This window comes from Grampus griseus, assembly GCF_964374135.1.
Source record: "Grampus griseus genome assembly, chromosome: 5".
In the NCBI taxonomy this organism is placed as follows: domain Eukaryota; kingdom Metazoa; phylum Chordata; class Mammalia; order Artiodactyla; family Delphinidae; genus Grampus; species Grampus griseus.
In genome coordinates, this window is record NC_138998.1 from 35,157,071 (window position 1) to 35,442,437 (window position 285,367).

A 285,367-nucleotide genomic window follows, 5' to 3' on the forward strand; every position below is an offset into this window, starting at 1 on the left:
TTTTACTAATTGGACCTAATAAGGAGAACAGGTCAAGTAATTCAAATGCCGTATTAAAACACATATGTGTCAGAGGGTAGGCAGTAAGTCCTTGATGATCAAGCGGTCTGCAACATCAGTGAAATTTTTAGGGGTCCAGTGGTCTGGAACATGAAGGGCCATACACTCTGAAGTAAAGCCTGAGAGCCTGACAATGGTACACCAAGTAACTGTGCAATTGGAGCTGCCCGTCATGAGCTTAGTGTTAACAGAAACTCCCAGAAGAAGGTTGAGAGTCAAAGAAGCAAACTATTGCATGAAAGAAATGGTAGATTTAGGGAGACTCAAGTACTCCAGAAGATGCAAAAAAAATATGACTTGTTGGCCTAGACCTCCATATCGCCTGCCTCTGCTGCATTGATGCAACTCTCTCAGTCCACACCTATTCCAACTGAGGGAGAAAGAAGGACCTTGAACTCAAGTCAAAGACAGTTTTGTAGTATGCTATATTGGGTCCTATAGAAATGGATCACTGCCACATTATGCCACAAAGAGACTCCTAATAACCAGGTAGATAGAATGACTTATTTTCTAGGTGTCAGCCAGCTTCTCTCCTTGCTCAGTTCACTGCTTGCACAATGGGCTAATGAACAAAGTGGCCATGGTGGCATGTTCAGGTCCTGTACACGAATCCAAAAGCAGGGGCTCCAGGGGAAGTAGGGGTGAGAAGCGGCTGCAACTCTGGGCAGAGGAGGCAGGAACCCGAAGGCGAGCAGGGGTCGGGTGAGCACCACGGCGGGGGTCACCAATGAGGCGGTGAAGTGCGAGACCCATGTTCTGCAGCAGCAGGCCGGTGACGCGGAGGAAAGGGCTGAGTGCCTCCCACGGAAGTGGAGGGAGAAAGGCGGCCTGGGAACAGGCTGAGGCGGCCTCCTTGAACTGTAGGATCCAGCTGGTTGAAGAGGAGCTGGACCGCGCTCAACAGCGCCTGGCCACTGCCCTGCAAAAGCTGGAGGAAGCCGAGAAAGCTGCTGATGACAGCGAGAGAGCCATGAAGGTCGCTGAAAACCGAGCCTTGAAAGAGGAAGAAAAAATGGAGCTCCAGGAAATCCAACTCGAAGAAGCTAAGCACATTGCAGAAGAGGCAGGTAGGAAGTACGAAGAGGTGGCTCTTAGGCTGGTGATTATTGAGGGAGACTTGGAAGGCACAGAGGAGCGAGCTGAGCTGGCAGAGTACTGTTGCCCAGAGACGGATGAGCAGATCAGATTGGTGGACCAGAAGCTGAAGTGTCTGAGTGCTGCTGAAAAAAAGGACTCTCAAAAAGAAGACAAATGTGAGGAAGAGATAGATTCTTACTGATAAACTCAAGGAGGCAGAGACCCGTGCTGAGTTTGCTGAGAGATCGCAGCCAAGCTGGAAAAGACAGTTGAAGATTTGGAAGATAAACTGAAATGCACCAAAGAGGAGCACCTCTGTACACAAAGGATGCTGCACCAGACTCTGCTTGACCTGGATGAGATGTAGAGCGCCCTAGTCCCACCCTGCGCTGCCCCTCCCTCTGACCCCGACTCCACTGAGGCCAGGCTGCCCGAAGCTGACCTTGAAACTGATGGCTGATCTCTAACTGGAAGGCTGCTTTCTCCTTTCATCACGTCTCCCACCCCCTCCCCTGTGTCCTTTTCACCAAACTGTCTCTGAATCTGAATCTCTCCAGAGATTCCAGTTGGACTAGAGGCTGAGCACTTTTGGGAACAACCGTTTAAGGGAATGTGAGCAAAGTGTCTTTAAAAGCATGCTGTGATGTACATATTTTATAATTACCTTTTTTGTTGTTGATGTATCAGCCATTTGTAAAACATTCCAGATAATTCCATAGTTCTGAAGCAGCAGTCTAATCCCTGTCTCACTTTTGGAAGGTAACTTTTCAGCTTAACGCATATTGCCCTCTCCGCAGAGGAGGGGAAAAGGTATGGGTCTGACTTCCTGAGAACCAAACAGCCCAGAGAAAGGCTCCATTTTGGGAAACCTCATTGCTCTGTAAAAAGTACCCACCAAACGAGAGAGGTGATTCCAGGAGGAGTCAGCAAAAAAAAAAGTACTGTTCAGGTTTTCAGCTGAAAATGGTATCTTTGGGCAACTTTTTTTTTTTTCATCAGAACTGACCAAAGGAAAAGAAACCATTTTGAAATATGCTAGAGGATTCTGTCTTCTCAACAACCACCCCCACCCGCCACCCCCAGGAGAAACTATTTTACCAAAACTTAACCTGCTGGGGTTTTATCAGAGCCTGACCAACTTGAGGAAAGGGAAACACCCAACTCCAGCCCCCTCTAACCATCCTGTACCACCTAAGGGGTGGGGGTGGGGGGGAATACTGAGAAGTACCGGTGAACTTCACAGTCGAGGCACACAGACTCATGAGAAAAGGGAGACCTAATCACAGAACTTTCAAATGCTGCCCTCTCCTCCTCCACATGCTACCACCACAACACTAAAGACCTACATACTTCAATTCCTGGTACATCACATCCACCTTTCAACCAAAAATTACAAGGCATACTAAAAGGCAAAAAATACTGTTTGAAGAGGAATGACAATCATCAGAACCAGAGTCAGATATGGTAGGAATGTTGGAATTATCACAACAGTAATTTGAAAAAAACTGTGATTAATATGCTAAGGGCCTTGATGATAAATGTAGACAACATGCAAAAACAGGACATGTAAGAACACGAAGTAGAGAGATGGAAATTCTAAGAAAGTATCAGAAAGAAATACTAGAGATCAATAAAGACATTTGATGGGCTCATTAGGAGAATAGATACAGCAGAGGAAATAATCTCTGAACTTGATGACAATGGGAACTTCCAAAACTGGAAAGCAAAGAGAACGACGAATTACAAAAAATAGTACAGAATATCCAAAAAATGTAGAACAATTATAAAAGGTATAACATACACATAATGGAAATAGAAGGAAAAGAGAGAAAGGAACAGAAGAACTATGTGTAACAACAATGACTGAGAATTTCCCCAGATTAAATGTCAGACACCAAACCACAGATCCAGGAAGCTCAGAGAACACCAAGCAGGATAAATGCCAGCAAAACCACTACAGATTGGTATTGAAACTTCAGAAAATCAAAGCTAAAGGAAAAATCTTGCAAGAAGCTGGAAGGAAAAAACCCTTATCTATAGAGCAACAAAGATAAGAGTCACAACCAACTTGTCCCCAGAAATCACAGAAGCAAAAAGAGAATGGAATGAAATATTTAAAGTGTTCAGAAAAACAAACAAACAAACAAACAACAACCAAACCCTATTATCCTAGCACTCTGTACCCTTTGAAATATACTTCAGAAGTGAAGGAGAAATAAAAACACTCTCAGACAAACAAAAATTGAGGGACTTTCTTGCCAGTAGACCTATGTTGCAAGAAATGTTAAATTCTTCAGAGAGAAGGGAAATGATATAGGTTAAACTCATATCTACATAAAGAATATCAGAGAATGAATAAGTGAAGACCAACTAAAAACTGATTTTTCATAATTCTTCTAACAGCTAGCAATTTATTCAAAATAATTACAATAACGTTTTTGATTATGTATACTTATGTGTGTACATATAAAATGTACATATATATGTGTATATATGTATATGTGCTTATATATGCATATATACAAATGAAATGAATGACAGCAATGAAACAAGGGAAGGGAGGAATTAGGATTATTTTGCTATTATAATGTATTCACACTACCTGTGGAGTGGTACACAGGCATACCTTGTTTTATTGTGCTTTGCTTTATTGTACTTTTTACAAATTGAAGGTTTGTGGCAACGCTGAGTGAAGCAAGTCTACTGGCATCATTCTTCCAAGAGCATTTGCTTACCTCATGTCTCTATGTCACATTTTGGTAATTCTTGTAATATTTCAAATTTTTTCATTATTATATTTGTTATGAAGATCTGTGATCTTTAATATTACTACTGTAATTGTTTTGGGGTACCATGAACTGCAACCATATAAGACAGCAAATTTAATAAATGTGTGTGTTCTGACTGCCCCACCTACCAGCCATTCCCTGTTTCTCTCCCTCTCTCCTCAGGCCTCCTTATTCCCTGAGACACAACAATATTGAAATTAGGGCAATTAATAACCCTACAATGGCCTCTAGGTGTTCAAGTGGAAAAAAGAGTTGCACATCTCTCACTTTAATTAAAAGCTTACTGAGGAAGGCATGTCAACAGCTGGGATAGGCTGAAAGCTAGGCTTCTTGTGCCAAAGAGCCAAACTGTGCCAAACAGCCAAACTGAACAGCCAAAGGAAAAGTTCTTGAAGGAAACTAAAAATGCTACTCCAGCAAGCACATGAATGATCAGAAAGCAAAACAGCCTCATTGCTGATATGGAGCAAGTTTTATTAGCCTCCAGAGAAGATCAAAATCAGCCATAACATTCCCTTAAACCAAAGTCTAATTCAGAGCAAGGCGCTAATTCTCTTCAATTCTCTGATGTCTGAGAAAGGTGAGGAAGCTGTGGAAGAAAAATTTGAAGCCAGCAGAGGTTGGCTCATGGGATTTAAAGAAAAATGCTTTCTCCATAACACAGAAGTACAAGATGAAGAAGCAGGTACTGAGGTAGAAGCTCCAGCAAGTTATTCAGAAGATCTAGCTAAGATAATTAGTGAAGGTGGCTACACTAAATAACAGGTTTTCGATGTAGATGAAACAGCGTTATATTGGAAGAAAATGCCATCTATTACTTTCATAGCTAGAGAGAAGTCAATGCCTGTCTCCAAAACTTCAAAGGACAGGCTGAGTCTTGTTAAAAGCTAATGCAGCTGGTGACTTTAAGTTGAAGCTACTGCTCATTCACCATTCTGAAAATCCTAGCGCCCTTAAGAATTATGCTAAATCTATTCTGCCTGTGCTCTATAAATGGAACAACAAAGCCTGGATGACAGCACATCTGTTTCCAACATGATTTACTGAATATTTTAAGCCCACTGTTGAGACCTACTCCTCAGAAAAAAGATTCTTTTTGAAACATTATGGCTCACTGACAATGCACCTGGTCACCCAAGAGTTCTGATGGAGATGTACAATGAGATTAATGTTGTTTTCATGCCTACTGACACAACATCCATTCTGCAGCTCATGGGTCAAAGAGTAATTTTGACTTTCCAGTCTTATTCGTTAAGAAATACATTTCATAAAGCCATAGCTGCCATAGAAAGCAATTCTTCTGTTGGACCTGGGCAAAGTAAATTGAAAACCTTCTGGAAAGGATTCACCATTCTAGATGCCATTAAGAACATTTGTGATTCATGGGAAGAGGTCAAAATATAAACACTAACAGGAGTTTAGAAGAAGTCGATTCCAACCATCATAGATGATTTTGAGGAAGTGATTCAGTAGAAGAAGTGATTCAGTAGAGGAAGTGGTAGAGATAGCAGGAGAACCAGAAGTAGAGCCTGAAGGTGTGAGTGAATTGCTGAAATCTCATGATAAACTCTAATGAATGAGTTGCTTCTTATGGATGATAAAGAAAGTGGTTTCCTGAGATGGAAACTGCTCCTGGTGAAGATGCTGTGAAGACTGTTGAATTGACAACAAAGGATTTAGAATATTACATAAACTTAGTAGATAAAGCAGTGGCAGGGTTTGAGAGGACTGACTCCAATCTTGAAAGCAGTTCTACTGTGGGTAAAATGCTATCAAACATCATTGTACACTACAGAGAACTCATTCATGAAAGGAAGAGTTAATCAATGTGGTGAACTTCACTGTTGTCTGATTTTAAGAAACTGCCACAGCTACCTCAACTTTCAGCAAACACCACCCTGATCAGTCAACAGCCATCAACACTGAGGCAAGATCTTCCGCCAGCAAAAACATTACAACTTGGTGAAGGCTCAGGTGATGGTTACCATTTTTTAGCAAGAAAGTTTTTTTTTTTCTTTAAAGCTGTGGTTTTCTTTTTTTTTTTTTTAAGATGTTGGGGGTAGGAGTTTATTAATTAATTTATTTATTTTTGCTGTGTTGGGTCTTCGTTTCTGTGTGAGGGCTTTCTCTAGTTGTGGCAAGTGGGGGCCACTGTTCATCGCAGTGCGCGGGCCTCTCACTATCGCGGCCTCTCTTATTGCGGAGCACAGGCTGCAGACGTGCAGGCTCAGTAGTTGTGGCTCACAGGCCTAGTTGCTCCGCGGCATGTGGTATCCTCCCAGCCCAGAGCTCGAACCCGTGTCCCCTGCGTTAGCAGACAGATTCTCAACCACTGCGCCACCAGGGAAGCCCAAAAGTATTTTTTTATTAAGGTATGTACATTTTTTCAGAGATAATGCTATTGCACACTTAATAGACTACACTATAGTGTAAACATAAACTTATATGCACTGGGAAATGAAAAAATTCATGTGACTCACTTTATTGTGATATTCACTTTATTGTGGAGGTCTGGAACTGAACCCTCAAAATCTCCAGGGTATGTCTGTGGGCTTGGATTAGGTGTAAAGGTATATTGCAAACTCTAGGGCACACTAAAAATGGAATCATAAAATTATCAATTAAAACCACAAAAGGCAAAAGAAGTGTGAAAGACAAAAATAGGAACAAAGAACAAGGGCAACAAACAGAAAATAGTAACAAATATGGTAGATATTAATCCAACCATATCAATAATCATTTTAAATATCAATGATCTAAATAAACCTATCAAAAGACAGATTGTCAGAGTGGATCAAAAACCAAGGCCCAATTATATGTTGTCTATAAGAAACCCACTTTAAATATAAAAACACATAGAAATCAAAAGTAAAGAGAGAAAGATATACCATGCTAACACTAATCAAAAAGAGTGAGAATAGTTACATTAATTTCAGACAGCAGACTCAGAGCAAGGAAAGTTATAGGAATAAAGATGCACATTAACATAATGATAAAGGGGTGAATCCTTAATGTGCATGTATCTAACAACAGAGTATCAAAATATATAAGGCAAAAAACTAAAATAGATGGAATACACTAATAGAGTTGGACAGTTTAATACTTCTCTGTCAGTAATGGACAGATCCAGCAGGCAGAAATTCAGTAAAGGCAGAGTTGAACTCAATAACATCATGAGTCAACTGGACATAATAGACATTTATTGATTACTTCATCCAGTAGCAGATGACACATCCTGCTCGAGCTCACATGTAACATTCAAGATAGACCACTTTCTGGGCCACAGAACATACCTTAATAAATTTAAAGAATATATATCATACAATGCCTGCTTTCAAACCACAATGTAATTAAACTAGAAATCAATAATAGAAAGCCAACTGGAAGATCCCCAAATACTTGGAGATTAAACACCACACTTCTAAATAACCTAAGAATCAAAGAAGAAATCTATATTCATTAAAGAAATTGAATTAATAACCTTCCAAAACAGAAAGCACCAGGCCCAGATTGGGTTCCTAGTGAATTCTACCAAACATTTAAAGAAGAAATTATACCAATTCTCTACAGTCTCTTCCAGAAGATAGAAACAGGGGGAATACTTCCTAACTTGTTCTATGAGACCAGTATTACCCTAATACCAGAACCAGACAAAGACATTATTTAAAAACTACAGCCTAATATCTCTCATGAACATTGACATAAAAATCCTCAACAAAATATTAGCAAATAAAGTCCAACAATGTGTAAGAAGAATTATACACTATGACCAAGTGGGCTTTATCCCAGGTATGCAAGGTTGTTTCAACATTCAAAAATCAACTAATGTAACCCATCACATCAACAGGCTAAAGAAGAAAAATCACATGGTCATATTAATAGGTGCAAAAGAAGCATTTGACAAAAGCCGGCATGCATTTATGATAAAAACTCTCAGCAAACCAGGAATACAAGGGAACATCTTCAACTTGATAATGAACATCTACAAAACACCAACAGCTAACATCACACTTAATGGTGAGAAATTCGAAGCTTTCCTGCTAATATCAGGAATAAGGCAAGAATGTCCACTTTTATCTCTGTTTTTAAATATTGTACTGGGAGTCCTGGCTAATACAACATGACAAGAAAAGGAAACAATAAAAGGAATAAAAGGTATTCAGATTGAAAAAGAAATAAAATTGTCTTTGTTCACAGATGACATAATTCTTTATGTAGAAAATCTAGAAGAATTGACAAAAAATTTTTAAAAACCTCCTGGAACTAATACAGACTATAGCAAGGTTGTAGGATACAAGGTTAATATGCAGAAATCAATTGCTTTCCTTATACCAGGAATGAACACGTGGAATTTGAAATTAAAAACACACTACCTTATACATTAGCACCCCCCCAAAATGAAATACTTAGGTATAAGCCTAACGAAATGTGTACAAGATCTCTACGAAGCAAACCTCAAAACTCCAATAAAATATCAATATATCTAAGGAGAATAAAATAAATGGAGAGATTGCATGTTCATGGATAGAAAGACTCCATATTGTCAAGATGTCAGTTCTTCCCAACTTGATCTATGGATTCAGCACAATTCCAATCAAAGTCCCAACATTTTGTGGACATCAACAGACTAATTCTAAAGTTTATATGAAGATTAAAAGACCCAGAACAACCAATTCAATATTGAAGGAGAAGAACAGTACTAGCGAGGACGTGGAACAATAGGAACTCTCATTCATTGCTGGTGGGAAGGCGTAATGGTACAGCTACTTTGGAAGACAGTTTGGCAGCTTCTTATGAAACTAAACACACTCTTACCATATGATCCAGTAATCATGCTCCTTGGTACTTAATTAAATGAGTTGAAAACTTATATCTATGCAAAAACCTACACATTGATATTTATTGCACCTTTATTCATAATTGCCAAAATTTAGAAGCAACCAAGATGTCCTTCAGTAGGTAAATGGATAAACTGTAGTACATTCAGACAATGGAATACTATTCACACTAAAAAGAAATGAGCTATCACACATGAAAAGACCTGGAGGACATTTAAATGAGTATTTCTAAGTGAAAGAAGCTAATATGAAAAGGCTGTATGGATCCAAGTATATGACATTATGAAAAAGGAAAAACTATGGAGACAGTAAAAAGATCAATGGTCTCCAGGGTTTGGGGTGGAGGGTGGAGAGATGAACAGGTAGAACATAAAGGATTTTTAGGGCAGTGAAACTATTCTGTATGATATCACAATGGTGGATATATATCATTATACATTCATCAAAACCCACAGAATGTGCAATACACCAAGACTGAACCCTAATGTTAACAATGGACTTTGGGTGATAACAATGTGTCATTGTAGCTTCATCAACTGTAGTAAATACAGCCACTGTAGCGGATGATGTCAATAGTGGAGGAAGTTGTGGATGGGGCCATATGGGCGGGAACAGAGGGCACAGTGGAAATCTCTGTCCTTCCTGCTCAGTTCTGCTATGAACCTAAAACTGCTCTAAAAAATAAAGTTTATTAACTTTCAAAAACTGGGTTATTCATGGACGTCATAGGCATGGCAACATAACTTTCTAATTCTTTTTCCTTATATTTTCAACTACCACACGTAATATTGTTTCTAAATGTTTGGACATTTGGAACAAAACCAATACATTATGTCTCAGCATCTCTACCAGCTGGTGGCTCCCTAAAGACGAGTCCCTATTCTCATAATCCCAGCAGCCAGCTGAGTCTCTAGCCCAGAAAGGATGCTAACCAAATATGCACTAAAGCCTTCAGGAAAGGCAATGGTGTATAGAGGAAAGAGAACCAAAGTAGGAGTTGGATTAACCTTTCCTGGTGATTTCCTAGGCCCCATGACCTTGGGCAAATCACACGTTCACTGAGATCAATTTTCGGAAGCTATGAAATGATAATAACCTCATCTCTTCACAAAATTGTTGTAAGGACCAAGCGAGATGCACCACATATAAAACTATTTTTAAATTGCAGGATCCTTTACAAAAATCAGCTACTCTTACTCATGGGGAATGAAATAGATACTAAATTAAAAAGGAGAGAAAAAGATGGGCTGGATGGAAAAAGGGAAATGAAAAAATTAAAGGGAAACAAAGATAAATTGAGTCATCACCACACTTGAAACAAGATTCTGTGCTTCTTCCTCCTTCCCTGCACACAACAAGCTGTGACAGCAGACACAGGTTTTCTCTCACATTTTCCCTAAGTTCTCATTCATCAATGTATCAAACATTTACTGAATACAAATAAGTACCAGGCCTTGAGCTAGGAAAGGGCACAAGGCCTAATCAGTGCCCTCAGAGAGGTCTACGTCTAGTGGGGGAGGCATACAAGTGAACAGACTGATACAATCGAGTGCAGTCAAAGGCTCCTAAATGGAGCTGAGGGATTCTTGATGGGTTGGGTACAACCAGGGAAGAGGAGATGAGAATCAGAGAAGGCTCTCTAGAGGAAAGGACCCTCCAGGATACATCTTGGAAAAGGTAGTGGGTAAAGGAGGAAAGGGCAGTCTAAGGCAGAGGAGACCAGGCTATAGAAACAAAGGTACCGAATAGCAGACCTTATATGCAAAGGCTATGGAACCTTATTCCATAAGAGATGGGGATCCACTAAAGGGTTTTAAGTGGGAAAGATGGCTTGATCAGATTTATGTTAAGAAGCTTTACAAGAGGGAGGGGATATGGGGATATATATATATATATATATATATATATATATATATATATATATATATATATATATATATAGCTGAGTCACTAAAAAAAGAAAAAAAAAAAGAAGCTTTACTCTGTCCTCTGTGGATACTGCCACTGCTGCAGGCAACTCTCCCAGGCACCTGTCGCTGTCCAGGCTTGGAATATTCCATTCAGCCTCTAAGAAAGGAGTCAAATGAGAGAACTATGAAACCTCACAGGGCTTGCTCTAGTCAGACTTGGCAGAGAATGGGGGCTCCCTGGACTTTCTAGCTCTCAAAAGAAAAAAATTAGAAAGCCTGTTAATATCTTGCTTGAGATCTCACTGGCTGTGTGATTTCCTTGTGACTGAGTGAGTCCCTGATCCATCTTCCAAACAAATGAAACCCTGGTCAGGAGTCTAACCTGAGCACTGAAAGCTTGCAGTAAAATTTAAGCTTTATTGCTTCCTCTTCCTTATTAGGCAACCCCCAAATAGTAATCATGAAGTCACTTTCCCTCCTCTTCCTAAGTCTATCAGTAGAAGAATACTTCATGTACGGGCGACAGACACACAGGGTACCTGGGGGATTGGTCTCATAACCCATCACTTGGCACCAACCATTTATGTTACTACTAAATCACCTTGAGATAGGGTTGACATCCATATGTAAACTCCTGGATTTTTTTAAGAATACAGATTTCTGGGACTTCCCTGGTGGCGCAGTGGTTAAGACTCCACGCTCCCAATGCAGGGGGCCTGGGTTTGATCCCTGGTCAGGGAACTAGATCCCACACGCATGCCACAACTAAGAGTTCACATGCCACAACTGGAGCCCGCATGTTGCAACTAAGGAGCCCATGTGCTGCAACTAAGGAGTGGGTGAGCTGCAACTAAGGAGCCCGTGAGCTGCAACTAAGGAGCCTCTGAGCTGCAACTAAGACCTGGCGCAACCAAATAAATAAATAATCAGAATGCCTCTATATCCATTAAAAAAAAGAATACATATTCCATCAAATTATAAAAGGCAGATAAATTCTATACCTTTTTGCAAATGAATTTCAACAACTTTATACCATGTTAATCTCTTTAAGACAAAGATACTTTAAAAACAAACCAAGGTCTAAGGATGGAACTTTGTGGGTTCAGAACCCCCAAGATGATGAAATATCTCAGGTTCACTAAGGGATGGAAAATGGGTCCCTCTCCTTTCATTATTACACCCCTACCCCAACCAGCGTCCCAGTGCTTGTCCAAAGAGAGGAAGACCCTCAGCACTGGGGAGAAGTTCAGGGTTGGGAACTGAGAGAAAGGGGAGTCTAACTGCTTTCCTCCCCACTCTCCCCACACACAACAAAGATTCAGGTGGCCTAATTTGCCAAATACAGCCTTTTGCCTGCATTACCTGCATATCCTCCACCGCCCCCCCCCCTGCCCATGCCCGTCACACGCAGGATTTGGGAAGGATTTTTAAACTAGCAACATCATCACCAAATGCAAATAAACTCATTACATTGAATTTCTTCTCAAGTCGCCTTACAAATATGGTCTTTAAAGCACAGTGAGAACACTCAAAGACATGAAACGCTGCTTAAAACTGTCCCTGTAGAAGTGATCTCTTCTGCTGCAAAGAGATGAAAAGGCAAATATTTCTGAGTGGTTTGGGTTCCCTACTCAACAGTCATCACATGAGCTTCAATTGCAAAAAAAAAAAAAAAAAATTCACGAAGTGTTTAAAAATCTCCTTTAATTATATTTTCATGAACTCCAAGAACATCATCATTGCAATTAATGTTACAAAAAAGCAAAGAGGGACATCTGAACATGCAATAAAAAATGGATTCACAGTGAAAATAATGTATGTTGGTACTAAAATATAGTTACTTGGCTCCCTGAAGGGAAAAGCTTTCTTCTAAATATCTATTCACTTGGGTTTTATCATGAGAAAATATTTTTTTTCTGGAAAGCTTTGGGAAGTTTTCAACTTGTGCTACTGTTATTGTTAGCATCTGCTGGAAGTCCCTCATTCTGAAAGCCATTATTTGCAGTCTATAATTTAATCAGAAAATTCAAAAGTACAACAAATAGCTTGGCAACTGTGTTGTTACATACAAAGCCATTAGCAAAAATATGTAACAAAATTTATGTGAAACAAACAATTTTGTCCTTATATACAGAAGTTTGCTTTATTCCTCATACCCTCACAGCCTACTCAAAAATGAGAGGGTGTGGCAAAAAAAAAAAAAAAAAAAAGAGAGGGTGTGGAAGGAGCCGGTACCAATCTCCTTTGAACTCTCCTTCTGGGTAGGGTAGAGAAATCTTAAAAGGTAAGTTAACTATTTTAATCTTCTTTTAAATGAGTTACAAAAATGCATCTGGGCTTCTTAATAAAGAACAAAAACTAGGAAAAATGATAGTGGCTTTAAAATAAAGAATTCCTCCCTTTGTCCTTTGTAAAATCTCTTAACAGACAGTAAAAATGACTACATTTGTGACTGTGATCTGAGGACAAAGAGTAAAGAGCATCTTGGTGAAACATATGGACGGTAGAAACCAAGCTGCTGAGAAGCTTCACATCTAGGGCATGCACATACATTATACCAATAGAGTTTATACCTCAGGGGAGGAAGATCAGAAAGGTACATGGGAAATGTCACCCGAAGCTATATACAAACGCATGAACAAGAAGAACACATGGAGTCAAAGGGAGACGGTAATACAAGTTTAAAAATACATTTTAAAATCATCTCAAATCCAAGGACCGTATTTACTGAAAACTCGGACATTCTACAGAATATCTTGTAAACAGTGAAAATGCAGCTTATTTAAAATGTAAAAAAAAAAAAAATGCAGCTTTATGTAATTCACAGTCTCAAAAGAAAATAAATTTCTGGTTTATCATCACTGCTCGGCTCGGTCTGCAAAACGGAATGATGTGAACAAAACTGGTCGGCATGCCCGGAGCGCAGGGCTGCGCACGCGCCCTCGGGGATGCCGCGGCCCTCCACGCCGCAGGCGCCCTTGGCGCTCCGCAAGTAGCCCGCTATGTACGAGCCGGTGGAGTGCCGGTTCCCCACGGGCGCCGGCGCGCAGGGTTTGCTTCGAAGAACCACTCCTCCCACAGGGCTGGGGTTCACACTTTTCTGCTTGTTGGCTTCCTGCTTTTCCTTGGCGCGACTGGCAATGTTGCGCACTCTGCTCTGACTTCTGGATGACAACTTTCTGACCAGTGCCCTGGGGAACTGATTGACATCTTGCTTGGAATACAGCACTTGGCAGCCGTCTTCCTGGTCAAAGGACACAAGCTTCCGCAGCTGTTCGGTCAGGGCATCTATAGGCTCTAACGACTTTGTTTTCACAGTTACGCTCTTCTTGTCTCTGATGCCCGTTGTAACAAAGCTCTTACTAATACACTGGTACTTGCTTTCAAAATTACAGGCGATGTCCTCTGATGTTAAGTCTCCCAGACTTTTGGATTTGCAAGGACTGGGCAGCTTCAGAGCAGGCAGAGGAGGGTGTGTGGACCGCTCGGGGGCAGGGTCATGCATGTCTTGAATGCTAGACAGGGGCCCAGGGGTCTGGTTCGTTTTTGCATCTGAATTTGAGAAATGGTTATGCATAAAACCAGCACCCTGATAGGCTAGACGAGAAATATTTTGATTTTTGACATCTTGAATACTACTGTTGAATATTTCAGAGACAGAAGAGTGGAGAGTCTCTTTACAGTAGCCATTTCTCAAGCCTCTTTGAAAATGTTCCACCACATCCTGACTGTATTTCAGTTTTAAAGGAGAAGCGAGGTGACTTGTGCCCTCTCTCCTATATCCATAGGTTGTTAAAGGCAGACTTTGTGAGTCTCCATCCATTTCCACGAGACTGCTCTCCCCAGAATTTAAACAGAGAGTGGGATCCACCATTACATCTTTCAGTGTCAAGTCAGTGGAAGTGGCAGGGCTGTGGTTCTTCAGTATTTCCCAGTCTTTTTTGTGGGTGGGACTTTTTAGTAACCAGCAGTGAGGATTATTAGAGGACAGAGGCAGATTGTTTTCCATGACCCCTGTCTTGGTCTTCCCAGAAAGGTCATCATCTGCTTTAGTTTTAGAGACAGGAGTGCAGATAGATTCACAAACAGCTGCATGTGTTGAGCATTCAGAGTTCTCGTGCCCCAAGAATGCAGTCTGCTCAGGAGATGAGCACAGGAAGGATGACTTGGGTTTTCCACTGGAAAAGCCATGCTTGAAGGGCATTTTTAGGTCCATGGTAGGCAAGGGAGGATGGCCTGCTATCACACTGGGGCTCTGAAGATGAGACAAAACTGTGGGGTTAACCTGGTCGCTGGTCTCATCAAAATGGCCAATCAGTGCTGAGATGGAACTGCCAGGCTCATTCTCATTTGTCAAAGTGACATTATCAATAAGATGGGAAATTTCACTCTCCTGGAGAATTGCAGTGGAATGTAAGTCAGGTATGTCAGAACAAAGCGTAGAGACGTCTGACAAAGAAAAGGATGTTGCAGCTCTGCCCTTATCCCAATTACCTTCCAGCTTCTTAATCTCCAGATTGCTTTGAGAAAGGATGCTTCCTGACAATGTGTTTTTTCCTACCACGAAGCCCCCAGCATTCCCATTTTCCTTGGTTTTCACACCACATAGATCTTGTGTTAGGCTAACTGCAGGGTCACGAGCCAAATGCTGCCTTGGGGAGAGGGATTTGTTGGTACACTGGTGTTCCTGGCGATCACTTAACACATTTGATTTGGTTCTCCCACCCTTTGGACCTGGTAGCAACTGTTCTGTGATTGACAAGTTGGCGGTAGAAACAGCAGAGTCCCCGTGGCTGATATCTTTGTGGAGGAGAGCACTGGAGGAAGCGGATAACTTTTTGTTGAAATTTGGAAAACGTTGGTCTTTTATACTTGCCTTCCCATCTCTTCTGTCATCCGTATCTTCTGCTGAATGAAACAAACAATATTTTAAGTGACAGGTATCACTTTATGTAGGACCTGCAAACACTCATGTTTGTCTTCAGACAGACAAATGGAAAATGTAAATCTGTTACATCGTGACAATATAATTATGGATTGCATAGATTTGCAACAAAGTGTCTGTGTGATGGATAAATGGTAAAATTTCACTGAAACTTCCCTTTGAATAGCTATTACATCAGCTAAGGATGTAATATTCATTGTAAAAAAAAATGTCAATGAGTTACCATACTTTTACAGTGAAGATTACCTTAAGTTGTTTCCTATTCAGATTTGTACTACACAGAAGCATGGCAATAGAAACAGAACAAGACAGCTCTGTTAAACAAAGTATTGTGGTACCTGTAAGCAAGATACTGTAAGCTTTCAAAGTTATACATGTGTTAGAAAAAAAAAAAAACCCACACAAATCATTTTGAAAAACATTTTGTCAAAATACTGATTTTAACCAATTAATTTCTAAAACAAATTGGAGGGTGCAATAGATGCATTAAAAGATCAGTATCTGTTGACTTTAAAATGTAAAAATAAAGACTTGGTCACCAATTTTATACCATTGCTAATATCTAAGTTTCCATTGATCCTATTTTTTGGTTTTAATACATAAATTTCATATTGCATTCTCCCCTAAAAGAGGCAGAAAGATATCAGGCACAGTAAGGAAAACTATAAAAATACACAATTCAAAGTAATTTGGGGTACCCCATCCTGTTTAGAATAGTGCTAAGACAATATTGATATTAGGTGTTCAAGTATTCTTAATCACATTATTTTAACGGATTTTATGCTTTCAGTTATGAGAATCAAGAAAATATGTTTAACTTTTTATTAAATATTTTCCTAACTAAAAAAAATCATAAAAATTTGATAAACCCAAAAATTATAAGGAAAAATATAAAGATTATATGATGTTACCACTCAGATAGCCACTGTAAGCTTTTGTAGAGGGATAGAATTATGTATACAATTTTTTATTCTGAATTTTTTCCACTTAATTTTTCTTCTACATGATAACTTGAATCATTGCATGGTTATGTACTGCTCCATATTTATAAGTTTTATACTTAAGTATTATTAAATATATTATGCTATATATATATGAATAACTTATATAAATTTCCTGTTTTTTAAAGGGAGGAAAGAAACATAACTGCTGCTTTCTAACTCACCTTAATGGTAGTAACATCTGAATTGTGGCATTACAGGATTAATTATTACTAATTTCTTTTGCTTTATTTTCCCCCCAAAATGGAGTTATTTATATTTACATGTAGTTTACTTTCCCCCAAAATGGAGTTTTGAAATAGATTTTAAAGCATATATTTCATCTCTTCTCTGATACTGCTCTTAGCAAAATTTCAAACTTGTTAACTGCCTTTTTCTCCTTCAAATAAACCATTCAAAAATTGGTTTGTCTCCCTACAATATCTTACAATAAAAATCAAAACAAGCAAAGTGGTGTTTGTGAGAAAATAGATCATTGAAATTAGATTGCATGATGAAAGACTTTTGCTAAAAGAAACAGGTATCACATTCTCCTGTCTGAAGTGATTTCGATTTAATTAAAACATTTGTTGCAGAGACCTCACATGGACACAGTTTGGGTGCTTAAATTATCTAAAATAGGGTGGGGGAAGAGTCACAGACACAAGGCAAGAGCTCTTTGGTACACTGTAAACAGATATCACTCTTTATCACGTTCTTGATATGAATGAAGCATTATGCTCAAATTAGGGGAAAAGGTGGGTAATGCCTGCTTCCTATGCCTGAGGAATCTATGAATGGACAGGAGCTGCAGACATGCTGCTTCCTTCCCTGCCAACATCCAGGGGTCAGGGAAACGAGGCCACAGGAAAACAGCTAATAAGCTACCTCTTGTGGAAGCAAAGATTTCTCAAGTGAAGAAGGTGGATTACTTTTAACATCTGGCTTTTCCTCTTTCTCCATAAACATTTCCAATTGTAGAAAACATGTTATATGGTGGGAAAGAAATATAACTAAATTCAACCTCGGAAAAGTCCATTTAATTCTATTCCTCCTCAGAAAACCAGTAAATATTGTGCCCACTTAGAAAACCATGATCTCTGCTAATATTTTGCAGGTTTCATCTCCCTCTGTTGTGCCTCATAGACCCGTAGGCTCCATTCCATCACATCTGATCCCTCACTGTCAATTTCAGATGTCAATGTTATTTTGAGGCTTTAGGTGACTAGGAGATAGCTCTTTTACCACCCACTCTCCAAAGTTTAAAATATGGTCTAAAAGGTAACACTGTAATGTACTGTAATGATTTATTTTTCAGTATATTTTACTTTGACTACAAAATGTCAGTCACGTAATAATGGTAATTAGGGACCAAAATGGGCCTTAAAGGGGTGTATTCTTAGAGAAACTTAAAGCATCTTACCCAGAGAGTTTTCTTTTCCTTCTGTGTCTTTTGCAGTTTCGGATATAGGCAGCGACAGAGCCCCCAGAAGACTTCTGTCAACAGGCATAGAGACGGGGCGTGCTTGCAAACTCCGTGCGGTCCTTCTCAGGACCCCATCTTGTCCTCTTGCAGCCTCAGACACAGAATCCTTTACCTCTACCATTTCTTGGAAGCCCATTTTGCTCTTTTTTCTGCCTTTGGCTGGAGCACTGGCTGTGCGTCGCAGAATCCTATCTCCAATCGATCGCTTCCGAACATAATGGGAACTGTTTTCTGAAGAGCTGTGCCTGGGATTCTTATTGAACAGCCCCTTCAGACCTTGGAGCTGTCTGTTCTGAAGACACAAAAGGACCAAGCACAAGTTAAGCAAATACCACTGTGTCAACTGCTTGCCTTTTAAATGACAGCTCCATGAAAAATGGATACAAAACGAAATCTCACAGCCACTGAAGAATATTCAAACCAAGAAAACAGCAGCTCACAGCATGTTTGCACAACGTCATGCACTTTTTATCAACCCGACTTCGGGAGGAAGGCAGCCTCCCATTTTCACAACCAAGCTTTCCCACAAGTTTTCTGCCCGAAGATGACAAGGTGGTAGGAAGAGTTTCCACAGTGAAAAGACTGTAATGAACTTGAGCCACCTTAAAGCAACGGATGCATGTTTTAAAGTGGTAAGCAGGAAGATGGAGCGATGTGAGCGAGCATGCCGCCGTGACCACTGAAAGAGAAACGCGCCAGCAAGAACCAAGCACCATGCTGAGAAACTACCTTTGTAGCTCCTAGAAAGTGCAATATAGTGTAACTGGGGTTGAGTATTAAAGGGCTCCACTGCAAGGGGAAAAAAGCACAACAAAACACATTTTGGGCTCATTCAAGAAGGCTGCACAAGGAAAAACAGAAGGAGATAGAACACATATGCTCTATAAACCCTTTCTCCCACTTTGGATTTTTAGTCACAAGTTCATTCATCACTCAGTTCGCCACCATCATGTTGCGGTTTACGCATATCAACACAAACACCCCTTGAAAGTAATTAATGACTTACACATGGACATTTATTTAAGGAAAGAGAACACAAGTCCTACAGAACACCTTCTTGGCTCAAGTTTTTAACAAACTGATTTTTATTATTTCCCTCAAGCATGTTAAGTGCTAGAGATGCTGCTTTGTTCACCTGGGATTCCTAGAAATTCAAGAATCATTTTTCGATCATTTACATTTGTGTATGTTTAGGCCAGAGGAGAGAGCCCAACAAGCACAAATAGAAACCCAGGACTAAACACAGAAAGTCGTAAAACTTTATCACTCTTAGAAATTAGGATCCTTAGCACCTCACCCCTCCCAACTGATGGATGTGAGAATAAACACATACCTCCTATTTCAGGCCAAACTGGTCCACTACCTGCCAGTTGGATTATAGTCTCTAATAATATTAATATTCGCCAACATTTTTGAGCATTTACTATGTGCCAGGCAGCTTTTTAAAAATAAAGTATTTGTTTATGAAGTAGGTACTATTTTTACCCCACATGTACAAATAAGGAAACGGAAGCACAGAGAATGTATATACCTCTGGAGGAGGAGCTCCAGGCAATGCAGACCTTCTGATAAAGAGCACTGGACATTCCCGGGCCCTGGTCAATGCTACAGTCCCTCCAAATCACATCTAGTCCTGAAAACTGATTCCAGTGGCCAAGTCCCCAATTACTTGGCATTACCAGAGGACAGCCTACTGATTTGTAAATCTCAAGTGAGCTCTGCAATGAAGAAATTGGCATCAGCAAAGAGCTAGAATACACTTTTATGGTCTCTTCCTTTTAAGTCCTGTGGGTGGCTTTTAATTCATTCATGATTTTCAGGTTTCCAGTTGAATACAATGGCACTGAATGAATGCATCCTGCCTAGAACTGGCTGGGATCATAGCCCAGTTAGTACAGGTAATTCAAACATCTGAGACTACATTTCCCACTGCAGTCAGCTGGGTCTTTTTAAGGATTATAATAAAATTCAAATATGTAAGTCTATCTTTCCTGTTTTAGTCAAACAAATGATTGCCCTAGAGAGTAATAGTTTTCTCAATTCTTTTAAGCCCAGAGAGGGCCCCTAGGTGGAGGGAAGGAGTACACACCCCTAAAAAGAGGAAGGAGCGCACACGGATGGAGACCTGTGGGCAGGAGAGCACACTGAGCACAGTGTGGGCTGGGCTTCGCTAGAGTTTTCTGTTGAAAAAACAGCTTGTCAAGATACATGTTCCCTTTTATGAAATGAATTAGAAAACTTTATTAAGGACCATATTACTGTTGCATGTGGCTTTAAGCCCTGTGATCTTTCTTACCTTTCCATAGATTTCATTGATTGTTATGTGGACAAAAATGGATGCTTCTGTCAGTCCTTCCAAATAGACATGCCGGTAGCCTGATAAAAGTAGACAAAGTAGTGTCCTTTTAGTTGAACTTGCGTTTGGCTTTCCCACGGGTGCAACAGAATTAAATACCTGACTTTACTATAGTTCTTTATGTTAACACTCACATTATCATATAACACATATTTTATATATCATATATGCCATGTATCATGTATGTCACATATCATATATTAAATCTTCCAAAGAAAAGGAATGGTCAGTCTAGAGAGAAAAGGCCAGCCAGACTTACCAGGCACTAAGCTGCTAAAGGTGACAGTTCTTTGCCCAACAAAATCTCGTCCAATCGGATCGTGATCCCACACAAGGAACCGAACCAAAGCTATTTCTGGCATGTGTACTGTAAATGTGAGGGTTTCTTCCCACACAGGGTTAAATCCTCAGAGAAACAGGAAAAGACAAATTAGAAAAGCAAAGGGGTTGGCTAAAAATGATTTAGCAGCAACATCTGCAAAGCAGACAGTGAAAATTGCTTGCCATGGTTATTAAACTCGTGAAGACAACTGAGCCACCCCGGGATGCCTTAGTGAAATAAAGCCTTGGAATTTATCCCATTGCTAGAAAATAATTGGTAAGAAATTGCCTGTAAATTATTACATCAATTCTAATAATCTTTGATGCCACATTGCATTCTAGAGAAAGCTCTTTTAGACAATATCTAGAATGTTTCAATAAGCTCAAAAAGTATCTACAGTAGCGATCTAAGAATAATGTTTTAGCAAAAGCAATAAAGAATGACTCCTCTCCTCCACCCCCATCCCACCCCAGTAGAATGATGCTTCTCACCCAGCAAAGATTCTGCTGCTGTAAGCATCACCAGCAAGCATTTTGTAAGGTTTCAATGCTATGGTACATATACCATCCTATTTAATTCTTATGGTAATCCTCTAAGGGTGGCAGGGCAGAGGTTTTTTTCTAATTAAGAAAAAATATATATTACTGACTTTCAAAAATATATAACACTTAAAAATTACACAAGTAACCCATGCTCACTTTTCAACATAGGAAATATAATGCTCATTTTATAGTTGAGAAAACTGATGTTCAGAGAAAATAACATGCCTAACATCATGCAACTAGTGACAGAGCCAAAGGAGACAAGGCACTGCTGATTTCCAGTGGCTTCTCATGAAGCAAGACCTTAATACATGAAAGATGACATATTTTCATAGCTACTGAAAATAAATAGAAAGGCATATAATTCAACTCAAATTCTAAAAGGCAAAACCACGTTTATTTCTTGGTAAAATTCTCTCAGATAAAATAATTAAACTGATAAAAATTCAAGCACTCTGTAAGTTTGTTTTTCTTTTCTAAAAATGAAAATTCATGTTATTAAATGTATGCATTCAGAAGGCATCAGCCACTTAACCCTAATGCCTTAGCTAATGAAATAATTATGGACTGAAAATCATTGAGATGTCCCTCCTGAACAAGAGAAGGGATACTTTTTGTTGACTTAGTGATGACATCTCAATTATTTCTGAGACCAAAAATAATATATTGAGCATTGGTAGGAAAATGCAGTATGGGAAGTTTGCTTATTTTAAGCATGTTATTTCCTAAATAACAGGTTTGTGCTACTCTTGAACCCTCAAATTCCTTTCCTTAAACTCCTCTTAAGGTCTCTCTAGGAACCTCTAACTTCCCAAGCATTTTGAGGATTGGGGTTTAGATTTTTTACAGTATTAAGGACTAGAGATTGAGAAAAACAGGCATGCAATAATGTTTGTCATATGTATGAATAAATACAACCTTAGAAGATTACTAAGAAAAAGACATGAGGCTTGAGTAAAGAAAGTTTTCTTTACATGATGGCCAAAACAGAAGAAGAACGCTGCCCACGCACCACAAGTACATATTCAAGAAGTAAACTTGCCAGAGCACGCTGCACTTGCCTTTACAGTTGTACATGCTCCAGAAAAAAATGAGAAATCATTGGGACGTGGGCTTCACAAATGAGAACTTTGAAGCAACTCATGTCATGAAAACAATATAAAAATATAACGAGTCATTTTCCTACATGAAGTTTTAACCCAGATCTTTAAAATATCATTCATTTCACTAGAAAAAAACATTTGCTTCAAAAGCAGAAGTCTTGAGAGCCTAGATTACAACATCCATCAAAATATACCATGCATCAATACCATATTTACTTAGTTTTATGTGTTGAAAAATCTTAACAAAACTCAGATGGCAGTTACAGATTTTAGAAATTTGTTTCTCTTCCATGTAGACAAATTCTCTTTTTCAGTGCAAACTCTATTTCTAGAGCATCCTTATTAAAAGTGAACAGAGATTATTATAATCTTACCATTGTCATCTACCACACGAGTCTGATCTTTACAACAATCTACTGGCAATCCGATAATTTCAACTTCTACAAAAGGATCAATGATCTATATAGATAAAGAAAGTATTACTACAACTGATACATTTCTACACATGTTAATTTAAGAATATTGGCCAAAATATCACATATCAACAGCAACCCATTTATTTAGGTGCTTACTAAGAAAGAGAAATTGAACCAGATTCAACAGAGTCAACAATGAAGCAGGAATAAAAAAAAGATTACATTGTTATTTGCCAATATCTACTAATGCTACAAAAACTTAACCCAATGAACCTTCAACTCCAGTTGAAGGTATATACCCAACAGAAATGAGAGTGTCTATCTATGCAGAAATGCTCAGAGCAGGTGAATTCATAATAGTCACACATTGGAAGCAACCTCAATGTCCATTATGAGTAAGATGGATAAACTGCAGAATATTCATCTAATGAATACTACACAGCAATGAAAAAATAACAAAGTTGTGCTACACAGCCATAATGTGGAACAAGCCAGACACGAAAGAGTGTATACCGTCAGAGTCCATTTACATAAAGTTTGAGCACAGACTAAATTAATCTGTTTTGACAGGGACTGGTATTTGATGGGGGGAGGGGAGGGCTGGGAGTAGATATTGACTGGGAGGGTGGACGGAAGCCTTCTGGGGTTTCTGGATATGTTCTACCTTGATCTGCTTACACAATAATTAATCAAATTATCCACATTTGATTGGTGCACTTTAAGGTAGTTAAATCAATTGTGTACTATGATGTAAATTTAGAAGTATTTAAAAATAAAAAGATGAAAAGGTAATCAAAAGAAAAAGATGAGTGTTTAGTTCCCCTCTTCCTCACCTTTACCTCCCCCATATTCCCTGCCCTCTGGGAGAGGGATCCCCCTTTGTTTGTCATCTGTAAGCTCTCCTTTGTAGTGCCAGTACTGGATAAGTAGCAAAGAAGGAATAAAATCCTAAGGAACCCAGAAAGGAGAGAATTATGAAGTTTGGGAAAACATATTTTTAGGAGCTTGGAGACTAAGGAGAATACAGTTTTGGAGGGAGATTCATGGAATATGAGCTAGAGGTATGATAGAAAAACATTTTGAGACAGTTAGGTGGATAGACACGCTTTTTGTTCACTAAATAAATCACAGCTAAAGTTTACTAGTTTTCCATTAATTCTTTGATGCTAAAAGTTTTTCCTTAGAATAGAACACTGTGGTAAAACTGTACCATTGGGAGTCCTGGATTTGGGGACAGCTAATAAATATGACTAAGGAAAATAAAATTCCTTAATTTTAAGGAATTTAAGAGGATTAATTTAAGTCTAAATTAAGGAATTTAAGAAGCCACAGGCTTGAAGAACAACTTCTTGCTTCGACACTTGGTTCCTGTGCTGGACTTTGGCAAGTCGTGTAACTGTCTGTGCTTCAGTTTCCTCATCTGTAAACCTAAGATAACAGTGTACACTTCATCATGCTGTAATCCACGTGACATGCTGGGAGAATGGAACTTGATAGTGGTAGCAAGATTAGGGACAGATTTGGGAGGTAGAATGTCCAAGAGATGCTAACTGAGTAGATGTGGAGAGCAAAGAAAAGGTGAAAATTAAAGATGACAATCAATTTTCTGATTAGGAGCAAGAAAAATTATTATTTCATTCTCAGAGATATGAACAATGTGAGAGATCACAGGTTGAGAATTCAGGGGGACTAGAGGGGGGAGAAACTATATTTTCATTAGCCTCTGACTAAAGCACAAATAGTAGAGTATTAGTACTGTAATTTTGTGCCTGGCAGAAATCACAGATGCTTTCAAGTCACATTATAGTTGCTGCAGAAATCTCCGTGTATCACCCATACTTATCACAACTTCAAAATTCTAATAGTTATTCAACCCCCCTCTAGAACCTGCTATTTATTGCATACATATTTGTATGTCACAGTTTGTTTTTAATATGCTGATAAGTGAATTTCAATATAATCTGTCCTGTGTACCTTTATCTATTTTATTTTATGCAAACACATTATTCTGAGAAGGGGTCCAAAGGCCTCATCAGATGCCAATGGGTTCTATGGCTCAAAAAAGAGTTAAAATCTCCTGACAGAGAACCTCCTAAACCACAATAAGGAGGTTGGATTTTATTTTAATTATAAAAGAAGATAATCCTCATACATTTAAATGATTACTCTAACCCCAAAGACTATGTATTACAAAGATAAAGAAATACCGATGCAGTGAAAAACACCTGGAAGAAACCTCCTTATCCAAGTAACATTATCAATCCTGGGATAAACTGACATAATATGGCCCCGGATATGATACACTGAGAAGGATACACATTGCCCATGTAGTATTCCTGCCAAATATGTTTAGTCTGATTCTAATCATGAACAAACAATCAGGTAATCCCAACCGAAGGACAGTCTGGACACAGCTGGCTTGGGCATTTTTAAAAATATCAATATAATGAAAACAAAAGCTGGAGAACTGTTTTATATTTTAAAAGACCAAAGAGAAATGACAACTATAAGCTATGTGTGACTCTTAATTGGATTCTGAATCTAAAAAGAAAAAAAGAAGATGTAAGAACAATTTGGGGACAATGGGGGAAAATTGAATATAGATTTTATATTAGGTAACATTCTTGTACCAACAAACTATTGGGTATAAGATAGGCTCAAGGATGTATTGTACAACGTGGGAAATACAGCCAATATTTTGTAATAACTGTAAATGGAAAGTAACCTGTAAAAATTGTATAAAATTTTTTTAAATAAAATTTTAAAAAATGAATAAAGTTCTGATGGTCTAAAAAAATAAAATAAAATAGAAAAAAATATACTATTGTACCGATATTAAATGTCATGGGTGTAACGACTGTATTGTGGCTATACAGGAGGGGTCATGATGTTAACTTACTCTCAAATGACTCTCCAAAGAAAAGAAAATGCATATATATACACACATATATATAATTAAATTTTGTTATATTTGCTTTATTTCTCCCTTTCATGTGGATAAGTATATATGTATGTGTATATGTATATTTATGCACACATTTACACATGAAAGGAAGATAAAGCAAAAGTAACAAAATTTAATGAGTTAATTGGTGAATCTAGGTGCTGGAGATCCTGTGTTCATTTTATTCTTATTGCAACTTTCCTGAGGTTTGAAATATTTCAAAATAAAAAGTTTGGGGGAAAATATAGGAAGTGAGTCTTCCTTTTTGCAGACAATAAAGAAAAATGGAAAGAAGAGGAAGTAAGGATAAACTTTCTGATACTACCAAAATAACTATTCTTGCTGCTGAGAGAACAGAACTGGAAGCAGGGAGGCCAGTGAGCTGGGAGGCTACTGCAGCAGAACTGCCAAGAGACGATGGTGGCTTGGATTAGGCTGAAGGCAATGCAGATGAAAGACATGGTCCCATCTGAAGCTCCTACTTTCTGAGAAGGAGGACATGGCGCCATCTACTGGAGAAAGTGATGAGAATAAATGTTTGAGGAGAGACGAGGTTGAAAATAGCCACTGTGGAGAATAGGATAGAGGACTGATCAGGTGGAGTTGGGATGGCAGTGCAGCACTACGTGTGGGTCAGTGGAGATTTGAGACAGAGTTGATGGTGGGACCACTGCAGAGCTGCATGGTTTCACCATCGACATTCAAGATCCAGAAAGGATAGTTTAACAGGTGGGAGTGGCAAAGAGCCTGAAGTGATGGACCACTCCTGAGAGGAGGGACATGAACAGAGGAGGGGCTGACAGGTAGGGAGAAAATGGAGGCCAAGGAGGCCAAGAGCAGGTGGAATGGGAATAACGGAATGAAAGCTCTGGAAAGAGCGGAGGCTGTGGTCACAGAGGGAGACATTTTAAAATCACGCAACAGAAATGCATCAAGGCAAGAGCCAGTCTGTGGCCAGGGAGCAGGTGGCTGATGTGCAGCAGAGATGAGGGTCACAGTGGATGAGAAAGGCGGATGGAAGGTTAAGATGCTCTCCTAGGCAATGTGTCTATTAATAACAAAACTGCTCCTTGCATCTCAGTTTAGCATTGCCCGTGTCAGTCTTGAATCATGAATTGAACTGTATTGCACTCCTGCCTCCAAAATAGATGATGCACTGCACTCCAGAAAGAATTGCGTGTGCTTTGCCAATAAGTCAGTTAATATCTATGAGCTGAGGTCAGTGCTCATTTACACACACACACACACACACACACACACACATACACACACACACAGCCCTTAAGACATTTCAGATGAAATGTAAACACAATAAAATAAATCACATAATTAACCACTTGGTCGTATACAGCTTACCTCGCCTCGGTCTCCAAACATGGAATCTGGAGGTTTGGGGAGTTGTTGTCCACTAATTACTTTCAGGATGAACTGCTTCTTAGGGTTGGCAGGAAGTGGATCACCAGAGAAAGGGTTGAAAGTACCTAAGCCAGGTAAAGCTGAGGTTAAAAATCTAGGTTTGGTAGCATGGAAACCTAGATACCCACATACCCCCACATACCTTAAGCTTGTAGAACAAAGAAACAATAAATGCTGGATTACTATAGTGTTTCTTAAAGCAAAGAAATTATCACCTAACTATCAGCGTGGCTTTTGCCTGAAGGCAATGCCAGCTGGCATTTCCATAGCTGTGTTTTTTTGTTAGAATCTATGCTCCCAAAGGCCAGAAGAATGGACCAATTTAAAACAAGCGTCTGCGATGCAATTATCAACCAAGGCAGGGGGTAAGAGGAACATTTTATTTGAATGTCCATAGTATAGAGAAGGGGAGCAGCTGTCAGATTCACATAATTTTCTATCCTAAACTATTGCAGGTATAGAGTGAATATAATAAACAGAAAGAAGACCTGAAATTAAGTAAACAGCATAGCAAGAAAACACGCAAAGCACAAAATTCTGAAGACACATCTGTCAACAGTTTTGTACCTGAACTGTTAAAAATCCAACTTGGAAAATTTAAAAAGAATTTTGATGAGCAGAACCAAAAGGAAGTGTTTTTGATATAACATTGCATTACCTTTTGTTGTTGTTGTTGTTAGCACTGTTTTGTAATTGGAATAAACTGACTAAAAGGGCTTGATAAAATTGTTTCAGGTGTTATTACAATTTTGCCAGCAGGTCTCAGACTCATACTCCCTTAGAGAGTTTCTGAAAGCATTCAGTTTACAAATAATGCCTAGTGAATATAACGCTGGACCACCGGATTTCAGGTGACAATCCATGCTATTATCCATGTCCCTGTTTAAGTGCATAACATCACAAGGAACATTGTAAACATCATGCTACCCAAATATTAAACAGTTGTGACAAGAGTTCTTTATTTACATTTCAATACCGAATTTACCTCTTTTTTAAAAATCATGTTGCAAAACAGAGGCATCACACTTTCCACAGAGCTCCTTCAATAGAGGCTATGACTATGAAATTAACACACACCTTTGCACATCTGCTGGGGTTTGAGGACATAGCCGCAATTGCCATTTGTCTTGAATTTGGCTCGATTTAACTGCATCATTCGCCCTTCAGACTGGTAGTTCAATGCCACTGTGCAAGTTCAAAGTTTAAGAGAATTAGGCAAGACAGCAGCATAGAGTCAAGACACACGGAGAACCGCTCCTCCCCGAGGCATACACACCTAGCTGGCAACCTGCGTTCCAGTAGGGCAGAGGGTTGAAATTACTGGAATCGATGCGGTAGGCAGAGGGATAAATCCTCGTGAGCTGCTTCTGATTATAAGTCATGAACTGCTCAGATTTCTGCTGAACCACCTGATGTGCTCTTGTTTCACTGAAAGATAACACATTTCCTGTCGTTCCTACAAGTTTTTAACAAAGAAAACAGAAATGTGAGAACTGCTGCAAAGAAAACACCACTCATAAAAGATCTTATAATGCTGTCCGTTTACACCCATAATAAAAGGCAGAGCAAAAGAGTGAATTCAACCAGAGCAGGCACAGCTCCTAAGTAAGAAAGGTCTAATAAAGTTCCCTCTCGGGACTCTTTTGCCATTTCAGATCAGAGCTGTGCATCTTGCTCAGATAACTGCCTGTTTCTGGATCCCATATTCTCCCAAGAATTCAATCATCTCACTACTTCATGTCTATCTGACTAGTATGAAGAGGACAGAGAGGAAAATTATTTTCTAGGTGCATGATTCAAGCAGAATAGCTTTGCCAGAGATCAAGACACCTATGGATAAATAAAACTATCTTTGTAACTCATTCCTGATAAAAGGGAGACATTCGTTGAAGGCATTCATCTAAAAAGCATACATATGAAACACATTAAGTGACAGCTTTCAGAGTCGAAGAAAATAAAGGGAAAAGACCAATTCCAAAGCAGGAAAATTGGGTTTTAAAGTCACTTTGAATAGAATTATGAAACCAGTCAAAACCTATTTGGGAGAAAGGAATCATAATGGAAAAAGAATTCAAAAGAACATCATAAAGAAATAAAAGTTTCAGAAACAAGAACAGCCATCCCCCTAGCCAGATTTATAAATAATGGAAAAGTAAAGGGAGGTAAAAAACAGGAAGCCTATCATCAGAAAGGGTTAATCCAGGACCGACGAAGCTACAAGTTAGGGGGTCATGATGGAGTAAACCTCCAATTATTTAATATCTTACCCTTTTCTCCCAGTACTACCTTTTGTACCACATCTAAAATGCTCCCACTACTCCCACTCCTTCACCAAACATCCATACCCCACCCCCCAAATGACCACCCCATGTCATCTGGTACCTGTTGGAATAGACCAGCCTAGATAAAGATCCAAACGTGCCCAGAGTCTCATTCTCGTTCCAAGGTGTGCTCTGAACCCAGACTGAGGGACATGGCCCATGAAACAAAGGAGGTGAATTATAATCTTACTGAGCCTGAATGGTATCCAGACTCTGCACGTTTATTCATGCACACAGTCTCCCAGGGCCCTTGCTGTCCTTAGGGTTGTACAGCCTTAGTTATTAAACACTGGCCAAATGACTAGCAACTACACTCTACAACATGGAACAGTCATAAACACAAGTGGAAGGCAAAGAAATTAGAGAATTACAGTGCTTAATCTGATGATTTCCCTCAAATAGACTCTTTCCTTATCACATATATCAATATCTTACTGACATAACTTAGCATAGTTTACATATCTCAAGCATACTAAAAATGACCATATTTGTAGATTTTGATGAGGAATACTTTGAACAGGGTAAGAGAAAATATAGTCTTTTTGACAAACCACATTCAGGTAGAGTAGCACTAAAATTAGTACCACTATTTTCTCTGTCTCTCTACATAAATTATGCACACCACATTATCAATAAGATGACCTTGCTAATTAGGTACATGTCAATTAGTATATTAATAGAGTTGAGCTGCTTTGCATTAGGATGAGCCATGCATTCATTATCTATTGCTTATTTTGTGGCTAACACATACACACACAAAAGACAAAAACAGATAAAGTTCAAGAACTAAACAGTCCTCAATATTATTTTCCATTAAGCTAATAGGATGATGATTATCTAAGGCATGTAGTAGAAATATTTCTATGAACCAAATATACCTTTAACTCCATTAAAATACTTCCTGAGTTTATTTTCTAGCTGTGGGCAGATATTATAAGAATGTGATGTTTAGGTACCACCTCACACTGGTCAGACAGTCATCTCAAAAAGTCTACAAATAATAAATGCTGGAGAGGGTATGGAGAAAAGGAAACCCTCCTACAAGGTTGGTGGGAATGTAAATTGGTGCAGCCACTATGGAGAACAGTATGGAGGTTCCTTAAAAAACTAAAAATAGAGCTACTATATGATCCTGCAATCCCACTCCTGGGCACATATCCAGAAAAGATGAAAGCTCTAATTCGAAAAGATACACACCCCCCAACGTTCACTGCAGCACTATTTACAATAGCCAAAACATGGAAGCAACCTAAATGCCCATTAGAGGGATGGATAAAGAAGATGTGATACATATATACAATGGAATATTACTCAACCATAAAAAAGAATGAAATAATGCCATTTGCAGCAACATGGATGGACCTGGAGATTATCATACTAGCTAAGTCAGACAGAGAAAGACAAATATCATATGCTATCACTTACATATGGGATCTAAAATATGACACAAATGAACTTATTTACAAAACAGAAATAGACTCACAGACATAGAAAACAAGCCTATGGTTACAAAAGAGGAAAGGGGAGGGATAAATTAGGAGTTTGGGATTAATATATACACACTACTATATATAAAATAAAGAACAAGGTCCTACTGTGTAGCACAGGGAACTAAATTCAATACCTTGTAATAACTTATAATGGAAAAGAATCTGGAAAAAAAAAAGAATGTGATGTTCACTTGCTGAGAATCCTATAGGGTCTCATGTTCTCACGTGTGAAATTAATTTTTTTTAATAACTGTCACCATCTAAAGAAAGAATCAACACCAAAGGGAAGAAAATCTGCAGATAGAAAAAGATACACTTGTGGAATGGGGGGGGGAATAAAGATCTGAGGAAAGAATCCTGGAGGTTGTAAGGACATAAGACTCAGCACAGGCAGTCAACAAAAACAAAGATTGAGAGGGGGAAGATGGCGGAAGAGTAAGACGCGGAGATCACCCTCCTCCCCACAGATACATCAGAAATACATCTACACGTGGAACAACTACTACAGAACACCTACTGAACTCTGGCAGAAAACCTCAGACCTCCCAAAAGGCAAGAAACTCCCCACGTACCTGGGTAGGGCAAAAGAAAAAAAGAATAAAGAGACAAAAGGATAGGGACGGGACCTGCACCAGTGGGAGGGAGCTGTGAAGGAGGAAAGGTTTTCACACAGCAGAAGCCCCTTCGCGGGCGGAGACTGTGGGTGGCAGAGGGGGGAAGCTTCACAGCCACGGAGGAGAGCACAGCAACAGGGGTGCGGAGGGCAAAGCGGTAAGATTCCCGCACAGAGGATCAGAGCCGACCAGCACTCACCAGCCCGAGAGGCTTGTCTGCTCACCCGCCAGAGCAGGCAGGGCTGGGAGCTGAGGCTCGGGCTTCGGGCTGTCGGAGCGCGCAGGGAGAGGACTGGGGTTGGTGGCGTGAACACAGCCTGAAGGGGTTAGGGCACCACGGCTAGCCGGGAATGAGTCCGGGAAAAAGTCTGGAGCTGCCGAAGAGGCAACAGACTTTTTCTTCCCTCTTTGTTATCTGGTGCGCGAGGAGAGGGGTTTAAGAGCGCTGCTTAAAGGAGCTCCAGAGATGGGCGCGAGCCGTGGCTAAAAGCGCGGACCCCAGAGACAGGCAGGAGACGCTAAGGCTGCTGCTACCGCCACCAAGAAGCCTGTGCGCGAGCACAGGTCACTCTCCACACCTCCCTTCCGGGGAGCCTGTGCAGCCCGCCACTGCCAGGGTCCCAGGATCCGGGAACAACTTCCCCTGGAGAACGCACGCACGGCGCGCCTCAGGCTGGTGCAACATCACACTGGCCTCTGCCGCTGCAAGCCCGCCCCGCACTCCGTGCCCCTCCCGCCCGCCCGGCCTGAGTGAGCCGGAGCCTCCGAATCAGCGGCTCCTTTAACCCTGTCCTGTCTGAACGAAGAAGAGACGCCTTCCGGGGACCCACACGCAGAGGCGGGGCCAAATCCAAAACTGAAACCCGGGAGCTGTGCGAACAAAGAAGAGAAAGGGAAATCTCTCCCAGCAGCCTCAGGAGCAGCGGATTAAATCTTCACAATCAACTTGATGTACCCTGCATCTGTGGAATACCTGAATAGACAACGAATCATCCCAAATTGAGGAGGTGGACTTTGAGAGCAAGATTGATTATTTTTTTCCCCTTTTCCTCTTTTTGTGAGTGTGTATGTGTATGCTTCTGTGTGAGATTTTGTCTGTATAGCTTTGCTTTCATCATTTGTCCTAGGGATGCATCCGTCCGTTTTTTTGTTTTAATACTTAAACAAATTGTTTTTCCTAAATTATTTTTTATTTTAATAACTTTATTTTATTTTACCTTACTTTATTTTATTTTCTTTTATCCTCTTTCTTTCTTTCTACTTTTTCTCACTTTTATTCTGAGCTGTGTGGATGAAAGTCTCTGGGTGCTGCTGCCAGGAGTCAATGCTGTGCCTCTGACATGGGAGAGCCAACTTCAGGACACTGGTCAACAAGAGACCTCCCAGCTCCACGTAATATCAAACAGTGAAAATCTCCCAGAGATCTCAATCTCAACACCAACACCCAGCTGCACTCAACGACCAGCAAGCTACAGTGCTAGACACCCTATGCCAAACAACTAGCAAGACAGGAATACAACCCCAGCCATTAGCAGAGAGGCTGCCTAAAATCATAATGAGTCCACAGATACCCCAAAACACACCACCAGACATGGACCTGCCCACCAGAAACACAAGATCCAGCCTCATCCACCAGAACACAGGCACTAGTCCCCTCCCCCAGGAAGCCTACACAACCCACTGAACCAACTTTAGCCACAGGGGACAGACACCAAAAATAACGGAAACTATAAACCTGCAGCCTGCAAAAAGGAGACCCCAAACACAGTAAGATAAGCAAAATGAGAAGACAGAAAAACACACAGCAGATGAAGGAGCAAGATAAAAACCCACCAGACCTAACAAATGAAGAGGAAATAGGCAGTCTACCTGAAAAAGAATTCAGAATAATGATAGTAAAGATGATCCAAAATCTTGGAAATAGAATAGAGAAAATGCAAAAAACATTTAAAAAGGACCTAGAAGAACTAAAGATGAAACAAGCAACAATGAACAACACAATAAATGAAATTAAAAATACTCTAGATGGGATCAATAGCAGAAAAACTGATGTAGAAGAACGGATAAGTGACCTGGAAGATAAAATAGTGGAAATAACTACTGCAGAGCAGAATAAAGAAAAAAGAATGAAAAGAACTGAAGACAGTCTCAGACACCTCTGGGACTACATTAATCGCATCAACATACGAATTATAGGGGTTCCAGAAGAAGAAGAGAAAAAGAAAGGGACTGAGAAAATATTTCAAGAGATTATAGTTGAAAACTTCCCTAATATGGGAAAGGAAAAAGTTAATCAAGTCCAGGAAGCACAGAGAATCCCATACAGGATAAATCCAAGGAGAAACACTCCAAAACATATTAATCAAACTGTCAAAAATTAAATACAAAGAAAGCATATTAAAAGCAGCAAGGGAAAAACAACAAATAACACACAAGGGAATCCCCATGAGGTTAACAGCTGATTTTTCAGCAAAAACTCTGCAAGCCAGAAGGGACTGGCAGGACATATTTAAAGTGATGAAGGAGAAAAACGTACAACCAAGACTACTCTACCCAGCAAGGATCTCATTCAGATTTGATGGAGAAATTAAAACCTTTAAAGACAAGCAAAAGCTGAGAGAGTTCAGCACCACCAAACCAGCTTTACAACAAATGCTAAAGGATATTCTCTAGGCAAGAAACACAAGAGAAGGAAAAGACCTACAATAACAAACGAAAAACAATTAAGAAAATGGGAATAGGAACATACATATCAATAATTACCTTAAATGTAAATGGATTAAATGCTCCCACCAAAAGACACAGACTGGCTGAATGGATACAAAAACAAGACCCATTTATATGCTGTCTACAAGAGACTCACTTCAGACCTAGAGACACATACAAACTGAAAGTGAGGGGATGGAAAAAGATATTCCATGCAAATGGAAACCAAAAGAAAGCTGGAGTAGCAATTCTCATATCAGACAAAGTAGACTTTAAAATGACTATTAGAAGAGACAAATAAGGACACTACATAATGATCAAGGGATCGATCCAAGAAGAAGATATAACAATTGTAAATATTTATGCACCCAACATAGGACACCTCAATACATAAGGCAAATGCTAACAGCCATAAAAGGAGAAATCGACAGTAACGCATTCATAGTAGGGGACTTTAACACCCCACTTTCACCAATGCACAGCTCATCCAAAATGAAAATAAATAAGGAAACAAAAGCTTTAAATGATACATTAAACAAGATGGACTTAATTGATATTTATAGGACATTCCCTCCAAAAACAACAGAATACACATTTTTCTCAAGTGCTCATGGAACATTCTCCAGGATAGATCATATCTTGGGTCACAAATCAAGCCTTGGTAAATTTAAGAGAATTGAAATTGTATCAAGTATCTTTTTCTTTTCCGAGCACAACGCTATGAGACTACATATCAATTACAGGAAAAGATCTGTAAAAAATACAAACACATGGAGTCTAAAAAATACATGACTTAATAACAAAGTGATCACTGAAGAAATCAAAGAGGAAACCAAAAAATACCTAGAAACAAATGACAATGTAGACACAACGACCCAAAACCTATGGGATGCAGCAAAAGCAGTTCTAAGAGGGAAGTTTATAGCAATACAATCCTACCTTAAGAAACAGGAAACATCTCGAATAAACAACCTAAACTTGCACCTAAAGCAATTAGAGAAAGAAGAACAAAAATAACCCAAAGTTAGCAGAAGGAAAGACATCATAAAGATCAGATCAGAAATAAATGAAAAAGAAATGAAGGAAATTATAACAAAGATAAATAAAACTAAAAGGTGGTTCTTTAAGAAGATAAACAAAATAGATACACTGTTAGGCAGACTCATCAAGAAAAAAAGGGAGAAGACTCAAATCAATAGAATTAGAAATGAAAAAGTCACATATTAATCAAACTGTCAACATACACTGCAGAAATACAAAAGATCATGAGAGATTACTACAAGCAACTCTATGCCAATAAAATGGACAACCTGGAAGAAATGGACAAACTCTTAGGAATGCACAACTTGCCAAGACTGAATCAGGAAGAAATAGAAAATATAAACAGACCAATCACAAGCACTGAAATTGAGACTGTGATTAAAAATCTTCCAACAAACAAAAGCCCAGGACCAGATGGCTTCACAGGCGAATTCTATCAAACATTTAGAGAAGAGCTAACACCTATCCTTCTCAAACTCTTCTAATATATAGCAGAGGGAGGAACACTCCCAAACTCATTCTACGAGGCCACCATCACCCTGATACCAAAACCAGACAAGGATGTCACAAAGAAAGAAAACTACAGGCCAATATCACTGATGAACAGAGAGGCAAAAATCCTCAACAAATACTAGCAAACAGAAGCCAACAGCACATTAAAAGGATCATACACCATCATCAAGTGGGGTTTATTCCAGGAATGCAAGGATTCTTCAATATACGCAAATCAATCAATGTGATAAACCATATTAACAAATTGAAGGAGAAAAACCATATGATCGTCTCAATAGATGCAGAGAAAGCTTTCGACAAAATTCAACACCCATTTACGATAAAAACCCTCCAGAAAGTAAACATAGAGGGAACTTTCCTCAACATAATAAAGGCCATATATGACAAACCCACAGCCAACATCATCCTCAATGGTGAAAAACTGAAAGTATTTCCACTACGATCAGGAGCAAGACAAGATGGCCCACTCTTACCACTCTTATTCAACATAGTTTTGGAGTTTTAGCCACAGCAGTCAGAGAAGAAAAGGAAATAAAAGGAATCCAAATCAGAAAAGAAGAAGTAAAGTTGTCACTGTTTGCAGATGACATGATACTATACATAGAGAATCCTAAAGATGCTACCAGAAAACTACTAGAGCTAGTCAATGAATTTGGTAAAGTAGCAGGATACAAAATTAATGCACAGAAATCTCTGGCATTCCTATACACTAATGATGAAAAATCTCAAAGTGAAATTAAGAAAACACTCCCATTTACCATTGCAACAAAAAGAATAAAATATCTAGGAATAAACCTACCTAAGGAGACAAAAGACCTGTATGCAGAAAATTATAAGACACTGATGAAAGAAATTAAAGATGATACAAACAGATGGAGAGATATACCATGTTCTTGGATTGGAAGAATCAATATTGTGAAAATGACTCTACTACCCAAAGCAATCTACAGATTCAATGCAATCCCTATCAAACTACCACTGGCATTTTTCACAGAACTAGAACAAAAAATTTCACAATTTGTATGGAAACACAAAAGACCCCGAATAGCCAAAGCAATCTTGAGAACGAAAAACGGAGCTGGAGGAATCAGGCTCCCTGACTTCAGACTATACTACAAAGCTACAGTAATCAAGACAGTATGGTACTGGCACAAAAACAGAAAGATAGATCAATGGAACAGGATAGAAAGTCCAGAGATAAACCCACACACATATGACCACCTTATCTTTGGTAAAGGAGGCAGGAATGTACAGTGGATAAAGGACAGCCTCTTCAATAAGTGGTGCTGGGAAAACTGGACAGGTATATGTAAAAGTATGAGATTTGATCACTCCCTAACACCATACACAAAAATAGGCTAAAAATGGATTCAAGACCTAAATGTAAGGCCAGAAACCATCAAACTCTTAGAGGAAAACACAGGCAGAACACTCTATGACATAAATCACAGCAAGATCCTTTTTGACCCAACTCCTAGAGAAATGGAAATAAAAACAAAAATATACAAATGGGACCTAATGAAACTTCAAAGCTTTTGCACAGCAAAGGAAACCATAAACAAGACCAAAAGACAACCCTCAGAATGGGAGAAAATATTTGCAAATGAAGCAACTGACAAAGGATCAATCTCCAAAATTTACAAGCAGCTCATGCAGCTCAATACCAAAAAAACAAACAACCCAATCCAAAAATGGGCAGAAGACCTAAATAGACATTTCTCCAAAGAAGATATACAGACTGCCAACAAACACATGAAAGAATGCTCAACATCATTAATCATTAGAGAAATGCAAATCAAAACTACAGTGAGATATCATCTCACACCGGTCAGAATGGCCATCATCAAAAAATCTAGACACAATAAATGCTGGAGAGAGTGTGTAGAAAAGGGAACACTCTTGCACTGCTGGTTGGAATGTGAATTGGTACAGCCACTATGGAGAACAGTATGGAGCTTCCTTAAAAAACTACAAATAGGGCTTCCCTGGTGGCACAGTGGTTGAGAGTCCACCTGCCGATGCAGGGGACACGGGTTCATGCCCCGGTCCGGGAAGATCCCACATGCTGTGGAGCGGCTAGGCCCGTGAGCCATGGCTGCTGGGCCTGTGCGTCTGGAGCCTGTGCTCTGCAACAGGAGAGGCCACAACAGTGAGAGGCCCGTGTACCGCAAAGAAAAAAAACAAAACAAAAAAACTACAAATAGAACTACCATATGACCCAGCAATCCCACTACTGGGCATATACCCTGAGAAAACCAAAATTCAAAAAGAGTCATGTACCAAAATGTTCATTGCAGCTCTATTTACAATAGCCCGGTGATGGAAACAACCTAAGTGCCCATCATCGGATGAATGGATAAAGAAGATGTGGCACATATATACAATGGAATATTACTCAGCCATAAAAAGAAACGAAATTGAGCTATTTGTAGTGAGGTGGATGAGCCTAGAGTCTGTCATACAGAGTGAAGTAAGTCAGAAAGAGAAAGACAAATACTGTATGCTAACACATATATATGGAATTTAAGAAAAACAAAATGTCATGAAGAACCTAGGGGTAAGACAGGAATAAAGACACAGACCTACTAGAGAATGGACTTGAGGATATGGGGAGGGGGAAGGGTGAGCTGTGACAAAGTGAGAGAGTGCCATGGACATATGTAAAATAGATAGCTAGGGGGAAGCAACCGCATAGCACAGGGAGATCAGCTCGGTGCTTTGTGACCACCTAGAGGGCTGGGATAGGGAGGGTGGGAGGGAGAGAGACACAAGAGGGAAGAGATATGGGATCATATGTATAACTGATTCACTTTGTTATAAAGCAGAAACTAACACACCATTGTAAAGCAATTATACTCCAATAAAGATTAAAAAAAAAAAAGCAAAAAAAACCAGACTCAACACAATGTTGTTTTCCCTTCACTGAGACATGAGAAAATGGGAGATTCTGACGTACATTTCTCTTCCACTAAAATTACAATTAGATTGAAAACCCATATGACCGCAGTTTATTTTCATAAGCACCCATTAACTGAACAAAATACAAGTGAGAAAGGAAGAGGATAAAGAGAAAGAGCAGCTAGCAGGAAACTCAGGGTAAGAACAGTTGTAACTAGAATTTCTCAACTCCACATATGGCAACTGATGGGTAAGAAACTGTGAAAGAGTCAATGCTTCTGAAATTTCTGCTCTTGTTGTTAAAATTGCAATCTGTGGATTAAATTATTTTCATCAAGGTCAAAATTTTCAATGAGAAAATACAGGGCGTTTCAAGATGTTATATTTGTCAATTAATTTCCTCTTTCTTCTAGTCATTCACACTTGGAACAGCCATCTGTGATCTGGCCATCAAACTAAGTCAAGTCTCCATAGTTTGAAGACTGGGAAGACCTTGCTCTGATACATTTGTGTTTTTAATAATAATAAAGTCTTCCTCTGACCTCTAGCCAATTAGGCAAAGTAATCAAAAGAGCCCTCCCTGTGAGCTAAGCATTGTACCAGCCATCAGTTTCCTGACACTCAAGCTGGATTCTCCACAGTTCCAGAAATGTGTGCTGATGATCCGATTAACAAAAGTTTAATTAACAATTGACAAAGAAAGGTCAGGAGTGTGTATCCAGAAGAAAAAACCCTCAGGCCTTACCATCATCCACAATGTCCTGGGCTGCCACGGAGTTTGTGTACACAACCAAATCAGAGAGCTCTCGACAGAGCTTCATGGTTTTCCTTCGGCGGCCCAACCTGTAAAATACACACCAGGACTCATGACATTTTAGAGCTGGAAGAGGTTTGGGCTTCTGGTTACTCCACCTTCCCTACCTGCTCCTGATGGAGCCAGGATTAGAAACCAAGTGTGATTTTTAGTTCAGCATTCTCTCCACCACAACACCATACTCTTGTGGCTTTTTTCACCGCTCAGCCAGACTTTATTCACAGTCTCTTCTCCTGAATTTGTGAGTTCTATTGTGAAGGGCTTGATTCCCACCATTACCCAACTGTGGAGTAAACCAGAATTTAGCAGGGAATCACTCTGCTTTGTCAGAAGGAGAACCTGGACTAAAAAGCAGTAGGGATACTGTACTGTCAGTCACAAGAATCCTATACCTAAAGATAAATACACCAAACTTTCCATAGTCATTATCTTCTAGAGGTATAAGTACAGTGATTTTTGATTTCTTCTTTATGCTTTTTCTATATTCTTCAACTTCTTAAGACAAATATCCATTACTTACTCTCTCTGTACATCTATATCTTCTGTATCCCATAAACCACTCCTAGGATCTGCTGTACAACTTTACAAATTCTGCCACTTACTCTTTGCCACAGTAAAATTCTCCATAGATTATCACATTCTCCTCACAGACACACTTTTCTCCTCTAGGAAAACATATAATCATTAAAAACTTCAATCCCCACCAAAGGAGATACACAAATGGCCAATAAGAACATGAAAAGAAGCTCAACATTAGTCATTTAGGAAATGCAAACCAAACTACAGTGAGATACCACTGCATATCTACTAGGTTGGCTATAACCAAAAAGAAAGGCAATAATGAGTGTTGGCAAGGATAAGGAGAAACTGGAATGCTCATATATTGCTGGGGAATTTTCAATGGTACAACTGCTTTGCCAACATAGTTTGGCAGTTCCTCAAAAAATTAAACAGTTACCATGTGACTCAGGAATTCCACTTTTAAGTATATACCCAAGAGAAATAAAAACCTATGTCCACATAAAAACTTAGAAATGAATGTTCATAGCAGTATTATTCATAATAGCCAGAAAGTGAAAACAACCTAAATATCCTATAGCTAATTAATAGATAAATGAAATGCAATATATTCATACAATGGAATATTATTCAACAATAAAAAGGAATGAAGTACTGATACATTCTACAACATGGATGAATCTTGGAAATATTATACTAAGTGAAAGGAGCCAGACAAAAAAGGCCAAATATTGTAGGATTCCATTTATATGTAATGTCCAGAAAAGGCAAATCTATAGAGACAAAAAGTTGGTACCAGAGACCGGGGGAGAGAGAGATGGAAAGTCGCTGCTAATGGTAGAGTTTCTTTTTGGTGTGATGAAAATGTTCTGGACTTAGATAGTGATGATATAGATTTATTCACTCAGTGAATATTTATTGAGCACCTATTGGAGATAAAATAGTGAACAAATCAGACAAAAATTCTTACTGTAATGATACTTATATACATTCAACAAAAGAATTAAGGCCAAAATGTGTCAACAACTCATTTTGCCAAGAAAGAAGACAGGCACATAGACAGGTATAAAAACCAATGGGGGCTTCCCTGGTGGCGCAGTGGTTGAGAGTCCGCCTGCCGATGCAGGGGACACGGGTTCGTGCCCCGGTCTGGGAAGATCCCATATGCCGCGGAGCGGCTGCGCCCGTGAGCCATGGCCACTGAGCCTGCGCATCCGGAGCCTGTGCTCCGCAACGGGAGAGGCCACAACAGTGAGAGGCCCGCATACCGCAAAAACAAACAAACAAACAAACAAAAAAACAATGGGAAGAAGAATCCATGTTCCTCCTCCACCACGTAATTAGGAAATTCTCTAGCCATCGGTAAAAATCTGGTTTTGTGAAAGCAAATGATTATAAATCAATGTGAGAGAGGTAATGCCTAGAAATGACAAGTAAAACTCCCAGGACACTCCATAACACAGACGACTTCTGTATAAAGTTAGCCCTTTTAATCCTTATCTTAAAATTGAATTAGTTTACTGAAGTCCCGAAAGGACACCGTCATCAATGCTTGAGCCTCGATAGCTATTATGGGCAAATCTCTAATTGACTCAAGAGCAGCATGCAACATGATTTCACGTGACAGCTTCCCTGGCTATATGATTCAGAGCCAAGCCTTTCTCAAACTTATATTTGAGAAAATTCACAGCAGAGGTCTCCTGGAAGGTAATTCTATTTCTCTTATATCCTTTACTGTAACTACATATTGAATTTTCTGTACTCTAAGGGTAGGAACCATACACATCTCCTTTGCCCTCACTAATTAGTTACTATTTTATATATGGACATTCTGTTGGAGTGAAGCTCAAATATAAAATTTAAGTGAACACTAAATGTGATTTATTCCTATAGGACCTCTGTGCCTCCAATTTCGTTTAGTTTCAGTCTTATGATAAAGTCACAGAGGGGTGTGTGTGTACATGTGCACGTGTTTGTATATTTATCTGTCTATGAAGGATATAATTTACTTTCCTTTGCGAGACTTACTGTATACATAATTTGCCAGAAAATCCTGTATCAAATCATGTGTCACAATTTGGGTTCTACAGTTTTGGCCATTTTACTCATTCCAAATTCTACTGGCAATAATAAAGACAACAGCAGCTAATATTTTTGAGCACTTAGTTAATTGGAGTAGGGCTCATCAAGCCAAATAGTTTAATTCCTTTAATCCTTACAATGACCCTAAGAAATAGATACAAATGAGGAGCCTAACTTGCCCCCATCTTAAAGTTGGAGGAACAAGAGTTTGAAGTCTGGCTGATTTCAGATCCCTGACTCTTCACATGTTCTCATCATCTATCTTCTCCTTCAGTCTCCTGTGAGAGCCCCTCTGTACTAGTTCATGTGGTCCCTCTCTCTTCTCTGAAGATATCTTTTACCTGACAACTGCTACAGCCAGCATTTATTAAGAGCTCACTGTGTGCCAGGCAGCACAAGTGCCCTACATGTATTATAATCTCACATCCTGTTGATCTTCACATGTCCCACTGCAGAGCTCTCTACCTTGCAATCTGATTTCCTAGACATGTACAACTAAAACAGCCAAGCTGATGTGGATGGAGGGGCCCCAGGAGCCTGAGCAGGAAACATGGAGAGCTTTCTTACCTGTACAGCTGGCCGGTCTCCTTGCCAGGGTTCTGCTGTGCGTCCTCCTCTTCATCAGCACTACAAGATTTGGACCGTGATTTTGTGGTTTTCTGCCGGAAAAATCAGAGTTCACTTAACACAAACTCAGCACATCAGGTACATCTACAACATACAGAGGAATGAGCTTTAAAATAGACACACACACACACACACACACAAGGACAATTACTTGGAAAAAAACAACTGACCAAATATTGCAGCTTGCCTCACCATCAATAATAAGCATGTCTGTGGCCAAAATTATCTTAAAATATCAAGGCAAAACGGAGGGTTTCATGCTCTAACATTGACTTCTAAGCCACATAAAATGTAGGTCTTAGACTATTAGTCATGCATTGAAGGTCTCTGTGAGGGGTAGGGTTAAAGTTGTAATATCTATTTAAACGATTATAAGGGATAAAGGGTCCTTTTATATAGGAAGCTCACTATTCCCTTTGACTTACTTATAAAAGGCAGATTTGATAAAAAAGACAAGTAGTAATTTTTAAATGAATAACTACCACTCCTGCTTTTGTTCAGTATGCATTCAAAAACCCATCTAAATCAAACTGTTCATTTGAGACTTTGACCCATCTTAATTTCTAGAGCAGAATGAAAATTGTTACCTACAGGAGTCAGGCTGAAAGACTGTAGGACTAACCTGGTGTCTTTGGACAGATTAGCTGTTAGACATAAAACCTCTTAGGAATGATACACTTTCAGCCCCACCACATTGGAGATAACCCCAATATTTGGCAACACACACGTCAACGATACAAATGATGGGGAGGGGCCCTAGTAACTGCAGAAAAACTTGCCACCAAAATTACAGCTTCTACAAACAAAGGTAAGACCTTTAGACAGAGTACCCTGGACATTTTGGGAACATGGCTTAGAAAAGGAAAGGGACTCCATCCCCACATTACCATGGGACCAAATCAACTTCTAGATTTTCTCATTCTCAACAAATAAAAAAATTCAAACTACCCTGTTGGCATAAACACATTCAACTCTACTGCACTGACGGCAAGGCGCCAATTTAGTCTAGAACATTTTTACATCTTATTTATGCCTTGAGAACTTCAGTGCACATGGTGTGGACCCAGGCATCTGATGATCTCATGTTCCAGATTGGCCTCTCACCAAGCTGATAAATTGGCTAATCTCTCAAGCTTTCTATTGTGCTTTTTTAAAGGGTAGGACAAAAACATCTGTCCTAAAGGATTATTATTTTTGTGATGATTAAATGAGATGACATGGAAAGTCATTCTGTAAACCACATAATATTAACTTTCAATTTAAAATACTATTAATACTTATTTAAATAACCTGTAAATAGTCTTGTAAACATTCACTCTTATGACTTGAGACATAATAAATTCTAATGCTATACTAGCAAAGGTACTCCCTAAAAGCTTTACTTTGGAAAATAATTTTAATTTAAATGAGTGGTTGTAATCAAGAAAAGAAATATTCTCCAATTCTGCATATAGTTAGTAATTTGAGGTGTTACAATAATAAATCTGTCTTTCCCAGGTTCATTTTAAAATATAAAATGCAGAAAATAGAAATAAGTAATGAATCGCCAATGATAGATATTTGGAGAAATGATGATATATTTTCTTTACATACAGTTTTGATACATCTTATCATAGTTAACATATGACATAATCAGTTTTTCATCTTATTTTTTTATTTAATGTTTTGCATGTTGAGCTCGTCAGAGTGATCATCTTTCTTTCTTTTTTTTTTTTTTTTTTGCGGTACGCGGGCCTCTCACTGTTGTGGCCTCTCCCGCTGTGGAGCACAGGCTCCGGACGCACAGGCTCAGCGGCCATGGCTCACAGGCCCAGCCGCTCCGCGGCATGTGGGATCTTCCCGGACCGGGGCACGAACCCGCGTCCCCTGCATTGGCAGGCGGACTCTCAACCACTGTGCCACCAGGGAAGCCCAGAGTGATCATCTTTTAATGGCTGCATAATTGTCCATTGTGTGAATGAATCATGATTTACTCAAGCAGTCTTTATGGGAGAACATTTTGGTTGTTTTCAGTTTATTATGACTATTTTGTCCAACCTTTCAATAAATTATCCTATTGATGGGGCAGGAAATTCCAGATACAACATTCATTAAAGTACAAGAAATGGCCTTGGAGAAACCTCATGCATAAAGTTCATCACCCAATAATTGACTTGTTTAACATGTTTTACCTTTTTATTGAAGGTAAAGCATACACTTAGAAAAGCACAGGAATCGTAAGTGCACAGCATGATGGCTTTCCACAAAGTGAAACCACCCAAGTGAGGAAATGGAATATTATCTGCCCCAAAGCCTTCAGGTTCTCCCGTTCGGTCATCACCTTCTCCCCAAAGGTAACTACTATCTTGACTTTTATCCCATAGATTTTTTTTTGCCTGTTTTTGAGCTTCATATAAATGGACTCAAACTGTATGTACTCTCTTGGGTCTGGCTTCTTTTGCTCAATGTCATGTTTACAAAGATCACACTATTGCATGTAGTTATAATTTTGTCATTCTCATTGCTGATAAATATTCCCTTATGTGAATACGTCACAGTTTTTATCCTTTCTAATGCTGATGGACGTTTGAACTGTCTCCTGTTTGTAGTATTGCAACTAATGCCCCTGTAAATATCGTTGTTTGTCTCGTGACACACACCTAACAATGGAACTGATAAGACATGGTTCATAGAGTGGCTTTAGTTGGTACTGTGAAACAGTGTGTGGAAGTAGCTGCACAAAGGCAGGTTCCCATTAGCAGTTGATGAGAGCTCAAGTTGCCCAGCATCCTCACTAACACATGCTGTTGTCAATCTCTTTATGTTTGCTGTTGTGGTGGGTGTACACGGAATCTCATCATCATTTTAGTTTGCATTTCCCAGAGGACTGATAAGGGGGAGAACCTTTTCCATATTAGCCACTTGGATATCTTCTGTTGTGAAGTTCATTTAAGGCTTTTGCTTGTTTTTTAAAAATTAGTGTGCCTTCTTTATTGATTTATAGGAATTCTTTATATATTCAGGAAAGAAATCCTTTGTGGACTTGTACAGAATATTGAAAATATTCTTTCCCAGTATGTTATTTGCTCTTTGATACTTCTGATGAATAGGAGTTCTTAAATTATAAAATAGTTTAATTATCAACTTTTTCCTTTTCTGGGGTCCTCATTGAGAAATCTGCAGTTATTCCAAGGTCATGATGATAGTCTCCTGTCACCCTCTAGACGCTTTAAATTACCTGAATTATGCACACTTATCTTCCTTAATTCGTACCTTATGTTTTCCGAAGTTGGTCATGAGGGATCGTCCATGTGTTTTCTTTCCACTTTCCTTCACATCTGGATGCTGAGTAAATAAAGCATAATATGACTACTTTTCTTCTTTGCTTTTGTTTTCTCCTTAGTTCTGGTGGAAGGGCATGGAGTCCCTCTCTCCTTCCATCTCTTGGTGGGCAGCCGGAAGGTCCTGCTCATTTCCTCCTGCTCTACCCTCCACTTCCCTGAAGGTGGCTGTGTCTGCCTTGAGAGAGGGGGGGGATGCTGCAGAGAGAGACCTGGGCACCATCAGGAGATGGCAGCTGCCAACAGCTCCCCAAAGCTGGGGTCAAGGACCTCTCAGTAATGCCCAGGTGTGCAGGCCTCTCTACTGCCTGTTCACAAGGCTCTCTAGAGCACAGGATGTATTCCTATCAATGCCCTGAGGGGGAATAAATCATCTTCAGTTAAAAGTAGATTTAATTTTGAAAAATGGCCACAAGTCATTAACAGCCAATTCAGTTGACTAAAAAAAACTAATCAGACTGATCACTTAATTACTATTTAGAATTTGGAAACATTAAAAACAAATAAAATCCAAGTATATCTATGAGGCAATAAGATTGTTTTTCTTTAAGTAAACTGCAGCAGAGCTTATCTGTTCATTAAAATCATTCCCTCTGTGGTAAGCACAGGAAAGATGTATTGTAGATTCTGAATTCCTCCTCATGTGAATTAATTTTCCAGGCTAGAGATCTCTTTACTCTAGGGGACAGGAAAAAAAAACAAAAAGACCACTCTGCTAAAAGGGTTTAGACTCTTTTTCCAATTGTCATCCCTAAAAATATGTATTAGGTGATTCACTGCTAACTACATGATGTAAGAGGAGACCAAGAGGCCCCGCCCTCCCGGGACTTTCAGCTGAACAGAGATTATCTCATAAATGGAATAAATGTAGGTGAGCAAAACCACCCGAAATCAAAAGGTCAGGAAGAGCATCTACATATATCCATAGAAACTAATCAAAGATACAATGCAGGATGGGGAGGGGGAACTGTGAGAACTCGGTTGGGGAAAAGGCAGTTCAGAAAATAGTGGAGGAGGGTGGGTGGCAGGTTTACAGGGTAATTTTAGTTGCCTGGTTTATATACATTGACTGCCTTTGAAGATCAATTAAAGCTGATCATTAACTATTCAAAAACCCTAGAATTAAGAAAGTAGTAAGATATGGTAATAGAAGTAACACTGCTCTTCAAGTTAGGAGACCCAGTTCTGCCACCATGTAGCCTCAGGTCCCCCATCTCTTTTTTTTTTTTTTTAAGGTGATTTAAAAGATCATTTTTAACCTATTAGAAAAGTTTTACAGAACTAGGCTTATTCAGTCTGAAGAACAGAGAATTGAAACGGTGTTTTAAGGTGAATGAGAGTCTCTCTGATGGATTTAAGTCTAAGCAGGAAATTATATACATCAATACATTGATGGGAAACAGAAGCTGAACACATAAGAAATACCCTGGGACTCAGAATCAGATGGAAAGAGAGGGATTAATAGGTGAAGCAAAACATAGGAGATTCCAGCACACACTCTGTGCTAAAGACTTGCTCCTCTGGGGTAAACACCCACCTCTTGACCTAAGTCCTCTTATCTGTGACATGGGGGAGGAATGGACCAATTAACCTCTGAGTTCCTCTCCAGTTCTAGTAGCTCATCTATTAGTAGGGAGACCATGTCATCTATTGTCCAAAACAGGACTCTTAAGAGTGAAATGGGGACTTCCCTGGTGGCTCAGTGGTTAAGAATCCGCCTGCCAATGCAGGGGACACGTGTTCGAGCCCTGGTCCGGGAAGATCCCACATGCCATGGAGCAACTAAGCCCATGCACCACAACTACTGAGCCTGTACTCTAGAGCCCGTGAGCCACAACTACTGAGCCCGTGTGCCACAACTACTGAAGCCCGAGCGCCTAGAGCCCACGCTCCACAACAAGAGAAGTCACCGCAATGAGAAGCCTGCACACTGCAATGAAGAGTAGCCCCCGCTCACCACAACTAGAGAAAGCCCGCTAGCAGCAACGAAGACCCAACACAGCCAAAAATAAATAGATAAATAAATTTATTTTTTTTTAAAAAAGAGTGAAATCGGGCACCTTTAATAATTACGCTGGGACAATAGGTATAAAGCGAGGTTGCCCCAAGCAAGTTGAGGTATAAGGTCATCCATTTTAATAGGCACCTGCTATGCCCCAAGGATTATGCTAAGTGTATTACATATATTCTCACTTAATATATACAACCATCCCTGGAGATAAGTATAATTAAAATCCTAGTTTTGCAGATAAGAAAAACAGAAGTATAGTGAAGTTAGATAATATGCCCAAAGTTACGAAGCTAGTTGGTGATAAAACAGGGATTCTGTGTAGTTCTGTCTCCTCTCTGGCTTTCTCTCCCTCCCCCACTCTACACTCCTTCTTTATGTACCAGAGGAATACACACAGATATCTCTCCCCAACTTGACCTCTCCTTGAGCATCAGCACTGCATCTTTCATTGAATCCATGGATCAAACACTGTGCTAGGAACTCAACATGAATACAAGGGAGACAGCAAGCAAGAGAGGTGTAGACTTTGTCCTCCCTGGGCTTGCACTCTTATGATGGAGACAAATGATCATAACACACTATAATAAGACTATGATGGGGAAAGTTCAGGGTACTGCCTGAGGGCACGGGAAGGCCATCTACCTAGACTTGAGGATCGAGGAGGACTTCTAAGGGGACATGTTACAAAAGCTGAAGCCAGAAGACAGGTAGACATTATCTACGTGAAGTGAGGAAGAGGAAGTGTGCAAGGAAAAAGCAAACACAAAGGCCAAATGCCAGGAACATGGCACTTTCCAGGAAACAAAGAAAGGCAGGGGTTGGGTTGTGTATTTGTACTGTACACACGCACATTAATGAACAAATCAGAGCTGGGGTCAGATGATGGAGAAAGGATCTTTTGGGCTATAGCTTTCAATTTGAGCTTTATCCTCCAAACTATGAAGAGCATTTGAATGGTTTAAAATAGGAGAATGATGTGATCAGATGCATGTTTCTGAAATATCGCTATGGTAGTGGTATAAATGAGAGACTGGAGGGAGCAGGACAGCAGGGAGAGGTGCAAAAGTTCATGTAAGGAATAATTAAGGCTACCCAGATGGCTGTAGCTGGGATGTAAACAAAGAAGTGAATTCAGAACTCTAAAGAAGGCAGGCATCCTTCTACTAAGTGCTTCCAGCGTGAAGGATGAGAATTTCATTTTTGTTTTACTTCGGAGATCTCCAGGAAAAAGCTGGCACCAGTAGCACACAGTACTGCACTTCTGAGTGACGATCCAGGAGGGAAGGGAGCTGAAGTGATGAGCTGTCCTGAACCCCACAGCACATTCTCAGCCTTGGCTCTACATGTGTATATGTAGCTGACACAGATGGACTTGTCTCTACAGTAACTTGTCTTTGCTTGCCACTGAACCAAAACCATACTTTAAAAACTAACACAACAGCAGGGTTAAAAACCTTAACACTTCATAGTCCAGTTTATTAAAGTTGCAGCCTCCATTTACTTTCTGCAAGTCTGATACATTCTTGCAGTCACCCAGGTTTAAGGGAGAGTAAAAAATAAAAAAGAGGAGGAGTTTTGTCCTACTACTTCTCTGAAATTTGAAGTCCCTTACCATCTTACCTGATGGGGAAATTACCATTAGGATCTCTTCCATAAAAAGAAAGATGGGCTTGATTTGTTTCTTCAAAAATCTCCAAGACCTGCTGTTGTCTTTCCAGTTGGAATGATCTACGATGGAACAAGAAAAGACTTCTCCAAAAGCATAAGGGGAAGGGACTGGCCCAGATTAGCCAAAGAGAGTTCACCAGGGACAAGAAGCAGAAATCAAGCCGGGTTAACCGAATGTGATTTTACAGACGTTTGTGTAGTTTAAACTAAGAGGCTGGAGGGTCAGGGAGGAAAGGGAGAGGCTAACTGGTATTTATAGAAATGTTCAAGAAAATTCAAAATTGTATGATAAACTGTAAGGGCAGTAATGCTGTAAATGACATTTTGGTTGTCTCCCAACATTCCATTCTGCCCCTCCAGCATGCAGGGGCAGAATGCATTTTCAGAGGGGCAGACCTTGGTGCCAGTTCCAGGGGTAAGTTCTCAGTGGCATCAGCAAGCCAATGGTATCCTACGTCCTTGCCAAACTACTGTTCCAAGAAGGACACATATGCAAGGCCACCATGGGGATCAACTCAGGAGTGGGCACATGAGCTAAGATGCTCAACCAGAGCTCAGCACAAACTCTGGTTTGTTGGATGAGGCACATACACTGTCTCACTCTCTCTGTACTTGGACCAAGAAACACATAGCTCAGGGGCCTGTTGGCAGTCACCCTGCAACCACCAGGAGAGGGGGAACCAACATGGGATGATGCTAATCACGGGGTAGGTAGAACAGAAAGACAGGTCTTTGATGACCCTGCTGAGCCTCTGAATTAAGCCCACCTTGAAGGCCACTCTGCAAATGAACTTGCCACTTACCTAACCCAACGCCTTTCTTCATTATTTAAGCCATTTTGAATTAGGTTTTCTATGTTTGGAAACTAAACAGACCTGAGAAACAGCCAGGCGTTTGAATGGCTGGACTTCTGTAGAGTCTAGAAAGTAACCACCAAAGCTGAGTGGTTGCTCACATCCAAAAGTGATGATCTTCCCTCTGCCTAGGGAGCTCTGAGCTCTGGAGGGTAGGCAGCAGTAGCAGGGGAAGCTGCTATCAGCTAAGCCAGGGACCACATGGATCTCCTCTGGTCCAGAATAAATGCCCTCAATGTCCTGCCGTGATAACATCAGCAAACCCACTATCCCTCTTCTTTGCCCATTTATGATATTTTTATTAGAAAGCAGAATAAAAGCCTCAGTCAGAGCCCAAACCATTCATTCACTCAGCAACTATATATGAAGGTCATACTAAGGTCCAGGCACTATACAAGTCAGGAAAACAATGGTTATCAAGACTGACATGGTTCCTGCCTTCACAGAATCTACAGTCTAGTTGAGAAGACAGATATTGAACAAATAAATGCAAATGTGTAGGAAAAAAAAGAACTTCTTGAAAAAAGAAGATATAACAGGCTACCATCAACAATATAAAAGGGATAGCTAACCTAACCTAGGGGTCAAGGCAGGACTCATTTAGAATACCACATGGTTGCTGGAATTTAAAAGCCTAAGTAGGAGTTAGCTAGCGTAGATGTGGAAATGGAGTGTTCCAGGCAGAGGAAATGGAATATGAGGAAGACCATGGCATTTAGATGGTTGTGGCTGGTGTGACGTCGTGGGTGGTGGTGTGACAGGGAAAATGGGGAGATCTGAGACAGGAGAGGTAGGCAAAGATGGAATTATGCAGTTCCTTGAAAGCCCAGTTAGTTTGTAATTTATCCCAAGCATAATAGGAAGCCACTGAAAAATTTTGAACAGCGGAGTGACACGATCAGATTTGCATTTTTAAAACATCATGCTGATTTCAGAGTGAAGGTTAGATTTAAAGAGGGCAAGAGAAGTCTAAGTGAGAGTTAACATTGGCCTGAATTAGGACACAGCCGTGGAGAAGAAGTGGACAGACATACACATTCAGAAGGTGTGATCAACAGGGCATGGAGGCCACCTGAATGAGTCCCCACCCTCACCTGAACACAAGTGGGGAAGATGAATGCAGGGGCACTGGGCTTTGTCCTGAGGGTGCCAGTGAAGGAGCATATGAATCATTTCTACACCCACCCATGCACTTTAATCTATTATTCACTATTTCTCTCCATTTTTCAGGAGGAGATTCTCATTTTTCCAGCAATATAAGGATAGAAATGGAAGAAACTGGAGAAGCCTTCCACAAATGACAAATGATAAGAAACAAAGCATGAGGTGCTTTCTTTTTCCTGTTGAAGGACAAGTACAAGAGGGAAATGTATACCTGCTTCAGGTGTGCATTTAAGCCTTCATGCGTGGCCTTCAGTAGTGCCCTCACTGTGAAACTATCAGGATCTTCCTTGTCTCGAATTTGAGATTCTTTTAACAGCGACTCCAGTTTTTTCCTTATGAAAGATTCCACCTGATGCTCAGTGGTCCCGTTATTCTGCGAAGAATTAAACAGTGGAAATAATTTCCCTTAAGGAACACAGAATCACTTAGAACACAGCCTTCACTCAAGCCAATATTGTTGCTATAATTTCTCTCTCAATTACCTGTAAAAAGTTAAGCTTATTGTACAATTTTTTGTCCTTCTCCCACCAGCCCTCCACCAATCCCATAAAATAATGATGACTGTGACTGCATTCAACCTTTAACAACCCTATAGTCTTATTATCATTCCCATTTCAGAGACACAGAATCTGATGTTTAGAGAAATAAGTTGATCAAGGTTGCAAAGCTAGCAAAGAACTGAGGCAGGATTCCAACTCAGGGCTCCTAAGTTCTTCTCCCCACACTACTTTATACTTTCACTAGAGGGAAGGCCAAGGAAAGTTTTGGGAGAATAAGTTTTCTGTACCTACATAGGGAAATTTGAACAAGACTATACTATTTAAAACAAATCACTTCCTTCACTGAAGGGAAAAAAGTGCTATGGAAATCTTTGTAAAGGAGGATTATTCTGAGATAAAATGTCTTTCCTATCTCTGCCCCACTATGTAATTGGAGGGAATTCACTACTGACTTGTGCCATGACTCAGCACTGTAATTACCTTAAGATCACAACTAATTTCAAGTGTTTTGGATAACAAAGCTCTGCCTGTGTCCAGGAGATAATTTACACAATGTTTAAGTGATCAAGGGACCCAGATTTCCTAGAAGTCTGCTTAGTGCAGGTTTTTGACTCCCTTGTTCTACCTGAAACTAACGGCCCAGGCTCTGTTCACTGCTTCTCCCCTTCTCAACTCCCTCCCCCTCCCGCTATGTCCAACACCCTTCCATAAACTCTTCAGCCACTTGCCAAAGGCCAACCCACCCAAAGGCAAGGAAGGGGCGCTCCTCCACCAGAACAATGCCCCTAGTCCTCACCAAAAGTTTAAGATCCATTTTTCCACTTGCAAATTTGTTACTAAGAGGTCATTATATTTAAACAAGAGAATGGGCAGTTTTTCAGTAATGCATTCATTTTCACAAAATCTTATAAGAGCAAAGCAATATAAATACAAAGGGAAACTGGAAAAAAAAAAGGCTACATCAGAACAGGTTACTGAATTTCCCTGTATTAATATCACATGCACGAATATCTTTAATATACCCAGTGAATGAGGCACTCCACTTCACTGGAGGCCCTCAGGCCCTGCAGGAGATGCAAAGGTGGAAAAGAGCTGGCCTTTGACATCAGGAGCAAAGATCCCATCAGGCTAACAAAGGCATGTCCCCAAATATCCTACCCAGGTCCACACAGCTGCCTGCAAAAGCACAAATGACCAGCACAACAGTGGTTCTGAGAAGGAACACGGCATTCCTGCCTGAGTGACCAGGAAGACCTCAAAGAACAGGGGGGACTCTGTATGGTAACTAAAACTTCAACAGTGATGAAGAGATGTCATCCATCACTCTAGCAAAGATTTTTACATTAGCAAAGCGTGTTTTATAAACATATGAACAGATTCGTTTTCCTGGAGCAGAAGTTCATGAAGGGGGGTAGTGGCAGATAAAGTTGGAAAAGTACTTTGGGAATGGGTTGTGGAGGTTCCTGAAAGCAAGAAGTCAAGAGGTGTGGAGTTGCTGAGAGTCTCTGGGTAGACAAGTGCCTGAGTTGCATTTTAGAAATAACAGTAACCAGGCAGCATATACAGAAAGAGAAAAGATACCTTACAAATGAAAAGCCAGATGCGAGGATTGGTTCAAGATGGCGGAGTAGAAGGACGTGCTCTCACTCCCTCTTGTGAGAGCAGAGAGCACCGGAAGCACAACTAACTGCTGAAAAATCAACGACAGGAAGACACTGGAACTCACCAAGAAAGATATCCCACATCCAAAGACAAAGGAGAAGGCACAATGAGATGGTAGGAGGGGCTCAATCACAATAAAATCAACTCCTATAACTGCTGGGTGGGTGACTCACAAACTGGAGAACACTTATACCGCAGAAGTCCAACCACTGGAGTGAAGGTTCTGAGCCCCACGTAAGGCTTCATAACCTGGTGGTCCGGCAACAGGAGGAGGAATTCTTAGAGAATCAGACTTTGAAAGCTAGCAGGATTTGATTGCAGGACTTCGAAAGGACTGGGGGAAACAGAGACTCCACTCTTGGAGGGCACACACAAAGTAGTGTGCGTATCAGGACCCAGAGGAAGGAGCAGTGACCCCATAGGAGACTGAACCAGACCAACCTGCTAGTGTTGGAGGGTCTCCTGCAGAGTCAGCGGGTGGCTGTGTCTCACTGTGGGGACAAGGACACTGGCAGCAGAAGTTCTGGGAAATACTCCTTGGTGTGAGCCCTCCCAGAGTCCACCATTAGCCCCACCAAAGAGCCCACGTAGGCTCCAGTGTTGGGTGGACTCAGGCCAAACAACCAACAGGGAGGGAACCCAGCCCCATGCCTCAGCAGACAAGTGGATTAAAGTTTTACTGAGCTCTGCCCCCCAGAGCAACAGTCAGCTCTACCCACCACCAGTCCCTCACATCAGGAAAATTTCACAGGCCTCTTAGACAGTCTCATCCACCAGAGGGCAGACAGCAGAAGCAAGAAGAACTATAACCCTGCAGCCTGTGGAACAAAAACCACATTCACAGAAAGACAGACAAGATGAAAAGACAGAGTGCTATGTACCAGATGAAGGAACAAGACAAAACCCCAGAAAAAGAACTAAATGAAGTGGAGATAGGCAAACTTCTAGAAAAAGAATTCAGAATAATGACAGTGAAGATAATCCAGGACCTTGGAAAAAGAATGGAGGAAAAGATCGAGAAGATGAAAGAAATGTTTAACAAAGACCTAGAAGAATTAAAGAAAAAACAAACAGAGATGAACAATATAATAATGGAAATGAAAAATACACTAGAAGGAACCAATAGCAGAATAACTGAGGCAGAAGACCGGATAAGTGACCTGGAAGACAGAATGATGGAATACACTGCTGTGGAGAAGAATAAAGAAAAAAGAATGAAAAGAAATGAAGACAGCCTAAGAGACCTCTGGGACAACATTAAACGCAACAACATTCGCATTATAGGGGTCCCAGGAGGAGAAGAAAGAGAGAAAGGACCTGAGAAAATATGTGAAAAGATTATAGTTGAAAACTTCCCAACATGGGAAAGGAAATAGACACCCAAGTCCAGGAAGTCCAGAGAGACCCATACAGGATAAACCCAAGGAGAAACATGCCGAGACACACAGTAATCAAACTGGCAAAACTTAAAGACAAAGAAAAATTGTTGAAAGCAACAAGGGAAAAACAATTAATAACATACAAGGGAACTCCCATAAGGTTGACAGCTGTTTTCTGAGCAGAAAGTCTACAAGCCAGAAGGGAGTGGCATGACATATTTAAAGTGATGAAAGGGAAGAACCTACCACCAGGATTTCTCTAGCTGGCAAGTATGTCATTCAGATTCGACAGAGAAATTAAAAGCTTTACAGACAAGCAAAAGCTAAGAGAATTCAGCACCACCAAACCAGCTCTACAACAAATGCTAAAAGAACTTCTCCAAGTGGGAAACACAAGAGAAGAAAAGGATCTTCAAAAACAAACCCAAAACAATTAAGAAAATGGTAACAGGAATATACATATCAATAATTACCTTAAACATGAATGGACTAAATACTCCAACCAAAAGACACAGGCTTGCTGAATGGATACAAAAACAAGACCCATATATATGCTGTCTAGAAGAGACCCACTTCAGACCTAGGGACACATACAGACTGAAAGCGATGGGATGAAAAAAGGTATTCCATGCAAATGGAAATCAAAAGAAAGCTGGAGTAGCAATACTCATATCAGATAAAATAGACTTTAAAATAAAGACTATTACAAGAGACAAGGAAGGACACTACATAATGATCAAGGGATCAATCCAAGAAGAAGATATAACAATTATAAATATATATGCACCCAACATAGGAGCACCTCAATACATAAGGCAACTACTAACAGCTATAAGAGAGGAAATTGACAGTAACACAATAAGAGTGAGGGAATTTAACACTTCACTTACACCAATGGACAGATCATCCAAACAGAAAATTAATAAGGAAACACAAGCTTTAAATGACACAATAGACCAGATAGATTTAATTGATATTTCTAAGACATTCCATCCAAAAACAGCAGATTACACTTTCTTCTCAAGTGTGCACAGAACACTCTCCAGGATAGATCCCATCTTGGGTCACAAATCAAGCCTCAGTAAATTTAAGAAAACTGAAATCTTATCAAGCAACTTTTATGACCACAACACTATGAGACTAGATATGAATTACAGGGAAAAAACGTAAAAAACACTAACACATGGAGGCTAAACAATACGTTACTAAATAACCAAGAGATCACTGAAGAAATCAAAGAGGAAATAAAAAAATACCTAGAGATAAACGACAATGAAAACACGATGATCCAAAACCTATGGGGTGCAGCAAACCCAGTTCTAAGAGGGAAGTTTATAGCAATACAAGTCTACCTAAAGAAACAAGAAAAACCTCAAATAAACAATCTAACCTTACACCTAAAGGAATTAGAGAAAGAAGAACAAACAAAACCCCAAGTTAGCCGAAGGGAAAAAAATCATAAAGATCAGAGCAGAAATAAATGAAATAGAAACAAAGAAAACAATAGCAAAGATCAATAAAACTAAAAGCTGGTTCTTTGAGAAGATAAACAAAATTGATAAACCATTAGCTAGACTCATTAAAAAAAGAGGGAGTGGACTCAAATCAATAAAATTAGAAATGAAAAAGGAGAAGTTACAACAGACACAGCAGAAATGCAAACTATCCTAGGAGACTACTACAAGCACCTCTATGGGAAAAAAATGGACAACCCCGAAGAAATGGACAAATTTTTGGAAAGGTATAACCGTCCAAGGCTGAACCAGGAAGAAACAGAAAATATAAACACACCAATCACAAGTAATGAAATTGAAACTGTGATTAAAAATCTTCCAACAAACAAAAGCCCAGGAACAGATGGCTTCACAGGTGAATTCTATCAAACATTTAGAGAAGAGCTAACATCCATCCTTCTCAAACTCTTCCAAAAAACTGAAGAGGAAGGAACACTCCCAAACTCATTCTAGGAGGCCACCATCACCCTGATACCAAAACCAGACAAAGATACTACAAAAAAAGAAAATTACAGACCAATATCACTGATGAATATGGATGCAAAAATCCTCAACAAAATACTAGCAAACAGAACCCAACAACATATTAAAAGGATCATACACCATGATCAAGTGGGATTTTTCCCAGGGATGCAAGGATTCTTCAATATAAGCAAATCAAAGTGACACACCATATTAACAAATTGAAGAATAAAAACCATATGATCACCTCAATAGATGCAGAAAAAGCTTTTGACAAAATTCAACACCCATTTATGATAAAAACTCTCCAGAAAGTGGGCACAGAGCAAACTTACCTGAACACAGTAAAGGCCATATATGACAAATCCACAGCAAACATCATTCTTAACAGTGAAAAACTGAAAGCATTTCCTCTAAGATCACGAAGAAGACAAGGATACCCACTCTCACCACTATTATTGAACATAGTTTTGGAAGTACTAGCCATGGCAATCAGAGAAGAAAAAGAAATAAAAGGAATACAAATTGGAAAAGAAGCAGTAAAAGTGTCAGTTTTTGCAGATGCCATGATACTATATATAGAGAATCCTAAAGATTCCACCAGAAAACTACTAGAGCTAATCAATGAATTTGGTAAAGTAGCAGGATAAAAAATTAATGCACAGAAATCTCTTGCATTCCTATACACTAATGATGAAAAATCTGAAAGAAAAGTTATGGAAACACTCCCATTTACCATTGCAACAAAAAGAATAAAATACCTAGGAATAAACCTACCTGGGGAGACAAAAGACCTGTATGCAGAAAACTATAAGACACTGATGAAAGAAATTAAAGATGATACAAACAGATGGAGAGATATACCACGTTCTTGGATTGGAAGAATCAGTATTGTGAAAATGACTCTACTACCCAAAGCAATCTACAGGTTCAGTGCAATCCCTATCAAATTACCAATGGCATTTTTTACAGAACTAGAACAAAAAATCTTAAAATTTGTATGGAGACACAAAAGACCCCGAATAGCCAAAGCAGTCTTAAGGGAATAAAAACGTAGCTGGAGGAATCAGACTCCCTGACTTCAGACTCTACTACAAAGCTACAGTAATCAAGACAGTATGGTACTGGCACAAAAACAGAAATATAGATCAATGGAACAGGATAGAAAGCCCAGAGATAAACCCACACACCTATGGTCAACTAATCTATGACAAAGGAGGCAAAGATATTTAAGAGACTGTCTTTTCTCCACTGTATAAGTGGTGCTGGGAAAACTTGACAGATCCATGTAAAAGAATGAAATTAGAACACTCCCTAACACCATACACAAAAATAAACTCAAAATGGATTAGAGGCCTAAATGTAAGACCAGACACTATAAAACTCTTAAAGGAAGACATAGGAAGACTACTCTTTGACATAAATCACAGCAAGATCTTTTTTGATCCACTTCCTAGAGTAATGGAAATAAAAACAAAAATAAACAAATGGGACCTAATGAAACTTCAAAGCTTTTGCAAAGCAAAGGAAACTACAAGCAAGATGAAAGGACAATCCTCAGAATGGGAGAAAATATTTGCAAACAAATCAACAAAGGATTAATCTCCAAAATATATAAACACTTCAAGCAGCTCAATAATAAAAAAACAAACAACCCAATCCAAAAATGGGCAGAAGACCTAAATAGACATTTCTCCAAAGAAGACATACAGATGGCCAAGAGGCACATGAAAAGCTGCTCAACATCACTAATTATTAGAGAAATGCAAATCAAAACTACAATGAGGTATCACCTCACACCAATTAGAATGGGCATCATCAGAAAATCTACAAACAACAAATTCTGGAGAGACTGTGGAGAAAAGGGAACACTCTTGCATTGTTGGTGAGAATGTAAATTGATACAGCCACTATGGAGAACACTATGGAGGTTCCTTAAAAAACTAAAAATAGAATTACCATGTGACCCAGCAATCCCACTACTGGGCATACACCCAGAGAAAACCATAATTCAGAACGACACATGCACCCCGATGTTCACTGCAGCACTATTTACAATAGCCAGGTCATGGAAGCAACCTAAATGCCTATTGACAGACGACTGGATAAAGAAGATGTGGTACATATATACAATGGAATATTACTCAGCCATAAAAAGGAACGAAATTGGGTCATTTGTAGAGCCGTCGATGGATCTAGAGACTGTCATACAGAGTGAAGTAAGTCAGAAAGAGAAAAACAAATATTGTGTATTAACGCATATATGTGGAACCTAGAAAAATGGTACAGATGAACCAGTTTACAGGGCAGAAACTGAGACACTGATATAGAGAACAAACGTAAGGACACCAAGGGGGGAAAGCGGCTGGGGTGTGTGTGTGTGATGAATTGGGAGATTGGGATTGACATATATACACTAATATGTATAAAATGGAAAACTAATGAGAACTTGCTATATAAAAAAATAAATGAAATAAAATTCAAAAATTCGAAGAAAAAAAAAAGAAAAGCCAGACGCATTGGTTTCCACTACGAGCACTAAGACCAAAGTGCTGGTGGGGGAGTTAATACAGGTGAGAGAGAGTTTGAGAGCATTCTGCATAAAACAAATATATATTGAGCTGTTATATGCAAGGTGAAAACATTGTTAAGGTACAACCCCACTGTCATAGAACTCTCAGTGTCACAGAGGAGGCAGACACATCAGTGCATAATTACACAACAGGTGCATGTAGGGTGACAGATGGGCACACAGAGGAGGGGCACCTCGCCCAGCCTTGGGAATGCAGGAGACTTCCAGGATCAGAGGACGCTTGAGCCGAGCCTTAAAAGAGGCGTGTATTAGGTTCCTGTGGCTGCTACAATAAGTTACCACAAACCTGGTAGCTTAAAATGAAGAGCTATTTATTTTTTCACAGTTCTAGAGGCCAGAAGTATAAAGTCAAGCTGTTGTCAGTGCTACATTCAGCCTCCCCAAGGCTCTCAGGGAAAAACCTTTCCTTGCTTCTTCCAGTTTATGGTGGCACCAAGCACTCCTTGGCTTGTGGCAACATAACTCTTGTCTCTGCCTGTCCTTGCATGGCCTTCTCCCATTGTCCCCACTCCTAACATTAATAAAGGATGAGTTGCTCCCACAAAATAAGAGCACTTGTCATTGGATTTTTAAGGCTCACCCGGTTAATCCAGAATGATCTCATCTCAAGATTCTTAACCTAATTACATCTACAAAGAGTCTTTTTCCAAATAAGGTCAAACTCATAGGTACCAGATGGTAGGCCTTGGACATATCTTTCGCCGGCCACAAATCAACCTTCTACAATGGGCTGTATGAATAAGAGCTGATAATCTGGCAAAGAGTGGGGTAAAGGCATTCCAACATGAGCAACACTTAGCAAAGCACTATCTATGAGAACGAGTAACCTATATGAACATGGAGAAAAGAGCACCGGGAAACACAGAAAAAGCAACTAAGACTTTATATGCTGTGCTAAGGCTTACAAAGCACTGTCATGTAACAACACTTTGAACCACCCAAGACCCTTTAAGGCAGTAGGAATAGCCAAATTATGATGCTTCTCTTTTTAAAAAAAAAAAAAACTTTTTATTTATTAATAAACTATAGAGAAAATTGAAAAAATAAAATAAAATAAAACGGATAACCAACAAGGACCTACTGTATAGCACAGGGAGCTCTGCTCCATGTTATGTAACAACTTAAATGGGAAAAGAATTTGAAAAAGAATAGCTACATGTATATGTATAACTGAATCACTTTACTGTATGCTTGAAACTAATACAACATTGTTAATCATCTATACTCCAATATAAAATAAAAAGTTAAAAAGACTAGCCAAATTTTACTCATAATGATGCAGAGGCAGAAAGATTCAACACCTTGTCCAGACACACATGCCTATGAAGTGGATGAGGTGGGACCTAAGACTTCCAATTCAAAATTCTGTGTCTACTTCACCATACAGTGCTGCAGTCATCCCTTTTCTACTGTTACAGAAAAAGATAAATTCCTAAGTCAAATTAATCATATTTTAAATAATCTTTATTCCTACAGGACATCTGGGAAATAAAGCATCACAATCCCTCTGTAGAAAAATATACAATAGTAGGTTTCACTTAAGGTCAGAAGTGAATCCAAGAGGGACTTCCCTGGCGGTCCAGTGGGTAAGACTCCACGCTTCCAATGCTGGGGGCGAGGGTTTGATCCCTGGTCGGGGAACTAAGATCCCACGTGCCATGCAGCCAAAAGTAAATAAATAAATAAAATTCTTTAAAAAAGAAGTGAATCCGAGAAAGGAAGTCCAGGTCTCAAACTCCCAACACGTTTCAAGTGACCCAGAGCCTGGCAGGGAGCACGTGTGTTGAAAGATCCAAAAGAGAAAGTGTGTAAGAGCACCTAGCATGCCTGGTGTCGCACAAATGCCCCAAATAAGTAAGCATCAGTTTCCTTGCCTGGCTCAGGGCCACATGAGGAGTCAGAGACAGTGAGGAAATGAACCGTGGCAGTTATGCCCAAACACTTTCAGCGTCAGCAAAACAAGGCTAAAGATACAAAGCCGGACCCACTGGTGCTGGTGAAATAATGAATGCTTAACACAAAGGCTATAATTATTCACCTTACATCCTCTCAACGCTGGGAGTTGCTGAAGGAATGATATTTCTGCCTGTTGATCTTTTTCTTCCTTGTGATTTACAGCACAAGAATAAATAAATGTATGGCTGAGGTTTCATTAATATATTATCGTTTGGCCCTGGAACCCAATAGCACTACTGAAAAAAAGCTGCGACACACTTAACCTGGCAAGAGTCAGCCACCGTGCAGCTGCAGCAGGGACCACAGTTGAAAGCCATAAGCATCTTGCTCTTTTGTTCCCTGAGCGGTGGGAGAGGGAGGATATTGCAGCTGGAGTTGGGGGGAGGGGACAGCAGCCCTTCAATATGGTCTGGAGTAGTTTCCACCTGAGCCGCAATCAGGCTTCCTAATTCCCATTTCTGAGACGCAAATATGATCTAGGAATATCAACCACAAATAAATAAGTCAAACACAAAACACATTCTTGTTTTGTCTCCAGCGTGAAATGAAAAGATCACTGGAAACAGAGAGGGCTGACCACTTCCAGGCTGGGAAGCAGCAGGAAAGGGGAGGGAGTGGGCTGGAGGGGCTGCCCCTTAATGAGGGACTCTCTCTACCACCATGCAGAGTGGTGCTCTACCTGGGCTGCACACTGGAATCACCAGGGGCATGTGGCAAAATTCCAGGCCCCATCCCAGACCAATTACATGGGATCTCTGGGTGAGGACCAGGGCATTGGGATTTTTGAAAGCTCCCCTGTCATTCCAACGTGCAGCCACAGTTGGGGCCTTTGCTTTAAAAACGAAAAACAAAACACTGGAATATCTCACTGTCCCAAAATGTCTTTTTTCCCCCTCTGGGTTAGAGTTGCAGACAGGAAGGATAATATATTAGCTGCCCTTTGTGAGTGCCTTAGAGCTCTCCAAGCTGGCCACCTGAGTGTCTTGGGCTGAAGAGCAGCTGCTTCTCAGCCATCCGAGGCTGTGCATTTACTCCTGTCCTCTCCTGTCTCCTGCCTGCTCCTTTAGCTCCCTTAAAACACCTTCTTCTGCTCAAGGACCAGCTCAGGACTTACATTAGCGATAATCATGCTGCAGCTGCTATTCTTCTTATAGATCGTATCTAACATTTACTGAGTACAAATTATGTGCCAGGCATTGTTCTGAGTTCTTTACAGAGTATGAACTTAACTTAACCCTTATGATAATCATTTTCCTTTGTTTTCTTCAGTTAAATAATGATTTCATTCCTTTACTACATAATAAGTCAAATTTATACAACTATGGCAGAGGATGAGAATGGCTTATATTTCCAACCAGGAGAAGTCACTATTCCTTTTTGTAAAACTGAAGTATAGTTGATTTAAAATATTATATTAGTTTCAGAATGGGAGAAAATATTTGCAGACGATGCAACTGACAAGAGATTAATCTCCAAAATATACAAACAGCTCATGCAGCTCAGTATCAAAAAAAACAAACACCTCAATCAAAATAGGGACAGAGGGCTTCCCTGGTGGCGCAGTGGTTGAGAGTCCGCCTGCCAGTGCAGGGGACATGGGTTCGTGCCCCGGTCTGGAAAGATCCCACACGCCGCAGAGCGGCTGGGCCCGTGAGCCATGGCCGCTGAGCCTGCGTGTCCGGAGCCTGTGCTCCGCAACGGGAGAGGCCCGCGTACCGCAAAAAAAAAAAAAAAAAAAAAAAAAAAAGGGACAGAACCACTGTGGAAAATGGTATGGAGGTTCCTCTGAAAACTAAAAATACAATTACCACGTGACCCAGCAATCCCACTCCAGACAAAACTATAATTCAAAAAGATACATGGACCCTTATGTTCATAGCAGCACTATTCACAATAGCCAAGACATGGAAACAACCTAAATGTCCATCGACAGATGAATGGATAAAGAAGATGTGGTACATATATACAGTGAAATACTACTCAGGCATAAAAAAGAATGAAATAATGCCGTTTGCAGCAGCATGGATGCAACTAGAGATTATCATACTAAGTGAAGAAAGTCAGAAAGAGAAAGACAAATACCGTATGATATCACTCATAAAATATGACACATATGAAACTATCTATGAAACAGAAACAGAATCAGGAACACAGAGAACAGACTGGTGGTTGCCAAGGGGGAGGGGGGTGGGAGACGGTTGGACTGGGAGTTTGGGATTAGTAGATGCAAACTGGAATATACAGAATAAACAAAAATGTTTTACTGTATAGCACAGGGAACTATATTCAATATCCTCTGATAAACCATAATGGAAAATATGAAAAAAAGTGTATATATATATATATATATGTATAACTGAGTCACTTTGCTGTACAGCAGTAATTAACACAATACTGTAATTCAACTATAAATCAATAAAAAATATATTTTAAAAAAATGGGCAGAAGATCTAAATAGACATTTCTCCAAAGAAGACATACAGATGGCCAAAAAGCACATTAAAAGATGTTCAACATCACTAATTATTAGAGAAATGCAAATCAAAACTACAATGAGGTATCACCTCACACCGGTCAGAATGGCCATCATCAAAAAATCTACAGACAATAAATGCTGGAGAGGGTGTGGAGAAAAGGAAACCCTCCTACACTGTTGCTGAAAATGTAAATTGGTACAATCATTATGGAGAGCAGTATGGAGGTTCCTTAAAAAACTAAAAATAGAGCTACCATATGATTCAGTTATACGTATACATATATCTATTCTTTTTCAGATTCTTTTCCCTTATAGGTTATTACAGAGTATTGAGTAGAATTCTCTATGCTATACAGTAGGTCCTTGTAGATTATCTATTTTATATATAGTAGTGCATATGTGTTAATCTCAACCTCCTAATTTATCCCTCTCCCCTACCTTTGCCCTTTTGTAACCATAAGTTTATTTCCTATGTCTGTGAGTCTGTTTCCGTTTTGTCAATAAGTTCATTTGTGTCATTTTTTTAGACTCCACACATAAGTGATGTAAGATATTTGTCTTTCTCTGACTTTACTTAGTATGATAATCTCTAGGTCCACCCATGTTGCTGCAAATGGCATTATTTTGTTCTTTTTTAAGGCTGAGTAATATTTTATTATATATACACCACATCTTCTTTATCCATTCCTCTGTTGATGGACATTTAGGTTGCTTCCATGTCTTGGCTATTGTAAATAGTGCTGCTATGAACATTGAGGTGCATGTATCTTTTCAAATTATAGTTTTCTCTGGATATATGTCCAGGAGTGGGATTGCTGGCTCATATGGTAGCTCTATTTTTAGTTTTTTTAAGGAAACTCCATACTATTTTATCCAGAGATAAACCTATGCACCTATGGTCACCTAATCTATGACAAAGGAGGCAGAATATACAATGGAGGAAAAACAGTCTCTTCAATAAGTGGTACTGGGAAAACTGGACAGCTACATGTAAAAGAATGAAATTAGAACACTCTCTAACACCATACACAAAAATAAACTCAAAATGGATTAAAGATCTAAACATAAGCCTGGGATACTATAAAACTCTTAGAGGAAAACATAGGCAGAACACTCTCTGACATAAATTGCCTTAAGATATTTTTTGATCCACCTCCTAGGGTAATGACAATAAAAGCAAAAATAAACAAATGGGACCTAATTAAACTTAAAAGCTTTTGCACAGCAAAGGAAACCATAAACAAAATGAAAAAACGCACAGAATGGGCGAAAATATTTGCAAATGAATCAACCAACAAGGGATTAATCTCCAAAATATACGAGGAGCTTATGCAGCTCAATATCAGAAAAACAACCCAATCAAAAATTGGGCAGAAGATCTAAACAGAAGATTGGGCAGAAGATCTAAATGTCTTACTGTATAGCACAGGGAACTATATTCAATATCCTCTGATAAACCGTAATGGAAAATATGAAAAAGAGTGTGTGTATATATATATATATATATATATATATATATATATATATATATATATATCCTGTTCTCCTATCCTGTTCCACTGATCTATATTTCTGTTTCTGTTCCAATATCATATTGTTTTGATTACTGTAGCTTTGTAGTATAGTCTGAAGTCAGGGAGCCTGATTTCTCCAGCTCCGTTTTTCTTTCTCAAAATTGCTTTGGCTATTCAGGGTCTTTTGCATTTCCATACAAGTTGTAAAAATTTTTGTTCTAATTCTGTGAAATGAATCACTTTGCAGTTCACCTGAAACTAACACAACATTGTGAATCAACTGTACTCCAAGATAAAATAAAAATTAAAAATAAATTGCTTATTCTTATAATATAGAGCCTATTAATTTAGTTGCTGTCAGTAAGAATCAGAATTTAGAACCCTTATTCTTTCTGTCTCAAGATTTTTTCATGTAGTAATAGCTTTTTTAAAGAGTAGAGATCCCCAGGAAGATAAGGAGATAAAATGGATGACTTCAAGATTCTCAAGATATTATGGCCAGTCACACAATGTATTTGTGCAAGGTCATGAGAGTCCCCTAGGTTTGTAGACCTGCTCCTTCTCCAGGTCAGAGGTCAATGTCAGCCAGGAGAGGACACTCCTACAACAGTTCAGAGCCAACTGGGACAACCCCTTCCCAGGAGTGTGAACGCAACTTATGAAGGTGGTAGGCAGGTCAGAGAGCCAGAAAAAGATTTTGACGTATTATTTTGATGTCCATTTAGAAGATGAAGATAAAGAAACAGGTCTAGAGTGGCAGAGCCAGGCTTTGACCTAGGCTCCAAAGCCTGTGTGTTTGATGACTGCTACCCAGTATGTCATCTGACCTACTCTGGGTATTCCAGGCTACCCTCAGCTCTCTTTCCTCTGAATTCACATTTTCTTAAGTCAATTCCACATGACATAACAATTTGTCAAGTTTGTTATTATTTGTTGCCAGTGTGATAAGTGTGTCTCTCCAGCTATATGAACTCCCCAAAAGACATAAATCTGAGAGGTCATATAAAATATCATGCTTGAGAGCAAGGATGGCCCATATAATTTTCCTCCTCTAAATTAATCACTAGATTAATTACTTTATCTAGCACAACCCCATTTTCCTAATCTGTAAAACATCAGAAATGATAGTTTCAACTCCATCCCCATGGCTATAGGAATAAAATGAAATTCTATAAGTATAAAGTCCTTAGCATAGTGCTGGTGCTAGTAAGGGTTCAACAAGTGTTTCATATTTAAAAGCTGATTTTAGCTCAGGTATAAAAAAATAATAGTACAATGTCAGAAAAAATAGCAAAAGGTAATGTTTCTTCAGAGCTGTTAAGTATACACTTTTTTTTTTTTTTTTTTTTTTTTGCGGTACGCAGGCCTCTCACTGTTGTGGCTTCTCCCGTTGTGGAGCACAGGTTCCAGACGCGCAGGCCCAGCGGCCATGGCTCACAGGCCCAGCCACTCTGTCGCATGTGGGATCTTCCTGGACCAGGGCACAAACCCGTGTCCCCTGCATTGGCAGGCAGACTCTCAACCACTGCGCCACCAGGGAAGCCCAAGCATACACTTTTAAATGTTATTAGAGCAACCATTCTTCATATACATTAAAACAAAAAAAATACTGTCCAAAATGAATGTAAGTCTGGGTTTGTGCATCTGTACATACATGTGGGTTTATATATGACAATGTACATTCATGCTTTAAAGTCCCCCACTGCTGCAATGACAGAAGAACTAACAAAGAGAAAAATCATAATCTTGGTCGAAATAAAATAAACAAGATCACTGCAGATCATAAATGTAGTTGAGCTCCATATTCACAGAGGGCAAAGGTGGCCAAGAATTTATATCTTTTAGTACAATAGAAACTAAAAGTGTTCCACATGCTGTGGGAGATTAGAGCTGGTCTCTCAACATGAAACCAAGGTGGTGAAGAAAGCTGGAATGGGATCCTTGCTTATAATAGGAAACATTAAAAAAAAAAAAAAACTATTGTGGGGAAGATTCAAAATTTAATATCAAAAGAGGTAAGAATGAATAAGAAGACAAACAAAGTGCTGGTTTGCTTGGTGACTGAATGGGTAATATCTTCAACATCTCTAGTGGCAGAGAACTCTCAATCAATGTAAGGTCTGGTTAGGAACCTGGGGCACAGGTGGGCTGTGTGTATATGTGTGGGTGCCATGGGGGTGGGGGTGCTTAGTGTTCAAGTAGAAGCAATCCCAAAACCACTAGATAAGAAGGTTAAATATAGAAAGAAGGAGAATGGAAGGGGAAAAAACATTCCACTCAAAACTGAATATTCAACCCAAAATTCTAAAACCCATGTGGAAAAACTAATGCTAAGATGGAGTGCTAAAAACATCAACACATGGAAAGGAAACTCACTCTTTCACTTTGAAATAAGTATGTTTAGATGCTCAAAGATATAAAGAAATAGCTCCATAAAAAGAACAAGAAACTAAGAAGCCAAACAGTAAAATAAGAACAGGTGTCTACGAAAAAAAAAACAATAAAAATTTTGTAAATCAAGTATATAGTCATTGAAATTAAAAGAATAGCTGGGATAAACTCTAGACTAGATGTAGTCAAAGAGATAATTAATGAATTGGAAAATAATACTGTAAACATATAGTACCCAGAATCAGCAGAGACATAAAAAAAACATTAGGGCTTCCCTGGTGGTGCAGTGGTTGAGAGTCTGCCTGCCGATACAGGGGACATGGGTTCTTGCCCCGGTCCGGGAAGATCCCACATGCCGCGGAGCGGCTGGGCCTGTGAGCCATGGCCGCTAAGCCTGTGCGTCCGGAGCCTGTGCTCCGCAACGGGAGAGGCCACGTCAGTGAGAGGTCTGCATACCGAAAAAAAAGAAAACATTAAAGAATTAAGAGATATAGAAAATAAAGTAAGATTCTAACCTAAATCTAATAGTACTTCCAGAAAAAGAAGACTGATGAAATGGCATAAAAACATATTTAAAGAACAAAACTGTTGAGAATTTTCTAGAATGAAAGAAAACATGAGTTCTCCAGTAGGAAGTGAATATGGAGTGCTAAGAAAAATAAACCTACTTCTAGTCATTTAATAGTGAAGTCACAGAACAGCTAGAATAGAAAGGAAAGACATATTACCAACAAGAAATAGTTGTAGAAAACAAACTTATGGTTACCAAGGGGGAAAGAGGGAGGGATAAATTGGGAGACTGGGATTGATATAGACACACTACTATATACAAAACAGATAACTAGTAAGAACCTACTGTATAGCACAGGGAACTCTACTCAATACTCTGTGATGACCTATATGGGAAAAGAATCTAAAAAAGAGTGGATATATGTGTATGTATAGCTGATTCACCTTGCTATACAGCACAAACTGATACAACACTGTAAATTAACTACACTCCAATAAAAATTAATTTAAAAAAACAACAGGGATAGTTGAGTTCTCGGCAATAATTCTCAGAAGATAATAACTTTGAAATATAAGGGAAATATGTACATACACATATCAATAATACATACAGTACATTAGACCTTAAATGTTCATTACCTTAACTCTCTGGCAGGGCAGGGAGGAAGAAATTGTATCATATACTAGAAAACAACTGGAATCTTCAGCTCACCTTCCACTCCTCACCCCTTGTCACCAGGATGAAACAGCATGCCCGGCACGTGGGTGTTTACCGAGGAACAGGACCTCACAACATCATGAGGTAACTCATCCTTTCCGTGAGTGCTGACAAGTCTTAAACCAACAAGATTCATAATCGTCCTTAAAATGGCTCAAATCATAAAATGAATAACTTAGGAAAGAAGGTTAATCTAAGGTAATAGGGAGGGAGGAAACTATTAAAGTATTTAGTATGAGACATGCAAAGTGAATAATGGTTTTAGGGTACTAACATAACACAAAAAGTGGTTACATGTTACTCTACTAGGGCTTGTTTAAACTTGTTGGAAGGCTTGGTGTTCACGGGATGAGCTTCATATAGGAGACAGACAGCTTGATATTTGTGCCTAAGAAGCTGGCTGAACCCAGATTCAGAGAGTGCAAGGAACAAGATACTGAATAGCTCAGCAGAAGAGGAAAAAATCAGTGAGGTTGAACCAGTGGGGTGGAAAGTCTGTAAGGCACACTGACATTAGAGGACCCCATAAAAATGAATAATGGTGAGCTGGCCCCACTGAATCAAATTTGTTAGATTACTGTGCTGTGGTTGAAAGGAAGCTGTCCCCGGAGTCTTTGAGTTGTGTGATTCTTGGGTCATTGAACACACCGGCTTTACCTATGGCTTATTACAGTATGAGCCAGATTTTCTCTATGGCTGAAGCCTCAGATTAATGAGGTAGAAGCTTAAAGGATTCAATCAATTCAAAAGAAAGCATTTCTTAAAAGAGCAAAAGCTTTCGGTGTGGTTTGAATCCCTCAGCTTGATGGTAGACTAGGAGGAGTAAGAAGGCCAGCGTGAGGGTCCTGCCTCCCTCTCTGTTCTAACGTAAAGAACAGAGTAAAGAACAGGGTAAAGCTGGGAGAGCCACAGATCCTGCTTCTGACCTCTGCATCTGCTGTTCCCTCTGCCTGGAACAACCTCCCACCCCACTCCAGATATGAGCATGGCTAACCTCGCCTCTTTCCGGTCTTTGCTCAGGTGTTACCTTCTCTGTGAGACCTTTCCTGACCATCCCATCTAAAACGTCAACAGACTCTTTACACACACACTTTCTACACTTCTTCCCTCCCTTTTTCCCTTTAGCGCTTATCACTGCCTAGTACACTACACGTTACTTATTGTCTATCCTTCCTTCTCCCACCAATGCAGAGACTCCACGAAGGCAAAGATTTTTGTCTGTTTTGTTTACTGATATATGCCCCAACATCTACAGCATGTTGGTGCATCTCCAACAGGAGTTCCTCCATAAAAATCTTTTGAATGTGCCAATGAATCTTGCATAAGCCCCATGACAGCTAGCATTCCAGTGTTCGCGAATGCTAAGCTGAAAATCTTTATTTATTGCAATAATTATTGCAATATCTATAACTTATAAATCTAACCACATTCTGTTAACTTAAAACTGAGGTTAAGAACTTCCTCTAAGGTAATTATTGGTTTCATACAAACTATGCACAGTACATCCGCCTTTGCAGAAATATGATCAGACACTCGATTTAGATCAGACAATTTACGTTCAACACTCAGATAAGGCATCTGAGCCCTCTGCTGACAACAGAACTAGAAATTGACTGATTACGGGATAACACTTTGGCTTTCTAAATACAGCACTGCCTTTTCTCAGAAGAGCTCAAAAATAGACAAAAAGATTTGAAAAAGATGAGTAAAAACCTTATATATTTCCACTAGAATGTTGATTTCTTTATATATTTTCTCTCCTAAAGTCTAACAAAGAGACACCTGTAAAATGTTACAGGTAAGGTGCTCTCCACTTTCACTTAGGCCCAAATCAAAGAATCCAAATGAAAGATGACGGCTATCTTTATGGAATCACATTGTAAACTCTCAACCTATATGGGTTCCTAGACATCAACCAAGAGACTTTGAAGACTGAGAGGAACCCAGTTGGATATTTTCACAGGTGAATTTATTGGTTTGTTTCCATAAAACTATACCTAATTCTCTTTTATAATTGTAGATATTTAACTTAGAAAGTTAGGAGGCTCACTGATATCAGAAGAAATTTTATATTACTGGGTGGATTTAGAAACTAGAATAACTTGGGTTTTACTCAGAGCAACAAATGACTATTGTGATAGTATCAATAGCTAAATTTCCACCACTCATTTTCACTAAAAACTACATTCGCTAAACACATAACTTAGTCAAGACTCTCTGCTCCTTGCTTCTAAATGATAGACTACTCTGAGGCTGGCAACCAAGAGTTTTGGGAAACAAGAGGCAAAGATATTGAAATTCAGAGACAAAAATCTGGCTTATAAAATAAAGCTTAAAGAACGAAATTACCTATAATAGCAAGTAATTAATTATAAAAATAGCAATTAGCTGGAAGAGCAAAAAAGAAACAAAAATATTAACTATATTTTCACTTATGTAAATCTCTTGAGATTAATTTTCTGTAACCATAGCCCTATTAGTGGTATTTAATTGAGCTAATAAAAACTATTAAAAGGCAATGGATTAATACAGATGGTAATTTTTCCTTTTCACTTCAAGGCTGAGTCTTCTCCACTTCATCCCTTCTAAAATGCATCAAAGCCAAGAAAGAACTATCTACTGAGACTTCAGCTGTCATTAAGCCCTTGCCCTCTTTGAAAATAATACCAGCTCTCTTTAATACCTATAGGAAGCCATCACAGTTACTATTATTTCAAAGAGAGTAGACTTTTTTTAATGATGTAGTAATTGAATTCAGGGCAATAATGTAAATTAGCAGATTTTATACAATATTTCTCTTTTTTTAGAGGGTAGAATAATTGTCCAGACATCTAGAGGAATACTACTTTTCTGTAGAAATGAAATTGTAAACCTTATAACAAGTTAACATGAGCAGGTGCTACTCTCAGATTGTCATATGTTCCTGGAAATCATGTGAGTTATAGAAGGTGGGGGAAGTCAAGAAGTCCTAGTCCCCCATAGTGATGGGGGGTGGGGGAGGTCTTTAAGCCTTACATTTCTCCCAGGTTTGCATTTCCATTGGATTACCAGGCTAAATGGTGCTTTTCTACAAAGGCAACTCCTTGATCTAGGACAGAGGTCTGAAGCACCATGCAGGTGGCAAACTATTCTATGCCATTTTATCTGAAATGTGGCAAATGTAAGATTTAGCCAAGAGATCCATGTCTGGAAGAGCTTGGAAATCTTCTGGTCCAAGGTACATTCTCTTACGGAGGGGATGAGCATTCTAGAGAAGCATACACACTTGCAGCTGGGTTCTGTGAGCCAGCCTTGACAGGCAGCATGGTGGGGCTTAAAGCCCATTTATGTCAGCAGACAGCAACATTTCCAACTGCAATTTGAGTTTTGACCAAGCTGTAATAGGAGGGAATTTGTCCCTGGAGAGAGGGTCAGATGGGTTAATCACTAACATTCCTTCCAACTCTAGGACACAAGAATCCTTGACTCACTCACTCAATAAACATTTGGGAGTCTTTGTGCCAGCACACAAAGTAATTTTCAATAAATATCCTTTTTACACTACAGCCACCATATCTGTGAAGATTCCAACACAGCAGCAATTTTTACTGTAGCACACAGAGGGTAAAAATTATGGCCAAGCCTGTAACTTACATAATGGAGCTTGAACTTGCACTCATCTTCAATTTCATCTGCGCTGTCTTCATCAGAAACTTCCCCTTCCTCTGCATCATCTCCAAGGTGATAAGGTAACTTCTTGCCCTGAAATGAAACAAAACACTCAATTTAAAGATGAAAATTCAGCAAGATAGGGGTATGGGAATTAAGAGGTACAAACTACTATGTATAAAGTAAGCTACAAGGATATATTGTACAGCACAGGGAAATACAGCAATTATTTTATAATAACTTTAAATTGAGTCTAATCTATAAAAATATTGAATCACTGTTATACACCTGAAACTAATATTAGTCAACTATACTTCAGTTAAAAAATAAAATAGGAAATGAAAAATGAAAATTCACAATAGCCAAAAGGTGGAAATAACCCAGTGTCTACCAACAGGTGAATGGATAAACAAAATGTGGTATATGCATACACTAAAATGTTATTCAGCTTTTAAAAGTAAGGAAATTCTGACTCATGTTACAACATGGATGAACCTTGAGGACATTAGGCTAAAGGAAATAAGCCCGTCACAAACGACGACTGTTGTATGATTCCACTTATATAAGGTACTCAGAGTAGCCAAATTCATAGAGATAGAAAGTAAAACAGTGGTATCCAGGGGCTGGAGGAAGCGGGTGGTGGGGAAGATGGGAGCTGTTTAATGAGTATGGAGTTTTGGTTTTGCAGGAAAATGAGTTCTGTACGTGGCAATGCGAATGTACTTGACACAGCTGAACTGTACACTTAAAAATGGTTAAGATGGTAGGTAAGTTTTATGTATGTTGTATTTTACCACCATTAAAAATAATTTTTAAAAAATGAAAATAGACTGTCATACTGAGTGAAGTAAGTCAGACAGAGAAAGAGAAATACTGTATGATATCAATGTGGAATCTAAAAAGAAATGATACAAATGAACTTATATAAAACAGAAACATCTCATAGACTTAGAGAACAAACTTATGGTTATGGGGATCGGGGAGCAGGGGAAGAGATAGTTAGGGAGTGTGGGATTGACGTGTACACACTAATACATTTAAAATGGATAAGCAACAAGGACCTACTGTATAGCACAGGGACACAGGGAACTCTGCTCATATTATGTAACAACCTAAATGGGAAAAGAATTTGAAAAAGAATAGATACATGTATATGTATAAATGATTCACTCTGCTGTACACCTGAAACTATCACAACATTGTTAATCAACTATTCTCCAGTATAAAGTAAAAAGGTTTTTTTAAAATAAAAGAAAAATGAAAATAAAATTTGTTATCTCCTTGCCAATCATTACTTCAGACTGACTTGAAGGCAGATCGCTTGAATTAGGGGCAAAGCAAAGGGAGAAGAGACTTTCACGAAAAGGCAGTTTTATGACTTCCAATTAAATACAATTAATTAGGGATACTATATTTACAAGTAAAAATCAGACCAGGCTTCTGTTCGAGAATATATGACTCGTCATAAACAGGCATCACCCCATCCCATGTCCTTAGAGCAGCTTGTTCTCCTGAGCAGGTTAAAATCGCCCTCCTCTCCTGCTGGTTGTGTCCTCTGCACTGACCAGACCTGCTTTTATGGACAATGCAATGACACTCCTGCCCAGCCAGAACATGCCCCTCGCAACCACTCACCAACACACTTTAGGAATCAGGGGCTTTTGGACAACAAGGGGGAATTCTTATAACAAAATGGTAGAAAACCCAAGTTATACAATTATATGCACATTATGATCTCAATGATATATAAAAATTCAGGGAAAAAAATCTGGCAAGAAATATGGTCAATTATTAGGAGTACGAATGTCTGGGTAACAGCATTATGGGTGATAGTTATTTTCTCCTTTTCTACATTTCCCAATTCATATTCAGAAAAAGTAAAACTAAATAAAAAGCAGAAGGAGGAGGCATGGCCCAGGAGCCTGATAAGGGCTTCCAGGACGGCTAATCATCTGTACCAGTAAAAGCATCTTACTTGTAAGCAGAAAGGAATATTAATAGGAAATTGACTCACTTCCAGAATCTTGGGGAGCAGAGAGGGCAGAACCAGACTCTGTGGCTAAGGGACCAAGGTCACTGTGGTAGACAGCCTCTAAAATACCCACAACGGTTCCTACCTCTTGGTATTCATGTACTTCTATAATCCCTTCCCGTTGAGTGTGGGCTGGACCTAGTGACCCCACTGAATGAATGGAATACAGCAAAAGCATGAAGATGGGGGAAATTCTTTAAACGTGGAAGGTTGTTCATGTGCTTGGCAGCCAAATATAATGATAAATTTCTAAACATCATCCCAGACTACTACCCAGGCTGATCTTCTCTAAACTAGAGCTCCAGTGACTTCTGTTACATATTCCTGCTCTTCACACCATGACTGGCCCACCTTCAGCACTCTGGATCTTCCCCTCATCCACTTCTCCTCCCTCCACAGGGCCACCAGCACAGTCAGATTTTCAGAGAACTCTCCCTCCCAGTTTCCTGTATCTTCCCTGATACCCAAAGCTCTTGACCTAAAGGGCTTGGCAAAGAGATAAATTTAAAGCTGGTTAAATCATTTATGTAATGAAAACAAAATCTATATTAAGAATCCAAACTCTTAGAATTTGAATACTTAAATATTTTTTTCAACTTACAAAAGGATGGTTATAGGTTTAAAAAGGTGGTATTTAATTTGCCTTCATATCCCTATGTAATATACTTCTTATTTGTATGTGCTATCTGCAAAGTGAAAACTACATTCTTTTCCACAGGAATATATATAGCTATAGATATATAAATATGGCACTAAGCTTCAAATCCCCTTTACTTAAGTGTGGCAGTAGGTGGGGAAGCAAGGAGAGAAAGTTGCCATCTAGAGTATTCACAAGGCGCCCTCATTTTCAGTCCTTTCAAAATCCCATTAAAAGATATCAGGCGGCTTCCCTGGTGGCGCAGTGGTTGAGAGTCTGCCTGCTGATGCAGGGGACATGGGTTCGTGCCCCGGTCCGGGAAGATCCCACATGCCGCGGGGCGGCTAGGCCTGTGAGCCATGGCCGCTGAGCCTGCGCGTCCAGAGCCTGTGCTCCGCAACGGGAGAGGCCACAACAGTGAGCGGCCTGTGTACCGAAAAAAAAAAAAAAAAAAAGATATCAAGGCCATATCTTCTGCCAGCTTTTTCCACATTCATGGTCTTTGAAAGATACCTTATACAGGCAGATAGGAAGAAAAGCAACACCACAGAACATTGTTTCTTAACGTCTCTTATGAAGAGTGTTACACCTGAGGAAAATTATAGAATAAACTTAGGTAGAATTTTATGAACTTAACAGTGGCCCAGTGTAAACAAAGAATGACCTAGGAGTCCCCTTCTGATCTACATACTATTTCATGTGGGAGTCACACTCAAGAATTAGATTAATTTCTCCATGGTACTGAAAATATTTCTAGAGACTGGAACCATAGCCATCTCTTAGCTTTTAGCTGCCTGGCCCCAGGACCGCGGTAACTGCTCTATGACACATCTGTAAAAGTAAAATGCTTGGACCAGATAAGTTTTCTTTCAGTAATGAGCCTATGGAAAATTACTAAGTTCGTTATTATTTTTGTTCAAAAGCAAATTTTTGTTTAATTTTTAGGAGATACGTACACACACAGTTGGCCCTCCGTACCCAAGGGTTGGTTGAATCCGCAGATGTGAGGAGCCAACTGTACTAGGCCATTTCATACGAGGGGCTTGAGCACTGTGGATTTGGAACCAATCCTGTGGGTAATGAGGGACTAGTGTATATATCTGTGTGTGTGTGTGTGTGTGTGTGTGTGTACACACAAGGTTGGAAAGTTTGTGTGTTACAGTTATAATAATAAACAACTTACCCACCTCCAAAGTGGTAAGTAGCCATTCAAATGCTGCCTTTTGGATCACAGATTGCTCTGATGCTAAAGGAACTTAGGAAAATCAGTTCCCTTTTTGTTGTTTCAAATGGGAGTGTGTTGGTCTAGAGATCTAAGAAATCTCCTTAAAGTTTGGAACAGGTTACTACCAGCAAATGGACTGCAGCTGCTTTGAAACACCCACAGCCCACATTGCTGCCACTCCTTCCAACGAGTGCCTCAGGTCTTCTGGCTTCAATTCATCCTGGTGCCCATTAGCCCTAGGACATTCTATGCCCAATGATCCAAAGCCCAGTTATGCACAAGGGATTCAATGAGTTCATATCAAATATTCCTTAAGTTCCACTGTCCAAATGAGAAGTATTTCAATCAGATGGACTCATTCTGCATTTAACCTTCTGACGCTTGGCTAAAGACCATTTGGGAACATGGAAATATTTACAAGGCTATAAAGCTGACACTGAGCTTTCTAACCTAGCAATCAGTTTTCACCACAAGAGACTGCGTTAGCAAGACTTCAGGAAAATTGACCTTAACGTTATTTCTCACATTATATAATTGGAGCTTTTATTCAAAATGCTTTCACACGTACAAATGCCCAATGACACCCCTTTGATGGATTCAGCCTATAACTCTCATTTAACTGATAGAAAAACAGGTTTTGACCCATTCTAAAGATGAATACTTTACATCTTCCCCATGTGCTGTCCTCTCTTAAAGCCCCAGTTAAAGTCTTGCTATGAAATTACACTATCTGACTTTCCTGCGCCTCCTCTGTGATATTTGGTTTTTGTACACACCCTTTTTAAGTAAAATATAACCCCATTTGATCATTAATACTCTGCTGCTTTTCCTTAGGTATTTAGTCTCAAAACAATACAACTATCCAAGATGCTTTTAGTCCAAATACACAAAATTAACTGGAATTAAATAAAATCACATCAGCAATCTGAGAACACAAGGAGCTGTCTTTCTGGCTATTCCTTGCATTAATAATATTCATTTCAGGTAGTAAGTTTTCTCCCTCAGAAGATCTGTTTATGAAATGCCACTCTATTCACCTACTGCTCCTCTGCCTACACACGAATCCTCTGGGGCACAGTGTCTGAACGTGTGCTCCACTTTGAAGTGAGCTCTTCTCACTTACATAACCAAGGCTGACCAACCATGAAGACTTTTTTTGACAGACAGTTATTGGAGCTTGAAATGGCAGAGAAGAATCTGAAAGAAATGCTTTTGGATACGGACACATGTAATCCAGGCCTCCCATACACAGACCCCTCTCCAGCGTCAACTACTACAGACTAAAATATTCAGTATTTGATTTACAGTACTGAGGTTCTCACTTCATAAAAACAAATCCCAGAATACATGACCAGTCAGTAAAAAGCTTTTTCTGAAGGTATGACTATAAGTAAGTTGGAACAAGGTGCATGCACAAGTCTAGACAGCCCTTCATATATTGACTATTATTCTCTTGATAAACCAGTTTTCAGTCCTTAAGGGAGGGAGGGCTTAGCAGGTCATTAGTGCCTTTTATTGCATTCCTGAGGTAATTACCTTCACTAGGATTTTGCCTTTCAAACTTTGAGGGCTTGGAAGCTGCTTGGTCTCTCCTGTGTCTACAGATGACAGGTCGAGTTTGTCTCGGAATATTCCTTTCAGGTACTGAGCAATTTTCCTTTGCTGCTGGACACTGCAGTGATTCTCAATAGACAGTATGACCGGGAACCTGAGAGAACAGCAGTACATTGTAAAGGTGTCGAGTACAGCAACTCACAGGGACTTTTGAAAATTATTCTGTATTCATTATGTTCTTACAAGCCTAGTGACAGTATTTGTGAGCGAGGTGATAATTAAAATGCTTCTAAAATGAAAAAGATGAGAGATGCATTAAAAAAAAAAAACTCCTCTGGCCAAATATATTTTACCAGGCATAAGGGGTGAACAAAATACCAATCCATATGAGATGACTTAGTCTAATATTTTGTAGCTCTCTCTCTCCCGCACACACACAGTACATATATTTTGTCTCTTTTACAAGAAAAAATAAAAGAAAATTTTGAGAGATAAGAAACCTAAAGAAAGAAAACTCATAAGGTAATTTTGTCTTGTTTATTCAAAAGTCTAGAAACATCTAGGAGACCACTATCATTAAATGAAGATATTTACTCTAAAAATATATATTCAACACACAGCTTGAAAATTACTATTGAGGATAAAATAACACAATGGAATTTTGTGTTTTATAGTGTCCTATGTCAGGCATTTCAAAATCATTTGTATAGAATTACATACTAGTCTTTACTTTCAGAAAGGAAAAAACAAAGTCAAGCATTCACTCTCCTCCAGCACTCAGGGATCTGTGCAGAGAATGTGAGACCCCAATGGAGCAATTAGTACAGACAGCCTTAGGAACCAGCAAAGATTCCATTACCTTACTCCTCTTTTGACTTTGTTTTTTCCTCAGAAAAACAAATTAAGGCTTATTTTCATTTTTTTTCTAGTTTCCATCACATATCTTCTGAAGTACTAGGCAATATATTTTTTTCTGGAATAGACAAACCAATATTTAACTTGCATAATATGTCTATATGGAGAAAAAAATTTATTTATGCGCTTGTATGAGAAGCACAAACTCCACAATACAGGCTGTGACCTCCTGAAATTACATTCTATCCTCATTAGTAAACCTAATGCCAGAGGTAACACGAGAGATGAACCTTTGTGACTGAGGTTGGTTTGGTTACCGGACTATAATCTGTTTGCTCCTGGGTCCTCACATGGGTTTTACCCCAGAGTGTTAGAAAGAGAAAAACAGCAGACTAGCAACCCTGAGTTGTCTGCGCAGTCACATCAGGGAGTTCTAGCAATGGATTTTTAAATTATCAATCTGTTTATAAAAAGGCTATCAGTGTCTAATGATGCTTGGTGTATTAAGCAGTGCTTCTCAACAGGGGCTGGGGTGACTGTGTGGCACTCCTTCCAAAGGGACATTTGTCAATGTCTGAAGACATTTTTGGTGGTCACAATGTTGGGGATGGGGGCTGCTACTGGTGTTTAGTGAGTAGAAGTCACAAATTTGCTCACCATCCTGCAATGCACAAGACAGTTCCCCATAACAAAGAATTATCTGATCCAAAATGTCAATAGTGCCAAGGTTGAGAAACCCTGGTGTAAATATGCAACTAAGGACTTCCCTGGTGGTCCAGTGGTTAAGACGCTGCCCTTCCACTCAGGGGTCGTGGGTTCGATCCCTGGTCAGGGAAGTTCCACGTGTGGTGTGTTGAAGCCAAAAAATAACCACACGTGAAACAAAACAAAACATTTTCAGTTTGGGACTTCCCTGGCAGTCCAGTGGTTAAGACTCTGCGTGTCCACTGTAGGGGGTTGCGAGTTCAATCCCTGGTTGGGGAACTAAGATACCACATGCTGGGCGGCACGGCCAGAAAAAAAAAAAAAAAAAGATGCAACTAGATCTTAAAGCTGCACTTTTAAAATGTGCTAAACAAGCTTATTAATTGTTTTAATTTGAAGTGCTTTTCTCCTAAGGATCCCCAGACTTTAAGTAAGCATAGTCAAGTCACCAGAGGGTCCTCCGAAGTACATAGACAGCAGGTCTTCTCAATGCCCTACTTCACATGTTGGAAAATAACGGCAAATCACTTCATCAACTTGGCTAAGATTAGTAGCAATCAGGGTAAAAAGACCCATCAGAATTTAGTACTCGGATTCTTCCATGTGCAAGTCACCACAAACCAAACCTGCTATGCAGCAAGTGTCTCTTAACAGAACAGCATTTTAACTTCATATTTAATTAATGAGAAGACGAAATGTTAGAAATTTTAAAGGCTACTAATGTCTATAAAATGAATTTTATGCAATTGTAATTTTAATTTGCCTTTTTTAATGCAAAAATCATTTCTTGAATGTCTGGTATATTGCAGGCACTGGCTAGGCAATAAAGAATGAATAAGGGGGAGTTCTCTAGTGGCCTCATGGTTAGGATCCTGAGCTTTCACTGCTGGGGCCCGGGTTCAGTGCCTGGCTGGGGAACTGAGATCCTGTAAGACGCACATAGCAGCCAAAAAAAAAAAAAAGCGGTGGGGGGGTGGGAATAAAGTTTTATTTTTAATTTCTCTTAAAAATGAATGAATAAGACATAGCCACATATTTTCAAGGAGCTCATGGTCCTAACTACTTAAAAGGAGGCAAGTCACCAACAATTGCAAGAAGGTGCTGTATGATATGATAGAAATATGTTGAGTGCTAAGGACAGCGAAAAGAAGCATTTAAATCAGTTGTAGTATTGGTAAGTTTGCCAGAGGGACAATGCCTAAGCAGTCTTCTAGGATGAGCAAGAATTGGGCAGGTGGAATAATGGAGATGAGTGTTTCAGACAGAGAGAACGGCACAAGCGAGGGTAGGGTCTGTGAAAGCACTGAGATCCCCAGGGACTCCGGAAGACAGTCAGTGATGGCAGAAGCCCAAGTCTCTGTGGAGCAACAGTGGAAGATGACACTGGAAGAGCAGGAAGAGGCCAGGCCTTGAAGGGCACGGAATGCATGACCATGAACAACAGGGAGTCTTTGAAGGACTTTAAGAATTACAACATCAGGGCTTCCCTGGTGGCGCAGTGGTTGAGAGTCTGCCTGCCGATGCAGGGGGACACGGGTTCGTGCCCCGGTCCGGGAAGATCCCACATGCCGTGGGGTGGCTAGGCCCGTGAGCCATGGCCGCTGAGCCTGCACGTCTGGAGCCTGTGTCCCGCAACGGGAGAGGCCACAACAGTGAGAGGCCCGTGTACCGCAAAAAAAAAAAAAAAGAAAAAAAGAAAAAAAAAAGAATTACAACATCAGCTTATATTTTCAGAAAGAAACATACTGCACCAGCGTGGAGGATAAACCAAAGAGAAATGAAAATGAAGAGAAGGCAGTGGAGTCAAAAGATACTTTAGCAACTAGAATTGAAAAGATTGGCTGAATCGAGAGTGGACTCCCAGTTTCTAGGTAAAGCCATTGGTAAACAGTGCTACCCTCCTAACTAGAAGGAAATGGAGTAAGAGGAAGCTTGGCAGAATGAAATGCTGAGTTCAGTTTGGGGTGGAGGCCCCGTGCTGGTAGGAGTCTTATCCTCGCTCAGTGTTGAGGCTCCCCAAACCTATTATAGTATGCCTGGCTTAGAGTGGGCAACTTTAAATATCTAAGTAAATGTCTGAATAAATAATGAAATTTGTTAATTTTCAGGTACCTATGGGATACTCAGATGAATTTGTAGTAAGAATTTTTCAATATATCTCTGAAACTTAGGGAAAACATTCTGGATATATAATGGGCAAATAACCAAAAAGTAGACCAAGGACAACAACTTAGGAAATAGTGACTATTAAAGGAGTGAGGAAATGGACTAGAAGACCGTAGGCTAAAGAAAGAGGTCGAGAAGCAATGGCAGCAATAGAGGAGAGAATGCTATGATAGAGGCCCCCCAAAAGCAAGTATTAAGGAGAAAATTTTCACCATTATCAAATGCCAAGGAGAGGTCAAGTAACATAAGGACCCCAGGCACTTCAGTATACATAGGACATCCAGCAAGTCTGGAAACCAAGATATTATTATTTTATTGTATTGCAATATAATCCCAATAAGCTATTTATTATGTATAGTAACCTGTGTTTCTAAACTTCATAGACACTCTGTACACCCTGGCTTTAGAAATTTTGAGGTCACTCTTTATAAGAACGTGCTTCGAGGAGGCAACATCTTGAGAGAGAATGGGGTAAGGAATAAAGAGAGCACAAGAAAGTATGTACATGCGGCCCTTGTTTGTTCAGTGTTTTGTTGGGAAGGAAGGAGAGAACCAGGGCAGGAGAAAGCAAGATGTAGACTCCAGGGAAGTGTGTGGCTTGGTGGCCGTGTTACGTCAGGCAGTGCTGCATGTGCCAGCTGAGCCTGGCTCCCAGCTGCTGCTCTGCTTACTCGTTCTTCACAAAGGCATGCTTGTTGATGGTCTCCACAACATCTCTGAAGAGGATCTTTGAAGTGAGCGTGTAACCGTGGTGTACGACCGGCTCTCCGTCGGGGCCATCCCAACAGTCAACTGCCAAAAACAGAATGTCACATCAACAACTCAAAGTTTCTGGTGTGTCCTGATAGTTCTGGAAATAGCAGACAAGTATTAAGTTTATTGTTTGAGCTTATACATATTATGATCATGACAAAGATGTCAGACCGAAATGAGTGTTCTGGCATATTTATCAGAATAAGGAATTAGAGATTATAAATGATTTACTGCAAGTAAATCTGCTTATAGTTAACAAAGAAGTCATATACACAAGCAGCTTAGCCTTTACCAAGAACTCTCATTAGAAACTGCTCTAAATCCAACCGAGTATGCCTGAGCATAGTGGTATTTCTTAACAGGTTGTTTCTCTATTTTACTTCTTCTTATGCAGTTTACTATAGTCTTTTAATGTTTCAACGACCCTCTCAAATCAGTAACAGGGTTTTTCATCATTGTCCTCCTAAACTCATTACGTTTCCATTAGGTTTATTTCCATTTGATTAATTCGACAGTAGTTCTAAAATAGCATTGACTTTTTAACTTCGAATCTTCAGGCCCTGCTAAGATTTATGTGCATATGGGCAAATGATTTAATAATTTAAAGTATTGCTTCCCCATGCATAAAAGGAACACTAAGAACAGGACTTGAATCATAAGTTTGAGTGATTTATAAGTACATGAGAAGTTGATTATAAACCTGCATGGCACACAGTAATCATTATTGTTATTAATACTATTGATACTGTTATGTGTATGGACAACCTCACTGACCCCCAGCTGGAGAAAGACAACAGCTTCCTCACCATCCTCCCCAACTTAGAGTTTGCCTTCCCTTGTTTTACACTTTGCCACCAGACTAATTTCTCAAAACACTGCTTTCTCCATGTCACTACTTTGCTCAAAAGCCTACTCAGTGCATAACATAGCATCCGACACACAGTATGCACTCAGTAGGTCTATGTTAAATTTATTAATAAACAACTTATAGCAGCTCCTGCCTGCTTAACCCCAGGGTCCCTATCTCTGGCACTAGAGACTGGCTAGCCATTCAACTAAGCCTGTTATCTCTCTCGTCCTAGCTCACAGCTAGACTACAGTTCCCAGCCTTCCCTTTCAGTAGGACATGGCCATTGAAATGTGGGCAGAAATGATGTGCACCACTTCCAGGTCTGCATTATGAAACCCTGCCTTCACAGTTATCCATGCCCTCTCTTCTGCTGTGAGTTTGGAAGTCATGTGCTGAAGATGGCACAGACACAGAAGGAAAGAGCCTGTACCCCTAAATCACTGCTTGAAAGAGTCACCCATTAAGAACAGCTATTTCGGACTTCACATAAGAAATAAACTTCAGTTGTTTTAGGGCACAGAGATTTAGGCTTAACTGTTAAAGAAACTAGTTAACTAATATCTTAGCTCCTGTTTGACAAGTCAAACTTATTTTCTCCTACTTCCAAACTCACAGACTTATTCTTCCAGTTAGGCAAGCTTCCTCACATACGATCCTACTTCCATGCCTTTGCTTCTTTCATTTAAGGTCAACTGAAGTGCCCTCTTTCACTTTGCTTATCTCAATCTCAACCAAGGGTCAAATCCTTGATTAAGGATTTAGATCCTAAACGAGGATCCCCCATAGAATTTTGCCAGCTCTCATGACATTGCCCTTCCTTATGACAGGGGGTCACAAATTCAAATACCAACAAGAACCTAGCAGGTCACATAAATAAATGTAGCAGCCCAACAGGGAATGTGTGTCTAAATGAGGTAACTATTTCTCACTGTCAGTCAATCATTCTTAAGTAGGAATAAGGACCCAGTTACCAGATCTGAGAAAAGTCAAAGGTCTCTTTCCTCTCTCTTTCTGTCTCTCTCTAGATAGATGAGAGTTGGGGGGGGGGTGTTCTGTTCCCTAACTAATACAGTTACATACATCAATTAAATACTGCCTATTAAAATATCCTTGGGGCGGGAATGGAAAAAGGAAAAGGAGAAAGTACTTTCAAGGTTAAAACCATAGGAATACTGGAAACAAATTTTAAGAACAAATATTTTGGGATGCTATCATACAGTGTTATACTGTTCCTTTGGGCCTGTAAATGAGGTCAAACATATAAAGGCATCTTCTCAGGAGAGAGGCTCCATCCCTCTTTTGACATGTGCTTGACATTCTTTAATTTGCCTTTGGATATAAGCGTGAAAAGAATAAACAGATGTTTCAAAAGTATGTAACTTAAACAATATACCCCAATTTATACCCCATTTTGGAAGAAAAAGGGCTTAGGAGGGTTTCTCATAAATGAGCTCATATATTTTCAAAAAGAATGCAAAGCAGACGAGGCAATGCCACAGCTGACTTGATGATCATGTACACATAAAAATATCTCTTCATAAGAAACTACTTTGGTAATGAAAGAAGGAGCCCTTTTGCTAACATTTATAACACAGGCAGAATATGCATAGTTGAGGATGGTTCTCCTAACGTTCACTTTTTAGGCCTATTTTATCACTTGTCTGTTAAATGAGGATAGCAACATCCCCAAATGGTGCTGCCATCTGAGCGTGTGGCATCCACAGTCAAGTTCAAATGGCCATGAAGAGCTCCTGTAAGAGCTAGTGCTATGATGAGAATGTTGGCAAAGTAGAAATCCTCTAACCAATTTCCTAGCCACAAAATAGCCAGGCCCATTTTTTCAATCAGACCACATGTTAGAAGCCCCCAAAAGCACCCTGACAAACAGCTGGTCAGATGTGAAGGCCAGCTGAGAGACTAACATGACAGCTTTTCATAGTGGAACTCAAAATGTTTCACCCTGATAGTGCTCCCAGAGATAACAGGAAAAGTTGTGAACCGATTACAACAGCAGTGCAACGTCAGTTCCATAATGAAAGTGAAAATCCCCTGGACAGAACATCCATATTTATAAAGCAACTAGGGCTGATAATCAAGGGAAAGGAAAGGCCGTGTAAAAAATGTCATCAATCTGATTTGCTGGCAAACCCACTTCACCAACAAAAGACTTACTCGTTTTCCCCAAGACACCATATATATCCTGACCGAGGACATTGTTGCAGCTGAACTAATGGAGATGGAAAACACAGTATTATCAAAATAGAAGCTTGAAAGTGGAGAGATTCTTCAGGTCACAATACCATGAAAGAACTGTCCAGAATCATTACTCTCCATCTCTAAGAACTATACTTGGCAAAAGCTGCTTCAGAAAATTACCTGTGGGACCTGAAATTTTTAATCCATGACCTGCTACATTCTATAAATCAGGTTCTTTAACTCCTAGCTGCAGCTGTTTAAGAATAAAAACAACTTCATCCAGAAGCAAGGTAGATAAAGCACCACTGGGTGTGTATAGATTGGTGCCTCCAGGTCCAAGCTTGAAGTGTAAACTAAGATCTTCAAATTACAGGGCTGGCAGAAATTGTCAGGAGAGCACGAAAAATCACGTTATCAAGTTCTAAAGTCTTCAGGAACATCTAGATATTTAGATGCCAAGCCTAATCACAAGTCAAGCAAATGCCTCCTGTTAAAGCCAACCTCCTCTCTGTGCTGCACACTGTTCTTCCTAGTCTTCCTTATGTGACCAGATGGCCCTTATTTGATCCCTCGCTTGGGTTGGTCATGTCATTCAATGCGTGTTCTTCCAAAAACCCCAAAGGCTTCCTGGAGAAGCAAAGTGAGGGAGTCAGACAACTTGCGTTCAAATACCAGCTTCCAAGCTTCCTAGCTATGGGACCTTGAGCCACCAACCCTACCCCAAATTGGGGTGCCTTCTTAAGGAGATTATTCCATCTTCCTTAGTGTTGTAAGAATTAAAGAAGGATGCATGGAAAGCACTTAACCAGAACCTAGCCCACAAAAGGGGACGAAATCATGGTGGTTTCCCTGTTCCTTCCCAGTATATTCAAAGCCAAGGTGACAACCATAGTTTCAGACAGGAAATAGAGCAAGTACAAAGCTGACCAAGTCTCCTAGATAAACACAGTATAATGCTTCTTCTCAACAAAACCTTCCAGAAATAGCAGCTTGACTTTCACTGTCCAGTCATAGATTTTTCCAATAGTGAAAACTTCAAGCCAAACAACAGAGGAGAAGTTTGCTGATGCAGGCTTGGCGAGGGAGATATTTGAGAGATTGCACGTCCTTTGAAATTATATACAAGCTGTGCATCTTCTCAGTTTGTGTGAATGTCTGGAGCAAGCAACACCTTTTACACAAGGAGGGCAAAGATCAATAGCTTCTATTACTTTGGTGACTGGCAAAGAGGAAGAAAGAAGGTACAAGGGAAGGCCCATGTTCAATGTCATCTGCTGCACACAATTTCTAAAAGCTAATTTTAAAATTAAAAGATCCCTGAAAAAGCTAAAACTAAAAATTATTTGTGTCTTACTATAAATTATCTTAATCAGATAACTTTCCTTCTTAATAGCCCAAGGAATGCCAGAGAATTAGAAGATCTGATTGAGTAAGAAGTTGATCATTAGAACATGGTTAAGCTTGGGTAAGACACTGATTTTGGACAGAGAAATCCAAAAAGAAATGATTGGGCACCTGAAAGACCTGAAAAGCAAAGGAAACAGTACAGGGCACAGAAGTAACAAAATTGCAAAACTGCCTGGAGTTGACTTTCACTTCATGGAGTCACCAGAAGTCATTTTCCTTATTTGGCCTCCAAGAAAATGTCACCATTTAAAATGATAGGCAACCATCACTCTCTGAAGCCAATAAGGGTGTGGGCCCTGGCATCTCTATGCATGACAGACTTGTAAAACTGCTTGAGTGCTGAGTGAACAAATGGTTGAATAATGGCTGAGAACAGAATGTCACCTCAAGACCTTCTGTTGCTCGAAAGGTTTTCCTTTATGCTAATATTTTATAAGCATCTTCATTATCCAGTTGCTTAAGCTACTCAATTATCAGTCACTACTGTCAGTAGGTGTTCTCTGCATCTACTGCAAAAATGCCATGTCTTAAATCATACACTTCCAGAGCGCTAAATTGGTAGTGGTCCTAATGGTTCTGTATGCAGATAGTTTTTAATACCTGTCCATTTTCAAAATATGTCAATTTGCCTTTATAACATTACTACTACTATTACTGTAACATTACATCTGCTACTTTTGCAGCAGAAAATTCTTCAAGCCAGAAACTCTCTGACAAAGAAGCGTTCCTCTACTCACCAGTATTATCTCACTGCCCTACTGCTTTATTCATCTCCTTACACTATTCCACCACCCCAAGAACAACTTGCTACCTACTGCTGACTCCCATATGCTCCCACCAAAAAGCAATTCCCCTTTGCTCCATGGAATCTCCATTCCAGTGTAAACAAACCCCCTTTCATCATCAGACTCTCTAACAAACCCCCTTTCGTCATTAGACTCTCTAGAATTCTTCCTCAACCTCCTTATCTTGGTTAACAACCAGTTTACCTGGGAGGATACTACTTCCTTTCTCCACAGATGCTTTTTTTGTATAAATCACAAAATGAGGATGCTACTTTTAAACAACTGTTGTTCTACATTCATTTAAAAAATCCCCCCACTTTTAAACCTCACTTTATCCATCTCTGCCTTCCAGGAATCTTCCAAGTGCCTTTTCCGTAGCATTCTTCTTCTACTTAAGTATGTGGTTTACAGTTTTTAATATCCAATTTTTGATCTTTTAATTTTTTAGCTTTGAATCGCCCTGTCAGCATCCTTTGACTTAAAAGTCCATGTGGGCAATCTACCCAATCACTTAACCTTGACCTCAGTGCCAACAGCTCCTTGCTTCACTCTAATCATGCTCACCCACCACACGCCCTGCATATAGTCATTACCTCAACTATATCCAAAATCCCACCTTGTGATAATAATTCTCTGTTCTTGTTTACGGTATGCGTGATGCCGACATTCTCAGTATTTCTGTTTCTTTGAGTCTTCTAGTCTCTTAACCTCATTTTGTGGCCCCTTCATTTCCTTTCCTAGTTCATGGACCCACTGTCACTTACTTAAAAGAGCTCTCACCAACATCTTGAAGATATTTTATACGACCTGGAAATCCAGAGGCTTGGATCAATTCTAGAATCTGTCTTCACTGCTCTTATACCTAGTCTGTTGGGAATGGGGTGGGGAGCAGTCTGAGCATGCAGACTTTGTATAACAAAAAGACTGTTCTGTTAAAGACTGTTTTTGAAATTAGCTAGGCCTTCCCCAGTTTATCTTGTCAACTCCTTACTCATTATTTGCTGATCTTTTTAAGCCTCCCATCCCCCAGCCAACCTCCACCCACTCTACACTTAGTGGATGGTGTTCTCTCCTACTATCCTGAGAAAAGAGAGGGTAACAGGCATGAACCATTTCAAAATTTCTTGTCCCCTACCCCATCTAAAAGCAAAATGAACGAATCCTCATTTCCCCCTCTTCCAAGTCTCAAAACCTCCCCAACACTGTATCAAATCTTCCCCTAATGCAGAAAAATGCCAAGTGACTAACTCACAGCAGATTATCTACCTGACCTTCCCACTGAAAGGCCACCAAAACTATATAGCAAAAGACACTAATAACCTCCCAGCTGTCAAATGCAACCGGACTGGACACTTAGTCTTTATTTTACTTTTCTATCGCATGGGACATTTTTGACCATTTCATCCCTTAGGTCCAAGTGACTGCTTTGCGTTAGTTGTCTTCGTCAGTTCCCCTTGTTCTTTCTGCTTCGAAAGGTTGGAATGCATAAGTCCTCAGGCCTTGTTCTCTTTGCCACTCCTCTAAGTGATCTTGTCCACTGTGATGTACATTTACACACGAAGGTCTCTGTAAGTGATCTTGTACGCTAACACACAGAAAACTCGGAATTGTGGAATCTTTATCTTTTCTGGATCCTTCTGTTGAGTTCACATATTGTTATTTAATTGACTAATAAAAATGTCCATGTATATATTACAAAGTCACTATAAACTCAACCGATGGAAAGCTGAACTCATTAATGCTCAGTCCCCACAGTAGATGATGGCTCCATCATTCATTCCAGCTCTCCCCTTCAAGTCTTACATCCTTTGCTTTGCTCACCAGGTCCTGTAAGTTTACTTCTTTAATATCTGTATAAGCATCTCTCTCACCTAGTCTAAGTTTTTATGATCCTTCCTTTCAATCATTTCAATAGCCTTCCCACCATTCTCCTTGCTCTAGTTTCACCTCCCTTCCCCCACCACAAACATACATCTTAAAGAAAAATTATCTTCCTACACTGCTGCCCAAGCAATCTTTCTAAACTGCAAGTCTGACCGTATCACCCTAGGTATTAAAACAATCCACCGGACCCTCGTTACCAAAAGCTAAAACTGAAATTCCTTATCACAGCACTCAGAACCCTTTATCGCTGACCCAAGTCTACCTTCCAGGCTGATTTCTCATCATATTTTACGTCACCCCTCACTTTCTGTATCACCTCTCAACCACGTTTGATTCAACTGGTGGAATTCTCACACCATACTATGATTTTTACCGTCCACCCCTTCTAATGACTGTGAGCGCCTGAAAGATAGAAGCCACATCTTACATCTGTGTCCTAACCCCCAGGAACCTCCTAGAAATTTAATAAGTGTTGGATGATTGATAGACCATGAAGTACCTTAAAAATAAATATTTATCCTGAACCATCTTTACCATTGTTTAATCAAAAAAAAAAATCTTTCTAGGAAAAACTTTCACATTCATCACAATTTTTCAGCACCTGAAGGTGTGCCTCCCAAATGCTAGTACACATCTCTCTCCCTGTTTGAAGTGTCAGGAGGAACCGGAGAGGATTATGAGTTAAGAATAACTTTACAGTGAGTGGGAAAATAGTTCTGATTAGCATGAGTGCATTTTTTTAGGTCTCCATTATTTACACTAGACGTGCCTGACTAAAGCACGTGTGCACCCACACACACTCGCGCTCAAAGCACGCACCTTCCACGCAGCGACAGCCCTCCTGCAGCACCCGTGCATACATGTCCACTTTGGACTGAGACAGGAGCTGGTCCCCGGTCAGGTATGTATTGTGGGAGGAAGCGATGTAGTAGTGGCACAGGGGCTGGTCCATGTCCTGGTACACTTCATGGTGCAGTGGGTTAAATATGTCACAAGCAGGACTACGCATGAAGTTCGTGAAGCCTTTGGAAATGAGAGAGAGTGAAGTACTATAGCTTTGAAGCATATATACTTAACCAACTCTAACAAGGACAAAAGAGATCAAAGTTTGTTCATACTGATTACCTCATTTACCTTCAGGACAGCCTTTGCAGGGAATACCGGGGCAATGAGAGATGTGCTTCAGATCAAATAGACAGTGTCAAAAACTGAAATATGACTTTGGGGAGTAGCAGTTTAAATATAACCCACAGAAAAACAGACTTTTTAAGAGTTTTGATTGAGGGAGGGAGGGGGCTTATTGCAAAGCTCTTCAGTAACTGCTGAACTCAAGCTATGATTATTCAGTGTGACCTAATGGGTAGCTCATGCAGTGTTCAAACCATATTTATCCTAAGTGATATACTGATCAACAGCAACCTGATAGGTTATTAAGTTGATTTGAAAAATAGTATTGTCAGTGCCATAGCTGAGGTAACAGGTCAGAAGTTAGGCATAGCTTAAAATCAGGGTATGATTATTTGACTATGAAACTGGTTTGGCAAGATGCTACTAATGGCTAGCACATTTGAGAAATGTGAAAAAATATTTCAAGATTATGTAGAAAACCCTATCAGTTTTTCAAAAACATAGTGCCTGGGTAGGAAAGGCATTCATTAACATATTAACAGATATGTGAATGTCCTACAAGTACCTACATGGAATGATTATTAGGGTAAATTATTTCAAGTCTTCAAGAATCCTGTGGTAAAACTACTGGTAAATATCCTCTGGAACTCTGGAGAATTTCTTCATGCTCATCTTTATGGCCATAACTTAGAAATCAGGTTTAACTCCATCTTTTAAGGCCCCACCAAAGAAAAGATTCATTTATTGGTAAAGAAAGGTCCAAATTAGTTTATCTTCTTTGGTTGTTTTTAAAATAGCTTTTAATTATATAAATATTAAATAATTTCTCTTCATTTTAATTAGCCTCTATCCCTGGAAGTAAACATAAAATGTCATACCCCCTTGTCCACACTAAGCCTGTTTGGGAGAATAGGAGGCCAACAATCAAAATTGGTAAGATAAGCCATGGTATCATATGCTCTTGCAGGAAGTGGGATGCCCCAGTAGTTTTTTAATTAAGATTATCTATTCTGCCTGGCACATGTTCTCTTTTGGAGAGCAGCCTACAAATTTCTTTCCCTACATATTTTAAATACATATGACTTATAGATACATGTAGCTATATTCATGTCATATCATTTATACGTAATATCCTAGGAGCTAGATTCTAAATATATATTCAGAATCTAATATATATAACTGTGGGCAAGTTACTTATTTCTTTTTTTTAAAAATTTATTCATTCATTCATTTATTTTTGGCTGCATTGGGTCCTCATTGCTGCGTGCGGGCCCTCTCTAGTTGCAGAGAGCGGGGGCCACTCCTCATTGTGGTGCGCGGGCAGCCTCTCCCATTGTGAAGCACGGGCTCCAGGCTCACGGGCCCCAGCAGTTGTGGCACACAGGCTCAGTAGCCGTGGTGCAAGGGCCTAGCCACTCCAGTGTATGTGGGATCCCCCAGACCAGGGCTCCAACCCATGACCCCTGCATTGGCAGGCGGACTCTCAAGCACTGCACCAGGAGGGAAGTCCCAAATTACTTAATTTCTTTAAGCCTCACTTTCTTCAGTTATAAAATGAGATAGTCATGTTAACAAAATTTGTGGTCCCTACAACCTCTCTACCACTACCAACTAGGGAAAACAAATTAGTTGCCAACATTTAAAAAAAGAAAACAAAAAAACATGTTTACTTATTTTAGGGCCAAATTTCCCATCATGAGATTATCGGGTTAAAACTATTTCTAAAAATTAACCATTTGAGAAAAGTCAAAATATTTCTTGGCATCTATCATACATAGTGGCATCAAGTTGACTTGCTTGAGTGGAAAATGCTACTGTCCTTGCAAAAGTAAAAGAAACAGCAAAAAAAAAAAAAAAAAAAAAAAAGAAACAGCAAAATCATGGCATCTGTTTTGTAGGAAAATATGTGTGTCGTGGGTTTTATTTGAATCATCTGTAATTCCAAGATTATCTCCCTATTTCTTTTCCTAAAAATTTTGCTAGAATGTAACTTAGCAAACTAAACTGAGAAATGAGAAATTAAGGATATTGGTTATTTTACCTTCTATGCCAAGGACATTTTTTGCCTTATTTTCTTCAGAAACTTCAAATTTTCTTATGACGTCAATACAATAGTCTGTTGTCACATTCGTCATCTAAACAAAACAGAACAATAGTACAGTACCTGCAATTTCATGAGATATGTTCCTCTATGCTAAAAGGGCATACTGATTTTTTTAAGCATTCGTGATATAGTGCAAAATGGTTAAATGAGCCATATTTGAGGTTACTAGTGTCATAACTACTTAACCTTTGGAAAATGATCAAGATCTCAGTATTCCTTGTATCTTTCAGATTTAATCAGTGAAAACAGTCCTTCAACTACTAGACAAATATTTTCTATGAAGCAACAAGATTAATAAAACCAAGTCAATAATCACTGCAAATGCATTGCCAAGCATCCACTCACTGTAAGCTAGTAGTTATCTGCAAAAGTAATGCTTTCTACACAGACACTGAGGTTTGCTAATCATAAATTGTATGCGAAAAGAAAATGACTCTCTACCAAAGAAGCGTATGCTAGGTAAACCACCTGTGTGTTTATAGCTACAGATCCTTCAACCGATTCATGAGAGCAGTCGGCCACGGTGACTCAAGAACGCAAAGGTTAGCAAAAGAAAATAAAAAGGTAGGTGAGAATTCTGGAGTGAGAATTCTTGTATTCAAATCAGCTGGCTCATACTATTAACAGTGTGGTCTTAAATAAGTCACTCACCTTCTCTGTGGCTACCTTATAATGTAGTTGTGGGGATTAAATGGATTAATATTTGTAAGAAAAATGTATGGTACCAAAAAAGCAGTATATGCTAACATTACTGAGTTAGTCTCAAGTTTGCTGCATGTACATTTCATGCTTAGTATCACTGGGAAAAGCAAACTCTTTGAGAATAATTTCTTTAATACTAATAAAGGATGCAATATTTTTATCAAAAATCCATTCAGCCCCAAAATCTCACAATGATATTTAAATATGCTAATAAGCACCAGAGAGCAGACAGCAGAAGCAAGAAGAACTAAAATCTTGCAGCCTGTGGAACGAAAACCACATTCACAGAAAGACAGACAAAATGAAAAGGCAGAGGACTATGTACCAGATGAAGGAACAAGATAAAACCCCAGAAAAACAACTAAATAAAATGGAGAAAGGTAACCTTCCAGAAAAAGAGTTCAGAATAATGATAGTGAAGATGATCCAGGATACTGGAAAAAGAATGGAGGCAAAGATCGAAAAGATGCAAGACATGTTTAACAAAGACCTAGAAGAATTAAAGAACACCTAAAAGAAGTAAAGAACAAACAGAGATGAACAATACAATAAATGAAATGAAAAATAGAAGGTATTTCTACTTTTTTTTTTTTATTCTAGAAGGAATCAATAGCAGAATAACTGAGGCAGAAAACGGATAAGTGACCTGGAAGACAGAATGGAAGAATTCACTGCCACGGAAAACAATACAGAAAAATGAATGAAAGGAAATGAAGACAGCCTAAGAGACCTCTGGGACAACATTAAATGCACCAACATTCACATTATAGGGGTCTCAGAAGGAGAAGAGAGAGAGAAAGAACATAGAGAAAATAATTGAAGAGATTATAGTCGAAAACTTCCCTAACATGGGAAAGGAAATAGCCACCCAAGTCCAGGAAGCACAGAGAGTCCCAGGCAGGATAAACCCAAGGAGAAACACACTGAGACACATAGTAATCAAACTGACAAAAATTAAAGACAAAGAAAAATTATTAAAAGCAACAAGGGAAAAACAACAAATACCATAAAAGGGAACTCCCGTAAGGTTAAGAGCTGATTTCTCAGCAGAAACTACAAGCCAGAAGGGAGTGGCACAATATATTTAAGTGATGAAAAGGAAGAAACTACAACCAACATTACTCTACCCGGCAAGGATCTCATTCAGATTCGATGGAGAAATAAAAAGTTTTACAGACAAGCAAAAGCTAAGAGAATTCACCACCACCAAACCAGCTCTACAACAAATGCTAAAGGAACTTCTCTAAGTGGGAAACACAAGAGAAGAAAAGAACCTACAAAAAGAAACCCAAAACAATTAAGAAAATGGTAATAGGAACATACATATCAATAATTACCTGAAATGTGAATGGATTAAATGCTCCAACCAAAAGACACAGGCTCGCTGAATGGATACAAAAGCAAGACCCATATATATGCTGTCTACAAGAGACCCACTTCAGACCTAGGGACACACACAGACTGAAAGTGAGGGGATGGAAAAAGATATTCCATGCAAATGGAAATCAAAAGGAAGCTGGAGTAGCAATACTCATAACAGATAAAATAGACTTGAAAATAAAAAATGCTGCAAGAGACAGGAAGGACACTACATAATGATCAAGGGATCAGTCCAAGAAGAAGATATAACAATTATAAATATATATGCACCCAACATAGGAGCACCTCAATACATAATGCAAATGCTAACAGCTATAAAAGAGGAAATCGAAAGTAACAGAATAATAGTGGGGGACTTTAACACCTCACCTACACCAATGGACAGATCATCCAGACAGAAAATTAATAAGGAAACACAAGCTTTAAATGACACAAGAGACCAGATAGATTTAATTGATATTTATAGCACATTCCATCTGAAAACAGCAGATTACACTTTCTTCTCAAGTGCACATGGAACATTCTTCAGGATATATCACATCTTGGGTGATAAATCAAGCCTCAGTAAATTTAAGAAAACTGAAATCACACCAAGCGTCCTTTTTGATGACAACACTATGAGATTAGAAATCAATTACAAGGAAAAAAAAATAAAAAGGAAAAAACACAAACACATGGAGGATAAACAATACATTACTAAATAACCAAGAGATCACTGAAGAAATCAGAGGAAATCAAAAAATACCCAGAGACAAATTACAATGAGAACATGACAATCTAAAACCTATGGGATGCAGAAAAAGCAGTGCTAAGAGGGAAGTTTATAGCAATACATTCCTACCTCAAGAAACAAGAAAAATCTCAAATAAACAATCTAAACTTACACCTAAAGAAACCAGAGAAAGAACAAACAAAACCGAAAGTTAATAGAAGAAATCATAAAGATCATAGCAGAAATAAATGAAATAGAAAAAAGAAAAACATTGCAAAGATCAATAAAACTAAAAGCTGGTTCTTTCAGAAGATAAACAAAATTGATAAATCTTTAGCCAGACTCATCAAAAAAATGAGGGAGAAGACTCAAATCAATAAAATTAGAAATGAAAAGGAGAAGTTACAGTGGACACCAGAGAAACACAAAGCATCATAAGAGACTACTACAAGCAGCTCTATGCCAATAAAATGGACAACCTGGAAGAAATGCACAAATTCTTAGAAAGGTATATAACCTTCCAAGACTGAACCAGGAGGAAATAGAAAATATGAACAATCCAATCACAAGTAATGAAATTGGAACTGTGATTAAAAATCTTCCAACAAGTCTTCCCTGTTGGCGCAGTGGTTGAGAGTCGCCTACTGATGCCGGGGCCACAGGTTTGTGCTCCGGACTGGGAAGATCCCACATGCTGCGGAGTGGCTGGGCCCGTGAGGCATGGCCGCTGAGCCAGCGTATCCGGAGCCTGTGCTCCACAATGGGAGAGGCCACAACACTGGGAGGCCCACATACCGCAAAAAAAAAAAAAAAAAAAAAATCTTCCAACAAACAAAAGCCCAGGACCAGATGGCTTCACAGGGGAATTCTATCAAACATTTAGAGAAGAGCTAACACCCATCCTTCTCAAACTCTTCCAAAAAATTGCAGAGGAAGGAACACTCCCAAACTCATTCTATGAGGCCACCATCACCAAAACCAGACAAAGATACCAAAACCAGACGAAGATACCACAAATAAAGAAAATTATAAACCAATATCATGATGAATAGATGCAAAAATCTTCAACAAAATACTAGCAAACAGAACCCAACAACATGTTAAAAGGATCATATACCATGATCAAGTGGGATTTATCCCAGCAATGCAAGGATTCTTCAGTATATGCAAATCAACCAATGTGATACACTATATTAATAAGTTGAAGAATAAAAACCATATGATCATCTCAATAGACACAGGAAAATCTTCTGACAATATTCAACACCGATTTCTGATAAAAACTCTCCAGAAAGTGGGCAGAGAGGGAACCTACCTCAACATAATAAGGCCATATACAACAAACCCACAGCAAACACCATTCTCAATGGTGAAAACATGAAAGCATCTCCTCTAAGGTCAGGAGCAAGACAAGGATGTCCACTCTTACCACTTTTATTCAACATAGTTTTGGAAGTCCTAGCCACAGCAGTCAGAGAAGAAAAAGAAATAAAAGGAACACAAATTGGAAAAGAAGAAGTAAAATTGTCACTGTTTGGAGATGACATGATACTATACATAGAAAATCCTGAAGATGCCAGCAGAAAACTACTAGAGCTAATCAATGAATTTGGTAAGCTGCAGGATACAAAATCAATGCACAGAAATCTCTTGCATTCCTATACACTAACAACGAAAGATCAGAAAGAGAAATTAAGGAAACAATTCCATTCACCACTGCAACAAAAAGAATAAAATACCTAGGAATAAACCTACCTAAGGAGGTAAAAGACCTGTATGCAGAAAACTATAAGACACTGATGAAAGAAATTAAAGATGACACAAACAGATGGAGAGATATACCACGTTCTTGGATTGGAAGAATCAATATTGTGAAAATGACTATACTACCCAAAGCAATCTACAGATTCAATGCAATCCCTATCAAATTACCAATGGCATTTTTTACAGAACTAGAACAAAAAATCTTAAAAATTTGTATGGAGATACAAAGGACCCCAAATAGCCAAAGCAATCTTGTGGGAAAAAAACGGAGCTGGAGGAATGAGACTCCCTGACTTCAGACTACACTACAAAGCTACAGTAATCAAGACAATATGGTACTGGCACAAAAACAGAAATATAGATCAGTGGAACAGGATAGAAAGCCCAGAGATAAACCCACACACATATGGACAACTAATCTATGACAAAGGAGGCAAGGATATACAATGGAGAAAAGACAGTCTCTTCAATAATGGTGCTGGGAAAACTGGACAGCTACATGTACAAGTATGAAATTACAACACACCCTAACACCATACACAAGAATAAACTCAAAATGGATTAAAGACCTAAATGTAAGACCGGACACTATAAAACTTTTACAGTAAAACATAGGAAGAACACTCTTTGACATAAATCACAACAACATTTTTTTGACCCACCTCTTAGAGAAATGGAAATAAAAACAAAAATAAACAAATGGGACTGAATGAAACTTAAAAGCTTTTGCACAGCAAAGGAAACTATAAACAAGATGAAAAGACAACCCTCAGAATGGGAGAAAACATTTGCAAACTAATCAATGGACAAAGGATTAATCTCCAAAATATATAAACAGCTCATGCAGCTCAATATTAAAAAAACAAACAATCCAATCCAAAGATGGGCAGAAGACCTAAATAGACATTTCTCCAAAGACATATAGATGGCCAAGAGGCACATGAAAAGCTGCTCAACATCACTAATTATTAGAGAAATGCAAATCAAAACTACAATGAGGTATCACCTCACACCAGTCAGAATGGGCATCATCGGGCTTCCCTGGTGGCGCAGTGGTTAAGAATCCGCCTGCCAATGCAGAGGACATGGGTTTGATCCCCGGTCCGGGAAGACCCCACATGCCGTGGAGTAACTAAGCCCGTGCACCACAACTACTGAGCCTGTGCTCTAGAGCCAGCAAGCCACAACTCCTGAAGCCCACGAGCCACAACTACTGAAGCCCACGCACCTAGAACCCGTGCTGTGCAACAAGAGAAGCCACTGCAACGAGAAGCCCGCGCATCGCAACGAAGAGTAGCCCCTGCTCCCTGCAACTAGAGAAAGCCCGCATGCAGCAACGAAGACCCAACGCAGCCAAAAATAATAAATAAATAAAAGTTAAATAAATTAATTTTAAAAAATAGAATTGGCATCATCAGAAAATCTACAAACAACAAGTGTGGAGTGGGTGTGGAGAAAAGGGAACCCTCTTGCACTGTTGGTGGAAATGTAAATTGATACAGACACTGTAGAGAACAGTATGGAGGTTCCTTAAAAAACTAAAAATAGAACTACCATATGACCCAGCAATCCCACTACTGGGCATATACCCTGAGAAAACCATAATTCAAAAAGAGTCATGTACCACAATGTTCATTGCAGCACTATTTACAATAGCCAGGTCATGGAAGCAACTTAAATGCCCATCGACAGATGGATGGATAAAGAAGATGTGGTACGTATGTACGATGGAATGTTACTCAGCCATAAAAAGGAATGAAACTGGGTCATTTGTCGAGATGTGGATGGACCTAGAGACTGTCATACAGAGTGAAGTAAGTCAGAAAGACAAAAACAAATATCGTATATTAATGCATATATGTGGAACCTAGAAAAATTGTACAGATGAAAAGGCAGAAATAGAGACACAGATGTAGAAAAAACATATGGACACCAAAGGGGGAAAGTGGGGGTGGGGGTGGGGTGGTGGGATGAATTGGGAGATTGGGATTGACATGTACACACTGATGTGTATAAAATAGACAGTAAGAACCTGCTGTATTAAAAAAAATTTTAATAAAATAAAAAAAGATCAATCAATAAAATATACTAATGAATAATGATAGAGGAAGCTAACTTGCGAGCCAGTATTTTATATTTCAATGATATTCTCAAAAATTCTATTATCTCTTAGGTTCAATACCTATGCTTTAGTGAAATCTAACTCAAACTGTCTATTTAATAGCATTTAACTTATTGCAGGGGGAAAAAAAGCTCTGTTATGCAACCATTTTTTGCATGTTTGAAAGAGCACAGAATGCTTTTTTTCCCCTAAAACTAGCTGCATAATGGCTAACACATTCTTTGAGTAAATTTTATAACCTTTACTCCATGCAGAGGCCTACATTACCAGACACCACCCGAAAATACCATAAATAAATGAAACCATGCTGCCTGCGAGGAACTCAACTGACCAAGTCTGGCTTTAAGCAGCTCATTAATTTGTCTGCTATAAGCTAGAGAGGCTTATCACGTGCAGTCTAAAAGATAAATAATTTCTCACAAAATAGAACCAAATTGATAAAAATTGTATGTGCCATTGGAAGACTGAATTCACATTGCAATTATTTGGTTTACGAGGCCATTTGTCCAGAGATGTTGGGGACTTGCACTAGACTCAGGTAGTCTACCAGGAGACAATGAGATCTAAAAAAATTCAAGCAAACAAACAAAAAAAACCCCAGCATCCTGGGATGGAGCTAATTGCTGATGAGAACATGTTACTAGCTCAAAATACAAAGCAGGATGTGTTAACAAAAATCATCATATTTGAAAAGTATTCATTAAATTGATGAAAATATCAGTAGGCATTCTAGGAAGCCCAAAATTTCCTGGGCACCATGTAAGAATTAATGGGAGCTAATCCAAAATTCAAGTATTAAGGATTAACTCAGTGAAATACATTAAAACCTCATAACAATGAGAATTGAAATGTAAGTCAATCTGCTCTCATCCTTCCTCCATCCCTGCTTTCATTTAATTAACTTCCCAATAGCAAAATCTTGCATTTTACACAATTGACTTTTTCAGACCTCACTTTGAAAGTTACATTGGGATTTTACTGTATGAATGAAGGTTTAACATAGTTTAGTTTAGCTCTTTATTGTTCTTTTTCCCCTTGCTTTGCTTTCTATTTGACATGGCTGATAAGATGAAATAGAAACATTTTCTCCCTGTTTCCCATGGAGTTTACTTGAAAGTCTTGTTTGCTATCAATATCTGAGCCACTCACTGTCTCTTAACACTAGTGATTGTTTTTTCTATACAGAGTAATTTGTGCTAAAAGAAGAACTTGAGGAAAACTTGATTACGTTTATATAATGTAGTCAATGTTATGCAGTTTATAAAAAGTTTTTACATCCATAATCTTAAACAGTTCTTGTAAACTTAGTATCTTTATCCCCATCCTGTAGGTAGGAAAACTGACACTGAGAATGGTTATCACAACCAAAGTCATAAAATCATTAAAAGGCAGCACCAAAGTTCAAATTTCAACCTTCTCAATTCAACTCCAAAGCTTTTTCTTTTACCTTGTATCTACTGTCTGGGTGTTTTCTTTATTTCTGCTAAGAAATTGAAATACTTACTTTTAAAAGTGATTATTTTTTTCAGTATAGTTGAAACTCCTGGATCTTAACTTTTGAAATTTTTGCAACTTTCAAATCAGTTATCATAATTTGACCTCTTTGATGATTCCAGATTGGAATGACTCCCAAAACACACGAAACACAAAATCATAATATAATTTGCAAAGAATTTTAAGGTTCCTAAACTCTTTTCCATTTATTTTTACTGAAGTAACATATCCATAATTAAGTCAGTCAAAACAGAGACGCTTATGACTAAAAGCAGAATTCCCCCTTTATACGCAGAGCCACTGTCCAGAGGTAATAATGCCAACATCTCTAGATATTTCTTGTGGAATGAGTCTTTATACTCCTAATTATTATGTTAATGATGTTATTTTATATTTCATATACTTTAAATATTATCTCTTAACTTTTTATTGTTTTTAAATAAAGACAACTCTTCTGGGCCAGCAAAACTAACTTTCGCCCTCCATCAATCCTCCCAATACAGTTATATCTTAACTTTTATTAAACTACAATTCAGTGTGTAAATTGTCCTGAATATGCAAATGTTAACATTAGGTCTATTGTATAATCTGATTGTGTTTCTATTCTTATAGAATTTTCTTCTGATTTAACTGCTGGAATTCCCATCCATTCATTTAATTTGTAATGTCCCTATCCAAATTCTTCCCAATGACTCTAATGGTCTCTTGGTATAATTTTCCACATCAAAGGCAAGAGGGCATCCATGAATTCCATTTTTTCCACTATAAAAGTCCTCCTTTTTCCAGGCTGGTTAAGTTCTAAAATTTCACTCCGTTTTTTGTCCCAATTTCATTCTGTCACTCTTATCAAAGAGCACTTGAGAGGTAAATTATTTATTTCTTGCACATATTTTTGTGTGTGTTTTTTATTCTGTGCCCACATTTGGTTGACAAATTGACCAGGTAGAAAGTTCTAGGTCGGAAATCATTGCTTCATGATTTTTGGCTTCCAGAGTTGCTGTTGAGAAGTCTGATGCCATTCTGATTCCAATCCTTTTTACAGGACCTGTCTTTGTTCATTAATTTGATAAGGCTTTTTTTCCCCCTTTCTGCAAGTCTTTAGGGTTTCATTTTATCCTTGGCATTGCAAAATTTCACTTTGATTTGTCTCTGCGTGGATCTTTTCTACATTCACTGTGTTTGGCACTCAGTGGACCCTACCAATTTAGACATTCCTCCCTTTGGGCTCTAATCATTTTTTGTATTACTTATTTGATAATATCCTCCCTTCTATTTTTTCTTATCTTTTTCTGTAACTCCTGTTATTCAGATAGCGGAACTTCAGGATCGATCTACTAATGTCCTTATATTTTTTCCATTTCTTTCCTGTTTGTTCTCCTTTGGGGACAATTTTCTCAACTTTATCTTCTAAGCCAACTAATGAATTTAGTTCTCTGCTCTCTTCTTCCTCTGAATCTTCTTTTCTCATAGCATCTTTCTCTTGTTCATGGCTGAAGTTTTTTTAATCGCTCTGCTGTATTAATGTCAGTTTTTAAAGTTTCCTTCTCCCTGCATTGCCTCTATTTCCTCCAAGTTTCTTGATTCTATTTGTTTGCCTTTGTCTCTTTTTTATAGCAAAGAATTTCCTCAAACGTGGTAAGCTTTGGTTATTCAAAACCCATTTTTTAAACTGACTATTTAAAAACCTATTTCAAACTAAGGCAAGAAAAAATTGGCTGGAAGCTCTGTATTCATGAGCAGAGCTTACTGACTAGTGGGCTTCACTGTAGAATTCTCTGGCTGGACTCAGGAAATTTCTGATGTAAATATCTTTAGGGGTTTTTTTTCCTTGGGTTGGTGTGTTAGTTTCCTAGGACTGCTATAATAAAGTACCACAAACTCAGGGCTGAAAACAACAGAAACTTATTCTCTCTCAGTCCTGGAGGACAGAAGTCCAAAATCAAGCTGTTAAAAGGGATGATTCCCTCTGGAGACTTGGACGGAGGATCTATTCCATACCCCTCCCCTTGCTTCTGATGGCTGCTGGCAAATCTTGGCATTCCTTGGCTTGGAGCTTCATAACTGCAATCTCTGCTTCCATCTTCACACAGCCACCTTCCCTCTGTGTGTCTATGTCCTCTTTTCTGTTGCTTATAAGAACACTCATCATTGGATTTAGGGTCCACACAAAATGTAGGATAATTTCATCTTAACATCCTTAAGTACATCTACAAAGACCCTACTTCCAAATAAGGTCACATTTACGGATACTGGGAGTTAGGACTTGGACATATCTTTTCAGGCTACTATTCAACCCACTATAGTCTGTAATATGCCTCCAAGGAAAATTTTCCAATGTCCTACTTGTAAGGGATAAACCTGGGATCTGAACCTTGGAAGAGGGTTATGGCTCTCACACTTCAATGCATAAATGTTCATTTAATCTTTGTATTCATATCTATTTTTGTGAAACAAACCTCCCAAAACTTAGAAACTTAAAACCACCAGCACTTATCAATACTTGTTCACAATTGTGTAGGATGGTAAGTGGGACTGAGTCCAGCCACATGGTTATTGTGTTTTCACCTAGGGGTTACTCATGTGACTGCAGGCATCTAGTCAGGTGACTACAGTCAGATGGTCCAAAATGGCCTCACCAACATGACTGTGGCTCGTGCTGGCTGTTGGCTGGGCCCCTTCACATCATCTCTCCTCCTCAGAGAAACTACCTGGCTTCCTCACATGACAGTCTAACAGCCCCAACAGGGCAAGAGTGGAACTGCCAAGGCTCCCTGAAGCCTACGTTCCTTGTACATCTAGTGTGCTACAATCCATTAGTCAAACCAGGTCACAAAGCCAGCCCAGATTCAAGGGGCAGAAAAACAGACTCCACTTCTTGATGGGAGGAGAGGCAATGTCACGCTGCAAAGCCACACACATACAGGGATGTGGGAGCTACTGTAGCCATCTTTATAAACCATCTGCCACGCTCCCCATGTTCCAGTGCCCACGCTCAGGTGTGCCTGGTATGCCTCAGTCCAGATTCTTCTGGTCCATCCTCCTCCAGCTCTTATTTTCAGTTTTATGCCAGGGTGGAGAAGGGACAGCTGTCCTGCTGCAAGAGGTAGGGGAGAGAATCTGGAGCCCTAACTACATCTGGATCAGACTTCCAACCAGTGCTTGTGTTTTCAACCCCTGCTCTTCTGTTTTCAGAGTATCATGTAAATTTCATTTTTGATCTTCCTTGGGTTCTTCTGGGCAAATGAACATGCTTTGTGGTTTCCTTCTCCGTGGGCTTGAGTTTCAGTGCTCTGGGGTCTCCTTTGGATCAGACAAGTTTTAAGATTTTGTTGTTTCTGTTTCCTCTCCCATTCTCTTTGTCCTTGTGGTTTTACAGGGGGGGAGAGGTCTTTTTACTGTATTTTTGGGTAATTTCAGCAGGGAGTAGAGAAACATCTCTAAATGAATGGTCATTCAGTTTCCAGCTGAATAAGACAACCATGAGAGCTATTTATCTCCCCAAAATGGCTACTCTCACTCATCCAAAAATTAATCCACAAATTTCAAAGCATTTAAATACATGACTATTTCACAGAAAAATGTCATTTGGGAACTATATTCAAGGGAGAAAAAATATTACATGACATAATTACTCTGAACAGTCTCTCACTGCTTTAACTGTGAATAATTAAGAAAAATGAAACAAAGTCAGGAAAGCTTCTTAAAGAACTGCTTTTATGACGAGGAGAATGATTTAAAAAAAAAAAAAGAAGATAAAGGTACACTAGCACCAGAAAGGGGTAGTTATAGCAAAGAAGAATTTATAATTATTTCTCACAAGAGAGGTAAGATTAGAATGACCACGACTCTCACCAAACCAGTCTGGATTCAGTAAAGGACAGTGAAGGGAGAGGGAACAAATGACACCTATAATTGGATCAGAAGAATCAAGGGAATATTTCAGCAGAAAGAATAAAAAAGCAAAATGAGCAACTGTTAGAACCACCACAAAGGGATAATGTATAGGTCTATGTCATAAAGTTCAGCAAGAAGAGGGCGCGCTAGCATGGGATCAGAAAAGTTCTGAAAACTCCCCTGGAATTAACCATCCACATGCATATTTCAGAGAAAAACACTACATAAATAGAAATCTGCTTTTGACTTATCTATGGAAGTAGCTTTTGCTCTTGGCTAACAGCTAGAAGGGTTTGAAAACTATAAGGACTCTTCAATATTCCTGCCTTCTCTTCCTCACTCTTCAATCCATGAGAAACAAAAAGATAAAGAGAAGGTAGAGGCTTGCTAAGAAAGGTTGTCAAGGAGAGTGGGGGGAACGAAATCAATTTCTCACTCCTGAACCAAAACTCTGAAAAGAATTGAACTCAAAACACATTCAGCGCCAGTGCCAAAAAATGGATAGGAACTCTGGAAGAGATGAAGGTTGCTTTTTGGCAAACAGGGGAAAAAAATGAAACAAAGAGCCTCAACCAACCCACGTACTCTGGAATCACAGACTAGTGGACATCTGTGATCTTGATCTGTGGATGCAAGGAAGCAATGGAAGAGAAACCTCAGCCAACTGGCTTCTTCCTTAACTGGCACTTCTTCACAGATATAAAAGACAGTAAGAATTTACCTTAGCACATCATATTTTAAGGATGAAAGTCCTAATCAAACAGCAGTTGGACCTGTCAAAGGCATAAATTCATTGTGCAAAGAGCTTCAGTGGAATAAAAATCTGACTCACGGGCCAATATTTGAACTCCCATAATCCCGGACAGCATATGTGGCCGGCAGTGATATTTCATTTCACAACTCAGTAAATCTGTAAAATCGGAATACTCTGGTGTCTACACCAATCTTACACCATCAGAAACGAATGAATTACTGCCATATGGATCATCAAATTGCCTCAGGTTCGTTCCACTGTGAAAATCCCATTTTGAAACTCAAAACCCCACAAAACTCTTGACTAATGACTCTCCTGCTGCACTTTTAGATCATGTCCAATTTCTCTCTGTTTTAAAGAATGCTGAAATGCACAACTTTATAACTTTTTTTTCTATACACAATTATTTCCTTAGGATGAACTACTAGATGTAAAATGGATTGGTAAAAATTTTATATATTATATACAATTTAATGATAAAACTGCCCATAGAAAGATTGTACCATTCCACAGCTTCACCAGAAATATAAGAAATGGACACCATGTTTGGTAGTATATTTTTTTAACCTTTACTAATTTGATGGGTGATATATGGTCTCTTAACATTGTAAATCAACTATACTCCAATTAAAAAAAAATTTAAAAATGGAAATAATACAGAAGCATATTAAAATAAAAAGTAAAATTCAAAAAGTCTTGGTTTTATTTCACATTTTTAAATTACTAGTGAAGGATGAACATTTTTAATAGATCATTGACATTGTGCAAATTTTTTTATATGTTTCAAATGTTTTGCACATTTTTCTATTGGGTAGTCATCTTTTCCCTCAATTGTCTGTGGAAGTACTTTCCATATTAAGGAAATTCACTATTTCTCTCTTTTGTATATTATAAATATTTTCCAAGTTTGCACTTGACATTCATTTTATGATGTTTGATATATTGGACCACATATAAAGTTTCAGGACATTAATATTTTCCTCTTGATATATGATAATTTAAAAAAATTTCTTTCATGTTATACCCATATGTAGCTTCAAGCTAGTTTAGAAAATTAAACTGGAAACGCGTAATCATTTGCCAGGAGCAGATGTCACAGAACACTGGCTTCTGTTTCCCCCAACTAAAATTTACTGGTTGAATGTCAATATAACAATAGGAGGGAAGAAACATATGCCCCTTAGCAAGTGACATCCACTATTGCTATTCAAATGGATTGGGTAAATTCCACTAGCACAAATGAATTTGAAGTCGCTTTCTTTGAACATTTTAATTTCTCACACTGCTGTGCTTCTGAATATCTCTGTCAAAGGGCTTTCACATTCATCATCCCAATCAATTTTCAATCTGACATTGTGAGATAAGAAAGGTAGGTATCAGCTCCCCTTTGTACAGATCAGGAAACCAAGGCTCAGAAACAGTACTGATTGGCCTGCCCAAGATTCTCCAACTGATAAAGCTTGCAGGATATGAAATGCAGATTTTCTGTACTCCTGGTCTAAGGTTCTTTCCACTATACTGTGAAGAGTTCTTCTGATGACAATGCAGGAGTAGTTATAATTGCAGGAAACAGGGAATAATGATTTAGAAAGGGCATGGTCTCTGGGGAAAATAATTCTTCTATTACCCCATTCCCATTTTCTGCCTGCCTTAACAGCTAACTTTGTTAATGGAGAATCTCTGCCTTTGCCAAATTATCAAACTAAAATAACTGATTTTGATAAAACATTTTGCTAACACTATCTGGCTTAATCCTTAAAGCAACAACAAAATGTATAAAATCTGGATCTGTAATTCCTAAAATGTATGTGATTGTGGTAATGGGATAAAGTAAAATATTACCAGGTCTAGTGTCTTTTTTCTGACACCACCAACACTGACTCTCCGACACTAGCTGGGTATCCAGCAATGCAATTCAGTCATGACGCTTACCATCTGGAGTCAGCATTAGACCCTGCAGGGCTCAGTCCCACAGGCTAACCCTGCTTCAGATGTCGCAGATGAGGTCTCAGGCTACCCCCACTTCTGCCTGGCCTACTACAAATTTGGGAGTTCTGGACATTACTTAAAACAGTAAAAATAGATTTTAATAAGTAACTGTTGCAAAACGGAAAAAGAGAGCTCAGTATAGAACTGGCTTATTTGCGAATACAAGTGGGGATTTATAGCCCAGGAGCAAGATAGGGGTCAGTGGAGGCATAAGAGGGGATTCTGGCTAATCCGACCTAACAGGATTCTTCCTGAAATGCAGGCCAGGCTGATCAAATATCACCCAGGGAATAGTGATAGGCGAGGAATTTTATCAGATATTGAGGACGATTAGATATCGAGGATGGAGACTGGTTAAACTGACAGGATTCTTGCTACAGCTGGACTCTTAAGGACAAGGCCAAAGGATGGACCCTTCGAAAAACTGGCTCAAAAGAGCCTGCTTAGAGTTTGTTTCATTAAGGAGAAAGTCTTTGTCAATTCCCACAACTCAGTTTCCAAGATTCGCCAGAATGACTCACAGAATTCAGAAAAGTGCTTTACTTACTATTACTGGTTAATTATAAAGTATACAGCACAGCCAAAATGGAAGAGATGCACAGGGCAAGGTATGAAGGAAGATATTTACCAATGAATTACTATACTGCTAGTTAAGAATTATGTCATAGTTAATAAATGTCTAGCTATGTTATTACTATAAAGAAAACATTACCATGGTATCTGAAAGGAAACACATGAGTTAATTGCCACTACTCTGTGGAAAAATATGCATATTTAAGGTTAAAGATTGTATAAGTGTTCAGTTTGTCACTCCCTCTTTAAAGATGCTGGAAACACATTTTAAATAACTCATAGATAAGATTTTTGTGGAATTGTGATATTTACCCCTCTATTCTAAATTTAAAGAATATCTACACCCAACCTCAAGAAAAACTCATGTATCTTTCACAAGTATTCTTAAGTAAACATTCAGTTTAACAGTCTAATGATACCTTTTGCTCCACCTTCAAAAACTGAGCCAGTTCTTCCACAGTTAGGTGATCTTTCTTGTCACTGTAGCTCAAAAGCAACAAATAAAGGTCCCGTCTCAATGACATCATTTTGTAAAAAACACAGAACTCTTCAAATGTCAAAGTTCCCTGATTCTCATCTGTATCAGCTTCCTGAAAGAGGCATAGAAAATAACAAGGCAGTGTGAGAGTTTGAAATAGGAAATTCAGTAGCCGGAAATAATATTTACTATAAAAAAGGCTAATACACATTTCACAAATGGTAAATGAGTTCTTTTCAAGCACACATGGATCAATTTAAAAACTGACTATATATTAGGCCACAAAAAAGTTTCAAATTATAAAGAATCAACCTTATAAAAACTAATTTCTCTGATCACAGTAAATTTATAAAGCAACAAACAAAGCTTAAAAAAAACTGTGTCTGGAAAAAACACATTTCTAAATAGGAAATGAAACGTACAGAAGTAAACGCATGTACCACGTGTTACAACTTGTGTGATGTAGTAGTTAGAAGGAAACTTGAAGTTTTCAATGTATAAGCAATGTAGATTAAAATCAGAGAAGCTAATAATTCAACTCCAAAAGCTAGAAAAAAGTTAAGCTAAAGAAAATAGAAGGAAATAAATTATAAGCAAAAGCAGAAAGCAATGAAATAGAAAACAAGCAGATATAACATCAAACGTTAGCAATTAAACCCAAAGCTGGTCTTTTGACAAAACTAATAAAAGAAATTTTGGACAAGACTAATCAAGAACAAAAGAGAGAAAATACATTTAATACATGATGAAAATTCTAGTCTCTCATCAGCTTCTGACCTGCGATTCAATCAAATATAATTTTTACCTATAATAGAATCTCTCTTAATTCTGCATAGGTAGCTTATTGCTCTTACAGCCATCAGCATCATTGGTACCTTTTCCTCCATAAAAGCCTGAAAAATCCATCTGGACTGATCACTAGTTGAAATTATTTGCTCCTAGTAATTATTGAGCAAGGATCTTTCGCCACGTACCTGCTTTCGGATTGGCTGAATTTGTCATAAAACCATAAAACTGTTGGGGATATATAATGAAAAACCAATCCATTTACATGATCTCCTTTATTTTTAGTGAACACAGCTGTAGCTGAGCAAAAACTGACAGGGACTGAATGGCATTTTGAAATTCATAGATGTTGTGACATATAGTCAGCTGGTATGTGGTTTTAAGTACAGTTTTGAAAGTCAAAGTGTGTATAAAAATATACTTTTTTAAACTTTGCTAACTTTGGGTCAATTCTGAGCAACCACTTAGACCAATATTTAAATCATACACTGTTTCTCTGTGATGCTGTTGCTTTCTGTCATTTTAAAGGCAGAGACAGATTGGTCTAGAGAATACCAACATTTTTGGTGTTTGAGGCTCTTGGTTGTAGAGTCTTTGCATCCAAAGAAAGTAGGTCTAATGTTCATATTTCTGCCATAAGTTTGTTTCAAAATATCTAGACCTGGATAGAGAGATGATACATTTTTCAAGACTTCCTTGGAAATGCCTAAACCATTAAGAACAGTAAACTCTAAGGTTTAAGCAATAGCATCAAAGACTTCAAAAGAAGCTATCCATACCTTAAAAGACTATTTTTAAAAGAAACCAGCTGAATCTTGTACTGCAACAAAAAGGCAAAGAAAATTCCAGGAAGGCTTTAATGTCTTTACCAGCAACTCAGAAAAAAAAGTTCCTTAAAATAATACTAAGATCTTTGTTTCCATCACTCCACCCTGAGCACTCACAGAACTCTGCTACATGCAAGACCTATGATAGAAATATTCTACATACAATAGAAGTCCAGCTGCTTCTCTAGTCACTGCCGGCTTGAGAAGTCTTTCAGTCTTTAAATCCAAGGTCATAAAAAGAGACCTTACTGTTTTCTTAAAACTTCTCTAAAGCATTAACTTTGAACTTACGAGACTTTTGACATAAATATTTCCCGGTTTACCCTCTAAAATACTCAGTGTATTAGAGATAAAATGTGTCTGAAGGAGGAAAAAATACAGAAGTAAAAATAGTTTAATATCTTATGTTACTTCTCTATCTTATTTCCAAAAAGTACCCCCCAAATCATTATTTTTGTAGGTATAGATTTTGCCCTCCTATTTAAGTGTGGCCTCTCTGATTTAATCAGAGCTATCTCTCCAGTACTATGAATATCTCCTATGGAAAGGAATGCATGGGGAGGTGGGACTCGAAATAGAACAAAAGTAAGATGTCACAGGGAGTGCCAAGAACATGGCAAACCTTTCCATATAACTTAAAAACAATTCACTCTGTGACAACTCATTTCCCCTCCAAAGTCCCTCATTCCATCTCTGGTTCCTTTTATAGACTATCTCATTCCTTCCTCTTCTTTCCATTCTCTTCAGTGCAATGGGACCCAGTTCCCCCAGTGCAAACCATCTCCAGCTTCCAAGGACAAGACCACAGGACCTGTGACCGTAAGAGGTCACAGATCGAAGCCATCCTCCATCTTCCATTCATTGTTGCAACTCACCCCTCATGCTGTTTCTGCCCTTACCATCTCTGATAACACGAGGTTAGAAAACAAAGGAAGCACAAAACATTAAACATCATAAAATATAACGCTTATACTTAATTTTACATATTAAAAATATCACCTACCTAGTCACTTAGAAAATCACTGCAAAACATGGATTATACATATGACTTATCTCCAAATAAGAGCATTTCCTGAATTAGTAGTCTACTAATTACTAATAATCTAACATGTCTTTGCACCAACTTTAACTTAACAGAACTCACTTTTGCACCTTAGGTGGAAGACTGAGTACAATCCCAGCTGGGGGCCACAGAATAAGTTTGGGCCCATGGATTTTCCTCCAGAACTTACCAACAGGGAAAGAGCATCTCATCTAACACCAACAAGCAGCTGGAGTGAACTTCTGGAGGGCTCCCTAAATGGTAGAAGTGATACAGCGCTTCTAAGCCTTAAGGATTCTAAATCTTAAACTCCTCTGTAACAAAATAGAGGGCTCTTGAGGATTTCCACGCGTGCTATTTTGTCGTGTTACTCAGTCTTTATTCTGATCCTCACAACAGACCATGAGGTTGGTAGATGAGATCTTATCATCCTCTCCAAGTGACTTGATCCCATTTGCTCCATTATTTAAGTACCAGGTTAAATGCTTAGAATTACTCTCTGAAAATGGCAACAACAACAACAAAGCACTTTAGGAAGTGAAACTGTGGATGCATGTTAAGTTTAGGAAGTTTTCCTTGATGAAATAAAATGCCTCTGTCTTCAAAGAAAAACAAAACAATACAGAGTAGTAATATTAGCTTCCAACAAGGCAAAATAGCCTTTTGAAATACCTCAGTATATCGATAACCTCCAACGTGTATTTTACATAAGGCCAATCCAATTGTGAAAATATACCTGAAACATTTGTCTGACTTTTCTTCGGGGCAGATTGACATTTAGTTTGTGCATCAATTGGTGTATCTCTTCAATGTTCAATAAGCCATCACCATTCTTATCAGCTTCCTCAAAGGTCTGCTTCACCCACTTGCAGAAAGGTCAAGAAAAACACTTGCATTTTCATCAAAATAAAAACTGCTTTCACAGAATACTCACAAGGACATTTATCATTCACACCAAACTTGAGAAGAAATTCTTTTGAGGAGGACCTGCAATCCACAGGCTCTTAGTGAGCTACTAACAGTGACAACAAAAGGAACTGGGGGAAGGAGAGCACATATAGGTGATTCCCTTCACTGGGAAATGAGAGTCAAACCATATTACTCTGGGAGCTTCTTTAAGATTTTATCCAAACTGTTAAAGCATCTCTATGATGTGATGAGACCCCATGTATACCAAATTTAGGCCTTATCTTCTCCATCTATGACCTTTCATCCAGCATTTTTTTTTTTTACCTTCACAATATCCCTACACAACATGATCTTTTCAATTCCCTTTTCTCAGTCCCCCTCTTACAGTTAGAAGCTTAGACCATCTCATTCAATCTCCTCATTGTTCAGATGAGGATATAAAACTAGAAGAGAGGGAGATATTTGGTAAGAATTAGTAAGAGAACCAGGTCTCAACCCCAGGTCTCCTTCAACTTGGTCTAGCACTGTTTTCTCCTGCACAGAAGGCCTGTCTCTACACTGCTCCTTTTCCTATGACTACCTTTGACAATTCTTACCTAATATCCTCAACTTCTAAATCAAGGCCATTAATAGGAACTGCAAGCCTGATATGATAGAGGTTGTTTCAAAGCTCAGGTATGATACTAGGTGCCTGAGGATATGAGTTTAGATACAAAGGATTTACATCATGTGAACTGAGATTTTAAAAGGCCCCGCCTCTCACTGCCGTGGCCTCTCCCGTTGCGGAGCACAGGCTCCGGACGCGCAGGCTCAGCGGCCATGGCTCACGGGCCCAGCTGCTCCGCGGCATGTGGGATCTTCCCGGACTGGGGCACGAACCCGTGTGCCCTGCATCGGCAGGCGGACTCTCAACCACTGCGCCACCAGGGAAGCCCGCAGAGGGCTTTTTTAAAATGTATGATTCACAGTTGTTAGGGGGTAGATAACAGAAGGTAGGAATGGTATGTACATTTAGAAAACCAAATTGAGCTTCAAAATTCAAAGGGTAATGAAGAGGAAAATAATGAAGATGATGGGAGAAAAACAGAATCAAAGTAAGGGAAAGACTTAGGTTTAAATCTAAGAAATGGGAGAGTGGGAGTAGGTCAAAGGAAGGTGTCAAAGAATAACGTTTGCTTATCAAACAGGTGACATCAAACTGAAAATTTTTCATTTAAGACGAAATATTAACTAACCTCCCAGTAGTAACTCAGAACACTTATACTTCTTAGGTGATTCAAACTACGATTATAGGAGATTATACCTTAGAAAGTAAAAACTGGAAAATTAGTCTTATTTCTCCTAAAGTTAAATAGAAGTGATTTTTCAATCGTAAATATCTGTTTCACATTTTGTTCCCTTTATAACATTTGAATATAACCAGCCCAGTTCTTTCAAATTCAATTGTTCCTCATAGAGTTCAGGAAGGACCTCATTATATATGATACCTGGGAATTAAAGGGTGACCCAGGACCAGGGGAAAAATAACTGAAGAATCAAAGGAGTGAAATATTTGGGCCAATTACTAGTAAGTACCTGAATCTCATTTTTTTCTGTTTTCTGGGAATACAGCACCCATTGCATGAGCTCTATTTCTTTTGACTGTGAACACTGCTCTGTGCCCCACAAAATATTTGGCCAGAGTTCAAAGAAATGAAAAAATGAGTCCAAGGATGGCAGCATTTTCATCCTTTTATTTTATACTTCTTTATCAAAGCATCTCAAAGACTTCTCCAGAGAAGAAGCAGATACAAGCAGACACTAAGCAGGAATATTCTGCAGAAACAAACCCTTTTGGGTGAGCCTGTGTCTGCAAGGCCTTCAGTGTCAACACACAAGCTGGCCTTGACAATTGGTTTAGGGGATCTGGGATTGGTAAGACAGAAACAGAGGCTGACTCAGACCAAGAAATATACACTACTTCTGATTCCATGCTGACCTGGCCCTGTGACAGTGGGTCACTTACATTACCTCTTGGGGCTTCCATTTCTTCCTGTATAATGTCAGTGAGCACAACTAGATGACCCTGAAGCCCCTTCCAACTGTAAGATTCTATGAAAGGAAATACCATTCTCTCTCAGTAACAGTACACATGGTATAAGATATAATTGCAGGTAAAAGTATTCTGATACCTCAAAGTTGTTGTTCATAATTGAGACATGAGTGCCCAAGAAAACCCTGAATTAATGATTCATAGCCAACACATGATAAATTTAAGAAAAGAAATAGTATTTCTGCAAAGAAAAACTAGGAGAGTAAAAACTGAATGAAAAGTTACGGCCTAGTATTGTCTAATCAAAAAACTTTAGAAGAGGGCTTCCCTGGTGGCGCAGTGGTTGAGAGTCTGCCTGCCGATGCAGGGGACGCAGGTTCGTGCCCCGGTCCGGGAAGATCCCACATGCCGTGGAGCAGCTGGGCCCGTGAGCCATGGCCGCTGAGCCTGCGCGTCCGGAGCCTGTGCTCCGCAATGGGAGAGGCCACAGCAGTGAGAGGCCCGTGTACCGCAAAAAAAAAAAAAAAAAAAAAACCAAAACACTTTAGGAGAATGTAAAGCATTGAACGGTATTATTTAGTGCAGGGGTGGGCAAATTTTTTCTGAAGAGGGCCTGATAATAAATATTTTAGGTTTTGCAGGCCATTTGGTCTCAATTGCAACTACTCTACTATGCCATTGTTACACAGAAACTACCATAGACAATACATAAATTAATTGGCTAAAATTTCATGTCACAAAACTTTATACTTCTTTCGATTTTTTCAACCATTGAAAACCCATTGTTAGCTTAGGAGCCCATATAAAAATGTGGTGGGTCAGATTTACCTATAGGCTGCAGTTTTCAGGACCCCTGATTTATAGGGAAGGTGTAAGGCTTCAGTTTACAACACCCATAAAGTCTTCTACAGGTAATAATTTCCCAAGTGGCATTAAGAGGTAAGGTGGGGACACCAAGGAGGAGAATGATCTGATGGAGGAATATGCCAGCATCATCATCTTTGCATGCTGGGACCATCGAGTTTTCAGACATCAATCTATCTGAACAGGAAAAGCAAAAGATTTGCCAATCCTTATCTCTCTTTAGCAATAACAACAGCAGCTACTGTTTATAAAATGCTTAATATGAGCTGGACAGTGTTCAAAGTACTTTGTGTATAATCAACTCATTTGATGGTCACACAATGACATAGGGCAGACCCCATCATTATCGTCATCACCATGTTACAGATAAAGACTCTGAAGTAAAAGAGTTTAAGTCAGTCCCCCAAAGTTACACAGTACACGGCAGAGCTGGGGCTGGACCCAGACAGGGCAGCACTGTCTTGCTCCTTAACCACAATACTGTATTGCTTCTGATAGACCCGAGTACTTCATCTACCTCCATTCAACATAGCCACACTGCAGAAATAACTTGAATTTCACTTTACACTGGATGGATTTTTTTCACACAACTATTTAAGATTCATTATTCTCATTATTCATTCACAGTTGAAATTTTCAGGCCTAATTGAAATGTAATGATAATGAACATATCAGCTCTGTTCTCCTCAATTAATGTTATTAAATTTACATCCAATCAAGGATGTCATTTTGATATTAAGACATTATCTAAACCCCCATCCAATTCTGACAAATCTGTATGAGAATGGTTCTCTGACTCAATGTAACATTCCCTATTTTTGACATCAGCTTCCTCTTCATTATTCATTAATTTCCTATTTCCTTTTCTTTCCTCACTGACATAAACATCAACTCTTCAATATTTCTTGTAAAATTGTTCCCCTGTGTGGTTCTGGGGTACACTCGGTTTCCAGATAGCATATTTTCAGAATATGAAATTCCTCAACTGTCAATCTGATTAATTCAAATATGAAAACTTTCTACTGCCAGTAAACATGGACAAACAAATCATGTTTAAAAAACTATTCACCTAAGCTGGTAAAAATTCAAACTACAGTATTGTAACTTTAGGACATTAAATGTAATCCCCAAAGTAACCACAAAGAAAACAGCTATAGAATTTATATAAATGGGATTTAACTATTTTAATACAAAAAAAAGAAGACATAATGCAAGAAATAAGAGACCAAGAAAGCTATAAGGCATAAAGAAAACAAATAGCACAATAACGGATATTAATCCTTAACAATAATTATTTTAATGTAAATGAATTAAACTCCCCAATCAAAAGACAGATTGACAGAATAGATAAAAACTCATGACCCTACTATATGCTGTCTACAAGAGACTCACTCGAGATCCAAAAACACAAACAGGTTGAAAATGAAAGGATGGAAAAAGATATTCGATGCAAATCATAACAAAAAGAGAGCTGGGGTGGCTATATTAACATCAAACAATAGACTTTAAATCAAAAAAGGCTGTAAGAGACAAAGAAGGATATTATGTATTAATAGAAGTCTCAGTACAGCAGGAAGATATAACAGTTATAGACATTTATGCATCTAATGACAGATCATCAAAATATATAAGGCAAAAATAGTGAAAATTGAAGAGAGAAATAATTCTACAATAATACTTGGAGACTTCAGTACCTCACTAACAAAAGTGGATAGAACAACTAGACAGAACTAAGGAAATAAAGAATTTAAACAACACAATAAACCAACTAGATCTAACAGACATATACAGACACTCTACCCAAAAATAACAGCATATACAGTCTTCTCAAGTGCACATGGGACATTTTCAGAATAGACCACATTTGAGGGCAGCAATTAAGTCTCAATAGATTTAAAAAGATAGATAGCAGAAAGAAGGAAATAAGAAAGATGAGAACAGATATGAAGTAGAAAAACAACTGAGAAAAATCAATGAAACCAAAAGTAGTTTTATCAAAAAGATCAGTAAAATTGACAAAACTTTTGTTAGATGGACGAAGAGAAAAAAAGACTCAAAGTACTAAAATCAGAAGTGAAAGTGGGGACATTACTACTGATTCTACAGAAACATAAAGGACTATAAGATACTACTATAAAAAATTATACACCAAAAAATTGAATAACCTAGATGAAATGGACAAATTCCTAGAAATATAAAACGTACCAAGACTATATCACAAATAGAAAATATGAATAGATCTATAACTAATAAGAAGATTGAATCAGTAATCAAAAATCTCTCAACAAAGAAAATCCCTGGACTTGATGGTTTCACTGGTGAATTCTATCAAATATTTAAAGAACAAATACCAAAATCCTCAAATTTTTCCAAAAACAATTAAAGTGGAGGGAACACTTCCTAACTCATTCTATGAGGTCACCAAAGGCAGACAAAGACACTACAAGATAACTACAGACCATTATCTCTTATTTACACTGATGCAAAAATCCTCAACAGGGGCTTCCCTGGTGGTGCAGCGGTTGAGAATCTGCCTACTAATGCAGGGGACATGGGTTCGAGCCCTGGTCTGGGAGGATCCCACATGCCGTGGAGCAACTAGGCCCGTGAGCCACAAGCACTGAGGCTGCGCGTCTGGAGCCTGTGCTCCGCAACAAGAGAGGCCGTGATAGTGAGAGGCCCGTGCACCGTGATGAAGAGTGGCCCCCGCTTGCCACAGCTAGAGGAAGACCTCACAAAGAAACGAAGACCCAACACAGCAAAAATAAATAAAAATTAATTAATATATATTTAGCCTGAAATTTAAAAAAAAAAAGAAAAATCCTCAACAACATATAGTTGATCCTTGAACACCAGGGGTTTGAATTGTGTGGGTCCACTTATATGGGAAATTTTTTTCATTAAATAAGTACTACAGTACTACACAATCTGCAGCTGGTTGAATCCACAGATGCAGAACCTCAGATACAGAGGGCCAACTATAAAGTTATACTCAGATTTTCAACTGCTCAGGAGGTCTGCACCCCAACTCCTGCATTATTCAAGGGTCAGCTGTACTAGCAATACAATTCAGCAGCATATTAAAAGGATTATACACCATGACCAAGTGAGATTTAGTCCTGGAATACAAGGATGGTTCAACATATAAGAATTGATCAAAGTAATATGCTGCATCAACATAATGAAGAGAAAAACCACAATCATCTCAATTGATACAGAAAAAGCATCTGACAAAATTCAACACCCTTTCACGATAAAAACACTCAACAAAATAGAAATAGAAGAAAACTACCTCAATATAATAAAAGCAATATATGGAAAAACCACAGCAAATATTATATTCAATAGTTAGAGACTGAAAGCTTTTCCTCTAAGATCAGGAACAAGACAAGGATGCCTGCCTTCACCACTTCTTCTCAGCATAGTACTAGAAGTTCTAGCCAGAGCAACTAGGCAAGAAAAAGAAATAAAAGGCATCCAAATCTGAAAGGAAGAAGTATAATTATCTGTTTGCAGATGATATGATCTTACACATAGAAAACCTTAAAGACTTGCAGAAGAGTAGAGCAATACCACACTTCTCACTAATTTCTTTTACTTTGAAAAAGTTATTTTTCATAAAAATACATTAACATGTAATAGTTTATTATAATTTTTAGTGAGATATTTTTGAAATTCTCACATTTAATGTCTTATATGACAAATATCAATAGATTGAACCCACATAAAAACTCTTTGGGGTCTTCAGTTTTTAAAAATGCAAAAAGCGTCCTGAGATCAAAGTCCAATTATGTCAATTTCTCTTGTCAGAGGTTGGTTTAGGAATGGGCCTGTAATAGCATTTCTGGCCACTGATGAGAGGTAGTCTTTTGTGGAGCTCCTGGGAAGTTTTTCTTTGCTCTTAAAAAAAAATGGGGGGACCTTTATGAGAAGAAACTTTGTTCCCTCTGGGCAGGACTTCTCTGTGTTTAGAGCTGCTGCACTTCTCTTTGACCAAAGGGTAGCCAGCTAAAGGACCAAGCCAACATGCTGAGAATGGCAGAGCCTAGGTCTCTAATGACATTACCTAGGTCTCTAATGAGCCACTGAATTAACTAACCCTGAAACCGCTCTATCTCAGATCTCTTGTTCATGAGAAAATGAATATTCTTTATTGTTTGAGGCACTGTTAGTATGGTTCTGTGGCTTGCACCAGAAAGCATTCTCAATGATTCAGTATTTGTTTTTTATCAAATGTAAAGGAGTTAGGAACCAAACTAGCAGGAAAAAGCACAGAAAGTTAATTCCTATGTTTATGTTTTGTTCATTTATGAATCCCAGTTGCATTTATCTGCATGCTGTGAATACTGATGAAAACATCATGGCTCATCAGCTTAGACCTTTACACTGTCAACATCCTTTCAGGGGCTGAATATTTCCAGTCTGCTCCAACAATGTCCTTGGTGAGGGATTATAGCTAAAGCAGCACAAATTTACCACCACTCTGGGAAAAACTTAGGGTGCACATTCCAATGACACCCAAGGAAGGAACTGGTACTATTTCCTACGTGGAGAGGGGGAACATGTATTCTTAAGACCATTCAAAATGTGAGGAAGGGAACCAAAGCGGTCAACGAATCTAACACTCTCACTTTACAGATAAGGAAACTGAGCTCAGAAAGGCCATACATGTCACAGATTGTGAAAGTAAGTCCAGTCCCCTCAGAAGAAGTCTGCACCTCAGTTCACGCAAGCTTAAGTTTCTACGTGTTCTATGCATTCATTTACTTGGGGTGGGAGTGAGGAGGGGACAGAAAGATACTAAGAGTAAAGAAAAAAACAGCAATGGGGGGCTTCCCTGGTGGCACAGTGGTTAAGAATACGCCTGCCAATGCAGGGGACACGGGTTTGAGCCCTGGTCCAGGGAGATCCCACATGCCGCGGAGCAAATGAGCCCGTGCATCACAACTACTGAGCCTGTGCTCTAGAGCCTGTGAGCCACAGCTACTGAAGCCCACACACCTAGAGTCCGTGCTCTGCAACAAGAGAAGCCACCGCAATGAGAAGCCCACACACCACGACGAAGAGTAGGCCCCACTCGCTGCAACTAGAGAAAGCCCACACGCAGCAACAAAGACACAACACAACCAAAAATAAATAAATAAAAATTAAATTAAATTTAAAAAACAGCAAGGAAAGTGGATTTAAGCCTCAAAATTATGGGGAAAAAATATAGTCTAATACACACACACACACACACACACACACACACACACACACACACTCACACACAGTTTAGAATTAAAGTTCTAGGGAGGATATTGGTCGTGGGTCCTCTGCCTTTTGGCAAGGGAATCTTCATCACTGATGCCGGCCATCAGGTACTTGAGGCCTGTGATCCAGGTGCGGGCCTCCTCAGGGTTGGAGGTGATGAGGTCCAGGGACTCCATGTGGTTGCCATGGTAGATGGTGAAGCAGCAGCTGGGATCAAAGTTCCCCTCAGCCTGTCTGTGGAATATTTCAGACTGCCGACCCTCGGTGACTTTGTAAATGGAGTCAATAAGTACTGTGAGGAAAGAGATACACAGTTATGTGGCAGGTGAAGATATGTAGGGAAAGCAAAATCATCTTAAAATTTAAAAATAAGATTCATTGTCTGTGACTTGTGATATTAAGCCCGAATGTGAAATACAAGCTCTGTCATTTCCTGCTAGTAACCTTCTCCATGTACCACTTTACTCTCCTGGACAGCCAGACAACACCCTCCTGGGTGTTGCGTCAGGGTATTGAAATTTATGATAGGAAGACAGATATGCCCAGCAGGACAAGAAGGTTGGTAGAAAAGGGGGCTACGAATATGTCAAATGTATAGTTTATACGTTTATGCCAGGAAAACATACAAAGACCTAGAGCCAACTTCGACGTTTTACAATATGCATAAAACAGCCATTAAAAATTGAAGGGAAAAAAAAATTTGGTGGTAACCAAATAGCATAGCTAAATGTGATTGGGATTTATAGAGAGAAAGCTATGAGGGTAAAGGCAGAGCGGGGCTTAGAGAGGCGGAGGGGAAAACACAGTGGCAGCCCAGGGAAAGAGACATAAAGATACAGAAACATGAGGCCCGCTCCACAGATGTTAAAACAGGCCATTTACACTGGACTGAAAAGCTCAAGAGGGAGAGTAATGGGAGATAAAGCTGGAAAGAGATAAATCGAGCTGGAGGCTAGATTATGAGGAGCTGAAGTAACAGACCAGAGATTAGTATTATTTAGGTAGTGGAGCAATGCTGCCAGTGTGTGTCACAGAAGCACTTGCAGAGGGGATTACTTTAGACTAAGACAGTATTTTTTGTTTTTTTGCTTGCTTGTTTGGGGGCATGAATCAGAAGGGTTGCAATCTTACTGATTGCCCATATACACCGTCCACGCCTCTGCTCTGCCTTAATGGCACGTTCCCAATTTGTCTTTCTAACTCGTTCTCCACATGACTCACAGGGAAATGAGCCTATGCCCAGCCCCCGGGGAAGTTCTAGTGGGTCCAAGCCAGTGGGGTGGCCCCACTTCTATGTCCTATGATTGCTTTAGGTTTGGGAACATAACCCAGTTCTAACCAAGGAGACATGGGCACCCTGCTTTGAGAGAAGGGTGTGGAAAGGGGTTCTTCGCTCTTGAAAAGGAAGCACTGAAGAGAAGGTCCCTTTCTGCATCTTCACCATCCTATCAGTTGTGAAGCCAGGTTGCTGCTGCCTCGATTACAATGTCAACACGCAAGGGACAGAGCCAAGGGCACTCAGGGAAAACAGAACTAGAGACTCAATGTCCCATGCCTGAGGCCGGCCAATCTGAGTTTCTTGTTATGTGAGAGAATACATTTGTGTATCACGAAAGCCTAATTAGTCGAGGTTGTCTATGAGCTAAAGAGGAAAGCATCTTATCTGATAGGGGCAGAAGAAACTAGCAAAATGGAGCTTGGTTAGGAGACTTTGCAATAGGCCACCGGAAAGGTGAAGAGACCCTAGACGAAGGAGACCCCTGTGAAAACAGGAGGGAGGGAGCAGATGAGAGAGACACTACAGGGGACTCAGCAAGGACTGGGTGCTGAGTGTAGAAGGTGTGGGAGAGAGGCTTTACAGAGGAGACAGATCAACGCTATTTTACTTGATATCACTGAAACAATTTTGTTAATTCATTCATCAGTTAACTGTGCTCAGAATATGTCAAAACACTTTAAATCCTACTGGATTTATGATGTCCTTTACTTTTCATAGGAAAATAAAAGACGTCAAGTTATAAAACCTCATATCCCAACTACAAAAATATGTCTCCAACACAGGGGAAATATTACCGTTTACAGCACTCGTGGATAAGAAAACTTTTTATGGATTTAAATTCCTCCAAAGAATTAACAAAAGTAAAAATGGTCATCACTTATTCTGTCCCTTCACATTCTCTAACAACTGACCCTAAAACTTGCAGAAATATGAAAAGTCTACAGATCTGAAGCTTCAGAGCCCACCCAATAGAAGCCATGTGTTACTCTGTCAAGCCGAACAGAGAATTCAAAAGTTAGTCTTACTTTTTGCCTTCTCGCTCTTCCTAGAGGGTCTCCATCGGAGGCGGGTCCTGTGCTCATCCAGGTAAAAGAGCCGGACGAGCCCTTTGGTCCCACGCTTCAGTTTGATCATCTGTGTCCCGGACTGCATGACACTCATGCATCTTTCAACTGCAAACAAGATTAGAGTACATTCAGCTCTCACACAATGCAGGTGAGTCCTGGTGTTCAGAAACCTTACTGTCAAATAAAACTTCTGATCACACCCTAAAGGCTCAAGACCCAGAAGACAAATTCAGAAGAGGTAATCTGAAGAGACAGGTGTTAAAGCATTGATTCGTCAGGCTTAAACCAGTAAAAAGCCTTACTGATAGAAAGAAAATGCTACTTCTAGATAAACAATGCATTACTGTTGAACAAAGCGTCTTTTGCTCTAGCTGGCAACATGCCTTTTGGTATAAGATCGATGATAATTTGGTGCTTGAATTTATGTTCATAAAGCAAGTTCTCAGGCTTCATGTTAAAACTTGTGAATTTTTTTATAGCCAGCAGTAAAAACATCTTATGATAATGCTTCAAAATGCAATTAGCAAAAACACGACTGGCAAAATGTTTTAACAATTGTTGAAGTTGTATATGGGTTCACATTATAATTTTGGGTATGCTTGAAAACAGCTAAATAAATGTTTTAAAATGTGATGAGGGGCTTCCCTGGTGACGCAGTGGTTGAGAGTCCGCCGGCCAATGCAGGGGACACAGATTTGTGGCCCGGTCCGGGAAGATCCCACATGCCGCGGAGCGGCTGGGCCCGTGAGCCATGGCCACTGAGCCTGCGCGTCCGGAGCCTGTGCTCCGCAACGGGAGAGGCCACAACAGTGAGAGGCCTGCGTACCGCAAAAAAAAAAAAAAAAAAAAAAAAAAAAGTGATGAGGAAAAAAATCAAGTTTTCACAATTAAACATAAAATATTTGTTAATGAATTTAGCTGCTAGGATTTTCTAAGTAGAGAAATAACTTGGTGATTGAACTCAGATAAAATCCAAATCACTTATTATCCAAGTTAATGCTATCATTTAAATTCTCCTCTTTGAGATGAACCTTGATGGAAGTGAGCATCTGTATCTGTTGGTGTTGTCTGTTTCCCTTTCTTTGTTAATTGCACCCACTTTTCCTTTGGAAATACTTCTTTCCCATTCCATGTGCCTTTGGTGGCCCGTCAATCACCCCAAGCAAGAAATGGCCACCTGAGTTAAGCTGAGAGCAAATCTGACTCCCTTTCAAGGAACATGCACCCTGAGTAAAGCACTGAATGAAAACAGAACTGAGTCATTTCAAAGTACAAGATTTAAGAGACACTCCTGGTTGGCCATCCCAAGATGTTACAGTTGTCACAGTTACTCTTCCTGAAGCTGGCAAATGATTCCATTTTCCCCTTGGTTCTCCAAGTTATACAATACTCTTCCAAACGCCCTTTTCTCATTGCATCAGCCAGAAACAGCTTCTGTTTCACCGACTAATATACATAGGACAGATGCAACCATTAAAGCACTAGGAACAACTGGCTCTGAGTACCTACCTGATCAAGCAGCCTACCATTAGATAAAAGAAACGCAGTAAGTCAACTCCAACAATGTTAGCCTTCGGCTTCTTTGGCTAATTTGTTTTTACTAGGAAAAAACCTGATCCCAAAGCTTAACATTGTATGCACAGAGTACTCAAGGTAACTTCAACATAACCAACTTCCACTATTTCCTCCATGCAGAGTCTTTCCTTCTCCCAAAGAAATCAAGGAAGAACTGCACAAAATCAAGCATGGTTTTGGGATTTGATTCTGCAAGATAGGTGAAGTGTAGGTTGCTCTTACCCATTTCATATGACATACCAAATATACAAGTAATAAAATACTGCTTAAGAAAAAAAACACGCAAACTTAAAATGTTTACTTTGAAGACCAGAACAAAATCTGAGATTTGGTTTCGTGCACATTAGTAAATTTACCTACCACTGAGCACCATTCATTTAGGTAATGAGAGCCACAGATTTGAATTCTTGACAGTCACCCTGACCATCTCACACCAGTAATTAGAGGGAGAACAGAAGACAGCCAGTGTATCAAGATTAAATCATCAAGTCTAACCACGCAAGTCAAAACTCCCAGAAAATTCTATTAGAACTTCTTTGGCCACTGACCTTAGGTCACATCAGTAAGCAGATATTCACAGTCACCCCCTGCACCATGCACAGGGCTATATAATGAGGTGAAGCAGAGAACAAGGAGACTTTGACTTAAAGAGGTTAACTTTCAAGAGCATGAAACCTTTAAAAAGACAACTTATAAATGGTAGTTTAGAGCTATGATTCAGAACAGTGTTTGGATCTAGACAGCCTGGGATAGAACTCCATATCTGCCACTTATTAGCTGTAGGAGGTTAGGCACATTATTTAATCCCTCTGTGCCTCTATGTCTTTGTGTATAAAATGGCAATAATGTTACCCCTTGAAATGTTGTTGAAGACTGAATGAGTTAATTCATGTAAAGTACTGAAAATGGTTCCTGGAACAATATAAACACTATAAATGGTAGCTATTATTACAGTTTTATTACCGATATTTTAAAAAATAAATGCCAAGGCAAAAATACATGAGAGTCCATAGTAAAAAGAGAATACAGTGTGCTGGGATGGGGTTGAGTGTAGTAATATAACAGTGTCAATGGAGGCTTGGGGACAGGAAAGAGCAGGGGTATGATCAGAGGATAGGAAAAGATGGTCCTCTGTCTACAGTGCCCTAAAAGGGGATTAACAGGATATTTGATTCTTTGGGTCAGATAAGACTAGGTGTCGGGGGTTAGGAATGCTGGCCTAAGATTGAAATCCAACAGCAATAAGAGAGAGACTCACTCGATATTTCTGAGCAAAGGAGTAGTGGGATAAAAAAACATAATTCAGGAAGATGTCTGTTTGGGAAGAAAGAATAAAATGAACTGTTTATACCAGAACAGAAAATTGAATTAACTGTACCATCAGAGATCTAAAGCAAAGACTACAGACCTATGGAAAGGACCCTCTATATATCTGGCATGGTGCCCTCTACTTTATTCACACTGCCCCTTCCTTCCCTTTACTTTTCACAGTCCCATTTCTTTTCCCTGAAATGGAACTGCTATGGCTACAATATTCTCAGCATTTTAACAGGAAAAGCACAGCGATATAAAAGTTTAATCACTTACTTGAGCTAATAAATACCGCCTATCACTTAGCATCGTCCAAAGAAACCCAAACATTTTAGAAAGTGGAATCCAACCCCTTAGAGAGGGAGTGTGTTTGAATAATATATTAAATATTCGCTAGCTTCACATTTATCCCACCAACTCATCCATGGGCTAAAACTCCAGCATTATCCGTTGCCATGAACAAGTACATATGGTCAAAATATACTTGGCAGAGCTAGGGTATGAATCAATGTCCTGCTTAAAGTGTTTATGTAGTCGCTTTATGCTTTCTCCATGATGTTCCCTATCACACAAAAAAAGCCACATAGTCAGTCACCTTGAAAAAAATCAAGTCTAGTGAAGTCTTGAAAGTCATCTAAACCCATTTCTCCCTTCCTCAAACGAGACAGTCCATTGGAGCTGTACAGCTAACCAGAGAAGGAGAACGCTCCTTCTTTCTAACTCATTCCCACTGGGTAATAATCATCCATGTTAGAGACAAAATATTCTTCCAGTGTCAGCTAAACTACTTAAGGGTCAGCATAATCTCTTCATGTTCTACCTTCAGTTGAGATAGGTAACAGTACCCACTATAAAAGTCATTCACCAGCCAAGCCAGATCAGTAGATTCCGTAAAATAGGGTGAGAAACAAGGAGACAAAGGCAAAATTCCAGGGGCAGGAAAACAAAGGAAGAGTGCCAGAGGCTTAGGATGATGTAACCTCATCACACACATTTCCACTGCTGCAAGGTATCTGGGGAAAGTCTGCAAATGCAGGTTACAGATTCAGGCAGCTACAAACTATGTCTCTGATATCACATTCTCCCTGTGGTAGCCTTAATATTTTTAGAAAAGAAGTTTATTTGGATACAATGCAGCAATGTTCAAGAATATTAAGGGAGAAACGCCCATGAGCCCATTACATAACACACATACTGTTTTTGTCTATTGTGCTCCAGGCTTCAATATGAATACATAACTGACATATTTGTTGCAATCATGATATTTCAGCCATTTGGCACCCTGCTTTTTTTTCATTTGTATTGTAAACAGCTTTCCATGTTTTTACAGACTCTTAATAATTATTATTTTAATCGCTGCATAACAGAATAGTATAAATATTTAAAGAGCAGAGCAGATGAGTAGAGGACTACATTTCTAACTTTACTACATAATTAGAGTTTTAAAACTCTCAGTCTCATCTGTAAAATAAAAGGCATAACAAAGTGGTCTATAAGGTCCTTTAGAATTCATCTCTTTAAAGGGATTAAATCAATCATTTCTGCCACAGTTAGTTTAAAATAAGTAAATTTCCTTAGGGTTTATCATTTCACTAATTCCCTCAAGCAGAAAATGCTGTTAAAAAATACATTTCCTATTTGAAGCATTGTAGTAGAAAGTATCATTTGGGGGGAGAGATGCCTAACATTGCCACTAAGTCTATATGGCATCCAAGTGGGTTCAAGTCTTTAAGCCAAGGTCGAATCAGAGAAAATCACATTCTGTTAGGAATGCCATACATGCCACCTGATGACAGCTTTGAGATATAACTTACATACATTAAAATTCAAATGTTTTAAATGTACAGTTCCATGGCTTCGGCAATTTAGAGTTGTGTGATGATCTAATTTTATTTTACTTTTTTTTTTTTTAACTTTTTTGGGGTGCGTTGGGCCTTTGTTGCTGCACGTGGGCTTTCTCTGGTTGTGGTGCGCAGGCTTCTCATTGTGGTAGCTTCTATTGTTGCTGAGCATGGGCTCTAGGCGTGCAGGCTTCAGTAGTTGCAACACATGGGCTTAGTAGCACGTGGTGCCCTAGAACACATGGGCTTCAGTAGTTGCGGCATGTGTGCTCAGTAGTTGTGCCTCGTGGCTTTAGAGCACAGGCTCAGTAGTCGTGACGCACGGGCTTAGTTGCTCCACAGCATGTGGGATCTTCCTGGACCAGGGATCGAACTCATGTCCCCTGAATTGGCAAGCAGATTCTTAACCACTGTGCCACCAGGGAAGTCCCTGATGATCTAATTTTAGAAAATTTCCATCACCCCAAGAAGAAACCTCATGCCCATTTGCAGTCACTTCCCATTTTCACTCACAGTCCTAGACAACCACCAACCTACTTTCTGTCTCTACAGATGGGTCTTTTGCAGATATTTCATATAAATGAAAATCATACAATATGCAGCCTTTTATGTCTGGCTTCTTTCACTCAGCATAATGTTTCTGAAGTTCCTATGATGACTGTGTTCATTTGTTTTGTCTTCTCTTTCGCCTTCTTCCCTGACATCACACGAAACTCTTCCACTGTCACTTAGGGTAAAAATGATGCAGAATGGGAGACTGGCTGAATAAAATAATATAAACATAACACAAGGCAGTACTATGCAACTATAAAAAATAATAAGATCTCTATGAACTGATACAGGGTTTCCAGGAGATAATAGTAAGTGAAAAAGGCAAAGCGTTAAGTAAGCATATATACATTTATAGTATGCTACTTCTTGTGTAATAAAAAAGGATGGGAATTTTTTAATATACAAATATTGTTTATCATTACAAAAAGAAATATAAGAAGGATAGCCCAGAAAACAGTGAAGCTGGTTACCTATAAGGGTGGGAGAGAATTGAGTGAAGAGGGTAAGGAAGGGACTGATACCGCTCGTAGGATCCTACATGTTCAAAGTTAAAATTGAATCAGTGAGAATGAGAGGAGTGGAAACAAACACAAAAAGTAAACAAATTCATACACACATAGACACGAGTATTCGTGTATGTATTTGTATGCTTGTGTGTACATATACACAAGCATACAGATCTTCTATTTCCTAGATCTGTTCTCTAAAAGGCCAAGAAGCAAAATCCCCTCCAATAGTAATGAGCACACCTGGTGCCCTGCTCATTCTCTGCTCTAAAGGTCACCTCGAGACAGTTTCTCACATACAGCCTCATCCATGCCTGTGCTGAGACCATACAAAAATATCACTTGCACTCTCTTGTAAACACATCTATTCTGGGACACTGACCAACAAAAACTGTGCAGAGCGGGCAAAAAAAAAAAAAGTCCAGATCCTCTGCAAGAGAATCTTTTCAGCCAAAAGGTACATGAAAAATGTGAATTGATTTCTTGCCAGCTTCCACAGATCAGAGTAAATCTGTGTGGCTGAAAGGGATTAGTTTCTGAAAACAATTTCATTTCTATGTGGAAACGGTACCAAACAATGCAGGTAATGTTTCTGTCAAAGGAAGGAAAGGGAGATTTCCTAAAATCATCAGAGCAGAAGTAAAGGGTATACTTAAGTCTCAGCATAGACCAAAAACATATTTTGGGACCTGGTACATACTGAATCCTGAGACACCTTGTTGATGGGCTGGATGACAGAGTCAGTCCAGATTTAGGGACAGAAGGAGGGCTAGCAAAAAGAGCTCTGGTTTGGGTTCCGTCACTAGCTGTGTGGACTTCAGAAGGTCACTGAGTATTGCTGATTATCCTACTTCCCTCAACCTAAAAATACATTTTTCTCTAAGTTCTGTGATCTGGCTGATCTGGCTTTCACAAATATTATTTTACCTTTCGATAAGCTGAAAGCCTAGTTCAATCCAAATGCCTATTAGAATAACTTTAAAGGAAAAAAAAAAGCTGATTAACATCTGGATCTCTTACTACAGATATGAATTTTCAAAATGATCTTTATATAAAATATAACTGCTCTCACAGGGAATGGCTTCCACTTGAAATGCTCTTTCATGCCAGTAATAAGGCCTTAAAGGCAAATAATATCAGCTTATAAGTGTGCTTACAAACAGCCGTGGAGACTCCACTCTTATTAAGTCATGATTCTTCCCAGTGAAGAGCAAACAATGTGAAGTTCATTGATTTTTTTTCCATTGCCTAAATCACTCTTGAGTAGAAGATAAGATTATTTGAAAGGCTTTTAGAAATTAATTGATTAGCAGTAACATTCTAGAACTTGTTTGCAAACTCTATATACACATAATCACTATGTTTGCAAAGTTGATAAATACATATGGGAGGATTTAGGTCAAAGAAAGGGTGAAATGAATTAATCAGTAATTTTTTAAATGTTAGAACCTGTTTTCTATTTTATTACAGCCTTTAACATGATACTTTCTTTTTTAACAAGACCTGTCTAGGCTGCTAACTGGCTCATCATTGATAAGTCTTTCCAACAGCTTTGCCTCCAATTTTCTCATCTATAAAAACAAGGAATCTGTTTGCTGGTTCCTTAGACCCTTTCTAGCAAATACTAAAAATCTATAATATACCAGGTCTAGCTTTTGTAAACTTTATCACAGTGATACTACAACTTCATGGGAATGACAGCTCTAGTAAGTAGTATGTAAAAATAACAATAAAATAGGGGTGGGATGCAAGAATAAATAGGGACAATAAGGAATGGGGGTGGGGAACGTGGCATGGATCAGGTGAACTCCAGAGAAGACAGAGTTTGAGCCTGACCCCTGATGAAAATAATAAGAGCACTTGGTGCATTTTTTACATTGTTCTTGTTCTAGGTCTGTGCACATTTTTTCTTCCCACTTAGAGTATGCAAACAGTAGCTGTGATTACTTTAAATGAATGACAAATACTCTGTTTACCACAGTAAAAATTAGACCTTGACATTTCTTTTTAGTAACTAGAAAGCCAGTTTCATTTATTGCTTACTCCTCAACTTAGTTGTTTCCTTGGTGACACTGGACAAGGGGACTTAGTGAGGCTTAACCTTCCCTAAAACCAGTAAAATATTTTCCCTTAGTTCTACAAAAACTGCCATGTCAAAGCACAAAAGCATCTCTACTGGGCATATTAAAAAAATAAAAAGTTTACTATACCATGTATTAATTTCAAAATGCTAGCTTGTTGTTTGACTGATGGTTAGGTCAAAATGGAAGGGTACACAGCTGTTAGGAGACGGAAGTCAAGTGTGATCCTTGGACAAATCCAACTTCTCTTAAGGCAGCAACTGGTCCCCGAGCTTGGCTTTCTTTGAGATAACAGACTCGCAGCCCATGTCTCCAGAAATCCTTGTTGCTTAAGAATCTGTATTTTAAAAGCTCTTGCAGGTAATTCTGAGGCCCATTTAAGTTTGGAAAACAGTTCCAGGCACCATTACTGCTCACCATACCTGTTGAGCATGTGGTTATTGGGAGCCAATCAGCTTCCCAGGTACAGCACTTAATTCAGAGTCACTTAAATGAAAGAAGCAAAGGCTTACTAGCTCGGTTGTATATTAGGATGTTAGCACAAAGTCTCATCCCCTACTGAAAAAATATGAAATATCCCAGTTAAAGCAAGTGTTAAAAGATATGAAAATTCTGATTTTCAAATAATCGTTATTGATTATGTCTCTATAACTTCTTGTCCCCTTGGGAGCTGCTCAGCACCTCACAATTTCAGATCTACTCTAACTTGTAATTAGCTGCTAAGTAGGGCAGAGGTGCTTTCTTAGTTCGGAGCCTTATGACCAGTCCGCATTTTATCTGATCTCACCTACACCCCAACCAGAGACACTTCTTTAAAAAGCAAGATACCTCGACAGGAAACTTACACAGTTGGCTACACACACTAACACAGAATAAGTGTCTGTTGAGGTTGTTAGTGTCTCATTTATTTCTTTTCTTTCTTTTTGTTTTTTTTTTGCGGTACGCGCGGGCCTCTCACTGTTGTGGCCTCTCCCTTAGCGGAGTACAGGCTCCGGGCGCGCAGGCTCAGCAGCCATGGCTCACGGGCCTAGCCGCTCTGCGGCATGTGGGATCTTCCCGGACCGGGGCACGAACCTGTGTCCCCTGCATCGGCAGGCGGACTCTCAACTACTGCGCCACCAGGGAAGCCCTCATTTATTTCTTAAAGTCACTGTACACACTTTCCACTTACCTCCTGTTTTATTTTAATTGCATTTTAAAAGAATGTCTATTTTGTACTCTAACAAATTCATAAACCCCCAGCAGTTCCCAGTTCTTACACTTAAGCCTCTATATCCCTCAGCAACCACTGGTTTGCGGAGTCGATCCTTTTTTGCCAAAAACAGCTACAAGAACAACAAAGTCAAGAAAGTTTAACTGATTTCATGCAAACTGTCCTAATTTTGTCCACAGAAGTCCTACTTCTGTGTGCCTGTAAGGCTTTCTGTCTGTGAGTCAAAGAACAGAGAATGGAGAAAGAGATCGCATTTTCTCTAGAAAACAAAGAGCTTCCCTACCCCCAAGTCTTTTTGCTTTCAGGCCAATGGTCTCCCAAGGGCTGAAGGAGTCAGAGACCACCTGCTGAGCTGAAGCAGGCCTGGCACCTTCCAGCCACAGCCAGTTGGAAACCAAGTTGTACGGCATTTAAAGCAGGGACCTTATTTCTGTGGCAGGTGGTTTTGTGCGGGGCGGGGGTCGGGGGGGGGGGAGAAAAAAAATCCATGATAAAAAAAAAAAAGATCTCCCTGTGGTAAGGAAAATGCTTCAGCATATCCCCTCAGGTTTATTTTTCAAAAATCATTTGCCCCTCACCCCAACCCTGGTCCTAATATCAAAAGCTTTTCCTTTTTTGTTTTTTTAATACTACGTAAACATCACTAAGTAACTGAGCATTCACCATAGCTTATTTGTGGCATTTTGATTAGAGTTGTTATCCCAAATCACTGACTACAGATCTTAAAATCATTTTTTTAAGTAGAAAAATCTAAAAATGGGAGAAAGATGAAAAAACCCGAAAACTTCTTTTAAGCAAAATTTGCATGTATAATCAGAGCAGATGTGCTATAAAGTTTTCTAAATAGTCAGTCCCCCCCCCCCCACCAAAAAGGCCAGCATTAAAACCGAAACTAACTGGTTACAAGACTCCTTGAGTCTCTCTGCATTCAGAAATAATTACACACACTAACACATGCATGTGCATGTGAACACAAACATTCTCACACTTCTTCAGCAGTATAAGGATGTCCACCAAGCAAGAACAAACAGGGCTGAGAAGTGTCCATGATCACCCTATGACTGGTGGGGTAAATCTTGGGAAGCATACAGGAATTGACAAGGGACAGAAAAAATGTCAGAGAGGGTCGGGAGAATGTCAGGGATGGATCAAGAAAGAATAGGAAATATTAAACACAATGGTGGCAGGGACAAGAAGAAGCAACTGGAAGCAAAACTTTCAATGGTGAAGAAGAGAGTCAGTGAGAAAGAACCAAAAGATAAGAAAGAGCTGTGGCCCAGGAAAAAAGTAGGAGGTAGGCAGAAAGTTGATGAACACCTGACAGCTGTCTTAATGTCAGAAACATAGGACACTGGCAGAGTCATATATGACATCAGTAGTCAATGGAATGCAGGACCTATTTCAGCCACTATCGTCTACACAATTTTAAGCACGTAAGCAACGCCATATGACTCAGTCTGTCCTCATAGAAGCTTTTCCAGAGTAAGGATTCTACACTTTCTATAACATAGGCAAAGGATAGAAGTCCTAATGGAAAAGGATGACAAACTTAACTACATGTAAAAATATCTATATAAACCATAAACATAATTCAAAATTAGCAAAAGATTAGGAGAAAACATTTGCAAAGAGACATAACAGAAAAAAGGATTAATATCCATGATCTAAAGGGTTCCTGCAAGTCAACAGGCAAAAGGATAAGAAGAGACAATTCACAGAAGAAATGACCAATAAATAGAAGAAAATGCTTAACCTTACTCATGGTTAAAAGCTTAAAGTAAAAAGTGAAATGATATTTCACTTGATAAGCACAAATTTTAATGTGAAGAAAGCTATTGTGGATGAAGTTGCAGGGCTAATAATAAGATTATAAATTAGGTAACATTATTTGAATCAATTTAGCAATATTTACCTATCTTTAAAATAAACATGCATTTTGACCTTGCAATCATAGTACCAGGGCTTTATCCTGAACAAATACTGGCATAATAAAGCAAGAAATAGAGGTAATATGGCTGATCACTACCACCTTGTTCGTAATTGTCTAAAAACAAACTAGAAACCACCTAAGTGTCGATGAGGCCTGATTAAATTATGAGTTAATCATAAAATATTATGATGTCATTTAAAATAATACAATAGGTCTAAATTTGACAAAAGAGAAAGCTGTCCAAGATACAGTATTAAGTGAATAAAAAGTTACAAAGCAATATTTAGACAACTGCATGACAATTCTACTTGAGTTTTGTAACATACATAAATATATGTTATATAGTCTTGGAAAATTTCTGGAATTTGTGGAAAAGGAATGGTACTTAAAGAGGAAGAGAAAAGTGTACTTCAATTCCTACCTTAAAGCCTTCTGTACTGCTACAGGATTTTCTTGTCTTTGTTGTAAGCCAGTACTGCTTTGAAAAAAAATTTTTTTAACGTATGGGAAGTGTTATATTTACTTTAAAATTGCATGTAGTTTGCAAGAGCAAGCAAAATAAAATATTGCCACTCCTTTGCAATTCTGCCAACTGCAAACATGATGAAGCAAAAAAAAAAAAAAAAAAACTCCAAAGACCTGCATTCAAATCCTGGGTTCATTTCTCAGTCACATTGTCACCTGGCCTACCTAGCTGACTCTGAGCCAGTCACCTCACATGTTAAACACAATAATCATGGTAAAGATTCAATGAGATGAAGTATAATAAGTGTCATGCTCAATTCTCAGCACACATTGCACCTTCAACAAACACTAGTTTCTCTCCTTCCTAAATGATATCAAAGCTCAGAGAAACTAGCAGCTCAGGGTATTGTCAGCAGACTCTGAATCACTGAAAACTCTATGGCAGGACAATACAACTGCTTCCAAATACTGAAGGAACATTTGGTTTCTATACCACCCTATGCAATGTGGCCTAATCCTGGGGTATTGATTCCAGTCCACACACAGATGACTCCAAGTGTAGATCTCCAGCACCATTCTCCACCTTCAGTTGCAGGCATCTACGTACAACTGCCGGATGACAGTGCTGGGATATCTAAGAATCTTAAACATCATATCAATCCTAAACCTGCTCCTGCCCCAGCCTCTCCATCTCAGTAAGTGGCTTCACTAACCCCTAAATTGTTTAAGCCCAAAACCAAGAAGTCATCATTGTTTCCTTTCTCCATCCTTCACAAAGTCTTGACTCTTCATCGAAAGCACAACCCAAATTCACCATTTCTCTCTGTCAGTATGGCAACCTGGTGATTCAAACCCCACCATCATCTCTCTCCTAGATGTCTAAGCATTCCAACTGACCTCTCTGCTAAAAGTTCTCCATGTCATGACTTCTCTGCCAAAAGTTCTCCAGAGTTCTCTCCTCATAAAAGTTCTCCATGTCATAGCTATTGTGGTATTCTTTTTCTTGTTTTTTTTTCTGTAGGTCCTTGTTGTTTATCCATTTTATATACAGTAGTGTGTATCTGCTAATCACAAACTCCTAATTTATCCCTCCCCTAACCCCTTTTCCCTTTGGTAACCATAAGTTTGTTTTCTATGTCTGTGAGTGTGTTTCTGTTTTTTATATAAGTTCATTTGTATATGTTTTTTTCTTTTCAGCTGCATTGGGTCTTTGTTGCTGCGTGAGGGCTTTCTCTAGTTGTGGCGAGCGGGGGCTACTCTTTGTTGAGGTGTGCGGGCTTCTCACTGCAGGGGCTTCTCTTGTTGCAGAGCATGGGCTCTAGGCACGCGGGCTTCAGTAGTTGTGGCACGCCAGCTCAGTAGTTGTGGCTCGCGGGCTCTAGAGCACAGGCTCAGTAGCTGTGGCGCACGGGCTTAGTTGCTCCATGGCATGTGGGATCTTCCTGGACCAGGGATTGAACCCGTGTCCCCTGCACTGTCAGGCGGATTCTTAACCACTGCACTACCAGGGAAATCCCTGTATCATATTTTAGATTCCACAAATAAGTGATATCATATGGTATTTGTCTTTGTCTGACTTTCTTCACTTAGTATGATAATCTCTAGGTCCATCCACGTTGCTGCAAGTGGCATTATTTCATTCTTTTTATGGCTGAGTAGTATTCCATTGTATATATGTACCACACCTTCTTTATCCATTCCTCTGTCGATACACATTTAGGTTGCTTCCATGTCTTGGCTATTGTGAATAGTGCTGCTGTGAACATTGAGGTGCATGTATCTTTTCAAATTAGAGTTTTCTCCAGATATAGGCCCAGGGGAGGGACTGCAGGATCATATATCTCTATTTTTAGCTTTTTAAGGAACCTCCATACCGTTCTCCATAGTGTCTGCACCAATTTACATTCCCACCAACAGTGTAGGAGGGTTCCCTTTTCTCCACTCTCTCTCCAGCATTTATTATTTGTAGACTTTTTAATGATGGCCATTCTGACCAATGTGAGGTGATACCTCGTAGTTTTGATTTGCATTTCTCTATTTAGGTCTTCTGCCCGTTTTGTGATTGGGTTGGGTTATTTTGTTGTTGTTGTTGTTATTAATGTGATATTTTTTAAAGGTCAAGTAGACTTTTCGGAAAACTCCAACAGCTCATTTGGTATCTACCATCTAGATTTGCTTTTTTCTGACTCCTGCACTTTAGTGAATCACACAAAAGTAAGGTTCCAACATTACATCTGTATACTGTACATGACAAGAAAAGGAAAAAAGACTAGAAGACTTTATACCAAAATGCCAACTGCAGTCATTTCTGGATTACAGGGTTATGGATGATTTATCATTTTCTTCATTTTCTTCTGTGTTTTCCACTGTTTACAGTTAACAAGCAATATTTTAAAAATAACTTTTTTGTTTAAATATCTAATATGCTATTTGCCCATATAGAATAAGAACTGAAAAAGATTTGAAAATTAAAAGACAAATACTAAAATGCCTTAATATGATGGAGAAAGTTTTTAGAACTTAAAATATTCTTTTTCAGTTACCACAAAAACTACTTCTAATCTTTAATTTTGAAGAGAAAAATATCTGCCTTATTCCTAAAAGTCATTTCTCTTAACCCTAAAATTTGATCCAAATTTATTATTAAAAATTTTACTGATCCATATTTAAGTCACATTTGCCTGACTTAGAGCCATAGCAAAGCATAAGACAGAAAACAATTCTGGTAATTTTGGTAAATTCAGAAAAGCATAGTAGTAGATCCAACAAACAAATCACAAGCCTTAAAAATGGGATGAGGCTTCCCTGGTGGCGCAGTGGTTGAGAGTCCGCCTGGCGATGCAGGGGACACGGGTTGGTGCCCCGGTCCGGGAAGATCCCACATGCCGCAGAGCGGCTGGGCCCGTGAGCCATGGCCGCTGAGCCTGCGTGTCCGGAGCCTGTGCTCCGCAACGGGAGAGGCCACAACAGTGAGAGGCCCAAGTACCGAAAAAAAAAAAAAAAATTGGATGGTGTACTTGCACATAAGTGATTGTATAAGCCTCAGTATAATGCTAGGATCATTGCCAAATTCAAGCTATGCTATGTTTAAACATAATGCATGTACCAGGAGCAATAGGACTTCAGTCCAAAAAAAACCAGTGAGGCAGCAGCATAAGTCAACACCCAGGAGATGCACAAGCCTTCCCAGGATGTCTGCTCACCCTGCCCTGGGTCACAACATTCATAGGGGATTCAACAAGCTATAGACCCTCATCCCATTAGGCTGCTTCCCTAAAGATCTATTCACAGGACAATTACGTCCCAGTCTGCATGCTCTTTTAAATTTTTGCAACTGACTCAGCACTGCAATTGCTAATAAGTGCTGTAATCAGAAATTCTTTTCCTCTAGCAGAACAAGAGCAATTCAAACATCGGAGTTTATCCTCACAATCCAGATCTGAAAGCGAAAAAAGCACCAACTAGGCCTACATCTTCTTTAAATCTCAGAAAACATTTGCAGCACTGTGAAAGCAGTGTGATTCTAATGATAGAAAACACTTTTGATGAATAATGCAAAAGCATCTGTCAGTGTTTAGGAAACAATCACCACTACTGGCCATTTGAACAAGTCCATTCTAGGTGAACGAATAACGGGAAGGACTCTTCTTTGTTTTTAAGTATTCAATTCAGGAACACAAAAATAATCAACAAGGTTCATTTAACTGGAATCATATTTCCAACCAATGTACCCTTCCTTCTGTTCTTGAAATGTGGGGATCCAAGGTTTAAGCCATTCAAGCCAGCTTGACTCATCTAAAGCAGCTTTCAGTAGTTTCACAGTGACCATCAGCTCTGTCAGAGGGTGGATGTGGCTTCAGAGGGTCATACCAGCAAATGATAATTACTGTGTTAAAAGAGCTATTCTCAGTGGCATAAGTGTCCCAGCTACCAAAAAGCTACAAGTGGAAACCCTACAAAACCAGCTGATTTGTTGTTATAAAGTATCCTATTCCAATGCATTGCAAGCACTCACTACTCCCTGTATCTCTATCAAAACCAAAAAGTCAGATCTCCTTTAAATCAATTACCATGCTCTAGTCCAGAATTTGGAATTATTCAGGACAACTGAATCAAGTATCTATTACCTTCCAGAGCCATCATCATATCCATGAACAAACCAGCTATAAAGCAGTGTATCATTAGAGACAAAATATTTCCCAGTCCAAGCTGCAGGTTTTTTTTGTTGTTGTTGTTGGGGGTAGGAGTTTATTAATTAAGTTATTTATTTTTGGTTGTGTTGGGTCTTCGTTTCTGTGCGAGGGCTTTCTCTAGTTGTGGCAAGCGGGGGCCACTCTTCATCGTGGTGCGCGGGCCTCTCACTATCGCCACCTCTCTCGCTGTGGAGCACAGTCTCCAGATGTGCAGGCTCAGCAGTTGTGGCTCACGGGCATAGTTGCTCTGCAGCATGTGGGATCTTCCTAGACCAGGGCTTGAACCCGTGTCCCCTGCATTAGCAGGCAGATTCTCAACCACTGCGCCTCAAGGGAAGCCCCAAGCTGCAGTTTTTATAACACAATTTTCTGCCTTCCTCATCTGTATTCTGAGATGACTGGGCCTAAGTCAATTTAACTGTCTCTATATAGCCATGCCCATGTAAGCACTTTAAAGTGCTTGATCACAGAAGATTGTTAAGGGCTCTGCTTAAAGGAAGATCTTACAAAAGGGGGAAAAAAAATTCCCTGGTGCAGTTAATTTAAAATGAGAAAGACAGGGAAGGAGAAAGGGAGAAAGAGAGAGAGAGGAAGCAAGGAGGGAAAGGAAGAATTTCTTAAAGTTTCATCTGATTTATGGGAATCTTACTAGTAAACGAAAGAGGACAGCCTGCACATGACCTGTAATAGTAATATTATGAATGCTCATGGCATTCACATTAGGGAAGTAACCCCCATTTGAGTTTGTGATCTTAATAAAAAACTTGTTTCTAACTTGCCAGATTCCTAGGCTGACCTCCTTGCCCTATCCCTCTTAGACGAGACATCAAAATTCTTTCCTGGAAAGAAACATTGCCTGCTAACATTGCCAATGATGACAACAAGCTACCATAAAATATTTTTTATGACTCTGTTTCCCCTCCCTTAAGTGTGAAGAACTCCTAAGTACAATATCTCCCTTTTTACGATGGTCAGTTTTACTGACAGGGCCAGAGGAGAGAAAGGGCAGAAGATGTGGTAGAACGTGAAGAACGCCACTCTTGAGAGTTGAGAGGGGTCTGTAGCTCCCCTGGTGGAGTTATCAAGAGTTTCCTACTGTCAAGATGCCCACCTTCTCAAATGTGTCATAGTCCAAAAATGTAAATGTCCTAAGAGGCTACATATTTTAAATGTTATAATCTTCCTGTTTTACTTATAATGTCTGCCTCTCCCACTAGAAATAAGTTCCATGAGGTTAAGAATTTTTATCTGGAAATGCAAATCAAAACTACAATGAGGTATCACTTCACACTGGTCAGAATGGCCATCATCAAAAAATCTACAAACAATAAATGCTGGAGAGGGAGTGGAGAAAAGGGAATCCTGTTACACTGTTGGTAGGGATGTAAATTGATACAGCCACTATGGAGAACAGTATAGAGGTTCCTTTAAAAGCTAAAACTGGGCATATACTGCCACTCCTGGGCATATACTCGGAGAAAGCCATAATTCAAAACCATACATGCACTCCGATGTTTACTGCAGCACTATTTACAATAGCCAGGACACAGAAGCAACCTAAATGTCCATCAGGAGAGGAATGGATAAAGAAGATGTGGTACATATATGCAATGGAATATTACTCAGCCATAAAAAGGAATGAAATTGTGCCATTTGCAGAGATGTGGACAGACCTAGAGACTGCCATACAGAGTGAAGTCAGAAAGAGAAAAACAAACATCATATAATATCACTTATATGTGGAATCTAGAAAAATGATACAGATGAATTTATATGCAAAGCAGAAATACAGACACAGATGTAGAGAACAAACATATGGATACCAAGGGGGGAAGGGGCGTGTGGGATGAATTGGGACATTGGGATTGACATATGTACACTACTATGTATAAAACAGATAACTAATGAGAACCTACTGTAGACCACAGGGAACTCTACTCAGTGCTCTGTGGTGACCTAAATGGGAAGGAATTCCAAAAAGGAGGGGATATATGTATACATATAGCTGATTCACTTTGCTGTATAGCAGAAACTAACACAACACTGTAAAGCAACTATACTCCAATAAAAATTTTAAAAAAGAAACATGAAAAGTCAAAAAAAAAGAATTTTTATCTGTTTTATTAGTGCTTTATCCCCCACCCCATACCTGTCAGTAAACACTCTGTAACTAATTAATGAGTAAATCAAAGGATAAATTATAGCAAAGTCTCCATGCTGATGCATTCCTGACTCAACCATTTTTTAACTTAAGGTAAACATACATTTAGGGGGTTATGGGCTGAAATCCGTGACTTCTCCGAATTCCTGTGAGTTGTCTAACCGTATCAGTAATTAAGCCTTAAGCAGACCTATAACACTCTGCTGCTTATCACCCTGGGATGGCAAGAAAAGTTTCATTTCAATATAAAATTAACTGTTAAACTAATCTCACAAATCCTTCTGAAATGATCAAATGAATTTCTTGGAATCAAAACAGCTCAGAGGAAACAGGACATTCATGACCAGAAGAGGGATGCAAGGAGGCTGGCCATCTCCCCTCCATCGAAAAAACACGCACTGTGTTGTGCTAGGATGGTGCAACTGTGCTGTAAGCAGAGGAAAAGCAGTGCTCATTTGCACCACCTACTGATGACTGGCGAATAGGAATAAGCACTGTCCAGGGTAACAATGAAAAAGATAGCTTTTCTCCCAAACCACGAGGCCCTTTCTGTTTTCCCATAAGGCTCGCAGTGGTGAGAGGGGCTGAAATGTTGGGGCAGCTGGTCACCAGGACCAACAGTGGGCAGTGGGGTGTTACTGAGCACTGGCAGGGAAATGAGGACTAAATGAAGGCTAAAAGGATCCACCCTATGTGGTCCAGAGCTAGGCTCATTGTCTAGGATGCAGAGCTGAGGTGTGGCTCTGGGCTACAGAAAGAAGGCTCAAGAAAATGACTTCCAGTAGCCTTCAGAACTGCTGCTTAATTAAGGGCCCAGGAGGTATGAGAAAGTAGACCCAGCTCCTCTAGCAAAAACTGACCCAAACTTCATGCCAGAGAAAGAAAGATCACAGAAAGAGAGGGAGGGGGGGGACTTCCCTAGTGGTCCAGTGGGTAAGACTCTGAGCTCCCAATGCAGGGGGCCCAGGTTTAATCCCTGGTTGGGGAACGAGATCCAGTGTGCATGCCACAACTAAGAGTCTGCATGCCACAGCTAAGAAGTCTACATGTCGCAACTAAGAAAAGATCCCGTGTGCCACAACTAAGACCCAGCACAGCCTAAATAAATAAATATTTTTAAAAATTAAAATTTTTTAAAAAAGAGAGGGAGGGGTAGGAGCAGGGAGAGGTGCTCAAGGACCAACTATGTCGGTAACATTGAATCTCTCTAAATGACAGAGTGGAGCACTGGATATCCGGGTGAGTCTTAAACTATTCTGTGTACTTGTCCATGCAGCTGAAATATTCCACGTGGAGAGAGTGTAGTTCAATGGTAAAGAGCACGGACTGTGGAATGTGTGGGCCTTGGGCAAATTACCTAACTTGCCTGGAATCACTTTGTTCATTGTAATAGCGCATGATAATGGTATCTGTTCTGCGGATTTGTTGTGAGGATTAAATGAATAAGTGCCTAGAATAATACCTGCCACATAATGTCAGACTCTTACATGCCATTTATTTCATAATTTTAAAAATTAAAATCTCCCAGCTCTATTGCCACTCCTCAAACACTCCAACTCCCAAAATGCCTGGTAATGGTGCTTTTTACACCACAAGGTGTTTCTCAAGCTGTGCAGCTTCTATCTTCCTCCATCTGAGCATTTCAGTAAACTTTAAAGGATAAGAGCAGAGTGCCCGGTGCGGGGAGAGAATGTGCAACCCTTCAGTCAGAGCTTCCAGCAGTTATTGATAATCCAAATCCTATAGCCTGTTCTGAGAGTACCATGTACACTGTGCACTTTCCTTCACACTCTGAACAAAAGATGAAGACTTGATTTTAACCTATCCCACTCCAAAGATTAGAAATGCCCTGTATCTGAAAACAAAAACATCAGCTGTGATGCATCTTGTTTTTATGACATATGCTAGTGCTGAAACGTATGGCTTGCAGAGCAAATCCTACAGAGATCTATTTAGCTGTTGGAGGCTTTTTGCTTGCAACTCTAGGAGCTTCCACGTGATGAAAAAACAGGCCGAGGGGTAGAGCACTACTTGGAAAACTGATTTTTAAACATCAATCAATTTTTGCTTTTCCTTAAAAGTTAACTCATTATTAAAATATACTCATTGAAGTTGGGATTCTCCTTGTGAAAATCTTACTATTTTTTTTTTGCAGGGATGGGAATTTCTCATAGTGTTGTTTTAAAAATGTCAGCTAACGTTGCATTTAGTACATAATTTCAAAAATAAAATGATCAAAAAAATTTATAGAAAAGAAATATATATGCATTCAACTACTCCTAAATTACTCTGTGTAGATGCTTTGGGCTGCAAGCAAGAGAAAGACCAACTATTACAAATTGCTTAAATAATAAAGAGGATTTTTTAATTCCACATAGTAAGTTTGAAAGGTAATAACATGGTTAGTTCATTTAGCAGTTCAGTAATTCATTATAAAATCCAAGTTTCTTCCTAAACTGATCGGTTACACCAAATGTATAATAGCATCTCCAGGCATCATGTCTTCCTATCATAACACTATGTCATTTTTAATAGGAAAGAAAACTTTCTCCAAAGTGCCCTGATTTTCTTCACATCTAATTGGCTGGAATTGTGTCATGTGTCCCTGCCTACAACCAATTATTCACAGGAAACTGGAATAACCAATCTGATCAACATTCACCCAGACTGGGCAGATGCTCAGATTTCCCTTGAATAGGACTGATTAACCTGATTGAGGTTCTGTCAGAAAAAAGGAAGCTGTTTTAGGCAACAATATTAATATAACAAATTTAAGTCAAGATACAATTCTCAGAAATTTCTTAAAAAGGAACATATAGGCATGATGTAACTTTTTCAACTTCAGCTATATAATTACATTCAATGTCTCAAAACTAACCCCAGGACCCATGTTGGATGTGATGGGTCCAAAAACTGAAAGAATATAGTACTTTTATAACACTGAACAGATTAATTTTATATGTTAAATCTAATAAAAATTTGGAGCTTGTCTTTTTTATGTCTTGGTTTTTATTTCTGGTAATTTATTTTTATAGTATTCCACAAAATTATCAGTCCATGATGGCCTAAAAACTGAAAAAAAAAAAAAAACCAAAATAGAAGCCTCAAAGATAGCCTCATCCACCAGAGGGCAGACAGCAGAAGTAAGAAGAACTACAATCCTGCAGCCTGTGGAACAAAAACCATATGCACAGAAAGACAGACAAGATGAAAAGGCAGAGGGCTATGTACCAGAGGAAGGAACAAGATAAAACCACAGAAAAACAATTAAATGAAGTGGAGAAAGGCAACCTTCCAGAAAAAGACTTCAGAATAATGATAGTGAAGATGATCCAGGACATCAGAAAAAGAATGGAGGCAAAGATCGAAAAGATGCAAGAAATGTTTAACAAAGACCTAGAAGAATTAAAGAAACAGAGATGAACAACACAATAACTGAAATGAAAACTACAATAGAAGGAATCAATAGCAGAATAACTGAGGCAGAAGAATGGATAAGTGACTTGGAAGACAGAACTGTGGAATTCACTGTTGCAGAGCAGAATAAAGAAAAAAGAATGAAAAGCAATAAAGACAGCCTAAGAGACCTCTGGGACAACATTAAATGCAACAACATTCACATTATAGGGTTCCCAGAAGGAGGAGAGAGAGAGAAAGGACCAGAGAAAATATATGAAGAGATTATAGTTGAAAACTTCCCTAACATGGGAAAGGAAATAGCCACCAAAGTCCAGGAAGCACAGAGAGTCCCATACAGGATAAATCCAAAGAGAAACATGCCAAGACGCATAGTAATCAAACTGGCAAAAATTAAAGAAAAATTATTGAAAGCAGCAAGGAAAAAATGACAAAAAACATACAAGGCAACTCCCATAACGTTAACAGCTGATTTCTCAGCAGAAACTCTACAAGCCAGAAGGGAGTGGCATGACATATTTAAGGTGATGAAAGGGAAGAAACTACAACCAAGATTACTCTCCCCGGCAAGGATCTCATTCAGATTCAATGGAGAAATCAAAAGCTTTACAGAAAAGCAAAGCTAAGGGAATTCAGCACCACCAAACCAGCTCTACAACAAATGCTAAAGGAAATTCTCTAAGTGGGAAACACAAGAGAAGAAAAGGACCTACAAAAACAAACCCAAAACAATTAAGAAAATGGTCATAGGAACATACATATCGATAATTACCTTAAACGTGAGTGGATTAAATGCTCCAACCAAAAGACACAGGCTTGCTGAATGGATACAAAAGCAAGACCCATCTATATGCTGTCTACAAGAGACCCACTTCACACCTAGCGACACATACAGACTGAAAGTGAGGGTAGGAAAAAGATATGCCATGCAAATGGAAATCAAAAGAAAGCTGGAGTAGCTATACTCATATGAGATAAAATAGAATTTAAAATAAAGAATGTTACAAGAGACAAGGAAGGACACTACATAATGATCAAAGGATCAATTCAAGAAGAAGATATAACAATTATAAATATATATGTACCCAACATAGGAGCACCTCTATACATAGGGCAACTGCTAACAGTTATAAAAGAGGAAATCGACAGGAACACAATAATAGTGGGGGACTTTAACACCTCACTTACACCAATGGACAGAGCAACCAAACAGAAAATTAAAGAAACACAGGGCTTCCCTGGTGGCGCAGTGGTTGAGAGTCCGCCTGCCAATGCAGGGGACACGGGTTCGTGCCCCGGTCCAGGAAGATCCCACATGCCACAGAGCGGCTGGGCCCATGAGCCATGGCCACTGAGCCTGCGCTTCTGGAGCCTGTGCTCTGCAAAGGGAGAGGCCACAACAGTGAGAGGCCTCTGTATCACAAAAATAAATAAATAAAGAAAGAAACACAAGCTTTAAATGACACAATATACCAGATAGATTTAATTGATATTTATAGGACATTCCATCCAAAACCAGCAGATTACACTTTCTTCTCAAGTGCACATGGAACATTCTCCAGGAGAGATCACATCTTGGGTCACAAATCAAGCCTCAGTAAATTTAAGAAAATTGAAATCATATCAAGCATCTTTTCTGACCACAATGCTATGAGATTAAAAATGAATAACAGGAAAAAAAAACGTAAAAAACAGAAACACATGGAGGCTAAACACTACGTTACTAAATAACCAAGAGATCACTTAAGAAATCAAAGAGGAAATCAAAAAATACCTACAGACAAATGACAATGAAAACATGATGGTCCAAAACCTATGGGATGCAGCAAAAGCAGTTCTAAGAGGGAAGTTTATAGCTATACCTCAAGAAAGAAGAAAAATATCAAGTAAACAATCTAACCTTACACCTAAAGGAATAGAGAAAGAAGAACAAACAAAACCCCAAGTTAGCCGAAGGAAAGAAATCATAAAGATCAGAGCAGAAATAAATGAAATAGAAGCAAAGATCAATAAAACTAAAAGCTGCTTCTTTAAGAAGATAAACAAAATTGATAAACCATTAGCCAGACTCATCAAGAAACAAGGGAGAGGACTCAACTAAATAAAATAAGAAATGAAAAAGGAGAAGTTACAAGAGACACCTCAGAAATATAAAGCATCCTAAGAGACTACTACAAGCAACTCTATGCCAATAAAATGGACAAGCTGGAAGATATGGACAAATTCTTAGAAAGGTATAACCTTCCAAAACTGAACCAGGAAACAGAAAATATGAACAAACCAATCACAAGTTATGAAATTGAAACTGTGATTAAAAATCTTCCAACAAACAAAAGTCCAGGGCCAGATGGCTTCACAGGTGAATTCTATCAAACATTTAGAGAAGAGCTAACACCCATCCTTCTCAAACTCTTCCAAAAAATTGCAGAGGAAGGAACATTCCCAAACTCATTCTAGGAGGCCACCATCACCCTGATACCAAAACCAGACAAAGATACTACAAAAAAAGAAAATTACAAATGAATATCACTCATGAATATAGATGCAAAAATCCTCAACAAAATACTAGCAAACAGAATCCAACAGCACATTAAAAGGATGATACACCATGATGAAGTGGGATTTATTCCAGGGATGCAAGTATTCTTCAATATAAGCAGATCAATTAATGTGATACACCATCTTAACAAATTGAAGAATAAACACCATATGATCATCTCAATGGATGCAGAAAAAGCTTTTGACAAAATGCAACACTGATTTATGATAAAAACTCTCCAGAAAGTGGGCAAGGAGGGAACCGACCTCAACATAATAAAGGCCATATACGACGAACCCACAGCCAACATCATTCTCAATGGTGAAAAACTGAAACCATCTCCCCTAAGATCAGGAATGAGACAAGGATGTCCACCCTCACCAGTATTATTCAACATAGTTTTGGAAGTCCTAGCCACAGCAATCAGAAAAGAAAAAGAAATAAAAGGAATACAAATTCAGAAAAGAAGAAGTAAAACTGTCACTATTTGCAGATAACATGATATTATACATAGAGAATCCTAAAAATGCTAACAGAAAACTACTAGAGCTAATCAATGAATGTGGTAATGTTGCAGGATACAAAATTAATGCACAGAAATCTCTTGCATTCCTATACACTAATGATGAAATATCTGAAAGAGAAATTAAGGAAACACTCCCATTTACCACTGTAACAAAAAGAATAAAATACCTAGGAATAAACCTACCTAGGGAAACAAAAGACCTGTATGCAGAAAACTATAACACACTGATGAAAGAAATTAAAGATGATACCAACAGATGGAGAGATATACCATGTTCTTGGATTGGAAGAATCAATATTGTGAAAGTGACTATACTACCCAAAGCAATGTACAGATTCATTGCAATCCCTATCAAATTACCAATGGCATTTTTTATAGAACTAGAACAAATTATTGTAAAATTTGTATGGAGACACAAAAGACCCCGAATAGCCAAAGCAGCCTAGAGGGAAAAAAATGGAACTGGAGGAATCAGGCTCCCTGACTTCAGACTATACTACAAAGCTACAGCAATCAAGGCAATATGGTACTGGCACAAAAACAGAAACATAGATCAATGGAACAAGATACAAAGCCCAGAGATAAACCCACGCACCTATGGTCAACTAATCTATGACAAAGGAGGCAAAGGTATACAATGGAGAAAAGACAGTCTCTTCAATAAGTGGTGCTGGGAAAACAGGACAGCCACATGTAAAAGAATGAAATTAGAACACTCCCTAACACCATACACAAAAATAAACTCAACATGGATTAGAGACCTAAATGTAAGACCAGACACTATAAAACTCTTAGAGGAAAACAGAGAAAGAACACTCTTTGACGTAAATCACAAAAAAGCAAAGACAAAAGCAAGATCTTTTTTTTTTTTTTTTTTTTGCGGTAAGTGGACCTCTCACTGTGTGGCCTCTCCCGTTGTGGAGCACAGACTCCAAACGCGCAGGCTCAATGGCCATTGCTCACAGGCCTAGCCGCTCCGTGGCATGTGGGAACTACCCAGACTGGGGCACGAACCCGTGTCCCCTGCATTGGCAGGCAGACTCTCAACCACTGCGCCACCAGAGAAGCCCGCAAGATCTTTTTTGATCCACCTTCTAGAGTAATGGAAATAAAAACAAAAATAAACAAATGGGACCTAATGAAACTTCAAAGCTTTTGCACAGCAAAGGAAACCATAAACAATATGAAAACACAATCCTCAGAATGGGAGAAAATATTTGCAAACGAATCAATGGACAAAGGATTAATCTCCAAAATATATAAACAGCTCACGCAGCTCAATATTAAAAAAAACAACCCAATCCAAAAATGGGCAGAAGACCTAAATAGACATTTCTCCAAAGAAGACATACAGATGGCCACGAAGCACATGAAAAGCTGCTCAACATCACTAGTTATTAGAGAAATGCAAATCAAAACTACAATGAGGTACCACCTCACACCAGTCAGAATGGGCATCATCAGAAAATCTACAAACAATAAATGCTGGAGAGGGTGTGGAGAAAAGGGAACCCTCTTGCACTGTTGGTGGGAATGTAAATTGATACCACTATGGAGAACAGTGTGGAGGGTCCTTAAAAAACTAAAAATAGAATTACCATATGATCCAGCAATCCCACTACTGGGCATATACCCAGAGAAAACCATAATTCAAAAAGACATATGCACCCCAATGTTCATTGCAGCACTATTTTTAATAGCCAGGTCATGGAAGCAACCTAAATGCCCATCGACAGACGAATGCATAAATAGGTTGTGGTACATATATACAATGGAATATTACTCAGACATAAAGAGGAACGAAATTCAGTCATTTGTTGAGACGTGGATGGATGTAGAGACTGTCATACAGAGTAAGTCAGAAAGAGAAAAACAAGTATTTTATATTAACGCATGTATGTGGAACCTAGAAAAATGGTACAGATGAACTGGTTTGTAGGGCAGAAGTTAAGAACCAGATGTAGAGAACAAACGTATGGACACCAAGGGGGGAAAACTGAGGTGGGGTGGGGATAGTGGTGTGCTGAATTGAGTGATTGGGATTGACATGTATACATTGATGTGTGTAAAATTGATGACTAATAAGAACCTGCAGTATAAAAAAACAAACAAACAAAAACAACTAATACTAAACTTTCTTTGGGTTATTTGTATGGAAATATGTTAATATAAATGTTTCAGACATTACATGAAATTTCTAAAAATCTTATATGTTCTGGTATAATGTTATAAGTCATAATTCTAGTTATTACTTTAAAATTTATATCTCAGAAATAACTAAATTTCCTTGTCAATTGCATTATTATGAACTTTCATCAAATCTTTAACCATGGTCATTTTTGAGTCTTTTGTTATTTACAGACAGTTCTCGGTGTACTCTGATGCTTTTGCAAATATGTTCCTATAAAAGGGTTTCATTGGGCTTCCCTGGTGGCTCAGTGGTTGGGAGTCCACCTGCTGATTCAGGGGACACGGGTTCGTGCCCCGGTCCGGGAAGATCCCACATGCCGCGGAGCGGCTGGGCCCGTGATGGGCCCGTGAGCCATGGCCGCTGAGGCTGTGCATCCGGAGCCTATGCTCCGCAACGGGAGAGGTCACAGCAGTGAGAGGCCCGCATACAGCAAAAAAAAAAAAAAAAAAAAGGGTTTCATCTTCAAGGAATTCGTGGAAAAGACTCTGACGAGTACAGGTTTCTGGTAACTGACTATACTGCTGAACTGAATGAATAAGCATTTTCAGAACTCTAATGGAAAACTGATGAATTCATAAAAGTGCTAACAAAAGATCAAGATGAAAAAATAATTAATTACATGGGACTGAGTGAACTGATGAGGATGATTATAATTCTGGGGACTTTCCGTTTGAATTAAAAAAAAGAAAAATCCCACAAGGACTCAGAGGCAAAAAATATACAAATCAATTTTCACTGCAAAGTAAAGGAGCTGTTACAGTGGAGGATTCCTGGACTGAATGTCAATATTATGACATAGTATGAGTGTGTTTCATGTTTGGTAATTGCAATCGTTGTTGCTTTTGTTGTGGTCATCCATTTACAATGGTTGGTGTCAGTTTATTTATCTCTTGTAAAAATAAAATACAGTCTGTGTGTGTGAAAAAAAACACAAAAAAACAAAATAGTCATTCAACAGAGATCGATTACCCCATGCAATGCATCTAAGTTTAGTTTAAATGCTATACATAGAACAACTTAAATTTTTCCTTTAATTGTCATAAAAAAATCTCAGCTTTTTCCTCCCAACCTGATTAAGGTCTAGGACTTTGAGACCTAAATTTGTGGTCTGAACATTGTAAAATATATTTGAATGTAAAAATTGCATTAAAAAATAAAACTGGCTAGGACTATTGAGCCCTAGGTCAGAGGTCCATTACTCAGTTGGCTAGTCAGTTCCAGAAGAAACTAGACCTTTAACTTTGGCCAGCCCCTGGACACATCAAGTAAAAAGGGAGTAGAAGAGAGCTGTGTATGCATTTGAGCAGGCCACTAATACTAGAAAAACCTGTTAGGTTCCCTCCTAACACAAGATGAGAAAAGTCCTTAGGATAAGCAAAATGCCATTGTTGGTAAGGACTGGTTTCAAAGTTCACATCCCTTTTTCCTTCAAATGAGAAAATCACCTACATTCAATTAGCACTTGAGCTCGTCTGCTATGGAAAATGTATTTTGTAAAGAGTCCCACATCTTATCATATTTATTTTCTCAGACAGAAATCATATTAATTAATTCTTGCACCTCTCCATAAAGGACAGGACAGACCTGTAGTTAATACCGAAGATTAGGAGATTACCTTTGCCATAATTAGTGTACGTCAAGAGCACATTTTCATAACCAAAGAACCTTTCCACCTACTTGAGTATGTTTATTCAGTAGATTTAAAGTAAACTTTCAAATCACCAACTGCAGAGAAAACATTCCATTTCAAAATGTATTCAAATTGGGCTCTTGTATGGTGTTTTTACGAAATTATTAACATACTGTCTTCTTATGAAAAGCTCTCCGACATCCCTGAGAGCACTAACCAGGGCATAAAGGAAGCAAGGTGCTCAACAGTTAAGAATTCTACACTGATTCTCAGACAGAAACTTGAGAGCAAGGATCATCCTGAGCTTTAGCACATCTACTGATAGCATTTATTAGTGGGTTACACTTTCTTCTCCTTATTTATTTCCCATTGCTTATCCTGGCACAGCTCTCCAAGTGATTTTTTTAAGGTATTCAATTTTAAGAATGCAAGTTCAAGTACACTCCCTCCCTTACTGCAGGAGAAGGTAATTTCGAATATTCAACAAATAGGTTTACCAACAGTCTTTTTGTAAGGGTTCCCTACTTTTCATCCACTATCATTCTAAGAAATATTCCCATGAAATAATCCCTTCAACAGTTCCCACATTAAGCCTTAAAATTACAATGCCATACCTTCAACCACACACAAGCCCTCCCACAAGTACCAGTTCCCACAAAGAGCTAAATTTAAGCCTGATAGGAGAGACAAAACTCCACTCCTCTTAGACTCTGGGACCTACACTTTGGACATGAATGGCTGACTTTGCCGTCAAAGCCCATCCTGCTTTTCTCCAAGTCGCCAGCTGTGACTTCATTTTGGGCTTTAGGCTATGATTTTTCTCTTTGCATGTAAATGTTTATTTGTGAAGTCTTGAACTTTGAGCTACCTGCAAATCTAGAAATGATTTGTGCAAATTGTCATGTTCATAATCATAAAGGCTCCAGCTTCCCGGATTATAAAAAATCTCTTGTTATTTAATTAATCTCAAACTCATAATGTCCTGTAACATTGCTATTGGAAAATTTGTTTTTCCAACATGTCTATTTTCTTACACATAACTAGAATGAGTAAAATTTCTGAATAAATCAGAGGCATCTGTACAGGCAAATGATTAAAGAGTTTGGCTGCCTGCCACAATATTGGAACAAGATCTGGGAGAAAATATTACTGAATAAAGGATTATAAACTTGGACATGCAAGTAAATGCAGCTTAAATATATACCATTAGTTTCCTCAAAAAATAGACTTTAGACATGCTTATATTCCATGCATCTCTGTATTACAGCACTTTAAATAATCCAGGTAATGAATAAATATTTATTAAAACGAATACATCTTAAAAACCACAAGATATACCACCTGGTTGAAAAGGCAACTTTTTGGTGGCATTAGGCTCCCCCATAAATAAACCACACATAAGGCAATCACAGTCCTTGATACCAAAGACAAAAGCCCAAGTGTATTTGAAGATGTCTGAGGATAACTGGGGGAGGGGACTCAAAGGTGGAATATCTAAAAGAGTTCCCTGTGTTTTCACCTGGGAGCCTTTTGAACAGTCCCACCCAGCAAATGGCAGCCTGTTTTCACAACCACTACTACCCATGTGAACATCTCCCAGGCTCAGTGCACCAATGAGCCCATCTTACTCTCGTCCATTAGATTCACTTCCCCAAGAACTTGTAGTAGGGCCTGAGAAATTAGTTTCCATCTCTGCTGATCACTTGCACGAAAGATCTAAATCAGGAGTTGTGAGATGGCCATTTCCTAGCATGCCAAAGCAGAGAAAAGCAGTCTACAAAAAAAGAGAATGAGGCAGGTAGTAGGGAGAGCCATGGAGATCAGAGTTGGGCATCGAGGACTGCCTATGCTCCCAGTTCCAGTCTCCTGTGAAGCCTGGCCATCAATGTGGTTCCTTGAGTTGACTCAATATCCAAGATGTCTGCAGAGTAAAATGGTGGGGTAGAATAAGAGAAAGGATGCAATGATAGTCTGGGCTTCCTTTGAGGGCTCTGGGAGCCACTGAAGGGCTTTAAACAGAGTGACCCATATTTGGGAATCATCTTTACAAGTGCCACCCTGACTGAGAATGGGCTCAAATGGAGCAAGATTGTAGTGAGGAGGTTGCGTGGTAATTCAACAGCCTATGGTCCCAGGGAAGTATCTGTTGCTAATGTTTAATGCTGCCTGCTGGCATAATTTAAACAGATGGTCTATTTCTCTTCAAAGGAGCATGTTTTATGTAAGATCTCTAAACATTACACAAAACTCATTCTTTGTCACCCCAGCACAATGAATTATTAGATTGTTAGTCTAAACCTTCATGAGTATGTAATTAAATCATTAGCATTAGAGATTAAGTCACTAGAGAGTTTCCATTATTTAATAGCACTGTAGTTTGGAATCGCCCAGGGAGAATATCACTCTACTGCTTTTAGCATATGGTCTCTAACATTTTTTCCTCAATGTTGTCATTCCTTTCTTTCCTAAGCCTCTCAAAGTAAATTTCAACACATGAATTCATACAGTATTACTTGGTAGCAGATACTTTTGCTAATTTCACAGAATCTTTCTAAATACCTTAAGATTGGGTGCTTTTCTAAACATAATTGATTTTTAAGTTGGCTAAAGAGAGGGAGAGCACAAGCTGGGTATTGAAACGGGGACCAACTTCGCATGCTACAACTACTCAAGATCTACAGCAGATGCAGCTCTTGGAACACATTTTAAAAACTGATTTTCATTCTAGAAAATAAACCACAAAAACAAATACTTTTTAAGATTATTTCACTGGCACTGACATTTATCTTTTTTAAAATTAAAAATGTTGAGAATTTAAGTCAATATTTTCTATAAGCTGTCTTTATAGTTTTTTTTTTTTTTAAGAGTTAAATGGTCAGGAACATTATACTGACTTGTATTTCTATCTGTATAATAAGCCCAAATTTTCCCTAACTATGCTTGATCCATTTTGTGGTCAAAATTTGGGGCATCAAAACTCAAGTTTAGGGCACCTGAATCCTGCTAGTAGAAAATTCAACTAAACCTTCCAAAAAAACCTGTTTTATTCTGGCAGAGACGTTATCAAACACTATCAGCCCAAAATCTTAACAAAACCACTAATTCAAAGACTCACCAGCTACTGAAGGGTGGCATATTAAAAAATGGGTCAAGTGTAATTTTTTCCAGTTCTAAGAATAGTGAAAACATTAATACAATAATAAAAAAGAAGAGCTAAACTTTATCAAGCACTTAATATGTACCCACAATGCACTATTCACAGTGCTTGGCATGCTTCCGATCATTTAATAATCAAAATAACCCTGTGAGTAGTACTATCATTATCCCTATATTACAGCAGAGGATACCGAGGCATAAATAAACTAATTTCCCCAAGGTCACGCAACCAAGAAGTGGTAGAATAGGATTCGAGCAGCCACACTGAACTACTTTCCAAGACCCACATATTACCTTGGGTTAAAAAAAAAATCACTGCATTCTTTAGTATAATGAAAGCAGAAAGAAAAAATATTCAGGGTAAATTGCAGACTCTTCCACGATGCTTCTACCATCACTTTCATTGAAAGAAGCCTAAGGGACTCCACTCTGCAGTAGTTTCTACAGCCAATTTTAAATAACCAATTTTAAAAAGACAAATGTATAAACAAGTGGCAACCTCAAGACTTTATATATTAAAATTACATTTAGTAGAACAATCCTATGGCACCCAGAGGTGAAGTGCATTTCCCAAGTAAGGATCTTCCCAAAGCCAGGAGGTCAATAGAAGGTCACAGTTCTTTTGGGGACATGACCGAGGCTCTTCAAGGAGTACCCATACACTTAACTCTATCATGCATACCAGTGACAATCACAGAGCAAACAGCCAAAATGTCAAAGAAATCAACCAAGTATGATCAGCTATTTGGATTTTCCCCATTAGTATTATTGTTCCCTTTAGAATAACAAGTGTTCCTTTATCAGTGGTCTATATTCACATGGAAACAGATACCAAAAAAATTTTTTTTTAATGCATGAGAATATCCTTCCACTAACTTAAGATTTTTCTATAGTTTGTGTAGTGGAGGTTGGGGGAAACTGCACTGACCAAATTTTAACTAACTAAGTTGAATTTAGCTCACCAAATTTTGTTTTATGGGACTATGGTTTAAGAATCACTGATCCAAAGCCCTTCTTATCCTTTGTGATTAATCTATTTATTCTAAATAACTGTCTGCCATGCTAACTAGTAGAAAATTTTGCCTTTTCCCTCATCTCTTCTAGACATTAAATTTATGTTTGGGCTTTTTAAATAAGCAGGGAATTAGAACTAAATGTAGAACTAAGACCAAACATTTCTATTTTCTGGTTCAGGGAGATAAGGCTTTAGGCAAACAAGCAAAAAAAAAAAAAGCCATGATAATTAGCTAACCCAATTACCAAATATAGAACAGAATGCACAAGTACCCTCTGTCCATTCTGGATGACGTCAAGCACTTGAATGAACAACAGCAGAAAATTTGCCTGAAAAGCTGCTCATATACAGGAACTTTATCTACAGTATTTGAATTTCTGTGGGCATATTAGGAAAACAAATTCTCCTGGTAAAATGGTTCTCAAACATTGGGGCCCTAGAAATCATCTCATTCATAAAAATAAACATTTTAGCTTTATTTTGTTAGGTATTTTCCTAAAAATAATAACCCTTGTGATCAAAAACACACATTTGCAAATTGTTTGTTACTGAAAACAAGTGGGTTTAATGGTCCACAATCAATGTACACAAGAAGCAAAAGAGCATGAGTTGTTTTTTTTTATTTAACCTCAGGCAGATGCTGCCCATTACTTATTCAGGCATGCTTTGGCCTTGTGCCTAGCTTAAAAATATTCCCCAGCCTCCTTTGCACATATGGGATACCAAGTCATGTTACTAATTTCTGGCCAGTGTGATGTAAGTGCAAGTTCATGAGTGGATTTCTATGAAAAGTATTCTAAAAGGGGACTAATTCAGTTAATGGGTACCCTTTTGTTATTGATCCTTCCTGCTATCTGAATGTAGATTATGATGGCTGGTACTGCAGCAATCATCTTGTAATTACAAGGTTTCCTTGAACAAGGAACCAAGAGCTTTCCCTTTTCCCTTCTCTCTCCCCCTTCTTCTCCCTTGTATCACACAGCATAATAATTACAAAAGTCCTAACAATGTGGGGAAGACAGAAGAAACCTGAAACCTGGAAGGGCACAGAGTTGCCACGACAGTCCTGCACTGCCTAGCCTCAAGATTTTTACATGTAGAAAAATGAATTCTTGTTTAAGGCACTGTTATTTAGATTTCATGTTATATACCTGGCTTTAATCCAAAAACAGTACCTGTGGGAGCCAGCATCCAAGAGAACTCACCCTGCCAGAGAGTCAAGGTATCTGACTATACCCGATATCTTTGTAGAGTCTCCTCCCACATTGAATCAGGCAGCCTATAGCATATGGCAAAAGGGACCTGTGATTTCCAAAGCTAGGTCATAAAGGGCCTTGCAGCTTCCAAGCTGGTTTCACAGATCATTCCACTCTGGGGTTAATGTCACAACATCATAAGGAAATTCAAGCAGCCCTGTGGAGATGCCCACATGAAGAGAAACTGAGGTCTCCCACCAGCAACCACTTGAGAAGCACACGAGGAAGCCATCTTGAAAGAGGATCCTCCCTCCTCAGTCAAACCTTCAGATTACTGCAGTCTCATCCGATATCTGATTGTATTCTCATAAGACACCCCAAGCCAGAACCAGACATTCTTGAATTCCAGACTCAAAGAAACTATGAAAGGTAATAAGTGGTTATTCATTCGGGGGTAATCTGTTATTGGTGATGGATAATAAAATGTGTGTCTGTTGGCATTAATCCTCCAGAACGCCCTGGTATTATAATGTAACACCCATGAAATTAACCTTGAACTGCTCAAAATTATTTCATTAGTTATACTCAGTATTCACAGGGGATTGGTTTCAGGACCCCTGGTGGACACCAAATCCATGGATGCTTAAGTCCCTTATATAAAATGGTGTAGCACAGTCAGCTCTCCATACCTGCAGGTTCCACATCTGCAGATTCAACCAACCCTGAATCAAACTCCATTGGTACAGAGGTCCGAGTGTATTCTGCATTATCCTTTTATTAGACCTGCCAACATCATGCCCTGTAGCACATAAGCTCTATGAGATTAAGGATCATGTCTGGTTTTGCTCATCATTGTATTTCCCCAATATATGCAACAGAACTTGGTATGTTCAGTAAGCATTTGTTGAATAAATGAACAAATAAATGTATGACTGAAGAATGAAGGAATAGTGGCAGTCAGGTAATAAGGTTATTTAGTTGTGTGATTTTTATTTTCTTCTCTCTTTGTTGGCTAGTCCTGCCTGACCAGTGGCATGTTGTACAATACATGAAAGAGCCTGCCCAGTCCTTGATTGTTATCAGGCCCAGAAAAGAAAATTAACTTGAGATCACATCCTGAATTGGTTTCCATTCCATTTTGTTTTGAATTCCAAATAAAAAACAGAGCGACTGAGATGAAGGGTCAGTGATGTTAACAGACAGGTATAATCACAGAGGTAGCACCTTGTAGCAGAGAAGGTGACAAACACAAAGCTATGGGAAGATGAAGGGATGTGAAGGGTGGGGTTACATGGTCCCACTCTCCAGAGTCACAGCCCTAGTCACTCTCTGTGATCTCTGGGACCCAGAGCTATTTAATCCCCAATTTAAGAAGCACTTGAGTTGAATTCAACAAGTCTAAAACTACTAAATCCAAAAAGTATACCATAAAAGAAATAATTTTTTGAAGGAGAAAGAAAACAATTCCCAAGAAAGGAAATTCAAATCTTGATTTTATGCTAAATCATATTTTTTTATTCTTATTTTAGTCCTCCAATTACTATCTCTAGATCAGAACAAAGGAAAATACAGTCATCTCTCAGTGGATACCAAAATCTGCAGTTGCTCAAGTCCCATAGTTGGCCAACTCTCTGTATTCGCGGTTCTGTATCCACAGAAACAACCAACCAATCAACCAACTACATGTAGTACTGTAGTATTTATTGAAAAAAATCTGCATATAAGTCAACTCATACAGTTCAAACCCATATTGTTCAAGGGTCAACTGTATTCACTTCCTAATACTCCCCTTTTCTGCTGTTAGGACAGGTTGCCCTTTTATTTATTTATTTTTAATTTATTTATTTAATTTATTTATTTTTGGCTGCATTGGGTCTTCGTTGCTGCGCGTGGGCTTTCTCTTGTTGCAGCAAGCGGGGGCTACTCTTCATTGCAATGCATGGGCTTCTCATTGCGGTGGCTTCTCTTGTTGAGGAGCACAGGCTCTAGGCGCACAGGCTCAGTAGTTGTGGCTCGCGGGCTCTAGAGCGCAGGCTCAGTAGTTGTGGCACATGAGCTTAGTTCCTCCGTGGCATGTGGGATCTTCCCAGACCAAGGCTCGAACCCGTGTCCCCTGTACTGGCAGGCGGATTCTTAACCACTGCGCCACCAGGGAAGCCCAGGTTGCTCTTTTAAATATCAAACCCAAGCCAGTATAGTGGTAGCAACATTCCTGCCAGGGAACTCCTATAAAAGTTTCTGTCTAAATAGAGATTGACAAAATAATTTTTGTCAAATTTGATAAGGCAAAAATTCCTTTTTCACTTATTCTCGGCAAGGTACATCTATGTCAACAGTATATAGCCCTAGACTCTAAAGGAAAGTGATAAAATAAGAATTTTTTTATTGACATAGCACTTCATAATTTTCAAAGGCCTCCTCCTACATTATCTTACCTATTTCCCACAGCAACACTATGAGGCATAATGAGAAGCAAATATTGAGATTTCTTCCCTAAAGCCCAAAACCCATATGTCCAAATGCTCCTAGACCTCTCCATGCAGATATCCCAGTACCCCAGACCACTTCAAACTCAACAAGTATAAAACCAAACTCTCCATCTACCCCACTGTTTTAAGGGTATCTGGAGTGTTTTAAAATTCCAGTATGTTTGGTAGGACACATAGATACAGAAATGACTGTCATGTAGGAACAAGTTTTGTACACTCTCAGCTCCCTACAAACAGGAGGCACTGCAGTGCGGAGCAGGGGGCACAGAGGGAAGACCAGGGTCAGTCAAGGCAGAGGGGGGGTTGGGGTGGGGCGAGGGTGAAATGAGGGCAAGAGCCTTTCCTGTGGCTTCCACAGGAAGGACCAGGTGAGGCCAGGTGAATGAGCTGAGGATTCACTAGTTTAAATAATTTTAGCAGGCTGTGGGACTTAGGGGCTATCTCTAGTTAGCTGGTACCCGGGTGTTGGGTGATTAGGGCAGGTGAATAGTGACCTGGGTATAAGAGACTGATAAATGAGGCAGTTGGGGTGACAACTCTGGATTGCTTGGTTTGAATATATAAAAAGTATGCTCACAGGTGAGTTTTTAGCTCCAGGAATTAGCTAACCCCGGGAGGGTCAGTCCCCCAGGGTCAGTAAGATCCCAGATGTGAAGCATCAGAGTACAGAAAATAAAAAAAGAAACGGTTAATACACCTACCTACACATCGTTCCCCATCTGGTTTCAGTCTCATGAATGGGTGGCATCACCAACCTCCCACGGGCCCAAGCCAGACACCTTGTTACTACTGACTCTTCCACTCTCCTACACCACACATCTTCCCTTCTGTCTCCTGGATATCTCCCCTCAGACCCCACCCTGCTCAGCCCTTCATCTCTAACCTTGGCTATTGCACCACACCTTTGGAATGCTATCCTGGAAAAGCTAGCCAGTGTCATGTCCTAGCTCACCCACCCCCCTCCTCAGTACTGACAATAGTGACCTTTCAATGTGCAGCTCTAATCACTTAACTCCCATACTCAAATCCTTTGAAGACTTTTATCTTTATACGTGAAATTGTATCCTCAACTCCTTAATAAGAATCACCCAAAATTCTTGAGTAAAACTAGCTCTTTTGTCCTGACACTCCCCTAAATGACCCAGAGAGTGAGGTCACCACAATTTGGGGAACACAGGACTAAGCAGAGAACCTAAATCAAGGTCTTTCTGGAGCAGCCTCCTAACCAGCCAGCCTCATTTCCCACACAGCCTGCCTCCTGCCCCAAGTTCACGCCCTTGACTCGACACTAACTCTGAAAATGTAAACCCTGAACACATCATGCCTCTCACAGTCTTTGACCTGATTTTGCTGGGCTCTCTTTCTTTTTGCACTACACAGGCCTCTCACTGTTGTGGCCTCTCCCGTTGCGGAGCACAGGCTCCGGACGCGCAGGGTCAGCGGCCATGGCTCACGGGCCTAGCCACTCCGCGGCATGTGGGATCCTCCCGGACCGGGGCACGAACCTGTGTCCCCTGCATCAGCAGGCGGACTCTCAACCACTACGCCACCAGGGAAGCCCTGGGCTGGCTCTTGATAAAAGAGTTCAGTGAAGCAATGGAGTGTGGACATTACAATACATAACTGTGGTGATTTAAGACATATCCACAAATTCTTTGTCACTCCTGTCAGTGAGAGATCAAGTCCAATTCCCCAACTCTTGGATATGGCTTCACCTTAGTGACTCATCTGACAATCAGAACGCAACACCAGAACAAACACCAATATAGACTCAAGACTTCTTGCAGCTGTGCAAAATTAACCACCACCTTCATTCTTGATTTCCAGCTCTCCCCAGAGAGTGAGACAATTTTATATAAATGCAGTATCATGCAGGGCAAACCCCATTTGCTTTTCCTATTCAGTAGGCTGAAGATACGAAAGCTTAGCTAATGCATGTATTCTTAACCTGAGAGTCAATGAGGAAAATGAATGTGCTCTCCTATCCAGCATAACAAGAAGCATTTGGGCTCCTAACAATTTAAATAACTCCCTGCACACACTTTAACAGTCCCAGGATGAAAGATGCTTGAAGGCTTCATTCAAAAGTACTCTAACAACGTTCCTGGGACAGCACTAACAGCCAAGGCACATTTCCTAAACTGCTTTCTCTCAAACTTGCAGAATCTTTTAGATAGATCAAAGGACACAATTAACAGGAAATTGCATTTTCTTTGCAGATCAACAAAGCAGCCAATTTAGGAGATCAGAGAGAAAAAAAGTTGTACACAGAGCTTTAGGAAAAATATAGAATCCAGAGGCTCCTGGTAAAACAATGCCCACACAATTTTTGACACGGAAAAGGTTTTAACCGATGACTAGCAAACACTTAAATTAATCCCATGCCTGCCCTCTAAAATTTAACGAGAACTTCCAATGCCTTTAAAAAATAAAGAAAAAATTTAACATTTAAAACTCCTGAGATAAGAGAAAAAGAGATGATTTTCTGAAGAGTAAACATTAATTCTTTTATGCACTCAATAAGTAGTTTTAAGCATCTACGGAATATCTAATCCAGTACTAACAATTTCTAAGCCTAAATCAGAGGTACAGTCTTAAATCCTGGGCACGTAACCTGTTCTCTTCCATTTCCTTAGTATTGACTGTCCTCACTATATGTAGTAGAGGAATTTTGGCAGGGTTTTTGGAAGGAGCAATTTGTGTCTTCAATCTGCCAAGTCTACCCACAGGCGGTAAAAGAGGAATTTGTACATGTTTTCAAACAGAAAGCTTGAAAATTTGACTCTTGGATCAAATGAGAGAAAAAGCATAACAATCAGTGATATAGTCATATAAAAATCCCCCAGCCTTAAGAGTATAGCTCTACTATACTGGCTCAGGAGATCGTATCCAGAGGGTCACAGCTCAGGAATTTAAATTCTTCCTCAACCCCAGGGGGCAGGGGTGGTGCTGTTGGAGATTTCCCGATATCTAACCTCAACCCTCTTACATTCATCAAGTCAGATTAAAAACCAAGAAACAAACAAAAAGAGGCAGAGGAACCATCACCATAAGATGTTGATAGTCTCGAAAGGGAAAAGAAGTCACTAAAAGGCAGCTTAAGAGCAGGTGGGACCATTTATAGCCTAGGTATGTTACAGGTCTCTGGTCTTGGTATCCTGCCCAGAAAAAGGAGGATCCTCCTTTGCAAAGGCCCCTCCTTCTCTGGCAAATGTCAGCTTCCAACAGGGAGAAAGGCCTGGTCACATTTAAATTTCCCTAAGTGCCAAATTATTTATGTAGTCATTCATTCTATCTTTCAACAAATAAATAGTGTCTACTGTGTACAAGATGTATTTCGAGGTGCTAAGGGTATAATAATGAACATGACACACAGAATTAAGCAAGCGTGACTGACAGTACACAACAAATTAGACAACAAACTATTTCATAATATTTGTCATAAGTGCTATGAAAAGAGCAGGATATAAAGAGAAAGCAAATGACAGAGGACCTGACAGCCTGGGCTTCCAGGGAAGGGAAGGCTTCTCTGTGGAGGTGGCTTTTCATCTGAGCTCAGACTGAGCATCAGCTAACAGGGAACAGGTAGGAGGGATCAGCGCATTACAGGGATGGACACGGGCGGGGCGCTGGGACGTGGCGGGAAGGGGAGCAGGACAGATCTTGTAGGGTCTCCTAGGCCACACTAAGGATCTCGGCTTTCATAATAAGAGCAACAGAAATCCACTGGAGGCTTTTAAGCAGGGAAGTGACATGATGAGGTTCATCTTTTCTAAAGATCAGGACAGTCTGGGAGGACAACAGTGAGGCTGAGAGGACAATTGGAGAAATACAGCTACATTAAGGGGTGACTCAGACCAGGGCAGAGCTGAGCTATGTGGGCTCATAATTTGAGGTCTTCATCACTGATTTAAAGACATGTCTGCAACTGCCCGAAGAAAGTAAGGCAAAGAAGCCTCTCCTCCGGAGCCCCCAAATAATACCTTGATTAACAGAACAAACGCTACCACTCAGCAGGCCTTGTCCTCCTTACAGGGAGGTCAGGGACCATCTGATGAGCACATACCCTTCAGGCAGGGCCAGCACATGTGGTGGGATGGCTGTGTAGACCACAAGTAGCACAGTACACATCCTATGCAACAGTACAGAACAAACCTGCTATGGGGGGGTGGAGGGGGCAGGGGTCTCACCTCCTACCCTGTAACAAGTTCCAACTCATTTTCCCCATCTCAACTTTCTAGTGATTACATCACTCCCTTATCCCAGAGCTACCCAGCTGACCCATCTTTAATCCAGCTTTGATTTGGACTCAGATGATTGTAGTGGGAATGGAGGGAAAGAGAACAATTCCAAAGTCTATTAAGAAGTAGAATTAGAGGGCTTCCCTGGTGGTGCAGTGGTTGAGAGTCCGCCTGCCGACGCAGGGGACACGAGTTCGTGCCCCGGTCCGGGAAGATTCCACATGCCGCGGAGCGGCTGGGCCCGTGAGCCATGGCCGCTGAGCCTGCACGTCCGGAGACTGTGCTCCGTAACAGGAGAGGCCACAGCAGTGACAGGCCCGCGTACCGCAAAAAAAAAAAAGTAGAATTAGGGACTTCCCTGGTGGTCCAGTGGGTAAGACTGGGCACTCCCCATGCAGGGGACCTGGGTTTGATCCCTGGTCGGGGAATTAGATCCCACACGCATGCCGCAACCAAGAGTCCGCATGCCACAACTACGAAGTCCACACGCCACAACTAAGAGTCTGTGTGCCACAACTGAAGATCTCACATGCCACAACTAAGATCTCACGAGCCACAACTAAGACCTGTTGCAGCCTAAATAAATGAATAAATAATTTTAAAAAAAGAAGTAGAATTAATAAGACTCAGTGAGTGTGTGACATAGGGAGGCATGGAAGAGGGAAGAGTCACACTTTTACAACTTCCTGGGGTCTTCCTCAAACGGTTCCTTACTAGTCCCCCCCCCCAAAAAAACCTGTCACATGACTAATAAAAACTTGTATAGAGCCCTTTATAACTTATACTAATTTATTTTGGGTATATCATGTGACTACCACAACAGTCCTGTGAGACGTGACAGGCATAATCCTTGTTTCAAAAGTGAAGCTCACAGAAGACCACACAATTAGGTACAGCAGGAAAAAAAACCCAAACCAAGAACTTCTGAATCCAAATACACACTCTTGCTACTAAAATACATTGCCTGTAAGTGATACAATAATCTAACAGTGCCACAGACAAGCACTCGGTGGGCTTCTGTTATCTTGGAGAGGCTGCCACAGGAGATAAGCTGGCAGGCCTTCAGTGGGGACTGCTCTGGCCAGGGGGCTGGAGGCTTCACAGTCTAATGTTACTTGGGAGCCTGGAATTAGCCTCAAGTCACCAAACTAGAACATTTCTTCTTTTTTTTCTTTAATTAATTTAATTTAATTTAATTTTGGCTGCATTGGGTATTTGTTGCTGCGCGAGCTTTCTCTAGTTGCGGCGAGCAGGGGCTACTCTTTGTTGCAGTGCTTGGGCTTCTCATTGCAGTGGCTTCTCTTGTGCAGCACGGGCTCTAGGCACGCAGGCTTCAGTAGTTGTGGCACGTGGGCTCAGTCGTTGTGGCTCGCGGGCTCTAGAGCGCAGGCCCAGTAGTTGTGGCGCACGGGCTTAGTTGCTCCGTGGCATGTGGGATCTTCCTGGACCAGGGCTAGAAACCGTGTCCCCTGCATTGGCAGGCAGATTCTTAACCACTGCGCCACCAGGGAAGTCCCTAGAATGTTTCTTTTAAACTAAAGAAGAAACAGTAAAACACACCAAAGTCAGAACTTAAAAGAAAATGGGTAAATATGTTTTCAATATATACGACAGATATTCCATTTGCCTCACTCAATGAGTTATTACAAGTCAATAAGAAAAAGATAAACCAATACAAAAATGGTTATAGGACAGACAATATATAGAAGAGGAAATTACCAGTACACATGGAAAGATGCTCAACAATGCTAATGATTCCAGAAATGCAGATTAAAACAAAAATATTCTACTGTTGGCTGGTATCATCCAGTGTTGGCTAGAGTGTGGGTAAGCAGGCACTCCCATAGACTGAGGAAATTTAGCCACATCTAAAAATTTTCCTATTCTTTAAACCTGAAACTTCAAAGCTTGGAGTTTACATACTGCACAAGGGTACAAAGGCAAATGTAAGTGAATGTTTGTTATAGCATTATTAGTAAGAACAAAAAACTTAAACGACCATCAATAGAAAACTAGTTTCTTAAAATATGGTACAGCCGTCATTATTGAAAACAATACAGTTGTTAAAAAGAATGAGGTGGATGTGTATTTAACGACATGAGTGTGTGTGTGGGTGTGTGTGTGTGGGTGTGTCTAGAGAAGGAAGTAAAACAAAACCAATTAAACAGAATGTATAAGGTCATACATTTTTATTGTTAAGATAATGTATGTTTGCATGTGCACAGGTAAAGTTGGGGAAGATACACAAAATTGTCAATTGCAAATACCTACAAAGGTTGGAATAGCTCGTGAGGAACAGAGAAGTATAGCTCAAAAAAGGACTTTTAAATTTTATTTCCTATACTTCTGTATCATTAAAATTTCCAGTGATAAGCATATATTAATAATTTTTAAACTAATAAGAATATCTTAATATGAAAAAAAATCTCTGGAGTTTAATGTTCTTCAGTAAGTGAACTAAAATATTGAGCAAGGTACTCTCTTCTTATTCCCTTTACTTCTGGATCACTTTGTTTCAGTATGAAATTACTTACCAGTCAATCTCACATGAAACAAGAAATAGCTGTTTTCTTCTTCCACTTTTATCGTTAGGCAGATTAGATGTTCCAATTATCTTCTCCGAAGAGCCGCTCTTTCTAAATCAGTCCTCGGAAATGATCAATTCTTAGCTAAGATAAACTAAAAGGAAACCTGAGTATCTACCTCTTGGCCTCCATTTTTCAAGTCTCAACTTCCTAGGCTTTCCTCCCTCCAGGAATCTCTAAAAATATGTAAGTTATGCCTCAGAGCCTTTAGACCCATGCAGTTAACCATGCAGAACAAGCTGGTTAATTTGACTTTCTCGGCGAACATAATGATCAAATCATCCTAAATGAGCAGGAAGACAGAGCAAAGTCCAAGTGGGATGTTAGCGTTTATTTGACTTTACATCTAACCCTAGGTCTCACTTTTCCAAGCATTCCAGGAGTATTTAGGCCACGAGAGCCAGTTCGCTTTAATCACTCATGCTGCTCTATCCCTCAAACGGCTAGAACGTTTAAAAAGCACCACATTAAACTTCTTACACGTGATCATTTTATAACTTGCTAATAATCTACATTTGCACAGCATCATTTATCTAATGCACACAAAGAAGCCAGCATGGCCTAGATGGCTAGACTCAGACTATTACCCACCAGAGCTCTGCAGAGTCAGTAGGACAAATCCACACTCAGTTCTGGGAGGCCAGAATTTCCCTTCAGGTTAGCAAAGGGAGAGGGTTCTGTTTTGTTTTTTATTTGGGACTCTGTTGAACACATTCACATTTTCTGAGCCCACTCTGAACACAGTACAACATTTTCAAGATCATTCATTCACCAAACATTTAGGGCTAGATACCATCTGCGTTTCAGAGTGCTTATTACACGCAGGAAGATCTTTAAGCGCTTGATCTCATTTACTTCTCCTCACTGCTGCTTTCAGACCACGCTCCCTCTCACGCCTAAAACTGAAGCACATACCTCCGCTTATGACACCCGCTCCCTCGCCTTGCTGCGGACACAGGCACCCCCCCCCCCATTCACTGACAGTTTCTGCACCCAGCTCCACTTCTGCTCCTGTCCTCATTCCTGTTGACACTGACTTAGAGCTGGAAGACACACCCAAGGCTCTGACATTTTTGTTCCTGGATCTTCTCACTTCCAAAAATCTTGTCATCAAACCACCTTGGCCCCGCCACTTCAGTGGTGTCACCCTAGACCTCTAATTATACAATTACCACTAATTGTTTCATTCCTAAAATCTCCACTTCAAACTTTCCACTAGACTATCACCACCAGTTCTGTTTTGTTTTGTTTTCTCCCTTCCTCTGTTATCCCAATTACTTGACCCCATCATTAGTTTTTGGCTTTTGCTTTTAAACTGTCCATACGCCTTCCTCATAGCCCTCTTCACCCAGCATTGGTTGGACAGCCTTGCACGCACACAAAATTCCTTCCCCCTACTCTCCCTCACCCACGTCAGCGCCTGTCTCCACTTCTTCCGTGCCTGCACTCGGTTGGCAAGAACAAAACATAGGAACAAGTCTCATTTTTAAAGTTACACTGTCGGTTTTCAAACGAGCCCTCATTTCCCTTCTCAGTTCATTCCCTCACACTCCAAAATGACTTCTGTATAACATTTTACCAATATGAGAAATAGGTAGAGAAATTACCCATTCCACCTGCCATCTTTATCTACTGTCCACGTGCACTGTTTCCTCTCTCTCCTGCATCATCAATTTGTTTTCTCTCTACTAGATGATACGTAATAGTTTTCAAATGTGCCATAGAAAGTCCCTTAAATATTCCACACCTTGATGCCACACTCCTCCATGGGTGACCACCCCATGTCTCTATATATCTTTAGTGAAAAAACTCCTCAAAAACCGTTATCTGTCTCTCTCCACTTCTTTCCCTCCCATTTTCTCTTTAATCCATTCCAACCAGCCCTTTCTCTCTACCTCTCCACTGAAACCATGCTAATTAAGCATGCCCATGACCTCCATGATACCAAATCCAATGGCCATTTCTTAGTATTCATTGTACTCTACTCCACAGTGGCATTTGACCCAGATGACCACACCTTCTCCTTGAAAGGCTGCCCCGCAATGGTTCCTGCAACACCATATTCCCCTAATGTTTCTCATATCATACTGGCCAGCCCTCCTTGGTTTCTTTTGTTTGGTTCCTTCTTTCCTTGAGCTCCAAATCTGGAGAAATCCATCTTCTTTCACTCATTCCTTACAGAGCTAAGCAAGTTACTGTGACTTTAAATATGCTGACAATTTCAAAAATGTGTATCTACAAAGCTACACTCTCTCACCTATCAACATCTCCACCTAGAGGTCTAATAAACATCTCAATCCTAACATGTCCAGAGAAAAATTCTGGACACCCACCACCACCACCACGACCTGCTCTTCAGTCAAACCTTTCCATCTCAGAAAAAGGCATCACCATCACCCTATTTATTCTGGATGGTTCTCTGGCACATCCTATATCCAGCCAATCAGGAAGTCCCATCCAGTAAACCCTTCAAACATATTTTGAGACTGATCACTTCTTGTAACATGCCCAGTTATCACTCCAGTTTAGACATCATCATCTCATACAATAACTGTAATTAGTCTCCCAGTTTCTCTCAACTCATCAAGTCCATCTTCTGTGGTGCAGTCCAAGAGGTCCCTCTAAAGAGAATTCTGTCACTTCCCCCTTAACGTCCTCCAATGGCTTCCAGTTACCCTTAGGAAAAAATCTAAATACCACGGTTAGATACACAAAAAAAAATTCAAAATGGATTAAAGACCTAAATGTAAGGCCAGACACTATAAAATTCTTAGAGGAAAACACAGGCAGAACACTCTTTGACATAAATCACAGCAGATCTTTTTTGACCCACCTACTAGAGTAATGGAAATAAAAACCAAAAATAAACAAATGGGACCTAATGAAACTTCAAAGCTTTTGCACAGCAAAGGAAACTACAAACAAGATGAAAAGACAACCCTCAGAATAGGAGAAAATATTTGCAAACGAAGCCACTGACAAAGGATCAAAAATATACAAGCAGCTCATGCAACTCAATATCAAAACAAGAAACCAATCCAAAGATGGGCAGAAGACCTAAATAGACATTTCTTCAAAGAAGACATACAGAATGCCAACAAACACATGAAAAGATGCTCAACATCACTAATAATTAGAGAAATGCAAATCAAAACCACAATGAGGTGTGACCGCACACCAGTCAGAATGGCCATCAGCAAAAAATCTACAAACAATAAATGCTGGAGAGGGTGTGGAGAAAAGGGAACCCTCCTGCACTGTTGGTGGGAATGCAAATTGATACAGCCAGTATGGAGAACAGTATGGAGGGTCCTTAAAAAACTAAAAATAGAACTACCATATGACCCAGCAATCCCACTACTGGGCATATACCCTGAGAAAACCACAACTCAAAAAGATACATGTACCACAGTGTTCATTGCAGCTCTATTTACAATTGCCAGGACATGGAAACAAACTAAGTGTCCATCGACAGATGACTGGATAAAGAAGATGTGGCACATATATACAATGGAATATTACTCAGCCATAAAAAGGAATGAAATTGAGTTATTTGTAATGGGTGGATGGACCTAGAGTCTGTCATACAGAGTGAAGTCAGAAAGAGAAAAACAATTACTGTATGCTAACGCACGTATATGGAATCTAAAAAAAAAAAAAACGGTACTGATGAACCTAGTGGCAGGGCAGGAATAAAGACGAAGACATAGAGAATGGACTTGAGGACATGGGGGTGGTGGGGGAAAGGAGGGAAGCTGGGGCGAAGTGAGAGAGTAGCACTGACATATACACACTACCAAACGCAAAATAGATAGCTAGTGGGAAGCAGCGGCATGGCACAGGGAGATCAGCTCGGGGCTTTGTGACCACCTAGAGGGGTGGAATAGGGAGGGTGAGAGGGAGGCTCAAGAGGAAGGGAAGATGGGGATATATGTATATGTATAGCTGATTCACTTTGTTGTACAACAGAAACTAACAAAACATTGTAAAGCAATTATATGCCAATAAAGATACTTCTAAAAAGTAAAAAAAAAAAAAAAAAAATACATACATACATACATACCATGATCGGACCTGTGGCTACTTCTCTGACTCCATGTCCTAATATTCTTTTAGCTCTTATACAGTCACTTTCTCACATTATTCAGGATTCTGCTCAAATGTCACCTCTTATAAAGGTCTTCTTGGAAACTTCTATCTAAAATATTCCCGTTTCGTAGCTATTTCTCTCTGGTACTTGGATCCCTCTTGTACTTTCAGAATCTTTGCAGGTAAAAGAAACTGCCTGAATCCAGATCTATCCATACATCCACAAAAGAAGAGCAAATAATATTGATACCATCTATAACCCATTCCCAGAGCATAGCTAGGAGTCAGAGTACACTACAGAGTTTGATTTACATAAAAGCAATCAAATACATGGCATAACCAAACATAGCAAGTCCCAGAATCAGATAGCTATTGCATGAAAAAGAGGACAGTAGTAGGGACCTGGAGATGGTAGAAAACAGACAAAAATCTCTCTCAGAAAGAAAAGGAACCATCTGAAAGGCTAGTAAACCCTAAAAAAACAGAAAGGAAAGAAGAAAATTTTTGAGTAAGATTACTAAATAAATTTTAAAATGCAGATTCCTTGGTAGAAAACACCAACAAAACAGACCAAAAAACAACCAAAAACCAATAACAAACGTACTCAAGAAAAAAAAAAAAAAAGAAAGCAAAATAAAAAACTTCAAAAGGGAAAAAATATTGATACAGAGGTTATGTTTAAAATACCAAAAAACAATCTTTCACCAACTCTAAGCAAATAAATCTGAAAACCTAGATAAAAGGGATACTTTCCTTAAAACAATGCGTTTTCTGCATTTCCAACACAAACTTAAACATCAATTTTCATAGAAGAAATAGAGAAAATTATTCCCTCATATAAACTACTGCCATAAAGCACCACAGACCCATGTAGTTTTATGGGGGAAATTCTACCAAACCTTCAAGGAATTGATAGTCCCTATGGTAATAAAACTGCTCCAGAGAAAACAAAAGAAGCATAAATTGCCAAATTCATTTTATGAAGCAGATATAATACTGATACCTAAACTTAACTTTTAAAAAGACTGCCAAAAAAACCCTACAAATCTCACTTATGAATACTGATGTAAAACCATATATAAAAAGTGAGTAACAAAAAATACAAATATTGCATTAACAAGTGCATTTTTTTTCCAGGAATGCAAGAATGATTCACTTTTACACATTACACATTCATTAATGTAATTTACCATCTTAATAGATTTAAGGAGAAAAACCATATGATTTTCTCTAGAAATACTAAAAGGGCCTCTGAGAGAATTCAATACCATTCCTGATGTCAAAAAAGAAAAAAAAAAACACTCAAAAATTAATGGAAGTGTATCCTTCAGTCCTAAAGCCAGCATCTTATTTAATGGGGAAACACTAGAGTCACTTGACTAACATCTGAAATAAGGCAAGGATGCTCATTATCTTTATATAATATTGTATTAGAAGAGGCATTACCCAATGTAATCAGACAAGAAAAAAGCAACTAAAGACATGAAAATTAGATATAATTGCATTTCCTTTCTATTTGTAGATTATGCAACAGTATACCTATAAAACCCAAGATAATTAAAGATAAAATTTTAAATAATTTAGTAAAGCAGAGAGTTATAAACTTAACATACATATAGTCATATGTCATACAGTCACATAATTATGCAGTAACCAGTTAGAAGATATAATGGGAAAGGAAACACCATAAGCAGAAACAAAAAACCTTTTTTTTTTCTTTTTTGGTGTTTCTGCAGGTAAACAAGTTGATTCTTAGTACAAAGAAAAATAAACAAGCAGAAGCTCAGAAAAGGGATTTCTGCTTCTGACCAAGACAGAGTAACCCACCATAAAAAAAAAAAAAAAAAAAAAACTGAACAAAATATATGAAAAAATAACTTTCAAGACTTCAGTATAGGGGAGAATTTACAAGGGTATTTTTCCTCTACCCTTGTAAATTCTCAACTGGGAACTCAACAAAAGGCAGATTAGCAAGAGAGAAACATACAAATTTATTTAATATAAGTTTTACATGACACAGGAGGCTTCATAAGGAAATGAAGACCCAAAGAAATTAAATCAGTTAAAACTGATTGTTTTTAATGCTAGGTTTCGTGAAGAGTGGAAAGTTATGCAGCAATATGATAGGACAGAGCAAGAAGTAAGTTCATTTAATGGGGGGAAACCTAGCAAGGCCTGTTTGTTCATATTCCTCTCTGTACCCTTTTGTCTTCAGAGATAAAGAAACTCTTTTCCTCTGGTTATATGGGCACTTCTTACATAAAAACTTCATAACTTGTTTCAGGGGAAGGTCAGAAAGTCCTTCTTACAAAACACTCCCAAACTCATTTTAAAAGACTAGCATTACCCTGATATTAAAACTAGATAAGGACACTATAAGCAAAGAAAACTATAGACCAATATCCCTGATAAATATAGATGCAAAAATTCTCAACAAAATATTAGGAAACCGAATTCAACAGCACATTAAAAGGATCACACACCACAATCAAGAGGGATTTATTCCTGGGATGCAGCTAGTTCAACATACACAAATAAATGTGATACACCACATTAATACAATGAAAGATAAAAAAATCATATGGTCACTTCAGTAGATGGAGAAAAAGCAATTGACAAAATACAAGATCCGTTCATGATAAAAAAAATCCTCAACAAATTGGGTATACAAGGAACAAACCTCAACACAATAAAATCCATATACGATAAACCCGCAGCCAACATCATAACTCAATGGCAAAATGCTGAAAGCTTTTCTTCTAAGACCAGGAACAAGACGAGGGTGCCCACTCTCACTACTCCTATTTAAAACAGTATTGTTAAGTCCTAGACAGAGCAATCAGACAAGAAATAAAAGGCATCCAAATCAGAAAGGAAAAAGTAAAACTATCTGTTTGCAGATGATATGATCTTACACATAAAAAATCCTAGGGACTTCCCTGGTGGCGCAGTGGTTAAGAATCCGCCTGCCAATGCAGGGGACATGGGTTCGAGCCCTGGTCCGGGAAGATCCCATATGCTGCAGAGCAACCAAGCCCATGTGCCACAACTACTGAGCTCGCATGCCACAACTACTGAAGCCCGTGCACCTAGAGCCCATGCTCCACAACAAGAGAAGCCACCACAATGAGAAGTCTGTGCACCACCATGAAGAGTAGCCACCACTCACCATAACTAGAGAAAGCCCACACACAGCAACAAAGACCCAACGCAGACAAAAATAAATTAATTTAAAAAAATTTTTTAAGAAATATATATATTTTTAATCCTAAAGATGCCACCAAAAAGTGGCTAGAACTAATCAAAGAATTTAGTAAAGTTGCAGGATAAAAATTCAACATAGAGAAATTAGTTGTGTTTCTAGGGACTTCCCTGGCAGCCCAGTGGTTAAGATTCCCCCTTCCAGTGCAGGGGGCGCTGGCTTGATCCCTAGTCAGGGAGCTAAGATCCCACATGCCTCGTGGCCCAAAAAACCAAAACATAAAACAGAAGCAATACTGTAATAAATTTAATGAAGACTTTAAAAATGGTCCACATCCAAAGAAAGATCTTTAAGAAAAGAAGAAGAAATTAGTCGTGTTTCTATACACCAACAAAAAAAAAAAATTGGAAAAGAAATTAAAACAAAAAAAACCCAATTCCATTTGCAATAGCATCAAAAACAATAAAAATACTCAGGAATAATTTAATCAAGGAAGTGAAAAATCTGTACACTGAAAACTACATTACATTGATGAAAAATACACAAACAAATGGAAAGATATCCCATATTCATGGATAGAATTAGTATTATTAAAATACCCATACTTCCCAAAAAAGTCTACAGATTCAATTCAATCTCTAACAAAAGTCCAATGACTTTTTCTCACAGACATAAGAAAAACAATCCTAAAATGTGTATAGAACCACAAAGGATCCAAAGTAGCCAAAGCAATCTTGAGAAACCACAACAAAGCTAGAGGCATCACATTTCATGATTTCAAAATATATTACAAAGCTATAGTAACCAAAACAGTATGGTACTGGCATAAAACTAGACATATAAACCAATGGAACATAATTGAGAGCCCAGAAATAAATCCTCACATATAAGATCAACTAATATTTGACCAGGGAGCAAAGAATACTAAACAGGGAAAGTATCCTCTTCAATAAATGGTACTGGGAAAACTGGATAACCATATGCAGAAGAAAGAAATTGGACCCCTATCTTATACCCCCTCACAAAAATTAAATCAAAATGGATTAAAAACTTAAACATAATAACTGAAAATGTAAAACTCCTAGGATAAAACAAAGGGGAAAAGCAATGATTTTTTTGAATTTAACACCAAAGAATAAGCAACAAAAGCAAGTATTAGTAAGTGGAACTATACCAGACTAGAAAATACAGCCAAAGGAAAAAAAAATATATATCAATGAAAAGGTAACCCATGGAAGGGGATAAAATATTTTCAGATCATATATCTGATACAGGGTTAATCTCCAAAATATATAAAGAACTCATTTAACATAATAGCCACCAAAAAAACTCTGATTAAAAAATGGGCAAAGCGGGCTTCCCTGGTGGCGCAAGGGTTGAGAGTCTGCCTGCCGATGCAGGGGACACAGGTTCGTGCCCCGGTCCGGGAAGATCCCACATGCCGCGGAGCAGCTGGGCCCGTGAGCCATGGCTGCTGAGCCTGCGCGTCCGGAGCCTGTGGTCCACAATGGGAGAGGCCACGGCAGTGAGAGGCCCACGTACCACAAAAAAAAAAAAAAAAAAAAAACGGGCAAAGGAATACATACAAATGACCAACAGGTACATGAAATCATCAGGGAAATGCAAATCAAAATCACAGTGAGATATTGCCTCACACCTATTTAAAATGCTATCATCAAAAAGTTAAGAGACAGCAAGTATTGGCTAGAATGTAGGGGGAAAAAAGGATCCAAATAGGGCTTCCCTGGTGGCACAGTGGTTAAGAACCACCTGCCAAAGCAGAGGACACGGGTTCGAGCCCTGGTCCGGGAAGATCCCACATGCTGCGGAGCAACTAAGCCCGTGCACCACAACTACTGAGCCTGCGCTCTAGAGCCCATGAGCCACAGCTACTGAGCCAGCATGCCACAACTACTGAAGCCCACGAGCCTAGAGCCCGTGCTCTGCAACAAGAGAAGCCACCGCAACGAAGAATAGCCCCCGCTGGCTGCAACTAGAGAAAGCCTGCATGCAGCAACGAAGACCCAATGCAGAAAAAAAAAAATAATAAATAATAAAATAAAAAAGAAATTTAAAACAGAACTACCATATGATCCATCGATCCCACCTCTGGGTATATACCCAAAGGAAATGAAAATAGGATCTCGAAGTATGTGCACTCCCATGTTCACTTCAGCATTATTCACAATAGCCAAGACATGGAAACGACCTAAGTGTGCATCAGTGGAAGAATGGATAAAGAAGATGTGGCATATATATCCAATGGAACATTATTCAGACATGAGAAAGAAGGAAATTCTGCCATTTGCAACAACATGGATGAACCTTGAAGGCGTTATGCTAAGGGAAGTAAATCAACCAGGAAAAACGAATACAGTATGATATCGTTTATATGTGGAATCTATAAAAGCTGAACTCCAGGTCCTCAAGGCAAAGATGGGCGTAGATATCAGTGGCCAGGACAGCGATCAACCACTCTGGACAAAGGCTACCACCAGTAGCACGGGGGCAAGGAGGCCCCAAAGTGCAGAATAAAAGATGCTCAAGTCAGAAAAAAAAAAAAAAAAAAGCTGAACTCATAGAAACAGAGTGGAATGGTGGTTACAAGGGGATTGCTAGACAGAGGGATGCCAAGAGGAATCCAAATACACGGGCCTTGCTAAATTTCCCCCAGTTTGCTACCCTTAGCTCATACCCTTTTTTCCTATCACATTTTCCCACTCTTCATCAAACCTAAAAACGCTCTGGCTAAACCAGTACTTCAGGTCTTCATTTCCTTATGAAGGCTCCTGTGTCATATAAAACTTTTATTAATTTGTATGGTATTTTTGGCAGTCCAATTTACAGGGCCCTCTGCCAGAGAACCTAGGAGGGTTGTAGGAAATATAATTTTTCCTCACCTATATTATTTCAAAAATATTTATTGAATTATAAAATCTGAAACTATACTTTTGATAAAAAGCTAAGATATTCCCCATCATTTCCTATTTTTTACTCCTTAAGTTTTATTACTAGAGTATTAAATGTCATTTAGTAAAGAATATTTCTTAAAAAATAAAACTTGCTTTTAAAGAAGTATGTTTCCATAGTTAGTCTCTATTCATCTTTGATGCAACAACTTAAGTCTGTTTTTATCTAATGGTTAAATAATTCTACTGAGAAGTATGCCTTTCATACTTGGAAAGAAGTAGTCACACATTTAGCTGCATTCTTTTTCCCTTGGCTGCCTGCCAAAAACAATCACAGTTTGATATTACAGCTTCTCCTTCAGAAGTAATTAAGAAGTTAATCTTACTTAGAAAACATAATTACCCAGCAGCCCATAGAACTAACCTATCTACTTGTCAAAGCAGTAGTACCGGGCTTCCCTGGTGGCGCAGTGGTTGAGAGTCCGCCTGCCGATGCAGGGGACATGGGTTCGTGCCCCGGTCCGGGAAGATCCTGCATGCCGCGGAGCGGCTGGGCCCGTGAGCCATGGCCGCTGAGCCTGCGCGTCCGGAGCCTGTGCTCCACAACGGGAGAGGCCACAAGAGTGAGAGGCCCGCGTACCGCAAAAAAAAAAAAAAAAAAAAAAAGCAGTAGTACCACACTCACAAAGACAAACCCAAATTTTCTCCCTAGCTATCCCATCACCACTGTTTGGAGCTGGATAGAGCCCATTACAATGCATCAGTCACTGGAAACCAAGCCTCCTCAGCTTCTTTGAAGCATGAAGAAGCAATGGAGCTGAAGATGGTGAAGGACATTAGGCACAGGTCAGTTAAGTTCCTAGTCATCAAGATAAGAGATATGTCTCAACAACCAAGGAGACTTCCCTAACTCAAAATTGCAAAATACTCCTTTATTGTTCCTGACCACCTGACAGCAGTGAGATGTTCACTCACGCTTAATCTTCTTCCAACATCAGTCGATCATGAGAGAACGAGGCCTTCTGCTTCATTTGACATTGGTATATCAAGTGCCAACTATGTGATTTCTCTTATTTAACATGGAAAGCATTTCTATCTCTAAATTCATTACCTATACCCATGAAAGGGGGAGCCAGATGTCTTCTAGAATGGAAGGATCTTTTGAAACGGCATCCACACCTGAATTATAAAGGCACTGCCCCCTCTGTGTGGCAGTCTTCATTGCCTAATAGGCTGAACACAATTAAACACTTTTCCCAATAGTGCAGATCCCATGGCCACCTGTGCACATCACCTTTAGAACTGTATTCTTTGCACAAGTCAACAGCCACTTTTACCAGCCTCTTCTCTCTCTAAGCTAGCTCTCAGAGCAAATTCTGAAATTCTTAAGAATGCTACAGAAGCTGAAGGCATGTGAAATTGAGATTGCAGCAGCAGACCAACTCCAAGGCTATTTCCAGCCAGCTACAGTAGGTCATACACAATAAGGATGTTTCAACAGTTAATAGCCCTTAAAAACCTGCTATGTGCACAGCACTATACTAAAAAGCATAGGGATTTACATGGAAAACAGCATCCCTTAGAAACATATACTCCTCCTAATATCTTAATATTAGAAGTGATCTAACTACAGCTACACCTGAACTTTCGTTAAATTATTTCAACTACTGCAGGAATGGGAAGGTGGGGAAGGAGACATAAAATAATTCTTCTACCCATTTACCCATATCAGTCTCATGAGTTTTGCTTCATCTTTTGTGCATTTGGATTTTACATTATTAAAAGAAAATCAACATGCTCCTTTTAAAAAGAAATCCCTTTAAAAAAAAATGGTTCTGAAGAACCTAGGGGCAGGACAGGAATAAAGACACAAACATAGAGAATGGACTTGAGGACACAGGGAGGGGTAAGGGTAAGCTGGGACGACGTGAGAGAGTGGCATGGACATATATACGCTACCAAATGTAAAATACATAGCTAACAGGAAGCAGCCACATAGCACAGGGAGATCAGCTCGGTGCTTTGTGACCACCTAGAGGAGTGGGATAGGGAGGGTGGGAGGGAGATGCAAGACGGAGGGGATATGGGGATATATGTATATGTATAGCTGATCCACTTTGTTATACAGCAGAAACTAACACACCATTGTAAAGTAATTATACTCCAATAAAGATGTTTTTAAAAAAAAAGTAAGAAATCCCTTGTTGGAAAATGAATTGACAATTTTCCTTTTCCTATGTACCCTAGGATGAGCGGCTCCCCTAGAGTGACTTCATAGGTAATTGAATTTCATATGAAATTTACCAAGTAACAAAGGTCTGCTGTGCTCTGCAGAACATTCCATATAGCCCAAATCCCCACCTGCCTGAGGCTTTCAAACATAATGTCACATGGAAAACTGGCATATTGAGGAACAGGGGAGTACTGTCCCCTTGATAGGCCAGCAGAATCAATACAGAAAGCCCCAAAACTGACCCAAGATGGAGCTATCATCTCCATATCCTGGCTGGGGGCCCATCACCCACATAGTTCAATAAAAGGCCTTGAAGGTGCAACTTTGTACAAGCTTATCATGGGGACATTCATAATTATATAGAGGAACTACCATGATCTAAAAGCAATATATATTTTTTTTACCATAAGCCTGAGACTAGAAAATAAGAGACCAGAGAGAGCGGAGAATGCATTACAGCCAAATAGCCCCAGTCCCAATGAGAACTCTGAATTGTTCAGTGATTGATCTTTGCCTCCTGTGTCTATGTATTTGCTTTTTCAATAATTAAAAGGATTATTAAATTAAAATTCCCAATATTAAAACAGTAAACAATTATTAAGGACCAACTCCCACTGTTGTAGATTCTAGGGGGCCAAGTGAAATGAGACTCTATCCTTTTTCTGCTAGTTTCTTAGGAGTAATATATCTGAGTAGTTTCCTTTTTTTCCCCATTTTATTTTTTGAATTTTATTTATTCTTTTGTACAGCAGGTTATTAGTTATCTATTTTATACAAATTAGTGTATATATGTCAATCCCAATCTCCCATTTCCTCCCACAACCACCACCTCACCCACTTTGCCCCCTTGGTATTCATACATTTCTTCTCTACATCTGTGTCTCAATTTCTGCCCTACAAACCAGTTCATCTCTACCATTTTTCTAGGTTCAACATATACGCATTAATACCCAATATTTGTTTTTCTCTTTCTGACTTACTTCACTCTGTATGACAGTCTCTAGGTCCATCCACGTCTCTACAAATGACCCAATTCCATTCCTTTTTATGTGTGAGTAATATACCATTGTATATATATACCACATTTTCTTTAACCATTCATCGATGAACACTTAGGTTGCTTCCATGACCTGGCTATTATAAATCGTGCTGCAATGAACATTGGGGTGCATGTGTCTTTTTGAATTATGGTTTTCTCTGGGTATATGCCCAGTAGTGGGATTGCTGGATCATATGGTAATTCTATTTTTAGTTTTTTAAGGACCCTCCATACTGTTCTCCATAGTGGTATCAATTTATATTCCCACCAACAGTGCAAGAGGGTTCCCTTTTCTCCACACCCTCTCCAGCATTTGTTGTTTGTAGATTTTCTGATGATGCCCATTCTAACTGGTGTGAGGTGATACCTCATTGTAGTTTTGATTTGCATTTCTCTAATAATTAGTGATGTTGAGCAGCTTTTCATGTGCCTCTTGGCCATCTGTATGTCTTCTTTGGAGAAATGTCTATTTAGGTCTTCTGTCCATTTCTGGATGGGATTGTTTTTTTTAATATTGAGCTGCATGAGCTGTTTATATATTTTGGAGACTAATCCTTTGTCAGTTGCTTTGTTTGCAAGTATTTTTTCCCATTCTGAGGGTTGCCTTTTCGTCTTGTTTGTAGTTTCCTTTGCTGTGCAAAAGCTTTTAAGTCTCATTAGGTCCCATTTGTTTCTTTTTGTTTTTACTTCCATTACTGTAGGAGGTGGATCAAAAAAGATCTTGCCGTGATTTAAGTCAAAGAGTGTTCTTCCTATGTTTTCCTCTAAGAGTTTTATAGTGTCCAGTCTTACGTTTAGGTCTCTAATCCATTTTGAGTTTATTTTTGTGTATGGTGTTAGGGAGTGTTCTAATTTCATTCTTTTACATTAGCTGTCCAGTTTTTCCCAGAACCACTTATTGAAGAGACTGTGTTTTCTCCACTGTATATCCTTGCCTCCTTTGTCATAGATTAGTTGACCACAGGTGCGTGTGTTTACCTCTGGGCTTTCTATCCATTTCCATTGATCTGTATTTCTGTTTTTGTGCCAGTACCATATTGCCTTGATTACAGTAGCTTTGTAGTATAGTCTGAAGTCAGGGAGCCTGATTCCTCCAGCTCCGTTTTTTTCCCTCAAGACTGCTGTGGCTATTCTGGGTCCTTTGTGTCTCCATACAAATTTTAAGATTTTTTGTTCTAGTTCTGTGAAAAATACCATTGGTAGTTTGATTGGGATTGCATTGAATCTATAGATTGCTTTGGGTAGTAGAGTCATTTTCACAATATTGATTCTTCCAATCCAAGAACATGGTATATCTCTCCATCTGTTGGTGTCATCTTTAATTTCTTTCATCAGTGTCTTATAGTTTTCTGCATACAGGTCTTCTGTCTCCCTAGGCAGGTTTATTCCTAGGTATTTTATGCTTTTTGTTGCAGTGGTAAATGGGAGTGTTTCCTTAATTTCTCTTTCAGATTTTTCATCATTAGTGTATAGGAATGCAAGAGATTTCTGTGCATTAATTTTGTATCTTGCTACTTTACCAAATTCATTGATTAGCTCTAGTAGTTTTCTGGCGGCATCTTTAGGATTCCCTATGTATAGTATCATGTCATCTGCAAACAGTGAAAGTTTTACTTCTTTTCTAATCTGTATTCCTTTTATTCTTTTTCTTCTCTGACTGCCATAGCTAGGACTTCCAAAACTATGTTGAATAACAGTGGTGAGAATGGACATCTTTGTCTTGTTTCTTATCTTACAGGAAATGCTTTCAGTTTTTCACTATTAAGAATGATGTTTGCAGGCTTCCCTGGTGGAGCAGTGGTTGAGAGTCCGCCTGTCAATGCAGGGGACACAGGTTTGTGCCCCGGTCTGGGAAGATCCCACGTCGTGGAGCGGCTGGGCCCGTGAACCATGGCCGCTGAGCCTGCGCGTCCAGAGCCTGTGCTCCGCAACGGGAGAGGCCACAACAGTGAGAGGCCCGCGCACCGAAAAAAAAAAAAAAAAAAAAAAAGAATGATGTTTGCTGTGCGTTTGTCGTATATGGCCTTTATTATGTTGAGGTAGGTTCCCTCTATGCCCACTTTCTGAAGAGTTTTTATCATAAATCAGTGTTGAATTTTGTCAAAAGCATTTTCTGCATCTATTGAGATGATCATATGGTTTTCATTTTTCAATTTGTTAATATGGTGTATCACATTGACTGATTTACATATATTGAAGAATTCTGGCATCCCAGGGATAAATCCCACTTCATCATGGTGTATGACCCTTTTAATATGTTGTTGAATTCTGTTTGCTAGTATTTTGTTGAGGATTTTTGCATCTATATTCATCAGTGATACTGGTCTGTAATTTTCTTTTTTTGTAGTATCTTTGTCTGGTTTTGTTATGAGGGTGATGGTGGCCTCCTAGAATGAGTTTGGAAGTGTTCCTTCCTCTGCAATTTTTTGGAAGAGTTTGAGAAGGATGGGTGTTAGTTCTTCTCTAAATGTTTGATAGAATTCACCTGTGAAGCCATCTGGTCCTGGACTTTTGTTTGTTGGAAGATTTTTAATCTTTAATCTTGTGATTGGTCTGTTCACATTTTCTATTTCTTCCTGCTTCTGTCTTGGATGGTTATACCTTTCTAAGAACTTGTCCATTTCTTCCAGGTTGTCCATTTTATTGGCATAGAGTTGCCTGTAGTAGTCTCTTAGGATACTTTGTATATCTGTGGTGTCTGCTGTAACTTCTCCATTTTCATTTCTAGTTTTATTGATTTGAGTCCTCTTTCTCTTTTTTTGATGAGTCTGGCTAATGGTTTATCAATTTTGTTTATCTTCTCAAAGAACCAGCTTTTAGTTTTATTGATCTTTGCTTTTGTTTTCTTTGTTTCTATTTCATTTATTTCTGCTCTGATCTTGATTTCTTTCCTTCTACTAACTTTGGGTTTTCTTTGTTCTTCGTTCTGTAGTTCCTTTAGGTGTAAGGTTAGATTGTTTTCTTGAGATGTTTGTTGTTTCTTGAGGTAGGATTGTATTGCTATAAACTTCTCTCTTAGAACTGCTTTTGCTGCATCCCATAGGTTTTGGATCATCATGTTTTCATTGTCATTTGTCTCTAGGTATTTTTTGATTTTCTCTTTGATTTCTTCAGTGACTTCTTGGTTATTTAGTAATGTATTATTTAGCTTCCATGTGTTTGTGTTTTTTGTTTTTTTCCCTGTAATTGATTTCTTACCTCATAGTGTTATGGTCAGAAAAGATGCTTGATACGATTTCAATTTTCTTAAACGTACTGAGGCTTGATTTGTGACCCAAGATGTGATCTATCCTGGAGAATGTTCTGTGTGCACTTGAGAAGAAAGTGTAATCTGCTGTTTTGGAATGGAATGTCTTAGAAATATCAATTAAATCTATCTGGTCTATTGTATCATTTAAAGCTTGTGTTTCCTTATTAATTTTGTTTGGATGATCTGTCCATTGGTGTAAGTGAGGTGTTAAAGTCCCTCACTCTTATTGTGTTACTTTCGATTTCCTCTCTTATAGCTGTTAGTAGTTGCCTTATGTATTGAGGTGCTCCTATGTTGGGTGCATATATATTTATAATTGTTATATCTTCTTCTTGGATTGATCACTGTGTAGTGTCCTTCCTTGTCTCTTGTAACATTCTTTTTTTTAAAGTCTATTTTATCTGATATGAGTATTGCTACTCCAGCTTTCTTTTGATTTCCACTTGCATGGAATATCTTTTTCCATTCCCTCACTTTCAGTCTGTATGTGTCTCTAGGTCTGAAATGGGTCTCTTGTAGACAGCATATAGATGGGTCTTGCTTTTGTATCCATTCAGCGAGACTGTGTCTTTTGGTTGGAGCATTTAATCCACTCACGTTTAAGGTAATTATCAATATGTATGTTCCTGTGAGCATTTTCTTAATTGTTTTGGGTTTGTTTTTGTAGGTCCTTTTCTTCTCTTGTGTTTCCCACTTAGAGAATTTCCTTTAGCATTTGTTGTAGAGCTGGTTTGGTGGTGCTGAATTCTCTTAGCTTTGCTTTTCTGTAAAGCTTTTGATTTCTCCATTGAATCTGAATGAGATCCTTGCTGGGGAGAGTAATCTTGGTTGTAGTTTCTTCCCTTTCATCACCTTAAATATGTCATGCCACTCCCTTCTGGCTTGTAGAGTTTCTGCTGAGAAATCAGCTCTTAACCTTATGGGAGTTGCCTTGTATGTTTTTTGTCGTTTTTCCCTTGCGGCTTTCGATAATTTTTCTTTAATTTTTGCCAATTCGATTACTAAGCGTCTTGGCGTGTTTCTCTTTGGGTTTATCCTGCCTAGGACTCTCTGCCCTTCCTGGACTTGGGTGGCTATTTCCTTTCCTATGTTAGGGAAGTTTTCGACTATAATCTCTTCAATTATTTTCTCAGGTCCTTTATCTCTCTCTTCTCCTTCTGGGACCTGTATAATGCGAATATTGTTGTGTTTAATGTTGTCCCAGAGGTTTCTTAGGCTGTCTTCATTTCTTTTCATTCTTTTTTCTTTATTCTGTTCTGCAGCAGTGAATTCCACCATTCTGTCTTCCAGGTCACTTATCCGTTCTTCTGCCTCAGTTATTCTGCTACTGATTCCTCCTAGTGTATTTTTCATTTCAGTTATTGTATTGTTCATCTCTTTGTTTGTTAATTCTTCTAGGTCTTTGTTAAACATTTCTTTCAACTTCTCAAGCTTTGCCTCTATTCTTTTTCCGAGGTCCTGGATCATCTTCACTATCATTATTCTGAATTATATTTCTGGAAGATTGCCTATCTCCACTTCATTTAGTTGTTTTTCTGGGGTTTTGTCTTGTTCCTTCATTTGGTACATAGCTCTCTGCCTTTTCATCTTGTCTATCTTTCTATGAATGTGGTTTTTGTTCCACAGGCTTCAGGATTGTAGTTTTTCTTGCTTCTGCTGTCTGCCCTCTGGAGGATGAGGCTATCTAAAAGGCTTGTGCAAGTTTCCTGATGGGAGGGACTGGTGGTGGGTAGAGCTGGCTGTTGCTCTGGTGGGCAGAGCTCAGTAAAACTTTAATCTGCTTGCCTGCTGATGGGTGAGGCTGGGTTCCCTCCCTGTTGGTTGTCTGGCCTGAGGCCACCCAACACTGGAGCCTACCCAGGCTCTTTGGTGGGGCTAATGGTGGACTCTAGGAGTGCTCATGCTAAGGAGTACTTCGCAGAACTTCTGCTGCCAGTGTCCTTGTCCTCACGGTGAGACACAGCCACACCCCAACTCTGTAGGAGACCTGCCAACACTAGCAGGTAGGTCTGGTCCAGTCTCCTATGGGGTCACTGCTCCTTCCCCTGGGTCCCAATGCGCACACTACTTTGTGTGTGCCCTCCAAGAGTGGAGTCTCTGTCTGCCCCAGTCCTGTCGAAGTCCTGCAGTCAAATCCTGCTGGCCTTCAAAGTCTGATTCTCTACGAATTCCTCCTCCCATTGCCAGACCGCCAGGTTGGGAAGCCTGACGTGGGGCTCAGAACCTTCACTCCAGTGGGTGGACTTCTGTGGTATAAGTGTTCTCCAGTTTTGGGGTTTGTTTTTATTGTGATTGCACCCCTCCTACCGTCTCATTGTGGCTTCTCCTTAGTCTTTGGATGTGGGGTATCTTTTTTGGTGAGTTCCAGTGTCTTCTTGTTGATGATTGTTCAGCAGTTAGTTGTGATTCCGGTCCTCTCGCAAGAGGGAGTGAGAGCACGTCCTTCTACTCCGCCATCTTGAACCAATCTCCTATCCTCGTATTTTCAATCGCCAAGTTTTACAAAGATTATACTTTAAAATACAACTGTGCAAAACAAAAATGAGAAAAAGCTACAAATACATATGTACTATACATAGCTGTAAAAACATCCCTTTTGTAACATGTGATTTAATCAACTTAGACAAGTGCCTTTGGTTAGGTTTGGGTAACTAAGAATATGCATGGAGAAGTAAAACTTGACCCAGTTCTATCACTAACTAACTGATGAAATCTTATACTTTTTTTTCTCTTTCCTCTTCTGCCCCTCTCCTTCACTGTCCATAACCTAGCCAAAGTTTTCCACCTCCTGATTATTCCAGTTGCACAGACTGCTGCTCCAGATATTGATGTCTATAAAAATATCATCTCCCAGGAAAATTCTCCCTATCTCTCAAAGGTAAGGAGATCTGCCAATTCTTTGTGTATCTTCTCCCACTAAGCTGTATGTGCCTCAAGCAGAGACTCTGGCTTATTTATCCTACTATTCTTGGCACCTAGTTCAATGCATGGTGCATAACAGCTACTCGGCAGTTAATAAATGTTAGTTCAGTGAACTACCTCTCCATTACCTAGAGTAATATCTCTATGTGCTAAATGCTGAATTTGTACTGACTGACTGATATATATCTATATCTATATCTATCTATCTATCTATATATATATATATATATATATATATATATATTTGGCTGCTCCAGGTCTTAGTTGCGGCATGCGGGATCTTTTTAGTTGTGGCATGAGGGATCTAGTTCCCTGACCAGGGATTGAAGCCGGGCCCCCTGCATTAGGAGTGCAGTCTTAACCACTGGACCACCAGGGAAGTCCCTTATATATACTGTTAATTTGCCAATCATTAGAAGAAAAGAGTTATTATCAACTTTGCACTACCATTGTTCAGGCTGTCATGTCTTCAAACTTGCAAAAGTCAGGCTTCATAACAAGCAAAAGCAAACATTCATGAGACAGTGCACTTGTAAAATAAAAGCATTCCTCAGTCAACTCCCTTATTCTGCCTTTTACTCCCTGCAATAATCACTCACTTAATATTTGCCAGCGATAATGCGTTGAATAGTGATGCACCATAAACAGTTTGATGATTGGACCAATTATAATGATGAGAGAGCATTTGCTTCTGTTCAGAAAAGAGCCTGGCAAAGGCAGCATAGTAGAGGGGATTCAGCTGGGCCTGCACTCAGGGTGCCTAATTATTTTTGCTTTTTGGCTATTCAGAGAGTGCAAAGGAACCTACAGTGCTCATCCACGCTGACAGACAGGCATCTTTCCTCCTAAAGTTGCCTTCCGGCTGCATAATCTGAGCTGCAGGGCTCTAAAAAGAGATTTCAGACGCTCGGTAAAGATTCCCTGAGCATCTGCTACATCTCAGACACTACACTGAATAGCAAATGAGTGAGACCTCAGACACTCACAGTCTAGTCCAAAGGTCAGCAGACATTTTCTGTAAAGAGCCGTATAGTAAATGTTTTAGGCTTTGTGGGCCATACAGTCTCTGTGGCAATCACTCAACTTTGCTTTAGTACAAATGCATCCTTAGAAAATATGTACACTATTGAACATGGCTGTGTTTCAATAAAGCTTTATTTACAAAAACAGGCAGCAGGTCAGATTGGCCCACAGGACGCAGTTTGCTAATTCGTGGTCTAATCCACAGGTCGGGTACATTCTTTAATGCAAAACAGAGATATCTGTGTTGGTGAAATCTCCCCCCTTGTATCTGTGTAACATTTCAGAAATAATGAAGCTATTTCATATATAATGACTCAAAGTTTAATCCTCATACCAACTCTTTGCGGTGGGTAGGTCTTATTATCCTCATTTTATAAGTGAGAAAACTGAAGCTCAAATAAAGAACTTTAAGTCATCCCACAACAAGGAGTGGAGGTAGGATCTGAGCTTCTGCATAATAGGCAGAGATTACTATGTGTTCACCAAAAGTAATTTCCTCTTCTACCAGGGCACACACCAGATTACATTTCCCAGGCTCCTCTGCAGTTAGGTATGTCCATGTGCTTGGGTTCCGGCCACTAGAATTTCCACCTTGCCCCTTAAAACTTCCTCATAAAAATCTCCTGTACACGATTCTCTACTTCCTTTACACTTTTCAGTTGTCTGAGAAGGAGACACCCCTAAGGCAACCTTGTAAGTCACATGTTGACAAAAGCAGAACCACAAAATTGAAAGAGTCTGAGTCCATGAACCACCACCTGGAAGAGAGCCACCCAACCAGAAACATCTGCATTATTAGACTATGAAGGCTGCAGGAAATTTGCATTAAGGCACTGAGATACAGAGCTTTATCTGTTACAGGAACTCCCTTAACAAACGCAGCCTGTGCCCAGGTCCAGTGCTGTTTGCACTCAGCTATAGAAGAGATGCAAATGCTGTGTTTATCAGGCTGATGAAGCAGAAGAGATCATATTTCAGGCAAGAGAGATATCAGAATAAGCAAGGGGTGCGTTTAAGAAAGTACAAATTGTTCTAAATGGTTACATAGCAAATTAGCAAAGCAGTGGAAGGAGAGCCAGCAAAGATAAGCACTGGAGGGGCTTCCCTGGTGGCGCAGTGGTTGAGAGTCCGCCTGCCGATGCAGGGGACACGAGTTCGTGCCCCGGTCCGGGAAGATCCCACATGCCGCGGAGCGGCTAGGCCCGTGAGCCATGGCCGCTGAGCCTGCGCTTCCGGAGCCTGTGCTCCACAACGGGAGAGGCCACAACAGTGAGAGGCCCGCGTACCGCAAAAAAAAAAAAAAAAAAAAAAAAAAAAAAAAAGATAAGCACTGGGAAGGGACTTGTCTACAACCCTAAAGAAGGACTTGGAGAGAAAAAGAGACAGCCCAAAATAAGAGAAGTGCCGTTAGTACACCCAACCAGAGGAAGAATAGGCTCGAGGCAGTGAGACCAACTCAAGAGTCTCAGGATAGTCCTGGCATAATCAGAGCAGAGCTGTGAGCTAGCAGAAGATTGTTCTTCTCATAACTTGATTTTTAGGGTCTTTTTCTGATTATAAATGTAATATGTGCTAATTATAAATGTATGAAGAACTGAGAAGAAAATAAAACATACATAATCCCATAGTCAAAGGTAACTAGTATTGTAAATTTGAGGCATAAACTTCTGAACTTATTTTGCCTTTTTTATGCACATATATGTAGGCATTAAGAAAAATAGGAACATAATATTTTCCAATGAATATAACCATGGGAAATCTCCTCACATCAAAAGATCTTCACATCATTGTGAGTAGCTGCACTGCCCCACAATATAGTGGTGTTATTTTTCAAAAATCAGTTATTTCCTAGTGCACATTTAGGTTGTTCCCCTTTTCTTGCTATTACAAAAAAATTACTGTAATACATTCCTATTGATAGATATATCTATGAAAATGTGCAAGTACTTTTACAAAGTTAAAAAAAAACAAGGACTCTTTACCAAGGGTCAAACTGCCCTCCAGAAATACTAATTCAGATTCCCACTAGCTATGTATAAAAATGTCCATTTTCCCACACCTCTACTGACACTGGATATCTTTTTTTTTATCCTTTGCCAGTCAGGTTAGGCAAAAACAAAAAACAAACCTCTCATTTAATTTTTGAAAACACAGTTAAACAATTTTTTAGTTCTCTTCCTTGTATTTTTTAAAAAACATCCTGTTTCATCTGTGGAAGATCCTAAATGCATAACATTTAGAAGTTATCTTTAAGGTGACAGTATGCTTAATTTATACAATTGGTCTTAGTGACTAGGAGCAGAGCAACTTCTGGATTTGAAAGACTTAACATGAAGAAATCAGCACGAACAATCAAATATTAATTTTTCTCAGGGAATACTTCCCAAGTGATACTGTATACTGTAGCTGAGCTATGACTATCAGAATTGAGTGGGTAATCTGTTTCTAAATTAAAAAGCTGTTTTGCTAATTACAATCAACTTTATTTAACTTATTGCTTCCTTAGGTTTTTTCTTTCATACTTTTATCAACGCTTGACTTATTTTTGGTTTTGGTTATATAGTAGGTACCTAAAAGGGTAAGTACCCAAGAATGAGTGGAAAAATACAAATAGAAACTGATAAAGGTTGTCAACACTGAGAGAAAGGAAGGAGGGGACACAGATGAGGGGTGTGTAGAACACAGGTACTGAAATGAGCAGGCGTGTATTATTAGGGGAGGGATGCGACATTCACTGAAGCCCTAGGTACCAAGCACTGGGCAAGACTAGTTGCACACATCTTCTCATTTAATCCTCACAACTCTTTGAAATGCATGGAATCTGTATTTGTTAAATGAGGAAAAAAGTGCCAGAGAAATTGACCCAGGTGATTACCTAAAAGGCTAAGCTGCTATTAGAACTTTTGGTTGTTTTTTGCTACTTTTTGTGTGTGTGTGTGTGTGTGGTACGCGGGCCTCTCACTGCTGTGGCCTCTCCCGTTGCGGAGAACAGGCTCCGGACGCGCAGGCTCAGCGGTCATGGCTCACGGGCCTAGCCGCTCCGCGGCATGTGGGATCTTCCCAGACCCGGGCATGAACCCGTGTCCCCTGCATCGGCAGGAGGACTCTCAACCACTGCACCACCAGGGAAGCCCATCTTGCTGCTATTTTGTTCCAGATCCCACATTCTCCCCCAGTGTACCACTGCACTGGAGAAATCCTGTGGTCTCCCTGCCACCAGTTTCCCTTGTGTCTCATTAAAGCGTACAAAGAAACAAAGAAATGGTAAAGTTAAAAATGTGAGAATGGGGGAAGGTCCCAGCAATACGAATAAAAGAACAAGGAAAATAAATTATGCATTGAATAAATGAGAAAATAAAGAAATTGAAGAAAGGAGTGTAAACGTGGAATTGTGTCCACAAGAATAAAGGAGTAGCACAAAACAATGGCATAAAAAAAACCCACATTAACATATGCACACTACTATATGTAAAATAATCAACAAGGACCTAATGTATAGCACAGGGAACTCTACTCAATATTCTGTGGTGACCTATATGGGAAAAGAATCGGAAAAAGAATGGATATATGAATATGTATAACTGAATCACTTTGCTGTACACCTGAAACTAACACATTTTAAATCAACTATACTCCAATATAAAATAAAAATTAAACTTAAATTTAATAAAATAAGATTACAGATAGAAGAAAACACACATTAGTCAAATGAAGAAGTTAAGAAGTATAAAAAGGTAAATAAATAGCTAGTAACCGCAGAATTACAAAACTGAATTGTTCAACCAAGAAACAGTATGTTCAGCCCCTTAATCTTGACCTGTTCCTAAAGGAACCCATTTTCCATTCTGTTACTATCCATTACCATACACCAATTTCCACCCTTTTTAAATGCAGTGACCAAAATTGAACTGGCTCTTCAAATAAGGGCCACGTCCACCCAGTAAATCCCAAGAGAACGTTAGCCATGGCCTGCTGACACTATTTGTACTAATGGTTGATAACTTTAGAACTTTCATCAGTTTGTTGCTCTCCAAGATCCTTATGGCTTCTGCCAAGCCTGCCAATGTTTTTGTTGCTTTGTTTTTGTTCTTAACAACACTTCTGAGCTCAGAATGAGAAAAATCACAGAAAGCATCTTAGAAAGATCCCCTAACTCAACATAACGGGTAGGTAACTGCTCCAAGATCTTACAGCTAACTGTGTCTGAACCAGAATAATACCAACCACTGATTCTGATCTTCATGAACTTGCATGTGGCTTTATAAATCAAATACATTCGAAATTTTATTTCTATGGAAAAAAAAGAACAAAAGGAAATTAGAAAACAAGGGCAGGGACGTTTAAAAACAAAAAAGAAGACTTTGTGGAAGAGAGGTCACAAGCAACAAGAGTGAGTGCTCAGAGTAGAAAAAGAAAGAAATGCAAGCCTAAGAAGAATGGGATAGCTTCATTCTTCATTCATTTTATTCTTCCTTTGTTCCTTTCTGCCTATCTTTCTTCCATCTGCCACATCTTCAGGGGAAAATAGGCATATATTTGAGACAGAAAAAAAAGTAAATAGTGAAAGAATATGAACTAAAGTTCAGAATGACTACACACCATGATTAAATAAGATTGGTCAACCAAACTTTTTAAATAAGATGAAAATAAAGTGGTAAATAATATGAAACACGATTCCCCCCTTCCCCCCACTGCACCACCAAAATTTGTATATTCCTATTTATTACGCTCCCCATGCCTGCTTTCTTTCATTTTCCTACTAGATTTCCGGTTTTTGTGGGGGGTTTTTTGCGGTAAGCGGGCCTCTCACTGCTGTGGCCTCTCCCGTTGCGGAGCACAGGCTCCGGACGCGCAGGCTCAGCGGCCATGGCTCACGGGCCCAGCCGTTCCGCAGCATGTGGGATCTTCCCGGACCGGGGCACGAACCTGTGTCCCCTGCATCGGCAGGCGGACTCTCAACCACTGCGCCACCAGGGAAGTCCTCTACTTGATTTTCTGAGCTTCATTTTTCGAAATATCAGTGAGAACCCGAGAAAAGAAATGAGTAAATAAAAAGTACAAAAATGAGAGAATAAGGATGAAATAATACAAATTAACCTTAAAACCCCAGTATCAGGAGAATGCTAATTGTATGAGAGGAATTTAGTTACTAAATCTAGCTTAGTAACTAAGTAATTCTAGCTAAATAATAGCTGAGGTCCTACCTCATGTTCATACTGGGGCTCAACAAGTAAAGATGGGAAGGTAAGTTACGAACGGTCCACACAATTTATATTTTTCATCCTCCTTGCTGATTACATAAAAATTTAATTCCCCAGGAAACCTTCCCTACTGATGTAACATCTTTCTGTATATGTGTGCACACACATAACACACACTCCTGGAAGGATGCAAACCCACAGGCCAAAATACCAAGCACAATTATATCTGAGGAGTGAGAAAAGCAAGGGGAAATTTCACTTAGCACTTAATATAAAATCAATATTTTGTTTTTTTAAACAGTCTTTGGACATAACTTTGGACATTCAAAATAAACAATAAAGAAAAGGGCAGGGCTTCCCTGGTGGCGCGGTGGTTGGGAATCTGCCTGCCGATGCAAGGGACGTGGGTTTGTGCCCCAGTCCGGGAAGATCCCACATGCCGCAGAGCGGCTGGGCCCGTGAGCCATGGCCGCTGAGCCTGCGCGTCCGGAGCTTGTGCTCCGCAACGGGAGAGGCCACAGCAGTGAAAGGCCCGCGTACCGCAAAAAAAAAAAAAAAGAAAAAAGAAAAAAGAAAAGAAAAAAAGAAAAGGGCAAATGAAGAACTTAGACATGAGGGGAAAATGTGCAAAGAGAAACTATGCAAGGGAAAGTAACAAAATTGTTCTTCACAGCTTTTACATCATTCCTTCTTATCTCTTCTCCTGATTTTGTACATTTGAAGGGGGGGGTGCCTCAGACCCCTGCTTGTATATTTTCTCAAATTTTATTTTTTCATACCCTCCCTTGGGGGAAAGACAGACAATACTGACATCAATTTTAAAGAAAAGTGAGAAGCAACAGGTCACTGGATTAGACGGAAACCTTATGTTACACACATCTACCACTGTGGCTTATTCTTTAAACAGATCAGTAGAAACAATCATTCACCTTTCTTCAAAGAGACAGCTGAAGTAACTCTAGCTCACTCATGGTAGCTTCTGTTTTGCTGACAAGTAATTAGAGACAGTAACAGATCATTCGTCAAAACCTCAGTGACAAGTGTTCATGGCCTTGAAATACCTGAACCAATTTCTCAAGTAGACTGAAGGACTCTTTATCTTTGGCTGTTGAATCAATCCTTCACAGCACTTCTTTCCTCCTTAAATATCCTATTTTTTCCTAAAATACCATTTTTTTCTGTAAAATACCACTTTTATATCATCCATTCACTCCAAAGCTTACCATCCTCTCCCCTTCTTTGTTAGATCCAGCCCAAACTCCTCATGGGCGTATCAAAAACCTTGTGTGATCTGGTCCCACGCTAACCATTATTATCCCACTGCTTCCCTATACCAACCCCCATGTAATCTACCACACATTATTCTTTCTGTTTCTTACTCAGGAAGTACTCATTTGCAGGTCCCTTTACTCAAGGTAATGTCAGGCCAGGCTGATGGCTGGGGAAAGACATCTGCAGAAAGCAGAAGTTAAACCAAGTTGTCTGTAGAGATACAGTAGAGAACCCTGTACAGAGAAGGCAAGCGATTGCTTCCTGCCTACATATCTTACCACCTACAGGACAATAAATATCATCACTAAGAGAGGGAACACGACTGCAAGTCGAGCTCCAAAGTCAGCCAACAGGATTCAAATGTCAGCTGTACCCATTACACTATGACCTAGGGCAAGTTACAATATTTTTCTCTCTCCGCACCTCAAATTCCTCACCCCAATAACGGAGATACCTATACTTGCCTCATTGAGCTATGATCAAGACTGCTAGTTGTCAAACTATCAGGTTCTCAATTTTCTCTAATGAATTTGATACCATCATGTGATAAAGAAATCTCCACAATCTGTCCTTTTCCTCATATACCAACTTCTGAAGTAGTACCCTTAAATAAAGTTAACTTAGGCAATTACCTTGCTCTGGTGAGCATTCATATAGTCAAAATTGTGTAAACGTATGTAATCAGAGTATATAAACTTTGCTTACTGATAATAAACTTTCTAGGACTTCCCTGGTGGCGCAGTGGTTAAGAATCCACCTGCCGATTCAGGGGACACGGGTTTGATCCCTGGTCTGGGAAGATCCCACATGCCGCAGAGCAACTCAGCCCATGCACCACAACTACTGAGCCTGCGCTCTAGAGCCTGCGATCCACAACTACTGAGCCCACACGCCAAGAGCCTGTGCTCCGCAACAAGAGAATCTACCACAACGAGAAGCCCACGCACCACAACGAAGAGTAGCCCCCACTCGCCACAACTAGAGAAAGCCCACGTGCAGCAACGAAGACCCAATGCAGCCAACAAAAATAATAAACTTTTAAAATCAACCTATTATTGAAACATGGAATGAGTATTTATAAATACAGAACAAGAATGGAAAAATTATTATACGTGAGAAAAGTTAGGAGGGATAACCGAGAGAAAGGACTGGTAAAAGGGAGTGCTATGATCACTGAATAGAGTATTTCTTTCTTTTTTTTTTTAAATTTACTTATTTATTTATTTATGGCTGCTTTGGGTCTTTGTTGCCGCATGCGGGCTTTCTCTAGTTGCAGCGAGCGGGAGCTACTCTTCATGGCAGTGCACGGGCTTCTCATTGTGGTGGCTTCTCTTGTTGTGGAGCACAGGCCCTAGGCGCATGGGCTTCAGTAGCTGTGGCACATGGGCTCAGTAGTTGTGGCACACGGGCTTAGCTGCTCTGCGGCATGTGGGATCTTCCCAGACCAGGGCTCGAACCCGTGTCCCTTGCATTGGCAGGTAGATTCTTAACCACTGTGCCACCAGGGAAGCGCCCTGAATAGAGTATTTCTATTTGGCAGGGCAAGGAACACGAAAGTATAAAAGAATTGTTAAAGTTAGAAAGGTAAGCAACGGGGTAACTAAGAGACAGGGGTTATAAGTGAGTTAATTCCTCATCTACCATAGAATAAAATCAATAGACAATATCAAAAATCAGTAAATAGTATAGTACATCATTTAGAGATATGAAAGTAACACTAAAACTCTACAAAAAAGGATAGTAAAAGTAGTTTATTTAGGAAAGAGGTGAAGAGGGCTAAGAGAGGGAACTATACTTTTTGTGCCAATTCTTCTATACTACTATGTTTAAATTTTAACTATTTTCAAAAATAAGAAAATGTAACTGAAAAAAATCTATTCATAATACCAACTAAAACCACAAGAATAAACCTAAAAAGAAATGTAGACAACCTGCATGAGAAGAAAACTCTAAATCTTCAGACATAAAAGAAGACCTAAATATGGTGCCTTCTACTGTGTTCCTGAAAAGGAGGACTCAATATCTTAATGTTGATGGTTCTCCACAGTTAATTTATAAATGTAATGCAATTCCAATAAAAAAAGTCCCAACAAAATTACTCTTGGGACTAGAGAGGCTATTTCTAAAATTCATCTGGAATAGAAAATACATGAAAAGAGCCAAAATTTTTTGAATAAGGACAATGTTAGAGAACTTGCCCTAACAGATAGTTCAAGAAACAGACTCAGAGAATGAACTTGTGGTTATCAGGGGGGAAGGATGCGGGGAAGGGATAGTCAGGGAGTTTGGGATCAACATGTACACACTGTTATATTTTAAATGGATAACCAACAAGGACCTACTGTATAGCACAGGGACCTCTGCTCAATGTTGTGTGGCAGCCGGGATGGGAGGGGAGTTTGGAGGAGAATGGATACATGTATATGTATGGCTGAGTTGCTTTGCTGTGCACCTGAAACTATCACAACATTGTTAATTGGCTATACTCCAATATAAAATAAAAAGTTAAAAAAAAAACGTTTGCCCCAGTTGATGCTGCAGTTCCATTTCTTGGAGTTTATCCTGAAGGAGACAGGCAAGTTTGACAAGATGTGCATAACTGCTAATAAAAAATATAAAAAGTAAAAAAAAAAAAATTGACTGACAGATCTGTGGATCAGAATAAAGTACACAGCATCATGAGCGTCATCATCTTCATTAAATAAGGAAATAGCCATTTTCAACAAAAACAAAATTAAGTACCAAGAAATGGCCACCGACCTCCCAACTCTAACGTTTTAGTTGGAGTGATTATGCAAGCAACATGACAACACTGAAACCAATGTCCTACAACCTACAAAAGGTGGAGTTGGGGTTCTCTGAGCTTCTTGAGGAAATAGGTTTCTGTTCTCTGTAAAAGAAGAGCAGAGATACTCATTATTAGGCACAATTCTGTCTAATGGGCAAGAGGTTGCAAACTTAGTAAGAACAGAAATGTTAAATTTCGTATAAGGCAAATACCTACTTGTAGTTAATTTAGTTCAACTACAAGACAGTGACTGGATACAAAGCATATGCAGAGGAAGAAGCAGTGTGGGTTCTAGGGCAGCTGTGACCAGGGCAAAGGACACCAATGTGGACTTGAGAGCCTAGTGGTTTCTCCTGAAAGAACATCTAAGCTAAGAAACCCAAGTTGAGGCCACTGTATTCTCACCTGTTTACTTCAACAGACTTCTGGTCTTCCTTGCTCAAGCCTCATCCCTCCCATCATTCCCTAAACTGTTGTCAGAGAGATCTGAAATTCAAATCAGTCACTCTCTCCCCAGTTTAAAACCATCTGCTTTTTTTTCTTGGATAATGCCTACATTTCTTAACCTGGATTATGAGGCCTTTTATTGGCCCTTGCCTACTTCATCTTCAATCTTTGCCTATCCACCTGATATAATCCTTCTTATCCTTCAAGGCTCAGTTCAAATGTCACCTCCAGAAATCCTTTGTTGACTTCTCCATGCTCAAGTTACCACTGGAATGCTCCTCTGCTACAGTGCTACCATAGTTACAATGATATGAGCATGTCTTTGCACTAGGTCATGAGTTACTGCAAAAGAGGTTAATACTTTTATTCACTTTCATACCCCCAATTGGCACCTTGTAAATAAAGTATATATTTGATATATTTGGTTATTCGTTTTCAGCAGTTAAGAATTCCACAAGAGGGCTTCCCTGGTGGCGCAGTGGTTGAGAGTCCGCCTGCCGATGCAGGGGACACGGGTTCGTGCCCTGGTCCGGGAAGATCCCACATGCCGCAGAGCGGCTGGGCCCGTGAGCCATGGCCGCTGAGTCTGCACGTCCGGAGCCTGTGCTCCGCAACGGGAGAGGCCACAGCAGTGAGAGGCCCGCATACCGCAAAAAAAAAAAAAAAAAGAATTCCACAAGAAACTCTGTTTTCCTCTCCTTAAAAATGGCCTTGAACAAAGAATTCAAATGACACAAGATGAGAGAGATCACAAATATCTAAAGGTTTAGCATCTGCTAAAAGCAAAAATCTGTATTTGAAGAGAGTGGGTCCAACCATCATGATCCGGGAATTGGAGGGCCTGATTCCAGTCACAGATCTGCTCCATGTCTTAAGAGAAAATTGCACAGTCTATGTTTTTTTCTCCTTGAAAAAGAGAAGGATTAATATGGTTTCTTCCTGCTCCAGGAATCTAGGACTCACTCCTACGTTGACATCAGCCCTTCCATAAGGCATTCATACACAGCACGCACACTGCTGGCATGTAGGTTATACTAAGCCAAGGGGAAAATTAGTAGCAGATGGTACCAAGGTTCTAGGTCAAAGTGCTTTTGATTTGCACTCCAGAACAAATGCAAATTCTTTTCAACTAAAGTAGACAGAACATGCCTTATCCTTATTTTCATGACTGTATCATTTTCCACTTCTGTCGTCCTTTTCCATCTTCCAAATGCTTTCAGAGACATTATACCAGTAATTCTTATAACAACCTTGTGAAGTAAAGCAAGAAAGCAGTGTTCTCTCTTGTTACTAAAAAGGAAACTGGGGTTCCTAGACATGATGAGATTATAAAACACTTGCCTTACATGCCTGAAGCTTGCTCTGACTTCTGTTTTTATGCTGCAAATCAAGTCCCTTACATATTCAGTGTCGTTTTAAGAATCAATAAAGATGCCTTCTAATTTGGAGGTTTATAGTACATTGCATTAAATTATAAGGCAAATGATGACAATAAGAATAATTCCCTAAAGATATGCACAAATACAAAATGCAGGAGCAAACATGAGTTTTACACTTAATAGATGTTTTAAGACTAAAGATATACCATCAAAGCTCAGGTTTCTTCTTTCTGGTCTTCCTGTCTCTGAATGAACATTTTTGAACTTCGTACCCGCATATATTGGAATCACTTCCAATAATGTTAAATAATGCAACTCAGAATCACTTCCAATAATGTTAAATAATGCAACTCAGATTTCAAGAGAATTCAGAATTTATTAATTTCACACACTTGGAAATGGAGTTGATCTGTATAATTTAAAAGGTTCCACTTAATAGTGATTTGGAATTCAGAAGAAAGATTTATTCTTAAAAAGTCTTGCTACCCACTAAGATGATTTTAATACCAAGATGGACAGTCCATAAAGAAAATTTTTCACTCGGCAAAATAAATCATTAAAATGAATAAATGAAAATCTATTAAGTAAACTATGAAGTATATGCCCATTTAAAAAATCTCTAGTAAGACCATCTCTTTGTGACTACATCTACCTTCAAACAAGACACCTTACATTTGTCAACTTTAAGAGCTTATCTGACTAGAAAAATTCATTCAAATTTCCATTAGGTTTAAGAATCAAAGCTTAATTTTAACTTTAATCCTAAAGATTACTTTATGTGGTAAAAGTAATAGAAGTCATTTTCATCATTACTTCCATGATGTGTAAAGCAAGACAATTCTGATGCTATGCTATGCCATTCAATTGACTCCCACATTCAGCATACCAAAGAGTTTCCAAACATATTAAAAGATAAAACTAACGGAAAACCATTCTGACAAACTGCATACTGAGTAAACCAAATCCTACCCCATTTCTGTATAAAAGCTCCTTCCTAAGTCTTAGAAAAAAACCTCAACCATGGTTTAATTTATATTTTGAATAAAAAGCAAGCATCCCTGCTGGTACTGCAAACATGGCACATTGAAGTTGCTATCATCAACTAGCAACAACCTCGAGACAGGCTCTCAGAGGGTGCATTCACATGATAAAGTTACATTTGAGTAGACGCACATGAATCATCTAAATAGCTGACAAATTTCAGTTTGAAGATAAGTTCAGAAGACATTTCTTGACATGTCATTGATTCTGTCTGACCAGGCAGGAACATTTCTTATAATTCAAAAACAATCTCCATATATTTCAAATTTCCGATCTCCTAACCCATACTTTAAAATGTTTCTTTCATGCAGGGGAGCTGACAGATAGGCTCTGAGAACATGATACGTGGATTCTGCCTCCATTTTATCCATGCTGAATACTTATGCCATTTCATTTTCAAAAGCTACTTATTTTCACTCTTCATGACTTTCTTTAATTGATACAAATTGGGAATGATTTTGTCCAGATTACTGGACAAAGTAGGAAGTTAAAATAGAGTTTTATCCATCATTATACAAACTGAGTAAGATTAGACAATGTTTAAATTAAAACCCACTGTTTATAAGTATCAGACAAATGAGATTTTCAAGCACGTCTGTATCCTTGACTTATATCCTAAGAATACAAATGGTTTTGTCACTGACCACTTTACTATAATGATACACTTCCAATTTGTCAGCATGCAAATTCTACCATTATAAAAGCACACATTGGCAAGGAGAAAGACTAATCAAAAATACTTTGTTACCTTTTCATCTCATATTGAAATACAATACCTCAAATATGTTGTCAAGAGTTCAAATAAATCTTTAACTTAACTCAACATGAAATAAAATGACATGTATAGCATCTTTTACTAGGACTATTACACTTACCTTAAAATTGGTAGTATGACTCTTACCTTTTTCTGGACTTAAGTTTTTATACACTTCAAGGTCTGCCATTAAATCTAATATTGTTAAACATTATTGGCAAGAGCAGTAAAATTTCTCTCTAAAGGCAAAGCCTTTTCCTGATACACATCTCCAAAAGGGAAAACGAAAAAAAAAAGGCAAAGAAATCCTTAGCAGCCCCAAGAACTTGACTCATGTTGCCCTTTATGGCATGATGAGGTCTTCACAATTCAGGCTTTACAGTGTGGAAAAAATAAATCCATGAGATATGATTACAGAACTTTGTCCCAAAGTGAAAAGCACAGCCAGATAAGAACACTAGAAGCATCTGCTCAGGGCTGCCGCTATTGTGGGAATGCAGGCACTGTGGCTACTTTGGGTATGAGACATGCATGCTTAGTGCAGCGCTGAAAGCCCTCAAGGCATTATGCACATTTAATATCTGGGAAGTGTACGTCTTTAACCATCAAAGAAACCTCCTCACCTACAGAGGCCATTGAGAAACACTGATTACCATGGTAGTGACGCAGGCTGAATGCAGAAAATGAATGCACACACAGAGACACACAGAAGCACACACAGACGCGCACACACTCTCGGAAGCAAACATCACTCCATTTGAGGCAAAAACAATCCACTGAAAATAAGCTACGTGTGGTCCTCTACACTGCACACTGCGTTTGTGCCAGTCAGGTTAAGCACGTATGTACTGACAGTGTTGAAGCTTTTCCTTGATTTTTGTTCTGATTCCACACACAAACATAGCAACGATCACAGAAAAGACTGGCATGTTTCCAACTTAGAATGAATGAGGTTACAGTAACAAAACACTTAGGCAGTGAGGGTTACTTCTCAGGTAAAAAGCATATCCCTGTGGGCAATGTAAGTAGCATGAATGGGTCTGAAACAGCCAGTTTTTAGTGAATGAACCAGCATGTTACCAGAGGACAATTTTCCCTCAAGTATACAAAAGCATTATTTACATGTTTTAATCCACTTCTTCATAGAGACAGGTAGACAGACAGGTAGATATTTCAAAAACAATTTACTATAGTCTTGTATTTAAGCGCTGTAACTAGGTCTCTTCATCTTGAGCATTAACTCCCTTACTCCCAGAATTCTGTATCTAGTATCAACCCCTCTTAACATTTTCTTCTTCCTGGCTTCAGATGTGGCCCCTGAGACTCCCAGCACCTCCCATGCCAGTGTCAACCCCTTTACTCCATTCCCATCAGGACCACCCAGTCCAGACTCCTAACCACTCCCCTCTCCTCTAAGATGCAAAGCTCTACCCCAATTCCCATTCACCTGTTTCCCAATTGGCCTACCTCTCAGCCAATTTGCAAACCCCACTATTTACTCTTAAATACTCCTGAGAAATTTGAATTTCAAAGGTGTGTGTGTGGGTACAAACAATTAAAACATCCTTCTGGCCAGACTTTATCTGACATACATATATATACAACTATACAAAACAGCAGTTAAGAGTTTAAGAGCCTATGGGGACTTCCCTCGTGGCACAGTGGTTAAGACTTCGCGCTCCCAATGCAGGGCACCTGGGTTCGATCCCTGATCCAGGAACTAGATCCCACATGCATGCCTCAACTAAGAGTTTGCATGCCACAACTAAGGAGCCCCCCAGCCGCAACTAAGACCAAACGCAACCAAATAAATAAATACTTTTTTTTTAAAAAAAAAAAAAGGAGTTTAAGACCCCAGGTTTGCCTGGGTTCAAATACTGACTCTGCCACCAACTAGCTGTGTGACCTTGGGCAAGTTACTTAAATTCTTTGCTCCTTGGTTTCCTTATTTGTACAATAGGCATATTAATAGTTCCCACTTCAAAGTGTTACTGCAAAATTTTAATACATATAAAGCGCTTAGACTCACAATTATTTTATGTTATCATTGTTATGCTATTATTATTAGTCTTGAAATCCTTTACATAACCCAGAAAAGAAGTGGATTTTATTGTTTAATCTGAACTAACCAGGACTTTGAACACACAGTAGCACCCTGTTTTTGAGATATCTCAGTAGCACCCTGATATTTGAGATATCTCAGAAATACTCCTGTTAAATAATTCAAATAATTAATACTCCTAGATAAATCTTTTACAAAAAGACAGTGGTTTCCGAAACACAAAATTGGTGTCAAGTGACGGATTTCTAGTTCCTTTAGCTTCCCAGAACCAAAGCTACCTGAAAAGCAAAAGGCATCTTTGGGTCAATTTCCCACTCAATCCGGAAAAGAGATGGAAACCAAAGTGGCCCCAAGGAAGGCTTGGAAAACCTCTCTTCTTTTTTCCTTACAAACACCCCCCACCACAACCTTGTGATGTCAAGAGAAGGGGGTGTGAGGGGAGGGAACAAACTGTTCCTCACCCTCCTCATACACAGGGGAGTCTTTTCCTCCCCAAAAAGTTCTCCAGCCCTCTCGCCCTAGGCTCCTCCCTGGAAAAGCTTGTGTACATGTTAGATATGGAGCCCAACACCACAGCAATGGGCAGTGCCTTGCGTTTATCCTGAATGGCTTTGAGGCATCCTCAAGGGCCAAGCCAGACACCCAGTGTGAGCACTCAGTGGCTCCACAGGGCAGGTAGATGACTCTTAAAAAGCAGGCATGGCCCATGAGTATGCATTTGACCACCAAGGAACACTCATGGATTTTTTGAGAGCCCAGAAATATCTACCCCTTATTAAATACTCAATGTCTCAGCAGCAGTAAATAACCTTCTGTGCAGCCCATTCAAAAAATATCATAAAACAAACACCAATTCTGAAGTCAGCAGGGGCACTGGATGACACAAACATGGCAGCCACGTCACTTAATGAGTCAATGATTATAAAAGCTACCATTTACCAAAGACCACTAAACAAACATGCCCTTCTCTAAATCTTCATGAAACTTCTGCAAGGAGATATATTAAGATCCAAGAAAAATATTCAAGTGGACAAGATGTGCTAGAACAAAAATTCAAACTCAGGCCAACTCTAGATCCGGGCCCTTCCCACCAGCTCCATGTTTCAGGTCAGGGGAACCATCTGCAAGATTTCAGGCCTGATTTCAGAATTCCTTGCTTTTCCCAGTTAGAGAATATTCCCACACAATGCCAGAGCTGTTAGGGCCTCTGGCACAGGAGCTTAAAAAGAAAAATAGCCTGTAAAACCCAAAATAATCCCAAATTACCCATTCAATTTTTTAAAGTATATTCACAATTTTGTTTACAACATGCAAAGTAGCACAAAAGTAAGTGGAGAGCAGCAGTAGCTTCGCAGTGTAAGAGCCTCCAGGTGGCGCCCAGCCTGGACCTTCCACAGACCCTGTCCTCTGGCCCTTCATTCAAAGCACCTAGGTAACTTGGTGAGGGGTGGATTTCACAGGAACTTCCACACACTGCTAATGTATTATAAACTGAGATCATGAATCGTAACAAATTTAATAAGAAGTCAGTCATCAGGCAAGATGCAGCAAGTTCCGTAAAAATGTTTGTACTTATTTTAGTCAATAATCATTATAGCTAGAAAGCTATCATAAAGCAATCACCAGCAATATAAAAATCTATGTACGAGGATATTTCCTTAGTATTAGTTATAATAGTAAATAACTAAAGCTAAATGCCTATCAACAAGGGAATGATTAAATAAAATATATATTCATGCTTTGGAATACTATCTAGCCATTAACAATGTTTTTAAGACACTGCAACTACCTAGAGAATGTTTGACAAGCTATGTGAAAAAAGGATCCAAACTAAATATACGAGTTTAATTATGTAAAATACATGTGTATAGAATCACAGAAAAAAGGACTAGAAAAAACAGGTGAAAAAGATTAACAACGGAACCTCCAAGTGTTCTTATTTTCTTCTGAAACTTAACTATATTGTAATTTTTTAGAACCAGCATTTCTTTCTTTTATTCAGGGAAAAAAAAATTTTTTTTTTTTACAGTGTAGCCAGTTTAGTAACACTCAACTAGGGAGGAGATAATCCTTTCCCACTGCTGTGTTGAAACAATGGAGAATTTTGAGGATTACTAACATGTCTGAAGCACTTTACTATGTTTCAGACACTGCTCCTAGCATGGCACACACCTTATTTAATCCTTACAGTGTCCCTGTGAGTGAATTCGGTATAATCCTTTCTTCAGCTTCAGATGTGGAAACTGAAGCAGAGATAAGTAACTTCGCTAAGCTGGCACAGCAAATGAGTGATAGACATAGGCTTTGAATGCCCACAGTCTGTCTCCAGGGCCAGTACTCTTCACCAGATAAGGTAACACGGATATCTTGAGCATGTCATATATATCCTGCTAACTGTTTTATTCATCTGAAAGCCCCGTGGAACAATAAAAAGAGCTACTAGAGCTTAAATCCTTTCAGAAAATTCCACCGTGCACTCAACTACAGAGGAAACCCAAAGTCCTCAAAATAAGTCATATAGCAAAATCACCAGTGTAACTACACAAACACATGAAACCCCAAAACAAGAATCCTACACATAGGTACAAACCAAAAGAGCTAGATGTGGGGAAATTCCCACATAGATGCTTCAGGGAGGTATTCCCAGGATGAGCAAACACATTTGCTTCCAGAAAACAGAGGGTACCTACCACTGCAGCACTGTCCTGTGTGAGCCCCCCTGCTTAGCCCCAAGCTGTTCCAGGTCATTCTGAGGACTCTGGGCACCAGTCCTTCATCAAAATCCCCTGACTACTCAGGGCCTTCTGTACTCAACTAGCTGTCCTGAGCAATATCTGGCTTTTAAGTAGAGGCACCACCATCCCGTTACTTGGCCTATGTGAATCACAGAAATTAAAAAAAAAAAAAGGCAGGGCTTCCCTGGTGGCGCAGTGGTTGAGAGTCCGCCTGCCGATGCAGGGGACACGGGTTCGTGCCCCCGTCTGGGAAGAACCCACATGCTGCGGAGCGGCTGGGCCCGTGAGCCATGGCCGCTGAGCCTGTGCGTCCGGAGCCTGTGCTCCACAACAGGAGAGGCCACAACAGTGAGAAGCCAGCGTACCACAAAAAAAAAAAAAAAAAAAAAAAAGAAGCAGCTAACTGAAGGGTAGAGACTTTAGCCTGTGAGTGTCTATTAATCTATGGGTTGGCACTGAAAATCTGCTCTCAGTTTATATTTACAATGGACTCAACTCACTAAATTAAAGCTGGGCAGTCACTGCAAATTTGGAGTTAAATGAATTAAAAAAAGTAGAGATGATATATCAATTCAAACAAACCAGCACAGTACATGCCTGTGGCCTATTCATCATCAGTGCATTTGAGGGAATCGCCATTATGTAAAGCTCAGAAACCCCTGTCAGGAATATGCTGAAAAACTGCTAGAACTTTTCCATCCAGTCCCATGGAACAAAATGAAATACTACCATGAGTTCATTTTCAAAGGAAGAGTTAAGGTGCTCCAGAGACAAAGGTGTACACGAAGTACCAATATATTCAATAGCAATGATAATGATAACCTCATGCTCTTCCTGCATACCATGCATATGTGCTTAATAGATTATTGCCAGCAATCAGCAATTGCTAGACAACAGAGTATAACCAAAAACTTAAGTTGCGGGCTTCCCTGGTGGCACAGTAGTTGGGAGTCCGCCTGCCGATACAGGGGACACGGGTTTGTGCCCTGGTCCGGGAGGATTCCACATGCCGCGGAGCGGCGGGGCCCGTGAGCCGTGGCCGCTGAGCCTGCGCGAACAGAGCCTGTGCTCCGCAACGGGAGAGGCCACAACACTGAGAGGCCGGCGTACCGCAAAAAAAAAAATTAAAAAAATAATAAATAAAAAAAAAACTTAAATTGCAAGCCCAGTATACAACAAAAATTTCAGCTGAGAGCAGAGGTAGAACTGTAGGTTTACATCCAGTGCCTGTTAAACTAATACTGAGAAGGGCAGAAACAAGGGTTTTATTTAGACAGCAGGATTAACATGGCGGTTTATACAACATCGGAGAGAATAACTATACATTCTAATGATATAGAACATGCCCTATAGATCACACATGCTTGTCAAGTAAACAAATTTGGACTTCCCTTGTTAGAAACCTGACACACATCAGCAGGCCGCAACTGCTGCACATTTTTAAGCATCTGAATTCCCAAACAAACTGAGTATTACCCATATTTAATTTTGCTATGTTCCACGGGACAGAGAGGAGCCACACTTTAGGCCGACAGTTCTTTGAAATGAGTCCTCCTTGATGATTTATTGATCTCCCCTTCAAGACTCCTGGCTTTAAAATAAAATTCTCATATTTTTTGAAAGACTTGACTATTTGTTGGTCACGTCACTTTAAATTTTATGGGTTAGGGCTTCCCTGGTGGCGCAGTGGCTGAGTCCACCTGCCGATGCAGGGGACACGGGTTCGTGCCCCGGTCCGGGAAGATCCCACATGCTACAGAGAGGCTGGGCCCATGAGCCATGGCCGCTGAGCCTGCGCGTCCGGAACCTGTGCTCCGCAACGGGAGAGGCCACAACAGTGAGAGGCCCGCGTACCGCAAAAAAAAAAAAATTATGGGTTAGCATAAAAATTTATACGCACATCACTATCAGTTTGATGATGATGTCAATATAATTCAAAATAAAATCCCTAGTAGGCTCAGAGCTTGATTTCAGCTTAAGCTATCCACGAAAACAACTGAGACCTCAAGGGCAGGATCTTATTCACAGGCCCTGAAAGAAACCCAAGAGCTTACAGCCAGTGATCATATACAGCACTTGAACTGGTTTTGGTAAAGACTTGAGAAATGTGAAAATTCAATTGACACTTGGGTTTCATGAACTCATACCCAGATATAAATAAAGGTAGCCAGACTTTATAAATCAGCATCAACTGTTTGGCTATCTACCATCAGTTCTGATCAGTGTTAATTATAATGTTAATAGAGGGGAATTAACTAGAGATAGGTAGGCACGTGGGAATCGCTAATGGTTGTTGACAGTGACATATATTAAAACAAGTATCTACCCTGAGGGCTAACGCTTTAATTAAATTCTCAAGATTGAAGTAGTGACATATTCAACCTCCCCCACAGCACTCAGGAGGCACTTGTACCTTGAACAGAGAAGCCCCTTAAACTTCTCCCCTGGGAGGAGGAGCTGGACAGCTTGAGTGTAAAAGTCCGGAAGAAACCCTAAGTGTTTGTACTCTCCAGCTAAAGGAGGACTGTTTTCTTATACAATAACCATGCTTGTGCGTATCTGATATATTTTTTTAATACATTTATTTTATTTATTTATTTTTGGCTGTGTTGGGTCTTCATTGCTGTACACAGACTTTCTCTAGTTGTGGCGAGCAGGGGCTGTTATTTGTTGCGGCACGCGGGCTTTTCATTGCGGTGGCTTCTCTTGTTGCAGAGCACGGGCTCTAGGCATGCGGGCTTCAGTAGTTGTGGCACTTGGGCTCAGTAGTTGTGGCTCGCAGGCTCTAGAGCATAGGCTCAGTAGTTGTGGTGCATGGGCTTAGTTGCTCCGCGGCATGTGGGATCTTCCCGGACCAGGGCTGGAACCTGTGTCGTCTGCACTGGCAGGCAGATTCTTAGCCACTGCGCCACCAGGGAAGTCCCCATATCTGATATTTTAATAGAGGAAATTTTTCCATGCTTTAACCTGACATCCCTGGGTCTAATAAAAGGTAAATGATATTATGTGCCAGGCCTTGCTTGGCTTACAGCCAGTTAAAGAAGGATTACAATATGTGCATTCAAATGGGAGGCACATGCGCTCATAACGCAACCCCCTTATCTGGTGATACTGAACCCCTGAACACTATATATACAGACTGATCCCATGAGGAATGCAAACATAAAGATAACTATGAGGATAGAGGAGTGAGGAAAAGGAGATTCTAGATTAAGAAACAACCTCCTTCTATACAAAGCTCTTCTGAGTACAAACAGTTGAGAACAACTCAGGTGCCCAGAATACAGAGTCAGTAGCCACAGAAGTTCAGGCCCAAGAGACAGAAGCCACACTTCTGTAAAGTCTCTCACAGCCCAGCCCAAGCCAAGGCCTGGCTAAGGAGGGGCCAGACCCCAAGGCTCCTTCAACATAGCAATCTGGCTTCAGGGCTGTTGACCTTTGCACAGCTGACCAGAGACTCTCCAGAGAATAGGAAGCTGGTCTGAAGGAGAGCTGGGTGGACATTAACCCCCCTGAAGGACAGAAAAAGAGATGCACTCCTCTGAATATCGAATCCTGTAATGGCTGAGGAGGACATTTTCATAACACAACATGACCTTTAAGGAAGGGATGACCTTAAATGACCTAGGCAGAGAGACATCACCCCTCTTTCTGGAAGAAAACCAAAGTAAGAGATGGTACTGACTCCTCTGATAACAATTTTCATTATGTCACAGCACACAGAACTATCACAACAGTCTAAATTCCTAATGTAGATTACTCTACAGAAATGAAAAATCGGCTCCTTTGTCTCCTTCTTGATGAAATAGAAAGTGAATGTTCTCCCAACTTCAGCAGCGCATTTTTCACACGTATTAATATTTTGTGGTCTCTCTTCCCCAAGTCAAACAACTTCACTTCTTCAGCCTTTCTCCTTATCTTATTTTCCTCAACAATGATCTTGATTTATTCTTTTTATGCCTAATAGCCATCCCAACAGGTAGATGGGACACAGCAAACAGAGCACCATAATGTAAGCTCCATGACAGCAGGAATGGTGACTACCTTGTTCACTGATGTATCTCTGGGCCTAGAATGGATCAGGCCTTAGTGACACCAAGAAGGTCTGAGCAGGAAGACCCAACCGAACACAGGAACTCAGATTCCAAACAGTTCTCCAATTCTCAGACAGACACTGGGAATAAAGCAGGACCTGGACCCCAAATGCTGACAGAGGGACTCCAAAAGCTAGGAGCATGAAGGAAACCAGTAGCTGGAATTGTGATATACAGTAAGGGCGAAAGAGGGAGCGACCACAGGCAGCCTTTTTCTACAAATATAGGAGAAGATTAATATAGAAACTACTCACAGGCAGTTCCTTTGAGACAAAAATTACTGATTCATTAAAGTTTCCCAAATGGCTTTCTAGTTAACACTTTACTCCAGGAATTTAGGACGAAAGAGAGCCAGCCTGTGGTACCAAAAAGAAGGTAGAATTCTTAAGGAGAAAAACAGAAAGGACAGGTCAAGTCCAAATCCGGAAATAATTAAACACAGTGCAGGGAGAGTTGCAGGCATGGAATAATAATTGGAAGCGATGTGACGGCCACTGGATATGGGATCAAAAAGACCTGAGGTCAAATCTGGGTTCCACCAGGTAGCTCAGCAATCTAAGCCAAGTTCTTTTAAGTCCCTTGAAGCCTCAGTTTCCTCATCTCCAACGGTACCTACAATAACACATGCAAAAGCTCCTAGCCCAGTACAGAAAGACTCTAATCAGGACCAGCTACATAATCTGCAAGTTCAGTGTGAAATGGAAATATGGGGCTTTCCCCCAAAAATAAAGAATTTTAAGACAGCAACAGCAGAGCATTAAACTAAGCACAGGGTCCTTCTAAGGCACAGATCACACACAAGTGAAGCTTGCCTTCACCCTAAGAACTTGGTAGGTTTTGTGATGCTGTAACATTTTCTCCATGTTTGTTACTCTCCTTCTCCCTTCTCTGTTTCCCGATAGATATCGGTTGAAAAAAAGTTCTTTCAAAAATAAAGGACCTTAGGGCTTCGCTGGTGGCACAGTGGTTGAGAGTCCGCCTGACGATGCAGGGGACACGGGTTCGTGCCCCGGTCCGGGAAGATCCCACATGCCGCGGAGCGGCTGGGCCCCTGAGCCATGGCCGCTGAGCCTGCGCAGCCGGAGCCTGCGCTCCGCAACGGGAGAGGCCACAACAGTGAGAGGCCCGCGTAACGCAAAAAAAATAAATAAAGGACCTTAAAAAGAAATTAAACAGACTTATCGATGTTGAATTTACTTAGGTTAATAACTGTACCCTGCTTATGTAAGAGAATATCCCTATTGTTAGGAAATTCACAATGAGGTATTTGGGGCAAAGAGCTATGAGGTAGGCAACATATTCTCAAATTATTCAGAAAACATAAGTGTGTGTGTGTGGAAAGAGAAGGTGTGCAAGCATACAGTGATAAAGCAAATGGGGTAAAATTCAACAGTAAATAAATCTGGGTAAAGGATATATGGAGGTTCTTCATTGCATATTCTTGCAACTTTTCTATGAAGATAAAATTGTTTCCAAAGAAAAAGCTAATGTAACATAAAGGTCCCGTGTGAGCTCTGGGGGAGAAGAGGGAAGAAGAGGGTAACAGCAAAGAGAGGCAAGATTGAAAGCTCTGTTTAGATAGGGGCCGTTTCTTCTTTGTTAACTGCTAAATCCGCAGCACAGAACCTAGGTCAATAAATATTTAAGGCAGGAAGAAGAAAAGGGCAACATCCCATGGGGAATAAGGGCTCAGGGCAAGGACAAATGATTGATGGTTACACCAGCACTTGGAAATCAGTGAACTGCCTCTGTTTAGAATGAGACCAAGGAATCTCAACCAGAGGCACATGGTGTGACATGGTGTATACCGCACACTGCACTACCAGGGCCTTGGTTCTCACTGCTTACTAAGAGTTCGGTTAGACCCAGCTTGGGCCCACCATTTAAACTTCCCAGGCTTCAGGGTGCTCACTGATGAAATGTGGAAGGTTACTAACTCATTCACCAAGTACTTACCGGATGTCTCCCATAGGCCAGGTCCTCAAGTCATGTTCCCTGATCTCTAGAGCTTTCATTCTAGAAGGGATCTCACAACTGACTGCATTAAATAATTTCTTGATGTCTCTTCCAGCCCTGAAAATTCTATGCAAAAATTCTGGGGCTTTTTACTTCAAATATGAGAATGAATATTATAGTTTAACCACTCTCTAAAGTACTCATAATAAATGCATACTCAAAGGTGAAAATATACTCAGATGCCCTATGTTCATAACTTAAAAGAAGTCTGTATACACAGGCAGGGAAATGCCTAAGAGCATATATAATTAAGCCTTCTGCAAATGATCAAGTTGATTTTAGTTGCCAAAATTCTCCTTCCTTGACAAGTTATATAAATAGCAAGAATTTCAAAAATCTAACTGAGCTCTGTAGATAGAAAAAACATTATAAAGATAGAAATACATTTTTAAAAGCAATAAATTTATCAATGAGAAAAACAACTTTGTAGTGTAGATTAATGATTAGTATTAAAATTACAGCATCGAAAGTATTTTAATTTTCTGCTTCATCAGTCCTCCTCATTCAGTCAACTAGCACAAAAATGGTTACAAAGGCTAATTGTGTTAAAGACTTTGGAGAAAAGAGGAAAGAATTGCTCCTTCATGAATACTAAAGATGATAAAATAGGAAACCAATAACATTTTATCACTTTATATAAATTAATCTAATTTAGAAATAATTTAGTACTATGATTTATGCAGAACTTATCTAGCCAAGAAAAATTTTTATATTACCAGTATCAGAAAACATGGTATGTACACTTGCCAGATATTAAACATCTGCACTGCTTTATACAATTTAGGAGAAATGGCAAGGGTAGAGGATCAAAAAATATAATTATGAGATTCAAAGAGATCAAAATAAGAGGCATATGAGAATATTATTTCCCAGATGGGTTCTCAGGAGCTAAAATAGGAGTACACATCTATGAAAGATGGTTGCAATCACAGGCTGCAAGTTGAGACAACTGAAACTGAGTATTTGTCCTTGAAAAACAACCATTCTCCTGACACTAACATAATTCACAAAGATATGGACACTCTTACTATTTCTTGGTAGATGCAAAGAGGGACCACTAAAGAGTTAACTTCCACAACTAAAGGCTATTCATCTGTGGTTTTACAAAGCAGCGGCTTTCAATGTTTTATTACTAGAAATGAAAAATGTTCTAAATGTCCTTTGGATTCATGGAGTCAACACTTTACCAGATAGTGAAATCATTACTTGATCTAAATGCTACATGGATTATATGACTTTATTTGTAAAGTTCAGCACCTGGTTCCCCACAGAGAGTTAATAATCATTTATTAGCCATGAAGACAAAAAAAGTCAGTTGGATGCCACCAGGTGAGGAGAGCCCTGTCTCACAGAGCCCTGCTGCCCTCAGTGATGGAGAAACCAGGGCGATGCTCAGTATGCCCCCTCCTCCAGCAGCTCTGCAATGAATATTTCACACTCACTTGGCCAACACACAGAGGCTTTAAAATGCTTTCATTGCTTTTATGTCACAATAGTCCAATGCTATAAAAATGTAACCATTTCCAATAATCAGAAAATGCAGAGATTTGTGAGATCGATCCCACAGAAATCCACTTACCATTTCATAATATTTAGCTCAGATCACAAAGACCAGCTGAGTGGGAAAGGCAGAATGTTGGCTTTTAGAATTAACCCTGCAGCTAGCTGGTTGAATACGAATATGCTTTCTCATCTATAAGAGGAGAGTGGTTTTAGTCAAAGGTTTATAATGTTCCAAAGGGGCAAGTAACAGATTGCTTTGAAATATGATGAAAGCTAAGGACTTTGTTCATAGGAGGGGGGTGAACAAATGTATATGCATATATACACAGAGTGTTTGGAATGATATTTTCAGAGATTACACAGCTTCCTGAAGCCTAGCTAGAGGTTCTGTTCAGAATTCCCCAATCAGATGGCTTCTCAAGTTCTTTCTAGTTCTGCTATGCCATGCACACTGCAGACCAGGGTGTTGCTTACATCCTTAACTATATACAAAGTTTCCATCCTCTAAATGTGTTGGTTTGTGGGAGTTATTCTCTTCCCTCTAACCCCATTCCTCTTCCACCAGTTCCTTGAAGAATAAGGACTAATCCCTCACTCATGAGGACTCACACCCAAGCCCAGTGGGTCTCTCAGAGCAGCACTGTCCACACTTTACTATACACTCAATCACCTGGAGATCTGGGGAAAATGCAGATTCCAATTCAGCAGGTCCCAGGTGGGGCTGTGAGTCTGCATTTCTAACAAGCTCCCAGGGACCACTCCAGTAGATACCAGCTCTCAGCCCCTACCCCAGTTCCCTAAGCTCCCTTCTCAGCCTGAGGGCAGCTCACCATGGTGTTTCTGTGGAGTTCTCTAGTGACCTCTAAAAGGTCTGAAGTTCTTTTAAAACATTCGAATCCATCCTACCCATCCCTAAATCCGAACTGCTTTAAAAGAAAAAACTTCGTGTAATACATCATTGTGTCACAATAGTGGAAAAACTCTGGATTTTAGAGTATGACAAACCTGGGTTTGAACACCATAACCTAACAATGTGGTTTTTGGCAAAATGTTTACCTCTCTGAGTTTCATCCCTAAAACTGTCCTGATGAAAGACTTAAAAGAGAGAACGCTGGATGCAAACTATTATATATAGGATGGATAAACAACAAGGTCCTATTGTATAGCACAGGGAACTATATTCAATATCCTGTGATAAACCATAATGGAAAAGAATATGAAAAAGAATATATATATTTATAACTGAGTCACTTTGCTGTACAGCAGAAATTAAGACATTTTAAATCTTCAATAAAATTTTTTTAAAAGAGATAATGTTAGTAAAGCAACCAGCATCGCCAGTCCTAATGATAACCTTGATTCAGCATCAGCCCGAACATTTCCTGATGGTGCCCCAAGAATACTGGAATACAGAATCCACCGATTCCTCCTGACAAGGTCTAAACTTAGTTATCTTAACATTGACCCCAGATTCCTCTTTGTGTTCCCCATATGACTCCAATGTGCAAAGAAGGAACTATCATGCAAAACAAGAGTGATCTGAGAAGACAAGATTTTTCCTTCACAACTCTGAACTTCTAGGAATAACATAGGGACACTGAGAATCGGTCTTCTCGCATGTGAAGTGATGAAGGCAGAACATATGTCTACAGGGGCTGACAAAGTTTGCCTTAGTTTTCCAGGGTAGACAGACAAACACAATTCTAATAATACTCAAGATTAAACTGATGTACTCCATATGATGGTACTGTTCTCCCAATTCCTGTGTTTCATATTTATTTCTGCATCCCTCCTTTAATTTATCCTGTTGCGAACTGTATAGTCCTCATTATGGATTAATCAAAACAAAACACTTGGGCTTCCCTGGTGGTGCAGTGGTTGAGAGTCCGCCTGCAGATGCAGGGAACATGGGTTTGTGCCCCGCTCCGGGAAGATCCCACATGCCCGTGAGCCATGGCCGCTGAGCCTGCGCGTCTGGAGCCTGTGCTCCGCAACAGGAGAGACCACAACAGTGAGAGGCCCGCATACCTCAAAAAAAAAAAAACAAAAAATAGAACACTTAATACATTCTGCTTCCTGTTGTTAAGAATCTTCTCAAAGTATTTCTGTTTACCATCAGGAGGCTATGGATAACCCTGTGAGGTCAGTTAAGGCTAAAAGGTATATATTTGTATCATGCAACAAATATATCAGCTGTAATGTTAAGACAAGTCATACTTAAAGGGCACTAAGAAAGCATGATATTAAAAGGAATATGAAATAAATCTGTTGGAAGAAAATGACCATATGAAGGTGAGCATATCACTTGCCCCTCCCACTCCTCTGCATAAAATCAAGTTTCATACATCACTTTTGCTCAAACTAGCAAATAATTACATACTGTTCTAAATCAGTAAATTAATTCGATTTAGCTTACTGATTAGATCAATATTTTAGTAAGTCAACAATTTTAGCCCAGTAATTCTCACCCCTCACAGTGCATCAAAATCACCTGAAGTTAAACAGAAAGATACAGATATAAGGAATAAAAGGATGAACACACAGGCCACGCACTCCCACCCGCCTAGAGATGATTTAAGTAGGATTGGGTAGAACGCAACCACCAGTATTTTTTAAGCACCCCAGTAGATTCTAATATATAACTAGAGTTAAGAATCACTACTTAGGACTTCCCTGGTGGAGCAGTGGTTAAGAATCCTCCTGCCAGTGCGGGGGACACGGGTCCGATCCCTGGTCTGGGAAGATCCCATGTGCCGCGGAGCAACTAAACCCGTGTACCACAACTACTGAGCCCGGGCGACACAACTACCGAAGCGGGCATGCCTAGAGCCCGAGCTCTTCAACAAGAGAAGTTACTGTAATGAGAAGCCCGCGCACCGCAATGAAGAGTAGCCCCCGCTCACAGCAACTAAAGAAAACCCACGCGCAATGAAGACCCAACGCAGCCTAAATAAATAAATTAATTATTTTTTAAAAAAGGATCACTAAAAAAAAAAAAAAAAAAAAAAAAAGGATCACTACTTAGTCTTTGGTTTTTTGTTTGTTTTTTTGTGTGGGTGGTACGCGGGCCTCTCACTGTTGTGGCCTCTCCCGTTGCGGAGCACAGGCTCCGGCTGCGCAGGCTCAGTGGCCATGGCTCACGGGCCCAGCCACTCCGCGGCATGTGGGATCTTCCTGGACGGGAGCACGAACCCGTGTCCCCTGCATCGGCAGGCGGACTCTCAACCACTGCGCCACCAGGGAAGCCCAGTCTTTGGTTTTTAAATCACTTTAAGAAAGTACAGACTTAAAACACATACTGAGATTATAGATTATTTCTTTAGTCTTTTCTATACTCTCCAACTTTTCAGTGGTGAACTTGTATTGCTATCAGAAAAAAATTAAGTGAAAAAAAATTTTATAGAAAACCAGCATCCACAAAATGCCAAGCATAAACCTTTAAGATTCAGTATAAAATAGGCTATCATCACAGAAAAATAACCATTATCAAATTCATGAATTCTATAGTTCCGTTGAGAGAATATGTATTTGCCACCTTAAGTCTGGAGTATTCAACACACCAGAATCTAATTGGTTGCCAACTGGAATTACCTGCAGAGTTCTAAAAATTCCCCCAGGCCCTAACCATAACCCAGACCAATTAATCAGACCCTCTGGGCTGGGACACGCACAACAGTTTTTTTTAATACTCCCAGGTGATTCCAACATGCAACCAAGGCTGGGAACCATTGGCTAAAAGAGTTCATTAATACAAGCCTCTAGAGATAAGCCTCTGCTGAAAGGTATTAAAATTCTGACACTGATACAATTTCAAAAAATGGTCATTTGTGGAAATGTATTGATATTCAATTTCAAGTTGCCAAGGAATAAAATAGGACACTAAACAATAAATGTGTGCACTGTTCTCCCTTTAAATTGGGAATAAGTCACCACCTTCTACATTTAAATACAAGAAGTTCTGAGATCACTGTTATATGTCAGTCACATATGCTGACCAAGAAAGGAATACTGACAAGACAAAATTGGACAAAAAATGTTTTCACAGATTCTACATTTATTCTACCCAAGTAGGTATTATTCTTGGGGTAACTTTGCTACCTAGAAGTCAGAAATGTACTCTGCTGTTGCTTGAGATTCTTAGATGAAAGGCCTAGATGCTCACCATTTTTCTTGTTTGTAAATCTGAAATAAAAGTGCATCTTCTTAACTTTTAAAGAAGCTGTTTGATTATTCTCTTCATGCACCCCCAGGCCTCCTTTCCACCTCTCTTACTGAGAAAGCTGGTGCTTTTGTTTTGGTGCAGGTCTATTCTGCTCTCTGGGGTAAGAATTACCCTACAGATGACAACTCACTTCTGTGTCTGAAGATTTTCAGACTCAAGCAGCAGAGAATTTTAATAGTATGCAAAATACTGCAACTAAACATCTTTTATTAAGAGGGTTATTTTAACAGGCAAAACCTCCATTTTCAGAGTTGAATAAAATAAACCCATATATAACCAACATGGAAATTCTGGAAAGTATTATTAAATGAATTCAAAAAGTCTAAGAAATTCTTTTAAAGAAATGGGTTTGTCCTTTTCCACTTTGAGGCATTATACATTTGTAATCATCTTTTCTAAAGCACACTAGGATTCTCAGCAAAGTGGGCTTTCCCTTCTCAATCTCAGGAAGGAATGGTTTAGGTGCATTCTTCTGTTCTCCAAGGCAAAAGCATGAGTGAAGGGAAGAAGAGGGTCTGCAGCCAAGGAACTGATGTATTCCACAGCACAAAGATGAAAGGCCAAGAGGCACAGGAAAAGATGCTCAACATCACTGATTATCAGAGAAATGCAATACAATGAGGTGTCACCTCACACCAGTCAGAATGGCCAAAGTCAAAAAACCTACAAACAATAAACGCTGGAGAGGGTGTGGAGAAAAGGGAAACCTCTTGCACTGTTGGTGGGAATGTAAATCGGTACAGCCACTATGGAGAACAGTATGGAGGTCCCTTAAAAAACTAAAAATAGAGCTACCATATGATCCAGCAACCCCACTCCTGGGCAAATATCCAGAGAAAAGCATAATTTGAAAAGATACATGCACCCCAATATTCATTGCAGCGCTATTTACAATAGCCAGGGCATGGAAGCAACCTAAATGTCTATCAATAGAGGAATGGATAAAGAAGATGTGGTATATAGAGAGAATGGAATATTACTCAGCCATAAAAAAGAATGAAATAATGTCATTTGCAGCAATGGATGGACCTAGAGATTATCATACTAAGTGAAGGAATTCAGACAGAGAAAGACAAATATCATGATATAGTTTATATGTGGAATCTAAAAACTTGGTACAAATGAAACTACTTACAAAACAGAAATAGAGTCACAGATGTAGAAAACAAACTTATGGTTACCAAGGTTAGGGGGAGGGATAAATTGGGAGATTGGGATTGACATATACACACTACTATATATTAAATAGAAAATCAACAAGGACCTACTGTATAACACAGGGAACTCTACTCAATATTGTGTAATGACCTATATAGGAAAAGAATCTGAAAAAGAATGGATATATGTATAACTGATTCACTTTGCTGTACAGCAGAAACTAACACAACATTGTAAATCAACTACACTCCAATAACAATTAATTAAAAAAAAAAGATTAAAGGCCAAACTTGAGAGTGCAAAAATAATGAAACAGTAGGTGGTTCTTATCTCCACTGTAATTAAGATGAGTATATGCAATGCACTCTACTATGTACTGGAGATACGAGTGAGAACAGTCTCTACTCCCCTGGAACTTAGAAGTACAAGGAGGACAAAAATTAAACTGGTTATCACAAAATTAATTGTTTTATTACAACAGTGATAATACAATGAGGCAGCAATGCAGGGTGATAGGAGAGTATAAAAAGGGAACTGACCCAGTCTGGGAAGTCAGTATAAGCTTCTCTGCAGAGGGGACCCTTATTCTGGTGTCTGAAGGATGGGGTAGCAGCCAGCTAAGCAAAAAAGGGGTAAGTTTTGTGGGCAAGGAACGGGAAGGTCAGTGTAGCTGTGGTGCAAAGAGGGAGGGGAAGCAAGAGATAAGGCTGGCAAGGCAGCCGGGTACTGGTGCGGAAGAGGGAATTCTGCTCCAGACATGCTGAGTCTGAGGACCTGCAGGCATCAGTGGAGCTGTCAGGTAGGAGGATGGACATCTGGGTATGGTGCTAAGCCAGGAATACACTGTTGGGAGCTATCGGCACACAGATGGGAGTTGAAGCTGCTGGAATAGGTGAAAAACACACTAGGCTATGGGCTTTAAATTTTTTAAAAATCTGACTATCCCTTTGAAACCAACAGTTTGCATCTGTAACAAGCCCAAACATACCTGCTGAAAGGAATGAGCCCTAAAAATATATAAACTATCACAGGTCCACTGGGATGACTTTTCATGTACACAGTGTAAAGGACCAAACTGGAATTTTTAATCTTTGTTTTGATAGATGGGAGACAAGAGGGTTTTGTGATTACAAATACAATCACTAATAATTATTACTGTGGTCCAAGAAAAAAATCTGGATCTTTTGTATAACTAAATTAAATAATTATGCTGCTGTGGAAGAACCCTGAATCTACCCATGGAAAGACATTTCATCCTCGCATGAATCTCTGTGCATACGTTAGGCACAGAGTAGAAAAGACAACTGGGAAAATGAGAGAGCAGAGGAAAATTAATTATAATTATGGAAATGCAGATTAAAGAACAAAGGCTTAAATTTGTAACACAGGTCTAAGGGGACATAACGCTCTTATGTAACCACTTAAAACGTGAGAAGTCTGCAAATCTGAAGGAAAAGTTGACTCTTTATTAGATATATTTCTTCTAACTTAGTAACCAGAAAATTGGTATTCCCAAGCATAAGGAATAAAATAATCAAGGGCCCTTCTGCTTGACTGGACTCCCAATGGCCACAGGTTTGAGAGAATTTGAGAGTCTATCGGGAAAGGCCAGCCAAGGTTATCACTTAACACAACAGGCTTGTTTCAAACAACGACTAAAGCTAAAGCTTCAGAGACTGACCACTGTTAACTTCTCATCCATCTGGGCTTCCCAGGTACCCAGATCTTCAATTTGTCATTTTGCTACGCATTCCACCGGGATCTTTTTATGCCCTCCATCGTTACAGAATGTAAATGACCTCAACACGGAAAGCATGACAAAAGAGAACACTGTGGGTTCTCTTTTGTCAGCAAAATCCCATCAAATTAGATTCCCGATGGGGAAAAGAGGCCAAGACATCTCACCATGGATTTTTATAAATCTAGATCGTTGTTTGGCTCTGATCGATCCAGCTACACAACCTTGCAAGAAGCAAGCACAATAAAGAACACTAGTACCTTTGGGGAAAGGAAGTCTCTCTAATCCAAAATGTTCACGGACAAGGACCAGCCTGGAGTGGCTCTAGAGAGGTCCAAGGAGAACTGTCAGGGGTGAAGAGGGTGGGATTCCATCCATTCAAAATCGCATGACCTGAGCCCGTTATGTGCACAGCCTAGGCACCTGGAGTGGCACAAACAGTACTCTGAGGATTAAAATCGGAGCACCCCTCATTCCCAGAGACAAGCAGGGGAAGGGCTACAAAAGAATAATTCAGAGGCTTCCTAAGGCTTGTGGGAGTAGCCCCCATAACAGCGTGAGTAGGTCTGGGAGGAAGACAGGAACAGCTTCATAACCAGCCCATCCTCCACAGCCTGCGGCAGCCTGCAGAACTCCACGTGCAGAAACATGGAGATAAGAGAAAAGGCAGGGACCAGGCAGCTGCCCAAGAGTCCTCAGGGCAAGGGCAGCCAGGCTTCAGCCAGAGAGAATAAGAAATGGACAATGGGTGGGGCTGAAGGGAGACAGTGGGTCCTCTCTGCAGAGTCCTTGGTGACAGAGGGGTCAGGGTGAAACCGAACATCCACAGAAGAGAGAACAGGAGAGAGAGTCTTGATCATCTCACTGCCACTAACATACAAACTGGCCGGGGTGAAGCTCAAAGACCTTTGCTTTCCCCCATCTCTCTTCCTTGTACCAAAATCTGAGGACCTAGGCCTTGAATTCCTCTTCAAGGAGAAGAACTATAGCAGAGCCAAATGAACGCCCCCCCTCACCCCTGACAGACAGGTCAGGCCCACGCTGCAGGTAAGGGAGGAGATGGGATTTAGATGAGTTTGAGATTAACCTTTTAAACTGGATTTGACCCTCAGTAACCAAAAGTAGCCAGAAAGTAATAGAATCTGCCCAAGATGTTGCAAAGAGTATTTTTAAAAGTAGTAACTGGTGAAAAATAAAACAATTTTGTTTATATGCTACACTAAGTTGAGAATGTTCAATAAACCAGTTTGGTCATCATGGAGAAAGACCAAAAAAAGAAAAAAAAAAAGGAAATGAACTTTGGATTTTGATATAAATAGCATTTCACTGAGACTTTCCTTGACAATTTTCTCTGTCTCCTAGGGATGAAGGAAGAACACACGTTACCAAAAAGTTATAGAATAAGATTGTTTCATACTAGCTCACGTTAAGGTTTGTGTTCTAACTAGATAGAAGTATCTACTTTTGCAAGGCCTGAATGGCTGGCTCTAATTTGTCTCAGGCAAGGGAAGAAGTACATAAATCAATTTGGTCAGTTAATTCACTGCAAATTCCCCAGCTGGCCTCTGTTTACAAGTGGCCTGAGGTGGGGAAGTGGAGAAACAAGCATTTCTCGAAATTTTACCACTTAGGAAGAAGTTTAGATGTCATTTGTCCTAAATTGAAGCATTTTGCTGACATGGAAACTTAGTCCCAAAGGAACAACTCATACAAAGCAGCCCAGAGGGAGGGTGGCCCCTGCAAGATGCCACACCTGGGACAGGCCTTGCTCCCTTTGCTGAGCCTTCACTGCCTCTGGCATGTTCACGAGATGCCCCTGAACATCACAGACCTGAAAGTATACCTGCCCTCCGTGCTTTCTGCCTGGTGGCCATGGAAGGGGGAGGGGGAGACTTGAGTGTGGGGCTAAAGAGGAATCTTCTGGGCAAGGCTGCTTCCAGAATTAGTTCTATTACATCATTTAAATGACTCAAGTACATTCTCTCCATTTAAGGCCTATCTTTTTTTTTTTTTTTATACTTTCTCTCAACTGTCTTTGAAATTTTTTCCATTCAGTGTTCCTCTAAGAGATAATACTTTTGATCTTAATGATGTTCACAATATCTTGACTATCATTGCATTAGCAGGAATTCTCTGTGTGCTGGTGTTTTTCTGGACCTAGAAGAGGATGTATATACAGTCATTGGCTGGAAAAGCTAGGGTTTGACTCAGTTAAGAAATGACACTCTGATAAAAAAATCCAGTAATGCCCCAAACCGCTAAAGCAGACAGGCTGCCAAAGTCATACCTTGCTAATAAACTGGCCTAAATGAATGAGAACCGAAATTCATGCCTGCATAATTTCATTCTCCTTTCACATTTACCAGGCCGGATCTGGCATTCTTCTTTTTTTACAACGAGGATGGAATTCCAGTGAGAACTTCTCCACTCTTCTTTGAGTATAATGACATTTGTCCTGAAAGCTTGTCAGTCCTAGCTACTGGTCCCTCCATGTTTGGGAGGGACTCAAGAACAACCCTACACACACACACACACACACACACACACACACACACGAGGGACTCAAGAACAACCTACACACACACACACACACACACGAGGGACTCAAGAACAACCCTACACACACACACACACACACACACACACACACACACACACACACACACACACACACACACACACACACAGGGAAATGCAGCTTTTTGCCAGTGCAAAGGTAACTACAAAGTTTACAATCAAACAAGAATCTTCCTCCTCTTCATTGCCATCTTGTCAGCCCTCTCTTCCCATGTTCTGGCCTGTAGGACACTCCCGTTCACCACACATCCTGTTTGACTACACAGAGACCACAATGTTGCTGCTAGAAGGGAACTTTGGAATCTGGAAAAACCCTCATTTTAGAAAGAGGGAAACTGAGGGTCACCTAGGTGACAAAGGCTACACAAGTGAGTCATAAAAACGGAGCTAAAACTAGTCTCTGGGATCCAATTCAAACCTACTTTGCTTTACAAACTGGCAGTCCAGTTTCTGTCCTACATCACCAATTAGGCCTCTGGCCAGGAAGGGGTGGCTGGCTAAAAACTAATTATTTAATAACTAATTAGTTTGATTAGAAGTTTTTTGTGAGGCAAAGTCAAAGTACATATAAAGCACTTTTTAAAAAACATACTACATAAATATTTAATACCAGAACTATCCTTAATTTTATCCCTAGATAGTAAGAGACACTCGTAATTCAATTCAAAACGTTTCTAGTCTAGATTTGTCTTGGTCATTCAGAAACATTCATATAACAACATGAGAGCAACAGAAATAAATTTCAATATAGTAAGTAGGGGTGATACCATATAACTTACAGGAAAGCAACATCACAATTTTTTCAACATCACAATTATAACTAGCAATGCATGAAAACAAAAATTAAGTCACCTCCAAGTAGGAACTCAAATGTTTGAAAAAAGCTTGTGTGCATTAGAAATTGGATATATATAAATTGTAAATACACTGATAACAGGTTTAAGAATGTGTGTCCCAGGTCAGAAAAAAATGCTGCAATTCACGACAGCCAAGAGAAAGAGCTGAGGGTACAGGTAATTTTCAAATAAAAATAATTCATGAAAATATAAGCCATTAAAGCAAGGTTCATACTACACAAATTATTCTTTGCCCAAGTTTTTTCTCTATATCAAACATGTTAAAACAAAAGCCAACTAGAGGAAACCTCTAGCAATTGGCTTCTTTGATAGGCTCAAAATCCCTTTGGATTCAAGATTCCCTAAAAATCTGGGCAAAGGCCAGGACAAGTGGGAACAAAAACAGCTCATCATAATGCCTACCAGGGGTCCTCTCCTGACTGACACAGAATTGTCAATTCAATCAGCTCATTTCTGTTGCCTAGTACCCACCGTTTCCTACCTTTTCCAGGTATTCCATTCCTACATCAGGACTGTTGCGAAGATGAGAGGAGATAAAAGACCGGGTAGAAACATACAATTAGTGTTATTTCTGTTACTCCAATTTGGGTTGGGAGATTGTGGGTAATTTTCTACATTGTTTCCAATGAGAACCTACCTCCTCTATACTCAGAAAGGGAGGCTATGAATGTGCTTTATGAACTGTGAAACAGTATACAAATATTACATTTTTATTTTTACTTTTATTGACCCCCTACTGCCCACCTAGTCCTCTTTTTAAGGTGGTTCCTTTCTCCTGGGAATACTGCTTAAGTCTGGCTAGCACAATTTGCACATCTGAGTCTGCATATTCTAAAAGTCTATTATCTTGCAGAGGAAATGGTTCTTTTCTGTTTATAATGGAGGTGTTTTGTTTCTTTTTGTTTGGCTTGATTTGGTTATGTAAGGAGAGTTACCAGCAGACCAGGAGAATCCCCTCTAAAAGAAATCTGACCTTTCTAACTCAACATGTCCTGTCTTTTCTCATAAATGTTCAGAAATCATCTACAAAGATGTTATCACTAGTGCCCCCTTGGCTTAAAATATACCAAGACTCCTCACAATCCTCCATAAAGTTAAATAAATTCCTGTCTTCACAGACATTACTTTTCTGCAGAAGTAAATACAGTGGAAGAGCAGAGGCATCGTTCTTTCCTGAATTACATATCCTTTGGCATAGAGATCCAAAATGATATTTTAACTATCAGAAATACTTAAAGCTACTGCTTTATTATAAATGACCAGAATCATAATTCTCACTGGCTTTAGTCCTTTTAATCTTGGGAAGATTTGATATCTCTAAATCTTCTCAAATGAGTAATTCTTCAACGTAAGTAACCAAGTCATATTTTAAGTATTCTACTGCCCTCTTGTGAATCTCATGTTCAGAGGCAAGATAGCTCACAAAATACATACAGCAACTGGAATTCTCAGAAATACTTCAGTGGAATCTCAGAGACTAGAACTAGGAAGAACCTAAAAAATCATCGAGACCAGTACACTCATTTCACAGACGAGAAAACTGAGATCCTGAAGGATTATATAACGTAGTCAAGATCAGACATGGCTGGTTAATAGCAGAGAGAATACTGTTGAATAGAACTTAAACCTCTCAGAGTGTTAATTTTTCTATTAAAATGGAGGTGCAGCCTGGAAAAAAAATAGTGGGGTTTTGGAGTTGAGCAGACACGAGTTTGATTTTAGATCACCACTTCAACAACTTCCCCAAACCTCTGTTTCCCCATCCATAAGATGGGATGAATAATAACTATCGCAAAGGTGTTGAAAGGATTCAATAGGATCATGTTCCTCAAGCCCTCAGCAATACAGTAATTGACTAAGTGGTAACACAGTTTTAACAATACATAGGAAATTGTTTTTAAGTTGTTATAGCCTTTGAGATCTCTGGACAAAGGTATTCTAAAGTAATGAATAAATAAAATCTGAACTTTTTCAAAATTGGCACAAAACTTGGAAAAAATAAAGCTAATTTTTCTAACTCCTGTGTTTATCATATTTATTCTTTTTTTTTTTTTTAATACAAGTAAATTTGTAACAGAAAGCACCACACAGCAAACACTGTGTGAGAGATGAAGCAACGAACAGGGTCCTTAGATGAGGTTCACAGGAAAACAAAGCAGAACTCAGTGCCAGCGTGTTAAGTCACCATATCTTAGTCTCCTTTGCTAAGAGGCTGTCGCCGCTGCAATGCCAAGAGAGCCAGCCTGGAAGGGTAGAGGCTAGAATTTTAGATCTGACCTTGCTAATAGCTGACTATGCCAACTTGGGCTGGTCATTTCATCTCTGCTTCCCTTTCTTGACCTGTAAATGAAGGCATCCTCTACGGAGTAAAGTCCGATAGTGAGGTGGCATAATGAACGTGAAAAAACATTGTAAGATGTGCTTTAACAAAGTAAGTAGGGTTAAGTTTGTTATCTTAAACTTAATCTAAAGCAATAAAAAAACAGTAAGTCTGCACTAAATTGGGGAAGAAAAACCAAACTTAGAAAGTTGAAGGTAGCTTAGATCACGGATTCTGTTCAGTAGCACTCCACTTCTCATGAAATCTCTCTTCCCTCTACAATTCCACCAGCTCTTAATGGAGATTACTCCAAAAATTCTGCCAACACATGAATCTCTGACTCTTAAGTAAATTTCACTCAAGGGCACCCTGATATCAGGATTGACAGAGCTTATCCCTGGCTGTATAACACAAAACAAATATGCCAGCAGGGTAAAGGCAATTCATCTTAGTTTGCCATGAAAATGACTAATGTTGATTATTCTCTGATTTACGGCTGCAGTCATCCAACCTGATCGTTATGGTTAAGTGCCCTCACCTGCTCTGTTTTTATATGGAGCCTGATAGAAGGCACACACCATGCTGGTTATAAGCCCTGATTGATGATCCACCGATATTAACCGAGAACTACCTAATGGGTCTAGCTCCCCCAATTTCAAACATCGGAAAGGGATATTACTGGAGTTGACAGTGTAGTAGAAGAGGAAAGGCACTGACATAAACTAACCTGAGAGGTAGAAAGTAACGATGCTGTTATGGCTGCTGAGGGGTGGCACACAGCTTGCAACTCTGCGGAATGAGTCCAGTGGGGATTCTTGGGTAATTTTTCAGCAACAAGTTAACTCAGGCTCTTGGTTCAACCCAACAATCATACCACATTTGCATCCAGAGTGCTGGAATAAAAGTGCTCTCAGAAACAAAAGATCCGCCTACAGGAGTAGAAAAGGCAACTCACCGTGAAACAGACTGTTGTCCACCAGAAAATGCCTGCGGTACTGCACACAGTTCCTTTTCTCCAAGTTCCAGTAACTCATTGTCAGAAGATTTCTGGCACAGCATCAAAACAAAATTGCTCTGTCAAGGGAAAAGGAAGGAGACAAAAATGAAGAAGGCGGAAGCCACACGCTCATGCTGGCCGCCTGACACCATTAGTCCCCGGGCCTTAGCGGGCAGCACGCAGGCCTCACACCTTCCCCACGTGGGGAGCTGGAATGCCCCAGGGCCCAAGAAATTCCCCACAGGTCTTCCCACTGGATAGAAGGTCACTTAACATACCACAACAGGAGCTTTTTCTAATAGCACCTGAAGGGGCTCAAAGTTACTGTTGTCCTGGGGGTGGGGGGGAATCAATCCACCAATGGAGAACAAGTTTCAGAACTGGTTTATGTGCTCTAGGCTTCGCCCGCACTCAGCCAGGACTCAAACCAGTCAATGCTGGTAGCTTTTCAGGAAATCTCAGTTGCAGGCGGGGAGGGGACTAACAGGAGGGTGACTGACATTCCCAGTTTCCGACTTTTGTGTCAGCACCAGTCTGGTGGACTGCGTACCTGACCAATCCAGGGAAATCTTGGAAATTATAATGGCATCCATGTAACCATGGGCCAGGCAAACACAGCAACAAAGGCCGCCTCCCTCTCTTGGACTCACTGTGGGTGCCCATTTAGGGCCCCTAGGACCTGCCTCTGCCCCCTGTAACCAGAGCCGGGTGAACAAGCAGTGGGCCTGCTCCTCCAGAAGGCTTGCCCCTCCACGGACAGAGAAACACAGTGCTAACCAGAGCAAGGACTTGAAAAGCAGAGATGCCAGCTGATGAATTAGACTCCTCCAAAAGCTGGTGTGCATAACCCCAAACAAGGCTCCCTTTGTTCACAGGATCTGGCTAAAGCAACTTTTCAGAATTCCATCTTCTTTTCTGGTCACAGAATAAAGCCAGGCAAAACCAAGCAAGGCTGGCATGAAGGAAAATCCACAGGTGGGAAACAATTTGTCATCTGTCCTATTAAAGCAATCTAGACTTTTGTGAAGGCACTCCAGGATGGAGTCAGTACTGAAAACAACAAATGATCAGAGCTGTGCCTATTCGTTAATGGAACCACAATTGGTGTAGGTTCCTAAAGCTTCTGCCAGAGCTTCTCCTTGGCTCCCTAAGCCTCATTCTTCCACCCTCCCCTACCTGTAACCTATTCTACCTTTTCTCAGGCTCCAGGAGACCTGACCCCCCCTTCTTCTTACCCCACCCCCACCTGGCTAAATCTGGCTGCTTCTCCCACTCCCTGGGGCTGAGGGTGAGTCCCATCACGCCAAGATACAATCACTCACGGAAAAAACTGTAAAATAAGATAGAAAACAGGTGATTATGGAGACAACCCTCTCTGCCCCCTCCCCACCCAGTATTCCATACTACAAGGATTTCTCTCAAAAAGTATTTTAGGTATACAGTTAGATATGCTCAGTTTTAAAAAAACTCAAAACTGAAACTCGAAAAAAATTTTTTCATTGAAAATCCCCTCTTCCCTCATTTCATGTCTCTCTCCTGGAATGACCACTTTTGCTTAGTGTGAATCATTCCAGTCTTTTTTATGCATTTATTTATACATGTATTCGATTTTGAAGACACGTTTTTAATAAGAATAGCTTTTTTCAAGAATTGGAAATAATTTTCAGTAATATCAGTAGTAACTATTTCCTACAAAAGTATATTCATGATTTATATTAGAAATATTTTACAAAGAAAAATATTTTAGGTTACACAGAATTAAGGAGAACTGTCTGTATTCATGCTAACTTTTCCTTAGTAACTTGATCTTATGGTTTCATGTGTCATTCTTCTTTTTTTTAACATCTTTATTGGAGTATAATTTATTTACAATGGTGTGTTAGTTTCTGCTGTACAACAAAGTGAATCAGCTATATGTATACATATATCCCCATATCCCCTCCCTCTTGTGTCTCCCTCCCAGCCTCCCTATCTCACCCCTCTAGGTGGTCACAAAGCACCAGCTGATCTCCCTGTGCTATGCAGGTGCTTCCCACTAGCTAGCTATTTTACATTTGGTAGTGTATATATGTCATTGTTACTCTCTCACTTTGTCCCAGCTTACCCTTCCCCCTCCCCGTGTCCTCAAGTCCATTCTCTACGTCTGCGTCTTTATTCCTGTCCTGCCCCTAGGTTCATCAGAACCATTTTTTTTTTTAGATTCCATATATATATATATATATATATATATATGTTAGCATACGGTATTTGTTTTCCTCTTTCTGACTTACTTCACTCTGTATGACAGACTCTAGGTCCATCCACCTCACGACAAATAACTCAATTTCGTTTCTTTGTATGGCTGAGTAATATTCCATTGTATATATGTGCCACATCTTCTTTATCCATTCATCTGTCGATGGACACTTAGGTTGCTTCTCATGTGTCATTCTTTATTTTGCCCTCTCTGTTCATAATCAATCCAAGGAAGGTTAGCGGAATCAGAAGATGAAAGAATAAGGTGCTTTTGTGTATAGTCAACAAAACACAAGCACATACCTGACTCTCATTTGGCCCTTCCTTTTAACCAGATGAAAGGAGAGAAGAGGATGTTAGAGTCTGTGACTCACCCATGCTGCTAGGAAAAAGCAGCAGTGGGACTTGAAATCGTACCTTTGGATTACAAACTCTTCTGGGTAGGTGTTTTTAAGAAGAGGGGACTCAGTTTAAATGGTTGAACTAGAACACAAAGGTATATGTAATTGAACCCTATGGTCTCCAGGCTGTGTGCCCCCTATTTTGGTTAATCATGGGCATGTCTTACCTCCCCTGGCATCTGTTTGCTGCTGAAGGGCAGACAGTAAGCCACCCCTGGGTGCCAGACCTGAGCTGGGCACACACTACAGGCCCTCAGTAAACGTCAGTGACGTCCTCGTTCTATGCCGCATTTCCTGGATTCCCTCCAGTATGAGACTGAAGGAAGGAAGTGCCCACTCTGGCCTCCAGAATCACAGCAAATGATTTCAAAATTGAGAGATACCGGAGGTGGAGGTAATGAATGGAGTCAGTAGGGCTGAGGCAGGGGAAGAGACAGCTGTGCAATAAAGCCAATCTCAGCCACAACCAGATTTAGATGAACCAGCAGCCCAGCACTCACTAAGGGGAAGCAACTGAAAGGGACCTTAGAAACGAGCTCAAACCCCACATGGTGTAGCCAGAAGGAAACTGAGGCCCAGAAAGTAGGTGTAACTTGCAAGATAGCACTGCTAGGTAGCTATTCGAGAAAGCTGGCAGGAACCCCAGGCTCAGCAGTACCAAAGCAGGGATCTTTTGAGTGTTTCATGATCCCATTTGTGTGAACATAATGGGTGAAAATATCCACTAAAATATACTTTCATTGATTTAATATTTGCTATTTAATATATGTTACATTTGGAACTCTTTATAGAACATACAGATCCCCAATCCTTGTAAATTAATAACTGACAGTGACTAAGGAACATCGGGTAGAGAAACAACTCATTATTAAGACTAGTTTCAAATTCTGCCTTCAGAACAAGGTTAATATGAACTTTTTTCGTGGATGATAAAGTTATAGGAAATGTTATATGTATGTATTTTACTTATCTTTAACAATTTCTTTTTATCCATTTTTAGAACTTGAAACATGCAGAAAAGCTAAAAAACAAAAAACAAAAAACTTATATAGTGATATCACTTACCACCCAAAGACAACTACCATGGATACTGTGGTCTTTTTTTTAAACAAACTAGATCCTATTAATTTGAAGCCTTTTTTCTTTTCATATAACTTACTAATATATGGTGACATTCTAGCCATATCAATAAACATACTTCTACAGAATACATATGTGATTTGAAAAAGTGTAATCAGCTCTACTCAAAACCTCCAAACTCCAAAAACTCTAAAGCAGCAACAAGAAATAAAAGAAGACAAGCAAGTATGCAGAGGATTCATCAGATGAACTAAAAATATCTAAAAAGTTGAAATGTTCCTAAGCCCATTTTTTAAAAATTTTATTTATTTATTTTTGACTGTGTTGGGTCCTCATTGCTGCGCATGGGCTTTCTTCTACTTGCGGAGAGCAGGGTCCACTCCTTGCCACGGTGCCCGGGTTGCTCACTATGGTGGCCTCTCCCACCGTGGAGCACGGGCTCCAGGCGCGTGGGCCCCAGCAGCCGTGGCACACGGGCTCAGCAGCTGCGGCTCGCAGGCTCCAGAGCACAGGTTCAGCAGCTGTGGTGCACGGGCCTAGCCACTCCACAGCATGTAGGATCTTCCTGGACCAGGGCCTGAACCCTTGTCCCCTGCATTGGCAGGCGAACTCCCAACCACTGCACCACCAGGGAAGCCCCCTTAAGCCCATTTTATAAGCGATTAGTAACTTTTATAACATTCCACATTTCTTTATTTTTGCCATTTTTTTCTATAGATACATGACCAAAGTTGCCAGTGTCAAACTACAGACCAGACATAAACCTGTGGTGGCAGGACACCATGAAGAAAGAAAATATTAGAAATTCAAGGACACTTTTCACTAAGAAAAGCAGGAACAATTTTGATTAATAAGCATTTGTCAATGCGTTTAAAATGCCACAAAGGAAAGAGAAATCCTTCACAGCAACACCCACTCATTTTAACTAAAGCCCCCTAAGAAAAAACACACAATGGCAGTCACCTGCTGGTTGTTCCCCTGCTTCCTCTGGTTTTCCTCTAGGAAACACCTTCTCCCACTTTCTTTCCATGAGACTTAGCTGGTGTCAACTCCATCCCTATTCAGGTGAGGACGTGGTTTAGGTCTGACAAAGCTGAGCACTGCCTCCCCCAGGCCATACTAGTACAGATGGTGCACATAGCCCACCTAATTCAGACCACTGAGAGTCAGGCATGGATGTCTGTCTGAACTGTTGGAGAAAAGAAATTTTCTTTTCTGTTGGACTCAAGGTTGTGAGGCTGTGAAGTTGTGAAGCCTAGAAACCTAGAACTCCTGGCAGCCATCTTGTTACTACAAGAGAAGAAAAAATCTGTGGGACTGGATTCAACCCAGAGGAATGAAGATAAACTTGGTCCTACTGATATCATTTAAGGCACACCTGAAGCCAGATCTCTCCCTGTACTTTTTAGTTAAATGAGCCAGTACATTCCCTTCCTTGCTTTGTTTAGTTTTGTTTAAACCATATTGAGCTGGGTTTACTGTCACTTGCAACCAAAGAGTTCTGACTGATGAAATGTGTCAGCAAATCAGAGTAAAGAGAGCCCACAGGGCAGTCATGAGCTCTCTTTTTTGGTTTCATCTCTAACAGTTGACTCACTGGGGGACCTTGGGCCAGGTTTTTTAGCTGGTCCTCTGAGTTTCAAAATATGACTCCCTATTTACTTGGGCTTTCCCTAGGGACATGCCGCATTCAAGTCCTTTGTTTTGGTAGTAAAGGATTCCCTCACACCCCTTGAAGGTGTATTTAAGCAGAGCAAACCCTGAAATCTTTTCTTCTTTAGAATTCTCTTAACTGTTTTTACATGTGAGGCAAATCTATATCACTGCTTTAACATGAGTTTTATGGAACACTACAAATCTGCTCAAGCCACTTGAATGGCTTAATAAAAGACAAACTATTCAAGTTCATATATGGAAATCAGAGTTCTAACAAAGGAAAAGGAAGAATAGGAGAGTCTTAAAAGAGAACTTTGGGGAAGGGGGAATATATTCATATATGTGTATGTGTGTGTATATACACACACAAACACACTTTTTTAAGTACAGGGATTTGTTACTACATGCTATCTCCACCTCTTCACCTACTGTGACTGCTACTACCACAGCCAATTCTTCTCTGGCACCCCTCTTCCATAAAAACCAACACTCCCACTCCCACCCTTTTATATTCTTTCTTTCTTAAAAATAATATATTATTTGGGCTTCCCTGGTGGCGCAGTGGTTGAGAGTCCGCCTGCCGATGCAGGGGACATGGGTTCGTGCCCCGGTCCGGGAGGATCCCACATGCCGCGGAGCGGCTGGGCCCATGAGCCATGGCCGCTGAGCCTGCGTGTCCGGAGCCTGTGCTCCCCAACGGGAGAGGCCACAACAGTGAGAGGCCCGCGTACCGCAAAAAAAAAAAAATAATAATAATATATTATTATTTGTAAATCATTTTATGGTTCATACAATCTTTCCATTTCTATCTTGTATTTTTAAAAAAAAAGATCCTTACAATAGCCCTATAAGTCATGCATCATTAAGCATGAGTTCAAAGAGGCTAATAGGAAATAGTAGGTTGCAAATTCATGTCTTCTGACTCCAAATCCACTGTCCCAGTCCCAGGGCTATACTCTGTCCAGCCGTGTTTCCTCCCTGACACTCCTTCCCTATGGAAAGAACCTAGAGTTGTATTACTCATAATATACAAGGTATAATTCTTCTCATATCCACCACTCAATCCAACTCCACTATGGGTCAATGAAGGGGAAGAGCCAGAAGGAGGAGAAGAGATGACTAAATGAAACATTACTTATTCAAAATATACCTACCTTGTCCCTCCAGCCAGGAGACTTTGGAGTATACAGACTGGAGGGGATCCAAGCAAAGTGTCAGTTCTTTGAGAATCAAATGGTGGGAGGTTTCTTTGCAATGAAATTTGAGTGAGCTATTTGGACAAAGCTCAGAAACACCAAGGCCAAATTTTCGAGCCAGAAATCATTGTGAAAACTATCTGAGGGGTTCATGTGCTTTCCAAATTGCTAACAACAGGGAGGAAGGCTATAGCCAGAAATTAAAACAATGCATAAACCCACCCTGCTGTTGGAAAAGGAGTAACTGCTTCATGGGATGCGGTAAGGCATCAAGGGACAATGGGAAAATGTCTGACTGGATGTCAAGAGGCCAGAGTTGCAGCCCAGTCCGCCCTGACTAAACAGTGTCAGGTAAATCTCTTCACTCCCCTGTGCTCGGGCTGCCTCATCTTTGGAACAAAAGACGAGTGGTGGTGAATGAGATGCTCTCTCAGAGCTTCCAAACTTAATATTCTACAATAATAAGGACTATGGGCAACCCTTACCCCCGACTAATATCCCCATCATTCAGCTGTAATTATAAATTAAAATAGCCCTGAGAAACCACAGAGTTAATTCCCATTAGTATACCCTTTAACTCATATGGAGAAGTGATTTCCTTCTCCTTAAGCCTCGCTGAGAGACAAAAGACATAACTAATATGCTCTGACAGCAATATTCATACAACAGCAAGTGCTTAGAAAGAGGAAGGCAGAGGGGAAAAGTTCCCAAACTGTGTCCTGCACCTCACAGCCTCTGACACAACACGTTTGGGAATTTCTGCACCAAGTTCTCTCTAATGGTTGAGAATTCAAACTCAGTCCAGTTAAAAGCTAAGCTTTCAAAGACAGCTGCTCTTCTCTCATTTCTCCACTAATTTTAAGACAAACAAATCAAGAGACTTACACAGCGCAGGGATGGGATGGGAGGGCCCACGGCTCCTGTCCCTGGACCAGGCCTAGACTAACAGGTTCTAAAGCAGCTCAGACGCTTGGGTCAGAAGGCCCTGGTCAGAGGGGCCCCACTCCACTCCGCAGATGGCAGGTCACTATCCTCCCCTCCCCCTTCATAAACACCCTCCCCCACTTCCCACAGGTTTCCAAGCACTGCCAAACTGGTTGTTAAAGGGCTCTGCAAACAGCTTAATTCCATAGCTAGCCCCCTCCCAGCTATGTACACACAGGGAAAGAAATAAAAGGGTACTTTGTTCATTTTTTAAGGCTCACAGGGGACACCACTAAACCCCAAGTTCCCTGTGTGTTTTCTTTAAACCATCAGGAGCTGAAAATATTCTGAGCTAAGTTGAGCAGTGAGATACAATCACCCTCCAAAGACACATGGATGCTTCATTTGAAAGGGCTGGTTTCAAGTATATAATAATAGGTATCCAGTGCTTGAAAGAGTTCATACCTTTTGGTTCAGTAATTCAGCTGCTGGAAATATATCAAAAAGAAATCTTTAAAGATACAAAAATGTATACACAAAAAATATTCACTGCATCATTTTTTATGATGCAGAAGAATTAGAGCACTAAACAGTCAGCTACTGGGGTAGCACTGACTGTAGGTTAGATATTAACAATTGTGTTCTGCAAAAACTTTGTAAGTGAACATGGAAAATGCTCATGATACGATGCTATGTGAAAAAATAGGATACAGTATGTATCAACCATCAAAAGCAGTATTGCATAGAATAATGGATCTTCATCTTAAGAAACAAAGTGCTTTTAATATTTTACCACTAAGTGTAATGTTTGCCATAGGTTATTTGTAAATATTCTTTATGTTAAGAAAACTGGCTCTATTCTGATTTTCTGAACAGCTTTTTGCATAATTTGATATTAAACATTATAAGACATTTTCTCTGCATCTAATTAGATCATAAGATATGTCTCCATTAATCTGTTAATATGAATTTTCTAATGTTAAATCAACGCTGCAATCCCAAGATAATACATTGTGAACAAATTGGATTTATCTTTTTAACACATTGCTAGATTTGGCCTGCTCAGGTTTTATGATTGTTACATGTATATTTCTAAGTAAGTCTGGCCTATAATTTCCATTTCTCATATCGTTCTTGACACGTTTTTATACTGAGGTTATCACAGCTTCAAAAAATGTATCTCTATTCCCTGGAATGATTTATGCAAGTTTGAAATTACTTTTTCCTTGAGTGCTTGGTAGAACTTGCTCATAAACCCATCTAAACCTAGACCTTGCTTTATGGAGAAATATTTGACTAATGGTTTATTTAATTTAAAAATTATAGAATTATTCAGCCTAGTTTTTCTAATTTAGTTTCAATAAGTTATACTTGTCTAGAAAGGTATTCACTTCCTCTAAGCTTTCAAATGTTTTAGCATAATGTATTTCATAACTTTTTTTTACTATCTACATCTGCTTTTCCACTCCTAATATTGTTTAGGAATATTGTGCCTCTCCCTTCTTTTGAAATCGGCCTCACCAGGTGTTCATCAACATTACTAGCTTTTACCAAGAGCCAAACTGTATCATTTTTGATCCTCTCCATTGAATAATATGGAATTATTATTATTTCCCTCCATCTATTTTCTCTGGGTCTACTTTGCATCTTTTTCTAACTCTTCAACTTCAACATCTAGCTAATTTTCAGGCTTTCTTCTTTTCTAATATAAGCATTTATACATGCTTTAGCTGCTTATCCCCACCCCAAGTCTTGACCCAAAATATTTTTGTTATCATTCAGTTAAAAATATGTTCTGATTTCCACTGCAACTTCTTTGATCCAAGGGTCATTTTGAAATATATTTCTATAATTATTCAGTCATCTTTTGTGATCAGTTTCTAGCTTAACTGCACTGTGATCACAGATCTGGTCTGGATGATACCAATCATTGTTTGCTGTTAAGACTTGCTTGATGACATAGTTTGAGGTCATTTTTTGTAATGTTCTATGTATGTTTGAAAATAATGTGTATTCTGCAGTTTTGAGATGCAGTGACCTTCACATGTCTATCAGCTCAAACTTACTAACTGTATTGCTCAAATCTTGTGTGTGGTAGCTGACCTTTTCCCCTCTTTATCAAGTACTGATGAAGTATATTAAAATATCACTAGGAAGGGAATTCCCTGGTGATCCAGTGATTAGGATTCCATGCTGTCACTGCCGAGGGCCTAGGTTCAATCCCTGGTTGGGGAACTAAGATCCCACAAGCCACGCGGCACGGTAAAAAAAAAAAATCACTGGGAATATGTTTCCCATTGTAGTTCTCTCAATTTTTGCGTAATATATGTTGAGACCACGTATTAGAGACCACGTTTTGCGTTATATTGAGACCATGTTTAAAAACCACAAAAGGTTTTTCTCTGATGAGTTCCAACTTTTGAACCAATATGACCTTCTTTTATCTCTAAAAATGCTTTTGACATTTAAAGTCTATTTCATCTGATATCAATACTGCCAGCTTTTAGTTTTTGATGTTAATAGTGACAGCTTTTAGTTTGTAATCACTCATTTATCTTTTTCTATTATTTTACCTTCACCTTTCTGTATCCTTATGTTTTAGACATGTCTTTTATAAACAGCAAATAGCCGAATTTTCATTTTTCATCTAGTCTAACAATCTTTGGTTTCTTTATATTTGCTAATACATTGGATTTTATTTCTACATCTTATTTTGTGTTTGCTACTAGTCGCCTATTCTATATTTCTTTTCTCAACTTTCTTGACTTCAGATTTAATAGTTTTCTCATTTCAATTTTCCCTGTTGGAAAGTTATTCATTCATTCTTTTACTAAATTTTAGTGGTTGCCCTAGAAATTTTAACAGGTACACTTTACTTATCAAAGTATAAATTTAATCTGTATCTTTAACTTCCTCCCAAACTATACAGGAACTTTAGAAGATATTGACTCCTTCTGCTTCTCCAATTTATTTATGTCACTTATTTTACTTAGTTCCCACTGAAGACATGATTACTACTTTATACAGTCAATGTGTGTTTTACTTACAAATTTTCCTTTTCTTTGTTCATTTTTTTGTTTCTGAGACATTCCATCTGGTAATAATTTTCTTCTGCCTGAAATGTATCCTTTTTGTGAGGATCTGCTAGAATTCTAGGGTTTGTTGTGGTTTTTTTGTTTGTTGGTTGGTTGGTTTTAAGTCTGAGAGTCTTTGTCTTTGCTTTTTAAAGATATTCTTAACAAAAACTGAATCCTAAGCTGATAGTTAATTTCTATCAGGGCATGAAATTTAATATTCTACTGTCTTCTGGCTTCTATTGTCACACCGTCAGGATAATTTGTCATGTCTTTGAAAATAAGCTGCCTCTTCTCTCTGACCTTGCTTAAGATCTTCTCTTTACATTTTGTGTTCTGCAATTTAATTATATTTTGTCTGTGTGGATTTTTCCTTATCCCGAATGGAATTCAGATGACTTCATGAATATGGAAAGTGATACTTTTTATCAGTCCTTGAGAACTGTCAGTCATTATCTTTTTAAATGTTGCCTCTTCCCATTTTCTCTCTTCTTCTGAAATTATAATTAAACTTATATTGAGTCTGAATTCTCTGTCTTCCACATTGATTAACCTTTATTTTGGGGTTTTCATTGTCTTGCCTCTCTGTTGCTATCTGAAAATTTTCTTCAGATCTATCATTCAGTTGACAATTTCCCTGTTCAGCTTGGGTTAATCTGTTCACTGAGTTCTTTTTTTTTTCCCCCAAGTTCTATAATATTTGGTTCTTTCTCAAATCAGCTTGGTTAGTCTTCAGAGTTTCTGGTTCTCAGCTTAAATCTTGTGTTTAGTGATTTTTTTCAAACTATGAGATGCTAATTTTCCTTCTATTGAGTAGGACAAAAGGTTCATTCCGTTTTTTCCGTAAGATGGCTCTAGTAGCACTTAGCTGCCTTTAACCTCATTTGAAACAATTTTGTTAAACTGTATGCGATAGCTGTCATATCAGTGTGCATTTAAAAAAAGACATCTAATAAATTAGTGATGTTGAGCATCTTTTCATGTGCCTCTTGGCCATCTGTATGTCTTCCTTGGTGAAACGTCTATTTAGGTCTTCTGCCCATTTATTTATTTTTTTTTGCCGTATGCGGGCCTCTCACTGTTGTGGCCTCTCCCGTTGCGGAGCACAGGCTCTGGACACGCAGGCTTAACGGCCATGGCTCACGGGCCCAGCTGCTGCGCGGCATGTGGGATTTTCCCGGACCGGGGCACGAACCCGTGTCCCCTGCATCGGCAGGCAGACTCTCAACCACTGTGCCACCAGGGAAGCCCCTGCCCATTTTTTAATTGGATTAGTTTTTTTTGATATTGAGCTCCATGAGCTGGGTGTATATTTTGATGATAAATCCCTTGTCGTTTCATTTGCAAATATTTTCTCCCATTCTGAGGGTTGTCTTTTCATCTTGTTTATGGTTTCCTTTGCTGTGCAAAAGCTTTTAAGTTTAATTAAGTCTCATTTGTTTATTTTTGTTTTTATTTCCATTACTCTAGGAGGTGGGTCAAAAAAGAGAGAAATGCAAATCAAAACTACAATGAGGTATCAACTCACACCAGTCAGAATGGCCATCATCAAGTCTAGAAACAATAAATGCTGGAAAGGGTGTGGTGAAAAGGGAACCCTCCTGCACCATATGTGGGAATGTAAATTGATACAACCACTATGAAAAACACTATGGAGGTTCCTTAAAAAACTAAAAATAGAACTACCATATGACCCAGCAATCCCACTACTGGGCATATACCCTGAGGAAACCATAATTCAAAAAGAGACATGTACCACAATGTTCGTTGCAGCACTATTTACAGTAGCCAGGACATGGAAGCAACCTAAGTATCCATCGACAGATGACTGGATAAAGAAGATGTGGCACATATATACAATGGACTATTACACAGCCATAAAAAGAAATGAAATTGAGTTATTTGTAGTGAGGTGGATGGACCTAGTCTGTCACACAGAGTGAAGTAAGTCAAAAGGAGAAAAACAAATACCGTATGCTAACGCATATATATGGAACCTAAAAAAAAAAAAAGGTACTAATGAAACTAGTTGCAGGGTAGGAATAAAGATGTAGACAGAGAATGGACTTGAGGACACGGGGTGGGAGGGGGAAGCTGGGGCAAAGTGAGCTTAGCATCGACATATAAACACTACTGAATGTAAAATAGTTAGCTAGTGGGAAGCAGCAGCATAGCACACGGAGGTCAGCTCGGTGCTTTGCAATGACCTAGAGGGGTGGGATAGGGAGGACGGGATGGAGGCTCAAGGAGGGGATATGGGGACATATGTATGCATATGGCTGATTCACTCTGGTGTACGACAGAAACTAATGCAGTATTATACTCCAATAAAGATCTATTAAAAAATAAAAATTTTAAAAGGCATCAAAATTGAATTTTTATAGCCATTTTAATATTGAAGATGGCAGAAAAGAGCAACATTTTCCATATATTATGCTTTATTATTTCAAGAAAGGTAAAAATGCAACTGAAACGCACAAAAAGATTTGTGCAGTGTATGGAAAAGGTGCTGTGACTGATCAAATATGTCAAAAGTGGTTTGTGAAGATTTCTCACTGAACGATGCTCCATGGTCGGGTAGACCAGTTGAAGTTGATAGCGATCAAATTGAGACATTAATTGAGAACAATCAACGTTATACCACGAGGGAGATAGCCGACATACTCAAACTATCCAAATCAAGAACTGAAAATCATTTGCACCAGCTTGTTTATGTTCATCGCTTTGATGTTTGGGTTCCACATAAGTTAAGCGAAAAAAACCTTCTTGACCGTATTTCCTCATGCGATTCTCTACTGAAACGTAATGAAAACGTTCCACTTTTAAAACAAATTGATGGGCGATGAAAAGTGGATACTATACAACAATGTGGAATGGAAGAGATCGTGGGGCAAGTGAAATGAACCACCACCAACCACAACAAAGGCCAGTCTTCATACAAAGAAGGTAATGTTGTGTATATGGTGGGATTGGAAGGGAGTCCTCTATTATGAGCTCCTTCTGGAAAACCAAGCGATTAATTCCAACAAGTACTGTTCCCAATTAGACCAACTGAAAGCAGCACTCAATGAAAATCGCCCAGAATTAGTCAACAGAAAACGCATAATCTTCCATCAGGATAACGCAAGACCGCATGTTTCTTTGATGACCAGGCAAAAACCGTTACAGCTTGGCTGGGAAGTTCTGATTCATCCGCCATATTCACCAGACGTTGCACCTTCAGATTTCAATTTATTTCGGTCTTTAAAAATTCTCTTAATGGAAAAAATTTCAGTTCCCTGGAAGACTGTAAAAGGCACCTAGAACAGTTCTTTGATCAAAAAGATAAAAAGTTTTGGGAAGAAGGAATTATGAAGTTTCATGAAAAATGGTAGAAGGTAGTGGAACAAAAGGGTGAATACATTGTTTAATAAAGTTCTTGGTGAAAATGAAAAATGTGTCTTATTTTTACTTAAAAAACAGAAGGCATATTTTGGCCCACCCAGTAATTTCATTGGTGGGGATTCTTTGAAGTCTAGGATAAAAATAGATTCTTCCAAAAGAAGGGGGAAAATTGGTGTTCGCTCAGTACCAGGGACACTTGCAATGTTGGAACTCTTTAAATCAAATTTTCATTTTGAGGTTTTTCTGACCACCTAGTTATTATGATTCCAGATGCAAATCTGTATTAAAGCTGGCTCAGGATCACAAATTCTCAGGACCAAATAATCAGGGTCTGCTCAGAACCAAGATTTTTGAAAGGTGATTTTCCTTACAATATTATAGGGTTAGAAAGAAGGTAGATAATTATTTTTATTTTTGTTTTTATTCTAATTCACCCTTACAATGAGGGAGAAGCCCTTTGAAGTCCTAGCTTTATGACCAAATGGTCCCTTCTCAGATGTTTTAACTTTATCTCTTGTCCCTTGTGCCCTCAGGCCATGAAAGCAGAAGTTCAAGTTAACCTGGTTTGGCAAATGTCCTCAAGGCAAAAAGCCAGCTTCATTGCTCAGTAGACCCTTCTTCACTTAGCATTTAAAGCCTGAATATTCATTACTTTCTTACAGGTTACTGCACTTAAGAAAATAATCTTTCTACTGTACCCAACATGTTCAAACTGTTTCATCGGGAGTATCAGTGAACTATATTGCTAGAAACAGAATTCAAGCCTGGGAATTCACATTCAAAGCCACAGAACCTTGCAATCTGACAGTCAAATCAGGACCTGATCTAACCCAAAAGCTTATTAGGCTCAGTGCCTGCTAATTTGTAATAACGGCTGGTACTTTTTAGCACTTCCTATGTGCCAAGTATTGTGGTATATATTTTACGAAACATTATTTTTTTCATCTTTACAGTGATCCTAAGGGCTAGGTATAATTATTATCCCCATTTTACAGATAGAGAAACTGAAGCACAGAGAGGTTAAGTAACTACCTAAGGTCCACAGCTATCAAGTGACAGCACTGGTACTTGAACTAAATAAAAATTAACTTCAGTGATTACACTCTTAAGATCTATGTAATTTTGCTCCCTAATAAATAATGAATATAAGACAGGGAAAGAGAAAAAAGACAATAAAAGAAAGAGAAAGGGAGCGAACACACTACTAGGTATGGCAAACTCAGTAATGAGATCCAGACTTTTCAATGTACAATCTTTTCCAATTCCCTATGTTCATGTAAGGGTTGAGATATTTTTCATCTTCTAAAAATATATTCCTTCACTTTCAAAGTGGGCACGAAGTGCAGATTGGAAATTAAAACTACATTGAGAAAAAAAACACTCAAAGGAATGACTGTTTGGTAATTAGATTTCAACTCTCAGTGGCCATCAGTCTTGAAATCCAGCCCAATATTAACACCTTTGATCATATATGAAGACTATTCCTGATGACACACTGACATCCAAAAAATCCTTGATTTATACTAGTTGTCTCTAAACCAGTGATTTCCATACTTTTTGAATATTAGAAATGGACTTCAGAATAGCTCCACCCACAATTCCCTCATATATAAGGATGCCCAAAATTCAGTCTCAGAAATGTCAACCCCCAGAGAAGGGCAGATCCCCCAGCTTTCCCAAGTTCATCTTACCCTCTCTCCTCTCCACTTCCCTACCCACCAGTGAGAGAAGGGAGCTTATCACAAGGGATGTGTTGGACCCCCAACTTTGCCTGCTTTCCCTAACCCTTCCACCGAGCAATACGCGCGGCTCCAACAGGAGATCTGCCTTGAGCTGGGCAACTAAACCTCCAGGCAATACCTTCTCTCCTTCCCAACCACAGCAGGGTGAGTAGGGGAAGTGTCCCCCTTTTTGTGTTCAAAAATAGGATCTCAGGACCCCTTAATGTGCAAAAAGCTATAATCAAATCAATTTATGAATCAAATAACCCACAAGTATGCTCTGGGCTCTACTATACGTACTGAGGGGATGGAGAGATGCCTAAACACTGTCCCAAGTCATCAAGAAGCCAACGATCTAGATGGGAGAATAGTGCATAGATAGAAACAAAAGATTTATATAAAACTTGCACAGGAAAAGGCAGAATGTATGATTGGTGGCAAATGAAGCATATTGTAAAGGTTCAAAGAAAAGAAACCAAGGCTGTCAGGAAAGAGTTCCTGGACGGTGGGAGCATAGAGCTAGATCTCAAAAGATCAGTAGGTTTAAAAGAGGGAAGATGAGATGGGGGGAACAGGAAGGGCAGTTTAGTAGGAAGGCACTGTGAATGCTCAAAATACTGCTCAGTTATCAAGGTAAAAATTACTAATTTACATTGTTAATATGATGTTTAAATACATTGTGATAGGGAATTCCCTGGCTGTCCAGTGGTTGAGACTCTCCCCTTTCACTTCTGAGAGCACAGGTTCGATTCCCTGGCCAGAGAACTAAGATCCCACAAGCTGCATGGTACAGCCAAAAAAATAAAAAAATACATTGTGATATAACAAAGTATATATAAGGAAATTGGCAAAAATAACATTTCACCAAGAATGCCTAAACATAACTTATTCAGAATATAAATCCCGCAATAGGCCTCTCTTTAAAAGGATGGTAGGGATCAAAGACAATTTTGCAAACATTTCAGCCTAAGACAATGGTGGTAAAATTAAGAATTAAAGTTTAGTTTCTCTAAACCAGCAGAGATGTTAACTTTCTAACTGTTCAACAGAGAACTTATATCAATGCAAACATAAGAATGTCAGAAATTATAAAAAGGACAAGTAAAATGTCCTAAAAGCAATACAGAAGGAGATAGGATATTAAACTTAATTTGCTCATATAAATTCTCAAGTTCAAAAGAACAGCAAAAAAATCTAGTCAAATATTTTTTTTTTTTTAGATGTTGGGGGTAGGAGTTTATTAATTTATTTATTTTTGCAGTGTTGGGTCTTCGTTTCTGTGCGAGGGCTTTCTCTAGTTGTGGCAAGCGGGGGCCACTCTTCATCGCGGTGCACGGGCCCCTCACTATCGCCGCCTCTCTTGTTGCGGAGCACAGGCTCCAGACGCGCAGGCTCAGTAGTTGTGGCACACGGGCTCACTTGCTCTGCGGCATGTGGGATCTTCCCAGACCAGGGCTCGAACCCCTGTCCCCTGCATTAGCAGGCAGATTCTCAACCACTGCGCCACCAGGGAAGCCCTAGTCAAATATTTTGAATTGTGGAAACTCAGCTTTGTTTTTCATGTGCCGTATCCTTAATCTTTAAGAAGCTCTGGGGAAAAAAAAATCCGAAGCTGATGGAGGAAGCCCAAGTTAAATGCATCTAACACATTTCGTGTTAACTTACTCTTTTCAAGCTTATAAGTTCTTGATTCTTTAAGTCTAGGTAATAAACAGCCTGTTTGAAGTTGCCATCTGACGAAAGGTGTCATAGAAAGCATTAATGAGAAAAAATAGGGAAATAAAACCCAAGCAGTATTACAAATTCCTCAAATGAAATTTATAGTGTGGATTTGATGTTTTCTTCTTAAAGTAGAACAAAATAGATTATAGACACAGAAACTAACTCCTGGTTATTTGTCACTGGCCTATATGTTTTCTATTATATTCTCTTGCATAGTTTCCTTCCATTGAATATCTAATATGCTCCCACTAAAATCATGGGAACCAGACTGAGACACTATTCTAGTGGCCAGGTCTTGGTTCATGGCCACCCTCAGAATCCTCCATTATTCCAAAAGAATCTTGTCCACATTCAAGGAAGAGCAGCATTCTCCTGAGTGTCCAAACAAACAGAATCAGAACCCACCAAAGTCTGAACGCTCAACATTTCTTCTTTCCTTCGGTAATGCTAGGGCACAAGAACCTATGCAGCCACAAGAGACAATAAGGAATTCAAGTTAGCTTTGATTCCAGGCAGTGGGAACCAAGCAGTGCTACAGCCAAGCCCAGTGTTGACACCATCCTGCCAGGACTGGAGATACTTTTGGATTCCAAAGACACCAACTCTCCCAGACCTGGGGAGATGAGTGAAATATTTGAGACTTGGAAGGAAGTGTGAAAAGCAACTAAATGCTTATCATATAAGAAAAGTAAGTGTGCTGACTCTGATCCTCTATCAGGCAGTGATCTGAAACCTATTCATTTGTCTCTTCAAAACTGATTTTTTAATCTATAATAGAAAGAATGAAGTGACACCTTCTACTCTGAGGCTCTGCTCAAAATGGAAATTTGTAAAGTTAGCCGTAAGTGAATATGAGGAAAGCAAGTTTTATCTATATCAAGATGCTAATTTTTTACCTATCAGGTTAGCAAAAATCAAGAAGTTTAATGACAAATGGTGTTGGTGAGGGTGTGGAGAAATCGTCATGTAATACATTTCTGATAAGGGTAAAAATTGTACAAATTCTATTGAAGTCAATTTGACGATATTCAGCAAAATTACAAACGTACATACCTTTGACTTAGCAATCCCACTTCCAAAAATATATTCTATAGTCATACTTGAACATGCAAACAGTGTATATATAGAGTTATTTACTGTACCATTGTTTTCAAAAGATCAGAAGCAACCTAATTGTCCATTAATCTGGTTAAATTTTAGTATATCCATACATTGGAAAATAGGTGGCCCTTAAAAAGAAATCCAGAAGAGCCAACATAATATTGAACAAAGTTGGGAGACTGAAACTATCCTACTCAAGACTTACTCTAAAGCTACAGTAATCAAGACAGTGTGGTATTGAAGAAAGAGTAGATAAATAGGTCAATGGAACAGAATACACAGCCTGGAAATAGACCCACATAAATGGAATCACTGATCTTTTACAAACAAGCAAAGGCAATACTATGGAACAAAGACAGTTCTTTTCAAAAAAATGATGCTGGAACAACTGGACATCCACATGCAAAGAAACGAATCTAAACATAGTCCTTATACCCTTCACAAAGATTAACTCAAAATGAATCACAAACCTAAATTTAAAACACGAAACTATAAAACTCCTAGAAGATAACATAGGAAAAATATCTAGATGACCTTGGGCATGGTGGTGACTTTTTAGATACAACACCAAAGGGATGATCCATGAAACAAAGAATTGGTAAGCTAAACTTCATTACACCTTAAACCTTCTGCTCTGTGAAAAACAATGTCAAGAGAACGAAAAGACAAGCCACAGCCTGGCACAGAATATTTGCAAAAGACACATCTGATAAAAGACTATTAGTCAAAGTACACACAGAATTCTTAAAACACAAAAAAAACCACCTGATTTAAAAATGGGCCAGAAACCTTAACAGACACCTCACCAAAGATACAGAGACGGCAAAGAAGCATACGAAAAGCTGCTCTACGTGATAAATCATCAGGAAATGCAAATTAAAACGAGATACGATTACACACCTATTAGAATGGCCAAAATCCAGAACACTCACACCACAAAATGTCGGTGGGGATGTAGAGCAACAGGAGTGCTCTTTCCTTGCTGGTGGGGATGTAAAATGGCACAGCCTCCTTGGCAGACAGTTTGGCAGTTTCTTACAAAACTAAACATATTCTTACCACACGATCCGGCAGTTGTGCTCCTTGGTATTTACACAAAGGAGTTGACAACATATGTCCACACAGAAACCTCCACATGAATGTTTATAGCAACTTGATTCATAATGGCCAAAACTTGGAAGTAATCGAGATATCCTGCAGTAGGTGAAGGCAGAACACAGGATGTTTAGGGCAGTGAAAACACAGTGTATGATATCACAATGATGGATACAGGTCATTACACATTTGCCCAAACCCACAGAATGCACAACACCAAGAGTTAACTGTAATGTAAACCATGTAATCTAGGTGATTATCATGTGTCAAAGTGGGTCATCAATTGTAACAAATGCACCATTCTGCTGGGGGTTGTTGGTAATGGGGCGTCTACGAACGGGTGGGGCAGGGAGCACATGGGAAAGTCTGCACCTTCCCTTCAATTTTGCTGTGTACCTACAACTGCTTTTTTCAAATAAAGTAAAAAGAAAAAAGAATTAAGAAGCTCTATGTGCTAATATGGAATGATATAAAAATATATTGTTACAAGAAAAAATGCAGAATCACATGGATGGTGCATTACCATTTGATTCTTAAAAGGAAGAAAGCATCCATATGTATTTGCTTGTATATATATATCTTTTTGAAAAAATACATAAGAAACTAATAACACTATTGGTCTATTAAAGAACTGGATGGCTGAAGAACAGAGGTGAGAGAATTTTCACTCAATGCCCTTTTAGCTTTAAAAAAAATTTACACATGAGAATGTATGATCTATTCAGTTATTCTTTTCTAGCAAAAGTTACAGAGTAATAAGAAGAATTCTGTGAGGAAAGAATGTTTTATTTACTTCACCAAATTTGAGATGAGAAATTTTCAAGAAAGTGCTGAGAGCTGACCCTGACTTGAGTTTTTGCTTTTGATTGAAACTGGACACTAAATAGTAGATTTCACATTTCTCTTTTGACGAGTAAAAAAGAAGTTGGTACACAGTTTGTGTTCACTCTCTTCCAAGACTGTATTTTAATGATTTACTCAGTAAACAGAAAACTACTTCCAATTCACAACCTATTTCAAACAAGAAAAGCTGTGGTTCACAATAAAACATTTGTACACAAGTTTTTTTTTTTTCCTTGTTCAATTTGAGAAGAAAAGATTCCTCTGACATTCACATTCAGACACTGCTCAGCAAAATAAAATCATCACATTATAGGGATTTCTCTATGGGTAAAAAAAAATGGGGCGGGGTGTGGGGGGCTTTCTGGGCTTCACTCCATAAACACACTGCCAGCATAAGACAGGTTTAGTGACTCAGGAGTGGGACAGGTCTGATTCCCATTGGCCCACTGAGTCTGGGGGCAGCCAATACCTGATGCTCTATGAGAGGGAAGAAAACCATGAAAATTCAAAACAAACCTCCCCAAGCCCTGTTATTGAAATCCAGTGTTAAAAAAACATTTAAAAATGACTAAAAAAAAAAAAATTACTAAACGTGAAATTTGAGACTTAAGATAGTGAAAAAGAGAATTTCTCTTCTTTGAAATCACTTCCCAGTTTCCTACTTCTACCACTTAGGACCCAGGAGGTGGTTACTTATTTCTTTATTATTGAAACCCAAGTATTGTTTTTCTTACTTTAATTTTACTTACTAAGTTTCAAAATCTAAAGGCATAATAAAGGTATACAATGAAGAGTTTACCTCTGGTATCTGTCTCGCAACTAACATTAGTTTCTAGTGTACCCTTCAAGAAATATTCTATATGCATGGAAGAAAATCCTCCCTTCTTTTCTCAACCCTCCCTTTCTGTTTTACACAAATGGTTGTAAGGAACCAACAGTCTTTACATTGAAATAAAAATCAAAGGATCTTTTCATAATACTAACTCCTTTTTCTATAAAGAAATCTTTTTTTAAAAAAATTTCTTTTCAATCCCATATCACTCAAAGTTAAGAAACAGTTGCTTGGCAAAAAGAAACAGGAGGTCTAGAGAACTAAATAACATACAATTACACAGCAAATCAACTCACTTAACTTCTGGTCCAGGATTCTGACCCCTGAAAAAAAACATACAGGTCTTCAAAGTTCCCACCAGAGGTTCCGCTAGCACTCCACGGAGACCTGTTCCAAGATCCAGATGCTCCTTCAGTTAAATTGAAGAGGGAGAGAAGAGGAAGTGGGAAGCTAAATTCAAATGTTTGGTTCTGGCGGACTAGCAACAAGGAAGTGAAGGCAGATCTAAGAGAAACCATGATTGCCTTAGATCAGTTAATCAGTAACTCACATGCGATAGCACCAAACTAGATCTTTCTGCCTTCCAGTGGCAATTTAAAGCTAAGGCATGGGCACCTGAATGGTTGGACAGGTTCTTAAGTCCCTTGCTAAATTCAGAAGACAGAGCCACAGAGAAAAGAGGCTGCTAGTAGGATAAGACACAGAAAAACTCATGAAGGAGGAAACTCAGAGCGCTCCAGGGCCCTATGTGTTGCCTCAAGCGAGGCTGGCATCCAGTCTTCTGAAACCCTCCACCTTTTCTTCTCCCCTGCAGTCAGACATAGGGAGAAAAGAAGGCCCAGGATAGAGGTGTGCTTTTAAGGTGTGGTGTACTAATAAGGTCAGTAGACCGGGTGTGTGCTGGCAATGTCAAGGTTCAAGTCCCATTTCAGCTCTGTGAGTGTGGACATTCCTGAGCCTCAGTTTACTCATGGGTAAACCCACTCAAAAATGCTGCAAATCTGAAACCAGCTTAGTACAGTCTCAATACCACAGCCAGTGTGGTTTTAGAAGCACCAAAACTCCAGATTCTAGCCTAAATTTAGAAATTTTCAGCAACTGTGTAAGTTGATTCAGGTCTCCAATTTGAAAAGCATTACAGAAAGACACCATCTGATTCTACCCAGCAGTAAAGTTTATGCAAGATAAAAATTAACATCTAAGTCTTGGGATGCCAGAAAATACACATTAAAATCATGAGGGGTCCTCTTAGACCCAGCACAATTTGACAACACAATCTCAAAGTGATAAGTGGGCCACTTTGATGTGAAAAAGCATCGGCAGAAGAGAATCTAAACACCACTCACTTCTAAACAAATAGCCAACACAGTTTATAAACAAAGTCTTGAATGTGTTTCTGGAACCAGGCCTGAATTTATAACCTCCTAAACTCCATAGAGGGAATGCAGCTTCTCCACTCACCAAAAAGCTGAACAGAAAAACCTCTAAATGTCTATTTTGATTGGCATGGTGAGTTTGAAATGAAAACTCAGTATTTTTCATAAATTAAGCCTTGCCTTTCTGAGTGGGAACATGATGTAATAGAGCACGTAGGCAGACAGACCTGGGTTCAAATTCCAAGACTATTCCATACTCACTTAGATCTTGGGCAAGAAACAAATCTCCAGGTCTCACTAGTAACATGGGATAATAACTCCTCCGTCTTTTTATGAATTTTAAAGTGACCTAAAATAAATGCCCAGGCACATGATTGGAATAAATCAATGTTTATTTCCTCCTTTACTTCCAGAGTCCCTTGTTTAAGATATTTACTGGACAATAACGAGAAAAGCTGCTCTACCATGTATTAAATCCTAATCATGACAGAATTCCTCAGGCCAAAATACATACTGAAAAATATCTCTTTTGCGTTTATGCATGTGAACCATATACATTCTCATGACATACACGTGGTTATAACCAAATATCAGAAGGTGCCCACTGTCAATTCCACTCAGTGAAATTAGATTAAGTCATAAAACATTGCTGGTGTTTGAACATTTTATAACTACAACTATAGCAAGTTCATACAGTTACAAATACCCAGTCTAGAGCAAGGATTTCATATCTGTCCTCCCTAGATTTCCTAGAAACAGCAGGATCATTAGAAATCAGAACATTTTCACCTGGGTTCTTTCATTTATTAGCTGTATGACTTTAAGAAAATCCTGTGGCAACCTTAGGCCCTGGTGTCCTGATTCACATAATAGTAGACGTATTTTTCTGCTCTGTAATTTCATGATGATCATGAGGTACAAGCATTTAGTTTAGTGCATCTAAAATGCAGACTTGATGAGAATTTTTTTTAACTTTGCTATAAAAGTTTTCTTAGTTGTCCCTCTGTGTTCATCCTGTCCTCTTTTACTTTGAAGCATGGAAGACAGAGACCCTGAGGATAATAACACAAAGCTGTGTAAACTTCTTCATGGGCTTCTTAAAATGCACTTCTAATTCGGCACACCCTACCACAGCAGTCCTGGATTTCTCCTTAAACAAAAATTGTCACGGGTGTCAAAGAGATGTGAGTGAGTGTCCACTGAACTGTGTCTAAATGATTTTCCTTGTGAGCAAAGCTGGCCTGGAATAAGCCCCTACCAGTGAGGAAAGAGAACATGCTTCCCAGGCTGAGGAGGCATTGTTCAAAGTAATGAGTTCTGCACCACTTGGGCCACAATTCACAGCTGAGTCTGATTTTCCAAGACAGAGAGCAATAACCAAATGGGGATGATCTTCAGCAAGCTTCTCTGAGCTAATAAAAGACTCATGAGGTGGTGAAGGAAAGGAGGCTATAGTCTCCCTAATCTTCTGTGTCCTAAGAGTGACAATAGGAAATGTTGGTCAACCTTGGTCAATATTATGCCAGAGGTTTGTCACTGCTGTAATGGATTTCAATAGAGTCTGAACTCATGAAGAATGCCTAGAAATTATTCCAGTTCAAAAGTTAAAACGTTCAAATGCCCTACTGTATTCCTTTTATCCGTCTACCAAAATTTTGTATCCTTTTATTTTTTTCTGCTCAGAGAAATGATAGTCATGATCCTTCAAGCATGCAGACCAACACTATTCTTAGAAGGGAGCTGCAGGAGGTTTATTATGTCGTGAAACACGGAGCCAGAACAAAGGACTACTGAATCACTCACCTTATCTTCATCTAAGAAACCTGAGAATTACAGGATTCCTCTGTTGCTCCCAAACTCAGAGCTGCACTTGCCAAGAAAGAAGGTTTTAGGGCCGAGACTACATTACAAAAATGTAAAAAGATAGGTGCACACGATGCTTCTTACCATATATATAAGATTCTTATCTAAAATGCTCAAAAACAATGTTCAGAGTTTTTTTAAATCAGAATTTAAGCATTTGTTTCTGAATCTAGACATCTGATTACTTGGCACTTAATTAAGTGCTCCCCCCTTAAGAATACCAGATAGTATCTGTACCCTGAAAACCTGAAACAGGATTAGAATTATTGCAGAAGTCACGAGTTTCAGTTCATTGAGGACAGAAATCTAGGTTTATTTGTCTATATCATATATAACTAGCTTTCAATAAATATCTGTTGACTAAATGAATAAATTAAGTAGAAAGCATGTAACAGTTTTCCTAGTATATTACATCAAAGCACCCTAACATAAAGCACCTTTATCATATTCTATTTCTATAATTCTATCCTTATATTTAGAAGACTGATTCTAAAAATAAGTTTAACTGATGTTGATGTGGGAAAATGTTATCAAACAGAAGCAATGACTGTAACAGCTTTTATGAAGAATCTGGTGCAGCAATAAATCCTGGCTCTGCCCATCAACCTTCCCTCCCTTTGTCTCATCCCATCGCCACCCCCCAGCCTTCCCCCAAGCACTCCCAATCTCATTATCCCATGATCTGCTAAACTGCAGTTTATACCTCCTGGAACCAGCAGACACACATGTCACTGAGAATTAGGGAACTGGAGGCAGTTACGAGCCACTAAATAGGGTCACAAAGTATCTGAACCTGGAAATTAAGAGGTTTTCTATTTTTTTAATTATAAAAAGAAAAGAAAAATTTAATTGGACATTTTTAAACACTTGAGCTAGATGGAATGCATAATGTCTCGGCATTTATAATGATTGCGATGGGAGAGAGAATTTTAACAGCACGTTATTTGCTAATCATCTGAAAAATATTACCGTTGACTACATTTGCTGATGGTGGAAGGATATTGTCTGAAAACTTCTACCACTAATAAACATTTGCTATTCTTGAAGGCAGATTATTTAAAAATAGGATACTGCAAGACAGTACTCATGTGTTACTTCATCTAAGGTAGTTTTATGCCACACTTTATCCCAGGAAGAGTAACTTCATTTTAAAACTTTTACTAGCAGTTAATTCTAACCAATGTTTAGTTAACAACAACTAGGTATACCAACCATGCTGCCAAATATTGATGCAACCTAAGAAACAGTGAGCCACAGGAAGCTACAGCTCATTCTACATACCCCTTAAGATGTGTACCCTTGCCAAATGCTAACCTGTGTGTAAACAAATGAAACTTTTAAAAGGGGATGGAGCTGTCAAGACTTAGAATTTTAAGGAAAATGACTCTCAATCTCTTAACAGAAAGCTTGAGGAATCTGACTGGTTCGTATTAAGGCTTCTTGAACATTCCCTGAAGATTAAATCCAGAAGTGACCAAAACGCCGGAGCAACTGGAAAAACAATCACTTCTTCTGGGAAAGCCCTTGTTTCTTTTCTTTGGCATTTTACTTTGGTCCATTTTGGAACGCATCTCGTTCTCGTTAACAAGCCAAAAGGAAGACACAGGTGCTGCCCGTTTGTGCGCGCCCGGCTCTCCACCTGCGGAAAGCCGGCACAGGTCTGTCCCCTTAATGCTCAAGAGCAAACACCTGACCAATTTTTTTTTTTTAAACTGCTTAACCAGTAAGTAAAAATATTTTATTGGTCTCCACTTTCATGGGCTAGAAGGAGGGGGGGGGGAATCTCAAATACTACCCTAAAAAGCAATTCCTCGCCTCTTCAGTCTAACATCAAAGTGGTATTGCCGTGGGAGGTGGGAGTCCTCTTTTAAATTTTAACTGGTTATTGTTTGAATGCTGAACTCCTACCGTCAAAATGAGATCATAAACTTATTCCGAGTTACAAACAACAAAGAATAAGTCTGAGGGAGCGCGAAAGAGGGCGCCGCAGACGCCCAACAGGGAACAGGGCTTGGGGGCACGCGGGCTGGCGTCTCGGACTCGCGGCGCGGTCGCCATGGGAACCCCGCGCAGGCGCAGAGCGCGCTGCTGTGTGGCCCGGACTTGCCTCTACCGCTCAGCGCTGCGCCGCTCCGGTGCCCCTGGTTTATTCCAGGAAGGGGCAATGGAGTAAATCCTCCTCGCGCTGAGAGCACCAGGTCTTCTCCGAAAACGCCCTGAGTGGGGTCACCGGGCGCAGGAAGAACCGTGAGACTCCAAGTGTAATGGACACCGCACTCCCCTTGCTGGGAAAAGCGGACCTGCTCTTTTTGCGGCGTCTGGCGGTCAGAGACAGGTCCCAGGGGTCCCGCGTAGGGGTGAAGCATCCTGCAACGAGCGATGCTTTACCGTCCACGGGGCGTAAACCCCACTCACCACAAGAGACCCGAGAATGAAATTCTGGCGCGGGCTCACACACCCATTCTGCCGAATTACGGAACCCCAAGACCAGCCGAGGTCCAGTTCTCCGCACAGGGTTTGGGGGATCCCCACTCACACCACCACTCACACTGTCCTAAAGAGCGTGTCCCGGCTGGAACTGCCACGAGAGGAACTCGAGCCACCTGCTCACTTGCACACGGGGACTGCTGTAACAGTCCTCTTTTTCTTGTCCCCCCCCCATTCCCCCCCCAAAGCACTGACCTGCTCAACTTCTGACTGTTCGGGAGATGAAGGACTTCTCGGAGTCGCCGGCAGAGCAGCAGCCTCCAAAGTGCTGGCGTGATGAGTTACTGGCCCCTGTGACTCCAACTTCAAAACCCTGTCGTGGAGCAGAAGAGCCCCCAACAAGGGCCCTTCTCCACACCGGCCTGCAGAACCCCCGAGACGGGCTGGGCAGAGTGGGGCGCCGCTGCCACAACCTGCTTTCTCATTCAAATGCTCACGCTCACTCCGGCGCCCCCACCCTCCCAGCCCCGCAGCTCCCGCGGAAATCAGGAACTGGAGCTCGGGAGAGCGGACTGGAGCTCCCGCCGCCACCACTGGGCCCAGCCGGCTGGGTGGAGGAGGTAGAGCGCCGGACCTGGACCCCTGGGCCTACACCTCCTTGCGGGTCTCGCCGGCAGGCAAGGGCCAGAAGCACTGGGGATGAAGTCTTTTTCTTCTTCTTCCTCAAGTTTCAAAGGTTCCCAAACCCAGAACAACCCCCTTGATACTCATTTTGGGGCTGTGCTGCGGAGAGCGGTGGTGGGAAAGTACAGGAGTTTGGCGAAATGAAGTTGGAGAGGAAGGGCGCAGGGACTGTGTGCAGGTTGTACCAAAGTAAAAAGTGTCAGAAGCACATCTGAAATTCCGAACTGCCCATTTTCTCTCCCCTCGCGTTTTGTACCATTCTAAGAAAAATAGCATCTATTATGCTACTATATAACCAACGAGATCTCTTGTGAGTCAAGTCCAGCTAAGACTGAGGAAGAGAGAGGGTAGTTAACACTGCTTTTATTCCCTCCCGCCCCCACCCCTCCGGCCCCATCTCTTCTTCCAGATGCTTCTCCTAAGCGCTAACAGGCCAATTATTCAATCAGATCAAATTGATGGCAGGTGGACTCAAGCGGTGAATGAGAGCACGGCCCTGGCGGAGGAAAGCTTGCACACAGTAGGCACTCAAATGGTGCTGAAACGATGAAGTCTAGTGAGCATCCTGACGTGGTGAGTGACCAGGTGGCTGCAGCTGTTGGAACGCTGACCACCGCTGGCCCGGGCAGCAGCAGTGTGATCCGGCTTCGGGATTCCAGGATTTGCATTTACCAGCCTTCATTCAACCTGCCCTATTGTTAGTTCAAAGCCTGGCTGGGAGGGACTGGGAGACGCTGCTCCTCACTCACCTTCAGTTTAAAATTCTCCACCAATAAGAAGGTCCTAGAAAAGCTGGCAGCTTGGGGTTGGCAGGGATTTTCTGGGCTTAGTGACAACATAAACTAAAGTCATTTTCTTTTTCAAGCGTGAATTTGCTCAGGAAGTTACAAATGAGTGCCGGAGCTCGGAGAGCTTGGCTGCCCGTCAGCTTTGACGGACAGTTAGTGTGAGGGGTGGTAGCACCGTGACCTCTCAGCGCAAGATCTAAGGTTTCACCTTTTCATCCCACTTAGCCGATACCATAGAAACAACCCATTTGTATTATTCAATTCAACAGAGGCAATTACAATGTCACAGCAAAGCACCATGGGCAAGAAGAAACTTTATCCCGAAAGCAATCCTGGACTTTCAGAAAAAAGGAAAAAGCCACCAGAATAGTCACTTGGATTTCTTCCTGCCAGGGTACCAGGAAGAAATGAGTCTGGGAAAAGATGTATAAGGTCCTTTGGCTCCATAGAAAGAAACCTTCCCAAATTTTCTGGCCCAGCTGCAAATTCCCAGTTTATAAGAAATTAAACAGATATCCCTTCTACCCCTAGATTGCTTTTTGGAGATTTGACTGGTAATCTCCATGGTGAGTAGGAAGTCCCCCCACCCCCGCCAAAAAAAAAAAAAAAAAAGAGAGAGAGAGAAAGATACCAAGACACCCCCTCACACAACCACGGAAGTTATCCACCCCCCAACCTCCTGTGTTTGTCTTTCTCATATCAAAAACTGTAGATGCAAATGGTGAAATAAACTCATACAAAGTTCACAACAAGAGCACTTGTTTGCTGTGCATTCTTTATTTTGATAGTTTTAATCGATTTCCATAATTTTGAGAACTTAAATTTAAAAAAAAATTATGCAGTATTTCAAACCTACCAAAAACAAGGCAAACATGCATATCATACTCTCCCTCCCCCACCCCTTCTTTTTTAAATAAAGTGTTACAGATACAGGTAAAACCCCATCTCCTTGGCCCTTCTCCCTCCCTTTCTCCTCAAAGGCAACCATTCTGAAGTTGGTGTGAATCATACTTCATCATGGTCCTAACGTATATTTCCATAAATCTTTTAATGTAGCTTTTCCCTCTGAGTCCTTTTTTCACCATTAATCAGAGAAAAATTACTAACTAAAACCAAGAAAAATGTTGTTGTTTCATTGCTAAGTTTTTAGAAGCAGGACAGACCCGTTTTTCCCTGCTTGTGACAATCAGAGGGAACAATAACAAAGGGATTAGACACTGGGTAGGACAGTGGGTAGTAAACAGCCTCTCTAGGTTACACAAACCCTTCCATGGTTACTGAACAGTCAATAGGAAAACAAAACAAATAATACCCCCTTCTGCATTCACTGGTTACAAGGGAATTGGAGAAAATGGGACCTAGGTTAACACTTCTTTAGGCAGGTAAAACAAAAGTCCTATATGGTAATAAAGTACTTTTTTGACTGGTCTCTTGGTCACGTAAGCTATAATCTTTTAGTAAGGATTTCCAAGTGTAAGGAACTCCTGCTGCTAGCTCAATTCAAGGTTGAAATCAGCCCTGCTGAAAAATCTGGGGTTTAATTCTCTCAGCTTCCCCATACACAAGGGACCTCCATCCATGCAGTGAGTTACAGAAAGCCCTTTATAGCACTCCTTTGACCTAACCTCCTCCCAGCAGTAAAAAGGCTATGAAAGCACCAATTTTTCTTAAATGCCATTGACTGGTGAAAGACATCCTTCCCAACCCCCCTCTCCTCTTGCTTCCAGAGCGATGACTCTCATTAATTATACTGGCACAGCACTGCCTGGCCTCCCTTCTAAATAGCTGCCAGATTCCTACATATCACCTCTGCCTTGATACAGAATGTGCACTGACACCAAGATCACAGAAAATCCTGTAAAAGGCGCCTGATACACGGTAGATGATTGATGTGCCTCGTGGTGGGCCTGCTGTGCTGCATATCGTAAGGAGTTCTTAGAAAACTGCACTAGAAATCTGTGTTGGAAATAGCTTTTTCTAGCTGTACAAAAATCATGCTTTCGGTTGCAAAAATAGCTATATTTGAGACACTCAAATTTAGCCAGCAGTAATATGCGTGAAACGAGAGTGAAGGAGATGAATGTTATCCCTGTTTTAATCAATGCACCAAGAAATCAAGAGAATGACCAAAGAGCTTAACAACTGTCAAGGAGGAGTTACTGCTCTTTCAACACATATGTCTTAAGCACTTGCCAGGTACCAGGCACTGCTTAAGTCTTAGCTGGAATATAGATAGTACTCCTGAAATACAGAGCAGTAGCTGTCCTTGTGGCTTATTTAGATAAAAATCCCAAATCAAACTAGCTTGAGGGAAAAAGGCAACGTGCTGACTCCTACCTTAAGACAAGAGAAAGGATAAGGGCTTCAGTAATGACTGGATCCAGGCATTCAGAGTCATCATCACACTCATTCTCACTTTTGCTCCTACTCTTTTTCTCTCTCTGCTTTTTTCAGTATTTTGATCGTATTCTCTCTTACTACACACTAGCGTCCTCTACAGGCTGGTGGGGATGGAGCATGACCAGGGACAGCTCCAGACTTCAGTGGTCTCAGCTAATGATCACAGGGGAAGAGAGGGCTTCTTGCTTTTACCATCTGTAAATAAGATTGAAAGGGGGGCTTCCCTGGTGGCGCAATGGTTAAGAATCCACCTGCCAACGCAGGAGACACGGGTTTGAGCCCTGGTCCGGGAAGATCCCACATGACGCCGAGAAACTAAGCCTGTGCACCACAACTACTGAGCCCATGTGCCACAACTACTGAGCCCGTGTGCCACGACTACTGAAGCCTGCCCGCCTAGAGCCCATGCTCCCAACAAAAGAATCCACTGCAATGAGAAGCCCGAGCACTGCAACAAAGAGTAGCCCCCGCTCACAACTAGAAAAAAGCCTGCATGCCGCATCGAAGACCCGATGCAGCCAAAAATAAATAGATAAATAAATAAATTTATAAAAGAAAAAAGATTGAAAGGGATTCTAATTGACCTGGTTCAAGTCACGTGTCCATCCCTAGGTCAATTAATGTGGTCAGCAACAAATAGAGTATATATGTGACCAGTTCCTGATTATATACCCACCCGTATAGGCAGGAAGGTGGGATACTATGAGTAGCAGCCCCACCAGACTTGGTGGAGTCAGGGAGGATTTGCTCACCATAGTAAGGGGGTTGCTCTTCCCAAATGAGGATAGGAAGGGAATCTGGCAGATGAAAAAAGCAGGTGTTCCCTGCAGTGCCCTCTCCTGAATGTGCCACTAAAGAAAGACAGGAACACCTTTTGTACAGATTCATATGTGTATGACAGAGAGAAAAGTGAGAAGAGAAACTTCCTGAGTCCATCAGGAAGGATGGGGGGTAGGGGACTAGACCAGTGTAAGTGCCACCAATCTTTCCCTCCCCCGCTGGAGAGTCATGTGTCCACACATGTGGCCAACCATCATGCTGAGACGGAAATGGAGAGAAAGCAACATAAGCAAAATGGATGATCTTGGGAAGAGTTGCTTGGGTTTATGTTTTTTACTTTTTATCATGGAAATTTTCACACATACACAAAAGTAGAATAGTATAATGAAGCTCTATGTATTACTCAGTTTCAACAATTATAAATACTTTGCCAATCTTTTATCTATTCAGGAATGTGGGAAATCCACTGGAATACTTAAATTCATAATGGAAGAAATGCATGCCTCCAAAATAACTAAACTGAATAAGACCAGTACATGTGAAGCTTCTTAGCAAAGTGTCTGGTACAAAATGAGCTCTCAAAAATGTCGGTTATCTTTACTGCTATTATTGGCAACCTGTTTCAAGCTTTTAAATGCTAACAAAGTCTACACATTGAAATGTACTTGGCCTACAAAAGAAAAAAAATTTTAAGGCCAAACTCTTTACCAATAGACAATAAATAACATTTTAAAATGATCCATTTTAAAATAGGCTATTCATATGCTTTTTTCTAAAAAGTCTTTATAATTGTTTCCCCTTTTATATGGAAATGTCAAAAATATTACAAGCAAATGCAATTTTCACCTTACAAATAAGGAGAAAATATAGGTTAAACTGTTTGTCAAGATCAGGAATGAGTTTGGAATAGATATCCAAATTCAGTTGTGGCTGCCTAAGTTCTTCAATTCAACTAAGATCTTCTTATACACCAGTTATACATCTCAAGAGAGTTTCAGTTCCCAGCATAGAATGAATACTTTAAAAGGCAGAAAGTATGCTAATTAAAGTGAACTTTTCCCATTTTCTATTTTGTCCCAACTTATTTCATTGTTTTTTCCCAACTTATTTCGTTGTTTTTTTCTCTTGGGGGTTGGGGGAGGGAATGAAGTATTTTATAGGAAACAATAGTGTCAGAGAAGGACACAGCCCCTTTTCCTTCCTCCTGAAAGCTTCACAACTCAGCTCTGTGTGTTTTGTTTCCAAGAAGACCTCCCACAGAGCCAATATCTACAACTTTCAAGATGGCCAGAGCCTGAGGGTCAGGACAGGCATATAACTGAAGTTTCCTACAGCTTCCTACAGCATAGGAAATAATATTAAAACTTTGAGATTACATGTTCCCATTACGGAATATACTGGGTTTCTCCCTCCTGTACCACACCATTAGAAATTCCTGCAGAATCCCATAATATAATCAAAAGAAAAATGAATCTTCTTAAACTAATTGCAGACCAGTCATCTAATACAGCAATCATTTTTATAGACATTGAACAAAAGTTTAGACAAATGAGCAAACTGTATTGCAGAGAGAAAATGTAGAAAGAAACTGGTAAGACAATATAAATTCTAAAACTTTGAAAGCTGGGGGCTGGACGAGGCAATTTACACCCTGAGGAACATTCTATTTGGAACCCTAATGACGCATGTACTCTCTATTACTAACACTTGTTTATTTAAACCAGACAACAAGTGGTTAGGTTTTCCCATACAAACACAGTGAAAGGGAAAACTGCATTTTAAAAACCATATGTTACTTTTTGTTTTATTTGCATATTTAAACTAAATATATACTTAGGGGGCTTGATTTGTCCAAAATAAATATCATGTTCAAATTTGACAAGTTTAAAAAATGTTCTTTCAGACTATTTAAGGCAAATTAATCTTCTTGGTGTAGGATCATGAGATGTATAGGGGAAAATTAGACTGGGAAAATAGGTTTTGGTCAAACCGAGAAGGCAATGCTGTAATGGTCCACTTCATTCCTTATTTGATTCCTCTATTTAACAAATATTTATAGAGTTCCCCAGTGAGCAAGAAACTGAGCTAAATGCTGTGGAGGGAGCGGAAATGATCCAAAATTTATAAGGTATCATTTGAGTAACAGGACCCACTATACCTTGGATGTGAAAGAAGACAGGCAGATCTGCACATAATGTGTCAAGGGCTAAAATAGATATGTGTAGTGTTGTTGAAGAACAGAAGAGGGCGCTAATTACTCAATTTCATTGATGGTTAAAGTCTCTACAAGATGTGTTTTGATAACCAAAACAAACGACCCCAGTGAACTCAATTTTTGTAAAACCTCATTTCTGTCTGAATTAGCTGTGGTCCTAACTTTAGTTACATAAATCTGTTGATTAGGCTTCTTCAAAACAGTGTGTGGAGAATGACAGCTTCTGTCGTGACTTTCAGTAACCCAAATATTTTTGTATTCCAAGCCAGTACACACATTCAAATATATTTGTAACAAAAAAATGTAACAAACCAACACTTATCTTTGCTATGTGCAATGCACTCTTATATATTATCTTCTGTTCTTTTATCTTTTTTAATTGCTAGTGGCAACCCAATAAATTGATTCTCCATCTCACTAGTTATAGTTCATGGCCTACAGCTGAAAAACACGGTTCCAACATGTCCTTTAAAAGTGAAAAGGAGGCAAAGCAGTAGTGTTCAGTACACTGATAGATATCAAAGCCATACAGAATTAAATCTCTGGGAGAAAAGAAAAAAGGCATGTGATTGCTCAACCCTTTGGCCATGAACCCACATCAACAGAAAGGGGCTTCTAAAGTTGTCCAGCCCTCCAAGGGTGGGTCCTCCCCAATGCCTACTTGTGAAGAGGCTATGGAAGATAAGGGCAATCTTCCGGATAGCAGAACTGGGCACCCAGAATGACTGAGAAATTCACACACTGCCAGGACTGGGAGTCATCATTATCACTGTCCAGCAGGGTGAGACATATGCTATAAACCACTGACATTCTATTTTCCCTCCAGGTTGTAGATTGGATGCACTGACATTTGGCCTTAGGCTTCCAGATCATGAGGAACTACCTTGGGACCTAAGCAAAAGGAATTCGTACCAGTCAGAGATTCCAAACTAGGGTATGGACTTACTTCCTAAATGAACTCACCTTCTTTCCTGAGGAATACTGAACCCTAGAATCATCAGTATCTTAATCAAATTCTTTTCATCACAGTTTGCAAAACTTCAAAATATCTAGCTAATTAATGGCATTATTGATACACTGTTTTCCAACTCTGATACCATTTTTTTCCATTCTAATATTTGTTTGATATTTTGACATAATTTGAATAGAAGTTAAACGAGTGAGCTCAACAACCATCTTGAAATAGAAATATGGTTCATTTTTAGGCTTTTTTTTACTATTTTACTTTTAAATTTCTGTTAACATTTTAATTTTTAATCCTGGGTTTCTTTATTTTCTTCACTCTTTTCATAAATTTGCATTACTTTCTTCCTGCGATTTGCCTTCAATGAAATCGCTACTTTGGTAATGGCATTAGAAAAGTTCCAAACCAATGGTGGGGTTTGGGACATGCTACCCCCAAATATGGCACTTTATTATATTGAATATTTAAGCTGAAGGAGTTTGAGAAAACAGCAGAAGGAGGAAGTTCACTCTGACCTCCTCCTTCCCTCACACTTCTTCCCTGAAACAGGCCATAAAATCCTCACATGAGAAGTGCTGGAGGAAAGGAGCATCCTTATCTCCAAAGACAAAGGGATACCGAGAGGAATGCTAACAAACAGGGCTTGCTAAATTTCCCCCAGTTTACAATTACCTCAGACTCCTTTCCCTATCATATTCCTCCATGACTGTGTTCTCCTCACCAAGCCTACCATAAAGTACTCAGGTCTAACTATTTCTTTGGGTCTTTATTTCCTTATGAAGGCTCTTGTGTCATATAAAACTTGTATTAAATAAATATGTGTGCTTTTCTCCTGTTACTCTTTGTCACTTTAATTTTCAAACCCAGCCAGGGACGCTCAGAAGGTCAAGGAAAACTTTTCCGTCCTCACATCACAAAAAAGAGCCAGAAAATCATCTCCACCCCAGCTACCCAGCAGCAGTTGCTTCTCCTTAGTATGTCTGCCATCTTTTTTTTTTTTTTTTTTTTTTTTTTTTTTTTTTTTTTTTTTTTTTTGCGGTACGCGGGCCTCTCACTGCTGCGGCCTCTTCCGTTGCGGAGCACAGGCTCCGGACGCGCAGGCTCAGCGGCCATGGCTCACGGGCCCAGCCGCTCCGCGGCATGTGGGATCTTCCCGGACCGGGTCACGAACCCGTGTCCCCTGCATCGGCAGGCGGACTCTCAACCACTGCGCCACCAGGGAAGCCCTCTGCCATCTTTTTTAATGGTGACTTAAGCAATAATGACTCTGTTGGTGCCTTGAACTTCTGAAATGCTGCTGTTTCTTGGCTTTTAGAAATATGCTGTCTCTTTATGAAAAGTCACTGTCTTCAAACCAATGCCATATGCAACCACTGAATTTTAGGACAGATGGTCAACAACATGCCCCTTGACAGCACATGGAATTACATTTCTCCAGGGAGAGACTCATATCTCAAAGATGTAAACTTCACCTTGGTGAGGAATCAAATGATGCTGGAGACCCTTCCACACTGTTAGAGGGAATGTAAATTGGTACAGCCACTATGGAGAACAGTATGGAGGCTCCTAAAAAGCTAAAACTAGAACTACCATATGATACTGCAATCCCACTCCATGGCATATACCCAGACAAAACTATTACAATTCGAAAAGATACATGCACCCCAATGTTCACTGCAGCACTATTTACAAAAGCCAAGACATGGAAGCAACCTAAATGTCCATCGACAGATGAATGGATAAATAAGATGTGGTACATATATACACAATGGAATACTACTCAGCCATAAAAAAGAATGAAATAATGCCACATGCAGCAACATGGGTGGACCTAGAGATTATCACACTAAGTGAAGTCAGACAGAGAAAGACAAATATCATATGGTATCACTTATATGTAGAATCTGAAGAAGAAGAAAAAAGACATACAAATGATGCTAGAGAAATCCAGAAGAGGATACAACTCTTGGCACACCACCGCCTGCCTGCTTCAGACGTAGTTCACTCTCCTAAAGCAGGTTTTGCAAGTATACCAGCTTGGTATGAGGTACTGACTGGGATCTTTACCATGCTCGGAGTTACCAGATATGAGAGACAGCAAAACTGTTGGGATCAGTGGCCCTCATTTTTCTTTGACTCCAGTAAAGATGGCATTTCAGGCAGCAGATTCCCCAGGCTTTCCCAGGGGTGGGAAAGGTCAAGCCAATTTAGAAGGTTCCATGACCAGGAGATATAAGAGGTCTTGGAGTAAGGAGGAGTTGGGCAGTTAGTTTGTCAGGCAGCAACCATCCCTGCCCTCTCCTATTTACATAGGGGAGAAAGACTTGACATTAGCACTGCACTCTCCTTTCTACAAGACTGAAGGTGCCAAGTATCCTGTTTCCACTGTTTGGAAATAGTGATTATCTCTTTCCTGACATTTACTAAGCCACTGGACCTCATTTTCCTAAGGAGAAAGAAGCATGATAAAAAGTGGGAAGCAAAAGAGGAAATGCCTGGTGGTCAGTTTGTGACTACAGGAGTTTCCTATAAGTTGGGCTGACATCATAGAAAGTGGCAGGAATGATCAGGCTTGCTAGTACACTCCCCAACATACACAGTGAGTGGAGTAACTAAGCCCAGTCACCTACCACAAGCAAACTCAAGTGTCCTTCCCATCCCAGATGATGAGAATCCAGCAGTCAAAGGCTGTGGACTAGACTGCTTTGGGAGTCAAGCAGGTGGGGAAAGAAGAGTTAAGAATCTCCCAAGCCTGAGGACTATGATAGCGAGCCTATGGAGCCCTCACTGAACAGTAATTGTCCCATGTGCTAGAGAAGAGCCAGTATTTGTCCATCTGTCTCATGGATGGAGCTAACAGAAACACCAACACAACAAACAGAAAGCAACATGTAAGGAGCCCTTAGTTGTCTGTTTTCTTCCTTTGGATGTGGCTGGAATATGCTTTTAGCTGCCAGTAATGACAGTGCTGAATGATATACGTATGGGCATAGTTTTCACTCTTCTCCCAAGTTTTGTTCACCATTAATTATGATAAAGCTGGTATTGCTGTCAACATGGCATATATAAGAAGTATGATTGAAAAATGAAAAACAAATAAAACCCCAAAAAGGAAATGTGGTTCTAAGACAAAATAGATTTGAAAGGGCCATAAAAATTCAACCTTTTAGAAATACAATAAGAACTAAACTCATTTGATAGAAATATATTTAAAAAGTAAAGGGTTCTAAATACCCAAGATACCAAAAAGAAAAAAGGTCAAGGAGAAAACGGTGGTCATAGACCCTGTTGCTTTGAAGATAAGAGACTAAGAAGTAGTAAATCCTCTATTTGAAAAAGGTAAAGAACCTGGGCTTTAGTCAAAAATTCAGCCTAAAAGGCCTTTTCCACTTTTTTCAGATGGCCCTGTTATAACCAGCTCCAGTGACAAAGATCTAGCCTCTCTGTAATTATCTAGTTCACCTTGCCCTTGGACCATCAAACAAACTGGTCTAATCAGGGTTCCCTACTATGTCTTCAAGGGAAAGATTAGACCAGGTCACCTAGTCCCCAGAAAGACCTGCACCAGCCCCACATTCACACAGCTTAACTGGAAAGACAAAAATGCACTGGCAGAGCTGGTAGAGGCCATCAGTGATAACTGTGATGAGATCTGACATCATTCGGAGGCAAACTGAGAAAAAAAAAAAAGGCTCAAGAGCTTGCCACAAAACTAGTTTAACATCCTTAAATAAAAATCTTGTTAAAATCTCTAAATAAAAATAAAACATCCTCTTAAAACAAAACAAAAAGCTATTGAGGCACTAGACCCAGGGAATAAAAACTACCACATAACTTCCTATCCTACCCCAAAGATGATGAAATAAAGTCACACACACAAAAAGTATCTTTGGAAGATTTGAGACCTCACTAAAAATTAATGTTGTTTAATTAGAAAATGTTGAGAAATCTACTTTGCAATGTTTTAAATAGGAAAGCAACAGTTTCCTGTTTTAATCAGGTAGCAGCAGTAAACTTTTCATTCTATATTACTGATTCTGACAGGAGTCAACTATTTAGACCAGATGATACCTCTGACTTTGGTCAGTGTCACAAATCATTAAGAAAAACTTCTGGAGGGTCTTCCCTGATGGTCCAGTGGTAAAGAATCTGCCTTCCAATGCAGGGGACACAGGTTCGATCCCTGGTCAGGGAACTAAGATCCCAAATGCTGCAGGGGAACTAAGCTCACACGCCACAACTACTGACCCCACGCACCTCAACTAGAGAGAAGCCTGCACACTGCAAGAAAGAGCCCATGTGCTGCAACTAAGACCCGACACAGCCATAAATAAATAAATAAATAAATAAAATAATTATAAAAAAAGAAAAACTTCTGGAGACATTGTGGGTGGATTATTGCTGGTGTTGTGAAAAAAGCTTATACTGTCAGGAGGATTTTGCAGCAAGTATGTGTGTATATCACATCCTCAAACCAACTAAAACTGGCTTTAAAAATAAAGAAATTTACTATCTTGCGTCGTAAGAAATTGGGAAGCAAGAGGGTTCAAGCCCTTAGGGTCTCGACAATGTCAGAAGGCATCCCTATTCTTTTTATCCTGTGTGCTGCCATCTTCGGCTCATTCATGATTTTGTCCTCAGGATTATCCCCCTCATCTAACAACAGGTAGAAATAAGCCACTCTTTTTTTTTTTTTTTTTTTTTTTTTTGCCGTACGCGGGCCTCTCACTGTTATGGCCTCTCCCGTTGCGGAGCACAGGCTCCGGACGCGCAGGCTCAGCGGCCATGGCTCACGGGCCTAGCCGCTCCGCGGCATGTGGGATCCTCCCGGACCGGGGCACGAACCCATGTCACCTGCATCGGCAGGCAGACTCTCAACCACTGAGCCACCAGGGAAGCCCATGTCACTCTTTACTAGTAGAAAATGGTCTAAGTGACCTTCTCTTGTAGCTCTGCCTCAAATTCACAAGCAGTTATAAAGTAGTGGAGAGAAAAGAGCAGCCTCAGACATGATGCATAAAGAGTCCCTTTATTATAAGTAATCAAAAGTAAACAAATACTCTCTTTAAACAAAAGTTAAATACGGCTGCCCAAAATGACTAAAATAATACAATGGCCAATAGTTAAACTCTCTCTTCATATATTATCACTACATGTATATCGCCCTCAACCTGATAACTTTTTACAGAGCGTTTCATTTTTCCTAAAAGGATATTACATTAATCACAATTTATTTAAATTATTCTGATATTACATTTATAAGAATCATCTCTTAAATATTTAAATACATTAGAATCATTTGGGGAAATTTCCCATTCCAACTCAATGAAAAATATTCATTATATTTATCCATTATATTTTATTCTTTTGGGAGTAAGTCACCTCCAGATCTCTTGGAATATTTCATCCTTTTCTACGAAAGTGTATGCGACTCAGAAGTTCTCTGAACTTCAGTATTAAGGAGTAGTTATTCATGTTTTCTTTCCATGTTTCATAAGTCCTTCTAAATTTGTCATAATAACTTTCTTTTTTCAAGTTGAAATCTGATCCAATTTTTTTTAAATAACTGTCTTTTTTCCATATTTCTCTCCAGGAGCCTTTGAATTTTTCCAAATAACTTTCTTTTTCAGATTCTTCCTTCCATATTCCTTCTCCTTTTTTTAAGGCTATTAATTCAGCTTTAAGTAAGTTTCTGTGAATTCTCCAATAGATTTTAGAATCATAATTTAGCCCTTTAACGAGAACAGTTTTGCCAAGGCCTCTTCTCAAAATTTCTTCATTCAGACTCACACTAAAATATCTACCCTTGAATAAAAAAATAACACAAGCCAATTATTTAATAAAGTTACTAGCATACCTGTAACACTTCATTTACTTTAAAATCAGTCATTCTGCAACTTGAGTCCTCCAAATAAAAGTCAAAAATATAAATGCAAAAGGGTCCTTAAGAGCTTAAAACAGTTAATGCTAAATCCAAGAATTTCATTACTAGAAGAGACCATTGCTCAAAGACAATTCACTCTTTTATAACATATAGTTCTCCACAGGCTCACTGGTCTCCTACCCAAAAATGTGCAGAAGCAATAAAGCACAAAAAGGGTTTTTTGGTTTTATTGTTGTCGTTTGGAGGGGAAATGGAGCACACACCAGATAGGTAAAATGACAGGAGGCCATAGCAAAAGAGAAACCAAAGAAAAGTAACGAAACCAAAAAGTAGACAAATGCAAAATGAAATGAATCATCACTGAACTGTTAATTTAGGTTCAGAAGTCCAGTGTTTGAGGAAGGCACTGGCATGTAAATACATTTTTAAAAGATGTCCCATAAAATAATGAACATAAAAATAGTCCTGGCCCTTGAATCTTCACCCTTCAGGAAATTTCATTCATACCTCACTGCCTAATGAAACCAGATAAATGGGATTTTTTTTTTCTCGCTAATTTACAGTGTAAAGGAGATCCTGCTTAGCTATTTCCATAGTCCTTGTGGGATTTTAACTTAACAAGGTTAATTTTAACAAAGTATTAGTAATTTTATAGCTTCATTAGACAAGTAATTCACAGTTAAATTTTTTTAATGTGAAAACTAAAAATTTAAAGTAGGAAACATTTTCTAAGACTATATAAAGGAATAAAGTAAACTTTTGTTCCTTTAAATGCAGTAACTTTTGGTACATGATGATAAGCGGCTAAGAAATACAGTTTTAAAGGGATTATCATATTTGTCTCAATGTTTTAAATTTAATGAGCTGAACCAAAATAAAAATAATTAAAATTCAACCTCACACTACAGTAAAATTCAACAGAAGTAAATTACCGAAATTGCATAAAACATAATTTGGTCACCTTCTAGGAAAGAGTATAAGGTAAAGACAGATAAGGTAAAGTGTGGGCTCAGAAGCCAGGAAGAGCTGGGCTTGAATACCGGTTCTTCTACTTGGTTACCCGGAGTCCCCCCTGTAAAAGGGAATAAAATGATTCCATAGCGGGGTTTTGAGGATAAATAATATATACTCCTCAACTGAAAAGAGAAGTTAATATTTTCGTAAGGCCTTTGGGATCTTTTATATACTTCTGTATTATCAACTTAGTCAAGTGTAAGATGCTTCAACCAATCAGTATTGGATAATTCTTATTTTGAAAGAACTGAATGTGATCTGGACATGCAAAAATTAATGGATTTCACTAGGTGTTCTCTTAATAATTCACAAAGCTTTAATAATTAAAATAGTTATAATTCTAATCACTTTAATGTGAGGTTATTTTTCTCTTCAGATTATTCTTGTTTGTTACATAATAAGGAACTTTAAAAGTAAGAAAAATTACCCTTAATCCTGTTATAATAACATTTCAACTATTTTATTTTTCCATGTTCTTTTTTCAGTAATCGTCCACCAAAAGAAATTTGGAAGAAGGCACATCGAAGGACTCAAGACAGTGACAGGGCAACAGTAATGAAGCTCTCAGGCATCCGCAGTTACAGAATGGCTAATGGCCAGTCATAAAGGTAAGGAAACTCTGAGGCAATGTCTTCAGATGACTGACTACTGATCATGAATAGTATTTAAATAGGCTCAATTTAAATATGCCCAGTAGTATTAAATATGCTCAATGTTTTTAGAGTTCAAAGACTTATATGTTAAGGCATACCTATCTACAAGGTATTGGAGCAGAATGAGCAATATTTACCTTCAGAAAACACCCTTGCTCTCTGCAGTTTTCAGTTGACAAGTCGCACTCAACAAGTGGTTTATAATAACAAGTGTGATATAATGTCCATAAATAAATGTATAAGATACTCCTTAAACTGGCAATGTCCAGAGTCAATAATAATTCGAAGTTTTTTAACTTTTTTAAAATTTTCTATTTTTTTCTATAATAAACATATAAACACAATTTTTTCTATAATAAACAAATTTTATAGCAAAATTTATATATGAAACATCTAGTTCTCTATACATAATCACTGTGAGTCATACTTTAAAAAGACAAAAAAATTCAGTCTCATTATATATTCAAGGCTCTGATTAATGACGAGTTTATGTATTAAATAATAAGAATAAAATATTGCTAGTTATTTCTTCACACTACTTACCTTATTCACTAAAAGGTAGCAAAAGAGTGCTGAATTCTCCTTTCCAAGAAGTTGGAACCATACTACTTGGGAAGGTTTTAGCTCTTTTTGTAACCACACCTTCCCAGTTTCAGTGAGTTCTACTCCAGCCAACTTAACCAGCAAAGCACCACACGGCTCTTCTAAAAGGGTTAGGTAGAAGAGAGTTTTAGCTTTAATACCACGTTGCAAAAGCAAATTCCAAAGTCATTTGGGCTCCAAAAAACAACTGGATATATTATGTTTATTTATAAATACCCAGACTATCTAGATATAGATCCATTCATTTCTATAGTCAACCTGTCTTTTAAAACAATACAAGTATGTAACAGATGGAAATTTCAAAAACTCATTTCAGTAAGATCCAGAACAGGATGTGGGGTTTAACCAATTTACCTTTTTAAAAAAAATCTGCCAGATTTGGGCTTCCCTGGTGGCGCAGTGGTTGGGAGTCCGCCTGCCGACGCAGGGGACGCGGGTTCGTGCCCCGGTCTGGGAAGATCCCACGTGCCGCGTAGCGGCTGGGCCCGTGGGACGTGGCCGCTGGGCCTGCGCGTCCGGAGCCTGTGCTCCGCGGCGGGAGAGCCCCCAGCAGTGAGAGGCCCGCGTACCGCAAAAAAAAAAAAAAAAAAAAAAAAATCTGCCAGATTTATTTCTCTGCACACATACACGTAATGCTACAAGATATGTCGTTCAATAATATAAGCTCCTACGACCAATAGGACTGTATAAACTGCGTTTTCACTTAATGTACTGAGGATATTTTCCCATCTCAATAAATATTGATTAATATCAACATTATTTTTTTTAATATACATTTTACAAAACTGACTTCCAGACAGGATTTTATCAATTTATTACCCAAGTAACATAGTGATAAGAAAGTCTGGGCAAACTCTTGATAAAATTTTAACCAATTAAACTTTAATAACAGGATTTTATTGCAGAAAAAGTTTATAACTTTCCATAAAGGATAATGGCTGACAAAAAAAAATCTTAATGACTTTTTTTTGAAAGAAATTATACATTTAACATATGTTAAACTCTTATACAAGTAGCTGAAAGTATAAAGTTAAGTTCATTTAATTACTAGGGAAAAAGTAATACTTGAGTTCAGGAAGATATCCTAGAAGTTTGCCACAATATTATTTGATGATAGAAAAACATTTTCTTTAGGGCATGGGTTCTTGAAACCTGTCCTAGAGTTTCAGTTAGATAAGTATCAAAAGGTGTAAGTAGGATTATGTCCTTAGAAAAATCTGTGGCACAGTAAATACACAAATTAGATTAAGGCAGAACATATAATAAAGACTAGATGAATTTAAATCATTGGTACGTAATGAGTTAAGGGAAGCTTGAAGATTCTGCAGTCTCTCTTCAATCCTTTAATGCTGCCATCAACACCAGCTGTCTTCCAATAAAACATCCTCTAGTCTTTAAGGCCAAAATTTTGGGGACCAAAAACATGAATCTAAGTCAACACTATCAACCTGAAGTATTAATGTCCTAATTCTTCACTTCACAAAAGGTCATTGGGATTCCTTTAAAATTAGCAATTCCCCATTAAGCATTTAAAATATGATGCGGCCAATAAAAATTTAAAAATAAATCTTCCAAGAACTAATCTACTGAATAAGGTTAGTTATATACATCATATATTTTTGCCCAAACAGTTGAGATTTTTTTGAAAAAGGAGATGCAACTTTTAATGCTTATGATGTCTAATTTTAGCTTTATGTGAATCCCTCTATCTTACCAGCTCTTCAACAAATCTTTTATGCACATATTTTAAAAAAGCCTAATTCATACTGTATTGGATGACACAGATGATGCCAAAGGTTATAAGGGGACAGCAACATGGGCTCCAGTGGAAGAGCCCAAGAGCAGGACTTGGGTTTTGCCGAATGAACAGAGAGGCAGGAGGAGGAAGAGGAAGTGAGTATGTCAAGTAAGGGAAAGACCATGGGAACCTGGAAAAAACGGCAGACGTAAGATGAATATGGAAGCAAATCACCACTAAGGAGTTTGCTATATTTCTGTTCCATCAGATGGGTCGGAAACTTCGTAACTAAATATTCTTAAGGTTTTTATAAAGATAGTACATGATAGAAAAACAACTGATTTATACCCTCAATTTAGAAAACATTATAAGTGAATTCATGACAATGGACAATTTCACGAGAAGGAGTATCACATACGTCAAAAAGATTATTTTTTACCATCCCCGGATAGAAGAAGCTTTGAGTAATATCCTCATTAGACTGCAGGTTTTGTGACTACTGTAGGATCACATCCATTGTTTGCCACTATATACTGAGACTGTGACAAAACAGCAGGCATTCAGTAAACATTTATTGAAGAAATGAAGTGTCCTAAGAGTTCCGCTTCATAAAAATTTTCAGCTCTGTGTGTGTTTGCCTCCTCATCATACACACCAAAGATAAGAGCATGGAAGGAAGGGATATTACAGAATAGTCATGAGGAAGGAGTCTTGGAAATATTATAATTCTCTTCTTTGATGGTGGTGGAAACCATAAGCCAAAACTAGAAATAGAACACAAGCTCTCCATGCCAATACACATTCTACTACACCACACAGACTCTACTCTGATGTAGTTTTCTGAGCTAAATCTTTTTGGTTAGAATGGCCTTAACTTGGGGAGCCTGAATCCTAGCCTTCCTTACAATAAAATCAAAAGTCCATCCCTGGGACCTCCCTGGTGGCGCCGTGGTTAAGAATCCTCCTGCCAATGCAGGGGACACGGGTTCGATCCCTGGCCCAGGAAGATCCCACATGCTGCAGAGCAACTAAGCCCATGCACCACAACTACTGAGCCTGCGCACCACAACTACTGAAGCCCGCACTCCCCAGAGCCCACGTGCTGCAACTATTGAGCCCATGTACCACAGCTACTGAAGCCCACATGCTCTAGGGCCAACGTGCCACAACTTCTGAGCCCATGTGCTGCAACTACTGAAGCCTGCGCACCTCGAGCCTGTGCTCCGCAACAAGAGAAGCCACCGCAATGAGAAGCCCGCGTACCGCAATGAAGCCCGCGTAGCCCCTGTGTGCAGCAACAAAGACCAACGCAGCCAAAAGAATAAATTAATTAAAAAAAATAAAAGTCCATCTCTATCTTACAGGCCAGGTAGTAAAAATAGTGAAAGGAACATAAGGAGCTTTCAATTAACAGCTATTTTTAAATGAAAAAGATTATGCTGTAACATCTTATTATATCAGTCAAAATAGTGCTTGGAAAGCAACCTTCTAGGTCTACAACCATTTTATAAGTAAACAGGTTTAACAAATGAAAATGCAAAATGATCTCTTTAACATCAACAATTTATGTCAGTTACAAAAAGTATTAACACTACCGTTACATTTGTACTGGTTATCATCTGTTGGGACGAATAAGACATGTCTGTTTCTTTAACTTTTGCATCTGTATACATAAAGTTGTGGACTGGGTAGCAGAAAATCTGTTTTCTACCTTTGATTTCATCAACTGTTAGGTAGATGGCTTCATACATGGCCTTTAACTTCTATAGAAAATATTTAAATAAGTGGGGGAGAAAAGTAAGTTTCCTTTCAGCTCTAAAATTTTGATTGTTTGTACCAACTTGATAAACATTTTTATTTGATGTGAAACCCATTAATAACAATATGTGTATATGGCAATTAGAGTGCTGTGGCATTGCTCGACTTCTGGGGCAGATTCCCACTGAATACCATCCCTGAAGTTGTGCGATGTACAGCCTGGACAATCACAAGTGATGACCTTGCTGTCTAAGCACTAAAGAATCATCACTATTTCAGACAGGAGAGATTTAAATTATTGTACCATTATTACAACAACTGAGAAGGTAGAGGACTTATGAAGTATAAACCATGCTTAGAGCTGAAATGGCCATTAAATGGCCATTAAATGGCCAAATAAACATCTCAGGTATCTTTCTTTAGGGAAAAATACTGTTTGATTTGTTAAAGAAGTCAATCATTTCAGGTATGTCTGGGGAAAAAAAATTAATCTTATTCCTTTGCAGCCCTATCTAATTGAACAGAGTGATATTCATTCATCTGAGGCTAAAGAAATAAGAATCCCTTTCTTCAAAACAGTAAAATAATATTAAGAAGATCTTTAAATATAACTCAGTTAATTCATTTGACAAATTTTGCCAAGTCTCTGCTGGCTAACAATTATTTTTCTAGGGACTGTGAATAATGAGATAGATAAGAAAAGTTCCCTGCCCACCAGGGGCTCACAGTTTAATAGAAGAATATAAACCTAGATATATAATTACAGGAAAATGTGTTTCAGTACTTTAATTGCAGTGTGTATAAATTGCTTGGGGGACAGGAAAGAAAGAGGCTAATTCTGCTTGGGAGTTAAGGAGAGCTTCACAGAAGAGCTGACATTTGAGCTAGATCCTAAAGAATCCACAGGAGCCAAGTCACTCTGGGCAAAGAACTATGCCCAGGGCATGAGAACACATGGAAGCAGCAGGCATGTCTGTGTGGCTGGGGGCTTTGCCATGAAGCAGGGAGAAATGGGAATTGCAGCAGCAAAGCTATGGACTCTGCCCAGCTCTCCAGCCTCCTTTGGTGTCTCTTGTCCCCTTCTTCCCTATGCCCTGGCCAGACGAGCCTTCACGTGCTTACCAAAAGAGCCAACTCATCCCCACACATATTCTTCCTAGCCAGCCCCCTCCCATTCTTCGGGTATCTGATTAAATAGCAACTCCTCAGTGAGGCCTTCTCTGACTACTATATATGTAGGTTCGCCCTTCATACAACCTCCTATAATTCTCATCCTATACCCTGACCCTCTTCTTCAGCGCTCTCAGGACAATTTTTCATTTGTCTGTTGCCCATCTTCCACCTGTACTATAAGCTCCAAGGGGTAGAGTGGTCTTGTTTATTTCACTCCCCACGTACGGCTAGCATAGGACCTAGAACATAACATGTGCTCAATATTTGTGGAATAAATGCTTGAATGCCTGAATGAACCACTGAGTGGTTGAATGAGAAAAGGAGGGAAGGAAGAAAAGAAATCTAGAGCCAAATTAAATAGTTCTTGTATGTAAGTCAAGAATTTGGACTTTCCCTCATAGACAATGGAAAGTTACTAAAAATTAAAATGACTTTTTTTTGCTATTTTTAAAATAACTTCTAATAAAGGAACATTAAAATAGTTATTTAGTGTTATTATTTTTGCACCTTACTTACTTCTCCATGAAGATATAATAGGTAAAGTAATGGGAATATGTTCAATCTCTAAACCATTCTCGGTTATTCGGCGTAGTCGTCCTCGTAGTTTAACATTCCTTCTTATAAATTCTACTGGAATATCTGAAGGACTTGTGAATTTTGATGTCTGTTGATTTACAGGAGAAAAATATAACATTTTACTACCATTTTCATATTAAAATTAAGCATGTCAAATTCTCTAAACATTTTAAAGAAGATATAACCACTGGTAATTTTTAATTTGGTTCTTAATTTTATATTAAAATTTTAATAAGATTTAACACAAAGTGTTTATGGGAACATTATTTAGAAATATTTAGTCATTATTTTACTATTTCAAGCTACTCTATAGAGAACATTAAACAGACTCCTAATTTCTAAAAGCCTACATCCTCGAAATATGACACAATCCATCAAAAAGCAGTGAGTCTAAACATGGTACCACACAAATCTGGCTAAAGAGTCACTATCCTACACTATAGATGTACCATCTATTCATGCAGGTACTGCTGGGAGAACCTAACCAAAACTGAGGCAAGTTAAATTTGACTACTAATCAACAAGGTTTTTTCCCTTGTTTTTTATCTCATAGGAGAAAAAGGCCCCTCCCAAAAGGCCAACATTAGGAATTTATTTAAATACCTAACACCTTGGAGTTAGTCAACATTTTATACCTGTGTCTTCCATATTAACAGTACTATAGAGATAACCTTAACTCATAATCATGGCTGGGTGAGAACCTCATACAGGCAGAAGGATAGTAAGATAGATACTATCTTACTTCCTAAGATAGTGAAGTTGGTCTAAACATTAAAAAAAAATTTTTTCAAACAAGAAAAATATTGTAGCAGACAAATCCAGAATGTGGAACGTTAAAAATGGGATAAATGACTTGGTTACTCTAACAAATCAATGGCGTAAAGGGGAAAAAATGGGGGTGGGGTTCTAGACTGTTATAAAATAAATGAGTCATAAGAGATACAACAAACAAACGCAATATATGGACCATTTGAATCCTGATTCGAACAGATCATCTATTGAAAAAAGACACCACTGAGACAATCAAGGAACTCTTAATATGGTCTGGGTATTAGATGATGCTAAGGGGTTATTAATTATCTTAGATGTGATAACGTTCTAGGACAGACGGACACTGTGAGTCTCCTGATGTGGCACAACAGGAAGCAGTATACACCGTCACCTTCTTGTTCACACTAAATCTACCAAGGAAACACAAATCTAGACTGTGGGACATTCTCTAAGACAAGTGGCTTGGGCTCTTCAAAAATGGCAGTGTCATGACAGACAAAAATTAAACATAAAGTGGGATAAAAGTCTAGATTAAAGGAGACTAAAGAGACATGACAACTAAATACAGTGTGTGATCCTGGGCTGAACCTTAGACTGGGGAAAAAACAGCTACAAAGGATATTTTCAGAAGATAAATATGAATATGAACTGGATTTTAGATATTACTGCAAAAATATTAAATTTATTAGCTGTGATATTAATGTGACTATGTAGGAAAATATCCCTGCTCTTAGGAAGTACACTATGAAGTCCTTATGGGACAAGTTCCATCATGTCTGCAACTTGCTTTCAAATGGTTTCACTGAGGGAGAGAGAGAAAGCACAACCATGGCAAAAATGTTAACAACTGGTGAATCTAGATAAAAAGGAGGTGACTGCTTTTTCTGGGGAAAACACTGTGAGGAAAAAGATTCTGAAGGTATGTATTGTCAGCATTCATTCAAAAATGTGGAATATGCAGAACATAAACAAAAGGGAAGAGAAATCCTAAATCAAACACACATGAAAAGTTTGAGTGAGTCACCTGACAGAAGTTGTCTATGAAAAGTTTATGGGAAAGACACAGAAATGTGGGCTAAACAGCCACATAGATGGCTCCCAATATGGTTCTGTGACATCCCTAGGGTAGCACTGATGAGTTAATGTCAATGGGAGGGGAACTCTAGGAGTAAGCCACAGGGCTCTGACCTGGATCCTCTCCTGTTTAATACGATCACCAGTGACTTGAATGAGAGCGTAAGGATCGAACATCAGCAGGTCTGATGCTTGGAAGGGTATGAATACTAAGTCGGAGTTAGTATTTTAAAAGATCCTGACAGGGCTTCCCTGGTGGCGCAGTGGTTGAGAGTCCGCCTGCCGATGCAGGGGACATGGGTTTGTGCCCTGGTCCGGGAAGATCCCACATGCCGCGGAGCGGCTGGGCCCGTGAGCCATGGCCGCTGAGCCTGCGCATCTGGAGCCTGTGCTCTGCAACAGGAGAGGCCACAACAGTGAGAGGCCCGCGTACCGCAAAAAAAAAAAAAAAAAAAAAAAGATCCTGACAATTAGAATGAATGGCTACAACATAAAAGTCTGCCCCTGTATCCTCCCAAACTAAAGGATAGAAGAGAATAAAGCAGCATATATGGAAAAGATTTACAGGTTTTAGTTAATTGTGAACTCAAGATGAGTGAAAATGTGACAAGGCTGCCAAAAACAAAAAGTGCAAACTCCCTCTCCTCTTTGCCCAGCCCCCCTACAACTCCCCTCTGCAAAGTTCCACCCAAAGCAACATTATTAGAAGCAGGATCCAGAACAAGAGAGGTGAGGGAGCGAATACTCTAAATCAGGCTCTAAGTGGAATCTATCTGGCTGTTCTGGGTGTCATATTTCATAAAAGACTTCATCGAACTGGAACAAAGCCAGAAGAGGAGAAAAAAGATGGTAAAGAGCCTGGAAACTACATCACCTGAGAAAACCAAGAGTATTTTGCCCAAGGAAGCAAGACTTAGAAGGAGTAGAGAGGGACATTAAAGATGTCTTCAACTACTACAGGTCCATCCTTTAAATTCTGAGGTGTTTTCGTTAAAGGATACACATAAAAGGGCAAAAGTGTGCCCTGATGTTTGGAGTTTTGGAAGTTATTAAGGAGCTGGGGGAGGAAATGGAAAAACGTAGAACCCAATGTTCTACTTTCACGAAGCTCACAGTCTATGTGAAGAACTTCTAAAGGCAGATCCCACTGCATCTACCTCATGATGGGAGGAATCCAATAATCCCTCAACAGCCAAAAGTTCAGTGCAGCATTTCTGTGACACAGAACGCATCATCTGGAAGAGGAAAAGACAATATGCATAAAACCAGAATACAACTATAGAGCAACACATGAATAGGTTTAATATAAAGTGTAAGTGCTAAAGGGTCAAAATGGAAAGGATAGGAACACCTGAGGAAGACATCTTTCAACAAAAAAATCCTGAGTTTGTGATAAACACAGCCTGCTCTCCGGAGCAGGCAGAAAGATGATCCCACTAACAAGGGTGCTAGGCCCAAGCTTCAGAGGGTGAAGGGCAGTCCTAAAGGCAAACAGACAAAAGCTGGAAGCATCGCAGTGAAGAGAAAATAATAAGGGTTTTAAATTCAGGAAGATGTCATATGAAATCCAGTTCTGCCATGTACTAGCCGGATGATCTTGTCAGAGTTATTTCTCTGACCATCCATCTCCTCATCTATAAAAGTTAGGCATAAGAATACCTCTATCACAGAATTATTTTACCTATTAAATGAAATTATATATATAAAGGGCTCAGCACAGTACCAAACTTAATAATCTTTTTTATGTTTTAAATACGAAATTTGGAATTGTCAATCTGTAACTGAAAGAATATGAGAAACTGATAAACTCTCAAAGGGAAGAAGGAGAGAAAACCAGCAATCCAAAAAGAAAGCTGGAGAGGAATTATCAAGGCTCCTTGTGGCAAGACATCAATGCAACATCCATTCCCAAACCCATTCTCCCTTGCCAACATGCTCTGTATGGGGTGGAAAAGCCAAACGGCCACTTGCCCAGCCTACTTTCCCCAGCTAGAGGTGGCCATGTGACAAAAGGATGTGAGCAAAGGTCTACAGAGGGCTTCCAGGAACGTTTTTGCTTTTTGCACAAAAGGAAAAGATACGGCTTGCACCTTCCTTCCTTTTTCCTCTCCTCCTGCCTTGAGCAGCCTGCTATAGCAGCCATCTGTGCCATGAGGAAAGGCAAGGAAAATCAGACAGACCTAAATTCTATGTTACTGAGTCGGGGAAGCAATGCTAGCAGCCTCTAACCTCCAAACTTCTTGTGACATGAGAAAAATCAACTTTTTAATTGGTTAAGCCACTGTTGATTGGGGTTTCTCTTATTTCTAGCTAAACATCTCCAACTGTTCTATAACAGAGTTTTTTATCCCCTAATGTTCCAATGTTCTTTTTCTCTTCCTTAGTCTGCTCTTCTCATCACTATTATCAAAAACCATAAAATCTAAGAAAAAGACACCAAACTTAAGTCTAAAATAAATAACGTCATAACTATATATATATAGATATATATATAAAATTGAATAACTTGCATAAGTCAATGACGTACCTAACATAAGCAGGATTAGGACATGAAAGTCAATGAGAAAAAAAAAAAGAATTAAAGTCAGTGAGAATAAAAGTGAACATAATAAACAGTAACACACTCTGCTTTTTTTTTTTTTTGCGGTACGCGGGCCTCACTGTTGTGGCCTCTCCCGTTGCGAAGCACAGGCTCCAGACGCGCAGGCTCAGGGTCCACGGCTCACGGGCCTAGCCACTCCGCGGCATGTGGGATCTTCCCGGACCGGGGCACGAACCCATGTCCCCTGCATCGGCAGGCGGACTCTCAACCACTGCGCCACCAGGGAAGTCCGTCACACGCTGCTTTTAATATTACCAAAGTGAAGTACTGAACTATATACTAAAAATAACGAAAAACTTACAATGATCTCTAATTGATTCATGTGTTTTTTTAAGGGCTAATAAGAGAAATGATCCCTCAGCACTATTTTCCCCTTAACTCTTAATCAGATAATTTAATATTTTGGCAATTTTGGAAACTTCAAAATACAGATATGTCATGGAATGTAGAAATATAAGAAAATGAAAAAAGTAGAACGAAAAGAACTAAAGTTTCAAAAGCTCCATTCTAGAAGAATATACATAGGCTAAAAATGAATGACTTACAAAATCATGGAGGTGTTATAAGAAAGAGCCTATTAAATATAAGATTAAAAATGAGTTCAAGACCCCCCCCACCCCAAAAAAGACAGCCACTTCAATAAATGGTGCTGGGAAAACCGGACAGCTACATGTCAAAGAGTGAAACTGGACTACACTCCATGCACAAAAATAAATTCAAAATGGATTAAAGACTTAAACGTAAGGCCTGAAACCATAAACCTTCTAGAATAAAACACAGGCAGTATGCTCTTTGCCATCAGTCTTATTAGTACTTTTTTGGATATGCCTCCTCAGGCAAAGGAAACAAAAGTGAAAATAAACAAATCGGACATCAAACTAAAAAGCTTTTGCACAGTGAAGGAAACTGTCAACAAAACAAATAGGCAGCCTACTGAATTCGAGAAGATATTTACAAGTGATATATCCAATAAGAGCTTAATTTCCAAAATATACACAGAAGTTATACAATTCAGCAACAAAAAACCAAACAACCCAATTAAAATATGGGCAGAAGACCTAAAGATATATTTTTCCAAAGAAGGTATACAGATGGTCAACAGGCACACGAAAAGATGCTCGACATCACTAATCATCAGGGAAATGCAAATCAAAACCACAATGAGATATCACCTCACACTTGTCCGAATGGCTATTATCATAAAGACAACAAATAACAAGTGTTGGTGAGGATGTGGAGAAAAGGGAACCCTCGTGAACTGTTGGTGGGAATATAAATTGGTTTTGCCACTATGCAGAACAGTATGGAGGTTCCTCAAAAAATTAAAAATACAACTACCATATAATTGAGCAATTCCACTCCTGGGTATTTGTCCAAAGAAAACGAAAACACTAATTTGAAAAGATATATGTACTCACATGTTCACTGCAGCATCATTTACAGTGGCCAAGATATGGAAGCAACCTAAATGCCTATCGATAGATGAATGGATAAAGAAGATGTGGTATGTATATATACAATGGAGTATTACTCAGCCATAAAAAGAATGGAATCTTGCCACTTGCAACAACATGGATGGACCTAGAGAGTATTATGCTAAATGAATAAGTCAGACAGAGAAAGACAAATACTGTATGATTTCACTTATACGTGGACCCTGAAACATAAATGAACAAATGCAACAAAACAGAAACACAGTCATACATACAGAGAACAAACAGGTGGTTGCCAGAGGGGAGGGGAGTGAGGGAAGGAAAGAAATAGGTAAGGGAGATAGGACTAGGAGATAAACTTCTAGTTAGAAAATAAATGAGTCACAGGTATGACGTGTACAGCATGGGGAATTTAGTCAGTAATTATGCAATATCTTTGTATGGTGACATGGTAACTAGACTCGTGGTGATCATTTTGAAATGTATTGAAATATCAAATCACTACGTTGTGTAACAGGAAGTAACCCAGTGTTGTAGGTCAATTTTACTTCAAAAACAAACTCATAGAAAAAGATCAGATTTATGGTTAGGAGAGGTGGGGGTAGGGGAAGGGGGAACTTGGAAGGTACAAACTTCTAGTTATAAGATAAACAAGTACTAGGGATGTAATGTTCAACATGATTAATATGAACATTAAAATGAACACTGCTGTAAGTTATCTATGAAAGTGGTTGAGAGAGGAAATTCTAAGACTTCTCATCACAAGGAAAAAAATTTTTTTCTATTTATTTAATTTCATATCTATATGAGATGATGGATGTTCACTAAATTTACTGTGGTGATCATTTCATGAGGTATGTAAGTCAAATCATTATGCTGTACATCTTAAACTTATACTTTCACTGTATGTCAATTACCTCTCAGTTTAAAAAGATGAGTGCAAGGCACTAAAACAAAAAGAAGGGAAAAGAGAGACAAAAGTTTTGAAATTGGTGTCTGGGTGAAAAGGCAACAGTTGGAAAAGATATAGTATGATAAAGTAATGGGGTGTAGTCAATGATAATACAAAACAATATAGAGATAAGTGTAGGAAATAAATATATATAGAAGCAATATATCCATCGCAGTTGGATGACACATGACACTGACACCGAACATGACACTGAAATTACATCCTATGATAAAAATAAAGTGTATTAAAAAAATACTTGTAAATCTTGAATTATCAAATGGATCTCCACAATGTCTATTATTAATACATTATTGAAAGGGCAAAAAAATACACTAAATGAAAGCATAAATTATTTAGTTCTAAGGGACATAATTCAACGGCGATTTAAATTTAATACCACCATAGGAAACACTTTTGACTGTTTTCAACATCTGAAATGCAAATTTAGTGGTTACACCATTCTAGCAAATTAAATCCTTTTCAGATTCCTTTTTAAGCAGGAAGAAAAATGATTATGGAAATACAGGCTGTGCAATTACTTTCCATAAAATCCTGTGGATGTGTTACTTTCAAACCAACATCTTAAAATATGTTCATTGTTCTAAAATACTATTTAAAAGCTTCTAATATGAATAACAAAATGATACACTGCTTGAGATATCATCTTTCTCGTTTGAAGTGAGAAAAATTAACTGTCTGGTGCTTATCATAATGTCTCCTTCATTTTTTTAACTTACCAGTCGAACACTTCTTAGAAGTAACATTACTCCAGCTATGGCCATTACGGTGCTGATGTTCTTCAAAAAGAGATTTAATGATTAATCCTAATTATTATTCACAATAGTGAAAGTACTAATTAGAAGGCAGAAAAAAAAATCCTCTCTGTACCTAACTGCCCAAATAAGGCATATCCTTCAACTAAAGGTCCACTTCTTCCAAAAAAACTAACTACCCACCCGCCCATTAATCTTCCCCTTTTTCTCCAACCAAACTGGCACACACAGTAGTAATATACATAATATGGTACTGCTCTCTATTGATTGTATTGCTTTAACCATGAGTTCCCTGAATGCATGAATTAGTCTAATACTTACTTCTTCTGCAAGACCCACAGGAACTCTATAACCCTGAGTCTGCAGGCAGAATTTAAGTATCTGGTAGAAAACTTTATCACCAAAACCTTAAAATATAGCACTTGGGAAATACATGTTGCAAACAGTTGGGAAAAACTTAGCGATACCTTTGAAGTGCTTCGTTTAAACTGAAACAGACCTAAGGGAGTTTAATTAATTTAATAAGGATACTGTAATTCCCTCAACAGTGGTAATCTAACATGCTTTCCTTCAATAAATACAACTAAGCATATAAGAGATGAAGTTGAAAATATACACAAGGGTACATTCCATGATTGGATTATTTGGAATGAACTATCCATGTGCTTGCTAACTTAACACTGTTTCCTCCCCAATACTGATGAGGTTATTTTTTAATTTGTAATAACCAATGCATCTCTTCCTGCTTACCTGGAAGAACCAAGGCCTTGTCAATTAACATATATGTGTGTGCATATTCACATATATATATATATTGCATTAATGCTACCAATATTTATCTAGCACTTACTAAGTGGTATTTACTACTCTAAGGACTGGGCTGCACTGGTGAGTGAAAACAGATACGGTCCTGGCTCTTGTGCTGCTTGGCTGCAAAGTATTTGCAAAGCTGATGATCCTACTCAATTTCCCAGCAGAATTCAACAAAGTTAATCACTCCATCTGAACACATACTCTTCACTTGGCTTCCAGGACACCTGGTTTTCCCGATTTTCCTCCTCCTCCCTGTCTGTTCCTTCCTAGTCTTTGCTGACCTCCTTTTCAGGCCCCAAATTCTAAATGTTAGAGAGGCCCCCAGGTCTCAGTTCTAGGGCTTCTTCAGGAGCTCTTCTGACTGGCTCCAAGACGTCATCCAAGCTTTAAATACTACTCAAGGTTTATGCAGCCCATTCCCAAAGTTATATGCCCAGTTCTGATTTCCCTTCAATACATGACTCCTGTCTCCAGTTGCCTAGAACATCTACAGCTACGTTTAGAAGTCTAATGACCATCTTCAAGTTCACTCATCTCCATCTAGAGGTCTCATAGGCATCCTCAAGTTCACACGTGCAAAAAGCTCCCTAGATTTCCCTAACAATTCATTTATCCCAACTCCTCTATATCAGCAATTTCCAACACCATTCACGAAGCAGGCAGCCCCCTTTATTCCTCTCTTTGTTAGAAAGAAAGGAATCACCACAATCCTCTCTTGTCTAGTCGCCGAAAGTGCAGCCTCCCTCCCCCCCGCCCCCGCCCTTTGTTGGAACTCCAATGGCCTCTCACTGCATTAAAGAAATGAACTCCTCCATTCTCCCCAGGCCTATGGAGTTACATGCCCTGCTTTGGTGTCTGCCCGGCCCTTCCCAACCGCCCCCGCGGCCCCGCACACGCTGCCCTGACCGGGCGGCCCCCGAGCTGCTCCCCCGCGGCCTTCCATGCCTCCCCGGCCCGGCGGGTCCGCTGCCCGGGCCTCCCCAGGACGCGTCTCCCTCAGGCCCGCGCCCACCACCTGCCCGGCCGGCGGGTCTGCGGTACCCGGACGAGACGCAGGTGGTCGTCTGCCCATTGCGAGATCCACGCCACCACATTGGGCGCCGCTCGGTCCCGGTCCGGCGGCGGGGTGCCGGTGGCCGCGGGCCTCCCCGCCATGTTCCCAGCCTCCCGCGAGCCCGCGCCGCCTCTTTGACCGGGCGACAGGGGGCGCCGCTCTCCGCGAGAGGGCGAACGTGTTCGCGTTCCTCCGGCTGGAGGGGAAGCCGTCCAAGCGGACCGCCGGGTCCCCTTCTCCGCAGCCTAGGAGTGGCCGGGGGCAGGCCTCCCAACCCATAATGAGATATCTTCACAGTGACCCCAGCATTTATGCAGGGTTTTCCCACAGCGCAGGAGCTCTCTGTGATACGGGGACAGGAGCTACAGAATTCCTGGCCATGCTGATGGGAGATGATCACTTTCAACTCGCTTAACTCACATCTGTGGGTAGCATGTGCCACACAAGAAAGAAAACTGAAGTAGATCATTCCTTACACCTGTTCCCAAATATAACAAGATGCGTATTTCTTATAGTTGAATTGTTGCTTCCTAAGCCAAATATGCTCTAAATCTTTGAACTGTTAATTGATTAAATGTAGGGAGCTGACATATTCCAAAAATCAATACATGGATATTAACTTATTGCGGTAATCATTTTGCAGTATATGCTTATATCAGATCATTATGGTGTACACCTAAAACTAGGAAGTGTTATGTCAATTATATATCAATAAAAATCAATACAGTTAGTGTATTTTAAAACAAACAAAAATAAGTCACAGTACAGTGCAAATTATATAATATTTATGTAAAAAAAAATTGTGTGTCTGAACCATGAAAAGCTGTGCAAGAAACCTGTAACAGGGATTACCCCTGGGAGGAAGGATTTGGGGGTAGGAATGGGAGGGAAGTTTCACTATCTGCCGGCTCTAACAGAACATTTTGCAAAGACAGAAATGTTCTGTATCTGCACACATGTGGCTATTGTGTGCTTGAGATGTAGCTAGTGCAACTAAGGAATTGAATTTTTAATTTTATTAATTTTGATTAATTTACATCATCACAACTGGCTAGTGGCTACCATATTGGACAGTTCTGTTTTACCGTATGCATATATTCCCTGTAAAAGTCAAAATAGAGTATGCTGTATTCCTAATAACACATATTATAAGGATTGCTTCAAGGAATGTATTGTCTGAGTACTACAGTCAATGCAAAGTAAATACAATAGCTAACACTTAGATCTTGCTTACTATGTGCCAGGCGCTGTCCTAAATACTTTTCATATATTAACACCTTTGATCCTCATAGCAACTTTATGAAGTAGACACTATTATTAATCTCAGTTTTAAAGAGGAAGTATTTACAGAGTGATTAAGTCAGTAGCCAAGGTCACCCAGCCAAAAAGTGGTGAGCTGGGACGTAGTGCTGGGATTCAACTCAGCCAATTGGCTCAGTCTGTGCACTTAACAACACGGACTCCCACAAAGGCAATCAGCTAAATCACATAAATCCTTATAAATTTCCAGTGATGGTACAACCAAAATGATATTGGGGAAAATCCAAAAAAAAGATACACTACAACCAAAATCTTTAATCACTATTTCAAGTAAAAACAAAAGTTCTGTATATTAATAGATTTTGAATAGCTTTAGTTAATAAATGAAAAAATAAGATTATGGGCAATTATGTGCCTAATTCTGCTTCCTTTGCTTTTCTAATGTCCTGTATCTCTTAACTCATTTCTGCTCCCACTCTCACT

The 285,367-nt window shown here is 39.5% G+C and overlaps 3 protein-coding genes across 8 annotated transcripts; 1 reads left to right on the forward strand and 2 right to left on the reverse strand.

Moving 5' to 3' along the window:
• Positions 1-944: 944 nt before the first annotated feature.
• LOC309823387 (tropomyosin-like) lies at positions 945-1,519 on the forward strand. The gene is given in 3 exon segments (XM_082655610.1): positions 945-1,326; positions 1,328-1,383; positions 1,386-1,519. Coding segments are annotated over 3 exon segments (471 nt in total). The 5' UTR covers positions 945-1,030; the 3' UTR covers positions 1,505-1,519.
• Positions 1,520-13,395: 11,876 nt separating this feature from the next.
• PLCH1 (phospholipase C eta 1) lies at positions 13,396-226,029 on the reverse strand (the record flags this gene model as incomplete). 5 transcript variants are annotated; one of them, XM_082655615.1, is made up of 23 exons in its annotated part: positions 13,396-15,579; positions 18,023-18,377; positions 18,815-18,874; positions 20,382-20,461; positions 20,701-20,847; positions 22,783-22,867; positions 27,125-27,249; positions 28,262-28,369; positions 28,461-28,640; positions 39,513-39,610; positions 42,750-42,841; positions 46,062-46,133; positions 52,038-52,199; positions 73,135-73,242; positions 78,580-78,751; positions 82,995-83,115; positions 91,018-91,221; positions 93,368-93,461; positions 109,234-109,404; positions 112,684-112,812; positions 121,053-121,297; positions 123,310-123,456; positions 225,951-226,029. In XM_082655615.1, the coding sequence occupies 23 exons, from the start codon at positions 226,027-226,029 to the stop codon at positions 13,496-13,498; spliced, it is 5,118 nt and encodes a 1,705-aa protein (XP_082511741.1). In that variant the 3' UTR covers positions 13,396-13,495. The 5 variants fall into 5 exon arrangements, with proteins under 5 accessions (XP_082511741.1, XP_082511740.1, XP_082511742.1 ...); XM_082655614.1 differs by having other exon boundaries at positions 13,396-15,582; XM_082655616.1 differs by lacking the exon at positions 225,951-226,029 and adding an exon at positions 199,861-199,903 and having other exon boundaries at positions 13,396-15,582.
• Positions 226,030-265,786: 39,757 nt separating this feature from the next.
• Positions 265,787-283,742, reverse strand: LOC309822386 (protein C3orf33). Of its 2 annotated transcripts, none has more exons than XM_082654162.1 (5): positions 283,612-283,742; positions 281,722-281,773; positions 274,093-274,240; positions 268,848-269,008; positions 265,787-266,558 (listed from the first exon to the last, which is right to left on the reverse strand). In XM_082654162.1, exons 1-5 carry the CDS (start codon positions 283,662-283,664, stop codon positions 266,157-266,159), a joined length of 816 nt encoding a protein of 271 aa, XP_082510288.1. In that variant the 5' UTR covers positions 283,665-283,742; the 3' UTR covers positions 265,787-266,156. The 2 variants fall into 2 exon arrangements, with proteins under 2 accessions (XP_082510288.1, XP_082510287.1); XM_082654161.1 differs by having other exon boundaries at positions 281,722-281,781.
• Positions 283,743-285,367: the final 1,625 nt, after the last annotated feature.

Bases quoted from the DNA above. Each gene is read 5' to 3' on its own strand.
- LOC309822386 (XM_082654161.1), bottom strand. From the start codon at position 283,725: ATGGCGGGGAGGCCCGCGGCCACCGGCACCCCGCCGCCGGACCGGGAC. The intron at 274,241-281,721 runs GTAAGTTAAAAA...GTAAATCAACAG, and splicing joins TTCTAAGAAGTGTTCGACTG to ACATCAAAATTCACAAGTCC. The intron at 269,009-274,092 runs GTAAGTAAGGTG...TAACCCTTTTAG, and splicing joins TATTATATCTTCATGGAGAA to AAGAGCCGTGTGGTGCTTTG.